Raw genomic sequence first — 288,358 nt, 5'->3', positions numbered from 1 at the left:
TTTTAAAGAATGGCAAATCTGAAGCTCCTATTTATTCATTTTCTAACCAATTTTTTTCTAATTTTTAACATACATATAGAAAAAATATACAAATCGGTAAGCACGCACTGCATAAAGTGCTAGATTAAAACTGGTTATAATATTAACGCAATGCACCAGGAGTAGGGTAAGGTAAAGCATAGCATGAATATGTAGCCAGAATATGATTTGTGTACAGGAATATGCCAATAAAAAAACAGCTCAGCTATTTTGAGCATTCAGCTAACAGAAATTACCTCGGCATGCATCTACCTCGGGAACTGTCAGTCATGGGTCTCATATGTTTTCTTATTGTTCCGTCATATTATTAGACACCGCCACAGGCTTTTCCAGGGTTTATGTGCTATAAATTACATTCTAGCTCAGCGATTCTTGCTTTCAGTGGAGTGCATTGTAAATTCTACATGCAAGGCAAGATTTGCATTCTCCTTTAAAGAAACAGTCCACCTTTGAGCACTTTTTATGGGTTAAGGACCTGCTTTTGCGTTAGGAGCAAAGCAAAGAAAAGGAGCAACTTTGCACCTGGACAAACCATGTTACAATGCAAGGGGTACAAATGAACTTATTTTTTTGCACATAAGAAAAATATTGACTGCTTTTTCACGTAGTACACAAATACGTGATAGCTGTATTTTTACACTGAGATTAAAGTTGAACTATGACATGCCATATCCCAACTATAAATCTGTCCCCATATTTTAAATGTACCTCCCCCTCTAATGCAACATGGTTTTGCCAAGGTGCAAATTTGCTCCTTTTCTTTGCTTTACTTCTAACTCAAACTCAGGCCCTAAGTGTCTAAAAGATTCTTGCTAATATAAACCATATATCTAACCTACATCTAGCCATTGGTCATATACACTGTCTAGTAGAGTAGAGATCTGGGGTGGTGCTGATGGGGGGTGAGGACAGACATATGCAAACTTTGTCTCCACCAGATACCTGCAAGCATGTCACAAACCTATTGTGATTGCACTTAAACTAACGAGCGTCAGCAGCTTCCCTTGCTACTCTGTTTCAACCTGATTTTGGGTGTAGGTGATTAATAGGATTTAACTCATCCACCCATCCTTACTTATACCTTAATAACATGATGCAAACAGTAGCCCATAGCAACCAATGAGACATTTTCTTACATCAGTCCTTAACTATTCAGATTCATGGAAGCTAATTGTTTTATTTGATTTAATGTGTTTACGGAGGGTTATAGCACATTTGCTCTACAAGCAAATGTATTTTTTGATAATAAAAACATGTATCTGGTCTATATATTGTACTAAAAAATCAATACTTTGGAAATTAAGAACAGCTAATACATAGAGTGAAAGAATATACAAATGAAATACACAACAGCTGTAGATACTTTACTTCAATGGACAAGTGACCCTGTGTGATAGGAACACTGCATTGACTTGGCTTTGCTTGAATGTCAGAACAGCTCTGGTAAATTTGTAAGAGGGGCCTACCTGGTCTCAAGCAGTCCACCTGACACTTAACACTGGCCTTCTCAGCGCCCTTCAGCATGCTCTGCCACTAGGAAGGAGACAGCAATGGTTATTTTGTAAGTGGTAGAGGAGAAAAGGGGAAGGGGAATGTTCAAAGTGTTAGGCTGGAGTTGGGTAACTATTAGTAGGTTAACCCCACTCTGGATTCTGACACATCAAGGTTGTTCTTGACCTGGGCACAGAAATACAGATATTCACTACAGGAAAGACTCCTGCACCACTGCCTTACTCACTAGAGGTGAAGGCCCAACCAAGAGCAACACAGAACGGGGGACGCCATTTCCTCTTGATTGGAGTTTGCAGCTAAAGAAGACTCCAAGGACCTGGTGCCCGACTACAAAGTAAGTCTGCCCAAAGGCATTATCTGTTCTGGCATGTTTCACTAGGCGCAGGGGGGAACCATGAATGCTTTTTGTCTTCCCCATGCTGCATATGACATGCCTCCAGTGCCACGCCTGCCAGTGACACACTTTCTGAACTCTTCTGCTCTCGACCACCGGCGGCTTCTTCTTGATCCGCCATCTTCTTTTCTGGACCCGCTTTTTTCCATGATCACATCGTCCTTCCTGGAGCTCTTCTCGGTCTCATGCCGTTGGGCTGAGCCATGCCACTCTCAAAGGCGAAATAAAAGCGGCTTCATGGGGGTCGGGTGGATTGGCCTGCCACAGTGGCCTCTGATTGGACCAAAGCAAATCTCAAATTCGCTTGGTTCAGGGCTGGAAGATGCCATATTTGCACATGTCTTGCAGGTTGCAAGTCGTATTCTTCTAGATTTCTGTTCACAAATCAGATTCAGAACTGTAAACTACCATATTTCTGTGGAAATATATTTTACATGGCATAGTTTTCAACTATTTAAAGTAGTTTCTAGGGACATCTCATATCTTTGGGTGTGCAATGAAGCATGTTACACATGATACTGTCTCAGTTGACCTTGGAGCACTACAATTCCCACCATGACACTTAACTTTATTTGCTTATAACCATCCTTGCCAACTCTCCCAGAATAATGGGTGATCTCCCAGCCTCATGAGAGAATGAGCAACCTTATAGAAGCTGGGCCGGACTGAGAACAGTGTGATGACGTTATTTACATTATCACTCTCTGCCCGCTACAGAGGTAATACCATAGTTGCTTACTCTCCCGGAATGTCCGGGAGATTCCCGAATTTTTGGGAGTTCTCCCGGACTCCCGAGAGAGCAGGCAAAAATCCCGGATCCAGCAGTCTCTGTTGTTCAAGATGGTGGGGGCGGGGCTAAACGTGCCATCGTGGCCCCGCCCCCTGCTGCGATTGGCTAGAATTGCCTAAGATTGACGGGGGCGAAGCCTAACGGCGCACCACACGTGGCCACGCCCCCCCCCCTTGACGGACCCCCTCCCGGACAGCTGCCTTCAAAAGTAGGTAAGTATGGGTAATACTGTGGAAAAGAATAAGTAATGACTACATCTGTGTGCTGGAGAGTGGCAGCCATCTTCCACCTGGAGGTGCTGAACATGCCCCTGGCCTGCACTAGTTATGCCCACGTGTCCAGCTAGACATCCCGTCGAGCGAAGCAGAACACGATCCTTTCATCACCCGTCTTGCATCTATGTGTTCCTTACACAATCTCCATGAAATTATTTTTCTAAAGTATTTAGTATGATTATAACATGTTTGTATGAATAATGTTCTTTAATAAATAGTAGGAATTATACTCGGCATGCAGAGCAGATTTTTTTAATTAATATACAACAGGTCAGCAAAGGATGAGACTGCAAAACTGATGTAAGTCTTTAGAAATTCCGTATAGAGTGTCAAAACAAGTACTTTCATTTGTTTTAGTATGTTTGCTGTGAATGAATCATTCAAATGCCTCCGGTCAGCTGTTCCATGTACGATGGCAACAAATGTTTTGGACTTAAGGTACAGTTCATTTGTTTATTAATATAAGAGCTGCCAAGTATTCGTGGACCCACTATGCAACACAGTGTTTGGCAAGCTCTCCGAGAATCCTTGGTTCATTGTCATGAATTTTGCTGTAATAAATAAGTAGGATGTATAAACTTTGCTTAATATATATGTGGATTTGACCCCACGTATGGCACCAGTTTGTCACCTCATTTCTCCGATAGAAGAATGAGCAGGGTCCTCCTGCTGCAGAAAAGTTTACTGTGGTCATGGTGAGCAGCAATGGGGCCAGCAGGCGTTTCATTTGGTTCCTGGCCCCACAACATAAACATACAGCATTGAAAACTAAACACTGTTTGAACAATACTGAAGCCACCAGAGTCATGTGATGCCACTATGGATTTCTTCATCACAGCCAAGCAGGGCATCGTTGAATCAGTGACCCCGTGCAAGGCACTGCAATTAGAGATGCTCGGGCTCGGTTTTCCGGAAACCAAGCCAACCCGAACTTAGGGGATCCGAGTAGGCTCACGAGCCGGCTCGGTACTTTCACGCGTTCTCGGATCTGAATTGAGGCAAAACGTCATCGTTGCATTGTCGGATCTCGTGGGTTCTGGATTCCATAAGCACCTCCCTCCTCAGGAGATCCAACACCATTGTTCACACACAAACAGGGGTAGCAGTGTTCTTGTCACTCTCCAGTCTCCAGTGACATTTCTCAATGCCATTGTTCACACAGAAACAGGGGTAGCAGTGTTCTTGTCACTCTCCAGTCTCCAGTGACATTGCTCACACAGAAACAGGGGTAGCAGTATTCTTGTCACTCTCCAGTCTCCAGTGACATTGCTCAATGCCATTGTTCACACAGAAACAGGGGTAGCAGTGTTCTTGTCACTCTCCAGTCTCCAGTGACATTTCTCAATGCCATTGTTCACACAGAAACAGGGGTAGCAGTGTTCTTGTCACTCTCCAGTTTACAGTGACATTGCTCAGTGCCATTGCTCACACAGAAACAGGGGTAGCAGTGTTCTTGTCACTCTCCAGTACCATTGCTCAGTGCCATTGCCCATACAGAATCAGGGGTAGCAGTGTTCTTGTCACTCTCCAGTCTCCAGTGCCATTGCTCAGTGCCATTGCTCAGACAGAAACAGGGGTAGCAGTGTTCTTGTCACTCTCCAGTTTACAGTGACATTGCTCAGTGCCATTGCTCACACAGAAACAGGGGTAGCAGTGTTCTTGTCACTCTCCAGTTTACAGTGACATTGCTCAGTGCCATTGCTCACACAGAAACAGGGGTAGCAGTGTTCTTGTCACTCTCCAGTACCATTGCTCAGTGCCATTGCCCATACAGAATCAGGGGTAGCAGTGTTCTTGTCACTCTCCAGTCTCCAGTGCCATTGCTCAGTGCCATTGCTCATATAGAAACAGGAGGGGTAGCAATGTTCTTGTCACATGACAAAAATTGACTGGAAATTAATGTTATTGAGGTTAATAATAATGTAGGAACAAAATAAGAGCCATATTATGTGATTTTAGAACAAAATAGGGATTTTAGAAAAAAATAGGGATCCAAAACCAAACCAAAACACACGAGGGCGGTTTTGCAAAAACCAAAACCAAAACATGAAGTTAATCCAGATCCAAAACCAAAACACGGGGGGTCAGTGAACATCTCTAATTACAGTTAGATTCATGATGACATGAAAATGAGGGTAATTGACTTTCTCCATAACTTCTGGAAAAATGGGAATTTTCTGACTTTTAAATAAATATGTACTAACAAAGTAAAATCAATAAAGTTCAACAAAGATGTTTTTTTTTTATCAACATCAAGATTAAGAGAACAGGGATTTCCAGAAAGCAAACAAATGAACGCATGAATTTATGCCTCTTATAAAGCTATACACCAATGTTACCATAGCTTTCCATCTTTATTAGAAAATGATTGTCCCCTAAAGGTGTTTTAATCTCTTTCACCAGTTGGACTAGTGGAGAAAACCACTTGGCGTGACTCCTATGCTTCCTTATTAGCTCACAGTATTTTTATTGCTGTTTCAAAGAGAGCTTTGTAATAGTTATCTGAGATTAGTGGTGTTATAAAGATAGTAGGTGAGTGAGATTATTTTTCTCTGACAACAATATAAACTGTGTGCGTACACAGATGTTTGCTTTTTTTTCGTGCTGAGAACTTTATGGAAAATTACTGTTGTCAAATATTTCCGGATAACTGTGAAGTTTGTGGTTACCCGGGGTCACTGGTTCAAATCCTCACGCTCTGACAGTTTTATTTTAATTGGAGGATGAATCATTAGTTTCTCCAGTTCCATCTCTTTAATTAGTTGAAAGGGTTATGCAAAATCAGTAAAAAAAAGAAAGAAAAGAAAATCCTGACATACCGTAAGTGATATATTAACTTCCCCTCCGCTGTACTGTATAGCGTTGTCTTTTTTACTTACAGAAATTGATTTTCAGTTAATAAATGTTCAGTTTACCGAGAGAGATCACTCGAAGGAGCCATTATGTAAATGTTAATAAATATTCTACTTAAAGTAATCAGAGGAATTTATCTAAGAAATCCAGTTTGTATGCAAAATACGAAATATCAGAAACTCTCACATTTTGAAAACAAAATAAATCTTCTAAATGTTATTAGAAATGTCCTTATTTTGGGGAAATGACTTACAATTATGAAGGCATTATGCTAGCGCTTGTGTGACACTGATTAGACCTGGGGATTAAGTTACCCATACATGCAGTGATTATGATGGCCCATGTGGTTGTTTTATACCAAATTGGTCCCAAATCACTGTGATTATGGGCCCAAAATTCAAATCAAGGTCAACCTATGATCGGATAGACTTCTATAGTGTTCAGTCATCTGTCGATGTCGTATAATTGGATGAACGAAAGTATATTGGTTAATATTGTTTTACCATGCGATTGCAATCAGTATGCCTCGTAACACGTGGCACGGCGCGATCGCACGATAAAATACGCACACATACACTCGCACTCCCACATTCATTTATTTACATATTTTATATTCATAATGGCTCCATTCCACAGTCGTTTATGAGCAGATGATATTCGGTTTATAGTTATATCTATTATAAGGTTATATGTACATTTTAGTGATATTTAAGGTACAGGTTACAGGAAATATGTCATGTTTAGTATCATTTTAATCCCCTGTTTATTCGCAGTTGTCTGGTTCATTCGCCGAAGGAATCGCACATTGCATACTCTAGTTAGCGATGTTAGGGAATAAATGTTTAAAATGATACTGACTGTATAATGTGAATAGACTAGTTTATACTGGATTCTTGGCGGGAAAATCGGAGTGCATCCCCTGGAGAGCTGACCCCCACCTTTGGATATTTTGGTTTGAACTGGCCTATGACTTGCAGTACACTGGACTCTCCTGAAGCCTGGACCAATAGAAGCAAGCCACATCATCTGTATTGTTGTCTCTGTAACACTAAGTGTATATATACAGCTTTGCTGGGACCAGCTGCAGTCATCTCTGACCACAGTCTTCTGGATTTAAGTACTGTAGCTGGTACCAGCGGAGTGCAGCGGGCGCGGCGTTATGTAAGTATTTGATATCGGCTGTACTGTATTATAATTATGTATTGAACTGCTAAAAATTTTGCTTCTGCTAAATAAATTGTTTGTGCTTTGGAAACACCAGAAATCGCTTAGACAATGCTTATTGGAAAACGATAAAATTACTTTAATACATCGGCTGACCGTGTTAATTGGGTCCCACTGGATCAAACCGCTTTTTCCACCAAACCTGTGTTGCCAAATTAGTTACTTGGGCAAAATAAATCTCAATTGAAATATAAATATATGCTATTATGGGAGATATACTCAGGTATGAGCAAGGGTGGATTGTTTTGTTGCTTAGTGTAACATATGTTTTCTGTTAGTTCCCCATGGCAGCATTACAAATACTTCTATGGTCACAGCTTTAGAAAGTTGGAATAGAACAACCATCCCATTCCCACCAATCATTCTATAAATGTAGATAAAAGCAAAACAGTCCCATGATATATGTTTAACATACATTTACTGTATTTAGCAGTCACTAAAGAATTCTATGCCTACACCTATGTCATTATGATTGATGAAGATGTATTAAGAAAGACAATTAGCTGCTGAGCAGACTTTAAAAAGTGAAAGCTTCCTATGACAGATAATTTCCTCCTGCTGAACAAGCTTTTACCCCCAGGCACAGCAGATACATTCTTAGGGCCTGATTCATTAAGGAAAAGTAAGGCAAAAAAAGGGAGTACGTTTTCTCCTGGACAAAACCATGTTACAATGCAAGGGGTGCAAATTAGTTTATTTTTATTTTGCACATAAGTTAAATACTGTCTGTTTTTTTCATGTAGCACACAAATACTTGATAGCTTTATTTGTACTCTGAAATTTAAAGTTGATCTAGGACATGCCCTATCCCAACTAGAAATCTGTCCCCACATTTTAAATGTACATCCTCGGTTAATGCAACATGGTTTTGCCAAGGTGCAAAGTTACTCCTTTTTTTTCTATACTTTACTTAATGAATGGGGCCCTTAATGTTCTAGGCTTCCATAACTACTGTAATTACCAAATGGGCAATTTTCTCAGCTGAAGCCAAAAAAAAGGGAAGAAACAGCTCTAGGTTCATATGAAAAAAGAAACAAAAGCAAATGTAATTTAGTATGTATAAGGTGGTAAAAATACTCAATTTAATTCATCCTTTAGAAGCTTAAGCAGAGTTCTGCTATAACTAAGTTTTTGTTACATACTTTTGTGAGTCATTATGTTTTAATGAATGAAATACATGTGGTATTTTAACACCTTGAATGTTTTCCTATCAACAGACTTTGCTGCATTTTCTTTCAAATACTTGTCTCTATACAACCAGAAGGCAGATGTGATATCTAAGCAGTGACTGGTCCAATTAGTGGTACATAAGACTCCTACACAAGGTATCTGAAAAAAAAACCAGCTACAACTTTGGATAAAATATATTCTCCTTGTACTAAGGATCACATTGTCCTGAGAAAAGCACAATAAGCCTTAATATATTTCATAGCTTTAATCTCAGATACACAACAACTTCCCATAAGGAGCAGCATTGACCCTCTCCCAAATCCTTAAGTGGTGCCTATGATATATTTATATGTATTTGCCAAGATTTAAGTTTATATATAGATATACACCTTTCACTCTTTTGAGTTTGAGACCTAATGTACTAGGGGTCAGTGCCTGGTTATACCCTTTTTGGGTATAGTGTTTTGAACCTATTGCATAAGAAAGTGTGCATGGGCAAACGCAGGATTTTTAGTGGGGGGTTTCCACACCGAGCCGCCAGTGGGCGTGACCAGCATGCATGGGGGCATGGCTATAATTTTGGACAGTGCTTGGCTGCTCTCCAACTCTTCCTATCCCCATAATCCCCATAATATACATGGGCAATGCTACATGTTAGGTGCACGCAGCTCTCCATTTTCAAGCAGAGCTGGGTGAAGCGGGACCAGCCACCTCAATTATACAGTGCCCCAGGCTTGGAGCGGGGTTTCCAGGCACTAGCAAACCCCCCCCCCCCCCTTGGTTTGCCTATGGTGTGGTACGTGCCACAACTTTTAATATTAATAGGAGCAAAGTCCTAAAGAGGCTCAAAAGACTCTGGGCCTAATTCATTAAGGAACTTAGGCAAGAAATGTTTTCCTTGGTGGTAGTCACATCCCCGACTACCTAAACCCCGACAGCAATTAGCCCTACATGAGAACAGCGATGGAGGGCTTAGCGATAGTGGTTTCCCCCGACAGCTTGCAAAACAGACTTCACATACATGGCGCATGAAGAGGCCGTCAGGCCAAAATGACGTAAGTATACTGCACGACTGATGTAAGTATACAGCGCGACACTGTCATTATTACTATTACACTGTTCATTTAAGGAGGCGCGTGTGTAGCGTCAGTACAATGAAGAATACTTAAAAGAATACTTGGAAAAAAATCCAGGAGACTTAAGTAAGTGGATTTTGAGCAAGAGGTTGACGTGACTCATCTATCTGCACAAAACATACAGATATTAAAAAGTGAAATTCAAAAATGTTATTTCAACAACTTTCTCAAACTTTGCAGCCATTGGAGAATGGTGGGCAAAGTTTTGGAAAGTACCTTATGACAAACTACTGGAAACAGTGATGGTTTAAAGAACGCTTGTATTTGATATGTGCTTGTTCAAGTAAGGCTCTCTTACATCTTCTGCAGCCCTACAGTCTGCCACGGAACCACTTCTATTAAGCTAGAAAAGAATTATACAGTACCTTTAATTATGGTTTTTTTTAGCAATTTAATCACTTTCTCGAAGTCCAGCACAGGCCTGAAATCTCAGATGTTTTTACTCCTTGGAAAATAGCAGAATTCAATGCTTGATACCTCTCTTGTGGAGAACAACATCAATTGCTTCCTGGTGCAGAAATGGTGTTATATATGGAACTATCACTTGCCAATTTGTTGGACAAATGCTTTTTGTGGACATGGATGTTAGACTGACGAATGTGAGAACAGTAGATGTGAAGTGATTGTTTATTTGGAGTCATCCTCATTACCAATTTGGTGCAGGTAGAACTCCCAAGTCTCCACCTGTACTGCAGTACAACAGTGCACCACCAGGGGCTGCAGCACAGGGAAGAAGGAGGCTGTCAATGCTGCTGGACTAGATGGAGTAACAGTGGGTGCTGACTGAATTGGCCTTGTCTTCAGTTCAATCAGGAGCCTTATTTCCTATATACATACTGGGCCTAAGTATTAAGCAGAGCAAAGCAAAAAAAAAAAAGGAGTAACACTGCACCTTAGTAGAACCGTGTTGCATTAGAAGGGAAGGGAAATTTACAATGTGGGGACAGGTTTATAGTTGGGGTAGGGCATGTCCTAGATCAACTTTAAATTTCAGTGTAAAAAATAAAGCTATCAAGTATTTGTGTGCTACATGAAATAGCAACCAGTATTTTCCTTCTGTGCAAAATAATAAACTAATTTGCACCCCTTGCATTGTAACATGGTTTGTCCAGGATCAAATTTACTCCTTTTTTTGCCTTGCTCTCCTTAGTGACTCAGGCCCTCTGAGTGCAGTTTAAAGTTCCTGCTTGATTTTCATTACAAGTAAAGACAATATTCTTGTCTCCATAAATGTAAACCAGTAAAAGTACCCCCCTCCCCAAGCAGAGATATCCCCTTTAACCTGTAAGCACCACAGATCTAATCCATTCATTCTACATCAGACATACTTGTGAGTTAGGAGCCTGGATTCTATTGTGCAATTTGAGGATTGCTATAGCCATATCTTCAGAAAATGTCCCTATGCAATACCTTCTTGTTGGACAAGCACTTGTTGCCTACTTTTAGATGCTCCTTATAGACTCTTTAATCTCCGGCAAATCTTTGGTGTCTGTCGCTTTCCTCTAGAGATTCTATTGGCCATTCAGGTAAAGACAGGATGAGGCTCACCACAACCCCTTCCGATTTTTTAAAATCAAAAAGCATATCTGAAATAAGGCGAAAGCAGACATTTTGCTTAAATGATCAATTTGTTATTTGTATAACATTAGTCACAATGGGACTCATGTAAATTTGAAAGCATGCACATCAAACATCATATTCATAGGTCCATAAGCAGATTTGGGCACATCTTACATTTACAAATTCTTACGACCGGAGAGGCGGAATGAGTGAGGGTGTGAGAGGCGAACTAGTGTAGGCCAAGCACAACAAGGGCATATTCATGTAATTGAGGTAGACCTGGACGGATATAAACCTTGACTCAGAACTATCCTTTGTTCCCCACATCAACTCTATATTTAAATCATGCTGCATACATCTAAAAAACATTTCCAGAATACCCACATTTCTCACACAAGATACTGGAAAAACTTTAATTCATGCACTCATCATCTCCAGCATTGACTATTGCAATTCCATCCTAACTGGTATTCCCCGAAGGAAACAAACACAGAGAAACATCCCCCAGCAAACTGCTATAGCCAGCAAAGGAGCTGCCATTTCTACTTGTACATAAAAATGCAAAGTCTCAGTTGCACACATTTGCAAATGTATGTTTAAGCCACCCGCCACTCCACGTCGCTTTTGCTAATAGAGTGGTCCTAACTCTAAACAGTAAGAGTCCCATATATTTGGGCCATACATATATGTGTTTTTAAATAGAGAGCTAACTTACAAAGAGGTACCCCAGAAGCTTCCAAATGGCAATACAGCGCCAGCACTCCCCCTCAGCTACTGACACCAACATGGCTCTCCAACAAACAATACAGAAGTGGAAGTTGCTCAATCAATTTATAGGCTGTATATCTTGGTGTGAGAAATGTGCGTATTCTGGAAATATTTTTTAGATGTATGCAGCATCATTTAAATATAGAGTTGATGTGGGGAACAAAGGATAGTTCTGAGTCAAGGATTACACCTAAGCAGCAAGCTTGTGAGCTGGGATTTCTGGTCATGTTGTCAACAGAAATAGAAATGGCGCTGTATTTCCATTTGGAGGCTTCTGGGGTACCTCTTGGTAAGTTAGCTCTCAATTTAAAAACACATATGTGTATGGCCCAAATATATAGGACTATCACTGTTTAGAATTAGGACCATCCTATTAGCAAAAGCGCTAGTGGCTTAAACATAAATTTGCAAATGTGTGCAATGTGTGAGACTTTTGCATTTTTATGTACAAGTAGAAAAGGCAACTCCTTTGCTGGGTATAGTAGTGTGCTGGGGAATTTTTCTCTGTTTGTTCCTTTCAGGATAACCCCAGCCTTCCATGCACCTGCTATGAGCAGATAAATTGATTGAGCAACTTCCACTTCTATATTGGTCTTCCCCGAACCCGGATTCTCACCCCCTACGATTTATTTTGCACACAGCGTCTAGATTGATATTCCTTGCAAATCTTCCCCTGCTGAGTCACTCTGTCAGTCTCTACATTGTTTGCCTGTTTTTACTGAATCCAATATAAAGTACTTCTACTAACATACAAGGCCAACAACAAAACTGTACCTACATACATCTCCTCACTTGTGCAGAATTGAGGTGTTGAGTTGGTAGATATTTTGAGACAAGATCTGCGTCTCTCATTCACTCCCATTACATGCTCGCATTATTGCAGGACTTTTTTTGGGCTGTACCCACTTTGTAGAGTGGGTACAGCCACTTTCCTCTTGTCTTCAAACCTTCGAACGTTCTCTGAAAACCCACCTCTTAAGGCAAGTTTATAATATTTCTTAATCACTCTCTTAACCTCCCTAGGTTAACCTATTACCACTCTTTACACAGTTCACACAAGACTACAACAACCCTCTGAACACCTGACCAACATTGCTGTGTAACATTATCATATGACCCACTACGCACTCTTTAACTCTGCATTCTGGCCGGTTCAATATACAATGTGTGGAACTTGACTTCATGTATCAGACTCCCATAGTCCTATAAAATGTAAGCTTGCGAGCAGGGCCCTCTTATTGCTCTGTCTATCTATATTACCCAGTATTGTTTTATTAATGCCGCTATGTAAATAAATGTTGATGATGACTGATGATGAAAGAGGCTTATTTGCAACACTTCTCCTATAGAGGGATAGGTATAAACCCAAGGAGTCTGCAGGAACAGGCAGCAGACAGGGTTAAATTCCCTTTGAGTTTCTCTTCCAGCGCACAAACACACAGGTGTACCACATCAGTGTATTTGATTTGTTGTTTTCTGTGATTAGTTTGTAACACTTGGGTGGAGGATAAAACACTGTCTGTTCTTGTGGGCACGGGTGAACGATGCCAGGTAGTTGGCCAGTGAGTAGGCAGCTGAACCGTGACTAGCTATAGCCACTTTGTCACTAGAATAGTGACAAAGGGAATGGTTTTCCACAGGCCCTAAGCGCCCTTTTCCAAAAATAAGGAGCTATGAGTGGAGAGAGGACATTCTCTTTCAGAACAGGGTTTTCAGATGGAGTGAAAATAAGGTTCCCGTTAGTGCGCTGGTAGGCGTGATTATGAGGACATTTAAAAAGGCAATAGAACCTACCTTTTCTCAAGCCCTAATAAGTCAGGTCAAAACAGTCAAGGAGACTCTCTGTCACAGAGATGAGCTATGTGCAAAGTCTGTACCACACTACTTGGTGATGCTAGGGGGGAATATGTGACAAAGGGAATGGTTTGTCACAGGTCTTTAAGAGTGGAATTAGCTATTCAGCTGACAGTCTGCAGGTAATAGCTGCAGACCGGAGTACACACAGGTATAGAAGGTGCACCTATGTTAGGTTACCAGGTGTAAGACATATGTGACAAAGTAAAAGTATAAAGTGTGAATTAATGTACATGCTTTGAAAGTGTCTTTTCTACAACTGACAACAGAGCTGACAGGGTGCATCTGTAGTGAAGAGGAATTACAGAGCACCTGAAGAAACTTCCTTCTAAAGACAATGTGGGAGTACCGCCTGTTCACTCAGCTAAGGCTGTGGGAGGAGTTTCAAGTATAAAAACACGTTGTGTGCTACTATGCATTGCGACCGATGCCAAACAGTGACCACTGTCTAGACTAGGTTTATGTCTAGCCAGTGATAGGTTTCCTGGTGTCATTCTGACGGAAAGTATGTGCTGTCTTATTGTGAAGGAACAATAAAGTATATCATCAAATTGTTCAAATACAATGAACAGAACAGCGCCAGCAAGCCAGAGTACAAAATACAAAAGACTTTTAATAAAGAAATAAAAAAATACAAGAAATACAAAAAAAAAGTCCAAAAGAAATTAAATAAAAAGATACAAAACGTTCACTGTAATGTATCTTCTTCTTTAATATCATTTGGACTCTTGTTGTATTGAGGATATGCAATTTACTATATGGACTATGCACAACATTTTTGTGTTATGTAACGCCCCCTGCGGGGAAACAGGGACAGACGCAACACAAAAGAACTTACCTTGTAAACGATGGTCACCTCCAGTCCGCCTCCGATATCCCAACTGCGATCCGATCCCAGCAGATCCGCAGCCGCAACCCTTGTTACCTCCAACCACGTCCCTCTAAGAAAGAGACAAAGATTAGGGCCGTGCCTACCAGGTAAGGGCTGTCCGAGAATACGGCAAAGAACGAGGACACGGTCAGTCCAAGCTCACTTGCCGCCTCCTCACTTTGCTCTTGCCAAGACTCGGGGGACTACAGGCACTTAAGACCAGGACTAGTCCCAGGACTAATCCCGCCTCAAGTACCTCACACACCTGCCGGTGAGGGCCAAACCGAAAGGGGAATCGAGCGTGATACTCACCGGGACACTCCCACTTACGATCCTGTTCTCCTGCACCTTCCCGACACCTGCGGATGACAAGAACACACAGCCTCCCTCTACGCTCTCAGTGAGACTAAGATGGCACCCACAAACTTAAACTGACTACAACAGCGACCCAACCCTAACAACACTGTAATGGTCGGCAACGCAACTAAGTCAAACCACTATGACTAACTAGGTGTAGTGCACTAACGGAACTGCTCACTTACACACTACGGGGAACACCAGCCGGTGTTCACGGACTATACCGGAGGGCGGTTCCTAACCCCCTCACCCAGGTCGTACCAAGAAGCTGCCTTCTTGCTATGGGGTCACCCACAGACCCTAAGGACCGGTTGCTTTAAGCCCGGCTAAGGCTCAGTGGAACAGCCCACTAACCTGCGGGCCGACTGCCGCACGGAACAGCCGATCGAAACTGAACCGCCCGACTGCCTGTACTCGGGTATCTCACACGTGTCCTTACGTCCGGAGCCACAGGTCCACCTGCACGGAACCGGCCTTGGGGACCCTCAACCAGAACCACGGGCCGCCCCTGGAACTGCCTTAAGGTGTGCTGCACTGCCACCAACTCACTTAGCCATCCCCTCTGGGAAACAGTGTGACCCCGGGGACCTAAGGGACAGGAAAACTACGTGTGTTCTCCCCTGACTATGTGTACGCTGGTAACTACACTTGTTCCCCACAGCACGGGTTAGCACAGAAAAACACAGGAACAAGAGCCTACCTTTAATGGGGGCCTGACGTCTTGCCCCTGGACACAATTATGTAGCACACCCCAAAATACCGTAATACAAACAATACTCGCCGCAAAGACAAAATAAATGCAGTATACAGTACTTTGCACGCTACTTACCAGAGCACACTGCTGCTAGCCAACCAGCCAGTTGCTACATCACCACAGGAGCCTTGCTCTACTGTACCTCCTAACTCCGTGTGCTCACCTCACACAGGACCGCGCCTATACTCACGATGCTCTCACGCCTCTACCACACCACCACCAGGGCCGTCTGCCCTTCACACCATGGGCCTCTTGCCCAGTGCACACAGAGCCTTGTGCTCTGATTAATGGGCCTTAGCCCCCTCTCTAACTCAGGGCTCTGAGCCCACTAACTAGGGCCTTGTGCCCTGCTACCTAGGGGTATTAGTCCCTGCCTACTCAGGCCTTGTGGCCTCCCTAGCTCTCTACTAGGGCCTTGTGCCCTTTATAGCCTACGGGCTACCAGCCCCTACACAGGCCCTGTGGCCTTCCTATGGCCACTAGGCCACTAACTGCCTAAGGGCCTTGTGCCCTTGTACCTGGGGCTCTCACGCCCCCTGCCTAACTAACAGGGGCTTGTCCCCTTTATCAAAAGTATTATGGCCTACTGGCCCACTAACTCATAGGGGCCTAGTGCCCAGGTTCCTGGGACTTGTGCCCCTAATATTACGTCCCCATGGGCCTTGTGCCCGACCGTGGCCACGGGCCTAGTGCCCGAATTAACGCTGAGTCAACTTACCTGCTCTGCGCAGGAATCTTAGCTTGCCACGCCGTCTTCCTCTTCTTTCTCCGGGTCTTCCAGACCCTCCAGCCCGGCGGCGCCTCTTCTTCCGTTCGGCGCGGGTCTTCTGTCTTCTCTGGAGGCGGGGGCGCTCTCAGCCCTTACAAGGGCTCCCCGCCGACGATCTCCACTGCTGGTCTTCTTCCACTCCGGACGTCCCACGACGTCCTTCTCCCTCCGCCGCCGGAATCCTTCTGGCAAAATGGCGCCACCCGGCGACTTATATAGTCGCCGGCGTGACGTCATCAGCCGGCGCGAGCACTGATTGGTTCGCGCCGGCGCCAATCTTTTGAACGGTCGGGCGCGAGCCGTGATTGGCTCGCGCATCCGGCCGCTGATTGGCCAGCGGGGAAAGATGAGCCCTGATTGGCTCATCCTTCCTCCGCGGACTGGACCTGCAGGAAGGAAGACATATTTACCGCCGCTGGAGCACTGGACGGGTAAGTCACTTCTTTCTTCCTTCTTCACCCTCTTGCTGGGCCCCGGAGCTGGGGACATCTTCTGTCCCTCCAGGGGCGCAACGACGCCGGAAGTCTTCGCCCTCTTCACGGGCACCGGGCACATCTCTACAGTTACCTTTTTGGTAGTTAATTGAGTGCACTGATCTCTATCCATTTTTATTTATCATTTTATATATATATATATATATATATATATATATATATATATAGAAACACTTGTATGCTATGCATTTTTTATTGTGTTTCTTTTCATTACTTGCTAAGGTCTGCTGACAGTTGAACTAGATGCAAATTAAAATATAAGACATTATTATTGAAGCACAGAGATCAGCCCCAGTGTCACAGATACAAACAGTGCACATCGGTGATCCATTCACTGTGTGGAGCAAAGGTGAATGCATTTGAGATAGCTGGAAAATTCCATGCACACCTTGAACTAGCAAAATAGCTCAGTATACATATTTATCTTCATATAAGACAACTTGAAAACCGACTTGAAAGCTTAATAGCCTGTGTAAGGGTAACTTTCACAGCCTTTGTGTTAGGGCACGTTTGTGTCAATACCAGGCTGCATCTGTCACAAGAAAGTTTTATGGCTCTGAAAACTATTAAAGCAAGTTGTAAATATGCAATGGGGAATATATATGAGCTATTTTAGTATGTGAACTATACTAATTGTAAATAAAATGTTAATGTTTTCTGGCTTTCAAACATTCTCATATTTATTCATGATTCTAACTATAGTCGCAATATTTCAACTTTGGTGCATCTCGAGACCTGCTGGCAAACACTGCTGTGCAGTATGACATTATTCATGTAGGGAGAAATAGCTCCCATAATTCTATCATTTCCAGTAAACCCATTTAACATAAAGCTTGCTTAGGTCATAAACATCACCCCGTGCCTCATTTTGGGTGGCAAATAAACTAATAAATTGGGTTAGGCTCCTATCCAGGGATTCTCCTGCAAATTATATTCCCCCCGCCCCCACGGCCCTATATGAGCGTGCATGCTCAGAAGATTCACCATGCACCTCTGGGCCACATTACGGCTGTACCCCCTGCAGAGGCAATAATTTTGCCACTAGTCACAATGTACAATGTTTTTTTTAAAGTATATATTCAGCGCATTATTGTAATGGGAAAATAAGAAGGAATAAAAGCTGCTGATGATTGTTAAAAGTGCCATGTTGAAAAAATATGTCTGTTTTACATTAATATATCTAAATACTAATATATTTTAGGTTCACAGATGAACAATAATAATTCCCATCAACATAAGCACCAGCAGACACAAGGAAGAAGAGAACTCTGCATCTGATTTTCAGTAATGACTAATTAAGTAAAAACATACAGATATAAGCAATAAGGGTAAGAATGCACAAACATTGTAAAAAAAAAAAAAATACATAGTGCCCAAAGAAATAAGGTCACATCTCCAAGCTGCCTAGACTTAACCCATTTATCACATGACCATGCATGCTTACTGCAGGCCATGCCTCTTTTGGACAGTGAATATCAGGATAGTAGGTGTTATGGAAAGAGTATAATATTATTTATTTATTTATATATATTTTTATTAAAGCATGTCAAGAGTAGCACAACAACATAAAATAACAAAACAATATACAGTACTGCATATATATTTTTTTTTATTCAAGTGGTGTTTATTGATTTTATACAGAAAGAGATAATTAAAAAACAAACAAAAGATAACAGATACAAGACAGACAAAGTACAGGTACACAAAGGAACAGTCTATGCAGGGCACTTGTGGTCTCGAGGAAGAATATCAAGGTCCGTTGCCATATCAAACCTAATAAACAGAGTATATGGATAGTCAAGCATATGGGTGTATATCAGAGATATCACAAGTTACACAAGTTTAGCAGAGTAGGCAGCAAATGCAAAGTGAACCAAAGGAGCATTGACCAACATATATACTGTACACAGTGCTTTTGTTGTAAGAAAAAAGGTGCCGGAACTCACATCACGTAGTCAATCACTGTACACACACCCACACACGCCAGTTGTGTAACGTAACATAACGATCGGCGCCCACAGTAAGCTCTCAGCGAGCGACCACACAACCAATCACAAGCTGAGCAGCGATACAAGCCAAGCAGTGCCATCACAACCAGCGCGGACAAATTGCGCATGCATTGGACTCTACAAACAAACAACACGCATGCACCGTTTTAATTTTTTTGACGCCGACCTGCTATACTCGACAGGGCCATTCAAGTCCACGTGGACCAAACATCAAATGTTCAAAAGTTACTTTTAAAACTTGGAAAATTCGTTGAAAAAAGGTGCCGGAACTCAGTTCCGGTAAGTTCTATGACAAAAAAAAGCACTGACTGTACATATAAAGAAAGGCATCCTGGATCAGGTGCACCAGGAGTCCAATAAAAAAATAAATGAAAGTTTATATTGCGTGGTATATCAGCGGGGGCAAATATTGTGATATTTATGTTGTGCATTCCAGCTAGTGTATATATACCGTTCATGATTCCTTATGTCATTTACCAAAGATCTACATTCGTAGAACTCTGGACCTTCAGCGACAAGCAACGTACAGGCTACTTTCTACAGAGTTGTAAAAATAAAAATATATCAATCTCTGGACTAATTGTTTTCCAGGGAAGAGCCAAAAAAATACATGTTAGGTTCAAGGTGAGGAGCACCAGGTACTGTATCACATATACAATCCCACATAGCAGTCCAGAATGTAGTCACCACTCAGCAGCCCCTAGTAAATGCCAAAAATTACTGTCCGGCTGTCCACATTTAGGGCAGTCATAGATGTGCCCACAACCAATTGTGACCAAGGAAACTGGGGAGTGATACACCCTATGCAATGAGCATAGATGGATTTGCTGGAACTGAATGCACGTCATGGCATCCTTGATACTTTTAAAGCTATGGATCCAGTCCTCATTAGTGAGTGAACCTAAATCAACGGCCCACTTGGACTTGAGAGGCAGTAGGCCTTGGAGTGCCTACTGCCTCTCAAGTTCTAACCAAAGGGTAGAGATGGCTCGTCTCCTAGCCATAGTTAGCAATAACTTCATAATGGGGCAGGCAATTATTTGGGGCCAGGAGCTACCCAACTGAGAAGAAACAGCATGTCTCAGCTGTATGTACTGATAAAAGGCAGAGTATTTGAACACAAAATTTAAAGACCCCATTACTATAAAGATGGCCCAAACTATGGAGTTTGTGGAGTTTACCAGAGTGTTGGAATCAAACAACAGAACCTACAGTCCTGCATATCTGATAACAATCTTTTCTAGCAATTCAACACTGATCGCACCTTTCAGAAAAAAAGAAATAGTTATAGAAATAAGATATTCGGAGCCCATCGATCATAATTACATTTACATATTTGCACATCTTATGTAGCACACTGGAGCCACCTCTGGAATTTAAATATTCTATCAAAGTATTCAGAGATTGATTTGTGGCTCGTTAGCAATAGGTGAGTTTCATACAATAAAGTGTTTTTTCGAAAACAACCCCAGATACGTTCTTAATAGGGTTTGAAAGGGTGACAGTGAAGTTCTCCCAGGTATCAAAAACTGCTGATCTGCAGTGCAAACAGAGCTCTGGATCCCACTCTGTGCCATGACTTATGAAACGGCACCTAGGTTTCTGCCAGAATGCATAGGTTTTCTGACACCTCCTGTTTAAAACCCAAAAGTCAGAAGGATCGTGAGGCCCCGCTTTCACGGTCTGTATTCATACTGAAAATCAAAATCAATCGAGCATTTGCCCTTCTGCTCCATGGAAGGTTTCTGTCCTCCCTGAGCTCGCCTTAGAACACCTGCGTTACGGTTTGACAGATGTACCGCCCCAGTCAAACCTCCCACCTGCCACTGTCCTCGGAGCGGGTTGAATGCAGGGCGAAATGGACATGTTTGTGGAGGAGCAAAAGGTTGGACGGGGAAGAGTTGAGCGGAGTGTAGGCTTACCTAGCAAAGTACAAAGTTGCCGCACTGGTGCATCTCATTTTATGGAGCAGTGCTGAAAATTCAATTTATGGAGTAAGCGTAGTGAAATAAGATAAATCGGTGGTGATGGCGGATTTTCCAATGCACTATAAGCAACATAATAAAACACTTCAAACAAAAAAACGAAATAAAGCATAAAAGCCATATATGAGGGTAAACCAAGCAGTATTTTAGGAGAAAAGGTTACGTTTATTTAATTCATAGTGGTTCTACTAAAGTGCTGGGAGGTTGGACTTTTGCACAGTGCGCTTCTATATATTTTTCCACCTCTCCGCACATGGTGGCAGACTTTTTACTGTGCAGAGGTGGCTCCTGAGAGTGGGCAAACCATCAAGGTCGACCAATGTGTGTGTACAGTGAAACACCATGTAAATGACCTGCACTATCTAAGTTTTATCTCAGCACAGCAAGCAAGGTCACGCTACCAAATGAAAATATGCCAATAAACTTCATTGCTGAATACCAAACCACTACTTAGGGCTTGTGCACACGTGTTTTTTTTTTTCTTACTTTGTGATACTTTTAACAGAAGAAAATGTAGCTATTATTAGTATATGAGGTTTTTCTTTCAAGTGTGCATGGATTTTTAATTTTTCTGTCTGTGTGTGTGTGTGTTAGTGAATTTAGACTCTAAGCTCCAATGGGGCAGGGACTGATGTGAGTGAGTTCTCTGTACAGCGCTGCGGAATTAGTGGCGCTATATAAATAAATGATGACGATGATGATGATTAAGGAAAAATGTATTCACTTTATATTGCACTAATTATGCTATATTTAAATGCCCATGTTAACTTCCATGGTTTTGTTTATTTAGCACAAAGTTGTCTACCCAAAGCCTTATATATAGAGTATTTCTCTAGTCATCATGCACGTATCTTTATTACCTGGTGCCCACTGAAAATAAATGTCCATCTATTCGCAGCCTAGAACATCTGCTGTTTATTATATCGCTGCCTCTTATATGCAGTAGGTAGCTGTTGGTAGAGGCAGCTGACGCACTGTCTTGAACAAGCATCTGGCCAAATATATCTCTTCTGTTCCTTATTCTATGCTGTTTTTAAAGTGGAGCTTTTTCATTTGCTAATTGGAGAGTAAATAATAGATGCTTACGTTTTGGCAATGCTCTCATTAATGGATTTTTGAGCAATGTGAGGTCTAACTAATCTCTGGCAAAGCGATGGCTTAATAATTTTCAGCATTGTTGTTGCTAATAAAATTAGGAGCATTGATGAAAATGAATTTATAGGAATGTGATATATTATTTTGTTTAGTTTCCTATTGAATCTTTTTTTGCAATGTGCTAAAATTTGGTACATTATTCTAGTTGGGAGAACAGCAATAGTTGAAAGTAAATGAAAGAATAAATGTGAATAAACTCACAGGAAGGATTTAAGGTCATCGAATGCGGATACATTAGGAAATAGCGAGCTAATTCATAGCAAGCATTCATCCGTAAAAGTAAAATTACAAAGAAGCTGCTGAAAACCAGCTTGCTAAATGGTTGTACTGAACAGGATCACATGAAACAGATACAAAGACGGTTTATTGGAAACAATATTGAAATGCAATGGGTTTCTGTATTCCAAAAACAAATGGAACGAGGATGGAAATCAATTAAGCGTGTGGACCCGTAGAAGCGCCCATCGGTTATTACGGTTATGCATGCAAAAATGAACAGAGGTTTCAACCCAAATAATGCTGTGGAGTGTCCTTACACAATTCTAATATGGGACTTTGCGCTGATTTGAATTCACCCCCCAAAAAATTAAAACACTTATTTTAAAGCTACATGTAAGAGATCATTATCATCATCATCAGCTATTTATATAGCGCCACTAATTCCGCAGCTCTATACAAAGAACTCATTCACATCAGTCCCTGCCCCATGGGAGCTTACACTCTTAATTCCCTAACACACACAGACAGAGAGAGAGAGAGAGACTAGGGTTAATTTTGATAGCAGCCAATTAACCTAACAGTATGTTTTTTGGTGGGAGGAAACCAGAGCACCCGGAGGAAACCCACGCAAACACAGGGAGAACATACAAACTCCCCACAGATAAGCCCATGGTCGGAATCAAACTCATGACCCCAGTGCTGTGAGGCAGAAGTGCTAACCACTAGGCCACTGTGCTATAGATGACTATACATATTAAAAGTAATAAATGGGATAATACTAAATTAATAAATCTCTAAATACATTTATATGGACATAGATTAGTTATATGATGTCAGTGTTTTACTGCACTACATATTCTCATTGCAGCTCTTTAAATAGATTGTTTTAAACTCTAATGGTGCCACATTGTTCATCTTCAAGGGAACATTGGTTTCAAGCTTATAGTAACTGGTTCCCTTTAAAATCGTACATCACTGGAGCCCTTCACGGTGCCATCTTGTAAGGAATAAAGAGCAAGTGACAGAAAAGGGGTTAATAAAATGCACCTGCCCAAAATTTTCCCTTTGTTCCTTTTTTACCAATGACTCTCGGCAGCAAATCCATCATCAATCAAATGTTTTTGGACTTTGTTTTGTTTGCTGCTAATTTAGAAATCTCTCTCTCTCTCCATGTGGTTGGCAGCAGTTTGTGATCAAACAGCATTTACTGATCACAGGAAGGAATAGAGCTGCCAGGGGCTGATGGTTTAGTGACCTTTATCCAGCCTTCCTCAGTGTCTGTATGCATTCCATTAGTGGCTGTGGCAGGGGCTGCGTTAACCCTTACTTGGCCACAATGGTTGGAATGTTACTCGAAGTCAACAATGAATGAACCAGCTGGCGCAATTTGAATGATCATCTCTCCATTCCCTGCTCAGAAACCTGCTCCTGTTTAAGCAACAGTCTAAATTTATATTTGTCATCTCCAAGTGTTCCATAATTATTACAAAATGAGTTTGCCCTGAAAGGGCATTTTATACATATGGTCTTGCTATAAATGTTTAAGTTATTTAATGCCAAGGTACCATACATTGACAGATCAGGAACACATAGATGTATGGTACGAGCAATTTGTCCACTTGTAAGGCTAAGATGGACATATCAGCTACTTAAAGCCTAACTCTAGATCCGATGGGTACAATTAGTTCCGTCAAGGCATGATGGTCAGTTTTCAGTCATCATCCGACCACATTTTATAATAGTCCTAATTGCAATCTTATAAATTTAGATCAGATGTTGATCACGATCGGCAGCCATTTAGAACCCACACAAAGAACAATTTGCAGCAAATGTGATTTAAAGTAACTTATTTGGTCAATGGAATTGAAGTCTGATTGGTTGCTATAGGCAACACCTCCACTTTTTCAAACCCGCAGTTTAGTAAATATAGCCCCAGGTGTCTGTGTGTAACTTGTAATAGACCAAGGCCAGGCATCTGTTGCAGCTACACAGATTAAATAGCGTTGTTCTCTTATGGTTTTTTATTTGTAATCCATATGAATTACTTTAAGAAAGAAGACTCCTTGTAAATTTAGGAGACTAATAAAGAGTAAATCAGTGTTTGTGTTTTTTACTTACCTCTTAAGTACTATTCTAGAGCTACATGTTCCAAGATCCTGGCATCCTGGCATTCTGGTTCTTGTAGTTCTACAAGCACTAGCATGTTCTACCAGCTATTATAATGTGGCACTTTTATTCCTACATAATCTAGTATACCCAAGCAGTCTATGGCTACCAGTGCTTGCTGGGATTTGAAGTTCCGGAATAGTACTTTTGATTTCATCATAATTTAACATATACAGCACTGGACTGGTATACTGGAGGTCCAGAGGATCCTCTGTCAGGGCTTAGATTCAGATGGAGCCTTTCTCCCACCCACTGCGACTTCAGTGGCAGCACAAACGAAGTACAGAGGATACTCTGCACCTCCCCTCAACTAACATCACTAAATTGGTGGCTTTGTCGTATATATTAGTCACTTAGCTGCTCTCTGTATTGTATATTAGTTAAAAAATGTTCTTTCTAAAAAATAGTAAATACATAAATCAGTATATTCTTAATGTGTGCTTTACTTGCAATTAATTTGTATGGTCTATCTTACTTGCATACACATGTTCTGTGCTATCTAGTGGTACACATATGTGTAGTTTTCAAAACAAAGACTATGCTGAGACAGTAATCAGTCAGCACTTACATCTGCCGTGTAGCTGGTACAAATGATATTGCTAAAAATACGTACTTAAGAGAAATGCAGGACTTGAATCGGCCGCCAGTACTGTACATTCATCCATTCCTTCTCAAAGAGTCATAGGCACGTCATTTGCGTTCAGACATGAATTGCATGCAATTGTGTTTATTGACGTAAGTTCTGTTTCTGAGCATGCCGATAGTTATTACAAGCAAGATACGGCACACAAAGGGACTTATGTCAGAAGATGAACCAGGCTCAGAATGCTTTATGTTTTGCATAGAGTTCATTAGACTGGTTCACCCCACTCTCTTGGATTGTTAAATCACGTTATCGTGACATAGTTACAATTATACAAAATTTATGCCCTGCTGTCTATGGAGCCAAAGAAAACGAATTACTACTTTGCGTTTACTGCTTATACCAATGCTTCTATTTTTTTATATTATATTTATTACAAACAGCATTGGCTCTATATTACTCTCTGCTCTTTGCGAACAACGGTACTGCGGTGAAGTATGGATTGATTGTTTTTGCTGTGTTTTAGACAGGAGCACGGATTCACAAAAAGAGAACTTACCCTGCAGCCAAGGGCTTGACAACACTGCTATGTAACCTTTCTAATTTCTATTTTTATTTTTCACATCATAGTTGGGCATTGAAATCAAATTGCTCCAATAGCTAGAGACTCATTTTTATACACCTATTCTAGTATGTGAGTGCAGAGCAGTGTTTCCTGTACATTAAGAATGCTGTCCGCATTTTTAAATGGGACATAGAATTCTCTATGTATATTATAGATCTCTCTAGAATGCTCTGTATATGGTATATATGTCACTAGATCTCTCTCTGTGTTGTAAATTGGTCGATAGAACAAGCTCTGCATTGAATACTGACCAGATGGGGCTGCTTGGAATTACAGCCCTTTGAAAAAACAATTGTTCTTCTATTTCATTGGTTGTGTAAAACCAAGCCCACAATAGACAAGCCACAGCCACATTAGTTTGCATTGCAGTGCGCTGTTACAAAAGGGCCACTTATGTGTGCTTGCCCCCAGTCCCAAAACTCCTAGCTCTCCCCTGGTTGAGACAGCTTTCCAACATCTTGTAAAATAATGTGCATGTTTAGGACCATGGACAGGATCGGTGAGATATGAGCATAGGCAAACCGAGGGGGGGTTCCTAGTGCCCGGAAACCCCCCTCCCAGCCTGGGGTACTGTATGCTTGAGGTGGCTGGACCCTGCCCTGGGACCAGCCACTTTGCAGATTGTGTGCAGATCATGTCTGTCTGCACTGTTCACAGCCATCTCTCCCCAACAAGTATTGAAGTCTGCCACTGTTCTGACACACTCAATCAGGACTTTGTCCTAATTGTAGGGACAGTTGGGAGGTATGTCCCGCTTCACACGGCTCTGCTCGAAAAGGGAGAGCTGTGTGCACCTAACAGTAGTGCAGGCAGCATTGCCCGTGTACATGATGGGGATAGGAAGAGTTGGAGAGCAGCCAAGCACTGCATAAAATTATAGCCACACCCTGAAGCATGCTGACCATGCCCACTGACTGCGTGGCATGGAAACCCCTCTCTACAAGTCCTGCATTTGTCCCTGATGAGTGTGTTATGAGCAGGGTTTTAGCCCGTGCAAATGAAACCACTGGACACCCGCTCTCACACTTTATTCACTGTTCATACATGTGTGTTCAGCTTAACACATATGTTACTTTTTCTATTTTGATAGTTAGTTGTGACAGAATCAAGGGTGCAGTGTATTGTAACAGGTATGTTTCTCCTAGATTCTAACATACTGCTTTTAAAATCCCAGGGGGTAAATGTATCAAGCCATGAGAGTTTTCCGGCGGGTTTGAAAAACCAATCAGATTCTAGCTATCATTTATTTAGTACATTCTACAAAATGATAGCTAGAAACTGATTGGTTGCTTTAGGCAACATCTCCACTTTTCAATCCCGTCAGAAAACTCTCAGCTTGATACATTTACTATCAGGAGAATGTGTGTTTGTAGTAGCTGTGAGCTGCTGCAAGATTAAAGGCCTTTGGAAAAGCCGTTAAAGGTCCCTGGGGTTTATAGATGGAAAGAGTAGGGTGGGTTCCATCCATAGGCCTGTAGCCAGGTCTATCAGGTGACCTGCTAACCTGCTGCTAATTAGGATGTGCACCTGATCAGTGCAGGTAAAAAGCTGCTTCTCAGCACAATCTCCCTCTCTCTGGGGACTGAGATTCTCGGTGAGAGGAAACCTTGCTACTTTGCCTGTGACCGAACCATACTGCACTGTTTATGTTTTGCTTTAGTTTGGTAGTCAGACTCGACATATGTTTAGTTAGAGCCGATAGCAAGGTCTTTATTTTAAAGTTATCTTTCATTTTTGTTGCTTAATAAAACTGGCTGAGGCTAGTTGTACTAAAATCCCTGTATTTGTGTGACATCATTGCTGCTGTTTACCTCCATCTACCCCAGGAGATGGTATCTGATCCCCTCACATGGTCACTTTAGTATTGCATTTTGACATTGTTATATTTTATTCTTAAAATGTTGCCAGGTGGGTTTTGGGTAATTATCGGGAGTTTCCCGGTCACATGTCTTGCAGAGGAGCGGTGGTACCATGTAAAACCAGGAGACAGGAAGTCCCCATCAACTGTCAAACAGATTTTGGGGGAAAATAATGGAAAGGGTTACATTGGAAGTTGCCTCTTATCCAACTTAGTTATCCTGTGGTTAGCACAATGTTGCATACTGTGGTCAACTAGGCAGCCTAGAACCAGACCAGCAGGGGGCTTTGTGTTCGTGTGGGTTTGGGAGGGACAGCCCGGTAACAGCCCCTTATGACAGCTGCTAATCTGAGACAACCCTGATCCAGTCTATTGAGTGTGAGAACCAAAATGTCCTTAAAAGAAGGGGGGTGGGCTCACTGTAGCCTCAGTTCCCTGTTCTTAGCTTGCAGGTGTGGAACCCAGTCTGGTCTTCTGCTGCTGTATCCTGTCCACTGCATGGTTCAACCTGCTGTGCCTTCAGAGATGTTTTTCTGCCTACCATTGTAAGGCATGGCTATTTAAGTTACTGTAGCCTTCCTGTCTGTCCAGTCTCCTCTGACCTCGCTCATTAACAAGGTATTTACGTCCACAGAACTGTCACTCACTGGGTGTATCATACTCTGTAAACTCTAGAGACTGCTGTGTGTTAAAATCCCTGGACATCAGCAGTTTCTGAGTATTAACAAGTAGGTTTATAGGCGTACCTAATAAAGTGGCCAGTGAATGTATATTGTACAATAATTATTACAGGCTGTCAACTGAATACTGGTCAGATGGGGGCTGTATTGCATTTGATTATAGTCTTTCATATTTCATTGGCTGTGTACAACAATGCCCACAGTAGATCACCCATGCTCACAGTTTTAACCCATATCGCCATGCTTTTGTCCATGGCAATAAGTACTTTTGAACTCAGGAGTGGCCGTCACAGTAAATTATTCCAGTGAGCCCCGTTGATCTCAGGGAAATTTACATGGTGACTCCCACATCAGGAACATGTGCAAATTAATTCCAAGAACTATAACACATTTATACTATATACAACCTGTTCATTTCCAAAACCAAAACTCCGGCTCACATCATATGGCCTGTGCATGAAAAAGCATATGGCTTATGTCAGTAAAATTAATGAGAAAGCAATATCTTTGTAATTATTATCAATATTTATTACTGTTGTAATTGTTATCACAGAATATACAGATAAATATCTTGACAACTAAAGACTTTAGGTGATAGGTCGGCTTTAAAATGCCAATTCTCATGGTATATAACAGTGTCGGCTAACCTGTGACACTCCAGGTGTTGTGAAACTACAAGTCCCAGCACACCCTTCCAGCAATAAGCTGCTATATATTGGCAAAGCATGCTGGGAATTGTAGTTTCACAACACCTGGAGTGTCACAGGTTAGCCAACACTGTATATTACACTTGGTGCCCACCTAACTTGACAAACAGATTTGAATTTCCTCATGCATTAAATACATGCATTTAATAGTAAATATTTATCCTCAATATTAAAGAAGGCCAATGGTCACCCATGGTCTGAGGGCTAATTGCAATACAATTGCAAACATTGAAGGGACTGATGTGAGTGAGTTCTCTGTACAGCGCTGTGGAATTAGTGGCGCTATATAAATAAATAAATGATGATGATGATTAAGAATAAGAAAAGGCAATTCTGCCATATGTAGTTGATTCTTGCTCTAGGCCTGTAGATTATCCATCTCATCCACACTAATCAAGATAAAACTTGTTTCCGCTCTTAAAGGTTCTAAATGCTTGGTATCACTTTACCTAATTAATGAGCCCCGAAACTAATGTGTTTGGATAGGAGCCAGTCTCTGAGCTGCAAACATGAATTTTATTTCTCTTTTGATGAAGTTGATTCTGTGATGGGTCAGTCCACCATCCAGTAATCGCTGATTCACCACAACATACTTCATCCCAGGGAAAGCCAGATCAATGCCGCTCTCCGCTTGTCTCCTGCTCTGACTTGTGCTTCTCATTTAGAGAAAAGGTTTGTGAATAAAATAATGTTCTCCAAGAATTAACCCGCCTTCTGAATTCTGACACAGATGGATTTGTTAATTTCCATACTCCGTGATAGAGTATACAAGAGTATTTTGATGATCGGAGTATGTGATATAGGATACATACATACAATAAAGGTAGTCTAACAAAGTGCAAAGATATGCCCCTTCAATACATTTCTATTTGAGCACAAGGGACCTATTTATCCACATCACACAGATGAAGATGCGCAATCAAATTCTAGTTTTCAGCGCTGCCTCTATAATATCAGCCTGGGCCTGTTTTTTGGGATTATAATCATTGGCTTGGATAGGCTATAAATGTACAAATGTAATTCCAAAATATACTAAGGGGTCTTTGCATCAATAAGATGTGGTACAGGTAAATATGCATCCCCGCACATCGCAGTGATGCATATTTAGGTACCGCTAAGATGCACCATGTCGGGGCTACTCTGCGAGGCCTGGCAAAGTGACCCCTCAGCTGAGTTCTTGCTTACCGGCAGCTTAGTGCTGCCGGTGACAGGAGGAACGCACAGCACTTTCACTGTACCGGATTATGCGAAGCCAGGGAGGCTTCAGCAGGATCCCATAGGAAATGACAGGTAACGTCACCCTGAGACGGCGTTACCTGTCCGTGCAATGCGAAGCTTATCAAACTTCATGCATTGCAGAACATCACAGTCCCCATAGTAATCTATGGGGACTGCGATGCTGCACAGTGTTAGCCTAAACGGAGGAGATTTCTATGAAATCTCTTCTGTTAGGCATTTAATACAGCCGTTCCCGCATCTTTTAAGTGGAAATTACCTTAATGCATAGACCCCTAACACTTTAGGACCATTTCTTTACTTAAATGTTTCATTTTTTCCTACTGATTGTTAGGGATGAGCGCGCTCGGATTTCTGAAATCCGAGCCCACCCGAACGTTGCGGATCCGAGTCGGATCCGAGACAGATCCGGGTATTGGCGCCAAATTCAAAAGTGAAACTGAGGCTCTGACTCATAATCCCGTTGTCGGATCTCGCGATACTCGGATCCTATAAATTCCCCGCTAGTCGCCGCCATCTTCACTCGGGCATTGATCAGGGTAGAGGGAGGGTGTGTTAGGTGGTCCTCTGTGCTGTTTAGTTCTGTGCTGTTTAGTGCTGTGCTGTTTAGTGCTGTGCTGTGCTGTGCTGTGCTGTTTAGTGCTGTGCTGTGCTGTGCTGTGCTGTGCTGTGCTGTGTTCTGCAGTATCAGTCCAGTGGTGCTGTGTGCTGTGCTCTGTCCTTCTGAGGTCAGTGGTGCTGCTGGGTCCTGTGCTGTGTCCTGTTCAGTCCAGTGGTGCTGTGTCCTGTGCTCTGTGCTTCTAAGGGCATAGTTATTTCCCCAATATTCCCCTGTGTTTAAAAAAATAAAAAAAAGTTTTTTTTATAAAATACCAAAAACTACTTTAATATTTTTTAATTACCACAAAATTTTCACAACCAATCCTGCAGTATAAGCCCATTGGTACTGCAATATTACCAAGTTCACACATTCAGCAGTAAAAGTCCAGTGGTACTGCAATATTACAAAGTTTACACATTCTGCAGTATCAGTCCAGTGGTGCTGTGTCCTGTGCTCTGTCCTGCTGAGTTCCGTAGTGCTGCTGGGTCCTGTGCCGTGTCCTGTTCAGTCCAGTGGTGCTGTGTCCTGTGCTCTGTGCTTCTAAGGGCATAGTTATTTCCCCATTATTCCCAAGTTTGTAAAAAATAAAAAAAAAGTAAAAAAAAATAAAAAATTAAAAAAAAAAAAAAATATATAATAATTATAACCAAATTTGCAAAACCAATCCAGCATTATAAGTCCATTGGTACTGCAATATTACCAAGTTCACACATTCAGCAGTAAAAGTCCAGTGGTACTGCAATATTACAAAGTTTACACATTCTGCAGTATCAGTCCAGTGGTGCTGTGTCCTGTGCTCTGTCCTGCTGAGTTCCGTAGTGCTGCTGGGTCCTGTGCCGTGTCCTGTTCAGTCCAGTGGTGCTGTGTCCTGTGCTCTGTGCTTCTAAGGGCATAGTTATTTCCCCATTATTCCCAAGTTTGTAAAAAATAAAAAAAAAGTAAAAAAAAATAAAAAATTAAAAAAAAAAAAATATATATAATAATTATAACCAAATTTGCAAAACCAATCCAGCATTATAAGTCCATTGGTACTGCAATATTACCAAGTTTACACATTCTGCAGTATCTTGTGCTACATATAATGGAGACCAAAAATTTGGAGGATAAAGTAGGGAAAGATCAAGACCCACTTCCTCCTAATGCTGAAGCTGCTGCCACTAGTCATGACATAGACGATGAAATGCCATCAACGTCGTCTTCCAAGCCCGATGCCCAATCTCGTAGTACCGGGCATGTAAAATCCAAAAAGCCCAAGTTAAGAAAAAGTAGCAAAAAGAGAAACTTAAAATCATCTGAGGAGAAACGTAAAGTTGCCAATATGCCATTTACGACACGGAGTGGCAAGGAACGGCTTAGGCCCTGGCCCGTGTTCATGACTAGTGGTTCAGCTTCACCCACGGATCTTAGCCCTCCTCCTCCTCCCCCCCCCTACAAAAAATTGAAGAGAGTTATGCTGTCAGCAACAAAACAGCAAACAACTCTGCCTTCTAAAGAGAAATTATCACAAATCCCCAAGGCGAGTCCAAGGGTGTTGGTGGTTGTCAAGCCTGACCTTCCCATCACTGTACGGGAAGAGGTGGCTCGGGAGGAGGCTATTGATGATGTAGCTGGCGCTGTGGAGGAACTTGATGATGAGGATGGTGATGTGGTTATTGTAAATGAGGCACCAGGGGGGGAAACAGCTGATGTCCATGGGATGAAAAAGCCCATCGTCATGCCTGGTCAGAAGACCAAAAAATGCACCTCTTCGGTCTGGAGTTATTTTTATCCAAATCCAGACAACCAATGTATGGCAATATGTAGCTTATGTAAAGCTCAAATAAGCAGGGGTAAGGATCTTGCCCACCTAGGAACATCCTCCCTTATACGTCACCTGAATAACCTTCATAGTTCAGTGGTTAGTTCAGGAACTGGGGCTAGGACCCTCATTGGTACAGGGACACCTAAATCCCGTGGTCCAGTTGGATACACACCAGCAACACCCTCCTCGTCAACTTCCTCCACAATCTCCATCAGATTCAGTCCTGCAGCCCAAGTCACCAGCCAGACTGAGTCCTCCTCAATACGGGATTCATCCGAGGAATCCTGCAGCGGTACGCCTACTACTGCCACTGCTGCTGTTGCTGCTGTTAGTCGGTCATCTTCCCAGAGGGGAAGTCGTAAGACCGCTAAGTCTTTCACCAAACAATTGACCGTCCAACAGTCGTTTGCCATGACCACCAAATACGATAGTAGTCACCCTATTGCAAAGCGTATAACTGCGGCTGTAACTGCAATGTTGGTGTTAGACGTGCGCCCGGTGTCCGCCATCAGTGGAGTGGGATTTAGAGGGTTGATGGAGGTATTGTGTCCCCGGTACCAAATCCCCTCGAGATTCCACTTCACTAGGCAGGCGATACCAAAAATGTACAGAGAAGTACGATCAAGTGTCCTCAGTGCTCTTAAAAATGCGGTTGTACCCACTGTCCACTTAACCACGGACATGTGGACAAGTGGTTCTGGGCAAACGAAGGACTATATGACTGTGACAGCCCACTGGGTAGATGCATCCCCTTCCGCAGCAACAGCAACAGCTGCATCAGTAGCAGCATCTACAAAATGGCTGCTCATGCAAAGGCAGGCAACATTGTGCATTACAGGCTTTAATAAGAGGCACAACGCTGCCAACATATTAGAGAAAATGAGGGAAATTATCTCCCAGTGGCTTACCCCACTTAGACTCTCATGGGGATTTGTGGTGTCAGACAATGCCAGTAACATTGTGCGGGCATTAAATATGGGCAATTTCCAGCACGTCCCATGTTTTGCCCACACCATTAATTTGGTGGTGCAGCAATACCTCAAGAGTGACAGGGGTGTGCAGGAGATGCTTGCGGTGGCCCGCAAAATTGCTGGACACTTTCGGCATTCAGCCAGTGCCTACCGCAGACTAGAGGCACATCAAAAAAGCTTGAACCTGCCCTGCCATCACCTCAAACAAGAGGTTGTGACGCGCTGGAACTCCACCCTCTATATGCTGCAGAGGATGGAGGAGCAGCAAAAGGCCATTCAGGCCTACACAGCCACCTACGACATAGGCAAAGGAGTGGGGATGCGCCTGAGTCAAGCGCAGTGGAGACTGATTTCCGTGTTGTGCAAGGTTCTGCAGCCATTTGAACTTGCCACACGAGAAGTCAGTTCCGACACTGCCAGCTTGAGTCAGGTCATTCCCCTGATCAGGCTGTTGCAGAAGCAGCTGGAGAAAGTGAGGGAGGAGCTGGTAAGCCATTGCGATTACAGCAAGCATGTAGCTCTTGTGGATGTAGCCCTTCGTACGCTTTGCCAGGATCCGAGGGTGGTCACTCTTTTAAAGTCAGAGGAATATATTCTGGCCACCGTGCTCGATCCTCGGTTTAAAGCGTATGTTGTGTCTCTGTTTCCGGCGGACACAAATCTACAGCGGTGCAAAGACCTGCTGGTCAGGAGATTGTCCTCTGAAGAGGACCGTGACATGCCAACAGCTCCACCCTCATTTTCTTCCACATCTATGGCTGCGAGGAAAAAGCTCAGTTTTCCCAAAAGAGGCACTGGCGGGGATGCTGATAACATCTGGTCCGGACTGAAGGACCTGCCAACCATTGCAGACATGTCTACTCTCGCTGCATTGGATGCTGTCACAATAGAAAAAATTGTGGATGATTACTTTGCTGACACCATCCAAGTAGACATGTCAGACAGTCCATATTGTTACTGGCAGGAAAAAAAGGCAGTTTGGAAGCCCCTGTACAAACTGGCTCTATTTTACCTGAGTTGTCCCCCCTCCAGTGTGTACTCGGAAAGAGTTTTTAGTGCAGCGGGGAACCTGGTCAGTGAGCGGCGAAGGAGGTTGCTTCCTCACAACGTTGAAAAAATGATGTTTATAAAAATGAATAATCAATTCCTCAATGAAGTACAGCACTGCCCTCCAGATACTACAGAGGGACCTGTGGTTGTGGAGTCCAGCGGGGACGAATTGATAATGTGTGATGAGGAGGAAGTACACACTGTAGGGGGAGAGGAATCAGAGGTTGAGGATGAGGACGACATCTTGCCTCAGTAGAGCCTGTTTAGTCTGTACAGGGAGAGATGAATAGCTTTTTTGGTGTGGGGGCCCAAACAAACCAATCATTTCAGTCAAAGTTGTTTGGTAGGCCCTGTCGCTGAAATGATTGGTTTGTTAAAGTGTGCATGTCCTATTTCAACAACAGACCTCTCAACTGCAGCTCATCCCTCCTCTGCGGGGATAATGTCTCCTGTGCTCTGACACGTCACTCTGTGTACTCTCAGCCTCAGGATCTGACACTACAGCTACCATGCCTCTTGTAGCAGCCCTCACTCCAGGGCCTCTTCCATGTGCAGTGTCCCCCTCTCTCTTGGGTTCACTATAGTGGCATGGAGTTCTCCCCCTCATCCAGGGCACACATTCCTTGCCCTGGCTCAGTCACCACGCTCAGACTTCCAGGCAATGCTGGGGGAGCCTGGGAGCTTCCACCCCAGGTCCCCAGCTACAACTCTCCTCTCCTGTGTCTTCTCTCTCTTTCTGACACTTTAAAGATCGTGCCTTTAAATGAAAAAGTCAGTCTTCATTGCACGACTATGTGCAAGTGCAACAGGGACATTTTTTTGGGTTTACAAAGTCAAACAATAACACTACGACCCTGTCTGTCTGGGGTCTGTCAATGACGAATTGTCTGGAGCATGTTTTGAGGAGGTATTGTGGCCCCGGTATCAAATTGGGTACCGGGGCCACCCCACTATGCAGTCCAGATACTTGTTTGGTGGAATTCCGACACGTGGAGGGTTTTTTAATTATATTGTGGCCTCGGTACCAAATTGTGTACCGGGGCCACCACACTACGCAGTCAAGATACTTGTTTGGTGGAATTCAGACCAGTTGAGGGTTTTATTATTATATTGTGTGGACCACTCTATCTATACCACACTACAACTCTATACCACTCTATTTCCTACTTTAATTCTATTTAATTCTATTTCCTACTTTAATTCTATTACTAATTAATTAACATAAAGAGGAACAAAAATAACCAATTTTACCAAAAGTATAATATGACTTAGACTTACAAACACTACACTTGAAAGATCGTGCCTTTAAATGAAAAAGTAAGTCTTCATTGCACGACTATGTGCAACAGGGACAGTTTTTTTCTTTACAAAGTCAACTAATAACACTTGGACCCTGTCTGTCTTTAACATACTTAATGGGATCTCAATGACGAATTGTCTGTAGCATGTTTGGAGGAGGTATTGTGGCCCCGGTATCAAGTTGGGTATCGGGGCCACCCCACTACGCAGTCCAGATACTTGTTTGGTGGAATTCTGACACGTGGAGGGTGTATTTATTTTATTGTGGCCCCGGTATCAAGTTGGGTACCGGGGCCACCCCACTACGCAGTCCAGATACTTGTTTGGTGGAATTCTGACACGTGGAGGGTTTTTTAATTATATTGTGGCCTCGGTACCAAATTGTGTACCGGGGCCACCACACTACGCAGTCAAGATAGATAGATGCGTATCATAGATAAAGTACATTCAGTGGTGTGGGGCAAATTGAAAAATATTCAAAATGCACTGACATTATCAAAAACAAGAGGTTGTCACACGCTAAAACTCCAACATGTATATGATGGAGAGGATGGAGGAGCAGCCGTATGTGTAGTGTAATGCAGACCTGTTGAAGGTTTTTTATATATTTTATTGTGGTGCCCAGTGCCCACTCCTCTACGCAGTCCAGGTACATTTATTGGTGCGATTCATAAAAGTTCAGGGTTTTTAAGATATTGTGGTGACCCACTCCTCTACGCAGTCCAGGTACATTTATTGGTGCGATTCCTAAAAGTTCAGGGTTTTTAATATATTGTGGTGACCCACTCCTCTACGCAGTCCAGGTACATTTATTGGTGCGATTCATAAAAGTTCAGGGTTTTTAATATATTGTGGTGACCCACTCCTCTACGCAGTCCAGGTACATTTATTGGTGCGATTCATAAAAGTTCAGGGTTTTTAATATATTGTGGTGACCCACTCCTCTACGCAGTCCAGGTACATTTATTGGTGCGAATCAAACAAGTTGATGGTTTTCTTATTATATATATTGTGGTGACCCACTCCTCTACGCAGTCCAGGTACATTTATTGGTGCGATTCATAAAAGTTCAGGGTTTTTAAGATATTGTGGTGACCCACTCCTCTACGCAGTCCAGGTACAATTATTGGTGCGATTCATAAAAGTTCAGGGTTTTTAATATATTGGGGTGACCCACTCCTCTACGCAGTCCAGGTACATTTATTGGTGCGATTCATAAAAGTTCAGGGTTTTTAATATATTGTGGTGACCCACTCCTCTACGCAGTCCAGGTACATTTATTGGTGCGATTCATAAAAGTTCAGGGTTTTTAATATATTGTGGTGACCCACTCCTCTACGCAGTCCAGGTACATTTATTGGTGCGAATCAAACAAGTTGATGGTTTTCTTATTATATATATTGTGGTGACCCACTCCTCTACGCAGTCCAGGTACATTTATTGGTGCGATTCATAAAAGTTCAGGGTTTTTAAGATATTGTGGTGACCCACTCCTCTACGCAGTCCAGGTACATTTATTGGTGCGATTCATAAAAGTTCAGGGTTTTTAATATATTGTGGTGACCCACTCCTCTACGCAGTCCAGGTACATTTATTGGTGCGATTCATAAAAGTTCAGGGTTTTTAATATATTGTGGTGACCCACTCCTCTACGCAGTCCAGGTACATTTATTGGTGCGATTCATAAAAGTTCAGGGTTTTTAATATATTGTGGTGACCCACTCCTCTACGCAGTCCAGGTACATTTATTGGTGCGAATCAAACAAGTTGATGGTTTTCTTATTATATATATTGTGGTGACCCACTCCTCTACGCAGTCCAGGTACATTTATTGGTGCGATTCATAAAAGTTCAGGGTTTTTAAGATATTGTGGTGACCCACTCCTCTACGCAGTCCAGGTACATTTATTGGTGCAAATCAAACAAGTTGATGGTTTTCTTATTATATATATTGTGGTGACCCACTCCTCTACGCAGTCCAGGTACATTTATTGGTGCGATTCATAAAAGTTCAGGGTTTTTAAGATATTGTGGTGACCCACTCCTCTACGCAGTCCAGGTACAATTATTGGTGCGATTCATAAAAGTTCAGGGTTTTTAATATATTGTGGTGACCCACTCCTCTACGCAGTCCAGGTACAATTATTGGTGCGAATCATAAAAGTTCAGGGTTTTTAAGATATTGTGGTGACCCACTCCTCTACGCAGTCCAGAAAGATACCTTTTTGCAACGTTTTGGACTAATAACTATATTGTGAGGTGTTCAGAATACACTGTAAATTAGTGGAAATGCTTGTTATTGAATGTTATTGAGGTTAATAATAGCCTAGGAGTGAAAATAAGCCCAAAAACTTGATTTTTAAACTTTTTATGTTTTTTTCAAAAAAAATCCGAATCCAATACCTTAAATCCGAACCGAGACCTTTCGTCAAGTGTTTTGCGAGACAAATCCGAACCTCAAAAATAACGAAAATCCGGATCCAAAACACAAAACACGAGACCTCAAAAGTCGCCGGTGCACATCCCTACTGATTGTGCAAGTCTCATTGATTTCTTAAATCAATCATGAAAGGGAAGGGACATTTGAATTATCTTCATTATATGTGCCACTTTTTGTAGCTTTAATATTTTAGTTACATGGATTTTTGAGTGGGTAAAAATGCACGTGCCCACGTGCAATATAACCAAATAGTCAAAACACCCATCCAATTGTGCAGCTATAAAAAAAACCTTTGAGCGGATGGGGTTCAACATGAAGCTCTGCTTACCAGGAATTTCAATTGACTACACAATTTGGGGCCCATTGATATCCCCAGACTACTTTTAATTTCTCAGTCCACCCAGCTCCTCCCACAAAAGATGCAACATTTTGCAAGACCCTGTAGCTGCCCCCACCTTGATAAGTGCGTGACCTCACACTATGGGAGCAGATGTTTGCATCTCTGTAGATCATACTTTTCATTAAGTAAGAAATGTAGTTTAGAAATCTGAGGTGGGCATAAGCCAGTGATGACTAACCTGTGACACTCCAGGTGTTGTGAAACTAGAACCCCAGCATGCTTTGCCAGCTATCAGCTAATTATCTACTGGCAAAGCATGCTGGGGTTTATAGTTTGACAACACCTGGAGTGTCACAGGTTAGTCATCACTGGCATAAGCAAATGTCTTGCACAGATGTAATCTGATCAAGTCCAGGCCATGAAAAAAATCTCAACATGAAAAATACATCCATTCTAATACTAAAAATTAGAGATATACAGTCAATATGAATTTGAATGATGTCAGTTTGAGACTGAGCTGTTTATCTTCAATCACAAGTCTGGGAGGAATATATTATATGCTTTATGAGATGTTTTAAACCACATTTTATGACATCAGTTAGGTCCTTTTAGGGGCAGACAATTATGGATGTGCTTTGTTTGTAACATATAGTTGCTCCAGGTACATATTGAGGGCTGGGATCCCATTATCATTTTACATTTGATCATTTTAAGCCCTTGATGCACAAGATCAGAGAGCCACAGTTGAGCAGTTCTTCAATGAAAAGTCGACCTGAATAAACACAATTTTCCTATATTAGGACACATAGCACACTTGGATGGTCAGCTGACAGGTGCTTGTCCACTCTCAGTTGACCATGATATAATGCTCACCCCTCTTTCAGTTTCTAAACCAGAAGGCAGCAGCTGGGAGAGTAACTTCCACACTGCATTCAATGGAATCCTGCAGTGGAATAATAAAAGCTGCCAATGAAAAGCTTGCACTCACGGAAAACCAACTGGAGAAAGGTTCCTTCTCTTAGTATGGAATGATAGTGCCTATCCCGGCTTGGCTTTGGCTAAAAAAAAATACAATAATTCCGAGTATTTTGGTTATTTTGGTCTCTCAGCAGCCTGGTCTTTCTTTTTCACATTGTCGTTTGAAACATTTTTTTTAATTTGTTGCAAAGTTGCTAGTTTATTTGCTGACCAATATAGTGTATATTCTCTGTGCAGCTTCATTCTCACTAGCCCATGTTCTTTAAAGTTTAAATGCGGTGGCTAATAGCATTTTTAATGACGTCACTGAAGTTCGCCTAGGCTTCCCCAAGATAAACTACCTTAGTGTTAAGGGGTATATCCTCATCATCATTAACATTTATTTATATAGTAACCAACAGGTGTAGAACCACACTAAGCGCTAGACCTACAGTTGCAGCAGTTAATCACTCCCAACACAACTGCACATAAGTTGTAAGATAAATATGGATAAAATTGTAAAAAAGGGAGTGATTGCAGCGCTACTGGATTTCCAATTATACAGAATCACAGGAATAAACTGTGGATGTAGAGGGAGAAAGTAATTTCAACCTTACTGGGTTCCCAAAATAAAACAAAATTCACAAAAAACAACTAACTTTGTAAAATGTCCGTATTTTTCATAGACTTTATGAAGTTTTCAAAATCACGGTCTATTGAAAATAAACTTACAGTCACAGCAAATTCCGTAGCGCTTTACAATTGGGTACAAACATTAATAAGACAATACTGGGTAATATATACAGACAGAGAGGTAAGAGAACCCTGCTCGCAAGCTTACAATCTATAGAGGGGTATATTTACTAAACTGCGGGTTTGGAAAAGTAGAGATGTTGCCTATAGCAACCAATCAGATTCCAGCTGTCATTTTGTAGAATGTACTAAATAAATAAAAATAGAATCCATTTTTTCAATACCACAGTTTAGTAAATATAAAATATAAGTGTTTGCACATTTCCTATTCTACTCACAACCATTTCTACATAGCAGACAATGCTATCGTACAATCTGTTTTAATGATGTAATTTATCAATCAGAAATCATTTATTTGGTGGCTGTATGTCTTGAAATGCTGACAGATATTTGTTTATTCTACAATATTAATAGCTGAGAATGTGATCACATGCTCTGCAAGCTAGAAAGCACAGCGCCACCATGTGACCATTACATGGTATAACCAACTTTATTTCTTAGAAAAGACAGTACAATACAGTGCAAGAACATATTTATATACCTATCCCCCTGAAACACATAAAGAGCTTACTGCTGCCCAGTCAAAGATCCACTGCCAATGCCTAGGGACGAGCAAAGCCATTCCCAGGAACCTGTTTTTCCTAATCGTCTGCCCCTTCATATAATGATGTATGGAATAATGCACTATCTACTATCTACTGTACATCATACTTGCCAACATTTCATTTTCTTTTTTTCCGGGAGCTGCTAGTAGGAGGTAGGCGTGTAGGGGGCGGGGCACCGAAAATCGCGTCATTTTAGCCCCGCCCCCATATGTAATGACGCGAATCGCGTCATTTTACTGTGGGGGCGGGGCCAAATGCGTTTAAACCGTATTCTGCCCACTTCTGTAATATAAAGCTGAAATCGGAGTGCTATTATATGGGTCACAGAAATCTGAGGAGACTAATATCTGTAATAATCTACAGCATGTGTGGCAATATTAATTAAAAAAATACACAATTTTTCCAAGTGAGCACTGAAGTTATTGCACTAAAACTTACATGAGTTTATATATATATATATGAGAGAGAGAGAGAGAGAGATACAGAGAGATATAGATATATATAGATGTAGAGATAGAGATATCTATATATAGAGATGTAGATATAGATATATAGATACATAGATATAGATATATAGAGATAGATATATATATATATATGTATAATCTGTACTATAATTTCTGCACAAGCTAATTTGTCAGCCTTTCTTTTCCTTAACATCTCGGCAACGTTTTACTATATGTTCTAGATTTGCTAACAAGCTGGATATATGTATATACAGACAATTATTGGCTAACATACATGTGACACAATGAGCCTCTGGCTCTAGGCCAGCTCTCAGTGCCTATGAACCATTCTGTGGGGATTGGTAGACTTATGTGCCCTGACAGACATGGATGTTACAAGTAATAAACAGGATCAGAACATCCAGACTGTGTAACTTCTTGGAAAACTAATGTTTTAGTACATAGCAAATTATTCTAACTGCAACCATGAGATGATTGGAGACGGGGTCAGAGGTTGGTTGATGAATTAAAGATTTCTTATTGTGAGTTTTTTGTAGCTATGGAAATCCACACTTGGGGGTAAATATATCAAGCTGCAGGTTTGAAAAAGTGGAGATGTTGCCTATAGCAACCAATCAGATTCTAGCTGTCATTTTGTAGAATGTACGAAATAAATGATAACTAGAATCTGATTGGTTGCTATAGAAAACATCTCCACTTTTTCAAACACACAGCTTGATAAATTTACCCCTTGAAGTAATACATTGCTGGGTAAAAAGGAAGCCAGATTAAATGACAAGTGAGGCTTTTAGGATGAACGCACTTAAAGGGCGACAGGGTTTGTAACAAGCTGAATGGTTACCTGGTGTGGATTAACATGGGGTGGGGACCGACCAATGGTGGATCACGTGGGAGAGACCTTGATAGAATATAGCAGGCTGTACTTCCTGCTTTACCTCACTTGCAGCACGAGATCCCACCCACCCATCCCTCAATTTAATCGGGGTTTTGTAAGGTGGGGTAGGAAGGCACTGCGTTCAGCGGCTGATTAGTGGGCACACAGGTAGTTGGTCGTAGGTCACTGCCCCCTTTGAAGCAACAGTAACTCCTTTTGGTCCTTCGGTGAGGAGGGTCCCTGTCCGGCTCGGTGAGGGAGGGTAGCGTGAGTTGTAAGGGGCAGTCACTCTGATGCCAACTCAGCGCTATGTATATAGGGATTTGTTCCACGTGGTTTTGCAGACTTAGGCGGTTTGCGCCAGTCCACTAAGTAATCTTGGATGATCAGCTCGTGAGCTGTTCCGCAGTGCTCTTTCTCCGCCACCATAGGTTTAGTTAATATAAAATCCTTACAATAAAATTCCTGCCAATTTTTTAATAACTTACACAGGTCTCCGTGTCTTTATTTGCATGCAAATGTTTAAAGTTTAAGGTTGATATGAAGTTTGTGGGAACATACACGGTGAGCCCTTTAATGTTCCCTGTTTGTTTATAATGGACTCAATGAATGAATAAACACTGCGGCCTCAACCCTGCAGAGCCTTTGAGCACCTTCATTTTTTGTTTTAATTGAACAATGTTGATGTCCTTATTGAGGAGTCTCTTGATATGTCAAAAGTTTTGGTAAAGGGCATAAGCTCAGATATAAGTCAATTGTGACATCAAGGTTAGTGGTGTCCAGGATGTTAGATTGTATAGTGCAGCATAATAATTCTGAAAACGATTTGTGATGGGTTTTTTTTAAGGTAGAAATAAGCAGCTTGAGCAGAGAGCACAGAGAATTACAACTTATTGTATTGTATTATTGCTAGTTGAGGAAAGTGTTTGGCCTTTTTCTGGGCTGAGTCCAGGCTTATAAAGATACCCGTTATGATTGCCTGTGACAACCCTGTTGAGTTATTGTGGAAAAATTGCTTGATCATTGACAGCTGCCATCATCTCAGGTTTGAGGATTAAGGAGTTATTATGGCACCAGCACAGCTGAGTGGGTAGTGAAGGGAGGATGTTATGATCTATAACATGATCAGTCCAGGAAACAGGGACATTCCCTTCCAAGACACTTTTGATTTAGAGAGGTGATCAATGATGATCGGATTGATGTGCAAGTTCAGTGTTTTTATCTTCCCCGCCGAACTGAGCACCAGTCAGCTCTGGGATTTAAATTAAACACCCCACCTTCCTCATCGGCTCACAATGGGGAAGATGGGTTACGTTTAATTATGCAAAAGCTATCCGTCCAGCCCTCCAGGGGCATACAAGGGTTGGGGGGGGGGGGGGTGATCTATGGAATGGCCGTTGCTACATGTTTTTACTTATTTTTTTGCCTATTAATTAATGCTACTTATATTTTAGTGTTTTTCTCCGAGTGCTGAGAGTGAAGCATCGGATGAGCAACTATAACAATTGCGTTCATTTCATTTTAATTGGTTGTGAGGGTCGATTGCTATTCATTTTGCAGAGATGTATGCATTCACAACTCCTATACTCCTGCATTTACAGCTCCTATATTAAGTTGGTAAGATGATCAAGATGCATTTATATTAAAAAGGGTAATATTAATGTACATTACTCTATACCTTATACCTCATTCTTTTTAATACATTATTACATTGATATATATGCTTATATTTAAAAATGAAGCATTTTGAACACCTCCCCTCCCTTCTATAAATCCTGTTTGCCTCTGCACATCCCCTGCCACTTCTTACCTTGTAGAGGCCAGAGAAGAGGGATGTCAGTCTTTTTGGTCACGTGATCATAGACATCACACTGCTTCTTGCTGCTCCTGTGTGTCATTGATAGTATGGTGCTGTGCTATCATCCCATAGTGCTCTGCTCCCAGTAGATCGCCATCTTGAAAAGTTCTCCCCATCTGTAGCGAAAGCTGTGGCTATGTATTTTAGTTATGTTGAGGAGGCCACAGTACTTCTTTAAGTGCTGAGGAAGGTTAGCCCCAAGAAACAAAACTGATAGTATACTTCTTGAAAGGAGTGATGGGGCTAACACTGGTCTTTTATATTGGACAAGTTACAGGGGCAAACACAGGATTTGTAGATGGGTGTTTCCACACCACGCCACCAGTGGGCGTGACCAGCATGCATGGGGGCGTGGCTATAATTTTAGACAGTGCTTGGCTGCTCTCCAACTCTTCCTATCTCCATAATATACATGTGCAATGCTGCGTGCACTACTGTTAGGTGCACGCAGCTCTCCCTTTTCAAGCAGAGCTGTGTGAAGCGGGGGCAGGGTCCAGCCACCTCAATTATACAGTGCCCCAGGCTTGGAGGGGGGTTTCCAGGCACTAGGAAACCCCCCCTCGATTTGCCTATGAGTTAAAAGCCTGTCAAAATGATGGAAAGAAATGAGAGTAAGATCATGTTAGACTTTTTTTTTGGAACGGATAAGTTCCGCGCATCATTTATCCCACAAATGTGGAATCAATTACCGGCTCAAAAAACAAGAACTTAACACAATTCCTATTTCACAAATATTTCTTTATATACTACATTATTGGTGAAAACCTTCTCAGAGTCTTTTACCAATTTCTCCTGTTCCATGACACCAATCATTTTAATTTTGATGTCAGCAGATCGCCGTACTCTAGATATTGCCACATAGAGTGAACCGTGACTAAAAACAGGATCAGTAAAATATATCCCAACTTTTCCTAATGTGACTTTTTGATGGCCATGGCAAATGCCACTTAACTTCCACTTTTTACTTTTCACTTTCTACATCTCCACACAAATAGAATTTCTGTATTACTTGAAACTAAGTCTATTCATGGAATAAAGACAGTCTGATTTTTTGTAGTCTCTGTAAAGCCTTTGTGCTGCTGCTTCACTACGCAAGTGATCCATAAGGCCGGTATATTTTTCCGTTCTCAATTGTTGTTGATTTTGTCATATATAATTAAGCTGATTGGCTTCAGTTTTCACGTAAGCAACAACTAAATATTGTTGAGCCAGCTTACCGACAGATAGAAAAGGGTTAAACTGGTTACAGGTTGATAGTCTATAAACCAAACAAAATAAGGGCTAGAAATAAAGAAAATCTGGTCAGTATGAATAGTCAAGTACACAAGAGACATTTGCAAACATTTTATCAAATTTGGTTTTTTTTTTTGTGTGTATTTATAAAGGTGAGGAGCAGCGTTAGCCTTTAAATATATAGATAGTAAAAGATAGTTATATCAAATGCATTTCAGTACAGTTATCTGTTGTGTTATATCTCTTTACTGCCACCTAGTGTTTCACCACATACTTAGTTATCTGTTGTGTTATAGCTCCCCCAGAATGCATGGGGAGGGGGCTGTTTAGTGAATTAGTTGACGCTTGGCATACACTATTACTACATTTATTACTTTTTGGTTCATCATTCCATTCACGTTTTTTAAATATTTCGCCAACTCTGTTTTGAGTATATTATTTGACATTATTTTAATGCATATCAATAAAGTTTGACATGTTTTATATTATTTGATCTCCAGAGTGCCCCTCATACACATTTCTGTTATCTTCTATTATTTCACACAAGATATGCTATGTGAATGGACGAACGACTGAACATGTATCAGGCCCATAGTAGGCAGCAGTGTGCGCAGAGGTGTAGGCCTCTGGCAGGTATACAGGAGGTTACCAGCCTCTATGTGATTCACTAGTGTAATAGTTACAGGCAGTGGTCTGTGGGGATGTAGGGGAGTTAGGTATGCTTGGATGGCAGCAGAAATACATATATAATATGTATTCTGTCTGGATGCTGGGGTTGAATGAGAGAGGATGGCCGAAGAACCCGGGACTGCGGATGTGGATGTTCCAGAGCTACTTAGCAGTGTGGATAAGCATAGAGAGTCCAGTCGGAGGGCTCCAAGTGATCTGATAACAGGCTTTGTTGGTGGATGACCACAGCTCTGGTTGTGAGGGGGGTATTTGTGCACTAGTGTTGCCAAGAGGATCTGACCCTCGCTCGGGTTGTGTTGAATCAGGCAGGTTGAAAAGACAAGTGATGGACAGTGAGTTGGGGTAACTAGGCTGCTGGCAGTTTGTTGACTAATATTCTTCCAGGCAGACTGAAGAGAACCCAGTGAAGGCATTTCTGAAGGTTTGCATGATCGGAGTGTCTCTTTATTCATGTCAAGACTCCCAATGTCTGTGGGCAGGTTCAGAATTATAGGCCGATGTCTGGCCTCGGGAGGTGATGCTATTTGATTTCAACCACTACAGCTGGTCCCATTGAGGGAGCTAGTAGCTGCCTGTTCTCTTGGAGTTATGGATTCTCTCCAGGTCTATGGTAGTGATCACTAATTGGAGCTCTATCAGATCAGGGAGGGAACATTACCCTAATGTGGGAACAATAGTATGAGAATGCAGATAAAATCACCCATGAGGTTGTTGAGGGCCTTCTGCAGATGTTTGTGTTTTACAGTCGGGGATACCCCAGTGTCATGTTTATAGCCTAAACAGGATGATTTGGATTATAATATACTAATGTGGTCATGATTGCTCATAAAAAGTGGAGTTGTTTTGTTGCTTTTGGTTTCCAGTAAATCACTGTGCATAAGCAAACAAGGGTTAAATGGATTTTGATGTATGTTTCTGATGCATATTACCTATCATCTTGGTAGATTTACTCAGATGTACAGGTGTCACAGAAGAAGAAATCAACCTCTGTTTATTGTCCAGTTTGTTGCCAGTCCTTTTGCCAGATACAGCTGTAGTAAAACAGATTAGCATACCAACACACTATATTCAGTGTTGTCACCGAGGAGAGAATTTGAGCAAGGAAGAAAGCATAAAAAGTTGTTAAATTATTTTAGGAATTGTCACTGGATTTAGTCTTTTACTGATGAATTGTCCATACCTTCTAGTTTTCCCCAGGAGACAGATTACAGAAAAGCGTATGCAAGCGTGATATAACCATTTTGGTGTTTCATTTCTGTTTTATTTTGAGAAAACTGTTTTGCTGTTATATTTCTATATGTCAATTTTTTTATCACCATTTTGATTCAATAAGGATTGTGACATTTTCATATTAAATTACATATAATTAGTTAAACCATAACTGAGGCTAAACTGAGCACTATTTTAGAAGGAAAACTAAAAATGGTTATTTAATGAATGCAGGTGTGAAAATGGAAACAATTGCTCCCAATGATGCCATTGGAAACAGTGGTTACCAATAGGATCATTGCGCTGTTACTGTGTTCGAGAGAGCTATGGTTCTCCAAGTGCTGCCTGCTCTATTCAGTGGGTTTAACACAAGTTAAACGCATACTTGCCAATCTTTTCAAGTTGGCTTCTGGGAGCTCATGGGGGGAGGTGGGCATGTGGGGACGGAGCTCAGTGAATCGCGTAATTTTGGCCTCACCCCCTGCGATGAAATGCTGACATTCACGGCATTACATAGTGGGAACGGGGCTTGATGGAGCGATCTCGTTGTTATGCTTTGTTTCATAAAGATCCGGGAGGATGTCTACTCTTCCGGGAGTCTGGGAGGACTCCCTGAAATTCGGGAGAGTAGACAAGTATGGTTAAAAGCATTGATGTAAAAACTCGCCTGTTTATCAAATCCTAAATGTCTTCCTCCTAACTCCACCCCGCACCCCCGTGACTCACACTGTTCCCTCTGTGTCACCCCCCTCCTTTGTAAACATCACTCCCCCTTTAGACTGTAAGCTCTCACGAGCAGGGCCCTCCATCCTCACACATTCCCAAACCTCCCACCTTTGCCCCCGTTCAGCATTTTGTCTTATGTTTACTTGTTGTTACCTCTTTTTCCTCTTCTTTGCTCATTGTCCTGTAGGTATGTGTTATGTTCCCCCCAACCCTATTGTCCAATGTAATATAATAATTATAGAAATAATAATTAAGTCATTAAGGTCAATAGAGTGACCTCCAATTACCTGCGGACTGTAAGTAAACAACTGCATGTTAAAACTTTAGTGTTTGACATGTGGATTCATAACCATTTAAACTTGCGTTTTTAAAAACAAAAAAGAAAAAGGCAGCGGGCAACTGGCCTGTAATAAGAAAAACAATATATACCATTTTTTCAAGCACACCTTGACATTAATTTCTGTGAATTGGCCTCCACAGCAACCAAGAGGTTACCCATCTCCCACACTTGTCCATAAATCTCACAAAGCAAGACGCAGCCTCAAAAAGTAATTTTCCTGCATGTTAGATAGCGAGCCGCGAGATGAAGTGCGCTCTTATAACAAAGATACAGAAGCTGGGGCAATTTGTCCTTTTTTAATTGCTTTGTGCCACTGCTCCAGAAACTTAACAAGAGAACATGAAATTCACATTACAGATAAACATTAACTAAAATGAATATGCTTAAATCTGACTTAATGCAGCTATGATTTGTATATTTGTAGAGGCTCTAAGTGCAAAGCATTATACAGCAGTTAGATATGAGGCAAGTTTTCTCAGATAATAAATGAGGCTGTGCCGGCCATTCTTAATTAATGTCATTTTTTTGTATCAAGAGGTCCTAATATATTGATGGTTTGAAATACGCAGGGTAGGACTTTCACTGTGCATCTGGATTATTTCATTAGAATCATAAGGCTGTTAGATCCATCACAAAGAAGTCATCAGTTCCCACTGTAATGGGCAAGTGGAAATGAAAATATTTGCAGAGCAAAAAAACAACAAAACAGTAAGATGCAAACATTACTCTTGTTCATTCACTCCGAGATCACATCCAATGACATCATCTGGAGGTTTTAAAGCCTACTGTCAATTGATAAACTTGGCCTTGCAGCAGTATTTCCGTATCTCTTTCCATTACATTATTTCAGTCTTTAAAACATAAAAATGCACAAACACAGAGACACGTGGGTTACCGGCCAAAACAGTAGCACCTTTGTTGAATTTATTTTGTATATCCTGCTGTACCTCGAGCCACAAATAGCCTCACCCTGACAGAGGGAACACCTAGGGCCTGATTCATTAAGGATCTTAACTTAAGAAACTTCTTATTTCAGTCTCCTGGACAAAACCATGTTACAATGCAAGGGGTGCAAATTAGTATTCTGTTTTGCACATAAGTTAAATACTGACTGTTTTTTCATGTAGCACACAAATACTTGATAGCTTATTTGTACACTGAAATTTAAAGTTGATATTTGTGTGCTACATGAAAAAACAGTCAGTATTTAACTTATGTTCAAAACAGAAAACTACTTTGCACCCCTTGCATTGTAACATGGTTTTGTCCAGGAGACTGAAATAAGAAGTTTCTTAAGTTAAGATCTTTAATGACTCAGGCCCCTAGTGCACACTTTTTGAATCGTGAAAAGATAAAGAAATATGAATAAATTTGCGCATGCTGCATTGGCTTACGCTAGGTACACACTGGAGGTTATTCAGATGATTATTGGGCCAATCACTCAATAAACGACGGCTCAGCCACATATTGCATTAGTGTGTATACCTACACAATGGTCGTACTGTTTAATAATCTCGTTCCAATCACCTTCCTATCATGCAGTGTGTATGCATGCACAATCTTCATAGAGTTTACAGAGCCATGGTCTTTTCAGCCGATGCCGCCAATGAACATGTCCCAGTGACTTAAATGTAGAGAGTGCTGTAGATGGAATGATTTGTCCGCTCATTCTAAGACTGAAAATTTTGTTTCAGAGTCACAGAAACTAATGAAATTCCTTATGACGTGTGGATAGCTAAAACAAAGTGGTTTTAATCAGTGTGATGGGAATGAATGAATGAGTGACTATTGTGCTGTCATTCTCTAAGCGACTATAGGACCAGATGAAGAGCACAGATCTGAATGTAAACCATGTCAGTGTGTATGCATGAATCACCCGGCTGGTCAGACCTTCAGTCACAGGTACAATCTTTGTAGAAAGTTTCCCAGTGTGTACCTAGCCTTTGCCCCCAAGATAGCCATTGTCACCTTGACTTTTGACAAAGGCATATGCTCCTCGCTGCTTGACTTTAAAAAGTTACAATTAGTTTTGCATCAGATTAACACTATGCAAACCTCTGATCTAGGAGACATTTAATTTATCTGCAAAATGGATTTACAGAGAACTCTAATCATTATCGAAGCAGATAACTGTTGTTAGTCTCACAAGGGAAATTTGGCAATAAACGCATGCAATTGAATCTCTTATGGATGAGGGTACTGTTGTGATAGAAGCCCATGAGAAAGAGGCTTAGAACTCCAGCTAATCCTGAGATGAAAGATGATGAATATATAGTGCTGCGGATGAATCTTACAATATATCAGATTTCAAAACCGCAATGACAGCATTATATAAGGACTACATTAATTTAACAAACAAGCGCTCCCTAGGATGGGGAAAGGAATCTTGGAATGCTGCCACAGACCCTTGGGGTCCCACTTGATATTAAACACAATTAATCAGATTGGGTATAGGGTACAATGGGTAGGGTAAGAGATGGGGAAGGATAAAGGATATATAGTTAAATAATGTATATAGTAATTTGTTTACCATACAAGAACAAACAATAGTACAGTACAAGGTGAAACAGCATAGTACAATTAACAATAAGCACTATAACTCTGGAAGCTCAAAGCACAGCTAGAAAGGCTGAAAAGATGAGGGTGAGAGTTATTCAGCACAAAGGTAACCTGAGCCCAAGAGGGTGGGCGTGGATGACAGGTTAAGAGCCACTGAGAGGTGCAGAGAAAAGAAAGAGGAGTCAGAGGGCAGAAAGTCCAAGAAGAGGTGGGCTGGAGAGCAAAGATAAAAGTGGTGGAAACAGGAGGAGAGAAAGCCCTTCTCAAAGGAGCGTACAATCTAAAGGGAGGGTAGACAGACTGTGAGACACAAGGGTGAAATGGAGACAGAGTCATGGAAGGGGGAAGAGGGGATGAGAGGGAGAAGCAGCCGACAAAGGTGGGTTTTTAATGCCCGTTTGAAACTGGATAGATTGGGGGATGCTCTGATGGAGCAAGGGAGCTTGTTTCAATGGTGGGGGCAGCGCAGGAGAAGTCTTGAATACGTGTCTGAGAAGAGGTAATCAGAGGGGAAGAGAGGCGACGATCATTGGCCAATCGCAGTGGGTGGGATGGAGTGTGAATAGAGATGAGGTTGGAGATGTAGGGAGCAGTTGAGTTGGCGAGGTGTCACTCACCGGACCGTGAGTGCCTCTTCCCGGACATTTAGGAACCGTGGTCGTCCTCCATCCTGAGGGTCTGCGCATGCGCAGCCCTTTCCTATACTTCAGTGTATGTCCCTTTAACTCAATTGGCAGATCAGGCAACACTCCCTATATTAAGCACCTGTGGTCAACACCACGTTGCCTGATCTTGGAGTCTCATTCCCTATGAGTCTCTGAAGGTGTTCCTGTATTCCTCGTGTTTTCAGCGCTGCTGATTCCTGTGGTTTCCAAACCACTTCTACCTCTGTGGTTTCCAAACCACTTCTACTACTGTGGTTCCCATACCACTTCTACCCTCAACTGTATCATCGTGACTGTTTGCTGGTTCCTATCCGCTGCCTCCGTGCACTACAGTCTTCCAAACCACTTCAACGCTATTACATATCATTGTGACTGTTTGCTGGTTCCTACCCGCTGCCTCCGTGCACTCCAACCTTTACTTCACATCCACTCACCTGTTCCTCATCAAGTTTGTGAGCTGATTCCTATCCGCTGCCTCCGTGCACTACAGCCTCCAGCCTACAACTCGCCTGTGTTCATCATCGTGACTGTTAGCTGATTCCTATCCGCTGCCTCCGTGCACTACAGCCTCCAGCCTACAACTCGCCTGTGTTCATCATCGTGACAAGTTAGCTGATTCCTATCCGCTGCCCCTGTGCACTACAGTCTCTTCTCAGCTCTCCTGTGTTTCCTCGAGACTGCTGCTCTCATTGCCATTCGCTACTCTCCGTGATCAACAGCTCCTGGTCTACTCTGCTCTCCCGTGTTCCATTGCTACTGACACCTATTGGTTGCTACTGGTTACCTCCGTGTACCGCAGAGTCCTGCTGCTGCTGACCGCGCTATCACCCATCTACCGCTGACCCGCTCTCCACACCTTCACGTGTTCCGCTGGTCTACCCTCCTGTCAGCATTGGATTTATATCTCATCAACTACTCCTCTGCTGGATCATCTCCACTCTCCTGGGCCCTCCTTGAGTCCAGTTCCACGTGTTACTGATTCCTGTGGAGTCGTGTCCCTGTTGGTCTACTTATCTGTGCGCTGCACCTACTAGACCGCTGCCTCAGCTATCCTGGGACTTCTCATCCAGCCGGCCTCCTGCCGCTCAGGTATCGCTGCACTCCTATCTGACTGCCTGCTTCTGAACCACGGTATGCATACTTCTCATTGACTGTGCTGGTGTATTGCATATCTTGCTGGACTGTGTTGGTTCTCCTCTGGAGTCTGCTATTCGCTGAGTCTATTGCCATCATTGACTGTGTTAACTTGTGCTGGACTACTTCAAGAGACTTTCTATATTTGCAGACCTGTTCAGTCATTTATATATATTGTGCATGTTACTGTGGATCGTGTATAAGGTGCCTGTGTATATCCTGTGTTGCAGCCTCTCCCCGTGCACCTCCTCACATATATATTCAGTGGTACAACTTGCTAGTAGCAGACCACTGATCCCTGTTTCCAGTATCACCTGTTCCAGTATCCTCTCACATAGCAGTGGTACAACTTGCTATCGCAGACCACTGACTCCCCGGATACCTCCACTTGGATTCCATTTCTTCACTCAGACAGCGGTACCACTTGCTATCCGCAGACCGCTGACTCTCATCACCTCCTCGTTTCTGTTGGACATTCCTCCTCACTATAGCAGTGGTACAACTTGCTATCGCAGACCACTGACTACCTTCACGTGTCCTTGTCCTACAGTTCCTCGTGTACTATTACCTCCATATTACCAGTGCTGCTAGTCATAGACTTTCCTGAGCATCTCATCATCTGCTGTTTCCTGTTCCGTGATCACCCAGCTACCAGAGTACCCTATTACCATCTACATTGCTCTGGTAAGCCTACCACCTGGTGATCCCTGGGTAAAGACTCCTAGTGCCCGTGACAGTAAGATCAGGCCATGACAGACCCAGATACGGAACCTACAGCCAAAGAGATGCTGCGGCATCTGGTTACCCGTATTGAGCAACAGGAAGTTCGCCAACGGCATTTACTGCGGTGTTACCAGGCGTTAACCTCCCAAAGACCGTCTGTGCAAGATGCCACAACTACTGTTGATGCTCCTGTGCCTTCCTCCGTTTCCCCAGTGCCATCCCAGGTGTTTACAGCTTCCACGCTTCACCTGCCTACTCCGTCAAAATACGATGGAGACCCCAAAACTTGTAGGGGTTTTCTTACTCAATGCTCAGTTCATTTTGAGCTCCAACCTCAAAATTTTTCTACCCATCGTTCCAGAGTGGCCTATCTTATTTCATTGTTTTCTGGACAAGCTCTCGCATGGGCTTCCCCTCTGTGGGAAAGAAACGATCCATTGTTACAGGATAGTGCCGAGTTTATTTCCACGTTCCGAAGTGTATTCGATGAACCAGGTCGTGTTATTTCCGCTGCATCTAGCATTCTCCGTCTTCGCCAAGGATCTCGCACTGTGGCTCAGTACGTCATTCGATTTAGGATCTTAGCCTCTGAACTTCAGTGGAACACTGAAGCACTAGTTGCCGCCTTCTGGCAGGGGCTTTCCGATAAAATTAAAAACGCACTGACTTCACAAGAACTACCCTCCTCTTTAGAAGATTTGATCTCTCTTTGCCATCGGGTAGACCTGAGGTTTCGTGAAAGAGAACCTGAGAAAACAACTTCGGTTAAAACACCTCTTCTCTCAAATCCTCAATTTCACCCAGCTTCATCTCCGGGGATACCCATGGAGATAGGTCGCTCCAAATTAACTTTAGAGGAGAGGGACCGAAGAATAAAGAATAGACTTTGTATCTATTGTGCCGATTCTACGCATATGCTCAATTCTTGTCCCAGGAAATGCCGGGCTCTAACCAATACTGGGGAGATAAGGTTAGGGTTCCTGGAGTCCTCTCCATCTTCTACGAAATTAAAAGCCTGCACTTTTGATGTTACGATTTCCTTTGCTACCAAAGCCTTTGAGTCACAGGCATTGATTGATTCCGGAGCAGCAGGAAATTTCATTTCCAAATCATTAGTGAATCAATGGTCCCTACCAGTGATTACTTTGAAAACACCGATTACTGTGACTGCTATGGATGGATCACGTCTCATCAATGGTCTCATCACCCAGAGTACGTCTCCAGTAACGCTTCAGATTGGTGGGCTTCACCAGGAAGAGATTTCGTTTTTAATTCTTCCTGTTACTACAAGTCCGATTGTCTTAGGCCTTCCATGGCTTCAGTGTCACTCTCCCCAGATTGACTGGCGCACTTCTCAAGTTACATCTTGGGGAGCTGAATGTCATCATCGTTGCCTCTCTCAAGTGGTTTCATTCAAAAGACAGCATTCGTCTATTCCACCAGGGCCTCCTCCACAGGATCCTTCATCTACGGATCTGTGTGATAAGGTTCAGTCTGAACGCCTTCCTCCTCATCGGGCGTTCGTGACGTCATCGGACGTTGAAGATGGATCTCAGGAGTCATCTTCAAAAAATCAAGTGCTGGTGGTTCACGGTCACCATCCGTCTTTTCCGGAATTTCCTGCCCTCCCGCCCACCCAAGTTCCTGCTGTGGAGACTGCTTGTCAGACCTTCAAAAATATCTGGTCTCAGGTCAGAACCTGTTTAAAGAAGACATCTAACAAATATAAGTCTTTCGCAGATAAGAAGAGGCGGGCTATTCCACCACTAAAAATTGGAGATCGTGTCTGGTTATCTACTAAAAACATTCGTTTGAAGGTTCCATCTATGAAATTCGCCCCTCGTTTTATTGGTCCATATAGGATCATTCAAGTAATCAATCCAGTATGTGTGAAACTTCTTCTTCCTAAGAATCTTCGGATTTCTAATGCCTTCCATGTGTCTTTACTCAAACCTCTTATTATCAACCGTTTCTCAAATCCTCCCTCAGCTCCGCAGCCAGTTCAAGTTCATCAGGAGGAGGATTTCGAGATTACTGAGGTACTAGACGCAAAAATTTCGCGAGGAGTCCTTCGTTTCCTCGTTCATTGGAAGGGCTTTGGTCCTGAGGAGCGCTCTTGGATCAAAGCTGAAGATCTTAATGCTCCTGCCCTTTTGAAGAAGTTCTACTCCAAAAATCCGGACAAGCCCGGTTCCAGGCGTTCTGTGCCCACCTTTAAAAGGGGGGGGTACTGTCACTCACCGGACCGTGAGTGCCTCTTCCTGGACATTTAGGAACCGTGGTCGTCCTCCATCCTGAGGGTCTGCGCATGCGCAGCCCTTTCCTATACTTCAGTGTATGTCCCTTTAACTCAATTGGCAGATCAGGCAACACTCCCTATATTAAGCACCTGTGGTCAACACCACGTTGCCTGATCTTGGAGTCTCATTCCCTATGAGTCTCTGAAGGTGTTCCTGTATTCCTCGTGTTTTCAGCGCTGCTGATTCCTGTGGTTTCCAAACCACTTCTACCTCTGTGGTTTCCAAACCACTTCTACTACTGTGGTTCCCATACCACTTCTACCATCAACTGTATCATCGTGACTGTTTGCTGGTTCCTATCCGCTGCCTCCGTGCACTACAGTCTTCCAAACCACTTCAACGCTATTACATATCATTGTGACTGTTTGCTGATTCCTATCCGCTGCCTCCGTGCACTACAGTCCTCTAATCCACTTCACGCTATTATATTTCACTGTGACTGTTTGCTGGTTCCTACCCGCTGCCTCCGTGCACTCCAACCTTTACTTCACATCCACTCACCTGTTCCTCATCAAGTTTGTGAGCTGATTCCTATCCGCTGCCTCCGTGCACTACAGCCTCCAGCCTACAATTCGCCTGTGTTCATCATCGTGACTGTTAGCTGATTCCTATCCGCTGCCTCCGTGCACTACAGCCTCCAGCCTACAACTCGCCTGTGTTCATCATCGTGACAAGTTAGCTGATTCCTATCCGCTGCCCCTGTGCACTACAGTCTCTTCTCAGCTCTCCTGTGTTTCCTCGAGACTGCTGCTCTCATTGCCATTCGCTACTCTCCGTGATCAACAGCTCCTGGTCTACTCTGCTCTCCCGTGTTCCATTGCTACTGACACCTATTGGTTGCTACTGGTTACCTCCGTGTACCGCAGAGTCCTGCTGCTGCTGACCGCGCTATCACCCATCTACCGCTGACCCGCTCTCCACACCTTCACGTGTTCCGCTGGTCTACCCTCCTGTCAGCATTGGATTTATATCTCATCAACTACTCCTCTGCTGGATCATCTCCACTCTCCTGGGCCCTCCTTGAGTCCAGTTCCACGTGTTACTGATTCCTGTGGAGTCGTGTCCCTGTTGGTCTACTTATCTGTGCGCTGCACCTACTAGACCGCTGCCTCAGCTATCCTGGGACTTCTCATCCAGCCGGCCTCCTGCCGCTCAGGTATCGCTGCACTCCTATCTGACTGCCTGCTTCTGAACCACGGTATGCATACTTCTCATTGACTGTGCTGGTGTATTGCATATCTTGCTGGACTGTGTTGGTTCTCCTCTGGAGTCTGCTATCCGCTGAGTCTATTGCCATCATTGACTGTGTTAACTTGTGCTGGACTACTTCAAGAGACTTTCTATATTTGCAGACCTGTTCAGTCATTTATATATATTGTGCATGTTACTGTGGATCGTGTATAAGGTGCCTGTGTATATCCTGTGTTGCAGCCTCTCCCCGTGCACCTCCTCACATATATATTCAGTGGTACAACTTGCTAGTAGCAGACCACTGATCCCTGTTTCCAGTATCACCTGTTCCAGTATCCTCTCACATAGCAGTGGTACAACTTGCTATCGCAGACCACTGACTCCCCGGATACCTCCACTTGGATTCCATTCCTTCACTCAGACAGCGGTACCACTTGCTATCCGCAGACCGCTGACTCTCATCACCTCCTCGTTTCTGTTGGACATTCCTCCTCACTATAGCAGTGGTACAACTTGCTATCGCAGACCACTGACTACCTTCACGTGTCCTTGTCCTACAGTTCCTCGTGTACTATTACCTCCATATTACCAGTGCTGCTAGTCATAGACTTTCCTGAGCATCTCATCATCTGCTGTTTCCTGTTCCGTGATCACCCAGCTACCAGAGTACCCTATTACCATCTACATTGCTCTGGTAAGCCTACCACCTGGTGATCCCTGGGTAAAGACTCCTAGTGCCCGTGACACGAGGGCCTTGAATGTGAGTGTGAGGAGCTTGAAAAGGATTCTGCAGGGGAAGGGAAGCCAGTGGAGGGCTTGGTAGAGGGAGGAGACAGAAGTGGAGCATCGAGAAGGGAAGATGAGCCTAGCAGCTGCGTTGAGTACAGATCGAAGAGGAGCAAGATGAGAAAGGGGAGGCTTATAAGGAAAAGGTTGCAGTAGTCCAAGTGGGAGATAATCAGAGAGTGGATGAGAGATTTGGTGGCATCCTGGAAGAGGAAGGGTCAAATGCATGCAAGGTTACGTAACTGGAAGCGGCAGGATTTGTCAAGAGAGTGAGGGAGCAAAGGAAAGAGAAAAGTTGAGGGTGACACCCAGGCAGCGAAGTTGGGGAACAGGAGAGATAGTGGGGAATAATAGGTTCTCAAGTATTTTGTAGCAAAGGGGAGAAGAGAAGTGGGGCGGTAGTTAGAGATTGAAGTGGGGTCAAGATTAGGTTTCTTTAGAATGGGTGAGATGAGAGCGTGTATAAAAGAAGAGGGGAAGATGCTGGTGGGGAGGGACAGATTACAGAGGTGAGTGAGGTGGGAGCAGGTGGTGGGGGAAAGGGAGCGAAGGAGGTAAGAAGGGATAGGATCTAGGGGACAGGTAGAAGGGGGGGAATAAAATGAGAGAGTGGCTTTCCTCACCCGTGGTAGGGAGGAAGGAGTATAGCAGTTGGTGGCTGGGAGAGACATAGAAACATAAGCATTATACAGACTGATACATGTTTAGGAGGTATAACAAATGACTATATACATTATTTAACTATATTTGCTTTCTCCTTCCCCATTTCTTACCCTACCCATTGTGCTCTATCTCCAATCTGATTTAAGGATGTAGTCTCAAAAATCTTTTTTTAAGCCATACATCTCTGTAATTCCACCACATATGCTATTCATGGGCACATCTTTCAATTCCACAATACCTTCCATTTCAATTTGGCGTTTATGTACGACACTCATCAGTGTCCTGTATCCAACCTAGAGGAGACTTCTCCATGTTGGAAACTCTCTGCAGCACAGACCAGCCCCTTGTCAATCCAGCTCCTGACTGGAGGCTTCGTGATAACCTTCCTACCACCAGGAGCTGTCACTCAAAGCAGAGCCAGGCCTCTCCTCACAACTCCAAACCATGCACCGTAAGAATTGGGCTACTTTAAATGATGAATTGCATTCCTTTCTTTCTTACTGGACTTTCCAGTTTTGTTAAAGTTTCAGTAAGCAAGGCTACAGTATCATTTTACTATGTCTAATTTGAACACATGACCCAGTCTGTTTACTGCCCAGTGGATTACATTCTCTTTGCAAAGTGCAAAGTTTAAGCTGCAATGCTGAAAGCTCTTTTTTATTCTAAACAAATGACTATAGTAATGGATAATATTCATGAGCTGAACCCTTCAGCTATTGATATTACATAACATTCAAGCAATCTGGTTTCTTTTCCTGGTCTGTAGTGGAGATCTGACTTTTGCCCTATATAACATAGGGCAAAACATATCCCACAGGTAGTGAAATTCAGTCCGCAGAGAATTTTTGTTTTAGACTGTGGGATTGCCTATTCAAAACAGCTTTGTTTGCAGACATACTTCTAATTTCACACCTAATCCCACAAGTAATACAGACTGATTAGACACTATGCAGCTGGACTTTCTTATTTCTGAATTTTACAAGACTCACCTACAGACATATCTAGAAACATTTTTTATTGTATTATGATACTTTATGTTTTCAAATTGAAGCAAATAACAAAACTAAAGATGATAAGTTGGAGAAAGAAGTAATTATAAAAAAATAAAATATTTTTGAGAGATAAAAAAAGATTATGAACATAACGATCTTTTAGATCCCCTACATCTAATAATGCATTTAAAGACCATTCCCCATTCCACCAGTGTCGGAATGGGGCATGAAGGGCCCACAGGGGGAATACATTGGTAGGGCCCCACCAGAGGGGGTATGACCTGTCACTAGAGAGGCGTAACCACACCGGGGTGTGGTAAGCCCACGAAGGACTGCTAGCACCATAGTGTAGTATATAAAGCATACACAGTCTTGACCTGCCCCTTAGATTGGGCAGAACAGTCACCAAAAATTGGGATTTTCCCACTAGAATCAGAACATATGACAGACTATCCTGCTCTCTCCTACCTGTTCTTGTCACTTTTACCACCTGTCGGTGCTAGTTTCTTTAGTTGCGGCTTATCTGGATCTTGGAATGTTGGGGGCCCTATTTGGGAGAAAAATGGCACCAACATTAAAATAATAGTATTCCCATATAATAAATAGATCTATATCCCTCTAACCAACCCCAACATTAAAGTAATAGTATTTGCATTTAGCAAATAAACCTATTTCCCTCCCTCCAAACAGCCCTAGCAATAAATTAATAGCATTTACATATAACAAATATCCCTATTTCTCGCAGCCGTCACTACCATTAAAAAATTCATATTCACATTTAATAAATAGACCTCATGCTCCTCAAACTCAGCCCCACATTCAATTAATAGCCCCCAAACCACCCCATCTTACATTAATAGTCCTCACTATAAAATGAAATTTCCCCACCATCACCCCACAAACAAAATAACACCCATTAATTAGCCACCACCTACCTCACACACACATTACATTGCCACAAGCCCCCTGTGCCATCACACACACATTACTGTGCCCCTTCAACACCATGCTGTGCCCCCTTATGATGACACTGCGCCCTCCATGCTGCTTTTGCTCCCCCCTTCACCTGCCCCTCTTCATCACCCTGTGCCATGCTGCTTTTGCCCCCCCTCCCCTGGACCCCCTTCATCACCATGTGCCATGCTGATTTTGCCCCCCCCCCCCTTCTCCTGGCCCCCGTTCATCATTGTTCCATTTGATAAGGGATTTTAAACAAAATAAAAATGATGTTAATCCTCCAAAAATCACATATTTTCCTTCCCAAATTGCACAAGGACTTTAATGACCGCCCAGAAGATGTATTATTTTGGGCACTGATTCCATAACAGCTTACTTATCTAGTTGAGTTTATTTTTTTTTCTACAAATACAGTGGGCTTTGTATGTATTCTACCCAAAAATATAACTTGTTGGGGAGATGATTTTATATGTGGCACAGTTCATTCTGCATCAGTTTTTCATATATATATGTATTTGTTTTTTCATGAAAAAAGTTGTTTTGATGGACAAGCAAATCAATTGTATTTGAGAGAATATAGAATTTATTCTAATTCATTATTACTTTGAAATTCAGGTTAGCTTTTTTCTACAAACAGGTGTGACCGCAATGGGGACCAGGTTTTCTCTACGTTATGTAAATTTATTTATGGGTTTAGGGGAAATTGACCATTTATAGCGTAAAACTGGCATTAATTTGGCCCTATGGCTTGGTGTTTTTTTATTTGGAAAGGGTATTTCACAAAACAATATTTTTTTTTTATATTTAAATCATAGTGATTACATTTTAAAATGACTATTACTACCAACAAATAAAGAATAGTCTTACTTGACTCGAACTATATCATGATGGAAATATTATAAAAACACAGTCCAAAATGTTGGAATCAAACATTTTTGTATTGCCCTCAAGTTGTCACAACACACAATGGACTTTGTATATACCTAAAGGACAGTTCAGAGATATCTATAAGAGATTGTACAGATGACTACATTTTTTAGAAATTAAGCAAAATACCTCATTCAATTTTTAGAGAGTAGATATGAAAGAAAACACTTAGAATCCTGTTGTACTTTAGTAAGTGCGAAAAATAAAACCAAAATAGAATTTCACTAATTCTTTCATGACACATTTCACCAATCAATATAAAGAGGTGAAAAAAGATTTTAACTAAACAGGTTTATTTTATTAAAATATTCATTTTAAAAAGTGCTTCTACCCAAAAAAAAAATAATCATTTTTAGAAAAGCACCTAATCTACAAAATTGCTCATCACCAATTTTCTTTAAGCAAAAAAATAAATTTTCTTAGTTTACAGATAAGTTGTAAAGCCTGTTGGCCTGGCTTTAAACCTGATAATTTCACTTCTCACACTGATAAAAAAACAACATAAAATTAACAGTAATATCAGATGCAATTCTATTTCTATTATTTATCTAAGAGAATGTCTATGTGAACCCCAGTATGTGGGTAAAACTTCCTGACCTGTAAATACTAGGACTAGAGAATTGCTTCCAAATATTGAAAAGAGTATCATGACACAAAGTGTTACAAGACATTTTTTGTGATGCGCATAATAAAAGGTTTTAAAATGATAAGGTTAAAATACATTATTCTGAACAGCAGGAGTGGGAATAGACAGAATAATCTGTCAAAAAGAGAAGGGATCTGAATGCAAAAACACTTACCTCCCCAGGATTTAATATGTATATTGATTTACTACCTTTTCAATATAACATTAAAGCTATGTAACAATGCTCTTACACATTACATTTTACTAACCTCTTCTGTACCTTGACATCATTGTACTAATGAAGTTCATATAATTTATAGATAAACTTCATTGACACAATATAGTTTATTTATAACCCACCGATTGGTTACTTGTGGACTGGCCCACTGATTGGCTACTTGTGGACTGGCCCACAATCCCACTGATTGGTTACTTGTGGACAGGCGCATAGGCCCACTGATTGGTTACTTGTTGACAGGCCCACAGCGTGTTGCAGATCCTCTTAGAACAAGTTGCTCATCGTGAAAAAGAGTTGTTTATTTTTTCCCAAAGGAATAATGGAAGAAAGAAGATAAGAACAAGAATATGAACAATACAAATACAAGACGATGAGAACAGCTATGGATAGAAGAACAGTAGATAAAGATCACGTGCACATTATTATTCACTTTATGTATTCATATGGGAGATAAACAGTGATGGATTGTACCATACTAATTTCATCTGCCACAGAAACAATCACCTTACAAAACACAGCTTTCCTTCCTCTCATAAAAAAAAAGAAAATACATAATTAAAAAAAAAACTATATTAAAATGCGATATAATATTACAAAAACTATTATACATGTATACCTCACAACAGTCCCTATTTTTACCCTACAGTTTAGATTTCACACCTGCAACCTTGTGCTTTTATATATGGGACACCTTGGTGACTTCTAATATCCTTATATTTTCAGACCCTTCAACATGACTTTCCATCAGGTATAAAATGCTATCCCCCGAAATTCCAACTTAATCTACTACTAAAGTTACCTCTGATGGATTAATTAATGTGTGTTAAATTAAACACCCTTCTCATCAACTAGTGTTTTCAGCAGAGGTAACTGCAATAGTAAATTAGGTGGGAAAATTGGTTGCAGAGCATTTAGTATCGGGTGGAAGGGGTAATGTTGGAGATTCTCTATTTTCCAGGATGATAGCCTTTAAGTCAAAAATAATAAGGAAAGCTTTTCAGGCAACAGGTCCCACTAAAGGTGTTAATCTATTATTCATGTATGTAATTTCTTTTTCCCAATTGTAAACATTCAGAAGCAGAAAACATGACATGATCAGTGAAAATAATTCTGTTTCAAGCAAATGCAATAATAATGGTTAATTAGCATTTCAGTGCTGTATTTTATTATCTAACATTGCATTTAAGTGATAAATTGCTTCCATTACTTAGCATGCACAGGTAAGAGCTAACAGCTGATTGGTTGTTGTGCTTCACTGCAAATGTTGTAGCTACATACAATGTTAGTAGACTGTTTTTGCACTGCTTGGAATAATATAAACTAAGAACAATGCGCCTGATATCACTATTCAGGAAATCATATCTAGATATACATATTTAATGTTGGGAATTACAACTGGTATTAAAATAACTTTTTTTTGTTACTGCATCTTTTCAAATTACTTTTCCCTTAAAGCATTTTATCAATGATTTGATCTTTTCAGTTCCTCTCCTAGAAATCCCTATCTGTTACATGATCACATCGCAATACCTTCCTGTGAAACCAATAAATAAATAAAGGAGGGTCTTTTGTACTGAGTCAGTGTCTCACTTAGCTTAACATTATTTATTCAGTACACTCATGCACATTTCTCAGTTGATTGTTGGAATTTAACTATAATAGCATCTGCTAATGGATGCATGGGAGGTGATTTCCATACCTATCTACATAGATGTCACCCACCAGGCTCTCAGGTTCTGTCACTTACCTCTTCGCTGCCTTTCCAAGTTGTCCCTGCGGTCCTCAGGCTCTGCTGGCTTCAGACCTCTCTGTAAGATGCTGTCCAGTCTCTCTACTCCAGAGGTCCCTCCAGAATCAGAGTACGGGTGCGCCCATCTTGGATTCGGTCACATGATTCCTCTCACCTAATCAAGTGATAACAGCCTCCATTCCAGATTCCCTCCAAAACCAGTTAATGGGAGCTGCCATCTTGGATATAGTCACCTGATCCATCTCAGCAACTCAGAGTGCTGCTTCTGCTCAGCTGACTGCAGTCTCCAATCAGGAATCAACAACTATAAAAGGACTTCCTGGAGCCCTTACCTGTTGCCAGGGCAACATTGTATTCCAGATGCCAACCTGGTTCCCAGCAGTCTGGCTATTTATCCATCTCAGACAGTGCAGAATGTATTCCGGCTCTAGTCCAATTTCAGCACTCTGGTTCCATCCATTCTGGTTACAGCATTCCGGTTCCAGTCTGCCTACAGCAATCCTCTTTTAGCATTCCAATTCCAGTCCAGTTCCTGTTTGCTCTCCTCTGCTAGTGTAATCACCATCTGCACCAGTCCTTTCACTACATGCAGAGGAACATTATCAGGCCACCCAGCTTTGTCCACATAGTCACCAGTCCAGCTCCAGAGACACAATTCAGTTTGGGTACAGACAGATCCTTAGGCGTGACAATAGCTACCTATTGAAAGTAAGAAACTACAGAGGCTGAGAGAGAACAGATACAGAGATGCAAAATTACAGAGTTTAGGAACATTTATTACAACAATAAAAAGGCAACTTAAAGCTTTTTATTTATTTTTTTGGAAAATTTTATTTAGACAAAACAGAACCGTACCCTACTAAAAATATCACTCACGCTTAGGTGACTTTTAATAGCACTTATGAGCACATTTTGCTGCTCCTCACTACATCCAAACGTGAACCAGAGGACCATCTCCACCAATCACCTCCATTACGACGCGTTTCATGGATACAGGTGATTCCTCTTCAGAATTTCCTAGGTGCTATTAGCCTGATGAAGAGGAATCACTTGTATCATTGAAACACAAAGCAACGTTGGTGCTGAATGGCACTGGTCGACCCGTTCACATTTGCAAGTGGTGGATAGCAGCCCCAAATGATATAGTGGATTAATGCTTGATTTATGAAAGTAACAATTTGTCTGAGCCACATCCTTTGAAATTCTCTAAATTATTATATCCACCCAAAGTATATCTAACTTTTCAATACTATGAAAGGTGCATAGTATATACTATGAAAGAAAAGAATGTGCTTTTTTGGGGCACTCTAGAGTGTGCAATATAATTAAAATATATTCAGTCTCTATTTTGTCTCATTAAAATATTCGTAAATCCTGACTCATAATCTATGAATTAAATACATCTATTTTATTGAATAAATTTATTTTATTCCTAGAATATGCGTTCATACTGATAGATAACCTAAATCCCTTCATTATAATTACTCTGGGACATTACACTGTCTCTTTATTATCACTACCCCTTAAAGAAACTAAACATAGAGACTCCTGTACTAGTCATCATCATCAGCTATTTATATAGCGCCACTAATTTCGCAATGCTGTACATCACTTATTAGGGGGATTAATTGTAATTTTCATCAAATCACAGCATAACGCATGGAGACGTTTTTAGTATACAAATATAAGTGTTTAATAAAAAAATACAGACACAGACAAATCATTGCAGTTTTCGAATGCAGTTTTAATTCACTTTATTACACATGATTTATTACACATCTTTTATTGCACATCATTAGGTCACAAAATTTTATGTATTTCGATATTACCCTAGTAATCAGGATTTACATTTTGTTTTAATGAGACTAAATAAAGATTGAATATATTTGAATTATACCAAACATCCTACAGTGTCCCAACAAAACACATTATTTTCTTTCTGTTCTCCAAGTAAAAAGCTTGATTTATGTAAGCTCTTCTGTTTTTTGTGACAACACGCTCCTGAATACAAGATTAATACTATAACCCACCTATGTGGTGTGGGAGGCTGGAGTAGAACTAGCTGCTTGCAAGAGAACCACATTCATAGGTGATGCAGCAATCACAGAATATAACTTTTGGATAACTGGACTGATAATATATACTGAACAGCGGACTCTTTATACATTGATGTAGCAGTTAATAGTCATATATATTTATATACAATATTATTAAGTTACTCTATAAATAAAAACATGATTATTTCATATGCCTGCAACAAATATGGTATTAATTCATTTTTATACTATTATAATCACTATTCTATCAGTTTAAGTTTTAACCATTAAATATATTCCAATTATGTTCACTATTAGTAATAGTGTAATGTTTGTAATTTGGGGCCATCTGACCTCTGGTAGTCCAAAATATATATATGAGACCAGTCTCTAACTATTTTAACGTTTTTCAATGTATTTCTTGTCCTTTACTGTATGTATATTAATCAATGTACTCTGTGATTTTTTTTCACCAGGACAGGGCTTTAATATGAGAGTTATGACTCTTTTTACAGTGTAATGTGCAGGTCTGTAAGTGTTATCACTTATCTCTCCAAGGATTTATAAATTATACATTTTCCTCAGATGCTAGAAAAGGCTCTGGCGACAATTTTTCCTGTCATATCTCTCTGTAGTTGTTGTAGCTTCTGTCTCACTTTCACCCACAGCAAAATGACACTTTCGCATCATTCCGTCATGGGGCCAAAATGAGGTGAATCGCTACGCCCCGCCCCCCTCCGTCTTCACACCCCACCTCCCCTCCGGGATCTCCCAGAGGCCAATTCTGAAAAGTTGGTACCAATCCCTTTCTGTTTCTCTCTATGACTGTAGTGTCTATATTATGGGCAGCACGGTGGCTTAGTGGTTAGCATTTCTGCATCACAGCACTGGGGTCATGAATTCAATTCCCGACCATGGCCTTATCTGTGTGGAGTTTGTATGTTCTCCCTGTGTTTGCGTGGGTTTCCTCCGGGTGCTCCGGTTTCCTCACACTCCAAAAACATACTGGTAGGTTAATTGGCTGCTAACAAAATTGACCCTAGTCTGTGTGGCTGTCTCTGTCTGTGTGTGTTTGTTTGAGAATTTAAACTGTAAGCCCCAATGGGGCAGTCACCGATGTGAATGAGTTATCTCACTGATGTGAGTGAGTACAGCGCTGTGTAATTAGTGGCGCTATATAAATAAATGGTAATAATAATATATCTCTCTTTAAGTCTCTCTCGGTGGTAGTCAAGAGGAGAAGTGCGATATAACTTACACCGACAGTAATATGTTGATTAGAACAATCCCGGCATCTATGAAATACAGACTTACCATAAAAGCGAGGGAGAACATTGCAGACACACAGCCTATAAAGTCAAACAGCTGAAAATGCCGGCAGTTTGATTCTCTTCAGAAGGCCGGTTTTAAGGGGGCAATGCCAGTACTTGGACCCTGTATACTCCTAGAAAAGGTTACTTTGCCGGGTCCCGCCATTGCTCCCTTAAAACCGGCAATGTGGCGAGATTTCACACTGCGAGCATTTTCTGCTATCAGACTTTATAGGCGGCGTGTCTGCAATGATCTTCCTCACTTTTATGGTAAGTCTGTATTTCATAGATGCCGGGATTTTACTCACAGGCATATTACTGGCGCTGTAAGTAATATCGCACTTCTCCTCGTCAGAAACACCTACCCAATCTGTCTCTCTCCCCTCTGTACCTTACTCTTAATTCCCCTGCTCGTTATCACTCTCCTAAATGGACACTGTAGCAGGCATTTAGACGATTAGAACGAATGTAGGAAAACACGCATGTAAAAAAGAAATGTATTTATGTTCACATGTTCAGTAAAATGAAAGAAGCGACCAGTTCTAAAACAGTATCATTTGCGCCAAATTTACATAAGGGGGTAAATGCATCAAGCTGAGAGTTTTCCGGCGGGTTTGAAAAGTGGAGATGTTGCCTATAGCAACCAATCAGATTCTTGCTATCATTTTGTAGAATGTACTAAATAAATGATAGCTAGAATCTGATTGGTTTTTCAAACCCGCCGGAAAACTCTCAGCTTGATACATTTACCCCAAGGTGTTCAAGTGTGTTGAACAATCCTATTTGTACGCAATATAATATAATGAAGTGACATATACACAAGAGAGAATAGTGTTTTGACAATTTTTAATAAATGCAAAAGTTGCTTTTTCAAAATATAAAATTAATGAAATGCAAACACAAAAACAAATTAAATTAAATTAAATTAGATACAAACATCTGTTGTTTCCCCTTTTAAAAATCAATTGAGTGAAGTTTCATATACACAAGAGAGGAAATTGTCTGGACAGTTATTAATAAAGGTGAAAGTGGCATTTTCAATATAAAATATAATTAAATACAAAGAGAAATTCAAAATACAAATTAAATTAAATATAAACATGTGATGTTTTCACCTTTAGAAATAAAATGGGAGATTTCTCTCCTGCATTAGCCCAAATGGAAATGTCAATTAGGTAATGTGAATAGACAAGTACGATCCTGATACTTCCTTTTATTCACCCCCTCCGTGTTATCGCTCTCCCGTTTACTTTTCTCTCCCTTATCTGCATTTATTTCATTTTTCCTCTTTGTTCCTTCTTCATTTTTCCGCAGACTGGTGGCTTCCTCTCACTAAGTGCCCACTCCCAACACAACACAAGCAGTTCTACTCAAATCTCTCTACAGAGGCTCAAGCCGTATATATGGTTGTATGCGAGTCCTTCTCTGATTGGTGGAAACGATAGCCGTGGCGGGAGACTCGCTCCGATCACATGGGATCCAGGTCTCCTTAGCATCTTTCTGTTGCACCACTGTTACTTGCAAAAAGTGCACCACAGCATTTTCTCAGTTATACACAGTTTAACCATTTAATTATAAGTGAAATCATGGATATTCCTCAAATTGAACACCACTGCTTTTTGTTACGATGCTATGACAGAAGTATAACATAATAAAACTTTTTTAATTATCTCTACCACGTAATAAAACTACAGCACCAAGGTCCAGTTGCCAACATCAGTAAACTTCTGGCAAGTAAAAATGAACTAATTTTTTCATCGGTTAACAAGAAAAAAACAGGTAAGTAAATGTAAACCTCCTCTCAACACACACAATAGTATCACATCAATGATTTTCAGATTGTGTTAGTGTTGACATGTTGACCAATTTATTCAATAAAATAAGCTTTCGTGTTTTTGAATGGCTTATATTGATTGTGAGAGTGATAGGACATTGGAAATGTGATTATTACATGTGGCAATTGTGTCTGGGTGTTGAACTTTTTATCTTATCGCTCAGAGAGCGCATAGAAATTTAACATCTCCACCGAAGAGAAACACAGAGCCGCAAAACTGATCCTGGATAAGACCTAAAGACCGACAGCTCTGAGTCCGTGCACATCTGACGTCCTTTTATGGAGTGGAAGTGGCTGTGCACACCTCCACAGGTTTAAGAAACCCCCCCTAAAAATGTGCCCTGTTCACCCCTTTACCTTATTACAATAATCTCGCTCCACAAAATTAAAACTAGTTTCTGTGCTGCCAAGCAAAAAGAGGCACGTCAATGCGTCTACTCCGTAGTTCACTAGGAACGCCTTCACTCTGCTAAACTCCTGCCCTCTGCCTGTGGAATAACAGCAGCTGCAGGTAGTGCCACTGCAGTACAGCATATTGTGGCAAAATAGGACAAGCAGGAAATGGCATTATGGTAACATAAACATAAAATATGACGGCAGATAAAAACTGCTTGGCCCATCTAGAATGCCCATTGGTTTATTAACCTATGGTAAACTCAAACTCTTTTTGATCCTTTATACTTTATAAGAATATTATTATGTCTATCCCAAGAATGTTTAAATTGCTCTACTGTATTAGCCTCTACCAAATCTGATGGGAGGCTATTCCACTTATCCACTACCCTTTCTGTGAAGTAGTTTTTCTTCAAATTTCCTCTGAACCTACTTCCCTCCAGTGTCAGTACATGTCCTCGTGTTCTAATACTTCTCTTCTTTTGTAGAATGTTTCCCTCCTGTACCTTGTTCAAACCCTTGATATATTTGAAAGTTTCTATCATGTCCCCCTGTTCCCTTCTCTGCTCCAAACTATACATATTAATATCTTTTAGTCTTTCCGGGTAAGTTTTATACTGTAGGACATGCACCATTTTAGTTGCCCTTCTTTGTACAGTCTCTATTGTATTTATATCCTTCTGGAGATATGGCCTCCAGAACTGAACACAGTATTCTAGATGAGGCCGTACCAATGATCTATACAGTGGTATTATTACTTCTTTCTTTCTGCTACTGATTCCTCTCCCTATACAACCAAGCATCTGACTTGCCTTTCTCATTGCTTTGTTGCATTGCTTACCTGCCTTTAAGTCACCTGAATAAGTAACTCCTAGATCCCTTTCCTGCTCAGTAGATTCCATTATAGTGCCATTAATACTATATTTAGCCTTTGGGGTTTTGAGACCCAAGTGATTGATTTTGCATTAAAATATAGTTGTCACTCTCTTGACCATTCCTCTAGTCTACCTAGATAATCATTTGTTTTATCCCTCCTGGTGTGTCTACCCTGTTGCATATATTTGTGTCACCTGCAAAAAGTCATACTTTCCCTTCAATACCATTTGCAATGTCTCAAACATATTAAAAAGCACTGATCCAAGTACAGATCCTTGGGGTACTCCACTGGTAACCTTTCCCTCTTGTTAATGCTCTCCATTTACTATAACTCATTGTTTTCTATCCTGCAACCAATATCTTATCCATCTTAGAATCCAATCCCAAACTTCTAGATTAACAGTCTGTGATGTGGGACAGTGTCAATAAGAGTCACATGACATGCCATTACATATCAGTATGCATTATGATGCACTTGCCAATATCATTTCTGCATTATGTCTGTATTACAAAGTTGATACCAAGTAACATAGAGTGTCCCAGTAGGCCAGGACAAGACAGCCTTCTTTGTAAATTCTGCACTGTATTTGTAAATCCACGTTTATGGAACTGATGGCTATGAATCATCATCATCATCACCACCCTTTCTTTATACAGCGCCACTGATTCCGCAGCACTGTAAAGAGAACTCACTCACATCAGTCCCTGCCCCATTGGAGCTTACAGTCTAAATTCCCTAACATACACACACAGACAGACAGACAGACAGACAAACAGACTAGGGTCAATTTGATAGCAGCCAATTAACCTACAAGTATGTTTTTGGAGTGCGGGAGGAAACCGGAGCACCCAGAGGAAACCCACGCAAACACAGGAAGAACATACAAACTCCACACAGATAAGGCCATGGTCGGGAATTGAACTCATGACCCCAGTGCTGTAAGGCAGAAAGTGCTAACCACTAAGCCACCGTGCTGCCACTGAATAAAGCTGGGACAAAAACGATCAATTAATTCTCTACATGGCATGGTTGGGGTAGGATTGGTACCCCTTAATTCCAAATTCTGCCGGACACAGGTGCCAAATTTTACAGCCAAATGCAGAATGAGGCGAACATTTTGAAAATTTCTATTATTATTGAAGTTAATGCGAATGTGTATGCTGTTCCAGGAACATGATATTGAAAACTCCTTAAATCTCAGTATAAATGGGATCCTCTCACAATAGTTGTAAAAGACTCACTAACTCCCAGCAGTCAACTGAACTAAAGTGAATAAAACAGCAATGCATATTATAAAAAAATAAGAAAAATTAAATATTTTGCTGTTCCTCTTAGGAACTGCAGTGGTCGAGTAAGTAATCAGACATTTAATTTTCCTCCTTACAGTCATCAGAGCAGAGAATTATTTGATATTAATTACTTTAGCATATTCAAGAGTTAGTCTTGATGGGTTAAGATGAGTAAATTGAAGCACTTTACTTAAAAGCAGCATATTTTTCAAATTGGCAAGAAAAAAGGTATTTAGCTGAAAAGAGAATTAATACAAGTGTGACCCTTCCCTGTGGGAGATACTCTTTTTAGGGTGGCTATAAATTAAAGGGAAGTATTAAAAAAGTTTAGCAGTTCCGTCCTCGCCTTCGCTATAAGACTCTCTTCATAACTGAAATGGCTAATACTTTTTAGACTCATTACAAATACAAAACAACAAGTTGCGGTCTACTGCTGCCAAACAGGAAGTTAAAGGAGTGAATATAAATGTAATGTACGAAAGGAAACACTGTACAGCAAACTATTACGAATTCTTACCTGACCACTGCTCCAGCATTGCTACAATTGCTGTGGTCAATGTGCTGCCGGCACTTCCACATGTCGGCTGTCACATGACCGGTGTAGGGACGGATAATTTAAACTTTCGCCTATTTAAAGAGCTCTCTGACACTGTAGCGGGGTCAGAACAACAAGTACCATAGTTGTCTGACTCCTCCATGTCTTGTATCCTGAGATCCTTCCCTGTGATCTCCAGATGGAGACTGGTCTTGTATCTGCCTGTGTAGCAGTTTTCCTGCTTGTTTGGCATTCCATCTGGATTCCGATCCGGTACTGCATCTGCCTGTCTGTGTACCAGTTCTCTACTCGTTTTACCGCCTATTTGGATTCAGTACTGCATCTGCCTGTCTGTGTACCAGTTCTCTACTCGTTTTACCGCCTATTTGGATTCCGATTAGGTATGGCATCTGCCTGTCTGTGTACCAGTCCCGGCTGTCTGACTTTGCCTACAACTCCAATCCTGTACTCCTCCTCCACTGTGCAATGCCTGGAGGCAGTCCAGAGGACTGTGAACTGAGAGTTCCTGGCAGCAAAGCCCATCCCGTCTTGCGGCGGTTCTCGGTGACCACCAGGGAACCCTTTAGACTCCGCACCTCTGTTCTACCAGCACCAACCTAGGTTACCACCAAGTATCCATCTTCCTTAGTGGTGTCCGTTACAGGTTTATACATAAGTAAAAGAATGAAACCCTTCTCTCACACCAATAAAAAAATGGGGAAGAGAGACAATACCAGCTTGTCCTACATAAAAGTCTTGAAAATGTAAACGTTCTTTCAGAAAACCTTGCAATAATGACTGTAACTGAGGGATGTTGAAGTATTCTTCTACATCTCACCCAGAAAATATAATCAAAGAGGTAAAAAATATAGTGTAGTATTTTTGGTAAAAAATATATATAGTAGAATTTTCACCAGAATGTTTAGTCACCTACTACCTTTTCTGCACAAACTTACTAGACATAAGGGGCCTGAGTCATTAAGGCAAGTAAAGCGAAAAAAGGAGTACATTTTCTCCTGGACAAACCATGTTACAATGCAAGGGGTGCAAACGAGCTTATTATTTTGCATGTAAGGAAAATATTGGCTATTTTTTCATCTAGCACATAGATACTTGATAGCTTTATTTTTACACTGAAATATAAAGTTAATCTACGATATGCCCTATCCCAACTATAAATCTGTCCCCATATTTTAAATTTACCCCCCCCCCCATGGTTTTGCCAAAGTGCAAAGTTACTACTTTTTTTTTTTTTGCTTTGCTCTCCGTAATGACTCAGACCCAAGATGTCTTGAATACACTTATTTTCCTATGGCCTTCTCTGATAGGAAAAAAGCCCAGCTCGCTCATATAGGGTTTACATCACGATTCATATGAAAAGAAGGGAAAACTACACATAGTGTATTTATAGTATCTTTATTAACACACATTTGAATTAAATAAAAACACACAAACAACTTGGTATAAAAACATCTCACAACAAGTTGGCTCATTACCAGATCCAGATGGTATATAGGCGCAACAAGTACAATGCAAATAAAGACCCAGAGGCAGTGATGGAGGTTCTTTGTGGGATCCGACGGTAGAAGAAACAAACCGTTCTCACCCAACGCGTTTCAACTTCTCAGCAAGTCTTTTTCAAGGCTGTGGGGATTCCTCTTTTAGCTATGCCATGCTGTAAGTTAACCACGCTAAGCCATACAGCAAAGGTAGTTTGGTGTGAAACTAACTACATGTGTGTGGCAACAGATCAGGGAAATGCTAAAATAAATAATGTAACCTTTAGGGGCTTCAGTCAGTGAAAATTTCATTGGCAATGGGAGGTCATCATCATCATTTCTAGAGCGCCACTAATTCCGCAGCGCTGTACAGAGGTAAATCTGATGACCAATATGCAATGCAGAGCCCACTCTGGTGGCAGATATACAACATTTAATATCATATGAACCAGAAAATAACCTGTGCATTCATATGGCCAGCAGTTAGACGCCCATTAAAATACCCAGTACTAGCAATAATATTCCTATTAATATACCTAGCAGTAATATACCAGTAACATGTAGAGCAACCGTAGGGGTAAGCCCAGTATAGAGCTCTCCAATGCCTAAACTAAAGCTCATTTGTGCCCAATATACAGCTTCCCTGTGCCCAATGTGCAGCTTCCCAGTGCCAATTACACAGCTCCCTGTGCCCAATAAACAGCTCTTCAACCCAGTTACACACTCTTGCTGCTAAAACTACCCCTAGTAAATAGTCCATAGCTGCTGCCATAGGAAGCAACCTTTGATTGGTTAATTGTCCAGGCTGCTTCCTATTTGTTGATATGACAATAGCCATAGACCCATCACTAGAGGGAGCTTGTAGCTGGTGGAAGTGACAAATTGCCTTTGGAGGTCTAGACACTAGAGAAATATATTTAGACCCTTGTTTTTTCAAAAGAGCAGAGACCCTGCAAAAGATTTACTCAATCTGTAATAGATGGCATCTTGCTTAGCAAATTCCCAAACATTCAAGGCCACTGCATAAGCTGAATTCACTGTCACATTCCTGGAACGGGACTTTTCTGTGGTGAAATATCTTGCTGAAAATGCCGTTTCACAACACGAGGTTCACTAGTACCATTGTAACATCCTAATACTCTATGGGCTAGATTTACTAAGCTGCGGGTTTGAGAAAGTGGGGATGTTGCCTATGGCAACCAATCAGATTCTAGCTGTCATTTTGTAGAAGGTACTAAACTAAATGTGACAGTGAATTCAGCTTATGCAGTGGCCTTGCCAGTTGGGATGTAGTCATATTTCACAACGGTGAATCTGTTGACAAGCCTACTAATTAATTTTATTAGGTGTATTTTTATGGACAACCATAGACCTTTGGAATTAATTTTAATTGGTATTTATTTTGAAGCTTGGCATCATTACAGTGAGAGAAAAAAATTGAATTTAGAATAGTGTAGCTGAATTATGAAAAAATAAATCATAGAAAACCTTCAGCAGCATATTGGTTATGATCAGTAGTTGTGATCAGTGCAGTGCAAGTTAATCTAATGAAAATATATGTCTGATGTTAGCTAATCCAGACTAAAGCATTATTTCTATGCTCTCTTGTATATAATTACATATAGTGTGTACACTGCGTTTTCTAAAGAGATTTCACTCTAGTTTTCTCAGCTACTGACAGTCACCCAAAAAAGTAACATTCTTTTAGTACAGTAATTTGTTCACTAGCTTGGAAAATAGAATAGTCCTACTCAACTAGTATATAATGAGAGTATGAACATAGGTCAACTTTATGGATGAAAAAAAGAGCCACATACTGGCAGGGCTGCCATCAGAAATTGTAGGGCCCAGTACTAATGAAAAAGGCAGGGCCCCCCCCTCTCCGCCGCAACAACTGCCCTCCACCCCCACAGCGTGTCCCACCACCCCTGGATAGCTTATGTTTTCATAAAAATGCCCAACCTCCTGTCAACTAACGCTATAGCACCCCCTCACCTTCCACTACAGGGTATTAAGCGGCAGGAAAAAACAAAATCGCTCTTAATTTAAAATCAAACCTGCTTCACCCCCCCCCCCCCCCTCTAGCACACACCAATGTTTATTTTACAGAGCTTTACCACGGAAACATATCAAGGTTAAAACCTTATTACATCTTTCCTTCTCTTTACTTGGGAGAACAACAATTCTCATATATTTTAAAATTAATTTCAGTTTATACCTCTCCCTGTCACAATGTTGCACCCCAAAAATGTCATCCTTTAAATTCACTTTAGAAACCGAATAAATAAATGGTTATGATAATGAGGAAGATTCATGTCAATAATTGGCTTTACCTGCTCATTGATCAGTGTGATGTTATATAAGAATTGGCGATTGCATAATTAAAGGGGTTTCCAACCTAGATGCAACTTCAATGCATAGGTTTGTACATGCCCATGCCCATCCCCCCCCCCCCCCGCAACATTTACACAATAAGTGGCATTACCTTTGTGGCTTTCTCTGCACTTCTTTGTGTTTTGTATACAGTAGTATCCAAAGGGCAGTTCTGTGTCATATCCAAGGGCAATAAAAACCAAAGGGCTTGAAGTAAAAAACACAGATGGAAGATAGAAAAATAGGAAGTGAAAAATATAAAAGAATGTATTTAGTGGAACCTGCAGGAAAATGTGCACAATGCCAGAAAGTGAAATGAAAACAATAATTATATATAGAATGTTCGGTTAGGTACACGTGATTGAGAATGTACATTTGAGACATCAGTCAATAGAACAAAGCATACTGCTTACTCTCCCGGAATGTTCTGGATACTCACCGATTTTTAAGAGTCCTCCCGGACATCAGGCTGATTAGACCACCTCCTTTTCTGATGTGGGCAAGGCCTAAATGACGCAATTTGATGCAAGTTGCATCATGATTGCTCCCATCACCCACTGCGGGTTTCCACGCCTATCTGAACTCCCAGAGGTTCAGACAGTGGGCATGTATGGAAGAAAGTCTGTTGTGTATTTATAAGCCCCCACTAAGCACAGCCTTATCTCAAGTTACTAAAATTGTTCCACATATATTGAATGTTACCAGTATCTCTTCTATCTGATGACTAAAGCTGATTTAGTAATTTTCCAGTGCTAAAAGTGAACTTTTAATTCCTAAAATCTGATAAAGCCCATTAAGGACAGTTACTGCTTTTACTGTATAATGATTGTAGGTATGCTACAAATAATACCTTACAGAAAATGCCATAATTCGTGTACATAATAAAAGCTAAATGTTACCTTCAACATAACCTGCAAATTACCTGATAATTACATTAACAATTACATTATCATACATTAGCAACAAAAATCCAAAATCTGAAAACAAAGGCAAAGTTGACGCAGGGAGTTGGCTGTGTTTATGTCAGCACAAATATTAATGGCATATAGTTAAAGAGTGATGTAGAACATTTGTAAAAAGTAAAATAAAATTACTTACCCAGTACTGAATGAAAAAGATGTTGTTTGCAGCAGCCCCTCTGTGTGACCTCACACTGACAGGGAGAGGGGGGCGGGTCTTTCTCCAGCAGTTCGTCTCTGATGCTGCTCTGTTCTCCCTCACGTCCCTGCTGCTGCTGTGAGCCTGGCAGTGACAGGCAGCTGTCAAACGCTGATCGGAGATGAAGGATCGCGTTTGACAGCTGCCTGTGACTGCCAGGCTCACAGCAGCAGCAGGGATGTCGGGGAGGACACATCAGCAGTGGACAGCACATCGGTGGTCAGCGGGCCCCCTAGACAGCCCGGGCCCCATACACCACTACCCCCTGTACCCCCCTGATGGCGGCCCTGCATACTGGTGCTGCCCCCCCTAACATTCACACACTTCATTTGTCAAAAACACAAAACATGAAAATGGGTTATGGCAGTGGTTCCCAAACTGTGCGCCTAGGCTCCCTGGGGTGCCTTGGAGATGTCACAGGGGTACCTCGGCCAGGGCCAGTGGCGAGCAAGGCGGGGGACTACTTGGCAATTATTTTGGCTTAGGGGTGCCTTGAAAAGATTTTGGAGACCCTAAGGGTGCCTTGAGCTGAAAAAGTTTGGAATCCACTGGGTTATGGTAAACCTGGCACTTCTGGAACTGGGTGAGAGCCAAATGGATGATCCAGCTTGCACACCATTCAAATGTCCCAGTTTTGATGGGACAGCCCGATTTGCAGCCTATAGAGGGTTTAAGTGGGTAATTAATTGGCAGACGTTTGTGTGGACTAGGGTGATGTTTAAGTTGTCCCAATTTCCTGACTCTATATGTTGGAAGGTATTTTATAGTGCGCTTTGTAAGGGGAACATTCCATTACAAGTGGCTTCCAATAGGTCCCATTAAAAGTATAAGGCTTTTAAATAATGACATTAAACAGTGCGCGCTGAGGTCAGGTCTCATCGCTGCAATACTGACGGATTTGGAATCACATTTATCAATGTTCGTCAAAAAAAAAAAAAATAGTTATCAATCCTTATTGCATGGATAAGGATTGAACTATTTCTCAAATTTATTAAAAACGGATCACAGAAACAGCAGTTCCGATAAACTGCTGTTACTGTAATAAAAAAAATCATACTTACCCCGCCTGTTCGGAAGCGTTGTCTCAGGATCTCCTCCAGGTCTTCTTCGCTCCTCTTCATCCTTCAATTGCGCATGTGCATTTCGAAAAACTGCACATGCACACAAAGATCCCTGCTCTGTCTCTGCAACTATCGTGCTCTTTGGAGCAGAGCTGACAGCTTTGGTTTTTTTCAAATATGATAATGTAGGCCAGCTTCAGCTGGCATACATTCAGGGGCGTGCTGGCCCGGGTGGTAGGGGAGCACCGGTCCCCCGGGCCGCTCAGTTGCAGCGCTGTTAGGGCCGGCCGGCCGCCCCTCGGTTGCAAAATCTATTGATTTTGACCGGCGGCTGCATCTCATGCAACGGGATGCGGCTGCGTCAGCGCACCGGCGGCTGCATCACATGACACGCGATGCGGCCGCCTGTGCGCCCCCGGGCTGATATATGCCAGCCCGCGCCTGCGTACATTAACATGACAAGTTTCCGAAAAAAAAAAAAAAATCCGGAACTTGTTAGATAGCGGCCAGGTGCAGTCACCATACTGTTGAATGAGAAGAGGAGTGCAAAGCAGCAGATATCCACGATATCTGCTGCGATGCACCTTTATTAAATATGCGGAGGACACAGCGGGACCTGATTTCCACGGTAAGTGCACGATAGTGCACTATCATTACTTGTTAAATATGCCCCTGTGGAACTTGTGTTACCACTTATATAGACCCACAAGTTCTCTACCTATGATCCCATCAATGTGACAGGTGCGCGCTGCCGCCCGGGATCAGCGTCTCACAGGGACCTGCGTGGGCGGGACTAGCATAAATAGGAGGCGTGGCTTCCACTATCGCTATGACTGTATGAGCAAGTTACCCATCCTGCCCGGGGGCGTGCCGAGGGCGTGTCTTGCCGCTGACGGGGCGTGCTTACATGCAGGGGGCGGGCTGCGCTCCCCCTCCCAGTCTCAGACATGTGTGAGCAAGCAGCCCGATACTGCAGGACTAGCGTCCACAAGCTCCTGCAGCAGCAGCAGTCTCAGGTCCGGGGACTGGACGGTCTACTCCGCTGGATCGTTACTAAGATGAGCGATAAGAGTGAGCGAGAGATGCAAGTAGAGGAGGCGGTCACAGGGGCGCAGGACATGCCCAACCCGGGTACCAGGAGGGGCATTTCTGTCATACTGGATGTGAGTAACAGAGCGCTGTACAACAGCTGCTTCATACAGTGTTCCTTAAAGTATGATCGGTTGTATATACACAATATATGTAACATGTCTTATCTATGCAGATATTTTGACACCAAAAGCAAAACAATAATATATACATAATGATTTAAATGCATTTATCTGGTGCATGTGTATGGCATATACCCTACACATAGTGGACGAGGCTATACTAATTTATATACTGCTTAAAACTTGTGAATTAGAAAGTACTGTCTGCAGGAATATTAGTCCTAAATGTTCTGTAGTTCGTTAATGTATCTAATGCTAGTATTATTAATTGTTCTCTATTGTTCTGGGTGCAGCTGTAGAGTACCATCAGTAAAGTCCTACTGTCACAGTAGCTGGTGGTTTGATTTAGTACTGGAGAGAATAATCTGAAACACCCCACTAATGCATCATCATATCTATTGTAATATGGATATTATTCTATCATAGTACAGAAGTAAATTGTTATTTACACATAAAAAAGCCAATAAACTAGCTTTACAACTTGGGTTGCAGGAATACACTCCAAGGAAGTGAAAGACTCCGTATTCACTATTCAGCATTCCTGAAAGTAGTTTTTTTTATCTGTAAATTAATACAGCTGGCTGAGCTTTATACAACCTCGCTTGTTTAGATCAACTTGGATTTAAAGCTTCCAAAATGCAGATTATATTACACCCAACTGTGAGGTACTAGATTCTAGTGTATTGCAGCAGGTTGCATGGTAGACTATCTCCGGCAATTAAACTATCATAGCATTCATGAGGATTATTTTAGCACTTTGAAAGAGAGCAGTTAATTTCCTGAATGTTATAGTGATGGTCATAAAGTAAAATGCACATCTTATTAATATATATATATATATATATATATATATATATATATATATATATATATATATTTATTTATTATAAGCCTCTTTCTATCTCCACTCTTGATATAAGCGGCAAGATTGACTAAATCACTGCTTCAGGCTAAATATAGACTGTCAGCATGGTGACTCTGCATTATATTTGTCATATAGCTTAATAATTATATCACCATGGAAATCAAAGAGACTGGGATGAGTGTGAATTTTTCTTTCTGTGAAAGAAGGAATGTTGTAAATATATCATCTACATTCTCGGAATGGATCTCATTGTGCTTAATATGGAGTGTAGGGAGTTAAACGGCTTAGAATTTAGCCAGAGTTCTGCTACTTCCATCTCTTTAGTCCTCAAGGGCCAATAACTCGCCTGAGGCTAGATTGTAGACACTCTGAATGGTTAGCTGAATTTGTGGTCCTAATCAGGCTCCTTCTCATCCATAAAGTTGACCAATGTTCATACCCTCATTCTACACTAGTTGAGTAGGACTATTCTATTTTCCAAGCTAGTGAACAAATTACTGTACCAAAAGAATGTTACTTTTTTGGGTTACTTTTTTTCGGTAGCTGAGAAATCTAAAGGGAAATCTATTGAGACAACTCAGTGTACACATTATATATAATTATATACAAGAGCCGATAGAAAAAATGCTTTGTTCTGGATTAGTTGACATCAGACATATATATGCTGCTGCAGGTTTTCTGCGTGAGGTTATTTTTTCATAATCTACCTACAGTATTTAAAATAATTTTTGTTTAAATCCCATTTTTCCTCACAACACTACCCCTGACATTCCCCATTTCTTTGCATTGTTTAGCAGTGCTCTTCACAGTGACTGCATAGGGAGGTGTCCAACAATCATATCTGTGTATATGACATAACATAGTAGCTCAACTGAGTGCATTTATACAGGTCGCTAAACTCCAAGCTGATGCCTAATATACTTTTTATATTACAGTGAGGTATTATATTATTCCTTATAATATACAAATGTCAATTTACAACAAAGGAAGTTAGTTTGTATGAGGCATTATTCGTATCTAGAGGTGTCTTACCTTCACTGGCAGTTGTGCTTACCTTAACACAACAATTTTACATTGTCATGTGATATCACTACTCTAATAGATCAACATCATTATAAGTAATGATATCATTATTCTCCAAATATATGGATATATTGTACACAATATTTTACATATCTTCATGGCACTTGTCCATGATGAGGAATCAGGGCTGCTATGTGTTCAACATTCCAAGATGTAGCCTACGGAATGTAGCCTTAATGTTATCAAGTTGTGACACAAAGCTACTCTATTGAAATGGATGAAGAATTCCCAGGAGCCAATTAGCCAATGCACCTAAAAAAATGACTGATGGTGCCTCCAATTCTGGGAGTCCTTTCTATTGATGTCAACGGATGCACATCTTCCCTGTCTCCCTTAAGAGCGTCTGCTGGCTCTTATATCTCACTGACATTAATCTGTTCATGCCAGTATTAAAACAATCACCATTCACTCAGAAATCTACACTCTTATGTGGGTTTCCTATTTGCGATAGTTGCTAGCTATTTCTATTTGCACACTGTACATGGTTTAATGGCCCTTTATACAAGATACAGCTGCATTCTCTTACCTATAAAATTCTGGTGGGTGGGGTAGAAATAAAAAAGATTTAATGACTGGGATATAACAGGTACTGTTAGAATAAAGAATAACAGAGTGATATATTATTGTTCATATATAGCCTCCAACTGTAGGTTGGAAATGTGACCAACCTAATTATGAACTGATGAGTCAGTTGATCAGCTTCTCGATTGATAAAGGATAACGTCGGACTGGGAAGGCAGCCAGTGGACCGCAATCCATGCACGGAGAAGTTTGTCCGTTTATTTATGGTCCTGTTTAATTTTCTGATTCTGCTTAACTAGCATTTCTGTAGCTGGATAAATCACTTGATTGACGTACCCAGCGAAATAGGGATATCCATAAAATGTCTTGTCCCCTTTCTTTACACTCCCTGAGATTATCATGATGAAGCTGGACATAAAGTATTTCTACATAATGAGTGGAGCAGTAAGCTTTTTATTGTTTAGCTGTTGTTAAAGAAAGCAGTTAAAAATCGAGCCTCCGGCCAATAAGCGAATAACTCTTTTAAAGTACTATAGGTAATTGGAATCCATACGTAGAGGCTCATGGCAGTGTTGTATTGTCCTCTCTGTCACTCGGAATGTTACTGTTCGGTATAGATTGGGACTCATTATCTGCAGTTGAGTGATATTAATGATCTACTTACCTGTCACCAGCACTGTGAGATACAGTTGTGGCAAATTGCAGCATCACATTATACACCAATCTTAAAGCTTTAACGGGGGAAAAAACTGTTACGGGGGACTTGAACTCTCAATCTCTTTAGATAATTACTTTAAAACCCTCAACACGACAAGACAGGTTTTTTTTAAGATATCAACGTTATTATTTTAACTGTTTTGCCTTGGGTTTTGGGAAAGATCACATATACGGAGGTATGATAAGCGTACAAATGCAGAAATTCATGAAATAAAACCCCCTTATTGAGATTCCTATGGTGCTGTACTGTAACAATGTACTCTTAGATTACTTTAATTTATTGTTTCAAACACACCCTTCTGCAGCTTGTACTAAGTACATTGTTTTAACCTTCTGGCTGTTTCCGCTACTTATCAGCCATTTATTATTAACTTGTGGATGATACAATGTTTTTTGTCTTTGGTTAAGTATTGTTGTACCTAATTTATTACTAAGATTAAGGGTACTTTGTGGCCCTTTAGAAGGTTAGAGGGCTGCACCCAGGGGCCCCCAAAGTGTATCAGGTTGCCCATTACTGATCTAGAGAGCAGTTTTGGAGTGTGACACAGAGAAAACTGAATAAACAACTGAAACAAAAAGAAATCAATGTACGTAGTACAAGTTGCAGAAGGACGCACAGAAGCCAAAAAAGTTAGTCGCCTAAATTTGGGAAACTCTTTGAACCTATTCTCTAATGGTCTTAGTGATGCCGGTCACATATGAAAATACTTTAAATGGCTCCTTTTAAAAGTGCTAGACTGCTTTAATTACTGAGAATCACCATTGGATGTAACCATTAATATTGGTTAAGTTGCTACTAGGAAAGCTCATCATATTAATGGGTGCTGACGTGACAAAATGTTTTTGTCTTGTACAGCATTGTGGTTTAGTAGTATGTTTCTAGCTATATAGAGATTAGAGTTGCTTGGCCAATTTAAAAGCACATACATTAAAAACACATTCCGTTGCAATTAGTTCAGATACATATCGGATTCCTGCATTTGTTAGTGTAGAAACATATAATATAAATGTGAATGAATTGCAATCCTTGTGCTTTCCACGTGTGGTTTTAAATGCCGACCTAGCGCCCCAAGTGGGATTATTTTATAGTACTTCTCGGAACACACAAGAGGTTCTAGGATAAATGTCTGCACTCAAACAACAGGCAAGATTAGTAATCTTAAAAATAGCATGAACTGTGGGCCTGTAATAATAGGTACTCAGACCAAGTTCACAAAGAACAAATCTGGAAGTTATAAATCCTGACTTGTAAGGCTAAATAAAAATAAATAAAAAAAACAGTAGCAGAGGTCATTAGCGACACTGCAATGAGCTGTAGTACAAAGTGAAATGTTAATACAATCATGCACAAATGGACTCTACAGTGCACTAGATGCAACATCAAAGAACTATTCAATTGACAGTCCCGGGCTAATGTCATTCCCCATCTATTTAATGCTGACAATAGTATACATTTCCATAAAGCATTGCTTCCAGTGTAGAGCAGGCTTAAGCATAATTTGCAGAAAAGACATTGTCACTTGGAGAGATGAAAGACACAGGTAAGTCAGTTAGTATGCAGAGAGGATGATGTTGCTGAAGGAAATATAAACAGAAAAATGTAATAAATAAATAAATAAATAATAAAAAAAAAAATCTGCATAAAACTTGTTTGTTGTTTTCTAGCTATTATCTAATATATATAAGCCTAGCGGCGTGTGTTAGTCTGTGTGTGTGGGGAAAAAAAACAAGCTGCAGCGCCACCTGCTGGGCGGAGTTATACACTGACCTACTAAATTCTTAGCTTTATCTAATATATAAAAGTAAAAGCCTAGCGGCGTGTTTTAGTGTGTGTGTGTGGAAAAAACTATTTTCTCAGAAAGGACTCATCCAATTGACCTGAAATTTGGTATACTGACATTATTTGACAAAAAAAATTAGAATAGTGAAGTCAGTTAACTTCCATCATCTCCCCTACCCCCTGTGGGAGGGATAGTAAAGGCTAAATTTACGAGTTGAGGGGTCAAAACTCATTTTTCGTGAGGTAATTTTACCTCATGAACACACATTAAAAAGGGCGCTTGCGTCGGGAAGTAACGCTCTTCCCCTGAGGAGGCCTGGGCTAGTACCAAATGCATGACAAGAACCTTTTTAAGACCTTAAGTAGCTTGATTTGACTAGAATGCATGAGTATCATGCACGGTTTAACTTGTATGTTATATGTGGAGTCAGTAGAAGGTATTTTACCCACCAATAGAAACCGCTCCAGAAGTCATCTCAAAAGCCACGCTCATTTCCAACGACAGCTACAGAACATAAGTACCCAACAGTGAACCGCTAAGCCTCAATATCTTCCTACTATTATAAGCATCAAGGAGACTCGACATTCTCGGCTTTTAGTCATACTTGCCCAGGTCAAGTGACAAGTGCATGAGGGGGGGCGTGGTGATGCATTTCGTAGCAGGGGGAGGGGGTTTGATGACGCGATCATGTCTTTTCTTTAAGCCTACTCTCCCAGGAGAGTAGCCAAATATGCTTTTAGCCACACGGGTAAAAGATTCCTATAGTCACAACTCAACATGGTATTAGAATACTTTGTAATTTCTACGCTTTTAGCCAAAGATGGGTTTCATCAGGTATTCCGTTCTGCCCATGTTCTGGCTGTTAAATATCTACAAGTGGGTGTTTGCTCAGTAGTCCTATTGATAGAGCTTATCGTCCATGTGCTACCCTATGCTATTCTTATATGTTTCATTACCTATTACATAAAGACAATATAATCCGCAAACTCTGAGAGGCAAAAAGAAAAATGACTTACTATGTGTTATATACACACACTTCAAAATAAAGTGACACTTTATTATTTGTTTAATTACCAGTGACATAGGTTTGTTATATAAGAGAGATGTTTTGTTGGGGGCAAAGTGAGAGGCTCAGAGACAGATCTAGACTTTTTTCCTATGGAGGGGGGGTTTAGTAGAGCCCCGCCCACCATCATTATAATTGTTGCCCCTTCCCCCTACACCACTCCTAAGAGGCAGGGGCTACCTGCGGTTGCACACTATATGCATCTGCCTGGCGGCCGAGCGGCAGGGGAGGATTCTGCCCAGCCACTCCAATTGTGTCTAAAACACAAACGGCAGGATTCGCCTTCTGCCTCTTGAGCGCCATGCACATGCACACCGTAGGCAGCCCACCCCTCTGGATCGACCACGGGAGAGGTTTATGAACGGATTGTAATGAACGCTTGGCTTACGTGGATACCATTCAGTAGGACAAACTGCATTTATGTACGTAGTGCATTTGCTCTGAACGCTCTTGTGTAAGGCCAAGGTGTTCTATGATCTGTATATGCATTGCCGGTTTAGCTGCATTCATCAAATGTACCACGAGCACAGGGCAGAAAAATCTCATGTAAACTATGAAGGTAAAATACATTGCTCAGCACTAACCCATACCTCCCTAGTGTCGTGATTTTGGCGGTACATCCCGATTAGAGAGCCGCAAAAGGGATGGGGCTTGACAGAAAAGTCGGTGGGGTTTTACACAAATCTGACCATTTGTGAGTGGAGTTTGGTCAAAACGGGGGCGTGCCCGTGCCCCCCCCCCCTCCCCCCTGCTTTTGGGATTCTAAATGTTGGGAGGTATGCTAACCTGATATTTAACTGTAGATCATGCTTGCCAACTTTCTGAAGTTGGCTTTCGGTAGCCTTCCGGGGGAGGTGGGCATGATGGGGGGTGGGATTCCAAAATTCACGTCATTTTAGACCCGCCCCCGTGATGTAAAGACGGGTCATTTTACAGCAGGGGGGGGGCCACATGCCGCGATTCCCGGTGAATCGCGGCATTTTGGACCTAATTCTGTCCACTTCACTAGGAAGTGGGCAGATGCGGGAGATTGTCACACTTTCCCGGGAGTCCGTGAGACTCACACGAAATGCGGGAGTATCCCGGACATTCTGGGAGAGTTGGCAAGAGTTGGCATGTATGCTGTAGATCTGTATAGTTTTGCCTCCCAATTCCGTTAGACTGCTGAAGCTCCTCCCACATCTGTAGCACCGTGTCCTGATGGGATCTGATGCACAAGGCATCTGATTGGTTGTGAAATCACTGGTCACTCCTCATGTATGACTCAACCAGTCCACACTGCATTTCTGCAAGACAAAGCTGACAATTTTTCAGTCACAGCTTGGTTATATAGAGACACACACACACACACACACACACACACACACACACACACACACACACCCAACATGGCATCCTGCTAGAAAAAAAGAGTGTACATATTTAATTAAGTATAAACACTCCAGCACAACCTTTAATATATATTAATGTCAAATAGTGATCTTACTTGCTCTTTAATGTCAGTATTTAACCCATGTGGTTCCATCATACTTGACTTAAATGTCCTCATGGCTCTTAGAGAGCTAATAAATTTCCCTAAATGTCAATTCCCTTTAGGAATTTACATGGGATTTATTAAAGTGAACTGTAACTGGTTTTGTTGCCTAATTTGTATTCTTACTTCGTTTTTCCTAAAACCTTCCCTAAGATCTACCCTCCTAGGGCAGATACATATCATACACTACCATACGTGATCAACAATTTACAAATGAATCCATGTTGTAGCTCCATATATAAATGTATATTTAAAAGAAAAAAAAACATGCAATATTAGCAATGGTTTCAATACGGACATTTATGCATTCATAAGGGTCTTTTTTCTGCTAGCATTTTTGGGGAAGATCCTACTAACCTTTTAATTTCCTGCTCAACAGTGCAGATGCTCAAACTCTTTTCCAAGAAATCCCTTCACTGTCCCTAAAGGGGTCAATGAGTATTAAACCATAATATGGATGTGTCCATAGAGATTTTTACATCCATTTCAATCATTTTTCAATACAATCTTCTCTTACTGGTTTTATGTTCTCACCAACTGATATGTAAGGGTTATAAAGTGTAATGTCTTTATATAAGTAACGATATAGGTGAAAATCTTGAAACTGGGAATTTGACTGTTAATAACAAAGTTTCTAAATTTAAATTAAAAAAAATGTAATAGCTTCGCTCTCAAGTCTTAAACCAGATATGTGATGGAGTTTGTTGAAAAGATAGGAAGTTCTATTAGACTGACAAATGTGATTATTACTGGAAGGGATAATCTGATTGTAGATGAGCCAAGTTTTAATATCATTATAAAACCCGGTCAATAAAAGAGGAAGTAATGTGTTGATGAGCGAGGACCACTAGTTAAATGAAATAAATTGGATCCTACTAATTTTGTTTGTGATAAACGTAATAATAAGTTCAAGTACTCTATGCTCTAGAATCAGCTTTAACGTAAACGAGTTGGAAGTCTGAACTTGTCTTCTTTCATCAGTTTTACTGGAACCTCACTTCACTAATCTGTGCGATTGGAGGACATTGCTCCACAGTCCTACCCTCAGTAACATGATCAAGGTCAGCAGATTTGTCTCCTGAAATCCTCTGTGCTGGTGTATGCATGCAAATCTCAATGGCTACAGGTTTTTCTATTTCCATCCACTTCAGAAATACATAAACAACTAGGAGATGAAGACTGATGACCCTAGTCAAACGCACCTTAAGGTTGGAGTCCCTATACTCACTTGTTCTTCACAAGGATTCCATGTATTCCTGTTGTGCTTTTTTTTAAAAAAATATGGTGTCAATTTATCTGGTCAGAATTAATTCTTTATTGAGCTGCTTGATTTTGAGTGTTTCAGATAGCTCCACCTCTTCTTCACATAACTGGGTGGGGATGTCTCCCTTCTCTTCTTCACGTAACTGGACCCAGGGCTGCCTCCCTTCCCTTCTTCGCGTAACTGTGCCCGTGCGCTGCCTCCCTTCCCTTCTTCACGTAACTGGACCCAGAGCTGCCTCCCTTCCCTTCTTCACGTAACTGGACCCAGGGCTGCCTCCCTTCCCTTCTTCACGTAACTGGACCCGGGGCTGCCTCCCTTCCCTTCTTCACGTAACTGCACCTGGGCACTGCCTCCCTGCCCTTCTTCACGTAACTGGACCCAGGGCTGCCTCCCTTCCCTTCTTCACGTAACTGTGCCCGGGCACTGCCTCCCTTCCCTTCTTCACGTAACTGAACCCAGGGCTGCCTCCCTTCCCTTCTTCACGTAACTGCACCCGGGCACTGCCTCCCTTCTTCACGTAACTGCACCCGGGCACTGCCTCCCTTCCCTTCTTCACGTAACTGGACCCAGGGCTGCCTCCCTTCCCTTCTTCACGTAACTGCGCCCGGGCACTGCCTCCCTTCCCTTCTTCACGTAACTGGACCCAGGGCTGCCTCCCTTCCCTACTTCACGTAACTGGACCTGGGGCTGCCTCCCTTCCTTTCTTCACGTAACTGCGCCCTCCCTTCCCTTCTTCACGTAACTGCGCCCGGGCACTGCCTCCCTTCCCTTCTTCACGTAACTGGACCCAGGGCTGCCTCCCTTCCCTTCTTCACTTAACTGTGCCCGGGCACTGCCTCCCTTTCCTTCTTAACGTAACTGGACCCAGGGCTGCCTCCCTTCCCTTCTTCACGTAACTTCGCCCGGGCACTGCCTCCCTTCCCTTCTTCACGTAACTGGACCCAGGGCTGCCTCCCTTCCCTTCTTCACGTAACTGGACCCAGGGCTGCCTCCCTTCCCTTCTTCACGTAACTGCGCCCGGGCACTGCCTCCCTTCCCTTCTTTACTTAACTGGACCCAGGGCTGCCTCCCTTCCCTACTTCACGTAACTGGACCCAGGGCTGCCTCCCTTCCCTTCTTCACGTAACTGTGCCCGGGCACTGCCTCCCTTTCCTTCTTAACGTAACTGGACCCAGGGCTGCCTCCCTTCCCTTCTTCACGTAACTGCGCCCGGGCACTGCCTCCCTTCCCTTCTTCACGTAACTGGACCCAGGGCTGCCTCCCTTCCCTTCTTCACGTAACTGCGCCCGGGCACTGCCTCCCTTCCCTTCTTTACTTAACTGGACCCAGGGCTGCCTCCCTTCCCTACTTCACGTAACTGGACCCAGGGCTGCCTCCCTTCCCTTCTTCACGTAACTGTGCCCGGGCACTGCCTCCCTTTCCTTCTTAACGTAACTGGACCCAGGGCTGCCTCCCTTCCCTTCTTCACGTAACTGCGCCCGGGCACTGCCTCTCTTCCCTTCTTCACGTAACTGGACCCAGGGCTGCCTCCCTTCCCTTCTTCACGTAACTGCGCCCGGGCACTGCCTCCCTTCCCTTCTTTACTTAACTGGACCCAGGGCTGCCTCCCTTCCCTACTTCACGTAACTGGACCCGGGGCTGCCTCCCTTCCCTTCTTCACGTAACTGTGCCTGGGGCTGCCTCCCTTCCCTTCTCCACGTAACTGCGCCCGGGCACTGCCTCTCTTCCCTTCTCCACGTAACTGCGCCCGGGCGTTGCCTCCCTTCCCTTCTTCACATAACTGGACCCAGGGCTGCCTCCCTTCCCTTCTTCACATAACTGCGCCCGGGCACTGCCTCCTTTCCCTACTTCATGTAACTGGACCCAGGGCTGCCTCCCTTCCCTTCTTCACGTAACTTCGCTCGGGCACTGCCTCCCTTCCTTTCTTCACGTAACTGGACCCAGGGCTGCCTCCCTTCCCTTCTTCACGTAACTGCGCCCGAGCACTGCCTCCCTTCCCTTCTTCACGTAACTGCACCCGGGCACTGCCTCCCTTCCCTTCTTCACGTAACTGGACCCAGGGCTGCCTCCCTTCCCTTCTTCACGTAACTGCGCCCGGGCACTGCCTCCCTTCCCTTCTTCACTTAACTAGACCCAGGGCTGCCTCCCTTCCCTAATTCACGTAACTGGACCCGGGGCTGCCTCCCTTCCCTTCTTCACGTAACTGCGCCCGGGGCTGCCTCCCTTCCCTTCTCCACGTAACTGCGCCCAGGCACTGCCTCCCTTCTCTTCTCCACGTAACTGCGCCCAGGCGCTGCCTCCCTTCCCTTCTTCACGTAACTGGACCCAGGGCTGCCTCCCTTCCCTTCTTCACATAACTGGACCCAGGGCTGCCTCCCTTTCCTTCTTCACGTAACTGGACCCGGGGCTGCCTCCCTTCCTTTCTTCACGTAACTGCACCCGGGCACTGCCTCCCTTCCCTTCTTCACGTAACTGGACCCAGGGCTGCCTCCCTTTCCTTCTTTACATAACTGCGCCCGGGCACTGCCTCCTTTCCCTTCTTCACGTAACTGGACCCAGGGCTGCCTCCCTTCCCTTCTTCACATAACTGCGCCCGGGCACGGCCTCCCTTCCCTTCTTCACGTAACTGGACCCAGGGCTGCCTCCCTTCCCTTTTTCACGTAATTGCGCCCGGGCACTGCCTCCCTTCCCTTCTTCACGTAACTGGACCCAAGGCTGCCTCCCTTCCCTACTTCACGTAACTGGACCCAGGGCTGCCTCACTTCCCTTCTTCACGTAACTGCGCCCGGGCACTGCCTCCCTTCCCTTCGTCACGTAACTGGCCCGGGTTACACTCTGTGAGATATCAATCAACACTTGACCAGGTGGTGTCAGTAGCCTTACTTTTTTGAGACGCATCATAGGCTGGACTGCTTGCTTAATGCTTTTTTTCGCATGATTTTGGCCCCGCCATTGACTGCCGCAATTGACCCCGCCCCTCTTGCCCTCCAACCACACCCCCTTGCCCGGGATCTCCCGGAATTAGCTTTTCAAAGGTTGGCAAGTATGCAGTATAACCAGATATGTTATACACCTGATTATTGATGTATTAACCAGTGAGACTTACAGCATTTAATAACCCTGTTTTGAGAGTTATTAGTGAGTGACAAAATATTCATGTGCAAATTATTCCATGAATGGATGGTATGATGGTGTTTCCCATAAGCTTAACTAGTCATCCATGGGTTAACCCACTTTGTTGGTTGCATGAACACTAAATATTGTGTGTTTTGATTTCTGAAACCCACCAGGTTTTGCCTTTAATAACATTTTCAATTAAATCCCGTCTGCAAATTTGCTGACAATCTATGATGTTACAAAACCAATGGATAATACTTGTACCCTCAGATCTCAGCCCAATTAATATGCTGTGGTAGGACCTTAAGAAAACCTGTGCATAAATTAGTGCCCGCAAACATCAATGAACTGAGTCAGCCAACATTCAGATGATGAAAGAGAATGATAAACTCATGAGAACATGAACACTTCAAGTTATTGCTACTAAAGGTGGTTCCACAGGCTGCAGAATCGCCAGGTGTACTCACTTTATCACAGATGGCTTCTGCATCTTGGCTTATTTGTTGAATAAAATGTGCAATGGTTTAATTGCACATGAGATTTTAGGACTTTGTCAATTCTAGAATGTCTTTAAACTAGGGATGTGCACCGGCGACTTTTGAGGTCTCGTGTTTTGTGTTTTGAATCCGGATTTTCATTATTTTTGGGGTTCGGATTTGTCTCGCAAAACACTTGACGAAAGGTCTCGGTTCGGATTTAAGGTTTTGGATTCGGATTTTTTTTGGAAAAAACATAAAAAGTTTAAAAATCAAGTTTTTGGGCTTATTTTCACTCCTATGCTATTAGTAACCTCAATAACATTCAATAACAAGCATTTCCACTAATTTACAGTGTATTCTGAACACCTCACAATATAGTTCATACTTGCCAACTCTCCCGGAATGTCCGGGAGACTCCCGCATTTTGTGAGAGTCTCCCGGACTCCCGGGCGAGTGTGGCAATCTCCCGAATTCTGCCCACTTCACTAGGAAGTGCCCCACTTCCTAGTGAAGTGGGCAGAATTAGATCCCAAACGCCGCGATTCCCGGTGAATCGCGGCGTTTGGCCCCGCCCCCGCTGTCAAATGACGCAATTTGCGTCATGACGTCACAGGGGGCGGGGCCGAAATGACGCGATTTCGGCCACCCCGCCCCTTCACGCCCCCCTCCACTGGCTGGCTCCCGGAAGGGAGCTGAAGAAAGTAGGTAAGTATGATATAGTTATTAGTCCAAAACGTTGCAACGAGGTATCTTTCTGGACTGCGTAGAGGAGTGGGTCACCACAATATATATAATAAGAAAACCATCAACTTGTATGATTCGCACCAATAAATGTACCTGGACTGCGTAGAGGAGTGGGTCACCACAATATATATTAAAAACCCTGAACTTGTATGATTCGCACCAATAATGTACCTGGACTGCGTAGAGGAGTGGGTCACCACAATATATATAATAAGAAAACCATCAACTTGTATGATTCGCACCAATAATGTACCTGGACTGCGTAGAGGAGTGGGTCACCACATTATAAATTAAAAACCCTGAACTTGTATGATTCGCACCAATAATGTACCTGGACTGCGTAGAGGAGTGGGTCACCACAATATAAATTAAAAACCCTGAACTTGTATGATTCGCACCAATAAATGTACCTGGACTGCGTAGAGGAGTGGGTCACCACAATATATATTAAAAACCCTAAACTTTTATGATTCGCACCAATAAATGTATCTGGACTGCGTAGAGGAGTGGGTCACCACAATATATATTAAAAACCCTTAACTTGTATGATTCGCACCAATAAATGTATCTGGACTGCGTAGAGGAGTGGGTCACCACAATATATATTAAAAACCCTGAACTTTTATGATTCGCACCAATAAATGTATCTGGACTGCGTAGAGGAGTGGGTCACCACAATATATATAATAAGAAAACCATCAACTTGTATGATTCGCACCAATAAATGTACCTGGACTGCGTAGAGGAGTGGGTCACCACAATATATATTAAAAACCCTGAACTTTTATGATTCGCACCAATAAATGTATCTGGACTGCGTAGAGGAGTGGGCACTGGGCACCACAATAAAATATATAAAAAACCTTCAACAGGTCTGCATTACACTGCACATACGGCTGCTCCTCCATCCTCTCCATCATATACATGTTGGAGTTTTAGCGTGTGACAACCTCTTGTTTTTGATAATGTCAGTGCATTTTGAATATTTTTCAATTTGCCCCACACCACTGAATGTACTTTATCTATGATACGCATCTATCTATCTTGACTGCGTAGTGTGGTGGCCCCGGTACACAATTTGGTACCGAGGCCACAATATAATTAAAAAACCCTCCACGGGTCAGAATTCCACCAAAAAAGGGTATGGACTGCGTAGTGTGGTGGCCCCGGTACACAATTTGGTACCGAGGCCACAATATAATTAAAAAATTGGGCATCAACTCTCACCGTTGTTTAATATCTGATACACCTAAATATGGACTGCACAGTGGAGTGGCCCCGGTAGTAAATTTGGTGCCGGGGCCACAATACCTCCTCCAACTTCCAAGTGTAGTGTTTATAAAGACAGACAGCGTCGAAGTGTTATTAGTTGACTTTCTTAACCCTAAAATTGTCCCTGTTGCAAATATTCGTGCAATGGACAGTTACTTTTTTATTGAAAGACTCAAGCTTTCAAGTGTAGTGTTTATAAAATATAAACAACAATACAGTAGTTTTAGAGCACGTCAATACCTCTTGTTTTAAATTATGACAGGGCATTTTACTTTTGGTTTCATTTCTTGAATTTGTTTAAATTTGGTTTTACTTTTTGAACATGGCAAACGACTGTTGATTGGTCATATAATGCAAAAAAAAAGTTCCAAGATGGAATTGTCCTTGGGCCCTCACACCCACCCTTATGTTGTTGAAATAGGACATGCACACTTTAACAAACCAATCATTTCAGCGACAGGGCCTACCAAACAACTTTGGCTGAAATGATTGGTTTGTTTGGGCCCCCACACCAAAAAAGCTATTCATCTCTCCCTGTACAGACTAAACAGGCTCTACTGAGGCAAGATGTCGTCCTCATCCTCAACCTCTGATTCCTCTCCCCCTACAGTGTGTACTTCCTCCTCATCACACATTATCAATTCATCCCCGCTGGACTCCACAACCACAGGTCCCTCTGTAGTATCTGGAGGGCAGTGCTGTACTTCATTGAGGAATTGATTATTCATTTTTATAAACATCATTTTTTCAACGTTATGAGGAAGCAACCTCCTTCGCCGCTCACTGACCAGGTTCCCCGCTGCACTAAAAACTCTTTCCGAGTACACACTGGAGGGGGGACAACTCAGGTAAAATAGAGCCAGTTTGTACAGGGGCTTCCAAACTGCCTTTTTTTCCTGCCAGTAACAATATGGACTGTCTGACATGTCTACTTGGATGGTGTCAGCAAAGTAATCATCCACAATTTTTTCTATTGTGACAGCATCCAATGCAGCGAGAGTAGACATGTCTGCAATGGTTGGCAGGTCCTTCAGTCCGGACCAGATGTTATCAGCATCCCCGCCAGTGCCTCTTTTGGGAAAACTGAGCTTTTTCCTCGCAGCCATAGATGTGGAAGAAAATGAGGGTGGAGCTGTTGGCATGTCACGGTCCTCTTCAGAGGACAATCTCCTGACCAGCAGGTCTTTGCACCGCTGTAGACTTGTGTCCGCCGGAAACAGAGACACAACATACGCTTTAAACCGAGGATCGAGCACGGTGGCCAGAATGTATTCCTCTGACTTTAAAAGAGTGACCACCCTCGGATCCTGGCAAAGCGTACGACGGGCTACATCCACAAGAGCTACATGCTTGGTGTAATCGCAATGGCTTACCAGCTCCTCCCTCACTTTCTCCAGCTGCTTCTGCAACAGCCTGATCAGGGGAATGACCTGACTCAAGCTGGCAGTGTCGGAACTGACTTCTCGTGTGGCAAGTTCAAATGGCTGCAGAACCTTGCACAACACGGAAATCAGTCTCCACTGCGCTTGACTGAGGCGCATCCCCACTCCTTTGCCTATGTCGTAGGTGGCTGTGTAGGCCTGAATGGCCTTTTGCTGCTCCTCCATCCTCTGCAGCATATAGAGGGTGGAGTTCCAGCGCGTCACAACCTCTTGTTTGAGGTGATGGCAGGGCAGGTTCATGCTTTTTTGATGTGCCTCTAGTCTGCGGTAGGCACTGGCTGAATGCCAAAAGTGTCCAGCAATTTTGCTCGCCACCGCAAGCATCTCCTGCACACCCCTGTCACTCTTGAGGTAATGCTGCACCACCAAATTAATGGTGTGGGCAAAACATGGGACGTGCTGGAAATTGCCCATATTTAATGCCCGCACAATGTTACTGACATTGTCTGACACCACAAATCCCCATGAGAGTCTAAGTGGGGTAAGCCACTGGGAGATAATTTCCCTCATTTTCTCTAATATGTTGTCAGCGTTGTGCCTCTTAGTAATACACAATGTTGCCTGCCTTTGCACGAGCAGCCATTTTGTAGTTGCTGCTACTGATGCAGCTGTTGCTGTTGCTGCGGAAGGGGATGCATCTACCCAGTGGGCTGTCACAGTCATATAGTCCTTCGTTTGCCCAGAACCACTTGTCCACATGTCCGTGGTTAAGTGGACAGTGGGTACAACCGCATTTTTCAGAGCACTGAGGACACTTGATCGTACTTCTCTGTACATTTTTGGTATCGCCTGCCTAGTGAAGTGGAATCTCGACGGGATTTGGTACCGGGGACACAATACCTCCATCAACCCTCTAAATCCCACTCCACTGATGGCGGACACCGGGCGCACGTCTAACACCAACATTGCAGTTACAGCCGCAGTTATACGCTTTGCAATAGGGTGACTACTATCGTATTTTGTGGTCATGGCAAACGACTGTTGGACGGTCAATTGTTTTGTGAAAGACTTAGCGGTCTTACGACTTCCCCTCTGGGAAGATGACCGTCTAACAGCAGCAACAGCAGTAGTAGGCGTACCGCTGCAGGATTCCTCGGATGAATCCCGTATTGAGGAGGACTCAGTCTGGCTGCTGACTTGGGCTGCAGGACTGAATCTGATGGAGATTGTGGAGGAAGTTGACGAGGAGGGTGTTGCTGGTGTGTATCCAACTGGACCACGGGATTTAGGTGTCCCTGTACCGATGAGGGTCCTAGCCCCAGTTCCTGAACTAACCACTGAACTTTGAAGGTTATTCAGGTGACGTATAAGGGAGGATGTTCCTAGGTGGGCAAGATCCTTACCCCTGCTTATTTGAGCTTTACATAAGCTACATATGGCCATACATTGGTTGTCTGGATTTGGATAAAAATAACTCCAGACCGAAGAGGTGCATTTTTTGGTCTTCTGACCAGGCATGACGATGGGCTTTTTCATCCCATGGACATCAGCTGTTTCCCCCCCTGGTGCCTCATTTACAATAACCACATCACCATCCTCATCATCAAGTTCCTCCACAGCGCCAGCTACATCATCAATAGCCTCCTCCCGAGCCACCTCTTCCCGTACAGTGATGGGAAGGTCAGGCTTGACAACCACCAACATCCTTGGACTCGCCTTGTGGATTTGTGATAATTTCTCTTTAGAAGGCAGAGTTGTTTGCTGTTTTGTTGCTGACAGCATAACTCTCTTCAATTTTTTGTAGGGGGGAGGAGGAGGAGGAGGGCTAAGATCCGTGGGTGAAGCTGAACCACTAGTCATGAACACGGGCCAGGGCCTAAGCCGTTCCTTGCCACTCCGTGTCGTAAATGGCATATTGGCAACTTTACGTTTCTCATCAGATGATTTTAAGTTTCTCTTTTTGCTACTTTTTCTTAACTTGGGCTTTTTGGATTTTACATGCCCGGTACTACGAGATTGGGCATCGGGCTTGGAAGACGACGTTGATGGCATTTCATCGTCTATGTCATGACTAGTGGCAGCAGCTTCAGCATTAGGAGGAAGTGGGTCTTGATCTTTCCCTACTTTATCCTCCAAATTTTTGGTCTCCATTATATGTAGCACAAGATACTGCAGAATGTGTAAACTTGGTAATATTGCAGTACCAATGGACTTATACTGCTGGATTGGTTTTGCAAATTTGGTTATAATTATATATATTTTTTTTAATTTTTAATTTTTAATTTTTTATTTTTTTTTACTTTTTTTTTATTTTTTAAAAACTTGGGAATAATGGGGAAATAACTATGCCCTTAGAAGCACAGAGCACAGGACACAGCACCACTGGACTGAACAGGACACGGCACAGGACCCAGCAGCACTACGGAACTCAGCAGGACAAAGCACAGGACACAGCACCACTGGACTGATACTGCAGAATGTGTGAACTTTGTAATGTTGCAGTACCAATGGACTTATACTGCTGGATTGGTTTTGCAAATTTGGTTATAATTATATATTTTTTTTTTAATTTTTAATTTTTAATTTTTTATTTTTTTTTACTTTTTTTTTATTTTTTAAAAACTTGGGAATAATGGGGAAATAACTATGCCCTTAGAAGCACAGAGCACAGGACACAGCACCACTGGACTGAACAGGACACGGCACAGGACCCAGCAGCACTACGGAACTCAGCAGGACAGAGCAGAGGACACAGCACCACTGGACTGATACTGCAGAATGTGTGAACTTTGTAATATTGCAGTACCACTGGACTTTTACTGCTGAATGTGTGAACTTGGTAATATTGCAGTACCAATGGGCTTATACTGCAGGATTGGTTGTGCAAATTTTGTGGTAATTAAAAAAAATTAAATTAGTTTTTGGTATTTTTTTAAATAACTTTTTTTTATTTTTTTAAACACAGGGGAATATTGGGGAAATAACTATGCCCTTAGAAGCACAGAGCACAGGACACAGCACCACTGGACTGAACAGGACACAGCACAGGACCCAGCAGCACCACTGACCTCAGAAGGACAGAGCACAGCACACAGCACCACTGGACTGATACTGCAGAACACAGCACAGCACAGCACAGCACAGAACTAAACAGCACAGCACAGAACTAAACAGCACAGCACGAGATCTACCAGGACAGAGGACCACCTAACACACCCTCCCTCTACCCTGATCAATGCCCGAGTGAAGATGGCGGCGACTAGCAGGGAATTTATAGGATCCGAGTATCGCGAGATCCGACAACGGGATTATGAGTCAGAGCCTCAGTTTCAGATTTGAATTTGGCGCCAATACCCGGATCTGTCTCGGATCCGACTCGGATCGGCAACGTTCGGGTGGGCTCGGATTTCAGAAATCCGAGTGCGCTCATCTCTACTTTAAACAGATTTGAAAAACAGTGCAATTTGTTCTTCATATGACTGTGTGTATGTATATACTGTATGGTGTGATTTGCGACATCACGCTCAACGGGTCAGGACCGCGATGACATCATTACAGAACCTCCATCCCTGTACTTGTCCTTTTGGACCTTCCCCTCTTTCCAAAAAGTAGGGAAGTATAAACCATGCATGGTTACTAAAAGATGATTATTTCTTACAAAATACACATTGTTCCCCTTGTTTTCTAGTTGTATTGTTGGCTAATTCATATTTTTCTGTGATTGGTGAAAGTGGGCTGGTATACGGTGGTATGCCATACCGCCACTTCTCCTAATGTCTGTAAAACTATAACGTTCCAATGAGTTACATTTTCCATACCGCCAGCTCTAAATACCACTTTGACCGCTGTCTAATTAAATAAATTGGTTTATTTTCTTTCAACTCTAGTGACCACATCAATTTTTGTTTGCCACCATCATTTTAATCACATCATCTGTATGTGTCAATACCATTCATTAGTATAAAGATTAAAGTATTCCCCTCCGCTGTTTTGTACTGGATAGAAAGAATGTGGTTTTCATGTTCTCATGAAAGCATTAATTAATACACAAGGCAGGTTGTGCTGTGAAATCCTTTATACAACTTAAACCTGTCATTCCACAGGTCACCCTTTCAACTATGATCAAAACACACACTTTTGTTTATGATTATGTCCAGTTTACTTGAAGAGAGAACATCATAAATGTACTGAGGAGATACCAGTCTGTACAGAGGTGGAAGGTGTCATTATAGCTTACCCGTCCTCTGTTTTAATATATGAAATTAACAATGGCGGCCATGCTAATCTGTACCATTTATAGACTATAAACATACTTATTAAAACAATAAACTAAAGTGTACTCTGCACCACTGCTAAATGTGTCGGCACTGTCCTAATGCATACCTCCCAGCATTTAAAAAGCAAAATTGGAACACAGATCACCCCCACCAACAATCCACCTAAACTATGTTCATATCCGCCCAAACCACGCCCATATTATCATGAGGTCACTTCCCTTTCAGACTCGGCAGATCGGACACCCCCGCCATAATAGAGATTGTCGGGATGTAAGCAAATGAGTTCTTGTAACTTATGTCCTTCTTATGCGAATATTTTAAAATGTTCGCACCTAAGGAAAGACTGTGTTACACAAAGCCTGGACTAAAGGAGAGGAAGAAAGCCAAAAATATAATGACTGGACAAATATAGTGATTGTCACACAATGCTTAATAACCATATATCAATCTAAACCTGTCATAACAGGTCACCAGCGTTTCGGCAATTTGGGCTTTCTGATGTGTATTTATCTGGTCAGTTAATGAATGGAAAATACTTCATAATCTGGTAAAAACTTGTGGGCATAGTTGACATCCGGGAGACTCCAGAGTGTATGAGTTCCCCCAGGAGAGCAGTGCACTCTCCCACGTTCTTCCTTAATGAAGCGAATCAGAGATAATAGAGTCATCATGCCTCTTTCCCCTTCCCGCCTGTATTATTCTGCAAATGGCGGCATTGAGCAGTAGGATACGGCTGCGATGACGTGATTCACACAGCTACGCCCCCTCACTTGGCACCAGGATCTTCCCGATGGAAGATCCAAAATGTTGGCCAGTATGAATGTGGGGTATAGATTTTAAGCTCAAGAGCAGGGCCCTACCTTTCTTCTGTCCACTCCTACTTGTCTACCTTGTATGTCCTTGTGTCATGTTCGTGTATGTACCGTTTTTCATTGTGTCAACGTATGATAATAATAATTGTGCCCTTATAACAAAGAACATGTAGTGATACATTATAGGCGTGTTTTGCCTGATATGTAGGCAGTACGGTGGCGTAGTCTTTAGCACTTCTGCCTTACAGCACTGGGGTCATAAGTTCAATTCCCGACCATGGCCTTATCTGTGAGGAATTTGTATGTTCTCCCCGTGTTTGTGTGGGTTTCCTCCGGGTACTTAGGTTTCCTCCCAGACTCCAAAAACATACCGGTAGGTTAATTGGCTGTTAACAAATTGAACCTAGTGTGTGTGTGTGTTAGGGAATTTAGACTGTAAACTCCAATGGGGCAGGGACTGATGTAAGTGAGTTCTCTGTACAGCTCTGCGGAATTAGTTGCGCTATATAAATAAATGGTGATGATGATATGTAATGTCTGCCTATCAATATAGCCTCAGTGCACTAGTCCCACTTAATTGTGTTGCATATCTCATTTGAATAAGTCAGGATAAGTGAAACATTCCTAAATACAAGGAATACACAATAAACAGCTGGTTTTAGAAGATATTTTATAACTGATAACATACTTTTTTTTTTTGTCTGTTTTCTTCCAGATCTTTCGTCGCGCTGATAAGAACGGTGAGTAGACATGTTTAGTTTCTTGGGTTTTTTTGCTTCGGAAAATCCAGCTCACTGATTTTATTTATTTTTTAGATTGATTGATTGATTTTAGTGGAAACAATGAAAAAAGAAATGGCCAAAAGCCATGATTGGTTAAGTCCTCTTGTGATAATCAGTGATCCTTGTGCTTGGGGTAAAACGCTTCTTACCTGCTGCGTTGTCCATTGGATGCGCTTTTAAGTGCACTGACCTCTCTCAAGGGCCTAATATGACTTTGCCTAACTGAGTAAGGCCGTGCGTGTCAGGATGTAGGATCTGATCTATGTCTGCAAAAGGAGATGACCGGATATTTATTTTAATTATACTTTGTAATGTTCTTGCTGTAATTGCATTTTTATGTTTCCACTCATGTCTTATTTTTCTCATAATTGTCTGACGTGTTACAATTTTCCTCAGTATATTAACACATAACAAACGTGTTAGGCAGTCTATTTCTGATGTTTTCCAATTTCTTTGTGAACATGCTTTATAGAAGGAATATCCAGTGAAAAGTTCACTTGTAAATTAGCCGTTTAATTGGAAAATATAATCAAATGCCAAATTGCACATTGTTCTGAAACACTTTCCGCTATGTAGATAGTCAGTAGGCCCTGTCGGTTGGCCAGTGACTAGGTCTGGCCAACAGTTGTCAAGACCCTGACAACTGTGAGCTCCATGAGAGTTGTCGGAATGTACCTTCATTATTTCTGTGTGATTGGCCACACCGACGGTTTTCCCCTCCATGAGCACCTGGGTCTGAGTTGTTTGATAGCAGAAGCGTCTGCAGCGGACAGATAGAACAAGAGGCCAAATCAGTTTTTAGGTTTCGCAATGATATTCATTGCAACGTGATTAATTTGAGAAGCTCAAGGCTAGTTTTACATTGTCAGTTAACACCCACCTTCAAGTTGTTGATGAACTGATGTGGAGTAAAGCATATGCACATTGAAATTATTGGGATGTTTGGATACAGAATCCTTTGGGTCTTAGTTTCTATGAGAGGTGCTTGGATGGCGGACCATCTTGTTGGATAAAGCGTCAGGAAACAGATCTCGCAACATGCTCTACCAGTGGGGAACCACTGCTGTAATAAAGGTATATGAAGCCGCGTAGAGAACATAGAATGTAAATTATGATGGACACACGCAGACTGATTTAGCCATTTGACCCAATCAACGAGTGACCACATTTGTGGTCAGTCTGGTTACATACATGTAGAGATCTGGGGGTATATGTATCAAGCTGAGAGTTTTCTGGCGGGTTTGAAAACTGGAGATGTTACCAATTGCAACCAATCAGATTCTAGCTATCATTTTGTACACTGTACTAAATAAATGATAGCTAGAATCTGATTGGTTTTTCAAACCCACCGGAAAACTCTCATCTTGATACATTTAACCCCCTGGTCATTTTGCAGTAAGCAGAACAGCCATATCACAGGAAGTTGTGATCATGTTGTGTGAGCACCGATGACTTAACGCACATGCCAATGTGATCATTGGCTAAATACAAACATCTGATAGATATTGACTTTTCCCATACACTGATCATTTTGAAAACGCACACGGAGAGCGATATCAGTTCAAAAAGTGCCAGAAAAGGTCAATCACATTGCTTTTGGCCAGCATAAAACTCCTTATGTATTTTCTTGTGGCCGAATTAGTTCCTTAGCCACATATATCCTGTTGAACCCTGCAAACCGTTTACAAATCTTATGTCATGCTGTGGTGTGCCGGTGCTTATAAATAAAAGATAATAATTATCAGTGTAATAATGCCCACATTTCATTAAATGACATGGCAAAATATTGAGTGTGTGGTTATCAGTAGACGTGTAATTAGGGGCCAGAAATTACATTAATCCTGTTGTATCCGAAAGCAACAATTGTTAAACTTTCTGAATGGCATTTAATGGATTGTGCTGATTGCTGAGGACCCCTGACTGGTTAATAGTGTTACACATCCAGCTGTGCATTGCAGCCTTTCTGTAATTCTGTATTGTGTGTGTTCAATGCACGGAATAAAGGGAGTCCACGGTTAGTAGTGTTGGCTAATACCCAGCTACTGCAGGGATATGTACACTGCACACTGAGCATCCTGTATACCCCAAATGGCTGATTCCTGGCTCTTGTGGCTAGAGCTTCTCCTTGTATAGATTTGTCCTTTGGCTCCTGATTAGAAATAATTGTATTTTCTTAAAACATTATTGACTGCAAACTCTGCGAAGATCCGAGTGAGAATAAAAAGCTTCACCTGTGGTCACGATCTATAGCGTGTATTAGGTTTTTTTTATACTCGCCAGCTTTTTTTTTTTTTATATAGGAACATGAAGACCGTGCACTCCAATAAAATAATTTCTACAAATCTGACACATTCTAGTGCTTATTTGATAATAGTAGCAGATTTGTGTTATAACTCAAAGCAACCAAGCAATATTAGCTTTCATTATTCGGGTTACACAGGAGGGCTAAAAGATGATATCTGATTGGTTGTATCAGTGGCAGAACTAGTGAGCAGTGGGCCCCGATTCGGGGAGGAGGGAACCGGGGTCCCTGACTTTCTGCACCCGCAGCACCAAAGCTAGTTCCGCCACTGGGTTATACCAAGATTATTTTGTATCATGTTATTGAATAAGCCAATTATAGTTTCATATTAAATACTTTTTATGGATTATTATAACGTTAGCGTTTTGTGGAAAAAAATAAAATAATAATATAAAAAAAGAATTCCTCAGATGCTCAATATGACTGACAGTTGTAGTAGTACCAGAAGCAGCAAATTAATGATTTACTAGGTGTGCTTGTATTCATTTTACAGGCCAGCTTAATTCCACTTGTCTTTTTTATTAACCAAAAGTGGTTTCTGTTCATTTTCCAGCAAATTGAGTAACAAATTTTAAGGTGTTTGTTTGTTTGTTTTTGATTTTAACAACTTTGTTTATAGTTTTTGGTACACATTGTAAAAATATACAAACTGATCAGGGGAAGACATAAACAGTTATCAGGAGATACAAACACAAGAATCAGATCAGCACTATTTGAAGCATTCAAAAGTTAAAAATTTATACAAATATGTTTAGCTAAAAAAAAAAACAATTTTTCGTTTTGGACCAAGAATACTGAGAAATCTGTACCAGGAGATCATGATACTGAACTTCACATTAAAAGAAGACCAAAAACAACATAAATGATAGAGCTGTAGTATAAAATGTATTGTTTCCATTAACAACCAGGACCTTATTTGCAATATGCACAGGATGTGCAGCACATTTAGTTTTTCACCCGTGCACATAGATTGTGTGGCGTGATCGTGCCATGGCACACACCTAAACCTCACTCTCGGAAGGGGCTTCCACAAACTGGCAGTACCCCTAAATAGGGTGGCACGCAGGATTGGCAGGGGGGGGTTTCCCCCCCTGACCCCCTAAAAAAACCAAAACAAACAAAACATACCACGCGAGAGAGCTGCTGCGCATGCGCCCGCGCCGTTTCGGCAGCGCTGTCTTATACAGCAGCCACGGCACTGTCAAGGAAGCGTCCGCGGCGGTGTATACAGCACCGCCGCGGATGCTTCTTTGACAGCGCCGCCGCTGCTGTATAGTACAATGCCAATATGATGGACACTTAGTTAGCGGAGGGGGGGTGGTTCTGGAGACCCAGAAACCCCCCCCCCCCTGCGTGCGCCACTGCTAAATATTCAACGAAACAAAAAAAGCTTTAGTTCTTTAGTACCACTTCTTTCATTAATAAATCTTTTTCTTTTTTTTTTCTCTCTCTTTAAATGCTGCTTAGTTTAATCTCATTTATGGCTTAAATTAATCATGAGAGTCAAGAGACGGTCTGGCTTTATTACATATGGCAGTTTTCTATGTTTTAAAGATTTGTTTTATATAGTGCAGTAAAAATATGATTACTACCCCGAAGTACAACTAGAGGGCATAAAATGAAGGAGCATTGCGAGTAATGACGAGATCCGATCTCTGCCAACCAAAAGTTGGTACAAGAATCACTTCATTTGCTGAGTGGAAAAGGCTGTGGGCCCCTCTGCATTCTCATTTTAGGGCAGTCTTAACAGAATTATAGGCCCCCAGGCAAAGCAGTGCACTGGGGCGCTACCTGTAGCATGTGTCTATGGTGAGCGGAGGGGGAGGAATTAGAGGGGAGAAACAGCAGATTTAAACACATTTTTGCATCAAAGGGTGCAGAACAAAGTCAAAGAAAACCGAAACAAAGCCACTGTCACGTCATAGCCTTTAAACTTCAAACTCTGTTCCATTTCATCAACATCATCATCATCACCATTTATTTATATAGCGCCACTAATTCCGCAGCGCTGTACAGAGAACTCGCTCACATCAGTCCCTACTCCATTGGAGCTTACAATCTAAATTCCCTAACACACACACACACACACAGATTAGGGTCAATTTGTTAGCAGCCAATTAAACTACTAGTGTGTCTTTGGAGTGTGGGAGGAAACCGGAGCACCTGGATGAAACCCACGCAAACACGGGGAGAACATACAAACTCCTCACAGATAAGGCAATGGTCGAGAATTGAACTCATGACCCCAGGGCTGTGAGGCAGAAGTTTCTTTCATTATTTACGCGTAGTAGGTATCAGGATAAGGCGACTGGCATGGACTGTTAAAAATATTAGAGCTTTATTATAGCTTTACGGCTTCAAAACTTGATTTTGTCTTGCTTATGTTCAATTAGTGGGCAGCACGGTAGCTTAGTGGTTAGCACTTCTGCCTCACATCACTGGGATCATGAGCTCGATTCCCGACCATGGCCTTATCTGTGTGGAATTTGTATGTTCTCCCCGTGTTTGCGTGGGTTTTCTCTCACACTTCAAAAAAACAGAGTGGTAGGTTAATTGGCTGCTATTAAATTGCCCTTAGTCTCGCTCGGTCTCAGGGCCATCTTTTCCATTGGGCACGATGGGCAGATGCCCGGGGCCCCCCCGGGCAAGGGGGCCCCATATGCAGCGCTCTTAATTAGAATAAATAATCCTGCAAAAGAAAAAACCTGCAAAAAAAACCTTCAAGGGTCACTGAGCAAGTACATCTACCTATCTCTATCTCTATCTCTATATATCTATATCTATATCTGTATCTCTATATCTATATATATATCTATATATGTAGGGGCCCCGGTGCGCTGCTTTGCCCGGGGGCCCATAATGTTGTTAAGATGGCCCTGCTCGGTCTGCGTGTGTGTAAGTTAGGGGATTTAGATTGGAAGCTCCAAGGGTGCAAGGACTGATGTGAGTTCTCTGTACAGCGCTGCGTAATTAGTGGAGCTATATAAATAAATAGATGATGAGAATGATGATGATGATGATGAATTAGTAAGTGTATGTTTTCGTTAATGTGTATTTGCAACAGCAAGATCGCATGTATGGATAACAGCTGATACTGATGTGATTTTTTAAACATTTAGGTGGACTAAAGAGGGTTTGAAGATTCTGAATAAATTTCCCGAAATAATATACTGAAAAGTTGGCAAGCCTATGGGGCCCCTGAGCAACTACCCAGCGTGCCCATGCATTAACACTGCTGTGTCTCATTTCAGTAATCTCTCTCTCTCTCTACCATGAAGCAAATTAAGGTAGTTGTCTGGGATAACAGGAAAATGTGGGAAATTATAAATAAAGGTTATACAGGTTACAAATTAGTGTCTAATAATTAAAGTAAAGTTGTTTGTTTTTTTAGAATGTATGTATGATTATAGTCCAAATCATGAAAAGGAAAGCAGAGCTTGGGTCCGGGAGCCTGGGTGGCCTGAGACTGGTTCTCCCTATAGCAGGGGAACATGCTTGTACATACCTCCAAACTTTTTAAATACTCTAATGAGGAAGTACAGCTAAGTGACAGTGGGCACACAAAGGGGAGTGGCCACATCCCAATAGGTAACTGTCAATCTCCTGCAGTTCTTAGCTAGTGAGTGACTGTTACCTCCAATCAGACCACAGACACAGATGTCTCCAGTTTTGTTAATTTAAAATGAATTGTTTCGTTTACTATTGGCAACACCCTGCCATTCAGTGTAAATCGCAGTCCTCACTGCGTCCTCATATATTTACAATGATTCAACAGCAAACCATGCAATTAGTCATGGGGTTGCAAGTAAAGCTTATCAACGGTTTGGTGTTGAACGTTACACATGGAGATATCCTAGTGTATGGGCTATGCAGTGGGAGCAGATTCGCCCAGCTATAGAAGACAATAGTTATTAGTCTCTGCAGTAGAAAGTGATGGACATTAATCTATTCCATGCGGATAGAGAGAGTTGTCACAGTGGTTTATGCTTGGCTAAAAATTACTGCCTATTACCAAGAAAGTGATTATTACATCTTAACAATCAGCATCTAACCCAGTGCTTGGTATAACAGATGACTGACATTTACTCGTCATCTGGAGTATGGCTGTGTTCATGGAATTGGAAGAGGATCATTTATAATCACACTTTTTAGTTCTCAGTGAACCATATTCAATAGAAAACATTTCAAGCATGTTATTATTCACTTCTGTCAAACGTAAGTCACTAATATGCATATTGAGAGGGAATGGTATTTATATAGACAGACCTAAACACAGGAGTTACGGTTCTGGGCAAATAAAGAGTGGAACTGGGGCCAGTGGTATAATATCAGAAAGGGTGCAAAGTGATGATGTCATCACAGTGCGCACCACAGCGGTAAGGTTAAGGAGCATGGGCTCGGTCATTCTTGGGCAGCATTCCGTTGCAGGCACAATCTGCCTCACCCTTTAATAAGAAAAATAAATAAAGAGATACTAAACCAGCGGACTGTAATTGAGACATGGGCCCTGGGAATTGGTACTGTATGTCCCTGGATATACATGAAGCAAAGACACTGAGAATTGCATACAAAGCTAAAGGAGTTGGACTATATGGTTGGCCTTACATACAAATTAATACTTTAATCAGTATAAGAGGGTTATTTGTGAAGTGTTGCCCAGCGAAAAGATTTTTCCTGTGTTGTGACGTCACATGACTATTCTTGCATTCTGATTGGTGACTGCTGCTTTGCACCAATTACAAAATGAGCAACTTTTGAGGTAACATGAAATACAAAAATAAGAAATTTGAAGTAAGTCACGATACAGCCACTATCCTTGTTAAATGGGCTCCCCTAGGCTTTGTATGTTGAAGCTACCGCCAGCGAGATCCGGTAAATCTTACTGCCGCACTGCTGTTGTATGAAGTGACACCTTGATGTATAGGGCGAAGCCCTGTCTCCGGATAAAACGCTTGTTTCCTCCGAGATATGGCTTTTAGCCCTTTAATAAATAATCCCCTTAATTTAAACTTGCCTACGCTCCTGGAATTTCCAGGAGGTTCACGAATTTCGGGGGACCCTCCCGGAAGAGTAGGTATCCTCCCAGGCTGGGAGGATTGACGTAATTTCGCCGACACAAGCATCAAATTCCGGAGGGGAGGTTTTAAAAGTGGGCAAGTATGCCTTAACTACTTAAATAACAGTACAACTGGAAGAAATATGACTGATCTGTACTAAACCATAGCAACCAATCCGTAATTTGCTTACAATGACTTGCCTACACTTGGCAGGTAAAAGCTAATTGGTGGTTGATTGGTTGCTACGGGTTAATGCAGATTTAAATTGATATTATTGTGCAACCCTTGTTGTGTATTTTGCCTTTTGTTGTAAGTCCTGGCCCTCGCCACCACATATTTCTAGGTGTCGCTGACCATTCCAAAAGTAACTTTTTTTATAAAACTAACCTATCACTACAACTACATGCACCGTGTACTGATGTTGTGTTCCAGTAATGCTTATTTTCTTTAGTTGTTTAATGTATCTTTTATTTCCATTGCAATTCAAAGTGAGGGAGAAACAGCAGGTATTCCAGTAATTTGGAAAACCATGTCCCTGTGACTATGAAAGGAATGGAAAGGTAGTTACCAATTATTTATGTTATTACCAGACTAGTCAAGTTGCTGTGTGCCATATCAAAGAAACAAGTATGGCTTTAAGTGGTACACAGCCATCGTTGTACAGTATGCTTGGTGCTGTGATCTGGCCTGACTGCTGTTACTTAATGGTGTTTGTGAATCTTATGAGCCATCTGGGGACTCATTAAACCGATGGTGTCACATGGTCTCACACGCCCCTGGCCTTGTGGGCAAAATTCCTCCTGAAGGTTTTTTTCCCCAGGCACCCAGTAAATTAAAGCGTCTCGCATCAGGGATCGGAGTCCCAGGCTGTCTCATAAACAAGAATATATTTTTGTTATTTGTATCTGGCAAACATTTTAGCGCTAGTGTTGGTGTTTGCTACTAAAATACTTCGTTCTGGCTAATGCATTAAAGGACCAAGAGGTTTTCCATCTTCAGATAACTTTTTAGCTTATTGTCTTGTACGTGCTCTCTAGTTTTACTGTGTACATTTATTTTTCTTTGTACCTTCTGTGCATTTCAGACAGCAACAATAGATCATCATCATCATCACCATTTATTTATATAGCGCCACTTATTCCGCAGCGCTGTACAGAGAACTTATTCACATCAGTGCCTGCCCCAATGGAGCTTACAGTCTAAATTCCCTAACACACACAGACAGACAGACATAGAGAGAGACTAGGGTCAATTTGATAGCAGCCAATTAATCTACCAGTATGTTTTTGGAGTGTGGGAGGAAACCAGAGTGCCCGGAGGAAACCCACGCAAACTCAGGAAGAACATACAAACTACACACAGATAAGGCCATGGTCGGGAATTGAACTCATGAGCCCAGTGCTGTGAGGCAGAAGTGCTAACCACTAAGCCACCATGTTGATCATTTAGATACTTGGCTGAAATGCACAGAAGGGAGCTAAGAAGGAAAAACATGTCCAGTTAGCGTAGTGTATGTATGAGCCAATAAATTAAAGTTATCCGAATGTAGATTTGCATAAATTACTTCTGCAACATTTTCCACCCCCTCTCCATCCCGGCTTGCATTCCTTCCAATATAAATATGTTTTCTGTTTTACTTAGTGAAAGACAAATTATTATGTTTTGCGTGTTTCTGATCTAGCAACTGAATGCATTAAAAATATTTTTTTATCATTAGTAATGGTATGTCCCTGTCCTACTTATTTGTTCCATTTACTAGTTAAAATGCATTGACTAACGTGTATTTTTTTTCCCCTCTTCTGTTTAGAGAAAAGATTCAGGTCAATGAACTTTATATATATATATCTCCACATGTGGGTAACCTTTAGAGGAGAAGGAGAAGTGATTGCAGTAAATATAAGGAGAGGAAAAGGTTAGTTAGAGGGGCAATTAGTCCACAGGGAGGAGGCTGAATAGAGATATTTAGAAGCGATAGAGGAAATTGTGGAATGTTGAGGTTCCCCAGTGTCAGTTTTGTGGATCCAGACAGAAAAAAAGAACCTTTAAATCCTCGATTTTCTTTCCGCTTTAACCTCCCCCTCCATCTATTTTATGCTTCAACAACCTACTTAATCCGCCGCTTTCCCCAAATTCCATCATTATCCCTCCCATATGCTCCTACATTTTCTTACAGTTCTATAGAATCAGCATATTGTCTGGCATTCTGTACAATAATGTGATGCACCAGATACAGATTTATAACAAATCTGGATGATTATAGGGGCAAGGGAGACGAGATTTGGAGCTGGGATAAGGAAACGCGGCTAGCTATCCAGTTGGGCCAAAAGAAAGGCTGAAGGCTTGGGTAATGGCAGAGTTTGGTCGCCAGCCAAAAGTGTAACAGCTTAGTAGTAGCATTACATTAAGAGAAATGCTTCATAAATAAGAAAACGTGCAGTAGGCACATCCTTTGCTTGGCTTCTGCTCAATGCGATAATTAGCTGTAAATGAGCTTTAAATCCCACCCCACCAGATGTAAGTTATCAAGAATATTTGACAGCTGCTGTAAACAATGAACAACAGTCCAAGTTCAGTGTTCTGTGGCCAATTCATTGTGGCGAAGAGCTGTCCAAAACATGAAGATAGTATAATTAATATCTAGGATGCTATTAATGAACAAACAATTATGAATTCTAACTGCAACACACAAATATAATTATTTCATATTTTTGACATATTTATTAGTATAAAGGCTAGACTACTTTTTCTTGACAGAAATCCAAAATAGTCCCAGTTGTATAGAGCATAGATTTTCAATGCTGTCATTAAGGGGCTGATATATTAGGGGGCTGTAAGGTTCTATTTCCATTGAAACCGGCAGTTTTCGCTAGGCTTTTTCTCGCTTTGCCCTATATGAGAAAGAACGGATATATCTGGCGGTAACCCTATCGCCAGATGTGTAAGATGCGCTGTCTTTCGATTCTTGAACCACTGAACTACCTGTTCTATTATCGCCATCCTGAGAGGAAAGAATTCTTTGAATAGAACATTGTTTTAAATGCTTTATTATATGAAAAACAGAGGAGCTGAGCAATCCTTAGCTGGATGAGTCTATGTAGATGTGAGCTGGCTAGCCAGTGTGCCTATGGCAGTGGAAGTAGAATTCCAGATTTGGGAATTAAGTTCCACTAATAAAAAAAAAAAATAAAGGTTAAAAAAAAAAAACAACTTAGAAAAATATTTGAAAAACCTTAAATGCTTTATTCTAAGAATAAAGCCGTTTTTAATGATTGTCCTCTGGTATCGCCATCCTGAGATAGAGATAACAGAACAGTAATTCCTGCGATACTTAAATAGTAAATAGCCTTCCCCATGCAAAGACAAAAGCTGGCGAATATTTACAGTGGGTATTAGAAGTCCCCACTCCCCAATAAAACACTATCAATGGCAAAAACACCCATTTTCACATGCAATAGGGGTTTTCGTCCTTTAATAAATTGTCCCTAAAACTAAATGCATCGCTACCTACCTTATCTAGAAATGGTGCGTAACAGACCTGACATTTTTTTCACACTGTTATCTATTGTCAGTGTACTGAGAAAGTAGATACAACATTCAAAACATATCAGATTACCTTATATCTTCATGGGAGGGCTAGCAAATTATAGCTCGGGGGGCAAGACTCAACTCAGCAGCCTATTAGGAACATTTTAAATGGGGGAACAAAAGCCCAATGTAGCCCACTATGGGACCTGCCCAGGGGGCAGATGCCTCCCAGCCTGCCCCTGTTTATCTTTATGGCCAGTATGTTATGCAGACCCAGTGCCCAGGACATGCCACCTTGACGCCTAACCAGAGATCTTATCTGTTAGGCACCAAGTCCAGCCATTGTAGCTGGAAGTGACTTGACACTGGTCACTTCACTACTTCAGTGTTTTTAGATCTTTTTGTCAGATGTTGCTGTGGTATACTGAAGTAAAATTACAAACATTTCATATATGCAAAGGCTTTAATTGACAATTACATTAAGTGTATGCAAAGAGTCAATACTTGCAGTGTTGACTCTTCTTTTGGAAGACCTCTGTAATTCGCCCTGGAATGCTGTCAATCAACTTCTGGGCCACATACTGTCTGATGGCCGCCCATTCTTGCCTAATCAATGCTTGGAGTTTGTCAGAATTTGTGGGTTTTTGTTTGTCCATCTGCCTCTTGAGGATTGACCACAAGTTCTCAATGGGATTAAGGTCTGGGGAGTTTCCTGGCCAAAGACCCAAAATTTTGATGTTTTGATTCCGGAGTCACTTAGTTATCACTTTTGCCTTAGGGCAAGGTGCTCCATCATGCTGAAAAAGGCATTGTTCTTCACCAAACTGTTCTTGGATGGTTGCGAGAAGTTTCTCTTGGAGGATGTTTTGGTACCTTTCTTTATTCATGGCTGTGTTCTTAGGCAAAATTGAGAGTGAGCCCACTCCCTTGGCTGAGAAGCAACCCCACACATGAATGGTCTCAGGATGCTTTACTGTTGGCATGACACAGGACTGATGGTAGTGCTCGCCTTTCCTTCTCCAGACAAGCGTTTTTCCAGATGCCCCAAACAATCTGAAAGGGGATTGATCAGAGAAAATTACTTTACCCCAGTCCTCAGCAGTCCAATCCCTGTACCTTTTGCAGAATATCAGTCTGCCCCTGATGTTTTTCTTGGAGAGAAGTGGCTTTTTTGCTGGCCTTCTTGGCACCAGGCCATCCTCCAAAAGTCTTCGCCTCACTGTGCATGCAGATGCACTCACACTTGCCTGCTGCCATTTCTGAGCAAGCTATGCACTGGTGGTGCCCTGATCCCACAGCTGAATCAACTTTAGGAGACGGTCCTGGCACTTTCTGGACACTCTTGGGTGGCCTGAAGCCGCCTTCACAACTATTGAACCTCTCTCCTTGAAGTTCTTGATGATCCGATAAATGGTTGATTTAGGTGCAATTTTACTTGCAGCAATTTCCTTGCCTGTGAAGCCCTTTTTGTGCAAAGCAATGATGACTGAACATGTTTCCTTGCAGATAACCATGGTTAAGTGATGAAGAACAATGATTTCAAGCACCACCCTCCTTTTAAAGCTTCCAGTCTGTTATTCTAACTCAATCAGCATGACAGAGTGATCTCCAGCCTTGTCCTCGTCAACACTCTCACCTGTGTTAACGAGAGAATCACTGACCTGATGTCAGCTGGTCCTTTTGTGGCAGGGCTGAAATGCAGTGGAAATGTTGTTTTTGGGATAATGTTCATTGTCATGGCAAAGAGGAACTTTGAAATTAATTTCAATTTCATCTGATCACTCTTCATGACATTCTGAAGTATATGCAAATTGACATTATAAAAACTGAGGCAACAGACTTTGTGAAAAATAATATTTGTGTCATTCACAAAAATTTTAGCCATGACTGTAGAGAACTCATATTGTCTGGCGTTCAATATAGGAAACGTAGTCTTAGCTCTGTAACAAGTGGCCATACAGATTCATTTATACCAATGGACCCCACACATTCAGTGTGCCGAAGCTTGTGGAACAAAGCGGCACTGTGAGCTGAAAGGATTGTATTAGTGACATGAATAAGAGCTAGTTCTGTGGGTGTTCGAACACCCCCATAATATTTGTGCTGCTGCAAACACTAACCATGGCATTTGTCAGTCATAGGGGTGGGGGGTAACATGAGCACCCCATACTTGCCAACTTTTCCTCGTTGGCTTCAGGGAGATCTCAGGGGAAGTGGGTATGCAGGGGCGGGGCTTGATGAATCGCATCATTTTAGCCTCGCCCCTTAAACGAATGTTACAATGTTTTGACCAATTACAGCAGGGGGCAGGGCTAAGATGACGCGATATTTGCGTCATTAAGCCCACCCACCACTTATCTATTGTGGGGGCAAGAACGGGAGGTTGCCCTGCTCTCCCTGGAGGTCTCTCAGATATGTGGGAGTCTCCCAGACTTTCCGGGAGAGTAGTCAACTATGCGTTAAAGAAAAGCAGCTAATGCATCTCTAGAGGCTGAAGTGTCTTTTACATTTCTGTCTCCATTACTGAAGTCATGTTGTCTTACCTGTCAGTCTTTGACTAAATCTTGGTCTCCATGAAAATGGCCACCTCCATAGGCATCAATACATGAACATAGGACACAATTTCTGAACTGTGTCATCATGCCACAGATGGAGAAGCCAACCACATCTTGTACTGGCTCAGCATCAGGGAGAATGACAGACTCTTCAGGGAGTGAGGGAGATCACCCCTATTTCAGGGAGTCTCCCTGACATTCAGGGAGAGTTGGCAAGTATGGAGCACCCCCAATCATTTTATAATGACATGTAATGATATATATGTGTCCACCACAACATTAGATGCTCTTTGATTTATTGTTTAAGTAAGTTGGCTACAATTAGAGATGGGCGGGTCCGGTTCTCCGAGAACCGAACCCACCCGAACTTTGGGTATCCGAGTACCGAGCTGAGCAGCTCGGTACTCTCCCGCCAATTCCGAATCCAAATCGAGGCCGAACGTCATTGTGACGTCGTCGGATCTCGGGACTCGGTTCTCGCGATACTTCAACTTTATAAATACACGCCTCCACAGCAATCCATCGCCATTTGACAGAGGGAGAGAGCAGGGTGTAGTCATAGGCTAATTAGAGCAGGGACAGAGAAAGAATACAATATTGTTCTTGCAATTGCTCTAACCAAAATCGCTAGTGCAGAGAGGAGGATAGAGGTTTATTATTTTTTCTTCATATTTGGCACTCCCCAGCGCTTTTGGGTTGTCCCCCATAATTGTGCATTAATATTTCTGGCTGTCAAAAGTCATATCTGTCAGCAGTATCTACTCAATAAATGTTAGCACTCCTCAGTGTTTTTGGGGTGTCCTCTCTAATTGTGCATTAATATTTCTGGCTGTCAAAAGTCATATCTGTCAGCAGTATCTACTCAATAATTTTAAGCACTCCTCAGTGTTTTTGGGGTGTCCTCTCTAATTGTGCATTAATATTTCTGGCTGTCAAAAGTCATATCTGTCAGCAGTATCTACTCAATAATTTGTAGCACTCCTCAGTGTTTTTGGGGTGTCCTCCCTAATTGTGCATTAATATTTCTGGCTGTCAAAAGTCATATCTGTCAGCAGTATCTACTCAATAATTTGTAGCACTCCTCAGTGTTTTTGGGGTGTCCTCCCTAATTGTGCATTAATATTTCTGGCTGTCAAAAGTCATATCTGTCAGCAGTATCTACTCAATAATTTGTAGCACTCCTCAGTGTTTTTGGGGTGTCCTCCCTAATTGTGCATTAATATTTCTGGCTGTCAAAAGTCATATCTGTCAGCAGTATCTACTCAATAATTTTTAGCACTCCTCAGTGTTTTTGGGGTGTCCTCCCTAATTGTGCATTAATATTTCTGGCTGTCAAAAGTCATATCTGTCAGCAGTATCTACTCAATAATTTTTAGCACTCCTCAGTGGTTTGCGCTCAGAATGGATTCAAAGCAGTCCACATATGATCTAAATGAGCAACCAGGTTCTGTCACCAGTCCTGATGTTAGTGTTCCCAGTACGTCATCTGGCCAAGGCGATGTCAAACAACAGAGTGTTTTCAAATTAGTGCAAAAAACAAAAACCAAAAAAAAATTTACTGTATTGAAGCGAAAAAGAAGTGTAACTGAGCAAAAGTTAAGTGACGATAAAAAAAAAATTGCAAGCATGCCATTCTACACACGCAGTGGCAAAGAGAGAATGAGGCCTTCACCTTTGGCTATTAGTGGCAGATCCCAAAAAGTTACCCAGGCTACAATTGGTGCACAACTACTGTTACGCGTCAAAGCTGAGCTGCAAGATACCAGTGAGGCATTACAGGAGAATATTTGCTCTGATTCACAAATGACAACAATCCCTGTGGAGAGTCCATCCAACAGTGGGATGTCTAATCGTGAGCATTCTGCTGATGTGTGCCTTAATAGCCCGAGTGTAGCCGGTGATACCCAAATTGAGGATGCCACTTTGGAATTAGAAGAGGATGAGGGGGAGATTTGTGTAGGCGACGAGGGCGCTAATGATGATGTTGATGATTATGATGCAGACAGATACCAAATTGCCTTTCTCAATTTCTATTTATATTCTAGATTATATAACGGCTGAATAGTTTTCTATTTTACTCCTAGTGGAGAGAGGATCTGATGCAGACAGATACCAAACTGCCTTTGTCCATTTCAATTTATATTGTACAGTCTATAATGGCTGAATTTTTTAGTATTTTATACAAGTGGAGGGGGGGCTAGAGAGACAGAAACCAAACTGGCTTTCTCCATGTCAATTAATATTGTACAGTCTATAATGGCTGAATTTTTTGGTATTTTATACAAGTGGAGGGGGGGCTAGAGAGACAGAAACCAAACTGGCTTTCTCCATGTCAATTAATATTGTACAGTCTATAATGGCTGAATTTTTTGGTATTTTATACAAGTGGAGGGGGGCCTAGAGAGACAGAGTGACCCCAAACTGTCTTTCTCCATGTCAATTAATATTGTACAGTCTATAATGGCTGAATTTTTTAGTATTTTATACAAGTGGAGGGGGGCCTAGAGAGACAGAAACCAAACTGGCTTTCTCCATGTCAATTAATATTGTACAGTCTATAATGGCTGAATTTTTTGCTATTTTATACAAGTGGAGGGGGGCCTTGAGAGACAGAAAGCAAACTGGCTTTTTCCATTTCTTTACATATTTAACTATAAGTGTAGGGTGTAATATACATTCAAAGACGATGGCTGCATTGCCAATATGCATAGATGGAGAGGAAGACAATCTGTTTTGTGTGTAGAATAGGCCTACCAACGAAGAATTAAACTGTTTTTTTGGATGATTTATTACCTCAACAATTAGATTACTTGTCTCTAAAACAGTTGGAGCACTAAATTGGGTTAATTTAGGCCCAAAAACATGGATTTTCCCAAAAAATAGCAAAACAAAACCAAACAAAACCAAAACCAAAACCAAAACACGCAATGGCGGTTTTGCAAAACCAAAACCAAAACCAAAACACGACGGTAATCCAGATCCAAAACCGAATCCAAAACCAAAACACGGGGGTCAGTGACCATCTCTAGCTACAATACTGCTGTAGAGATTTTAAGTTTAAGGTTTTTTTTTACTGTAGATTATTAATAATAATCTGTTATAGACTCTGAATATGTCTCATTTTTACCTGACTGGCTTCAGATGAATGTAAAATCCTAGCTCAGCCTCTGCTACATTCCTCAGCTTTTGTCATCGCATTTCCCTGGCATTTGCAGTAGAAAGAAAGAAAAAAATAGAATCCGTTCTTTGATCTTCATCACTCCAGCATAAAAAGGTCAGAGGTCATCCCCAGTAATTCAAAGCCGGTCCCACCAAACAGGCAGTGTCTTCAAACTTTGAAGGGCACCAATTACAGCTGGTAATGCATATCAGGATGAAATGCAGCGCTTTCACCCCGCTCCCTGTTTGATGAATCTTGTTTCACAGCCTTGGATAGACTCTAATGAGGGGGAGGTGACAGAGGTGGGCCTGGCAGACTTTTAATGGTCGATTTTTATAAAAGGCCTAATCTGTCTTCATATTTTTTTTGGGGGGGGGGGGGATCATTAGGGAAGGAGATCTGAAGATTTATTTAAAAGAAAAAATTGTAGATGGCAAGTACTTTGTTTGCAACCTGCGCCCCTCCTTATATTATCTGAAATATGGGCATTGAAAAGCTACACTGTGTACGTCACCGAATGCTTTTATTTTGACATTAAAGCAAATCCATAATGCGTGTCTTTGGTTTTGATTGCTTTGAACATCAAACACTATGTTTGCAGGAACCAGGGCTGTGGCGGATCTGATGAAATCTGTCTCTCCCGCCTTCTGTTATCTGGATTTCATAACATAACTCTTTATAAAGCAGATTACACATGATCGCAGGTCATGCTAAAGATGTCATCTACTGTATGTTGCATCCAGCGACCTTCTTTACTGTCCAGAGTAAGCACAAAATCTGCAGCTATCTCCACTGTCAACTTTCTGCGGTAAGGATACAATCAAGAACGTTTTGGGTTGATTCCCAGCGCAGTAATTAAAATGAAGGGGAAGTTAAACAACGGACAAATTAATGAGCTTGTTAAGATATCCGTGAGCTTGTTCTGTCAGCAGCCAAATGCTGCAGATAAAATCAGACAAACTGCTCCTTTCTCGGTTTTGTATTTCCTGGGGGATTAAATGAATACTAAATCGAAAAGGATTTTCATGCTTGCACAAAACTATCTGTAAATGTGCCTGAAGCTTCGCTTAACTAAGGGTCTGGTCATGGCGGGAGGATATTTCCTGTGCACATCAAGCTTCCTGTCTGTAAACCTATTAAAGAACAAAACAGGGACAGCCTAAACCAGTCCTGGCCAACCAGTGTCTCTCAAGGTGTTGTAACTGACAAGTTATGCTGGGACTTGTAGTTCCACAACACCTGTAGAGCGACTGGTTGGCCAGGCCTGGCCTAAGCCAAGGATGAACTAATTCCAGTAGCCAGTGTGCCTTAAAAAATTATTGCTGAAGCCCAACTTTCTTGAATCCATTTTATTGATGCCGATAGGTGCAAATATAGGGCAGCACGGTGGCTAAGTGGTTAGCACTTCTGCCTCACAGCACTGGGGTCATGAGTTCAATTCCCGGCCATGGCCTTATCTGTGTGGAGTTTGTATGTTCTCCCAGTGTTTGCGTGGGTTTCCTCCGGGTGCTCCAGTTTCCTCCCACACTCCAAAAACATACTGGTAGGTTAATTGGCTGCTATCAAATTGATCCTACACTCTCTCTCTCTGTCTGTGTGTGTGTGTCTGTGTTAGGGAATTTAGACTGGAAGCTCCAATGGGGCAGGGACTGATGTGAGTGAGTTCTCTGTACAGCGCTGCAGAATCAGTGGCGCTATATAAATAAAAGGTGATGATGATGTTGATGATATACCCCTGGCTTCTGAAATGAATTCTACTTTGCACCCTGACCTAACCCATGATAGGAGTTTATAGTTGCCAACTGTCCCGCTCAAGGATCGTCCCAGGTTTAAAACATTTGTCTTGTAAACATCCTCATTTTTCAAATGCAAATCGCGCCTTGTTTAAACACGTTGCCGATTTCAATTTAGCTGTCAAAGTCGCAGAATATCTGCGATTTGCAAAAAGAGCTCCTTAATACATTTATCCCCAGGAATATTATGTTTATTGTAGAACATGAAACCCAGGGTATATTTATCATAGGCTGGCAAAAATGGCTGTTTTGCTGGCGTTTGGGCTTCTGTGAATAAAGCATTTTTTTATATGGGAAATAATCTTCACCAACAAGTAAAACAAATTTGGGATTTTAAACCATTAGCTGCAATGCATCCTGAATTTATTTAGCAAAGATTTCTGTGGGTTTGTTTTAGGAAATGCTATTTTATAGTAGATTCATCTGAATTACTTCTATGTTATGAAAGTTACTACTGTACACAATTGCTCATTTTAAAGGTGCAATTCCACATTATTATTTTTTCCCATAGCAAAACAAGTTTTGTTCTTTTGTTTTTTTTTTTTTTTTAAGCATGAAGCTGGTTTTTGTACTTTTTCAGGGATGTTCTCCTATAACTTGTGTCCTTTGCAAAATTGATCTTTGGGTGAGGTTTATATTGCTACGATTGCAAAAATAAATAAAAAATATCCAATCTCCTAGAAGCATTTGTTTTCTGCTAAGGAAAGTGTGAACTGATGTAAACCAATCAGTCACCAAGCTCCTCTGTGGTCATGTGATGGCACAGACGAGGGGGGTTGGTCAGAGTGTATGCAATAAGTATTCTAAAGCCTCTCTGCTCGCTACAGCATATGTCATGTGACTAGTTGCCATTCAAATCCTGTGACACCTAACAAACTGCAAATCATTAATGTCGTCTTGAATGGAAACCCTAAATAACAATGGCCGACACCATGTGTCATCTTGCATTTAACCAGAGTAATTTATGTGAAAGAAAAATGTCTCCTTTTTTAAAAAAATATATTGCACCTATAATTTACAGTGATGATTTCTGTTAAGGCCTAGCTTCCCCTAACTCGTTCATCAAGCGTACGACCAGTTTGGGGAAGAAGAGGTGTATGCTTTGGATTCGACTGAGAGATGCTGGTTTTCTCATCAATCTCGTAATACACTTACTTCAGTTAATGGCTCTTACTGGTTCCTGAAAATCTCCCTCCTCAGAGAACACTATCTTAAAACAATTTGCTCTCATGTGGTGCTCACAGCGGCCAGGCTTGCTCAGCATCTAATATCTTAATTACTCAAGTATAAAGGAAATTGCTTATTTACAGAACAAAGTCCATTCATGGAGCAGATCTGATCCACTCTTGTTTTTTGTGTCTTTACATATGCAAAGATTAACGAGCTGCTAAAATAAAATTCAACCTAATTTGAACATGTATAATACTCACAAATACAAGTCCCTTTATAAGACAGAACTTAATATGGATGACATTGTATCCCTCACGTGTCCTAGCGATATATAGGAGAGAGACAAGCTCCCACACTGTTCTAATATTAACACACATAGATAATCCTAAATAGTGTATATAGACACTAAATATGACAATAATGAACACAGCACATAACACAGATCATGCAGTATTTAATGCATACATCATCATTATCATTTATTTATATAGCATCACTGACTTTCCAGCGCTGTACAAAGAACTCATTCACATCAGTCCCTGCCCCATTGGAGCTTACAGTCTAAATTCTCTAACATACACACACACCCAGAGAGAGAGAGAGAGAGAGAGAAAGAGACTAGGGTCAATTTTGTTAGCAGTCAATTAACCTACCAGTATGTTTTTGGAGTGTGGGAGGAAATCGGAGCACCTGGAGAAAACCCACGCAAACACGGAAAGAACATACAAACTCCACACAGATAAGGCCATGGTCGGGAATTGAACTAATGACCCCAGCGCTGTGAGGCAGAAGTGCTAACCACTTAGCCACCATGCTGCCCAAATCATGATATAACATAAATCATGATATAACATTACATTTATTACACTAAGCCAGCCACACAACATCCTGTCCATGCACATCACGCCGCCCCCCAGACACCTCACGCCACCCCAAGACACATTATGACCAATCATGGCACCCTCCTAGACATATTATGCCCCCCCTTCCCCCCAACATATTATGACCCATCATGACACCCCTCCAAGACACATTATGACCCATCATGGAAGCCCCCCTAGACACATAATGGCACCACCAGCCCACTGTTTGTACTTATGTCTGCTGTGCTGGTGCTGCTGACATCCAGGGTCGAAACTTTCTGTAGGGTGAGCAGGGGAACTCTTAGGGGCAGGGCCTGATCAACCACTAGGCTGACCAGGCTGCAGCCTGGGGCGCTGGGTCCCGGGGGGCGCGGCACTGTGGGTATTTTTTTTTTTTTTACATTTTTTTTTTTTTTTTCACATTTTTTTTTTTCTTCATTCATATTTTTTTTCGGGGTGGGGGAGGGGGGGTCGCCGCGGGGGGGTGGAGGGCTCGACGATCAAAAGCATTGGTGGTCAGTGGTTAGCAACACACAGCCAATCGCCAGGCTGCCTGTTGCTGTGCAGCAGACAGGAAGCAGGACGTCTTCACTTCCTATCTGCTGATCTGAGGAGAGGAGCGACGCTGGCACAACTACAGGTAAGTGAAGGGGGGAACTGCCCTGCATATCTATAGGGAGGGGGGGAACTGCCCTGCATATCTATAGGGAGGGGGGGAACTACCCTGCATATCTATAGGGAGGGGGGGAACTACACTGCATATCTATAGAGAGGGGGGGGTAACTACCCTGCATATCTATAGGGAGGGGGGGGACTACCCTGCATATCTATAGGGAGGGAGAGGGGGGACTGTCATGCATATGTATAGGGAGGGAGAGGGGGACTGTCATACAAATCTATAGGGTGGGAGGGGGGGGCTGCCATGAAAATCTATAGGGAGGTAGAGAGGTTGATATATATGAAGAAGGGGAGAGAAGGGGGGCTGATATATGTGACTGGGGGAGTTTTGATGTGACGGGGGGGGATAGCTAGCTAGCAGAGTGGAGGTAAGGAAAATAGCTGCAAGGGGGATGGATGCAGGGTGGGAGGTAAAGAAAATGGCTGCAGCAGGGGTTAAGGAAAATGGCTGTGGGGGGGGGGGGGGTTGTGGTTAAGGAAAATGGCTGCAGGGGGTATTTAAAAAATAGAGCAGCTTTGGGGGGCAGAATCTCATGATTGTGTGGTGGTCACATGGGTGGTCTCAGCAATCACTAGAATACTAAATATTAGTGAGATGGGGCTGGTAGAGGTTTGTATTTGATTGACAACAAATATTCAGATATTGCTTATATATGTCTGTCCAATGGGGTACTTTTAGCTGGCCATAATGGAGTGTTTTGTTTTAACTAAAGGGCCTAATCATTCAGGGTTTGCATTATAATACATTTTTGCATTTTCAAAAAAGGACGCCAACTTTCCAGAAGCCAGCGAGAGGATAACAAAGTTGCAAGAGAGAAGAGCAAGGACAGGTAAGAGACAATGGCACAATCTGTCTAAATTTGAATGCTGGAGAATACACCTGAACATTCATATTCAGGAGTCTTCCTATACACCTATATATTCGGAGGAGGGGGGGCGCTGCGGCCGTATTAGCCTAGGGCGGCCAGAACCCTTAATCAGGCCCTGCTTAGGGGGGAATTCAATCCCCCCTTCCCCCCTGAAGTACCGCTGCGTTGCATGTATTGCTGTTATTATGGTAAGTTTAACCCAGCTTTCTGCTCGCAGCTCTGCGAGCAAAGAACCGGCATTTAAACTACTGTAATAACGATATTTACGTGCTTGCGGTAATAGTGCGCAGGCCGCGTTACTTTTTCAAGTAATGCTGCCAATTGAATTCCCCCCTTAGTCTCGACTCGCACTGTAGCCTGTAGAAAATAGCTGGGCAGTGTGAGGTAATATACCGTCTCGTGATTGGGAGCAGCTAGTAAAGAACTGATTACTTTAAAATTAAAAAATACTTCTACCCCCCCCCCCCCCCCCCTTTTTCACTGTTCACACGGTAAAGGTTCCCATAGTGCCCTGTATGTCTGACTGGGCTGTCTCTCGAGCTCCATCTCCCGTTCTGCACACCTCCACTCCCGTTGTGCTAGACCAGTAAAGAGCACTGAGAGCAGTGACATCGGGGAGCTCAGCACGGCAACAAATAAAGGGATTAGCCTGTGAGAGTCATTTATTATTTATTATTGTTTATATAGTGCTGTTCATATTACTCCGCTTTGTACAGAGATTATGTAATCGTTCATACCAGTCCCTGCCCCATTGGAGCTCACATTCTAAGTGGTATATTTAAGAAATAACGGTAGTGCACTATCGTGCGCTTACCGTGTAAATTAGTCCACAATGTCTCCTACTCAAATTTATTAAAGGTGCATTGCCGCAGATATCAATGATATCTGCTGCTTTGCACTCCTGATCGTTTTGCGAGCAGTCACCATACAACAGCTCTGGCCGCAGTTTAACAAGTCCCGAAAAAATCTTTTTTCGGGAACTTGTGTTAATGTACGCCAGCTGAAGCTGGCGTACATCATCCGAAATGTTGCTTAAACTTGTGTACTTCGTTATGTCCAGCTCTGCTCCGGAGAGCAGAGCTGGACAGCGCATGGGCAGGGAGTGGTCTTGCGATCCCTCCCTGTCACAGCCTCAAGTTCTCCGGTCGGCACATGCGCAGTTGCATGAAGAACTGAAAGCACGCTGAAGAGGAGGAGATCGGGAGACAGCCCGACCGAAGAGGCAGTGGTGAGTAAGTTTTTCGGAACTGCTGTTTCTGTGTTCCATTTTTCATAAATTTGAGAAATACATCAATCCTTATCCATGCGATAAGGATTGATAAGTATTTCTAATTTTTCCCGATACATGATAAATGTGCCCCTAAATCTCCCAACACACACACACACACACTCTAAGGTCTATTTTGTAAGAAGCCAAATAACCTATCAGATTGTTTTTGGAGGAAACTGGAGCTTCTGGGGGAAACTCGCTCCTGCACAGGGAGAACATCCAAACTCCACACAGATAGAGCTGGTCAGAATCAAACTCCTGACCCCAGTGCTGTGAGGCAGCAATGCTAAGCAGCGTGCAACCGTGCTGACATTATGTGCTGTGTCTTTCCAGTGCTGCCTTCCCCTCTACTGAACTTCTCGCAAGTCCCTTTTTATTAATCTGTGGCCATAACATGGATTTTCCAACTCTCCATATCGCAACAATAGAAACTCTGTTATCACTACAAATCATTATGAACATCTTGGAGCAGCTGAGTGATACTGGCCGGGAGCGGTAACACGTGCCGCTTTGCTGGGCCAGTTCCCCATGCTTTGCATGAGGAAGCTTTCGCTGGAGAATGCCAACGAATCTCTTCACCAACGGTACTGGCAGCGCTAGACTTTGATGTTTAATACTTAGGCCCCTTAGTGTTCCTTACTGGTCTAGAGGGCAGAGATTGTGACCGTGTACTAGATGAAATACTGGGCTCACACACATCGGGAGACACCCTCTTCTGGGCAAATGGGGATAGGTAGGTGTTTTTTTTATTTTGTTATTTGAAAGGTCAATAATCAAATAGAGACATAAAGGTCTGTTTATTAATTAACAGGGTTTTGCCCCATTAATTGTCTGTCTTCGTGATTTTTGAAATTCATTTATTAAAAAATCATCTCTGGACAGCGCTTCCGATAGGAGTCTGTCCCGCAAACGACTTTACTTACCTTTCAACTCCGGCCACTGTCGCAAAGTGGCTTTGCAATAGGGTCACTTTGCAATAGAAACGGAGGAGGGCAGGTAAGCTTTGTAGAGGTATCTAAAGATCCCTCTACCGCCATGCTCTGCCCATAGGATTCAGTTGATCTTCAGATGGCGCCAGACATCGGGGACAAGTTCCACAAAGCTAAACTTTTCAGAACTTGTTATAATTGCTCAGACTGCAGTGCCCATTGACTATTAAGGGGATTGCGGTTAATGCGCTAATTTGTCTAATGCGGGAGATATCTCTGACATCTCCTGCGTTAGTCTTTTAGTAAATTAATATTTTATTTAAAAATGCCTAAACCATGCAGAAAACTCAGTTTCCGCATGGTTTAGGGCTTCACAAATAGACCTCATATATTTAAAACTGGGACTGTCAGGGAAACTATTTTATGTGTTATTAAGTGAACCTGTATCAGACATTGCAGACATACAGGACCATTCTCAGGCATTATTTTTTTGTCTATTGACATCAAAGCGCTTTTAACAAGCTTTCGAATGCAAGTGAGATGCTTAAAAGGAATGCCCATGTGTCTGAGGTCTTAGAGTATATATAAAAAAAAGATATTTCAGATCATCCATAGGTTCTGCTAAATTGCAGTCAGCATCTCAGACAGTGAGTTTTGTTATATGAGGGCTTACATCAGTAAGGAATGTGCACAAACTTTCTAGATTCCAGTGTCTCGGTAATCAGTAACCTTTTATGTACAGTGTGAAATTCTTTTAGAATATAAATGAGCGTGAGCGTGACAGGTCCCCCACCTGTGCATTCTGCATAATCAGCTGCCTTATTCTTCTGATCGAGAATATAAATTTAGCATTATGGATGAAATTCTAAGAATATCCTTTAACGTTACTCACTTCATTCATCATGATTTTCTCAGCAGGGGTGGGAAGAAAGGCAGCTGCTGGAATCGCCTAGCAAGTGATCAAGCAAGGCATAGTTAGGCACAGCGGACCACAGTCTATGCTCATAGCCATGTGTGTGATTGTCAGCTTAGTAGGGTAGCACTTGCAGTAAGTTACCTCCGATCATAATAGATCACTGTAATCTGAATGGATCCGTGCAATTCAGCCCACTTGTAAGTCCGAATTGCTCACAGATCTGTCTTGATCCAAGGCTATTGTTTCATACCAGTTGGCCTATTTATTAACCAATTTCTCCATGTAAAATCCCCAAAAGCAGACGTTTTACACTGCAAATGTGAGTATAGTTAAAATTTTTTGAACATCGCAGCAGCATGGTGGCTCAGTGGTTAGCACTTCTGCCTCACAGCACTGGGGTCATGAGTTCGATTCCCGACCATGGCCTTCTCTGTGTGGAGTTTGTATGTTCTCCCTGTGTGTGCGTGGGTTTCCTCCGGGTGCTCCGGTTTACTCCCACACTCCAAAATAAACATACTGGTAGGTTAATTGGCTGCTAATAAATTGGCCTTAGTCTCTCTGTCTGTGAGTGTCTATATTAGGGGATTTAGATTGTAAGCTCCAATGGGGCAGGGACTGATGTGAGTGAGTTCTCTGTACAGCGCTGCAGAATTAGCGGCGCTATATAAATAAATAGATGATGATGATCGCATCACAGATATAGATATCTGCTGCTTTGCATTTCTGTTTGTTTTACAGTGCAGTCCCTATAAAAGTGTATGGGGACTGCTCCTTAACGCTATTTAACAACTTCCAAAAATGCTAAATTTTCAAAATCTTTTCATGTTAATTCACGCTAGCCCAAGCTGGCGTACGCCACCGTAATTTAAACTTTTCATCTCTGTCAGCTCTGCTCCAAACAGCAGAACTGGACAGCGCATGTGTGGAGGGATCATGTGATCCCTCCTTGTCACATGACTCAAGTACGTTGGTTAGTGCTGTTTGCACTGCAGCTATACAACAATAAAAGACAGTAGGGTGCTTGGTGCGCATACCCGAGGTTTTCCGTTCTGCGCATGCGCACAGGGATTGAAATTGTGAAGCGAGATTGCAATAGGAGAAGAGGCAGTGTATAGTAAGTGTTGTGCTTCAGATGAATTGAGGTTTTTCGCAGCGGATGTTCCTATGGAGATTATTTTTTAATAAATATGAAAGAGAGTTCAATCCTTATCTATGTGATGATTGAATACGCTTTTCATATTTAGCGGTGGGTAATAAATAGGGGCCCATATTTGGCCATCTTAGGGATCTATTTATCAATATGTTCTCGGTGGTGAGCTTTTTATATGTGTAATTTAAAAAAAATAATTGCTAGGGTAGCTGAGAGATACTTGGCTGCCTCAGCGATACTGGCCTGGAGCGGTAAGGGTTAACTTACTGCTTCGCCGAGCCAATCATTGCAGATGTGCACATGGATGAGCCGGCTTCTAGTTCCACTAATGTGGAGAGAAAAAAAATTAAAGTTTAAAAATAGATACATTTATTTGAAAAAATGAAAAACCTATTAATTAAAAAATGCTTTATTCATATATTAAGTTTTGTTTTTATGGGTTTTTTTTTTTAAATTATTTTATTTTATTATAGCTATGCTGAGGTATTGCATTGGTACAAGTACAGCCAGCCGGTGATAGCATTGTTTTATGGCAGTAACAGATTAATGTGTAGGGTGAAGCAAGAAAAGTCCCTATAGCAATAGGGCTTTTCTCTCTTTGATCAGTCAGACAAGGCATTGCACAGGAGAGGTGATGAGTCTAGGATGGATTTTTAAAGATAAACATGGGATTCATGCAACTATATAAACCTGCTTGGTAAAATGTGTCATAGGTTGCAGTTTTTACTCCAGAAAAGCTTGAAAAGACCTCTCTCAGTTCTGAACTTCATCAAGAATGAGAACTAAAGATTTAGGTACAAAAGTGCATGTTATAGACATAATCCTTTGTGCGTCTACACAGAAACATAACTTATATAAGGCATGCAACATTGTTGCAGAAAGTACAAGACCATCAGTGAGACAATATTCTATTAAGATTGGATGTACATTGCCAATAGGCTTTTACTCATACTCATATTAATGTTTGCGTTGAGAGCATTTTATTCAACTTGCTATATGCTCTCTCCCAGATAGGCTTCCTCCAGCCTGCACAGGAGGAGACCAGCGAGGTATAGAGAAGGACTGTCTGTGAAAGAGCATAGAGGAAAAACTGATAAGGATTGTGTGGGTAGTTTTTGCAAACCACACAGTATGTTAGACACTCTGCAGTAAATTAAAAGTAATTTATTATTATTATTATTATTATTATTAATATTTATAAGGCGCCACAAGATTTCCACAGCACCGTACAAAAAAACAGACAGTGGACCATATAGGGTAAAACAGTACAGAACAATAAACAAAAATACCAGTACTTTAATAGCTCCAACCATAGCTAACACAGTGGAGTTGGAGGAGAAGAATAGGTAGGGAGACAGGAGGGAAGATGACCCTGCTCGTAAGAGCTTAAATCCTAAAGGCAGAACAAACAGACAGAAGACACAATGGGGAGTCAGAGGGGATCAATCACAAGAGAAGCGAGAGGCGGGACAGGGGAAGGGAGAGGTGAGAAAATCAGGCATGGAGAGAAGGTTAGGTGGGTGGCTGGTAGGCTTTGAGGAACAGATGAGTTTTAAGTGCTCTTTTGAAGGTGCACAAATTAGGGGACAGTCGGATGGAGCGATGGAGGTCGTTCCAGTGGAAGGGGGCAGCCTGGGAGAAATCTTGGGTTCTGAAGTGGGATGCGGTGATCAGCATGGAGGAGAAGCGACGGTCATTGGCTGATCCCAGGGAAAGGGATGGGGTGTGAAGGGAGAGTAGGGTGGAGATGTATGGTGCAGTGGAGTGGTAGGGGGCCTTGTAGGTGAGCGTGAGGAGTTTGAGAAGGGTTTTGTAGGGGAAGGGGAGCCAGTGTACGGCAAGGCAGAGAGGGGAGGCAGAAGAAGAGAGGCATGAAAGGAAGAGGAGTCTCGCAGCCGCATTATGTATAGACCTGAGAGGAATAGAATAAAGGAAAATTAGGACCTCGCGCTAGATCCTCTAAAGCTGCATAACCACCTTGAAAAACAGTTTCAGTACTTCCTAGCTAGATCCTCGGGCATTCTTACCTACTTCCTGGGCCTCCTTTCTGGGAGGTCCACAGGACAAGTGCGGGACACATGACAACAGGATTCGCATCATCACAGACCACACCCCACTGCTGCACAATGTTGTAATTGTGCCATATTGCCGCAGTTAGTGGAACCCTAATACAAATCGCTAGAGGAACGGGGTCCACTTTAGGAAAAATACTTTCTAGATAGTAGTGTAGTTTTAAGGATCATGAATCCAGAAAATGGGGTTCATTTGCTCTGAAAAATAGTTAAAAAATAGAGCAGTGAGTAAAAATGGAAAGCTGTTTCAGTGGACAGACTTTGTAGGGACATTTTCTGCATGAGTTAATATTTTTCCTTTACTTTTCGTTTCTCATGCTTGAAACACATTGATAATTTTTACCCACGGATGAATAAAATAAATTAGTTTAAAAAGCATTTGTTCCTGTGCAAATGGCAATAAACAAAAAGTGAGGGGAACATGCAGAGCAGCCATAAATTATAAAACATGTTTTAATTCCTTCAACTTGATTAATTCATTATGCAGTAAATGCGAATCAGATAAACTGCTGACTGAAGCTGAAGAGTAAAGAATAATCGTCATCCAATTAGACCCAAACTGAGCCAGTAGACTTATCCCAAGGCCCCTCTTGAACCAGCGGCTTCTCCTGAGGCCTGACGGAGCCTTCTCGGTGCTTGTAAAAGAGTTACAGGCTTAGTAGTATATACAATAAAGGTGAGAGTCAGGCGTACTAGTAGTATATACCAGCAGAGGTGGGTGAGTCTAAACTAGTAAAGGCGAGGGTCAGGCATACAAGTAGTATATACCAGAGGTGGCTGAGTCTAAACTGATCCCAGGGAAAGGGATGGGGTGTGAAGGGAGAGTAGGGTGGAGATGTATGGTGCAGTGGAGTGGTAGGGGGCCTTGTAGGTGAGCGTGAGGAGTTTGAGAAGGGTTTTGTAGGGGAAGGGGAGCCAGTGTACGGCAAGGCAGAGAGGGGAGGCAGAAGAAGAGAGGCATGAAAGGAAGAGGAGTCTCGCAGCCGCATTATGTATAGACCTGAGAGGAATAGAATAAAGGAAAATTAGGACCTCGCGCTAGATCCTCTAAAGCTGCATAACCACCTTGAAAAACAGTTTCAGTACTTCCTAGCTAGATCCTCGGGCATTCTTACCTACTTCCTGGGCCTCCTTTCTGGGAGGTCCACAGGACAAGTGCGGGACACATGACAACAGGATTCGCATCATCACAGACCACACCCCACTGCTGCACAATGTTGTAATTGTGCCATATTGCCGCAGTTAGTGGAACCCTAATACAAATCGCTAGAGGAACGGGGTCCACTTTAGGAAAAATACTTTCTAGATAGTAGTGTAGTTTTAAGGATCATGAATCCAGAAAATGGGGTTCATTTGCTCTGAAAAATAGTTAAAAAATAGAGCAGTGAGTAAAAATGGAAAGCTGTTTCAGTGGACAGACTTTGTAGGGACATTTTCTGCATGAGTTAATATTTTTCCTTTACTTTTCGTTTCTCATGCTTGAAACACATTGATAATTTTTACCCACGGATGAATAAAATAAATTAGTTTAAAAAGCATTTGTTCCTGTGCAAATGGCAATAAACAAAAAGTGAGGGGAACATGCAGAGCAGCCATAAATTATAAAACATGTTTTAATTCCTTCAACTTGATTAATTCATTATGCAGTAAATGCGAATCAGATAAACTGCTGACTGAAGCTGAAGAGTAAAGAATAATCGTCATCCAATTAGACCCAAACTGAGCCAGTAGACTTATCCCAAGGCCCCTCTTGAACCAGCGGCTTCTCCTGAGGCCTGACGGAGCCTTCTCGGTGCTTGTAAAAGAGTTACATGCTTAGTAGTATATACAATAAAGGTGAGAGTCAGGCGTACTAGTAGTATATACCAGCAGAGGTGGGTGAGTCTAAACTAGTAAAGGTGAGGGTCAGGCATACAAGTAGTATATACCAGAGGTGGCTGAGTCTAAACCAGTAAAGGTAAGAGTCAGGCGTATTGACATTTTCCTTAGTTAATAATAATGGGGTTTTTTTTCCTCAGTGGGACTACAGATATTAGTATGGTATATTATTATATATACTGTATTACATTGATATTTGTCTTGCTGATGCCTTAAAATTAAAGGGCACACAAATGATAGCCATAATGATGGAATATAATCCTTAACTAATAATAATTTTATGCACTAGGTTGAGTACTAATTTACATTTTTTACAATGGTGTCTTTGTAACCTCGCTTTTTTTAGTATATTAAAAGTGAACCATTATAGGTGCCCTTATTATTGTAGTATTTCCTGACCTTTCATAGTAGATTAAACAGAGCTTGGTGTTTCCAATTAAATAAACAGGCCACTCTTTCTATGTACATTGTTAATTACCCTCCGCGGGGCTCCCGATCTTCAAGCAGATTCCGAAATGAGAATCCTGAATTATTTAAACTGAACAAGTGGCTCTGTGTGTTTCCGCTGCTGCTGAGGAGGGCGTTTCAATCCCTGCATTTATTGACACTGAAAAATTGTTTTTACTGTCTAAAATGGCTCTAAGGATGCTCCGAGTTTTTGTATCACAGCTGAAGACAGGTATGAGAATTTATATCACCTGGTTGTATATTTAGGATCAAGAAAATGTTTTTTTTAAGTGTGTGTTATCATTTTTAGAAGTTTTCCATGGTCTGCCTTAAGTGTGATCCATACAAAGTTCAGTGGTCTGTTTTGTCATTAGTTTCTTGTGAAATTAATATTTTTGAAGATCCAAAAAACATCATTTGCAGCCATCTGAAAAAGTTTGACTGTTAGCCAGAGTAATATTACTACTTTCAGAGGATTTTTGGATGGTGTTCTGTGTCTTAAGCATTAATGTACTTTAGAGGCAAAAGCTTAAACTATTAATGTTTATAATTGTCTTCTTAGAGCTTATACATAATTATCCATAATAATTGGAGACACTGCTGTGACTATAAGGGGGTAGCACTGATTTATTTATATTGTAAAGCTGATTTGGTAAATTATTGTGTGAAATCCTCTTAACAAGATTAAGGTAAATTCACAAGGGTTATTTTAATCAGAGAAGAGACTCAGAAGTGAGAGGGAACAGGGATCATTGATCCCTATTAGAAAAAGCACATTGGACTGACCTGGTCTTGAAAAATAGAGAACATGTCATTTCTTTCACCTCCACATTCATCCGCTGCTGTGTGCATACTTTTTGTCACAGCTCAATGACCCCCTAGTTCAGTGGTGTCTCTTCTTTAAATTGGAAGACAGAAGAGATGCAGCACGGGTGGATTTAAATCATCTGTGTGCACTTAGCTTTACTGTACAGTGCAGTGTAACATGTAGATAATCTATAACTGAAGAATAATAGTAATATGTTAGTTACACTTATGTACACTGCAGATGTCCTTGTTTGTGTTTAAAACTAGTTGCTGTACTTTTGGGTAATTTTGGTGTTTAGCTTAGATATTAGCCCAGGTTTTAGATTGAGAGGTAGAATTGTTTTGTTTAATAACCTCCTGCTTCTAAACAGGGTTTCTCTTAACGTAGGTATAGCTTTGGGTCTAATTATAGACCACTACTAGAAAGACTGGATGATAATTGCAGCCTTATTGTCATGTTCGTATGGTTTTTAGAACCAGTGTTAACTTTCATGATGTACGAATCCTGACAGCGTTTTAAAATCTGTGCGCAATGACACTTTGTTGCTGGGTAGGTGGATCTATTTAAGTCCTTCTAAGTAGAGTAAAATGCCATGATCATAATAATATTCTGTCCTACCTTATTTTTGATGTATGGGGAAAAGGAGAAGCTCCGCTGTTAAGGGAGCAGACTGTGTACACCAAGAGACCTGCTAGAAACCCCAGTTTTAATTCCAGTGTCTCTTCCGTGAGACCCTGGTCAAGTCAGTTTACCTCCTGTGTCCCAGGCATACAAAAAAATTACTTCAGCAAATAAAGTCTAATAAAACATTCACAGAGAAATATATACAGGGCAAGAGAGGTGGCACAATCGATCATTTTAATAGTTCCTTGAATTCATCCTTTTCTATAATTGAATATATCTGTTATGTCCAATCTACTGATTAAGGCTGAAGTGGACACAAGAATGTAGAACTCAGGAGCCAGTAAGCTGGCCGTACACTTCCCGATGCATCTAACTGCCCGATCTCTATAAGGGTACAGGGTTTTTTTTTGCATGTAAAATAGCAAACACATACGTATTTGATATGCACTTTTTTTACATGCGTTTAGAGATGAATGTATAGCTCTTAACTATGTGTAACATGTCAAACACATTTAGGGGCGTGTTCAATTAGCCACGTTACTTGCAAAAGTAACGCAGCGTTAAAAGTATTAACGTTATTACGGTAATTCTAACCCGGATTTCAGCTCGCAGCTCCCTGAGCTGCAAGCAGAAAGCCAACGTTAAAGGTACCGTAATAACGGTAGTTACGTGCACTATTACCGTAATGATGGTAAAAGTGCGCAAGCAACGTTACTTTTGACAGTAACGCGGCCAATTGAATATATCCCTTAGGAGGGAATTCAATGTCCACGGAGTGCCTCTGGAACGCTTGTAGGGGCACTCTGCGGTGATGTAATATCTCGGAATGCTCCTCGCACCCTGTAGAGTTGCGCTGGAACATCTGTGATGTTGGGGTACTGTAGTACCTGGAAATGTGCACAGCCAAACATTGCAGCGATGTTCGGCGGCACATTGCGCACAGTGGAACAAGTAGCGCTCATAACAGCACAACACAAGTTAAAAATGCAAACATATATTGTCTCACTTGGTGCTTTTTGATGATTTTGAGTTTCACATCTATTAAAATATGTATTTTAAACATAGACCCACTGGCATTAGAATTATAAGATTTAGTCATATACATACAGCAGGTCTGTGTCCCGGCCCTATGGCCGGATAAAACCCCATTATCGTGGTTGGATGATGATACATACATGCATCATGGTCCAGCTGAATTTCTTGACCATCACAAATTACATCTGATAAGTCAAATCTGGGATCCAGCAGGATCTTTTCAGTAGTCAGAGGAATTGGTTTACTGGTTCCTGGGACCTGTCCATCCCTAGAAAAAGGAATTCAGAGGCTTCAGTTAAAACAGGTAAAAGTGATTTAAGATAAATGGCCAAGAGACTTATGTAAAGTCTAAATGTAATTTTAGATGCTTAGTAAATTATTGTGAAGGTCTTTGTGGATTAAATCGCCCACTGTTGGACTTTTGTTCCTAACTGCCGATTCTCTTCCAGATGATGGGAAGCTGTCCCTAGAGGAGTTCCAGACCTTTTTTTCTGATGGGACCCTCAACGAGGAGGAACTTGAGAGGCTGTTTCACACCATCGACTCTGACAACACCAAGTAAGAAAGTGATGCATGTCTCCCTCTGCTTAATAGAGCATATCCGTGTGTTCCTTCTGCTCTCACACTGTTTCCTTGTCTGCTTGTCTAGCGGTGTATAGTAACGTTATCTCTGTCTGTGTTTATCATTGTGCTAAGGAAAAGATAAAGCTGTAAATAACTATAATTTTTCAAAGGAAAACATGCAATTTAATATTGGTCAATATGGTTCATAACATGATCTGATTATTTTTAGTGTTTAATAAAAGCAAATTAACCCTTTTTTTTTATTTTGGAAAACGATCAGCCTCCCTCCAGCTAGTAACATTGCCAACCCCAAGACCTCCACCCTGGTTGAAGAGTTCCTCTGGTTGGCCATATACCAGGTGCACCTCTGAGGCCTGATCCACAAACAACATGCTTTGTATGATAGTCACTGCAGTTGATTAGATAAGTCAGTTATATTGTCAACTATACAAGCTTCAAGCTTCTCCTGGCTTTTAATCACGCTGGGCTGGCGGTCGGTGTATTTCCCAAAGTGAAGGGGGGGGGGGTGCAAGATGGACTTCCGCAGTTCTTCTATTCCCCACGGAAATCTCCACCCCTTGGTAACAGAGGTGTAGTTTTTGCAAGTGTACCTTAGTTTACAAGTTAGTTGTGCTTATTCTACTTGTGATTTTAACCTGCACCCCTCAAAAGTTTGATTTTCTTTATTTTCTGTTGGGATGTTTGTCTGGCCTGAGCCTGACTGTGATATTTTAGTTTTATAAGAGGTACAATCTAGCCACAAGTGCTGATTGCATAGATTTGTACCATGATCTCATCACTTCATAATTCCTCTATTGGAATATATTCTGTTCTTTCACTGCAAAGACCTTTTTTTTAATCTATACGTCATACTTGCCAACTCTCCCGGGACGTCTGGGAGACTCCCGAAATTCGGGTAGGTCTCCCGGGCTCCCGGGAGAGCAGGCAAATATCCAGCATATGGCAACATGCTCCTCAAAATGACGCGATTCGCGGTGAATCGCGTCATTTTGGCCCCGTCCCCGTGAAAAACGGCCTTTTGTCACGGGGGCGGAGCCAAAATGACGTGAATTTCCGCACCCCGCCCCTACCGTCCTCCAGTCACGCCCCCCTGCCTGGGATCTCCCGGAATTAGCTTGCCAAAGGTTGGCAAGTATGATCTATATTATGTAGGTTACTTCACGTACAGTATATAATTTAGGAATATCCCTTACATAAAATGGGTTTTATTTCCTAAACATCTGTAGTACATAGGAAACTCTCTACCTGCAAATAATTTCATTGTAGGTGTTCTTTACCTTCCTGTGGCATCTTACTCACATTATCGCTTATTCTCTTCTTCTGTATCCTAAACATGAAGTACCCTATCTGTTCTTTATAACCCCCGCACCCTATTACTTTCTTGTCTACCTCTCCCTGTCTGTTACAGTTTAGTATGACTATCTGTCATTTCCATTTTTGTAACAGCTGCTGAAGACAGAGGTTTATGTAGGAAAAACAAATCCTGGCAAATACATTGCATTGATTTATTGTCAATCCCAAAATCAAACAAAAGGGATCTGAGCCTCAGACATCTTCTGTTCTCCCTCACTGAATGCTGTTTAATGCCTCTAATCATTTTGATTAAACATTTATTTCTATTTTAAAGCTGCAGCAGACCGTTCCATTAATGCTTTCATGTGTTTGCTAAGCTCTTAAGATCCCTGAAGATTTTCACTGTAAACTGTTTGTTTTTCATAAAGCTTTGTTCTTTTGATCATGTGTGGAGCAGAGTTCGAGCTAGATTTATTATACCTTCTAAGAAAGGAAAAGTGGAGGTGTTGCCCATGGCAACTAATCAGATTGTAGCTGCCATAGAATGCACTAGATGTTGCTATAGGCTACAACACCACTTTTCCTGGTTTGATAACTCTACCCCTTAGTGGCACTTCAGACGACACACATTAAAATCTGATCTGATTGTTTTTAATCAAGTTCTTATAAATATTAAAATGTGTGTGGGTAATAGAATAAATACGAAGTAGATGACTGAATCAATAGAAAATGCGATCAGGGAGGTTGGAAGATTCTTAATCAGAAATATTTTGGATTTAAGGTCATTAGAAACGTGTTTATTCTAATCGTGCAAAGTGTATTCCATTATTGAAAATGTATACAATTGTATTTGAAGCCATTCATTCATTCTAACGTGAACAGTGATTGCATTTATGGCCATGGGCCAGTGTGTTCACAAACATTGGTGGCCAAATCAGACGAGATCTGGTCATTTCACCTCTCGGGGTGATCGTCCAGACTACTACTGGCTACATTGCGGTCTGTTTGTGTGGTCTGAAGCTGAACGCACATATGGGCTGACTGTGGTTATCTTGTAACCACATTTTCCACCATGCCCCACAATGAACCTCTCAATTTTAAGAGGATCATCATCATCATCACCATTTATTTATATAGCGCCACTAATTCCGCAGCGCTGTACAGAGAACTCACTCACATCAGTCCCTGCCCCATTGGAGCTTACAGTCTAAATTCCCTAACACACACACACAGACAGACTAGGGTCAATTTGATAGCAGCCAATTAACCTACCAGTATGTTTTTGTAAAGTGTGGGAGGAAACCGGAGCACCCGGAGGAAACCCACACAAACACGGGGAGAACATACAAACTCCACACAGATAAGGCCATGGTCGGAAATTGAACTTATGACCCCAGTGCTGTGAGGCAGAAGTGCTAACCACTGAGCCACTATGCTGCCCATTATCAAAAATATCCATCGTTTGTGTGGGCACCTTTAATATGAAGGTGGCAGCCAGGGCTGTCTGAACCTTAAACCTCAGTTGCCATGACACTGGTATTTAGCATTTAACTGTGTTTTATAGTCTTTCTAGGCTTAGGGTCATTATTTTAATTGCTTTCCATTATTTTACTCCAGCTTTCCTCACCCTCCCTCTCTTTCCTCCTGTAATGAGATTTACCTCTGTAGTGGCACACACTATGCGCTGGAACAGTGCAGTAATTACAGAATGTCACTTCAGACCAATCCCCCCACTCTCTCCTCCCAGTTCTCTGCCAGTGTGCCAGGAGAGCCTCACACCTCATCCATTACACCCTCACCCAAAAATGTAATTATCCTCAACCCCCTTGAGGTTAAAAAGGTTTTAAGAGATCTGACAGCTGTTTACTAAAGTGAAGAACTGCAGACCAGAGCAGAAGCACCAATTACAACAAAAATTAATTATGAAAACTTTCTTAACTTCTGAGGAGTGAGGGGGCAGTTTAGATTTAATTTCTTTTTTTTTTGTTTAGATGGAGCTACTCTATCAAGCCCAGCACAGAAATTAACTGTGTCATATGGGCAGGGCCGTCTTTCCCATTGGGCACAATGGGCAGGTGCCCGGGGGCCCTACAGCCCAGGGGGGCCCGTAGGAGGCAGCACAAAAAAAAAAAAACTGAAAAAAAAAAAGAAGACAATAACCTTGCAGTCAGCTGGCGATCCGGCTCCCTCCATGGTCTCCTCTTCCGTCACACTCGCAGTGCATTGCGGAGCACGACGGAGGAGGAGACCATGGAGGGAGTCGGATCGCCAGCTGACCGCAATGTAAGAATTGTCTTTTTTTTTTCAGGTTTTTTTTTTTTTTTTTGCTGCCTCCAACGGGCCCCCCTGGGCTGCAGGGCACATATATATAATCATTTTTTTTTTATATATATGTATATAAAGGGGCTCCGGTGCACTGCTTTGCCCGGGGGCCCAAAATGTTGTTAAGATGGCCCTGCATATGGGCATTGCTTGGAACATAAATCCACAATATTTTAGATGTTTTGTTTAGTAGCAGTTTAGACAAGGATTGACAAATCCATGTAAATGGGGGAAATGTACTCCAATGACACTGCCATTTACATGGATTTATAATGACGTGCAAAAAACTGGTAAATATATGTCATACTTGCCAACTCTCCCGGAATGTCCGGGAGACTCCCGCATTTTGCGAGAGTCTCACGGACTCCCGGGAGAGTGTGGCAATCTCCCGGATCTGCCCACTTCCTAGTGAAGTATGCAGAATTACAAAACGCCACGATTCACCTGGAATGCGATTTTGGCGCCCCTCATCACGCCCACCTCCCCCGGCAGGCTCCCGGGAAAACAAATTTCAAAAGTTGGTAAGTATGATATATGTATTTTGATCCCAGTAGGTAAGAGATTTAGGACAGGAAGTAGGTGTAGACTATGCATTGTGGGCCAGAAAGGAGGTGGGGCTTAAAAGTGGGTGGATTTTTAACCAAACTTGCCCATTTGCGGGCAGAGTTTGTGTGGAACCTGGGTGGGGCTTATTTTGTCCCGATTTCACGATCCTAAATATTGTAAGGTATGGATTATACAGAAGCAAAATAATAGTAACTCTAGTAGCTCTGCAGGTAAAATTACTAGCACCATCATAATAATTCGGTAAAGTCTTATATCAACAGTGTATTTATACATTCAACCCTTAATATTTACATTCAGCAAATAAAAGGAGAAAATCAAAATATAAAGAACTATCTATCAATAGGTCCCTTTTTCAGGCATTACTTATTGCCGCAATTTACGGATACCTATCTGTCTCAGCAATACTTGTCCATAGCGGTAAGGGTTAATTAACCAGCTTGACGGACCAGTCTCTGCAGCTGTGTGTATGTGCAGTCTGGCTTGATTTGGGCTTTCAGTAATGTGGGGAAATGAGAAAAAAAAGTACGAAAAAAATAAATAAAAGTATATTTTAATGATATGAATCTATTATCCCATCCAGAGCTGCCGATAACAGAACAGGTATTGCGGCACTACAAGTACTGCCTTTATATGTCTTTAATAGGCTTCGCCATACAAAGGTTTAAGATATGAAGTACATGCAAAGAGAGATGGTTAGGGGCCAATTCAATTCGCCCCCATTATTCTAGGAATAACGCGGCCTGCACACTATTACCGTTAGTACGGTAATTTTACAGCTGATTTTTGCTTACACCTCTCGGGGCCACAAGTGAAAATCTGGGTTAAAGTTACCGTATTAAAGGTAATAGTACTAACGCCGCATTAATCCTAAACTAACGTTGCCGAATTGAATCGGCCCCTCATAATGAGATAGAGATATAGTTATACAGAGAGAGAGAAAACATGTGTATATATATCTGTGTATATATTTGTATTCTGCTGTTGCCCCAGAACATAATATGCTTTTATTTTTGGAGAGACAGAGCAAAAGCTTTCATCGATTTAAACAGATTTTTTTTTTTCTGTTAACCCAGTCCGATTCTTGGCATTCACAAGTTAAATAGTCTTCCCCATGTAAAGGCATGCGCAAGCCTTCACTGTCAAGATGACAATAAAAAAAACTAGAGCTTAGGACACATAAACCACCTAGTGGCAGAGATAAGTACTAGACTAGAAGCAGATGACGGGACGAGCTAGGCTAATAGTCAACGCATTTATATACTGTTTATAATTTGATTTAGGAGTTTATATTTTCTCTGTATAACAGTGGATAGTCAGCCATATTGTTTACACTGAACATTTTTTTTTTTTCATACTCAAGTAGAAATACATTTAATGCCATCATTCACCTTTAGAGAAGACAAGAGTGCTTAGTCTAGGAAAGCCTGGTCTTACCTCTCACACCAAAACCCTTCCTCGTGGAATCCCAGAGACCAGGAGATCTCTCTGATCTGTATTTCATAGCCTGCATATGTCTTTGTCTAGCAGCTGCTGTATTTAGGGTAAAAATAGGATTACAGATGAAGTAGGAGGTAAAGTGACCTGATTTCCCCAATCTGCCGGTTATCCAGAGTAACTAATCGCTGGTCCCATCCACATTGGTACTAGCCCATGTGAGAGTCTCGTTTAATCACGCTGAGTGGTTCAGAATGCGGCGCTGGATTCTGATTCTTTATTTGATGCAATTAAACTGATGAGCTGCAAATTCTGCAACAGCTGTCTACAGAATATTCCTGTGGCTTTACACTTGGGAAAGAGCAATGAGATGTGAGGAAATATCTCTAGTATGTAGATATTTTTTTTTTTGATTGCAAGCTCTTTGGCTGTGATCATCTATTCATAGATTTAGGTGTATTCTGTTTCCTCTTAGAGTTGGAGTGCAAGACTTGTGCATATATAATAATATTTGTGTGTATGTATATAATATATATGTATATATATATTATAAAATTAAATAAGATGTACTGTTGGTCTCTTTGTTATACGACGTAGAATTTCTATATGCACTTAAATAGCTGTGTTACTTGCATTTTCTGCTTTGTGCCTGTTCCTGAGACTGTCCTAAATACAACAGCTGCAATTTAAATCCTCCACCAACCTCCTAGGTATCTGCCTTAACGAGGCTGCAATGGGTGAAGAGCAGATATGTTGATATATTGGTTTCCATAGTAACGGCACAGTATGAATCCATATGAGACATTTAATAACCTGAAGCTCTAGAAATAGGCCCCCTTCCAGCCACCCAAAACAAACACAGCAAATTAAATCCAAGGCATCGGTTCTCATGAGTTCTCATGCCATGTGTGTCTGAAGCCCTTGGCTACATGTTTGCAATATTACACGCTATATAGAAATTCACCCAAGCAGAGGCTATGAAAAAATGAACACAATTATAAGAGCTTACCATTCAGTGTTAGCCCCCACTAGGATCAACTGTATTAAAATTTTAAATCGAGGTTGCTATTTGTTATGGAAATGACATGTCATCCCAGTACGTCTATAGCACGTGATGTATAGCAGGATCTGTATGCACTCGGTTACAAATATACATTCTGCGCTAAAATGTGATATTTTATTTGGAGTATATTTATATTTCCCATTAATTCTTCTGGTCATGTTGTATGCATCAATTTTTTTCATTATGTTTTTGGGCCAGCTTGTGTTCCTATTTTTTTTTATTTTTTTTTTAACTCCCATTAAGCACAAAAGAATAGAGGTTCTCAGAGAAGCAGACTGGACAGCGCGGTGGCTCAGTGGTTAGCACGTCTGCCTCCCAGCACTGGGTTCATGAGTTCAATTCCTGACCTGGGTGGAGATTGTATGTTCTCCCCGTGTTTGCATGGGTTTCCTCCGGGTGCTCCGGTTTCCTCCCACACTCCAAAAACATACTGGTAGGTTGACTGGCTGCTATTACATTGACCTTAGTCTTTCTCGGTCTGTGTGTATGTATGGTAGGCAGAGCTGACATCAGAAACTCTGGGGCTCAGTACTGATTAATCTTTGCCGTACTTGCCCCACCCCCCCCCCCCTTCATCATAGTAAATATTCTGCTCCCCCCCATTCCCATCAGAATAAATGCCCAATTCACTTACCTGTTCACACATGCATCGCTCCCGGTGTTCAACAGCTGGAAGTGACAAGTTAATTGCTGTTTATCGTTTTCACCAAAAATTGCATCAAAATCCGTCCTTCAAATATACTTAACTCATTTTCAACCACTTTTTTCTTAGAAAAGTTTTGTTTGCTCACACATGGTGAACCCCATCACTTTCTATGGGAAAAGTACTAGCACTGAAATAAATCATTACTTTCTATGAAGAAACTACTATTACTGAAAGTATCTTCATTTCCAATGTTCCTTATTCTCTACATTTATTTTTTTTTCTCTTTGTCAATGTCATTTTTTGGGCATGGGAGAGAGGTTCAGTGTAATAATTTTTATTTTTGCAGAAAAGATATATATGTTTTTTGTAGAAAATGGCTACTAGTCCCTAAATTTTTACTTTTCTGCTGTTTTTCTTTGGTCTATGCTGTCAAAAAATAACATTACACTATTGTTGAAGTCAGAAATATGTTAACCAGACATCCACTGAGCTGATTACATAGAAAATACTTTCAATGCATCTTAAATAGATGACATGAGGTAGGAAGTCTTGGGTATAGTAAAAGGTGAATACAATCAAAAGCAGAAATTCCATGTTTTGATACTTTCTAAAGAAGTCTCTACACGTGTGACAGGATGGACCACCTATGCCACCCTGTCTGTTGCTGGGAACCGGCTGGGCTTACTTTTCCACCGTCCCCTTTCGTTATTCTGAATATGCCCCTCCTACCGCAGTAGGAGGAGCCTGCTGCCAACACTGGGCTCCTTTATGGCGCCCAGAACCACGTTCCTTCTGGGTAACTGTCACTGCTAATGTACTCCCATGCTGGTACACTTGGGCTGGTAGCCCTGACCGCTTACGATGGATCAGGGTGCTGTGGATGAATCCCCCTTGCCTATCGCAGTGACCAGCTTCTGGGTAGTGGCAGAGCGGTGGTACTAGAGAGCTGGGTCCAAACCTCAGAAACAGCCGGTGGACGGATTAGATTTAGGTTCTAATCTGTAGGTCACAGGATTACAGCAATATTGAAGAAGTTGTCAAGCATGGTCTTGCAGCAGAGTGATGTTTATTGTTCAAGTGTGCTGACAAGGCCAGTTCCAGTGATTAAAGGTATCAGTGGTCAGGTCAGATGGAACATCAGAATGATACATTTCATTTTACAAGGGCTCCCTTTTTATACTATTTTCGACACAACCTTACATGCTATTTTTAGAATCAGGATGTAACAGGTTTACCAAAACATAGATTTACATGCATTGCAAAGCTAACAATATTTACGCTTATTTGTGATATCTTAAAACCTTGCTGTGATATCCTGTATCTTAATTTGGACACAGTGGACATCTGACAGCAAGTCTAATTACATCTTCCTATGACCCTTACACATCAAAAAAGTCTAATTAGCATGAGATTAGCATGAGTCCTTTCTTCCAACAGTTGCAGAATACACATTTCCTCCAAAGAAAAGAATTCCCCAAGAAAAGTTGAAAACCCCAAACAGGACATTTCCTTACACCAAGATATACAAAAGGCTTTCTAAACAAAGGCTTATTGTATCAGTAGGCCCGGCGCTCCCATTAGGCAACCTTAGGCAGTTGCCTAGGGCGCCGGGACCTGCAGGGCGCCGCTGACTAGATTTTCTAATCTAGTCAGCGGCTCAGGAGAGGGTTGCCGCCGCTGTTTTTCAGTGTTCGCGGGGCATCTGTGAAGTATCACACTGTCTGTCAGACAGACAGCGTGAATAAAGTTCTTTCCCGGCGCCCCCCTCCCCTCCCAGAATGCATCACTCCGCCTCTGCGTGAAGAAGGCGAAATTTTGCCTAGGGCGCCGTGAACCCTAGCATCGGCGCTGTGTATCAGATATATACATCAGAAATAAGGCATTACATTTAGAAAGGTTAAAACAGAAAAAAACAAAGTTTCTCCCCCTGGTCTCAGAAATTAAAGGTTTCCCTTACCAAAATATACACAATATCAAAAATAAGTGCATCTGCAATTATATAAATAAGCGCCTTGCGCTATTTCCTTTAAATAATTTTAGACCAGAAGTTATTTAGAAGTGATCCAGTCACACTCCGTTTTGAGCTGTAGTCATTGATGTAATCATTTTGTCTCACAGGACAGTTCGGTCTAGTGCCGATAAAGGTATATGAATCTGCAGTGAAAAATGTTTCAGGGGAGATATTTATCGTTACAATATTCAATTTTAAAGTAAAATAGCATTTATTTCCTCCATATGTCACCATGAAATTATACATAAATATATTAAGCCCTACACACCTTTCAGTGTGTGGCTCAGTGCAGAAAAAGAGGGAAATGTTGGCATTGTATGTGGACATTTTTATACTGTAATAATACAACCCACTGATGACGGCCAATGGTGATGGGGGTCAAGGCAGACCTGTATCAATGTCTGCATACAGTGCTCTCCTACTGGAGAGATGAAACAGATTCAAGTACCATTAAATAAACTTTGCTAAAGTGTCTATCCAATAAAAGTTAGGTTATATAATAATAATTAAAGTCCACAAAGGTAGACATGTCATTTAAACAAATTTTACTAACTATACCTTAACCAGGGGCAGGCTGGCCTGGGGGGCATCTGCCCCCCGGGCCGGTCCTATAGTGGGCTACCTTGGGCTAGGTCACTGGGCCACCTGCATTTTTTTCATTTAAAATAGGCTGCTGAGTCGAGTCTTGCCCCCGGGCTATAGCTTGTCAGCCCTCCCCTGGCCTTAACATATATAACATATGTCATGTACCTGATTCCTTATCAAATATGGATAATGTTTGTTGGCTATACTGCATGCAAGGTAACTAGTTTACAAGAGAAATATTATTAATTGATAAAGCAATTGTTAGCCCAAGTAGCCTTGAAGAAAAAAGGCAGACAGTTGATCTCCTACCTCTGTCAAGTGTGGCGTTGGAATTAATCCACAAACGTTTCATACCATATTCTTGCATTCTGTGCAGATATTATAATTAGAAGTGTCAGTAGAAGCAATATTTAGATCTGTTTTACAAAGAGGGCATGATATTTCTGTCTTTTTATCTTTTCAATAATCTCTGGTTCTGCTTCTTCTGAAAACGTCTTTGCTTCAAGAATATTCTTCTGCGTTTTCTTTCTCTTGAATTATTTTTGTATCTGTTGCTTTTGGTATTAGACTAGATTTGGGTTCCTCTTTTCTTCATGGCTACAGGCTATTTCTTTATTCTCTGCAAGAATTTTGGGTGACACTGGAGTCATAGACTCTTTTGTTTGTGATTTCTGGGGATCAACGTTTTTTTTTTGTTTAGGTGCAGGCTGTCTAGAAGCTGTACCTTGTGTGCCGGCTCCCGGTCAATGATAGACAGTGAACACGGCGCACGGTGATGACTTCACCGGGCCGCGCGCTCCCAGCCAAGAGTGACCGAGAGCTGTCGCATCATGCGGAGGGAGACCGGCGGTCAGACTAAGGGGACCGGACAGAGAGAGGGGTTTGTCCGGGCCCCCTAATCTGCCCAGACCGCTGACAGCCGTACCGGCTGTCTCCCCTAATGGTGCCCCTGATGGTAGGGACTTTAGACTGTAAGCTCCAATGGGGCAGGGACTGATGGGACCGAGTTCTTTGTACAGCGCTGTGGAATTAGCGGCGCTATATAAATAGCTGCTGCTGATGAAACAAGCCTTATAGGGAGCATCCAGCCCACAAGTAACCAGGTCCACAACTTTAAATGGTGCTTGCCTTCCCTTAAAGCTATACATGGCAGCTGTATACTCTTAATTTATTGAAGACCATCCCTCCGGCAATGTTTCACTACTCCATCAAAATGCTGTAGGCAGCATGGATGCACAGTGGTTAGCATTGCTGCATCACAGTGCTGGGGTTAGGAGTTTGTTTCCAACCAGGGTCCTATCAGTCTGTTTGCATGTTCTCTCCGTGTCCGTGTGGGTTTCCTCCCACAGCCCACAAACACACTGGTAGGTTAATAGGCATCTGACAACAAGGACCCTATCTGTCTGTGTGTTAGAGAATTCAGATTGTAAGCTCCAATGGAGCAGGGCCTGATGTGAGTGAGTCACAGCGCTGTGGAATATGATTGCGCTATATAAATAAATAAAAAATAAATAAATAATAATAATAATAAAGGGTAAGGACCCAGGTGGAAAACTTCTCAGGCCCATGTTATTTTAACTTCCCCTTCCCATGCACAATTGGACTCTGATACCAGCAGCCCAGTTGGGTCCTTACTGCCATCTACTTCCAAATTGTACAGTACATCCACCATTCAGAACGTTGACCCCAGGTTCACTATGGACGTGGGCCCATTGAGGTGCAGGGACAGAAGCTCTTTATCTGGAATAAAGTTACATTTTAACCATCAATTGGTATTTACTTTTCTATAACAGAAGAATAAGGTCACCTTACCCTCACATAAAACAGATTGCGACAGTTTCTTCTATGAGGAATCTCCTGTATTCCAGCAGTAGCTCATGTTAAGGAACTGGTAGCAGAATTAAGGTTTCCCAGCGTGCAGTAGGAAAGTATACTTTTAACCCTTCATTGTGAGGGTAATGTGTCCTTCCGCCAGTCATCCTAAAATTCAATGCATTGTACGAATTGCACAATACAGCACTGTAACCACCACAGAAATGCACAAAATAGGAGGAATTCCTGAATGGTACCACAAAATGTCTATATTAATATGTAATTCTCCTTCTCATTCTCTGCAACTGGGACACTTCTGTTAATTAAACATATCCGATTTCTTGTTATGGGCAGATTTTTAGGGTAGAGCGAATGTAATGTAATATTTGTCCCAATTGAGAGTATCTATATTCTATCGCAGACAGTTTGGAGATTGTCCAAGTTGTGTATGCTGCAGGACAGGCAGTGGTGAGTCTGGACCTCTTTTTGTCCCGAGACAGTGATTGATATAAAGTGTTTTTTAAAGCTGCCATGAGTAATGTGACTACATTTGTCACAGTGATCTTTTGATCACTGTTTTGACTGGTGTTCAAGCTGCGTTCACCTACCAGTGAGGATCAAGGACTGTGTTTCCTCCTTTCTTTTTTTCATTGTTTATTACAAGGTTGACAAAACCACAAGGCAAAAATAGACCTATTCCAGCACATATTGAAAAGTACAGAGCAGAGGATATGGTGAACATTGCTGTGATGACTTGTCAACCAGGGGTTAATGGTAAAATTGTAGATAAAAAATGGGGGAAAGTGAAGGAAGAAATTAAGGAAAAATGGACGGAGCGAGGCAGGGATGCATTCATGCTCAAAGAGTATAGGCGCATATAGATATATAATGCCCAAAAAATTGGAAAGACAAGGGAGGACGAGCATTAAAGTCAGTGGCCCAGGATTCCCAAACCCTAGTAAATTATTTTGAAGATTGAGGACACGTGTCTTCTACTCCATTCGGTAAACATGTAATGGTAATGTTTCTGGACTGCAAGAACAGTGATCAATGTTTTATAGATTGCAGTATTAATGTTTCTGGACTGCAAGAATTTTTTTTATACTTTTTTTAAAAAAAAATATTTTTTTTTAAATGATTTTTGTATAATTTTTTTTTTTCTTTTTTAAGTTTTTTTAAGTTTTTTTAACACTTTTAAAATAACTATGCACTTAGCAGAACAAAGCACAGGACAGAAGCACCACTGTACTCAGCAGCACAGAGCACAGGACAAAAGCACCACTGGACTCAGCAAGGACAGAGCACTGGACTGATGCACCACTGGACTCAGCAAGGACAGAGCACTGGACTGATGCACCACTGGACTCAGCAAGGACAGAGCACTGGACTGATGCACCACTGGACTCAGCAAGGACAGAGCACTGGACACAAGGACAGAGCACCACTACCCTACACACCCTCCCTCTTCCCTGATGTCAGGCGAAATGAAGATGGCGGACGCAAGGTGAGTATTTATGACATCCGAGTCTCGCGAGATCCGACGCGAGACTTGGATGTCATAGCCTCGGTTTGGATTAGTTTGGCGCCCGGAAGTTCCCGAACAGTGCTCGGATCCCGTCGGATCCGCACTGTTCGGGTGGGCTCGGATTAGCGGAATCCGAGCCCGCTCATCCTTAGTATACATGTTTGTATTCTACCAGCACATTAAATGATCATGGATGTTTTTATACATATGTAAGAAATAAAATGTGATAAGATTGATTCTGCTGTTCTAGGCCCATGTTATTTGGCCTTTCCACAAATCCAGAACTGCAGGTGGTTAAATTGTCATGACAAACGACAAAAAGGTTCAATGACATTACCAAATAATAAGTTTTGAACAAGGCATCTCTACAAGAACATAGGTGGGTGGTTGAATGAGATTTTGATCGGTGGCCTCGTATTCCATGCGGTGGTTATGCAAATGAATGGTCAAAGCCGCACTCTTATCGTCCCAGTTTCCACTCTTCCTGCCAGGAACCTATTATCCGCTCTGTATAGAGAGCTCTTAACTCGGAATCCCATTAACTTTATCTGCATAGATGCCCTGTATATTCACAGGAAGGATTTCACTCCTGGGAAGTCGTCTCGGCCTGCTGTGTATCTCTTCCTGTCTTTCCTTTTTGCTTTCAGATGAAGATGTGTTCTAAGTGCGTTCAACTCACAAATATAATTTTAGTCCTTAAATCTTGTTAGAGCGGCATTAGAAGGTACATAAAACTGTATTTTTTTTTTTTTTTGAATCCTTGAACAGGATTTGCACAACTGATATTTCTTGTTCATTTTTAGTGTGGCATCTTGCAAAGGCACTGGGCTAGTGCGAGATTTAAACCTATATTCTCTATAAAGGCTCTTCTAGCATAGCTAGACATTTGTGGACTTTGTGGCAAATTGTGTAATGCCCCCTTCCCCCCCATGTACCACCCTATGGTGACTACCATACAGTACTTGGGCTTTGCCAGGGAAAGCATGCCCATCTCGGCTGCACCCCCTGCTACTATGGTAGTAATGTCTTTGGCTGGCGCTTTCTGTCTACCCTTAAACAGAGCCATCAATAACCGCTCCAGGGTCTAGCAGATCTACCACGAACCATTTGAAGCTATTCCTAAACACTAGATGCCACAATTATTTCAGTGATTGAATGCTGTGCTAACTGCGGCTGATGCCACTTTGGCAGCTAAAATCCTGACATCATTATTTCCGGACATTATCATCATGGAATCCCTATGGGGCTAATAAACCACACATCAACTTTACTAATGTGTTCAAAGAGCTGCAGCATTTTTATGGTGCTCTCTGACTTGCTCATAGATGTAATTGACCACTAAGTTTATTTTATTGCATGTTAACACAAGCCCTAGAAATAAATATAAATGCAATATGGTCATACTCATTATGATATCCCTTGTTTTACACTACCTTTCTCTTTATTGTACATTGCTAAAATTAACCAGTTACAGTGTTTTGTGCTGCCAAATTGCTATCTAGGATTATCATTTTGTGCATTTTTGCAATAAGTGTGGCAGATATTGTCCTGTGTATGGGCAGCATTATTCACTGAGCAAACACTATATTGTATTATGTTTTATTATTATTATTATTATTATTATTTATTTATTATTTTGTTTTATATTACACGATTGTTTGTTGATAGTCTTCGATCTAAACTTGTTACCCTCAGTTCAAAGAATCATTTCACTCACTATTCCTGGGTTTCCCAAACCCAGTCCTCAGGGCTCCCCAACAGTGCAGGTTTTCCATATCTCCTTGCTGGAGCACAGGTGTAGTCATTACTGACTGATACATTGTAACAGATCCACAGGTGGTCCTAATTATGTCACATGTGATCCAGAAAACCTGCACTGTTGGGGAGCCCTGAGGACTGGGTTTGGGAAACCCTGCACTATTCTATAAATTCCAATGGGCTGATTCCACCACACCGTTCTAAACCCTAAATACCTTAAAATAATGACTCGCATAATGAACCTGAAATAAACCACACAGACACAGTAATAAATTTTGGCGACCTAAGGTCACAGTTTATTAATTAGTTAGAAATTGTAGAAAATGGTGGCAACGAAAGCAGATGCAGGCAGGCTACCAGTCAAAACAAACTCTATCAGAATACTTTAAAAGGGAGTCGCCAGCCGGCCCAAATACCCCGGTGCAAACCTTACGGTGTCAGGAAGACTCCACCCCCTCTGGCCTCAAGTGTACGCTTACTACAATGATACCCAGGGCACCTGTAAAGGTGACCCCCTAAAGAGACAGGATTGAAGGGAGGATGACTAAAGCGGGCAACCAAATTGCGCCCTGTATTAACCGCTGCCTGCACCACTTTCCCACCTACTGTGCCTCAACCAAATGCAGAAAGAGAAGAATGGTTAGAACACATAAGACGTACTACATAAACCACATTTAGCATAAAAAGGGGTGGGAGGGCGGGTGTTCCACGAGAAGAAAGGAGGAGCAACACTTCTTCACACATGATTATCAGCATGTCTCCAGACTCCACCCCAGCCACCTCATTGGCCAGGAAAAACTTAACTTAACCCTTTAGGGCAGCGGTTCCCAAAGTGTGCACTGCGGCTCCCAGGGGTGCCGCGGCGCTGTCACAGGGGTGTCGCAGGAAAGCCAGAAAAAAAAACCAAATAAAACATAAACTTGCCAATCCGCGCGGCGCCGGGACCTAGCATCCTCCTCTCTCACGCAGCTTGTCACTATAGAGGCCAGAGGAGGGGGCAGCGTGGCAGTGGAGGGGGACAGAGGGCAGAGGAGGGGGACAGCATGACAGAGGGCAGAGGAGGGGGACAGCGTGACAGAGGGCTGAGGAGGGGGACAGCGTGACAAAAGCCAGATGAGGGGGACAGAGGCCAGAGAAGGGGGACAGAGGGCTGAGGAGGGGGACAGCGTGACAGAAGGCAGAGGAGGGGGACAGAGGGCAGAGGAGGGGGACAGAGGCCAGAGGAGGGGGGCACAGGCTAGAGGAGGGGGACAGAGGGCAGAGGAGGGGGACAGCGTGACAGAGGGCAGAGGAGGGGGACAGCGTGACAAAAGCCAGATGAGGGGGACAGAGGCCAGAGAAGGGGGACAGAGGGCCGAGGAGGGGGACAGCGTGACAGAGGGCAGAGGAGGGGGACAGAGGGCAGAGGAGGGGGACAGAGGCCAGAGGAGGGGGGCACAGGCTAGAGGAGGGGGACAGAGGGCAGAGGAGGGGGACAGCGTGACAGAGGGCAGAGGAGGGGGACAGCGTGACAGAGGGCAGAGGAGGGGGACAGTGTGACAGAGGCCAGAGGAGGGGGACAGCATGACAGAGGCCAGAGGAGGGGGACAGCGTGACAGACGGCAGAGGAGGGGGACAGTGTGACAGAGGCCAGAGGAGGGGGACAGCGTGACAGAGGCCAGAGGAGGGGGACAGCGTGACAGAGGGCAGAGGAGGGGGACAGAGGCCAGAGGAGGGGGGCACAGGTTAGAGGAGGGGGACAGAGGGCAGAGGAGGGGGACAGTGTGACAGAGGCCAGAGGGGGACAGCGTGACAGAGGCCAGAGGAGGGGGACAGCGTGACAGACGGCAGAGGAGCGGGGCAGCGTGAGAGGGGGCAGCATGAGAGAGGGCAGAGGGGGCAACGTGACTGGATGCAGAGGGGGCAGTGTGTCTGGATGCAGAGGGGGCATTTTTGCATAAATTAAATAAATATTTCAGTCCTGACCTAAATACTTATTACATTTTTTTGACCCAACTACTTCTAAAACAGGACTGCTCAGTAATTTTTTTGGAGGGGTGCCTTGAAAAAATTATGGAAATTCTAAGGGTGCCGCGAACTGCAAAAGTTTGGGAACCACTGCTTTAGGGTAAACAGTGAGTGTGCCTAACACAAGCCCGGCGTTTAACTACACTCCTCTTTATTCAGGTCCTCGCTTTTCCTGAAGTTGCACATAAAACATAACATGCAGTATTGCTGTGGTGTAGACTGTTGCCACTAGTAAGTGTAATAGGTGGGTTTTGAATTACAATAAATAGACAGGATTTTCTTTCGCAACAATGTGACAATCATGACATTTGTACTGTGCAACCTCATGCAAACTGCAGCAGCACCGTATTACACCTGGATTTCTTGTAACCACGTGGTGAGTGCAAAAGACACTCCATAGTCACTGGTTCTTAAATGCATCCATCAGAATATTTTGATGCGGCCAACATGACTTTCCTGTTATTCCTGTGGCCACAGCAGGAATCGCATGCAGAAGAGAGCTGCCGGCACGGACATTGGTAATGATTCCGGCTGCCTCTCCACTATAGAACTCCGCCAGTTAATTGAAGTTCAGTAGGACATCACCTTGTATACTGCTCAGATGGACTTATGTAACAGTCCTCCCTGTGGAATACATTAGATGAGCTGGATGATATCCTGCATGCTGGTCTAAAACTTCTGCTGATTGATGCATCCATTTTTATCATGCACTGTTTCTTTAAATTTCTCATGGAATTCTTTGAGAGCCATTGATAGAGCCCTGTTCATATAACAAGATAAACTGTACCTGTTTCTGACTTTAGTATAGTAAAAGTCTTAAGATGAGCGAAATGTTTCCAGCATACTGTCTCCCATCATTTAACTTCTCATGTATGCCACTGATTTTGGGATATGGAGGGTGAAATTAGTGTTTGCCTGCTGGTTTGAAATTCTATTATTTGCATACAGATTACACTGTCAGTACAGTCTGTCTCTCAACATAGAAAGGACAAGTGGTAGACACTCAACATGGGGTAAATTGGTAAAGTCCCAATCTATTGAAGGACAATAAAATTTCATTCTAGTCTCATAAATTTCCCAGTGTTGCACTTTGAGCTCTGATTTGAAACGTCCCCTTTCTCATCTAGAATACGAAGGCGCCTCTCACCATTTCAGCTGTCGTTGAACTATATTACCCATCATGCAAACCCAGCCTATCTTATTGTATCTTCCTATACTTTATGCTGTTGACAAATTTCTGCAGCGGAACTAGCACTAGAAAATACTAGTTGTCCATAGGAATTGTGCAGAACTGGGCTTGACAGAATAGGGACCTGTGGATATTGATAGACTACAAGTCCCAGCACACCTAGCCAGGCGGCTGCTTTAGTTGTAGTTGAATCCCATCTGAAGAACCTGAGATTGGCTTTGCCCTATAGTAAATCATTCTCTTTTCCGGCAACGGTGTACCTGTCTAGCTCATTATTCTCATTTGGGAAGTAATTAACATCCCTCCGCATCAGAGATTTTAATTTAATTTCCAGGCACTGTTATCAGACAACACCCTCCTTCTGGGATAGGAATTTTAGTTCAGGTTGAGTTGCCCTGTTAACTCTTCCCGTGCCAGAAGAGGATTTTTGAACTAGCTGCGGAACACCAGTAAGCCCGATGGAATCTGCATGTATCTCATACACACAATTCTGTGTATTTCTACCATTGCCTCTGACATCAGCTGCTTTATTGTAATTAGATTTTCTAGAGCTAGAGAGGACAGGTGTATGAGCTCAGGTAATATGTCTTTGGTTCTGCTATAATTGAGGTCTCTAGGCAGAAATCCAATTATCTTTTCAATCCTTTGCATTGCTCTTACTGTAATTGTTTCTGTAACATGTTGCGATCCACAGACAGGGGTTGTTGTTTTTTTTTCTCTGTTGTCAAGGTGCCGGTCTGACAACTCACTCTGTGGTCATTTGTGTCTGAATCTGTCACATGCAGCACTGTGTTAGGCCCCATGGGTTAAGTTTATTTCTCGAGGCTCTCTGCAGTGTAGTTGTGCGCGCCGATGTCCACGCTTTAAGTATTAATAAATGCCCCAAGTCGTTTTTTACAGCCATAAAATGCTGAAAACTTTGACAATTCCAAAAGAGATTGCTCACAGCATGCCAGAGGTGATCAGAGTTTTATATCCCAGGCTGCGACCTCTTTACAAATTCATGAGAAACTGGAATCCCGCCATTAATTAGTGTCTGATTTATTGAAAATAAATGGTACCAATGAAATTGAATGCAACCCGTCCAGCTATTAAACAAGAGTTGTGTTTATTAACGACGGAATAGTGAGCTGCTGGTTTGTAAAGTGCTACGGAATATGTTGGCGCTATATAAATAAATGATGATGATGGTTTGTTCTCTCCTACTACTAATTTCACTCTCTTTCCTTCCTTCCCTCCCTGCTGCAGTAATGTGGACACTAGAGAGCTATGTGGTAAGATTCCCCGAATGATCTGATACTGGGGCATAATGTTTAATAGTTTAACCCTTTCCTGCTGGCTAGTTTGACTGTCTCTTACTTTGAAAATTTCTAATGTACACCACTAAGTCATAAAATAATACTTAATTACAGAATCCGTCAACACGGAAATCCTTATTCAAACATTTTCTGTAATCTCTGCGGCCTGGCTCTTCACCTGAATTTCTGTTTTTGCAGATTATTTTGCCAATCATATGGGGGACTATGAAGATGTCCTGTTTTCACTGGAGACACTCAATTTGTCCATCTTGAAGGCCATGGACTACACCAAAAAGGTGAGATTCACAAATTAATGTGGACTCCTTTAAAAGATCTGTGACCAAATTACATGCGTTCTGAAATGTTTATCTTTCACTTAGTTTATTGCTTTGTCACTTTCCTGTCTTATCTGCTACTTACTTAAATAGATAGTAAGTTCTTTTGAGACACTGTAATTTTCCTTGTGATTCCTTTCCCTTTAATTTCGTTGACCACCGTGTATGTATATATATACGTACACATGTATGAATATACATACACAGTGTATGTACATACATACACAGCGGTGGAAGTGGGGGTGTATACGGAGGTATGCCATACCACCACTTCTCCTACTGCCTTCATTTTAAAACTATTAGATTCCATTCACTTACAGTACTATTACATTTTTTAATACCACTGCTTTTAAATTTCTACTTCAACCACTGTAAATAAAAAAGGGGGGGCAATTTGGATGTGAACTTTTCATACAGAGGTGTGTTTAACATCACAATATTCCCACATGAGGGTAGGGGGCACCAACCTTTTTAGACTGGGCTAAAGTTGACCCCATGCTGCCATGCAATGGTGCTGGTTGCCGCATTTGCTGGTTTGCTGGAGTGACCCTTTGTTCATTGTCATCCTGCCTTAGAGGTAACCAGCCCAGGTTATAGCACTGGTGCCATTTAATTATTTTGGAAGAGTTGAGAGGCACAGCCTTTTTTTTTTTTTTTTTTTAAATACTTATTTAATTACCCATTAATTAATCACTATTTAATCATTATTTAATTACTCACTATTTAAAATGTTTTTCAGCACCAGCATGTATTTTACGCAAGCACGGTGGCTTAGTGGTTAGCACTCCTGCCTCACAGCACTGGGGTCATGAGTTCGATTCCCGACCATGGCCTTATCTGTGTGGAGTTTGTATGTTGTCCCCGTGTTTGCGTGGGTTTCCTCTGTGTGCTCCGGTTTCCTCACACATTCCAAAAAACATACTGATAGGTTAATTGGCTGCTATTAAATTGCCCTTAGTCTCTCATGGTCTGTGTATGTGTATGTTAGGGGATTTAGATTGTAAGCTCCAATGGGGCAGGGACTGATGTGAATGAGTTCTCTGTGCAGTGCTGCGTAATTAGTGGTGCTATATAAATAGATGATGATGATGATGGTAGATGCGCCTTTTCTGGAGCTGAAGCCATATTTAACTAGGCTGCATTTGCAGGGGGTGTACTTCTTTTAGGTGTGCACGCCTCTACAGCACTTGTGCTTTCCCGTACCTGATCTGCTTCTACAGTCGTAGGAGGTGCAATTTACGCTGTACTGTAACTGCAGCAGCCATTTACTGCACATGCGCAATGAGCAAAGGCACATTTTCGCTGTTGATCTCTTTGCCAACTCTATATCCCGTCAATAGTATGTTGATGCTAGAAATAGTTTGATTGCCAGAAAAGGGTTGGTAAGGAATTTTTCTCCTTTTTGTACAAGTTGCATTATGGTTTTATGCGTTTGTTTTTCTTGCCTTTCTCTGGGTCAACTACAGTTTTTGAGGATGAAAGGTTAAACTTGAACTTTATTTTGTTTAAACTAGACAGCTGTGTATCACTGTTAATGGAGACCTATTGGCGTCTTTGACTCTTTAGAGCCTCTGTTAGTTGAAAAAAAAAATTAATAACTGTCTTAAACCCTGAATAAAAATTCAAGTTTAGTATTCCTATATGTAGGCCCTGCACCACTGAGTGCTTTAATGCAACAGGAGAGGGAGGGGAAAGGGGAGAGAGGTGGTAATTTCACGGTCCTACTTCTAAGTCCTACTTTCAATTCACAATCTCAGGCTTATCTCAAGCCTAATCATGCTTCACCTCTTGAGTGTTCTCTCCCTACTTCCTCCTACTCCCTTTGTCCAACCTTCCTACAACTTATTCCCTACCCCCTCCTTCCCCCCTCTTTCCTCACTTCATCCACCTTCTCCCACTGTCTCTCCACGCTTCCCTCCTCTGCTCCTCTTCATCAATGACCCCTTTATACTCTGAACTCACCCTCATAACCTTTCCTTTAGTGCCCCTTGTTACTCTTTCTCTGGTTACCATCTGTGCCTACCTATCGCCTCCTACTTCTCCGCACCCCCCGAGATTGCCTCTCTCAAAAATTGCTCGCCTGTCTCACCCTCCCCCAACTGTGACACCCCAGGTGAGTGCCATCTTCACTTCTCTCCCACAGTTCTCACCTCTTCCCCTGCCAGCTGCATGCCCCCCTCCAGTTCTGTTTCTTGTCCCATTCTTCCCCTCTCTTGCTGTCACTTCCCTCGCTCAAATCCCGGCCCCGCCTTGCAATCCAGCAGTCGCCAACAAACTCATCCAAATCTTCCCTCTACCCTCTCTCCCTCCCTTTCTATCCTGTGCTTTCTGGAATACCAGGTCAGTAAACAACAAACTGGCCTCCATCCATGATCTCTTTATCTGAGCCTGTTCACCATCACCAAAACTTGCTATCCCCTGATGACACCACCTCTCCCACTACTCTCTCTTTAGGGGGCTTGTCCTTCTCCCGCACTAAGAAAGTAGCCGTGTTGGAATCCTTATTTTCCTCTGTCGCACTTTTCAGGTTATTTCCTTTGAGCCCTCCCTTTCTCCTCCTTCAAGAACCATCTGCCTCTTCTGTGTGACCGTTATCTACCATTCCCTGCTCCCATCTCTTAATTCTTTGACCATTTCGCCGCCTGACTCCATCACTTTCTCATCTCTGACATTCCCTCACTTGTCATGGGGGACTTTAACATCTCCATCAACTATATGTATTATCTCTATCAACTATGACAATCCTCCACGCCCAGTGTCGGACTGGGGCATGAAGGGCCCACCGGGGGCTGCAACGCCAGGGGCCCACCAGAAGGGGTGTGGCCAGCCATCAAAGAGGCGGGACCAGAAACTAGAGGGGGAGTGATCAGCCCACAAAGGACAGCTAGCACCCTAGTGTAGTATAAAAAGAATGCAGTGTGTACATAAAGAGTACACAGTCTTGACCTGCCCCATAGATTGGGCAGAACAGTCACCAAAAAAAGACAAAAAATCAGGATTTTCCCACTAGACTCAGAACATTTGACAGACTGTCCTACCTGTTCTTGTCACCACCTGTGGCTGCTAGTTTCTTTAGTTGTGGCTTGTCTGGATCCTGGAATTTTGGGGGCCCTATCTGGAAAAAAATGGGTACATTTAGAAAATTCCAACCAGTCCCGATCTTAAATCATTAGGACCCACAATTAATACTTAAGCCTTCCTAAAGCCCCAACATTAAAGTAATAGCATTCCCATTTATTAAATTAACCTATTTCCCTCCCTTCAGACAACCCCAGGAATAAATTAATAGCATTTATGTATAATAAAAATACTTATTTCCCGCAACCGTCACTGCCATTAAATAATTCATATTCACATTTAATAAATAGACCTCATGCTCCTCAAACTCAGCATTGTTCATGTAGCTCCTCTGGGTGGGAGGAGCCAGGACCTCTCCAACTGTGGGGGGTGGTTCTTCTTTACAAAAGAAAAAATGCTGGGCGCTCATTGACTTCTGTTTTGATCTGCTAAAATTAATAATGCAATTAAGCTCTAGTTGTAAGAATATATTGATTGACATGGGATAAATAAAAAGGATCTAGAGGTTTATTACAATAATAAACACAATGAGTAAAACACTACATATATAAGTCTTATTACAATAAAACAACATTGACATGAGAAATGAAATTAAAATCACCATATAAAATGGAAACATACACAATGGACCATATAGAAACACACTGATATCTCTGTTCCAGTACAGATATCAATCACTGTAAAAAATAGTATATAAAGTCCAAAAACACTCCTAAGGAAAGTAATGAAGTCTTCAGCCGAGAGATGTATAAAATAATTAATAAATAATAAAACCGTGGCAAGGAGATCGTGTGTGTCCAGAGTTGCATATACCTATAAAAAAAACTTCTTCTTTCCAGATGAGTCATGTGACATGACTAATCTACCAACGACTGTGCTGTACAGCTCATGTGCAGAGAGCCACAGACGCGTCTGGGCTCTCTGCACTTCAATCATCAGGCTGTCACCTATTTGGAAAAAGCGGGGGGGGGGGGGGGGGGGGGGGGGCGTGGCTTAACGGAACCAGCGGGGGCGTGGCTAACCAGCGTCGGGGCCTACAGGTGGATTGTCCGGCTCACCAGCAGGCCAGTCCGACGCTGTCCACGCCCCATGCCTCCAAACTTCTCCACTTTTATTACCTTGGTCTCTCTCAATGGACCTCCTCTTTCCCACACAACAGTGGCCACTCCCTTGATCTGTTTTTTTCCCATTTCTGCACTGTCTTCGACTTCAAAAATTCAGGGAACCTTTCATGGAAAGGTCACATTAATCAGGAAATAGTGGTTCCAGTGTTCCAGGATGCTTCTGCAGATTATTCCTTAGAATATTTAGACATTGTCAGGGCATTACTTATTTATGTCCAAAGAACTTCGAATATCCAACGTACGGACTCTCTTTTTATCCTAATTGATACCCAAAGAAGAGGCTGGCCAGCTTCCAAGCAAACCATTGCTAGATGCCTTACCCTTACAATAAAACAAGCATATCTTAAGGATAACCGGACTGTGCCTACAAACGTTACGGCACACTCCACCAGGTCTGTGGGGGGCTTCCTGGGCTGCCCGTAATGGGGCCTCGGCTGATTAGCTATACCGAGCGGCCACATGGTCCGCAGTCCACAAATTCACCAAATTTTATCAGTTCAGTGGATTTGCATCCTCAGATGCTAGCTTCGGCCGCAGCGTGCTACGTGCTGGGTTCCTCCCTTAGGGGGGGCTGCTTTGGTACATCCCCATAGTAGCAGTGTCCCCCAGATAGGATGAAGGAGAAAAGAGTATTTTTTAATTATAAATCCCTTTCTCTGCACATTCCCTCACTTCTGTTTGCTTCTTGGTTGGTTCGACTCCCTTTCCTTGAGGGCTTTAGAATTACACTGACTAGCTACAGGGGGTTGCAGACGGGAGGAGTCTGTCTGCAGCCACAGATTAACTAGTTAAGTGTCCACTACACACTCCTCAGCTACAACCCTATGGCAGCATTGTCCCCCAGATGGAATCAGAGAAAGGGATTTATCGTAAGTATAAAAATCCTCTTTTTCCAGAAATATGTGCTCCAGAAGTGGAGTTATTATTATTAATATTGTTTAAGGTTTCCGCAGCGCCGTACACAGTACAAACAGTAGACTATACAGGGTAAAACAGTACAGAACAATAAACACAAAGTACCAGTACTTCAGAAACTCCGGGCAGGCAAATACAGTAGAGATGGAGCAGAAGAACAGGTATGGAGACAGGAGGGAAGAGGGGCTCTGCTCATATGAGCTTACATCCTAAGGGAGGGTAAACAAAATCAGGCACAGAAGGGAGCCAGTGAAGCAAAGGGGAGAGAAAAAAAGAGGCCAGGGGAGAAACAGAAGAGGTGAGAGGTTAAGTGGATGGTTGGTAGGCCTTAAGGAACAGGTGAGTTTTAAGTGCCCGCTTAAAGGAGCACAGATTGGGTGAGAGACGGATGGAGCGAGGGAGGTCGTTCCAGTGAAGGGGGGCAGCGCGGGAGAAGTCTTGGATTCTAGAGTGGGAAGAGGTAATCAGAGTGGAGGAGAGGCAACGATCATTGGGCCAAGCGCAGAGAGCGGGCGGGAGTGTGCATGGAGAGGAGGTTAGAGATATAAGGGGCAGTAGACTGGGAGAGAGCCTTGTAAGTAGTGATGAGGAGTTTGAAAAGGATTCTGTAGGGGAAGGGGAGCCAGTGTAAGGCAAGACAGGGAGGGGAGGCAGAGGAGGAGCGGCGTGAGAGGAAGATGAGTTTTGCAGCCGCATTGAGTATAGAGCGGAGGGGGGCGAGGTGGGAGCAGCGGAGGCCAGTAAGGAGGAGGTTGCAATAGTCGAGGCGGGAGATGATGTGAGCGTGATAGTTTTGGTGGCATCTTGAGAGAGGAAGGGACGGATGCGGGCAATGTTACGGAGTTGGAAGCGACAGGCTTGGGCAAGGGATTGAATGTGGGGGGCAAAAGAGAGAGAGGAGTCAAAAGTGACTCCTAGGCAGCGGAGTTGGGTGACAGAGGAGATAGTGGAGTTCTTAACAACGATAGAGAGGTCGTGGTGGGAAGGGAGTCTGGGTAGGGGAAAGACAATGAGTTCGGTTTTGAAGATGTTAATTTTAAGAAAGCGTGAGGACATCCAGGAGGAGATGGCTGAGAGGCAGTCAGTTACACGAGAGAGAAGGGAGGAGGAAAGATCAGGAGAAGAGTTCATTATTTGCACCCTTGTCTCTATGGAACTGCTTTAAATCTCTTAACACTTTTCATGTAATATCCTCAGGATATAGGTAAGAGTCCTTCCAGCACACATCTTGTGGCTGTACATAAAGAACAATACTAGAAATTCTAAATAATCAATTGAACTGGACCATGTGCTCCATGTCTTTATGTACCTGTGGACATTAAAAACCTACACAGTCATCACATAACATCAGAGTTCTTTTATCATGTGTCCAGCTTATCTTAACAGAACATAAATAGCAGCTGAAGCCTTTATACTGTAGCTTCCTATACCTTTGTGTCTTTGCACAAACTGATTACAGTTGCAGTCTGTGCTGTTCTGCTTATCAAAGCTGGCATTTCCTGTCATCTCAATGAGCTTATTCCTTTATCATTTGTATCCCGTACAGATTGTATCTGTACATTTGTCCACAGAACCACAGTGTCAGGATTCTGTGATATATTTGCGCACTGTGCGGTTTCTCCCATGCTTTTCCACTGAGGTTCTGTAAGAAAACACTTTAAGGTCTGCAGAGTAAGCAGGTCATGTCGTGGGATTAATGAGGACTAAGTACACAGCATTCTGTTATACCGGACTGACAGCAAGGCCTCATGTGCTGTACATTATTTAGCAGATGATGTGCCAGTTGGCTGAGTACTTGTCAAACCAGCATGTTTAAACTATTCTTCCTAATCCATTAGAGTTATCTCAAGTCTATCCTGGGGTCTTCTATTCTTAAATCCTCCTGCACCGCACAGCATCATCCTGTCCATTATGAACATTTGGACAAATGTGTGTATATATACTTGCGCGTATTAGTAATGTATATGTTCATGTTGTAATAGTTCTGTTCTGTATTAATATGAGCTGTGTGGAGTTCATATGCTCTGTCCGTGTTTGCGTGGGTTTCCTCCGGGTGCTCCGTTTTCCACTCACAATTCAAAAATCTGCTAGTAGGTTAATGTGGCTTCTGATAAAATGAATGTGTGTGTGTGTGTGTGTGTGTGTGTATTTGCATAATATGTAGGCTGTATATAAAAAAAGGTTAATAATTATAATAAGAATAATGAACATGTTCCCCAATCATTGCTTAACGAAGTTAAAATTAGAGTGTGTTTTTCTCTCTCTCTCTCTCTCTCTCTCTCTCTTTCCCTCTCTCTCTCTCTTTCCCTGTCTCTCTCTCTTTCCCTGTCTCTCTCTCTCTCTCTCTCTCTCTCTTTCCCTCTCTCTCTCTCTTTCCCTGTCTCTCTCTCTTTCCCTGTCTCTCTCTCTCTCCCTCTCTCTCTCTCCCTGTCTCTCTCCCCCTTCTCTCTCTCTACCCACTCTCTCTCTTTCTCTCCCCTTCTCTCTCTTTCTCTCCCCTTCTCTCTCTCTCTCTCTCTCACTATTTTCCTCTCGCTCTCTCTCTTGCGCTCTCCCTCTATCTCTCTCTTTTCCCCTCCCTCTCTCTTTCCCCCTCCCTCTCACTCTCTTTCCCTCTCTCTCTCTTTCCCCCTCCCTCTCTCACTTTCCCCCTCCCTCTCTCTCTCTATTCGCTTCCCTCTCTCTCTTTATCCCCCTCCCTCTCTCTCTCTCTATCCCCCTCCCTCTCTCTCTCTCTATCCCCCTCCCTCTCTCTCTCTCTATCCCCCTCCCTCTCTCTCTCCCTCTCACGCTCTCTTTCCCTCTCTCTTTTCCTCGCTCTTTCCCTCTCGCTCTCTCTTTCCCTCCCTCTCTCTTTCCCCTCCCTCTCTCTTTCCCCCTCTCCTTCCATCTCTCTTTCCCCTTCCCTCTCTCTCTCTCTCTTTCCCAAGTTATGCAAAATTTTGCATAACTTGGTTGCTATGATAGGAGGTGAGGTGCTTCAGTTACTAAACAGGCAGGTGTGACTCACTTGTTTGCAGAAATAGGCTGTGTGGATTGATTGATTCATACTCGTGGGCAAGGCTAGTGATGTCACTGGAGCTTAAATGACTGCAGTCTCTGTTTTTTTGCTATATATCAGATCCCCTAAAGATACAGGAGGAGTTGCAGTTGTGTGTAATGGGATGGTGAGGTAACCCTTCACTCTTTTTTGAGAGGACTACAGTGGAATATCAGATTCACACTTACAACGGTTCACATATGAAAGTCTGAGCTTTAGTGGTCCTTTAATATAAGGCACAAGAAGTTAGTACCACCTCTTGTACAGGGAGTTTTGTTAAGTTGAGCCTAACTTGTAATTTTTCAACGAACGTGTGTCATTTTAATGGAACACTACTCCTTCTAAATGGTATAGTCCTAGTGACTTATTTAATAAAACTGTGCAATATGCAGAAATGTGAGATTGTCCTTTGTTTCTACTGCAGCTCAGCAAATTAATCAAACATTTTATTTATTACTATGCGTTACACCACATTTATGCACAAGGCATCATGTCATTAAATCAATCCCATAGTATAAAATAAGCGTATGATTATTAATTTCCTCTAAATGACAGACCTTGGAGTTCACACCTATCCCAACTGCTATGGTGTTCAAAAACCCTCTGCCGAAAGGCTTTGAAAACCAAACATTTTCATATGGCAATTGCAAAGAATTCCGAGTTCATTCTTAATACTGATAAACGTAATTTTTTTTTTATCATCCTGTTACCGTTTGCCCCCTCCTACTGCTCTCTGCCCCCCCCCCCCCCACAGTGTCCCTGTTAGGCAGCCAATTAAATTACAGCGCAAATTCTCCTGCCGTGGGCTTACTTGTTATTACTGCCTGCAGTGAAGCAGCGATAAAAATAGCAGCAACAGAAATTGCTCTTGTGCTAGCAAAGGTGCGCTCGCTGCAAGTTGAGAGCAATTTATGTAATGGGATCTAAACAATTCAGTGGAGGCCTGTCTGTCACTCACACAGCGAGGTCTCAATCAGGAGGGAAATGTCTTTCCACTGGAAATCATCCTCTTTCATGCATTAATGTCATGTCCCTTTAAATTATATAGTCATATTATCTAACCTGCTTATCTGTGCAATACATTGTTTTTGTTAAGCTATCCACTTTTAAACTTCACGAGGAGGAAATAAAATAATAAAATAATGGTTGAAAAATAATAGCTTCACAATACACAAGGCATGTGTAACAAATTGTGTTATATATATATATATATATATATATATATATATATATAATTACGCTAACTCAAAAAGAGGTATAATATCTTCTTGTTCCTGTGGTTGGAGAGGCAGATTGAGGGTGTTCATGTAGAAGTTCGGTACAGTAGGACGTTAAGACACAAATCAGCCCCCCTCCCTTACAGATGTGTCTGATTTAGATTTGCATGTCCCATTGGCCTGGTGCAAGTTTCAGACTTGACATTGAAGACGGCTGCTTTTTTGGGCCAGGCCTATCTATTCACTATGTTTTAAGTTGCACGTACAGTATCTTAATATATGTGAAACTCAACCTACAGCGGCAGACACATAAGTGTATGGACACATTTTTGCTTGTGCTCAAAAGTGGCAATTTTAATTAACACTAAGGGGTAAATGTATCATACTCCGGTTTCTTCAACTCACGGTAGTTCGGCGAGATGACAACTAAAATTTAAAGCGGCGCTGCCTTGTAAAGGACAGGGGTGTGACTAACTGATATACAGGGGTTCCTGAAAGTATTGTGCATGCTACATGTTACTGTAGGTGTAGTTTGTATGTTTAGGTCATGTGATACATTCTATCTGAAATGTTTTGACCCAGAGAGATTCATGAGATACCGAGATGCCATCTGCCTGATATCCACAAGGTCCCATAAAAAAAAAATCTTTCTGAAACAGTTTGATCTATAGTAGAATTTCAATTTTGCTATTTAAGTGCCTTTCATCAATTGACAAGACTGACTAGTTAAATGACAGGTGATACTTTTACAGTCTGCTCAGACCGTATGAAAATACAGCTTATTACTGACAGTTCTGAGCATCAGTGCCCTATGGAAAATCAATTGTTTCTGTGGACTTTTTATAGATTTTACACTTTCTCATTTCACTTAGGGCACAATTTTGGCATCAAAGGAATAAACTTGTAGCTGGTGACTGAACAGCAATATGTATGTGCTGATTCAACAACAAAACTTCCGCTCAGCATTACCCATTTTTACTGTCGAAAAAGAGAGGAAGGATATAAATCCATGAGTTCTTTCACACATACATTAAACACATTATTTTTTTTAAAACATGCACATATGTTATGACAGGTAAACATTCCCACGTTCGTTTTTTTTGTGCATCTAAATTATCGAAATATAAATGTGGGTGTTTTAAGACACGTCCTTTCAAAGGTAGGATTTGGGCCCTTACCATTCCATACTTTCAAAAATATGCATATAGCTTATAAATACAATGTGTGATATATGTGTGAATGGATTGACCCACATATACTTTAAGTGACCTTTTCGTGATGAAACAATACTGTGTAATAGTGTAATATCACAGGAGATTCTCAACACCCTCAACAGCTAATCCTTGGTACACCAATAATTGTCTCTTATGAAACACCCTGTACATAATGGGCCTGATTCATTAAGGAAAGTAAGGCAAAAAAATGAGCAAGTTTTCTCCTGGACAAAACCATGTTGCAATACAAGGGGTGTAAATGAGTTTATGATTTTGCACATAAGATAAATACTGGCTTTTTTTCATGTAGCACTCAAATACTTGATAGCTTTATTTTTACACTGAAATTTAAAGTTGAACTAGGACACGCCCACCCCCAACTATAATCTGTCCCTACATTTTAAATTTACCTCCCCCTCCGATGCAACATGGTTTTGCCAAGGTGCAAAGTTACTCATTTTTTGTTTTTGCTTTACTTTCCTTAATGAGTCAGGCCCAATGAATTTAAAAATATGGAATTTAAACTGTTTTTAAAATATATTTTTGTATTAAAAGCAGATTGCATGAAATAGTCTGTTTATAAAAGGTCACATTTTCAAAGCTTTTTTCGTATTAACTAGCTTTAGCTTCAGTAAGCGCTAAGATTGACAGTGCTGTGGTCCCCATCTGCCCTCATTGGAGTATAACAGCTTAAAATGCACGTTATCTAAAAGAGACTTTAGGTGTCATTTATGATGCCAATTGGCATGGCGCTGCTAATATTTTCATGTGCACTGACTTGGTTGTTCAGACACCTTGCTGAACAGTTGGATCACATTGCAAGTCTCTTTGGTTGAATTGACCAGTCGGCATTACTCTGTGTGGACATCTTTGCACGCTACAAAAATCACGTTCACTCTAGTACATCACAGTGCAGTAATTATGTAGCCTAGACACTAAATATTTATACCCCTTAGCATGACAATTAGAGAATAACTAGCTGATTACTAATCAGACTAAAACTCATTACTGTTTCAACAGTATACATAATTACTGTGGAACCATCCAAGGTGCTAATTTTATTAGTATTTAGCTTGCAAGCTTTGTACTTCAGGCATTCACAAAAGACACTAGCAACATTTTATGTAGTTTCACAAAGCAGTGCAATATCAGTTCTTTGTGTTACATATAAGCACATACAGCAATTTCTGATGTTCTGGCAACAACATATTCATTTTCTAATGTGTATTGCTTTTAAATATATTACACTGTGTGTGTAGGTCCACTGTCTTTCTAAACAAGCCTTGTGCAAGCCTGTGATCTATATCTTGCTCAAGTTCACTGAGCTATGTTTGGACTACCTAGTCTATAGCAGGGCCGGTGCTAGCCTCCATGGCGCCCTAGGCATTTTTACAAAATCGGCGCCCCAGCCCCCCCCTCCGCAACAATCGGCTCCCTCCTCCCCCCTCACCCCGTCTTTCCTTACCTCACCACCGCCGCCTCTCTGCTCCGTCTCCTCCCCTCCGCTCACTGACACTAGTGAGTGGAGGGGAGGAGACGGAGCAGAGAGGCGGCGGTGGTGAGCAATAGCCTCTTCCCCCCTCCCCCATGCATCTGAATGCTGTGCGGCGGCCGTGACAGGTATGGTCAGCGGTCACCGCACAGTTTTAAAGTAATTTTCATTCTGGAGGGCGCCCTCCAGAGCCCGGCGCCCTAGGCAGGTGCCTAACTTTGCCTAGTGGGAGCGCCGGGCCTGGTCTATAGACATTTGCAGTTAACAGAATAATCATTGAGATTGAGGAAGAAAAGCAGCTACATAGAGCACACACATACAAAAGTAGATACTTGTAAAGGAAATTGTGAAAATATACCAAGTAGAAAACTATGACCTTCCAAGAGCAACACCTATGGGTATGATTTACTCCCATCCCACTTCCCCATCGCTACACCACATACGCTACACAAGTGACTTTGGTAAAAACATAAGTATGACCGCAAGGACAAGTAAGAAACTAATTATATCAGGCACCAATTCTCTAACATGAAACCTTATCAAACTGACTTTACAGAAATTAGAATTGATTACATTCTTGAGGGCAACCACTTTTGGAATAAATATTGTAAACCACTCCAAGGTATGGCCATGGGTACAAGATGTGGGCTAAAACATGCAAATCTTTTTTATGAGCTGGTGTCAAGAAATATCAGTTTGGAACAATTGAGTGAGACAGATTTGAGGTTAAATGTATTAACCTCCAATTCTAGGAAATCGACGATATTTAGCAACTTTGTCAGCCAATTTTAAAACGCTAATGTGTCTAAAGGTAAAACTTGCCTTTAAATAAATTACTTTAAAAAAATTTGGCCGGCAAAGTCTCCAAATACAATACGTTGATCCCTTAGTCTTATGTAGACAGTTCATAGATAACATAATATTCATTTGGAAAGGCCTTCAAGAAACTCTCTATAAATTCCTAACTTCAACCTCAATAATAGTGAGGAAAATGTTCAGTTTTACACATAATAAATTCAAAACCAGTATATATCATAAACCATTTTTTTGCAATAACTACATTGGCTAGACAATAGCCCATTAGAACATTTCAAGAGGTTAAGGAGAGCCTTCTCTAATAAAAAAATGTGTTAATTGAATTAATTGTAGCCCTGACAAATAAATTTATAATATAAAGATAGTATTGACAAAATCATTGCTGCGGTCAATAGAATAAAGATGATCAATAGGAATCCATTACTTACTTTCAAAGACTTTCAACAAACCTCCATAGAGAACAGCATGATATAATTTATTACTTAATGTATCGTCTTGGCATATATTAATCAGAGGATAGACAATCACTTTTGAGGAATTGGAACACTATCTACTGCTCCCGGCAAAATCAAAGGTTATTCACAAAAGTCATAATTGGTCAACGGTGTTCATCAATTTAGGAATACCTAAAACATGGCTGAAAACAGCTGCATAGCTGTGGATTTTATTTTATTGTTTGGATAAATATAAGGGCTGCACAATGGCAATATACATGAATAATGGACCAATTAAACAGTTCAGTTCCAATATCGCCAGCAGGACTTTCAATGTATGACAAATGGTAATATGTAATATCATGGGGGTAATCTATTTGATGGAACATGCATGTGACCTCCAATCTGTGGGTAGAACCATTGTAAAAAATTCATGATTCGTTTTGGAGAACATTTTACGAACATCATTAATGGACTTGAAACGTCTAACCCAAAATTCAGAAGGTGAAAAACAATTGAAGGGAAGGAAAAGTCACCTGAAAATTAATCAAGAGAAAACAATTTAGATCTACAAACTAAAAACACTAAATCTGGTAGGTCTCAACATTGACTGTGCGCTAAATTCTTTCCTACACTAAAACTAACCATCTCTGCGGAAAATATGACCGTTATGGAGAAGGTTAGATTAGGCAGGGTACACGCCACAGTGTTTTCAGCCGATTGGGCCAATCAAGCGATAAACGACCGTTCGGCCTGACATCACATTAGTGTGTACACTGCCAACGATGAACGATTATTGTTGCAAAGCTCTTCGTATAGTTTCATTTGATTTTTAAACCTGACTAAAACTGTCATTCAAAATGAAACAAAGTCGTTCCAATCTTGCAGTGTGTATGCACTCAGGACCGGCAGTGTCCATAGATCTCTATGGAGTGTGCAGAGTCATGATCTTTTCAGCCGATGTTTGACAGATGAAGGGCACAGATGTGAAGATAAATCGTGTAAAATGTGTATAGTGTGTACACATGGATGTACATCGGCATGCAGATCGGGGATTTTTTTTTTCTGTTAAAATCGCTAAAGATGTCACATCGGATAACATTTTCTGTAGTGTGTACCCAGCCTTAGTTCTGTCTACTAAAAAGCCTAAACTGTGATATTTGCCTCTCAGACCCATATTTCACGTCCCTAATTACACATGGAAAGAAGTGATTTGGTAGCTGTACATAATCTATTTCCTACCTTCTTGTATTAGCTATAATATTCATCCTAGCTCATGGTTTTTCATCCACTTGATGATTGTATTGAAATAAATAGTTAATGCTGTATTATTAACAAATGTATGAGATTGTTCTCCATTATTTGAGTAAGAAGATTTTGTATTTAATAAAAAAAAAGTCCTATCTGTAGTACTACAATCAGGACAATTAAGCAACGCTAGGCTTCATTCATTGTGTACTCCATCACTGTTAAGTCTATTTTGATGTAAATGTGAACCGCAATTTATCCTTACAATTAGTGAAATAAACTCCCTATTGTATGTTTGAATTACTATTATTACATTTAATTTGATTGAACAACCATTTCATTGTGTTCTTTGACAATTATCGACCCCTATTTATATGCTCTTTGTCATTGGCATTATTGTTAGATGGTTGATAAAACACAGATGAAATGCATTGGATAATGCACTAATATATAATAAGCCCATTTGTTGGAGATGTGCCCACTCACCATTTGTCAGGTTACCACAAGACGACAAGCCTTAGACCACAGGAACGGTCTCCTTGGCTCCCTGGCAAACCCCTGAATAGGAAATCAAGTTTGTTGAAATGGACTATTCTTAACCACATTGGTCCTCAGCATTGGACACATTCGCTCCCCCAACATATGCAGGGAAAGATGCACACAAGGAAAAGCGCATTAATATGAATATGTTCCGTTTTACACACTTGAAGATCCAGACAGATTTTGCGCGAGGTGCAGGTCAGCAGTGACAAGTGTGTGTACATTAGCCAGAGGAGTGCGTAAAGACAAATTACACTAACTGCAAACATTTGTGGTTTTCCCTTTTTAAAAATAAAATGGGATATTATTACTTGCAGTAGTCTAAATGGAAATGTCAAGTAATGCGAGTAGATGTCCTCGACTTGATATGATATAGATGCAGTGTTAGTTATTCAAGTACTATCAGCTGGAGATGGCAATATCCAGTCATCCAATCAGAAGCGGCCAACTAGTGCTGCTAATAGTTACCATCGTCAGTACGTAGCGTATCACCAGCCAGGGCCGTAACTAGGGCTGTGCCATAGGGGTGACCGCCCAGAGCGCAATGCTGAAGGGGGGCGCAGTTTAGGAATATTTTAGGTTAATTTGGTTAAAATTGAGGGCTAGGGGGGGGGCATTTGTCTTTCTCGCCCCAGGCGCTAGAATTCTAAGTTACGGCTCTGTCACCAGCACCTGCAATAGATAGTTGTATCTGTGTCTGCATTGAGGTCTTCCCCAGTCGCAGTTCTATGAACAGTACCTTATTGTACTCGGCCTACGCTTTCCTCCAACATTCCGCATCTCCAACCATAAGGAGTCGTGTAAGATGCTCCAAAATCTGCATACGGACATACATACATTGTTTTGGTTTTACTCAAAAAAAAGCAGACCTACATCCATCTCTACGCAAATCACATTATGACTAACTTGTACTTTTATTGTTGCTTGATTTATAATGTACAAAACCAACAGGTTATGACATTTTCTTCATTGAAAGTTAAAGTATTAGGTGCAAGATTATTATTATTGTTAGTCTTTATTTATAAGGTGCCACAAGATTTCCGCAGTGCCGTACAGAAAACAGACAGTGGACCATTACAGGCTAAAACAGTACAGAACAATAAACATAAGTACCAGTACTTTAATAGATCCAAACATAGTTTCATACTTGCCAACTTTTACTCGTTGGCCTCCAGGAGATCCATGGGAAGATGGGGACGGGGCTTGACAAATCACTTTATTTTGGCCCCGACCCCTAAGCAAATGTCACCATTTTTGGCAATTACAGCAGGGGGCCGGGCCATGATGATGCAATAATTGTCACCAAGCCACGCCCCCACCAACTTCACTAATGAAGTGGTCTCGATCTGGAAGGTTGCCCTGCTCTCCCGAGATTCCGGGAGGACTCACAGAAATTCAGGAGTATCCTGGACATTCCTGGGAGAGTACGCAACTATGAGTTACTTAGCGCATATATTATATAATATAGTCCAGGCCTGGCCAACCTGTGGCTCTCCAGGTGTTGTGAAACTAAAAGCCCCAGCATGCTTTGCCAGTAGTCAGCCCATAGCTGGCAGGCAGGGCATGCTGGGACTTGTAGTTTCACAGCACCTGGAGAGCCACAGGTTGGCCAGGCCTGATATAGTCCATTAGAACTGAGGTGATCAATGACATTGATTGTTATCTGTGTAGAGTTACTCTGAAATCGCACAAGTTCCTTGGTGATTGGTTTCATGTAGAAGTTTTGTTTAGTTGAGATTATTAACATGCTCCTATAACACTTCGTGTGGAGCTTTGTCTGACTGCCACCTAAAACTACAATGCCTTGTCAAGACGGAATTTTTTTTTTGTTTTTGTTTTCCTTCTCTGAGTGACATGCAAAGGCTCCCTACAGCGGCTCCGTGTGGAGATATGCTCCACATTATATAGAAGGCTGGGTTTCTGGGTTGTTGGCAGTGTTTGTTAGCAGGAAGGGTGTGAGGTAATCTTGAGATTAGCTAGGAATGAACAAAAAAAGATTTTTACTTATAAAAATAAAGCAAAAGTTATTTCTACTCAGAGTGGCTGATGTAGGGTTGGAAGCAAAGCAGGAGTAACTTAATCTTAAAAAAAAATATCATGGAAGATGAGCGTATTGACGTCCATATGTAGAGTCACATCATCTTGACATGTGTCCGTATCAGTAGCATATGCTCCTGGGTTATGCTAAATCCGCATCCCTATGGTAGATGATTCCTAACAGGCATGTATGCGTGTTTCTGCAGGTCTGCAAGAGCTGCATTTGTGCAACACGCCTTTAGTGTACTTGTGTTGCGTTTGCACACGCTTCCTCCCCCCGTCCTACCTCTCCATGTGCGGGCAGGTCTGCATAGGAGCATATGCGTACGCTGACTTTGTGGGCATGCGCAGAGCAATTCCACGCCAGATAGGCTGCACAAACTGGTGTACGTTCACTTAAGTATTCAGCCACAGAGTGTCAGCTGGAAATAACAATACTCATCCATACCTTTCAACTAGCTTTATTTAGGTGGGACGGTCAGAGTTCTTAGGGACTGTCCCGTCATCCCCACAACCAGGAGTGGAATGTCCACCGTGTGCACCAGACATGTTCCCTGTCCTCCACCCACTTCCTCTTGTGGAATCACTCCCCTTTTTGGAGTTACCAGATTTGGACAGTGAAAATGTTGGGAGGTAAACTAATAAACATCTTTACCATCCAACACCCGCCCTGAGGCCAGTGCAAAATGGATGGTTTTTTTCTCTGCATCTTTCATTGGTTTTTCTTTCGTTTATTTTATTTTTTTTGGTGTTCCCTCTGTCTGATGAACGTAGTGTTACTTTTGAATCGTGTCACTGAGAACATCACTTATACTGTCCTGCTATTCCCGGGTATGGAAGAACTTCATTGTTACTAAAGGGATTTATGTCACTTAGTCTGAAGTTTATTTGTATTCTTTGTAATAAAGTGGTTTGATCAATTATTCTGTTGTTCTCCGTTTTGTAGCGCCTGCAGAATATACTGCTTAACCTGTGAGGTGGTGATTCTCCAGGAATTGTATCCTGAATGGCGGAACAGCTCCCCTGATAATCTACATGTGGATTGGGGAATTTATATATTGAGACTTATAACACTTTATTTTTTCCTGACTTTATTATGACTAAGGGGGAAGCCACAGTTTTGGTCCTATTTACTATATCTTAGGGCAGGGGCAGGCTGGAGTGGGGGGCATCTGCCCCCTGGGCCGCTCCCCTGGTGGGCTACCTTGAGTTGGGTCACCTGCACTTTTTTTCCTTTAAAATGTTGCAAATAAGCTGCTGAGTCGAGTCTTAACCCCTGGGCTAAAATTTGCCTGCCCTCTCCTGTCCTTAGGTCTCTTTAAAAAAAAACAGACCCTATTATTCTACCATGACAGCAGTAACAATCTTGCAGGTTAATATTCTTCTATTTTTTGCCCATTTTTAAAAATGTTGCTTTTACATTTTCCCCCCATTATATCTGGAGACAGATCTAAAAAGGATTATATACGTTTTCAAAAAGCTGTAGATTGCAAAATAAAATATACAAATGCATTTAAAAAGAAATAACTATTTATTTATTTACAAATTGTATCATGTACATATCCTAATAAAATCTTCATTTTCCACAACACCTTTGTGCACACACCATAACAAAATGTAGTAGGTTAGGAAACCTCTCTGATTGCCTACAGACTTGGCTATAGTTCTATACATGATTTCTCACCATTATCATTAATCATCATTGTCCTGTACATAATTCTCCTCGAAGTAACGTTTCCCCCCCCTGTTTTTAATTATAAGAAGCACCATTGGTTGATTGACTAAGGGCTAGATTTACTAAGCTGCGGGTTTGAAAAAGTGGGGATGTTGCCTATAGCAACCAATCAGATTCTAGCTTTCATTTATTTAGTACCTTCTACAAAATGATAGCTAGAATCTGATTGGTTGCTATAGGCAACATCCCCACTTTTTCAAACCCGCAGCTTAGTAAATCTAGCCCTAAGACTCTTTTGCCCATTAGTTTGAATTCTTTTAATCATGGATTTAAACTGAAACGACAGAGGTTTTGAAAGAATCATTCTGAATTTCTACATATTCTATAGATATTTCTTGGAGTGTAGTTCCTTCATATAGTCTGTTACTGTCAATAGTTATTGTGCTATCTGTGGGGAAATCTATAGAGGGTGGCAAGTCCTTTATAATAGGAGTTCATAACTGGGGGGGTTGCAAGACAAGCTGCCCAGACTGCAGATGATCATTCATCTCTGGCAATGCCATTCTATAGTAAGGTCCGTCAGTATTTGTCCACTAGTCTGTCAGTCGGCATCTGAACCTCACTGCATCACACGCACTATAGTGAGTGTCCTGCATGGGCGAGTAAAGGGAGCTGGGATGTGGATGGGGCAGTAGAGTACGTTAGGACAGATGAGTACGTGAAGGAGGAGAGTGAGATTGGCAGTGAATGGGTGGGGAAGGAGGAATGGGAACTGCATGGTGGAGAATAATAGTATCATACGTTAAGTAAAAAACAAACAGTGTATAAAATAAATCTCCCTCGTGGATGGTGGGTGTTTTGTTAAATGCGTGTTTAAGTGTATTAATTTGTAGCTTTTAGTAATGTAGATGTAGGAAATAAGTTGCAGTGAAGCCGGTGATTTATTTTGAAACTTGTTTGGAGGGCCTCAGTCAAAAATGTTGAGAACCCCCTGCTTTATAGGCAGACGTTACATAAAATAGAGTGTAGAGTTACTTATAATAGACTGTGGCCATTATTTAGCGTTGGAAGCAAAGGGGTCAAATGCATATGGTTTATGGCACGCTGGGAAAATACCGGCTGCTTTTGCATGTAGCACATAAATCATACTTGTCGACTTTTGATATCTGTCCCCCGCATCACCATAGCCCCGCCCCCTGCTAGAAAAAGCCGAAATTCACGACATTGAATAGCGGGGGCTTAATGATGTCATTAAGCTTGCCTCCGCTATTTGTTGTGTTACAGTGAATGCAGTCAGGGACGGGGGGTCACCTACTCTTCCAGGAGTCCGGGAGCCTCCCGGAAACTCCGGGAGAGTAGGCAAGTATGCCATAAATACAGGACAGATTTATGTTTACACTGAATATAAACCTGAGCTAGGACATACCCCCCCCCCCACTCTAAATCTGTCCACACTATTTAAACCCCCCGCCCCCACGGCAGTACAAACATTTTGCCAAGATGCAGATTTACTTTGTACTTGAGACGGATAAGTCCTTTTCATAAACTGTTTACTGATCTTCTAAACACTAATTTTTCATCATTTCACATAGTTTCAGCAATAAATTGTACATTTTATGGTGTAAATATGATCTGGCAAATGTGTTTTTTGTCATTTTGAAAGTTAAGTATATAATAGGGGATAATAGAAAGCATATTTTTGTTTTAATGGCTTAGTGATCAAGCAAATATATATATATATTTACTAAATTACTGTAGATTTATAAAAGACCTAAATTTGCAGATATTATAATATGATAAATGTAACCCCTAAGTGTCAATAAAACTACTGCTCGCCGTGTGTCCCCTGGTAGTATCGGACGTACGCCCTCCTCTTAGAAAGCATAAAATCCTCCTGACCAGGATGGATTGCCCAATGTTTCTGCAGAGCAGGGATTATATTATGTGCCAAGGGAATTACTATGAGGATCTTACAGAAGAGAACTTTCAGGCTTCTTGAAATGTAATTTATCTCTTTTTACTAATCCACGAGAAGGACTGTAATGTGTTGGGAAGAAACCTTTTCCTAGATGAATATTAATGGCTGCATTGTGAAACAGGGGGGAAGTGTCTGCCTGAGCTGGTAGCAATGTGTATGAAGAAACCAATTTGAATGCTTGAAGACACTAAGACGGTGAGTCAATCCAGCGCGATGTGTCTCAGGTGCGGTCACAGATACATCGAGTTGATGTTGTGGCAGGAATCTCTGTTCATTTTTCCTCGCACAACATTGAGGTGTGCAGAAAAACGAGCTGCCGGTGTGCGCCACCGGACACCACGGCGATGTCCGAGCGGGTGAATTTATCAAAGGGCGAAAAGCACCATGGTATCAAAAACAGGCGTTTTTGCCAGTGATAGGGCTTCATCCTATACATCAAGGGGACAGCGCTGGTGATAGCACTCCTATGACCTGCAGTGACACCCGCCACCCCCCCCCTCTCTTCCAAAGACGATGATCTTTGTTGTTTTTTCTTTTTTGTTTTTTATTCACTCCAATTTGTGCGTATCAATTGTTTGTATTTATTTATATTTCTAACTATTTTTGTCCACTTAGTGGAACTGAAAGCCCAAGTCCACTGTGCAGGCGTGTAGCAGGACAATTGTAGGGTCTGGGGGTATGTTGGACCATGGAGGTTGAACCTTTGGGCAAAGCCAAAAAAAAGCACGGTACAAATTGTTCCTTTCCCCACAAAGTCTCTAACACAGAGGGGAGGACCATGGGAATGTTTTGGGGGCTCTCAGTGGATCTAGATACCAAAGAGCAACAAGTCTATAAAACTCTCAATGTGGTTTGAGCAATGAGAGGCTGACCTTGGAAAATGTCTTAGACTATGCATAAGGTGGTAAAGAATATTGTAAAGATCAGTGGTGGAACTACCATTGGTGCAGCGGATGCGGTGCAGCGGATGCGGTGCACCGGGGCCCATGGAGATAATATGGTCCACTGCACGGGGAGCTAGTGAGCTGTGGGCCCCGGTTCCCTCTTCCCTGCACCGGGGCCCACAGCTCTCTAGTTCCGCCTCTGGTAGAGATGCCTCACACTTAAGTATGTGATCAGTTTAATAAAATCAGGAAGTAATTATACCAAAATGTGATTTGACTGTTCTTAGAATCAAATAAAAGCAGGGATATAGTAGTTTTAGGGATTTGTTGTAAGGAGGACCCCGGAGACAGATGTGGCTTAGATCCGAGAATGGATGTGAAGGCAAATTATTGTCATTTTGCATATATCAGTCCATGTTTAAGAGGGAGAAAGGTCTATAATTTTGACATGTTTAAGAATCTTTTCTGGGCTTGGGAATCGTTGAAGCATTAGCCTCAGGCAGGGATTGAAAAACTATGTGCGAGGGAAAGGGATTTATAGAATATGTTAATAAAACCATCCTGTCCTGTGTCTTTAGCTAAGGAATCACTGCTAAGATTTTTGCTAGAGACAAAGGTGTGTTAAGGTATTGTAATTTGTACAAGGGGATTGTAGGTAGATTCTGGTTTCAGAAGTGTATGCATAGGATGTTGGTTAGAGGGGTGTTTCAAATTGTAGAGGATTTCATAGTAGTCTGCGAACGTAACAACAATGCGAGAAGGGTTACATTCCTTGAGACCATGTAGGATCCTTACAGCAAATATTCTAGAGACAGCTTGCTGCACTCTCTAATTTTACCTGCTTTATTACTCTTAGGAGCAGCGAGAGACTCATCTTCCTCTCCCGCACTCCTCTTCTGCCTTCCCTCTTTGCCTTACTTTACACTGGCTCCCCTTCTCCTACAGAATCCTTCTCAAACTGCTCACCCTCACCTACAAGCCCCTCTCCAACGCCACTTCCCCTTACATCTTCAACCTCCTCTACATTCGCACTCCATCCCGTTCCCTGCGATCAGCCAATGACCATCGCATCTCTTCCACTGTGATCACCTCATCCCACTAAAGAATCCAAATCTTCTCCCGAGCTGCCCTCCTCCAGTGGAACAACCTCCCATGCTCCATTCGACTGTCCCCTAGCCTGTGCACCTTCAAACAAGCACTTAAAACTTCCGTGTTCCTCAAAGCCTACTAGCCATCCACCTAACCTTCTCTCCATGCTTAACCTTTCTTCCGCTGTCTCGCTTCTTGCTTCTCTTGCAATTAATCCACTTGTGCCTCCTGTCTGTTGACCCACCCTTTAGAATGTAAGCTCCTTGGAGCAGGGCCCACTTCCCTCCTCTCTCTCTACCTATTTTTCTCCTCCAACTCCACTGTGCAAGCTATGTTTGGAGCTATTGAAGTTCTGGTATTTTTTGTTCTGTACTGTTTTACTCTGTATGGTCCACTGTCTGTATTCTGTACGGTGCTGCGGAAATCTTGTGGCGCCATATAAATAAAGATTAATAATAATAATAATAATAATAGCATAATATTCGTGCTTCGTTTGGAAGATGGCTCGCTCAGTATGACACATATTCAGTGTGTTGATTTTCTAACTTAGGCTAGATACACACTACAGTGTTTTCAGGCGATTATCGGATGATAAACGACCATTCTGCCCGATTATAGCCTTGTGTGTCCAGTGAAACAATGACCGATAGTTGTTCCAAAGGTACTGAATGGAATCGTTGATCAAGATTTTCAAACTGACTTCAAAATCTCGTTTAGTAATGAAATGATGCTGTTCCAATCCTACAGTATGTATGTATGTATGTATGTATGTATGCACTCACAATCAGGATCTCCATAGAGTTTACAGAGTTACGATCTTTACAGCCGATGGTTATGACAGATAAAGAGCACAAATCGTTTAAAACACGAAAACTTTTTTTTTTTTTTATCAGTTGTTGGTAAAATTGTTATAGATAACACATCGGGAGAAAATTTCTGTAGTGTGTACCTAGCCTTAGTTCGTTAAGAACCTCTGTCTTCTTTTTTTTTTTTTTTATATGTATGCTTTTTATTAATTGCTGCTAGAGTTGCTATTGCAGGATTTGAAAGGGTGAGGTATAAACTGAAATGCATTTTAAAATAGAAGAGAATATGTTATCCAAAGTAATAAGAAAATATGAAACAAAAGTGAAATTTTAATCTTGATTTATACCCGTGGTAAAGGCTGAAGACATTGGGGCATATTCAATTCTCGGCGGAAACTCTGAAAATCTCGCGGTCCGCGCACGATTACCATTATTACGGTAATCGTGCGTGGAAAAACAGTTAATACAGTAATTTACTCGCTGGATTTCAGCTCGCAGCTCCCTGAGCCGCGAGCTGAAATCCAGCTACATATTACCGTATTAACTGTGCTAGTTTTTCCGGGGCCTGGAAAAAAAACAATTGAATATGCCCCATTGGGTCAATCTTGGGTGGGAGCTTGAGGATAACATAGTAGGAGACACAAGGATGGTGACAGATGCAGGAGTGACAGCCTCCTCCCCCTTCACATCTTCACCCTGAGTAGCGCATGATCATCACTACACTTTGCTATACAGTTCTGATTTTAATAAAAAAGAAAATGGGTGACAAAGTTTTACTGTGACCCTTTTAAAAAATCAAAGTGTAGCTGAGTTTAGAGAACACAGAAACAAACTTTTAGTGGGGAGAGTGAAGGAAGACCAAATTTAAATTAACGAAGAGTTCGTTTTTGCCTACCGCGTATTAGCCTGCCGTGGACGGCGAGGGGGCGGTATGAACTTATTGGCCTATGGGAGCCTGAAATCTAAATCAGACTGTGTCATGGTAAGGAAGAATTATCAAGAGCAGTGTCAGAGGAGAGGTAGAAGTCAGCTAAAATGATAACTTTGTTTATGGAACAAGAATGGGTCCCACATAAGGGGCATATATAAGGGTATTATTATAACATAAATCTGTCAGTCTATTTCTCCAATTAGTATCAAATGCCTTCCATCTTCATCTAGAATTATCTTGGACTCCTTAATAGAGGTGGTATTATTAGAGAAAAGAAGGTCCACTCTATTATGTTGCATAGCGAAACCAGACAAAAAAAGATTGTGGATCATTTTTATTGTAGAATTTAGGGGAGTTCTTGGTCCATTTCCATTTCCTTAAAGCCAACAATATCCTCGATTTAATTCTTTCAATGCCTTTGGGGCTAACCATATCTTATTGGGAGAGTTTAATTCATTTAGGGAGACAGAATTTGGAGACTTCTATGTTTGGAACATTCTGGTATGCAAAGTAGTTGGGGGAAAAGCCAGTAAGATTGTCCAAAAGGTGTGCTGTACCTGTAGTGGGGGATAGGTGGAAGAATTGAAAACAGGGACAAACTGAGGGACAACTTAACCAAAATTGAAATGAGCCTTTATGATTATTTGTGATGAAATTAGGCATTCATTATCGACCAGGTTCTTAGGGGTCTACTTGTCAAGACCCCTCCGTTACGAAGGGTTTCCGTCGCTGCTTCAGGTGCGTTTCAGCATCTCAGTGGGTCAGGATGACCAATAGGCACCAATCATTAGGCCAAAGAAATCGTCCCCTTGGAATCTGAAATGTCCTAACAGGGAAAGTCTACAGCTCACAAGACTTTCAGTTCATGCACATTCATAAGCCCTACATTATTAATGTGTATGTCTTACCTGATCTTTAATTCACAACACCATTTGAAAAACAAAACCCAAAACAAACAAGCTTTCAAAAGTTTACCCAACTCCGTTATTTGTTTTTGTTCGAGGAGCTGAAGCTATTATCTGCACCTGATCCTCTGTAACTAAAAGCCTTCTACTTGCTCGCTCTGTATTGACAGAATAAACTTGCTAACAATATTCTGCTTCTGCAATAAATTGTCATGTGAAAAGAAGGAACAAAAGAATCTCGTTTTGGCAGCTAGCGGCGAGCAGACTGCGCCGAGCAGAGTTCAGCTGGGTGTTTGTTTTACAGAGATGATTAGTGAGGAGATGGGTTTGTTTTATCCAGATAACGAGCACAGCAATTTTTACTTCTTAATTATAAATTGGAAGCAGTGAATTTCACTCCTGCTGAGATAACCCTTTCTCTGCCTCGCAGTCAAAAATAAATAATTGGGCAACTTTCCATTACAATAACCGATTCCAACCATGATTTTCAGTGCCATTAAAGAGCATGGCATGGCATTTCACTTTGGTAGTAATTCTACCCATTGCCACGCTTTCCTTTGTTATTAAAATGGTTAATTGCAAAAAGTCACACAAATTGTGTGTGTGTTGTCTGATTAGTAATTCTAACTATTTTATCGCTGTGAAATTACCTCCCACTCCTACATGAATCAGTTTAGAGATATGATTATTTTTTTTTAGTATATGTGCGCCTTCAGAGATGTAGACAAGGGCACCCAAAAATAATGAGGAATTAATTAATTTCTTTTTTTAGTTTATCGCACTGCTGTTTGCGACTGTACGTGGCTGTAAGAGACAAGAAAACAGCGGGATGCTATATTGGTCTTTGCAAAGACTAACTGAAAACACCTATTTAGCCCCATGCAGGCTCCTTCCTCACCTGGCTGTGATTGTAAGATTGGAGTCTGCCCTTACGTTGGTTTCAAAAACTGGGTTCATTCACCGGCTAAGACAGCTCATTAGAAAATAAATACTTGCTGTTCCTTGGGGTGCTAGTTATTTTCACACTTTATTTCTGGAATTGTTAACAATCTGTTGAACCTGAGCAGCAAGTTGTTGACTTTAATACACAAGGAAGAAAAGATGAAATATATTAAATTATGTGGAGAATGGGTTGTAAAGGAGTTGGAGTCGGCACACCAATCTGCATTAGAAGGTCTTCTTGAGGTGATGTTGTTTAGAGTTTGTAGATTGCCATCAATATGCAGAGAGCCAAACTGTACAGGTGCTGTCGTTTATGCACCTCACTAAGATGTGTGTCGGCCTATGACCTCACACTTGCCAAAAGAGGCACCGACCTTTCGTTTTGTTGGATCATATCTGATGGTTTACAGCAGTAAGCAGAATTGCAACCTTCAAAGGGGCCACATGAGGCCCTAATGCTCCAGGTATACGGCGTGACCTCCCTGCACTGTACAGCAGAGGTCACATGAAGGGGATGTTGTTTGCCTTCTTCCTAATACGATTCGAAACAGTCTGTTGTGAGGGCCGCAAGAGAAGTCTCTTTGGGCCACAGGACGCATGTTGGCCAACGATGGTTTAGAGTGATTGTACGGCCACAAACGCTGTTTGAGGTGGAGATTTGGAATATGCTCGTTTTATTTTGAAGGCAGAAGGAGAAGTACCACAGTATTCCAGTTCACTTAGACCACTGGTCACACATAGTGGTCAGTTTGACTGAAAGATGCTAAATTGGCTGTCCTCGGTCTACACATCTCTCCAGCTATAACTTGTATAAATTTGCCTCAGGGCACAGATTTGAGGGTGAAGGTTCATTGTTGGCCCAGAATTACACATACTGATTGTAATATTCACCATACATGTCCTTATGTCTCCACAGGTGTATGAGAAGGGCACTAATGTTGACCAGTTTGTTACGCGGTTCCTGCTGAAGGAAACAGCCAATCAGATTCAGTCGCTTCTCAGTTCTGTTGAGAGTGCTGTGGATGCCATAGATGAACAAACAAATCAGATCAGGTGAGTTAAATCTAATCTATTTAGAAAAAGGCATATACCTGGTTTTTATATAGTGGTATCATATAACATTTTACTTCATTTTATTTGTTAAAATGGCAGTCCTATAATGCATAGTACATTATGTTGACATTACAATTTCCTCACTGATTTTGATCGATAAGTGAGGTGCCCTGTTCTGCAGTATAGATTATAGCTAATTTTTTTACTTTACTTAAATATTCTTTATATAGTGTGTGTGTGTGTGTGTGTGTGTGTGTGTATTTACCGAGAGATTGATATATTTATATTTTACTACATTTTGAATGACTATTTTTCCTCACAGATTTTTCACAAACTTCATTCAGAAATAATTTTCTTTGTTCTAATATATAGCCTAGTACTGCCAACTTTAAAGCACACCTATACACAACAGAGGCAGCCATTTTGTGGTTTGAATCGGGTAATATTTATGAGACTGCAGCAGGGGCGGATCTAGAAATTTTTTCTACCCCGGGCGATATAGGGGGGGTGATATAGGCCCCGCCCCCTTTCTAACTTCTAAGGCTGCCGGCGGCTGCACAGTATGTGCAGGTCCGTTCGGCAGTGATAATGTGCTGTCCCGCTGCTCTGATTGTGTTTAAAACACAATCAGAGCAGTGTAGCAGTGTACAGTGTGCAGCCGCCGGCAGCAAGCCCCTCGCCCCGATCGCCCCCCCCCCCCCCCCCTGAATCGGCCACTGGACTGCAGCCTGTTAATGTGCCACAAATTTGTAACTTCCTGAGGTACGACATGTCACTGGTTACTAGTGTGTTGATAACCTGCATTAATATATGTTGGTTTAGCCACAAAAGAGGTGCAACAGAGAGTGCTGTGTGCCTCATTGAGATCACTAGTTCCTATATACAGGAAAACCCTGGAAGTAATAATTGCAAGAGGGGTGACCATGTCCTTCTAGCAACAATATAGGTCAGACTTGGGCAAACAGACAAAGTCCTTGTAGAGCAGTGCTGGACAGTATTTTCATGCATTTCATGTGCTATTTTCAGTAACGTACAGATACCTCGGGGGCAAAACATTTTATAGTCTACCTTCCTTGCATACAAATGTTCTGTGCAATCTAGTGGCACGCATACATTTAGTTTTTACTTCAAAGACTATGCTGTGTCAGTTCTCACTATCGGTCGGCACTTACACCTGCCGTGGAGCTGTTGCAAATGATACGGCTAAAAAAAAGTAATTTAGAGTGACCCAGAATTGGCAGCATCTGCTTTGGGATACCCTCGGCACGGCCTTACTGCGCTGTCTTGTTCATCTGCCCTGTTCCACCCTTCATGTCGTAGGCAGTCCTGTCGCTTGCGTTCCGTCATGAATTGCATGCAATTGCGTTCGTCGGTGTAAGGTCCGTTTTGGAGCGTGTGCAGAGGTATTTCACGCAAAACCGGCACACAGATGGTCTCTGAAGATAAATCAGCCCCTGAATGAGCAACATTTTATCACTTATTCGTTGCTTTAGGCCTCCCTGTGGTTTGCCTGATAGTAGCATCAGCTCTGTTTTCACTGTAGTCAATGTCTACAAATGTCCCTTAAAGTTTGGAGCGAATTGTCATAGGAGAGACTTCATGAGGTAAGAAAGCCAGACGACAGAACTGCTTTCACATGCATTTGCAAGAAAAGAGTGACAGCGTGAATGTCACAGAAGGCTCATAGAAGTCCTGGCAAGTGCCAGATTATGATTGATGGCAAACTAAATGGCATCTAGGGACTGGGAAAATGTCACTGAAGAATAGAAAGAGACACTGTCAGACATGGGGAGTGTCAGAGACTACCTTTGAGGTATACAGATGCTAGTACACTAGGGGTAACCGGATATAGAGGTACATAGGGACAGCGGTACAAAAACACTGTGTCAGAGGCACTGACTAGCACTTGGTAAAAGGAACAGACATTGCCACAGAATTACCTAAGACATGTCAGTGTACAGGACCAGAGTTTCATATTGGTCTAGGTCACGCTTTTCCATGGAGATGAGAATCGCTCAGTGTAACCATGGAAACTGTTGGAGCGTAAAAGGAAGATTAAAAATGCCACTTCTATTCAGGACAGAAACTGTCTCCTAGCACGGTCTCTATGAATAGCCTGCATCGGCTTGATCTATATCTGCAGCCTCCTTTGCTGGTTCATTGTAGGATTTCAGCATCTCATAATAGTCCATGGTCACTGAGATGCAAAGAAAGTTCTGCTGCTCATGGTATATAACTGCAGCAGGTGCCACTTCTACTTTTAAGATGTTTTTAACTAGGGTCTTAAGGGCCAACTTGTGAAAAGTGCTATTGCCAGCGATAGGGATTTTTTTGCTTCGTCCTATAGGGTTATTTTTGCACGGAGGAGCCTAATTATCAAGTATCTCAGTACATGTTCTGTTCCTTTTAAACTCTTTATTTTGAAAGGACACATGCAGTGAATTCTTTCGCTATAGAAAGTGAGTAAAGCAGCATACACAAGGTCCATGATTTAGAGATATATAAAGCTGTTTTGAATAAACCATAACATCATACAAACAACATTTGAGGGATGAGAGGGAGGTAGAGAAGGGAAAGAAGAAGATAAAGCGGGGGTGGGGGGGTCTCATGGAGTTGACATTAAGTGCATTCTTCGTTCTTGGATGGTAGTAGATTTACTCTACCCTACTGTATTTAATCATTAACTCCTGCTTGTCCAGGGTGGCCTCAGTTTTGATGTGGGCACGGATTGAACAACTTATAGCCAGTCGGATCATCAGAATGTTGAGAGTGCTGATCTTGTAGGACACAGTGGTCTACTTGCGTGGAGGTGTAAGTAAAGGCAGGGCTGCATTTGGTGCCTTGATATGAGGTGGGATTGGATGCAGATGGGAAGTTGAAGGAAAGTAGTGGAAGCACAGACTTGTGTTGTGAGGCTCCCATCAAACTGGTGCAGGAAGATTGTGGTGTCAACAACACTCATGTATGAATTAAGAATTGTATCTGAAAGAAGTTCATTCATTCAACTTCTCTACAATGGCTGTAAAGATCCTGGACATATTATCAGTTACCTGTTTTGAAATATAATGAGAGGAATGAATCCTAAATATTCCACAATGGATAGGGTGTCTGTGTACGGCTGCCCATAGCTCTCAGAGTCAGACACTGACGGCAGCTTTATTCATGTTCTGTGTTAGGGGAAGAAATGCAGCCTCTATTCCCAGCAAACATTTGTCATTTTATTTTTACATTTTTACATCTGTCTCCCTAGGGGATTGATATGATTTATTAATTGCTTTGTGTCTTATGTATATATAGGAAAACCCCATTGTGTCTCTGTGCCCCCTGCCGCTTGGGAGAAAGCCTGTAAAATAGCAATCTCTAATAGCCCAATTTGGTTGCATACTGCACTCGGCTAGTTCCTAGAAGCCTCCCTCCGTACAGTCTAATTATTAGCATACAATGCGTGCTATATTATAGGCAGTGAGAGCACACGGAAGGACGCTGGGTGATTTATATATGCATAGCATTGTAAAATGAATGTATATTGTATATTTTTGACTGTTAAACTTTGTATCTGATAAATGCTAAATAGGCATTGCAAATCTCACATGGTAACAAGTTCTCTTTAGACGTGTTGTTCACTTTGGACAAGCCCTCCTTAATCATTCATGTAGATGACATATGGGGGGCACCTCTGATATCGAAACCCCCCTGTTATCTGAACCTGAGAACTGGCTTGTCGCTTCTCTGTGCTCAAGAACTTGGACCATCCATAGCACTCCCATAGAGCTCCATGGAAGCTGTTGTACATATTGGTCTAATATGCAGACCTACATCTTGTGCCTAGTTTAATGTGCAGACCCACATCTTGTGCCCTCTATAATGTGCAGACCCACATCTTGTGCCCACTATAATATGCAGACCCACATCTTGTGCCCACTATAATGTGCGGACCCGCATCTTGTGCCCACTATAATATGCAGACTCGCATCTTGTGCCCACTATAATGTGCGGACCCGCATCTTGTGCCCATTATAATGTGCGGACCTGCATCTTGTGCCCACTATAATGTGCGGACCCGCATCTTGTGCCCACTATAATATGCGGACCCGCATCTTGTGCCTACTATAATGTGGGGACCCACATCTTATGCCCACTATAATGTGCGGACCCACATCGTGTGCCCAGTCTATAATGTGTGCAGACCCACATCTAGTGCCCAGTCTATCATGTCTGCAGACCCACATCTAGTGCCCAGTCTAATATGCAGACACACATCTAGTGCCCACTCTGTAATGTGCAGACCCATATTTTGTAGCCAGTCTAATGTGCGGACCCACATCTTGTGTCCAGTCTATAATGTGCAGTCCCACACTTTTCACCCAGAATCTTTAGACATGTTTAACCTCTCTGCAGCCTTTGACACCGTGAACCACACCCTCCTGCTGCAAACTCTTCTCTCTCTCGGCCTCTCTGGTTCTGTCCATGCCTGGTTCGCCTCATACCTCGCTAATCGCTCCTTCTCTGTATCCACGTCTGGTTCTTCCTCCTCCCCCTACCCTCTCCCCGTAGGAGTCCCGCAGGGCTCTGTTTTTGGCCCTCTACTCTTTTCGCTCTACACTTCCTCCCTTGGTGCTCTCATCTCCTCCTTCGGTCTTCAGTATCACCTTTATGCTGACGACATTCAACTCTATATCTCCTCTCCTGATCTTTCCTCCACCATCCTCGCTCGGGTATCCGACTGCCTCTCCGCCATCTCCTCCTGGATGTCCGAGCGCTTTCTCAAAATCAATATCTCTAAAACTGAACTCATTGTCTTTCCTCCACCCAGACTCCCATCCCACCATGACCTCTCTATTGTCGTCAACAACACCACCATCTCCTCTGTCACCCAACTTCGCTGCCTGGGTGTCACCCTCGATTCCTCTCTCTCTTTTGCCACCCACATTCATTTCCTTGCCCTAGCCTGTCACTTCCATCTACGCAACATCGCCCGCATCCGTCCTTTTCTCTCTCAGGATGCCACCAAAACTGTCATCCACGCACTCATCATCTCCCGCCTCGATTATTGTAACCTCCTCCACACTGGCCTCCCCCACTCCCGTCTCTCCCCCCTCCGCTCTATACTCAATGCAGCAGCAAGACTCATCTTCCTCTCACGCCGCTCCTCCTCTGCCTTGCCTTACACTGGCTCCCCTTCCCCTACAGAATCCTTTTCAAACTCCTCACCACCACTTACAAGGCTCTCTCCCAGTCTACTGCCTCTTATATCTCTAACCTCCTCTCCATTCACACTCCTGCCCGCTCCCTGCGCTCGGCCAACGACCGCCGCCTCTCCTCCACCCTTATCATCTCTTCCCACTCCAGAATCCAAGACTTTTCCCGTGCAGCCCCCCTTCTCTGGAACGACCTCCCTCGTTCCATCCGTCTCTCTCCTACTCTGTGCTCCTTCAAATGTGCACTCAAAACTCACCTCTTCCTCAAAGCCTACCAACCGTCTACTTAACCCCCATCTCCACCCTTTAGCTCGTCATCCCTTCTCTCCTCTTGCCTCAACTGGCTCCTCTTGTGCCTGGTCTGTTTACCCTCCCTTAGGATGTAAGCTCGTATGAGCAAGGCCCCCTCCCCTCCTGTCTCCATACCTGTTCTTCCGCTCCGTCTTTACTGCATATGACTAGCCGGAGTTTCTGAAGTATTGGTACTTTTTGTTCATTGTTCTGTATGGTTTCACCCTGTATAGTCTACTGTTAGTACTGTGTGCGGCGCTGCGGATACCTTGTGGCGCCTAACAAATAAATGATAATAATAATAATAATGTATAGGGATAATGCATACCTGGCAACTGTTCCAATTTAAGAAGGACATTCCTGATTTTAGGTTTTGTCCCGAGATTGGAATAGCTTGGTCCCATTGGTCAGAAAGTTGGGAGGTATGTACCGTTCACATCTGCTTTTCATAGCCAGGCTAAACGTGTCTGTCGGACTGTGGAATAAATGGTTCAAAGAGAAATCTGGTCAGAAGCCTCCTACTTTATGTAAACATGGCTTTGGCACATACAAGATTCGTCTTTTTTTTTTAACTGCCAACATTATATAATAAACAGAGGTTGATAACATGCAGAAAGAATCCAGCTTTGTTAATGAAATAGCTACCTCACTGCCACAGTATTAAAGCTAGTGTGTTCGCTAGGACTGACCTTTCATCCTGGCTCTTTCATAGTGTCACTGGTTGCCTGGGGATATCGCCAACCTTGTCATATGACCTCATCATCAGGACCTGATAGTGCCAGAAAAAGCACTGGGACTGTCAATCATGACGATGCTATGATTAGTTGAACCTTCAGTTTCGGGTGGAAGTAAACAATCTAAACATAATTGCAAAGTATTACTGTATACTACTCTGATAATCAGCACCAATCGGCAAGTCACCTGACGTCTGCTGAAGTTAAGGGAGGCTGTCCACACTTGTACTGTGAGCATGTTTTACGACATACTATGCATGTAAGCCTCACAGAGCTTCCCAGACCACAGCAGACATCGGATCGGGTAAATTGCAGACACAGATTAGTTATTGGACAATTATGTTTAAATGATTTAATTCCACAGTTACACTTGTGGCAAACTAATGTCCTGTTAAAATCTACAGCCTGACAGTTTGCTGTGCATAGGCGAAATGCTTTGCCTATAATCACAGCTTTATTTTTTATATTTAGCTTTAAAAGCTTTTACCTATCTATTTGTGAATATTACCAGTACAGACTATGCAGCTATTATTGAGTCCATTCATGCTTATCTGTTCACCTATTCATCCACCTAACTGTAACATCCATTCATGAATATAGTGACTGTAACCGGCCCATTGTCGGTGTGTTGCAAATGAATAAAGCGTAGCCGCTAAAGGTAAGTAACGATAAGATTAACAAAAGCATTCCTGAACACTAGGCTGTCTGGCTGCTCATTCTGGGCCTGACTCATTAAGGAAAGTAAGGCAAAAAAAGAAGTAGATGTTCTCCGGGACAAACCATATTACAATGCAAGGGGTGCAAATTAGTTTATTATTTTGCACATAAGTTAAATACTGGCTGCTTTTTCATCGAGCACACAAATACTTGATAGCTTTATTTTTACACTGAAATGTAAAGTTGATCTAGGACATGCCCTATCTCAACTATAAACCTGTCCCCACATTTTAAATTTACCTCCCTTTCCAATGCAACATGGTTTGGCCCAGGTGCAAAGTTACTTATTTGTTATGCTTTGTTCTCCTTAAAGACTCAGTCCCTCTGTGATTATTGTATCATAGGGTACTTAGCTGACAGTGGTGCCTAACTTCCAGGGGCAGTTCCAATTTTTAAAGGTTTGTCCTGGAAAATGTCCCTGTTTTTCAGTATCGACCAACTGCACAATAAAGTTGATATTTCTCTGCATCTTAGATACATTTATTACATCAACTTATTGTTGAAGAATGCTTCAAATAAAACAAACATCATTATTATTAAGTTCTGTAAACATGACATGATGAGAATTGTAGTGCACCAAGGTATGTTGAGACAACATCGCCTGTGACATGCTTAAATAGATCAACTCCGCAGCCCTCTGTCCCTTGAAATTGACAACTCAAAGGATAGTAACTATGTGTATGGTACATCTGTACACAACGACATACTGTCACGCAGTTCCACATCGCTAACAAACGTGGATGCCAAGGGAAGTTACGGGGGCAGTTCTGAATAACTGAACATGGATGCGCCCTTAGGAATACATGAGATGAATATATAGAGGCAGTGGTTTTATATTCTATGTATATAATGACCACTGTATTATTTATTTTCTCAGATAAAGCTACATTTGTAGTAAACACTTCCCATTCAAGGTTACAAGATCGTACAATAGTGGAACCGAGTAGAAAAGTGCATTAACCTGAACATTTTATTGACAACACTAATCTACTACAAATAGCAAGCACCACACCAGTGTTATTAACCGCTTATTGATGGTAGATTCTCAATAGTATACACAGTTTGGACTTATCATGGGAGGGGCTCACTTGTGTCCCAATTTTGCTTTTAAAAATATTGGTATGTGCTGGCATGAGGTATGTGTGTGTATATATATATATATATATATATATATATATATATATATATATATATATATATATATATATATATATATGTGTGTGTGTGAACGGCCTCTCTGATGACACTCTAAACTATTTGAGCCTTGATGTTTATTCAGCAACATCCTCTGCTTCAATTCCAAAGTATACTTTGTATTTGATTCTCATAGCGGTAGATAAACATGGAGACAAGTAGATGATAAATGGATGGAAGTTTTGAGCCAAATAGGTCAATGAAAATTCTTTTGCTGCAATTGGTGCCAATATTTAATCATCTGTTTAGCGGTGATCCATTTCCAGGAAGCAGGTATATTGATAATCCAATTCTACAGCTGACAACAGGGAAGACGCCAGACATGGGAGATACTCAAGATTATTTAAAAATAAATAACTATATATAGCTGGGTTTCTAGTTGTGAAGTAAATGAACGTGACTTTCCTAATTCTTTCTGTTGTAGACACTGCCATAATAAGGGACCAGGAATGATGGACGGCTGGTATGAAGATGCCGCACCTACTTACACTGCAAGTAGGAGCTCCACCAAGGAACTGAGGAAGAGCATCAAAAGTAGTGAGCAAACTATCGGTCTCTATTGATGTACACGAATACGTCTCTGTATGTAAATATACATATACCCCCCTAGACAAACAGGGGGCTCACTCAGAGAGGACCTCATTTACAAAACGCTCTGGATGCGCACAGCAAATCACTTTGGGTTTCCACCGCTGCAAATATATGGTCCGCATTACTAATGTCCGATCTGTAGCGCTGTCACCACAAACTAGAAGTGCGCCTAGCAATCTGAAGAGGTGCACTGTGCAGATTGTACCTCTCATCAAAGTCCAACCTGTTATCTCTTAAGAACCATCCCTTTTATTACATCATTATTTTTCTCTTAAAATACATCTCAATTTCAGATTATTTATGGCTTAGATTAGTCATGAGAGGGGATACCGGCACTGTTTTTATTTCATGTGGCAGTTTTGGTTATATTTTTTAATGTGGTCAATGCGCGCCTATAAGTGCGCTTCTCTACTCTACGCAAAGTAGAGGAATGCTCTTAAAAATGTATCCCAAGTCTACCTCCACATAATTAAATATAATTTTTACACTGCTCCGTTAAACTCTGACCGATCCAGCTACTCCATATATAGCAAGGAACGCCCTCACCCTGACTAACTCCTCCCATCCACCAACAAAATAATGCACAAATCTTGGAGCACCTGCACAAACAGTATTGTGATTGGTCATTGATACACAGTATGCTAATTGCATACTGAGCAGTGCTCTGTTCCTCCCCCACCAACATTCTGTAATGGTTTAGATCAGGCCTGTCCAACATGCGGCCCTCCAGGTGTTGTGAAACTACAAGTCCCAGCATTCCCTTCCAGCTATCAACTGGTTGTCTACCAGCAAAGCATGCTGGGGCTTGTAGTTTCACAACACCTGGAGGGCCGCAGGTTGGACAGGCCTGGTTTAGATGGAGCCCTGACATACAGCAGAGGTTGGTATTGGCCATGATTAGCAGGATAGATGTGCTGTTTAGCAAGCTAAACTGCTTGAAGAGCATGTTAATCGCTAGCCCAACACAGCCCTTGTCGCTAGGATGCACCCCAAGTTATTCTGTTGCAAGATTATTAAACCTTAGTTGGATTTACAGGAGAAGGTAAAAGTGATTATGGGAAAGAGAGGAGAAACAATGGCATCTGTATTCAATCGAGGGCTATGTAGGCAAATTTACTAGCACAATCATAAAAACTAGCTAAAATATTATAACAAGAATGTTTGCATTCATTTATCATTTAGTATTCACATTAGAAAAATCCAAAGGGCAAATAAAAAAACTTTAAATCCTCCAGCATGTAAGCTCTTACGGGCAGCGTGTTCTCTGATTTGTCTCATGTTCGTCCACCTCGTACATCCCCGGTGTCATGTCTTATGTTGAAAATGTTGCTGTTTACTGATCTGTATGTAATTCCTATCTCTATCAGTGTTATTGGTAATTGTTAGCTCACGGCTAACCATGTGTGTGCCATAATGCTTAATTGTATACATGTATACGGTATTATGTTTACTGTATTCATCCTGTCACATCTGATTTTCCGGCACTACAGGATCTGTGGCTTCCTATAAATAAATGCTGATGATGATGATTCTCTTTAAAGGAATTGTCCATTTTTTTTGTTTACCATCTTTCATCCTAACAAGTATTTTATGGCCCAAAGGGTAATTTTTGGCGATTACACCACCTGCCTCTCTCTTTATCATTGGTTAGATGTACTGTGCTTAGAGAGTGTATCTAACATTAGCTGCATCCGCTCCAAATGAATGTCGTCGTCCCCTAGCACTGTGTCATCTGCTGATGTCAGCAAGATTGAATTGTACATTGTAAAAAGCTAATAAATGTACAGGAATTAATGTCTTGTTCATTTATATATCGAAGCCACTGGCATTAGAACCAAGCTCCCATGTAAGCTCCAATCAAAGGAAAAAGACAAAAAGAAGTTACGAAAAAACAAAAATCTCATGATTACAGTTTGTGGTTTACTATTGAAATGGAAGGGGAGTTTTATGAAAATAAGGGAAGGGCCTGGCAAAGCTACACCACTATTTGGGGGACTCCTGGTCGATACTTAGACCTTACTTGCCAACTCTCCCTGAACGTCAGGGAGACTCCCTGAAATAGGGGTGATCTCCCTCACTCCCTGAAGAGTCTGGCATTCTCCCTAATGCTGATCCAGTACAAGACGTGGTTGGCTTCGCCATCTGTGGCATGATGACACAGTTCAGAAATTGTGTCCTATGTCCATGTATTGATGTCTGTGGAGGTGGCCATTTTCATGGAGACCAAGATTTAATCAAAGACTGACAGGTAAGACAACATGACTTCAGTAATGGAGACAGAAATGTAAAAGACACTTCAGTCTCTAGAGATTCATTAGCTGCTTTTCTTTAAGCATAGTTGCCTACTCTCCCGGAATATCTGGGGGCATTTATGGGAGACCTCCGGGAGAGCCAGGCAACCTCCCGGTTCTCGTTCACACAATAGATAAGTGACAGTGGTGGGGCTTAATGATGCAAATATTGTCATATTAGCCCCCCCCCTACCTGCAGTAATTGGCCGAAATTGTGACAATCGTTTAGGGCAGGGTCAAAATGATGTGATTTGTCAAGCCCCACCCCTACACGCCCACCTCCCCCGGGATCTCCCCAAAGCCAACGAAAGTTGGCAAGTATGACTTAGAGACAGAACTTAAAATAAGAAACAGCCTGTCTGGCTGTGTAACTCTGGGTTCAGGGGGCCAAGAGGATGGCATTGGGCGACATTGACTCATAGCCTCTGCACACCGTATACCTGTAATAGATAACCCAGTGATACATGAAAATAGTTAAAGCAGCAATCACATGAAAAAATGAGGTGTGTATTTTTACCATAAATCACTGTGGCAGGCTATAAGAAGAATCTTGGTAACAAGCATCATTCCGTGGTTTGTTTTTTCAGGCTCCTGTTAATAATTTATAGCTCTGCAAGGTTTGCACAGTGTCATGTGACTACCATGGCATCCACAGTTTCTAGGTATAAGATGTAGTGAGCAGAGAGGCTTTGGAAGGCTCAGTCTGCTACTGCACTGTAAAATATTCCTCCTTCTCCACCCTCAGCCACCACATGGCCACAGAGGCTTCCTGCACAGTTCACAACACTGAGAAGTATGGAAACAGCAGAAATGGAAGCTATGGAAAGACAGAGAGACTGACTCAGAGGTCATGTGACCTCCACATGATCAAACTTCAATTTCTGACACAAAAATGCATTCTAGCCTTTCATCTTTCCACCGCCTAGTGCCAGGGGACTTGCATCTTTCCTCCTATCTCCTTTAAGATTGATGATGTTGCTATCTCTCCTGTTTCCCATTTGACCTGAATTAGGGTTCTCTGCCCTTATTTTAACCCACATCCATTCCTTCACCAAATCCTGTTGCTTCCACCGTTGCTACATTGCCAAGATTCACTCTTTTCTCTCGCCAGGAACGTCATCCAAGGTCTTGTCATCTCCTGCCTTGATTATTGCAATCTTCACCTCTCTGGCTCATCTGAACCCCCTGAAATCGGTCCTGAATGCAGCATTGTGGCTAATCCTCCTATCCCGATGTTTCTCTTCTGTTGTCTCTCTGTAACGCCCTCCATTGGCTTCACATTCCCTCCAGAATACAATTCAAGTTACTTAACCTTACTTATAAAGCCCTCTAACACCTCCCGCTCCTACACCTCCAGAATTGTCAAGGAGTACTCCCCTACTCTCCACTTCGTTCTATCAATGATTTTGGTCTCTCCTCATCACCTGTCACCATCTCACACTCCCGCCTTCAGGACTTTTCTTGTACTGCTCTCCACAATTGCAGCTACCTTCCCTGTCCAACCAAACTCACCCCACAACCTCAAATCTTAAACGTTCTCTTAAAACTCACCTTTGTACACTTTCCTACCTCGCCCCATCCTAAGACGCTCCACATGCCCCTTCCACTACTTTCCCTCCACCCCTAGAATCTCCATTTACTTCCCTAATATTCTTGAATATTAACTCTCACAAGTTTGGACCTACTATGTCCTCACCCTCTATGTAATGTTTCCTTTCATCTAGTCTTGTCTCCCTACATAGTTGCTTTCTCTATTGTCTCTTGTATTGATTTTTACTGATTTTATTGCTTCTCTTGTCCCTTACTTATCTGTATTTTGTTTTGTTTATTTTTTGTTGATTGTGTGTCGCTGCAGATTCTGTGGCCCCATATAAATAAATATAAGGTGATGATGATTCCTGCTGAGAATCTGTGAGGGTGACTGGCAGCCCATACTTGTCTCCCCTCCAGAGAGATTTTGAAAAGGAGATAATGATTTGTAGGAGGACAGCTAAGTAAATTAACTATCAGATGAATGTTTAAAAGGTACTATTGCAAGAACAAAAAATCTATGTGGGCTTTCTGTTTTAATTTAGATACAAAAAAAATTGTTATTTTTGGTTTGTAGTTAATCTTTGTTATAATGTCATCCATCCCGATACCAGTGTCCATTATCCTGTCACACTTTATATGCCCTGAGATCTGATGATACTCAACGAGTGCCGTTGTTTTACAGAACTCCTGTTGAGGGTGTATATTGTGTTTTTTGTGTGCACAGGTTGTTCAGATGTGAAGGAGGAAGGTCTGGAGGCTCAGATTAACCGACTGGCTGAGCTGATCGGAAGACTGGAAAGTAAGGTAATTCATTCTGCTGACAGCGTAAAGGATCACTGATATAGCTATGACCTGCGGACTGGCATCATGTAGGCTCAGAAGAGGTATAAAGCTTTGTGGCTCAACTCTGTGTGATGTGAGATGACACAGAAAGGGGATGTCAGTGCAATGGTCTTGGTTCATCTGTCTCGTACACTGGAATATCATTTCTCTACTAGTGGTGCAAAAAGCGTTATTCAAGGATATTTAAAATGATTTTTCCATTTGAGATGAGATGGCAAAAAAATGTTTTGTAAAATTAGCCTTTTCCTACCATTTTAATGTTAAGAATAGTCTGCAGATCCCATCAATTGACTGTTTCTCATCTCTCTGTGATCACATACTGATAGGTCTGAAACAGTCAGTTTATAGTCTCCCATCAAATAGCTCAAAGCAGGTATTTGTCAGTTTCCTTTATTGGACTCTCCAGCTCTTCATTTTAGGGAGTTATACACGTATCCACTCTTTTGAATTGTAATTAAGTTTATTCTTTTTCACCCCATAATTGCACCGTCTCCAAAAATGTTATTATTTTAGAATCAGAGTGTACATCTGGTACTTCACATGCGTGGAAAAAAATTACATGCTAACAAAAACTATGCCCCTCCCCCCCTACACACACACACACACACACACACACACACCCACAATGCCTGTTCTAACTAGCTATAGTCCTCACTCACCTTAACAAATTCCTATTATACAAACACTTTTTGCACCATTAACCCCCTCTCGCCAACTCCCATCCTCCCATAACCCTCCCACCCCTCATTTTTTCTTATCGTTTGCTTGCATGTTAAATGTTCCTTTCAAAAAATCTAAGGAGAAAATGGGGGCTACATAAAGTGTGGAGAGAGAAGGTTATTGTTTTGCATTTTTAATGTCTGTTCAGAATAGTGTGTTTAAAAAGCAAAAAAAAGAATAGGAGGGTACAGTAGTTGATATTAGATTTAAGAAGACACACTTAATATAGCTGAACTATATCTGTTCTACTTTCTACAGTGCAGTAGTTGGATTAAATTGAATTACCCCTTTTTATTCCCACAAGTTCATCATTTTTATTTCTAAAATTCCACACCCACGCCTCTGTTAGATATCTCCAGCCCATGTTGGTTGTTCTGATTTGAGAGGAGATGCACGTTTTTAAAGTCTGATCTGCCAGTCCATATGTATGCAAAAAACATGCCCCTCCCTTCTAACATGACTATGGAATTTAAAGGTTTGCCTGGTATAAGCAGAACACAGAGTACAGTACAGTCACCGCATTAGAGCCTAAATCCATCCCTGTCGGTCATTGTATAATTGAATCTCTAGCTTTGTTCTCTGCTCTTAAAAATTTCAGTTTCCTTCTCATTGCTTGCAGCAAGGAAAAAGCTGCAGATCACAAATGGGAGTGCATTGCTGTAGGTTTTTATAGCATTTCATACATACTTGCCTACTTTTGGCAAGTTGTATCCGGGAGAGGGGTGTGTCTAGAGGGCGGGAGGGGCGGGGCGCAGCCAAGCGACCAAAATGACGCAATTCACAGCGAATCGCATCATTTTAGCCCCATAATTGTGGGATGCGGGAGACTTGCCATCTCTCCCGGGAGTCTATGAGACTGACCCGAATTTCGGGAGTCTCCCGGACATTCCGGGAGAGTTGGCAAGTATGATTTCATACAGAGCAGTTTGTAACAATATACACCACACAGTACAGCTGCAATGTAGTTATCAGTGGCAGAGAGTTTTTCTGTAGGATATAATACAGTAACTCTGCATGAAGTACAGGGTAAAACTTGGGTCAATAAAATGTTGTTTGTTTAGGCAGTAATGTGATTTTGAGTTCATAGGTCTAGGAAGCTAATAAGAATCCCTTAGTTCTTTCTCCACATAGGGTGGAGGTGTGGTACTGATTTACTGCAGATGTATAAAATAAGTGAAAGGATCGTTATTAAGACACGTTGCACTGTAATTTGTCAGGTTAGAAAGGAGAGCAGAAAACACACAGTGCTAAGTCCCTTGACATTCAGTGAATTATAAATAGAATGTTGTTGCTGGCTGACATTTGTGTTAAACTCATGATTAAAGTGTACCTGTAATGTACAGACAGTGAAGGCATCCATTCTGTTGGCTAAACCCGTGGGCGTAACTAACAGAGTAGAAGGAATCGTAGCCTGCTGGGGCCCCTCAGGTGCCGGGTTCCACGCATGCTGCTCTGGGCCCTCCTGTCGTCTCCATTGAGCACCATGCAGAGAATAGAGCAGTGCCAATGTTCGTCTAGAATCTTAATGAGCCATGTGACCACCATCGCCACCGAAGGATTCAAAGCCCAAGAATGATGTGGGCAAAATTTGCCATTCTCTGTGTCCTTCACCTTGAATCCTCTGGGGCCCCTTAGCAAAATAAATGCTGCAGGGTTCTCAAAATTCTAGTTACACCTGTGGCTAAACAAATATTAATGAAATCGCAGCATAGGCAGGGCCTGTGCAAGGTTTCTCAGCGCCCTAGGAAAGTCCTGAGCCTACCGCCCCTCCTGCCTCCAATTCCAACTTCCTAGCCCTTCATAGCATTGACATTTGTAAAATAAAAATAGTAACTCTTACCTCCTCCTGGCTGTCTGGTAAAGTTGCAGTGCAGGTGCAGTCCAGATGTACTGATGTCCAGATGTACTGATGTCTGACGCAGGATGCTGTCCAGGCTTCACTGCTGCCCAGGAGCTAACGCAAGAAATCCAAAGGGGAGGCTCCAAATGTTAAATTTCAGAACAAAGCAAAATAATACATCACATCATTCACTTGTTATATACTGCCCACCAGCTTTGCTCACACAAACCCCCTGCCCTCCAGCTATTGTTACAGATGCCATCTGTACCCTTCAATTCTTGCCACAAATGCCACCTCCATAGTACCATCTTTTCTCACATGCCCCCCTGTCCATTAGCTTTTGTTTCATATGCACCCCTGCTTTAGCCAGCTTTTTTCACACAGGTCCCCCTGCCCACCAGTTTCTGTAGCGCCCTCTATCCTCCATGGTCTCCAGCCCTCTCTCTCCATGTTTTCTGTAGCCCCCTCTCCCCCATTTTCTCCGGCCCCCTTTCACAATGTTTGCTGTAGTCCTCTCTGCTCCCCATTTTCTCCAGCCTCCTCTCTCATCGTTCACCATAGCCCCTTATAGCCCCCCAATTTGCTCCAGCCCCCTCTCCCTCCGTTTTAATGTAATTAACTTTTCTTCTTTTCTCCTCGCCTGTATGTCCACTGCTTCTTTCCTGCTTCTTCTTTTCTTCCTTGAGCCTCTCGGTTCCTCTCCACTGGCAGCATCATGACACTGGCAGGAGCCCGGCACTGGAGGGATGCTAAGGCAGCATGGGGAAATAGTGGGCAGGCTGGCGATCGTACCACCCGCACAGCCTAACTTACAGTGTCTCATTCAGTGACATTGTTAGTGTGGATACCTGGCCACCATGCCACCCCCCCAGAGCCCGACACCCTAGGCAACTGCCTAATGGTGGCGCCGGCCCTGGATATAGGAACCAATGCCAAGTCTATCCCTAGATAATGCTGCATTCTGAGAAATGCTGATTCTGCTAAAGATAGGGGACAGGTGCTTTGTGACATATTAAACCACTATAGTGTGATATATCTTCGGTCAGATTTTACAGACTTAGCGGTAGTATAGCATTAGCTATACATAGCATACCATAGCATCTGACAAAGAAGCATTGTTAACCTCTGAAACAATATGCTGTTTGTGTGATTCAGCAGAAGTTTCTGCTTACTGTCTTGAATAAGGGACTGATCAAGCAAACACGTTTTATTCATTAGTTTTGCGATTTTTGCTCTTACGTTGTTCATTTCCACTTGAATCTAAGAGAGATAAGGCAAGACAGATAAACAAAATGAGCAAAAATCAGACAGTGAAAAAGACATTGCTTGTGAAAGTCCAGACTGTTAGTGAGTTGCACATTATACCAGTGTGTGTTGAGTGTGTTCTATAAGGGCCTGAGCATACAAGCATTTTGTCTTGCTTTATTTTTTAGCTTTTTGGCTTCATTTCTACTTTTTATTTGCTTTTTTCAGCTTGTTTTTTCTTGCTGTTCTTCTGCATTGTTTTTTACCTCCATTTCAAAATATAAAAGATAAACTGCTAGTAAAAAAATTGCGTGGGAAGAAAAAACATGCAAGTGCACTTCACAGAATAAAATGTGTTTTTTAACATCGCTCATTTACCTTTTTCCCCCCGTTTTTATTTTTTTTTCCTTGCTTCAAAAGTACAAAAATTGCGTGTCCAAGCCATAAGTGAAATAGACAACTGTCCCTAATAGGATATCATAATGAATCATTGTTAATTTTGACTGCATAGTTCCACTTCTCTTGTTCTGCAGGTTAGGTGCCATTCACAGTAGATGTTCTCTCATGCTATGTAACCCTATGCTATGCTATGTAAGGTTGTTATTAGATGTTAACGACCATGGGCCTGATTCATTAAGGAAAGTTAAGCAAGAAACTGAGTAAGTTTTCTTACTTGAGTTTTCTGGACAAAACCATGTTACAATGCAAGGGGTGCATTTTAGTTTACTATTTTGCACTTAAGGAATATACTGGCTGTTTTTTCATATAGCGCACAAATACTTGATAGCTTTTATGTACACTGAAATTTAAAGTTGATCTAGGGGAAAAAAAACAGTATTTTCTTTATGTACAAAATAATAAACTAAAATGCACCCCTTGCATTATAATATGGTTTTGTCCAAGAGAAAACATAAGTAAAAAAAAAAGAGAACTTTCCTTTAATGAATCAAGCCTCATTAAGTGTATGTAAGTTTATTTTTTATCTTGTATTCATCCATATATGCATCACGTGTATAGCAAATTCATGTATAAAAACTTTCTCTAAACATCTTTATGGAAGTGAATGCAAAACGTACAAACTCTCCTTAGTGTTGCCCCTATACGTTTGATAATTATACTCCAGGCTTGTAAGTACCTATACAGGGGTTAACAGCAGACATTCATATTAATAGGGGAATGGATCACCTAACTCTATTTGACTCTCCTTGATAACCATATATCATAGTTTTCTCTTGCCTGCTCGGCTATATAACCAATATGAGCTTTAAGCAGAAATCTGAACCAGAAACTGTATTAAGCAGTTACTATAGCCATGTTTCCTTGGTAGAATGTACACTCGTAAATGAGGTGAAACAGACTTCACCTCTGCAGGATAGGAATTGCTTTGGAGAATTAACTTCTTTACTGATGGCCACAATTAATCATGACCTTTGTTCTGTGGAGCCAGTTTATCTCACAGAGTGAGAACCCAGGTGGAATTGCAGCTAACCGGAGGACACCTGATTAATCATTAAACTATTCCTTGTAATGAGAGTGGAATGGCCCCGTAGTTTTCACCTGTGCATTTGTATTGCGTTTCTATTTGTTATTCTGTAATGTTCCTCTTCGTAAAGCATTTCTTTTGTCTGTTGCATTTTGCACATCTAGGGCCTGATTCATTAAGGATCTTAACTTGAGAAACTTCTTATTTCAGTCTACTGGACAAAACCATGTTACAATGCAAGGGGTGCAAATTAGTATTCTGTTTTGCACATAAATTAAATACTGACTGTTTTTTCATGTAGCACACAAATATCAACTTTAAATTTCAGTGTACAAATAAGCTATCAAGTATTTGTGTGTTACATGTAAAAACAGGCAGTTTTTAACTTATGTGCAAAACAGAAAACTAATTTGCACCCCTTGCATTGTAACATGGTTTTGTCCAGGAGACTGAAATAAGAAGTTTCTCAAGTTAAGATCCTTAATGAATCAGGCCCCTACTTTGGTATCTGCCTCTGTCACAACAGTTGAGAGGGAGAATTCTGAGGGTGATACCCACACTTTGTAGAGGTTAAGCTGTACCTATTAGTGGTTTTGACCATTGTGATCAGCAACGTAGATGTTCAAAGGCCTCTGCAGCAAAAATGGGAGCTATGGGTGAAATGACTCATTTTAGAAAGGGTACATGGCAGAGAGGTTCCTATATTCCCTTATCTGATAGCATATCTTCTATAGATATGAGGGATTCGACACATTGGTCGACATAAGTGTCAGCTCTTGATCGGACAAATGCCAAGGTTAAAAATAAGTGACTTCAATTAGGGTTAAACATGTCGGGCCTGATTCATTAAGGATCTTAAATTAAGAAGTTTCTTATTTCAGTCTCCTGGACAAAACCATGTCACAATGCAAGGGGTGCAAATTAGTTTTATGTTTTGCACATAAGTTAAATACTGACTGTTTTTTCATGTAGCACACAAATACTTGATAGCTTATTTGTACACTGAAATTTAAAGTTGATATTTGTGTGCTACATGAAAAAACAGTCAGTATTTAACTTATGTGCAAAACATAAAACTAATTTGCACCCCTTGCATTGTAACATGGTTTTGTCCAGGAGACCTAAATACGAAACTTCTTCATTTAAGATCCTTAATGAATCAGGCCCCTGATGTGGCGAATGTCAACATTACCTCCGTGTATCATATCATGGTTTGAATTAAATTTTTTGGGAATAACTCTCATTCGTCAAGACATCGTAGTCTTTTTGACAAATGTGTACAAGAAAACCGCTGTATTTCCTCATAATGAAATTTTAGCTTCCAGGTCTGAATATAAGCATGCTAGAATTCTTAAATACAGATTTATATATACTTTATAGCAGAGGAAGACTCTTTGTCTTGTCTTTGCCTTCCAGACAATGTCTTTTGATTTGCACCAGAGACTTTCTGACAATGAGAATACCTCTTCTATGGTGAGTATGGGATATGACAGGAGAAATGCTCTGATTTATCACTAATCCTATTTCCTTTGCAGTGAAATGCAGGCTGAAGTATAATTACACAATCACCTGAGGTAATTTGTGGAATCTCACTCCTAGGCTGCAAATGCGCCAGACCCACTCTGACATTTTAGTGAGATGAAGATGTCACAAGCAGTTTAGTATGTGTCACTATTTATTTCTGAAGACATATCCTGCCTGCAGTTCTTGTCCAATTATCTGCCTGTGCCAAGGGATTGCATGAGGCATTTTTACCAACTTCCTATCTAATGCATCACTGATCTTCAGATATTTGTGTTATCTTCTTAAACTGTTTAAAAAGTGTATGATTCAAGAAGAGTGTGGATTGCCATCAGCATTTTCCCTCCACATTTTTTCTTTTTTTTAAATGATAAATATATCGTTTGTCTCTAGGGTCTGTTTCATATTAAAGTGAACAAGTAGCCTACTCGCAATGGAGGCAGACATTTTGTATGCTGCCCCAATCGTCTCTATAATGCAGCAGATGCGGATTATTCATTAGGCAACCCAGAGGGCTGTAGTACACTAGCCCGTTTTTATGTTTGCTTGTTTTTTAATGAGGGGGCCCAGGTTACTCTAGCCCATTTTTGTGCGTGTTTTGTTTTGATTTTTTCGGGGTTTTTTTTACATATAGAGGAGGGAGAAAGGGTCCCAAACCAATACTTTTCCACACCATGGGGTCTTAATTGGGCCCTGGAATGCAGCGAATGGTTGGGTACACACCTATGCAGATCACATGATTCCCGACTGTTTAGTCAGATATTTTAAGAGTGTGTATGCTCCCATTATCATGTTTTATCATACCAAAGCACATCGCATCTGTTGATTTGGCTTTATAAACTTCCTATAAATCACGATCAACGATGGAACAATGTATTTTCAGCAGATGGTTATGACCGATGTAGAGCACAATTTCAATCGTGTAGGTGTGCTCATCGGGACTTTCAGTCTTTGGGGAAATTGTTAGAGACCTTGCATCTGAAGTATGATTGCATAGGTGTGCACCCAGCTTAACAGTTACTATGATATAGACACATTGATTATTTTGTTAGACGTGTATTCCATGAATTTTCACGTGTAGACATATAGGTGTTTGCATGCTGCACTTGGAAATGTCAGAGTGGGACACAGACAAAAATCAATGTTAACATTAGCAAAAGCAATAGGCCTTCATTCGGGCTAAATTTGAGGTAAAAAAACATAATTTGTGTTCATTCCATTTCAGTATATTACATGTTTGGAAGGTTTCACATGTATGGTTGTTAATGTATGTGTTACACAGTTATATATAAACTAATCTGTGTACTAATCAGGGGCAGACCTAGACTCTTATTTATTTATTTATTTATTTATTTTGGGGGGGGGGGGGTGATTTAGCATAGTCATACCCCCTTCATTCTGATTGGCTGGCCCAGTTGGCCCTGCCCCTTTGATTGGTGTCTTGCCAATTTAAAAGGTATATTTGCAGTTGGGGGGGGGGGGGGGGTGGTTTAGCATAGTCATACCCCCTTCATTCTGATTGGTTGACCCTGCCCCTTTGATTGGTGTCTTGCCAATTTAAAAGGTATATTTACTGTTTGGGGGGGGGGGATTGCCTCAATCACCCCCTCTGGATCCGTCACTGATAGTAATGACAATACTGTAAATCGGTCTAAGAATAAGTGACATAGTTTGTTTTGTTTTTACTTCATTTGCTTATTAACCTCTTTCTGTTCTCCACAAGTACCTTTTCTTGGTGCGGCAAGAAATGAAAGTTTCCCAGAAGTCAGTGGGCGAGTTTTCCAGTTCTCTGAAGCAGTATCTAAAGAATGTATCTGGGCAAGACGAATGCTTCCAGTGAGTATAACAGATATTGCCGTGTCTGATCTATTGCACCATTGAAGCCTAGATGGCGCTTGGTGCATGAATTATTTCAATGGCTTCCCTCAGTCACCTTGAATTCCTGCACTCTCTGGACCATATAAATATAGATGTATAGAAAGCTCTAGATGTGCAGGTAAATATAGTAGTACAAATGTATATGTAGAAATTTCATTATCCATTTTCCCGAATTCACTAATTCATTCAATATATCAAAGCAAATATCGTAGAATTTTGTGAGTAAATTTTTCTATTCACATATCAAAGGAAAATAGTTTCACAGACTGCAATGGAATATTTACCTCAATATGTCTGACACATTAATGAGCAGAATATTTCTATTTTATTAGTGTCACTGGTTTTTAAATCTGGTATTGGTCCACACAACAGGTATTTGAATATCCTAGCAGTGCCTCTCACTGTACACACCCAGAGCGGTTGGCGTTTATTTGAGGTTACCTGGATATCTGCAATGTAATACAATCTTCCTATATTTGTTCTGACCTCACAGCACTTTCTCCCCTGTGTTATGTTCCTCCTCTAGTGCCACTGCTGTGCGGCTACCGGATAACATTACTTTCATTGTGTATGAATTTTGGGAGACAGAGGAGGAGTGGAAGAGGTGAGTCTCTATTTTATCCCTGGAATTGCCTCGCCACATTTAACCCTGTCGTGGGCCTGGGGTGTGATATTTTGTACCTCAGCTGGTCAGGCCAATTCTCAAGATTGTAACATGAGTTTAGACCTAATTTCTGGGAATGTAGTCCTAATTATGCAAAGGGGTGATTATTTTGTTTTTCCACGATAAAAGTTCAGCTTTCTAGTAGTACCTCGCTTTGGGAGGGGGAGGGGTCAGTTGATCAATAGGACTCTAGCGATAAGTAAAAACATTCTCTTATTGTGCAATTTACCAAAAAATATCGCCGTGCAGCTGAGCATTGTTCAAGAGCCGTCGCAATACTGGTGCGCAGCAGTTAGAGTTATCTTACCACTTGGCCAGGCCAGTGTCTGCAGAAAAACGTATCCGTTAGCTGGCTTGTTCATGTACAGTGGAACTGAGAACCCGGTATATGAAAAAATGCTTTAATCACATTATTAAGCTTTTTCTTAAATCACTTATCATCATCCTGAGATATTATTAAGGAGCCTTCCCTCATTCCTCCGGCTTTGACCATAGCCCCCGTTTTTGGAGGCAATTTTTTCCACTGATAAATCAGCCCCTTCAACTGAATTTCACATCTTATCTTAAGTTACGATACATAAGTTAAGGGAAAAAATTAAAAGATTAAGGGGTCTATTTACTATTTGTGCTCAGTACATTGCAATAGGTAACATTATTATGTCAGCAAAACGTTGAAATACATAATGTTGTAACTAGGGTATTTACTATTCTGCAAAATATTTTTATTCTGCAAGTGAAATGCACATGCGCAGCTTATGTACGTGCATGCGCAGCTTATGTACACGCATGCGCAGCATATGTAAGCGCATGCGCATAGAGACTTATACTGGAGCAAGCAAAGCATGTCTGGCTTCACTGTTACCCCATAGAAACAGGTAAGCTAACGCCATACTGAGATAGCATTAGTTTGCAGCAAAAAGCAATGTTTTCCCCTGCTTTGTAAATCGCTAACATTGCAGTCCCATCAGTGTTCCCCACAGCACCTATTTCCCGGGTGTTGCACCCGGCTGTTTTTCCTTGCCCCCTGGCTCTTGGAGCCCAACAGAGTCCTATTATAGTAGAATAAACCATTGTTTCGCCTATTGAAGCAGAGGCACTATGTGAGCACTACAGCCAGCAGTGTGTCTTACACCACTGACCACCAGTCTGACCAGTCCTAGCAGGTGTGGGCAATAACCTCCCACATTTTTTAATATTATTGCAAAGTATTACAACTGCCCCCACTCGGCAACTTATTCATGTCACCCAGCTGGAAACATTTTCTGGGGAGAACACTGCCCATATAGTTTGATGGGGACTGCGGTACCCAACGAAAAGTAGGTTTATCTGCGGTAACCCCTTCATAAATTCAGAAGATTGGCGCCGTGGCAATTCAACAGAGCAAACAGCTGTTTTCTCTGGTTCCATGGCTCATTGCATCTTTGTAAATAGACCCCTAAGTGATTAACCAGCTTGTCCTAAGGAAAATAATCTCATATGTGTGTTGCTCAACGAAAACTGTGACCAACATAACCCAGTAAGACAATAGTACTTGATGTGATGTTTCCAAAACAAGTCACCATACAAAACACAGAAGATTCCAAACCCAAAGCAGTCCCTCCACAACCACATGTATTTTCTAAAATCGTACATTCTTGAGAATTCAAAAGTCATGTATACATTTTTATAACTAACTATATTGCTTAATAGGGGTGTGCAAAATATAGGGGTAAAACTGGTTTAATACATCCCACAAACTTTTAGTAAAGAACTCTAGTGGAGGAATTTACACAAGTGCAGATGTTTCAGTTATTTTATTGGCGGTTTTCAAATCGCCAGATTTACTAAAGGTCAAACTGCTGAAAAAATGCTATTTTCAAAACATCACATTACACATCACCATCCCGATTTTTACTTATTTTTGTATGTAAATAATACAAAGTGTGAAATTTATCATGCTGACATTTGTCAAAAATCCTCTAAAATCCCACCAGAAAAAAGGTGATTGGGATTATTATTATCAGTGTCGGACTGGGGCATGAAGGGCTCACCAGGGGACAGCAACGCTAGGGGCCCACCAGAGGGGGTGTGGCCAACCATCAAAGAGGCGGGACCAGACACTAGAGGGGGAGTGGTCAGCTCACAAAGGACAGCTAGCACAATAGTGTAGTATATAAAGAATGCAGTGTGTATAAAGAGTACAGTCTTGATCTGCACCTTAGATTGGGCAGAACAGTCACCAAAAATCAGGATTGTCCCACTAGACCAGGCTTGACTAACCTGTGGCACTCCAGGTGTTGTGAAACTACAAGCCTTAGCATGCTTTACCAATATATAGCAGCCTATTGCTGGAAGGGTATGCTGGGACTTGTAGTTTCACAAAACCTGGAGTGCCACAGGTTAGCCAAGCCTGCACTAGACTCAGAACATTTGACAGACTGTCCTACCTGTTCTTGTCACCACCTGTGGCTGCTGGTTTCTTTAGCTGCGGCTTGTCTGGTTCCTGGAATGTTGAGGGGTCCTATTTGGAAAAAATAATGGGTACATTTAGAAAATTCCAACCAGCCCCGGCGTTAAATCAATAGGACCCACATTTAATACTTAGGACTTCCTCCAGCCCCAACATAAAAGTAATAGTATTCCCATTTAATAAACCTATTTCCCTCCTAACAGACAGCCCCTGCAATAAATTAATCACATTTACATATAATAAATATACCTATTTCCTGCAACCGTCACTGCCATTAAATAATTCATATTCACATTTAATAAATATACCTCATGCTCCTCAAACTCAGCCCCACATTCAATTAATAGCGCCCAAACCACCCCATCTTAAATTAATAGTCCCCACTATAAAATTAAATTGCCCCATCTTCACCCTACAAAGAAAATAGCACCCATTATTTAGCCACCACCTACCACACACACATTACATTGCCACAAGCCCATTGTGCCATCACACACACATTACTGCGCCCCTTCATCACCATGATGTGCCTCCTTATAATCACACTGCACCCTCCATGCTGCTTTTGCTCCCCCCTTCTCCTGGCTCCCCTTCACACACTGCCATACTGTCTGTGCTCCCCTTCACACTGCCATGCTCCCCCTTCACTCTGCCATGCTCCCCCTTCTCTGTTCCATGCTCCCCCTTCAGTTCCATGCTCCCCCTTCTCTGTTCCATGCTCCTATTTCTGTTCCATGCTCCCCCTTCTCTGTTCTATGCTCCTATTTCTGTTCCATGCTCCCCCTTCACTCTGCCATGCTCCCCCTTCTCTGTTCCATGCTCCCCCTTCAGTTCCATGCTCCCCCTTCTCTGTTCAATGCTCCTATTTCTGTTCCATGCTCCCCCTTCTCTGTTCTATGCTCCTATTTCTGTTCCATGCTCCCCCTTCTCTGTTCCATGCTCCTATTTCTGTTCCATGCTCCCCCTTCTCTGTTCCATGCTCCTATTTCTCTTCCATGCTCCCCCTTCTCTGTTCCATGCTCCTATTTCTGTTCCATGCTCCCCCTTCTCTGTTCCATGCTCCCCCTTCTCTGTTCCATGCTCCCCTTTCTCTGTTCCATACTCCTATTTCTGTTCCATGCTCCCCCTTCTCTGTTCCATACTCCTATTTTTGTTCCATGCTCCCCCTTCTCTGTTCCATGTTCCCCCTTCTCTGTTCCATACTCCTATTTCTGTTCCATGCTCCCCCTTCTCTGTTCCATGCTCCCCCTTTTCTGTTCCATACTCCTATTTTTGTTCCATGCTCCCCCTTCTCTGTTCCATGTTCCCCCTTCTCTGTTCCATACTTCTATTTCTGTTCCATGCTCCCCCTTCTCTGTTCCATGTTCCCCCTTCTCTGTTCCATACTCCTATTTCTGTTCCATGCTCCCCTATCACTTACCTTTTCTATCTGCTTCTTCCTTTTCTTCTCCTCTGTCTTGCCGGCGCTCCTCACTGAACGTCGGGCGTGATGACGTCACGCCCGGCATTCAGTGCGGACGGAGCCAGCGCTGCGGTCACGTGAGTTTTTTTTTTCTTTTTTTTTTCTATTAAAGTTTCTAGCTCCCCTCACCAACGAAGAGGGGAGCGATTCAGGGTCGGGGCCTACCGGTGGATAGTCCGGTCCACCGGCGGGCCAGTCCGACCCTGATTATTATCATAGATTTGTAAGGAGCACAGTACTCCGCAGCATCGTACAGTAGGGAAAACAATACATACATATAACAGGGACATACAAGGAAGACAAAATAAATGCAGACTTGAAAAGAAAGGGTGTGAAGGATCCTGCTCATTAGAGAGCTTACATTCTAAGTGGAAGAGAGCACAGCTGAAACAAGAGGAGCGAGTGTGGCTCAGAGTGGAGATTGGGACATTTGTGAGGGTGCATTAGTGTGAATAGTGTTATCAGGGATAAGGTCACCTCTAAAAAAAAAAAAAAAAAGAGATGGGTTTTCAAAGAGCGTCTAAAGATTTGAAGGCTGTGGGAAAGTCTGTTTGAGCCTGGTAGGGAATTCCAAGTGGGAAGCAACACGGGAGAAGTTCTGTAGGTGCGCGTTAGAGAGGTGGTTACCAGACAAGGTGCAGGTCAGAGGTAGATCTAAGATAGCGGGAGGGAGTGTATTTTAATAGAAGATTTGAGATGTTGACAGGGGTAGTGTTGTTGAGGGCTTTGCAGGTAAGGGTGAGTAATTTGAATTGGATTATGGAAGACACAGGGAGCCAGTGTAGGGATTTGCAAAGTGGTGCAGCAGATGTGGAGCGATGAGAGAGGAAGATCAGTCTTGCAGCAGCATTTAGTATGGATTGAAGTGTGGATATATGGGTGTGAGAAATGCCAGAAAGTAGGAGGCTGCAGTAGTCAAGATGGCAGATGATGAGAGAATGGATAAGAGTTTTGGTAGTAAGAAAAGGGCCTATTCTGGTGATGTTTTTAAGGTGGAAAAAAAACTGCATGCTGTTTGAGCTATCTGGCCTAATAAAGAAATTTAAAAGAAAAATAAACTCCTCTTCCCTAGCAGCCCATGTTACTATAAAATATAGTGGCAGTTCTTGTGGCACTACAAGTGGCAGCATGCACAAGTGCAAGACTGCTTATTGTTACTAGTAGTGCCACAAGACTGGGCACTGCAATTATTGGCCATCTTGGTACTGTAACACAGCATTGTGCCCCCTTAGTATTAAAATAAATGATTTATGGCCCCAAAGTCTATGACATAATGATGTTGTCTCCATTATTATGTATATTATATTGTTCAATTTATGTTGTTCCAATTATTATGTTTTCTTACACCCATCATTTTTTCTGTAGTGCGATGTTCATGTAGTCCACAATCCATGTAACCTAATACTAAGGAGGTACAATTAATTTATTATATTATTAAGGGGGCACAAATACTGTGTGACAATGCTAAGGGGGCCAACAGTTTTAGTGCCCACCCTTGTGGCACTACAATTGAACGTATGCCCTGCCTCACACATGCATGCCGCCTCTTGTAGCGCCACAAGAATGGAGACTATATTATAACATTATTACCCTAGGTACCAGGAGGGGCCCAGAATCAGCCTCTCTAGGTGCGAGGGCCCGAACCTTTGGTAATCCTTTGGTTTGAGGAGAAAACCGCTGGCACATGTGGTGGTTTGAAAACTACTTTTTTTTATTAACTTTCCTCCTAGGTTTTCTTCACAAGCACAAGCGTTATATAAGCAAGAAAACATTGCCCCATTTTCTGTGATAAATTATCCACTGTGCTCAATGACTAATGTGTTTTATTTTATCACTACTGAACAAAGTTTGTCAGCTCCCATTCATATTATTAAATGCACATATGGAGAGCAGTGACTTGCTGCGCAAGTTATGTCCCCTATGTTTTGCTGAACATCTGTAAGAAAATAAACCTCCTTATGTATACAGTAATATAAAAGCCTAGCTGTGTGTGTGTGTGTGTGTGTGTGTGTGTGTGTGTGTGTGTGTGTGTGTGTGTGTGTGTGTGTGTGTGTGAAAAACTACCGGGTGACAGAGTGCTCAAGCTGCAGCGCCACCTGCTGGGCGGAATTATATACTACACTGACCTACTAAATTCTTAGCATTATCTAATATATAAAAGCCTAGCGGCGTGTGTGTGTGGCGATGAAGATGACAAGAACCTTTTAAACACCTTAAGTAGCTTGATTTGACTAGAATGCATGAGTATCATGCACGGGTTAGCTTGTATAGTATATATTCCCTTTAAATTGCACCTGTCAGCTGTATACATTGGAGGATGTAATTTAGTGGCAGAATAAATGCAGTTTATCCTTTCACCAGGAACCAAAAAGAATACTGAGGAATTTTGTCCCTCAGGATTGTCAGTAAATAGACTAAATTCTGGTAAACATTGGTCAAGCTCACAAAATGGCTGCCTACACTAACTGGCATATTTGTGAAAGGATGAAAAGCCCAATTGCCGACAAAAACGTGTTTTTGTTGGCAATGGGGCTTATTTTAACTTTATCCAATACATAAAAGGGGTTATGGACAGCAATAACATTAATATCATCGGCAACGTCGACAGTGAGGGCTCTCCCATACCATTGCTTGGGGAATTATATTGATGTGATGCTTTCACCACAACAATACCGATCTGTTTTTGGAATCTCCGGATAATTGGAGAGACTGGCCTGGCCAAGAGGCAAGTTTATTCCTACAGCTCCGAGACAGCATCGCCAGTATTGCTCGGCTGCACCAGTGATTTTTATTTTTGTTAAATTGCAGCGATAATTCATTTTTTTTATTATTATTATTATTATTTTTATCTGACCTATTGCTGCGATCAGGGACATTTTGATAAATGTGCCCCTAAGTATCTCTCACTGATGTGTCTTGTTCCTAGGGAATGGGTAAGCTGGATTCCTATAAGTATTGATTCAGCCGCTGTGTGTAGACAGTATGTGCAGTGGATGAAAACCAAAGTTATAAAAAACAGTTCTACAAGTTATTTCATTTCCAGAACTGGCGATTTTATTAGTGTCAATTTTTTACATTTTGCATGCAGTTGATCTGTAACAACCACTAACATGGGGTGGAACTAGAAGCTAAACAAATTAGAGGAGCTTCACGTACGTGCTGCAGGTTTTTTTTTTTTGTTTGTGTGTATGTTTTTTGTTTAGAAATCTTCCCCTATTATGGTGTTACAATTTTTCATTGAAAAAACTGACTATTCACACAGGCATCTGCAGAGTGGACCCTGTAAACAGTTCCAGCATGTAAAGGTGGATACCCTCACTCAACCAGAATCAATCTCTACTATGTTTGTACCAGGTAAGACCCGCGACACCTCCTTGGGTTATCTGACAGGTGACTGCAAGTGCAATTTTATTTATCTCTGTTGCTAATCACATTCTTGCCTACTCTTTAGATCCTGGAGTATAGGTCATGTGACAGAGGGTATGAGGGGGTGTGGTGACGTTGTTGCGCCACATAGCCCCGCCCCCACTAAAATTCAAGGTATTGAATAGCAGGGGTTGGGTCTTAATGACACGATTAAGCCCGGCCCCCGCTATTCAATGCCGTGAATTTCGGCATTTTATAATATCCGGGAGGTTTGCCTACTCGTCCGGGAGGACTCCCCGAAATTCGGGAGCCTCCTGGTAATTCCAGGAGTATAGGCAAGTATGGCTAAACACCTCTAGAATATTGGGTACTTGTATTACTTCACTCAGACGAAAGTTTGCAGGAGAGCCCAGCAATTCTGGTTCACCCTCATGTGAGCATTTGTTGTTTTTTGACCTCCCAATAGCCTTAAGTTTGTCCCAAACATTGTTTAATTCTTTGACTTCTTTCATTCTATGGCGAACAGCACAGGCCAAAAACTTAACTCACAAAGTCCCTAAGAATGGAAGACTCGCACACCAGTAGACTGCACTACTCACTAGGACTATAACAATGTATTTAAAAGGTCCCAATTGCTATCATTAATTGTTATGTTGTACTAACTTTGCCTTTAAGAGTTAACTCAATTAACATTTAATTTTCTCTAGTGAGTGTTTGTTTTTTTCTGAAGATCATCATCATCATCATCATTTATTTATATAGCGCCACTAATTCTGCAGCGCTGTACAGAGAACTCATTCACATCAGTTCCTGCCCCATTAGAGCATACAGTCTAAATTCCCTAATATAGTCACACACTCACACACAGACATAGACAGACAGACTAAGGTCAATTTTGATAGCAGCCAATTAACCTAACAGTATGTTTTTTTGGAGTGTGGGAGGAAACCGGAGCACCTGGAGGAAACCCACGCAAACACAGGGAGAACATACAAACTCCACACAGAAAAGACCATGGTTGGGAATTGAACTCATGACCCCAATGCTGCAAGGCAGATGTGCTAACCACTAGGCCATTGTGCTGCCCATATTTGTCCCTTTTTTTCACTTTGTCTTCTAATGCTGAACACATATCATTGTCATTTAGTATGACCACTGAATGACAGATCTGTGGCTAGGGGTTAGTCACAAAGGGACAATTTGGACAGTTCTGGTTATGTCAGTTGTATGCTGCTGTACAAGACTTTGCATTGTTTTGTTGTAGATGATTGGCGGGTCAGGGTATTCCTTTTGAATAGAAACATTTTTACCACTGTACAGTAAAAATGTCTGCTCATTTTTCCACACACTTCTAAAATATATATATATATTATTAAAGTAATTTTATCGTTTTCAAATAAGCATTGCCCAATCAATTGTATGTGTTTCCAAAGCACAAAGTGATTTATTTTAGCAGATGTAAATAGTCAACATATCAATACATTATTATATTATGATACAGTACAGTACAACCAATACCAAAAGATAAATACATACCGCTTGCGCTACGCTGCGCTAACCACGGGCACCCTGGACAGTGATTCACCTTAGAATACTGTGATCAGTGAAGTCTGAGAGCTGGGTGCACAGCTATGATCATATATACACAGTCAGTGTTACAGAGAACAATAGAGATGACGTAGATTGTTTCTATAGGTTCAGACGTTGGGTGGGTCCAGGGTAAACAGGTCATAGGCTGATTCAATCTAAGGAATCCAAAGGTGGGGGGTAATCTCTCCAGGGGATCTGCTCCTTTCTTTCCGCCAATGCTCCAGTTACAACTAAGTCAATTAGCATTTCATAGCCAACATCATACAAAGGTTTATTCCCTAATATCAATAACTAAAGTATGCAATGTGCGATCTCTTCGCCGACTGCACCGGACAGCTGCTGATGAATAGGGCTTTAATATGACACTAGGCATGATACCTTTCCTATAACCTGAACCTTGAATATCACTGAAGTGTACATATAATCATTATATATATATATATATACTACTAATAAACCAAATACTATCTGCTCATAAATTACAGTGTAACGGAACCAATATGAATATGAATTATATAAATAACTAAATGTTGTAATGCTAGTGTGTGCGTGCGTATTTTACCGTGCGATCGCACCATGCCACGGCAAAACAATATTAAACTAATATACTTGCGTTCATCCAATTATACGACTTCGAATATATATATATATATATATATGTTTTTAACCACTTTTTAAAGGTTGTGTAATATATTTGAAATAAAGGCTCTCCTGATTTTCCATTTGTTCCCCCGAGTCAGGTAATAGTTAAAAGTGATGAAGTATATTTCGAGGGAACATTCTTCCACTCCATGCATTTCCTGACCACAATTCATTGCTCTTTTATTATTATTAATTATAATTATTATAATAATAATAATAATAATAATATTACTATTAATAATTAATATTATCATTATTATGTTATTTGTAAGGTGCCACAAGGAGTTTGCAATGTTCTACATGTCATTAGCTACAGAACCATTCGCCAACAGGATTTTACCCCCACGGCTTCATGAAAAAAAGTTGTTGCTTTTTTTGTTTTGTTTTTAAAGATGCAAATGTTTTTTTGTTATGTGTTTTTTTTTGCCAGTTTGATACGCATTCATCAAATTTTATAGCCCAATCATCACACCTATATTAAGTGTTGGTACAACCTACATCACTCCCTTTCTGCACCATGGCAAGCATTGCTGTCTGAAAGAGCTAGGGCCTTCTCTGTGCAGCACTGACGTAATACAGCGGCGCTGTATAAATAAATGATAATAAATAATTGTTATACTCTAATCTTTTTTTTTCCTCATTTTCAGCTGCTTGGTGCACCCTGAGCCGAGATACACAGCACGGCTTGTGAAGCTGACCCGAACCTCGCATCGTCCCGCCGGGACTCTTGAAACCTTTTGGCTGAGATTCGTCGTCTTCTGATGACTTTGTTCCAAGTGCTGTCTTTTAAATCCACTTAGTGGGGAATGTATTTGCTTGTAAAAAAAAAAAAAAAAGGGAAACCCTGGTAGAACCCCTTTCCCACTTATGAAATGCCTCAAAACCTATATTTAAAATAAATAACCGACCTTTTGAACAATAACAAGGAAACTAGCCAGTAGCCCATGTCAAATCTGACCGTTAGTAAGCTAGATCATAGCACGGATCTGCAGTATTGTGCATGCATCATCAAACCCACATCATTAATATCCTTATAGTTGGTAACATCAGTAAAGCTTTTCAGAGGGAATCTTATAGTGTAAAAAATATATTCAGAGGAAATGCAACAATTTTAGCTTTTGGACTAGACACAAAAACTTGAACTACCTTGCTATGCGGACATCATTGGCCTCTAGTATTGAACATTGGTGTCAGGTCTGTTCTTGTGTCTAGTTTTGGGGGCAGATTTTGATGCCTGTTGGGCTGTTTGGCTCTCCCCAGTTTCTCCTGTGTTCATCAATCAATGCACGGCTAGAATCAGAGAGCCGATCTAGCAGCAGACACCTCTATCTATTAATAGTCTTTATTTTTATCCTGGGAATAAAAAATATGCAGGAACCTTTCAGAATGTTGATTGTTTTTTTTTTTTTCTTTTTTCTTTTTTCTTCCCAATGTAATGTTTGATATTCTATAACTGTATGTAAACTAATCTCTATTCGTATGGGTTTTAATAGTGCAATGCAGATTGCTAGAAAATGTCATTCCAAAGGAATTATTTATTATAGGATATGTACAGGCGAGATCATACCTAATAAAACTCAAGAAATTATTTTGTATTTCGTTATTTTACCCATATATCTTATTTTACATTACATTTACTGTAAAATGTTTGCGTTAAAATAAAGGTGAAATGTCATGCAAATAAAAAAAAACACAGATCCTATTCCCTCAATTGACAAGTTGTTGTATTATTTTTTATTGGTATTAAAGCAGAAATGCCACAGAGGTTTCTTTCTCTTAAAATGGTACTGAACTTGCTATTTAAAAAAGCATGCAATAGTCATTTTCTTAGCTGTCCTGCTACAAATGGTTATCTCCTTTTCAAAATCTTTCCGGAGGGCACATAAATATGGCTGCCAGTCACACGCAAATGCTCACAGCTCTCAGCAAGTCCAGTGAAGGCACAAGGGTGGAGAAGAAGGGGGAAGATTTTACAGTGCATAGGGTGTTTGCCATGGTAGTCACATGACACTGTGGAAACTGTACAATTATAAATCATTTATAGCAGCCTGAGGAAACAAACAGAGCTAAAAGGTAATTACCAAGCTTTTTCTTATAGCCTGCCACAGTGATTTATTTGCAAAAAAACACCTAATTGTACATGGGCTTGCGTCTAACTTTCTATAGGTGAAATATGCATATATTAAAGTTATCTTTAATCAATATACTTGCTTGCTTTGCAGTTCAATTTCAATACATAGAGCTTTCACACTCCCTCCTCCTTTTCTATTATGACAGTGTTGCAATGTTTTGTGAGACTGTTAACCATACTTGCCAACATTGAATTTTGGTCCTGCAGGAGGGTGTGCAAATCACATCATTGAGGCTCTAGGAAGTGGGCAGTGGGCGGGAGAATTGTCTGCTCTCCCGGGAGTCCGGGACACCTACCTGGAATTTGTGAGTCTCCTGGACATTCTGGAAGAATGGGCAAGTAGTACACTGTTCACCTGAGGCTAGGCTACACTAGCTATAGCCACACTGCTTGAGGTTGTGAAGCACACAACTGCTAGCTTTTTTTTTTAAAAAAAGTGTTTATATCTCTTTAGGGCATATGTCCACCCAAAAAGTACCAGACCCTTCCCTTCAACTAGCAGAGCTGTAGCGGGTCTCATGTCCCTGCAGTTCAGGATTAATTGTCCCCATAGGTACTGCACCACACCATCTCGCTGTGACAGGAGATTGAAAAGTAACCAGAGATGTGTGTTTTTAACACAGGCTCTGATTGGACAGAGCTGTGGCACTGTCCAATCAGTGTCTGTGTTAGAAAGGAGCACCATGCTATTCGAACCTCCTCCACCTTTAGATAGTTGCTTTGACGCTGATTTTTTTGGGAACAACCACTTATAGTAGTGCATAACTTTTGTGGGAACATCACACTCTTACAGGGGTCTGTTTTTTTTAATTATGTGCAATAAATGAAGCAAAAAAATAACTGTATAAAATTGTATTAACTACAAAGTAATGACATTAAAACAGTACACTATATACTGTTGTGGAAATATGTGATGATTGGAATGTTGGATAATTAGAGATTTCTTTATTAAAAGCATAGAATGGATGCCTTCATCATAGCGCTGACATAATTACACCATACACTTTAGATGGCTTTAACATCATTTTATCTTGCAGTGGTTTTTTTTGCAGTACTTGATACAATTAGTCTACACGGCAATTACAATTATGTATATTAGATGAAAACAATAGGCCTGTGTGGAGTTGATTTTGCAAAAAAAAAAACGACATGTGGAAGAATATCAAAAATCAATAAAAACATGCATTTCTCTTAGGAACCAAGGTCAAGCTTGACTCGTATGTGTCATATTTCCATTTATTTGCATACACACTATTATATAACCTTTAATTATTTTTTTTTCTAAGTAAATTGTGTTCAGTTTAACTCAATTTAAGTAACTCGTGTATGTAACTCTCACAATCCCTCCTCTTGTACTTGTAATAGCACAACACTTAATTACACATTACTTATAGGAGTTCAATTATTTTGCTTCCATGTAACGCTTCTCCTGAGTAGTCAGGTAATTCATCGCCATTTGATTTTTTGCATAATTTGTCAATGGTACATGTTGTTAGTTTATTTTATTAGCCTTCTTTTTAAGCAACACTTTAACAAGGCAGTAAGCAAGTATAATCCTACAATAGCACATACAAAAATCATAATATAAATATCTAAAGAAATTATCGGTGATGAGTACATCATTGGTTTCATAACTCTTCTAACTTTAGAAACGTCAACACTAATATGAGAGAGAGCATATGCAATTTTATTACTGACCATTTTAACATTGCAGATAACAACTGACACTCTGCAACGGTATGGTTTTGAATTGTTATTTATATTGTTTTATTGTGAAGTGTAGCTGTTTATATTAGTTTCTGTGAACATTAGAGACTATTTCCTAGTGAGTGTGTTCCATTACCCTCATAACAATCGAAACCAAAAGCAGAAGCAGTTAGGTGAAGATATAGAGCCTGATTCAGTAGGGAGAGCAAAGCAAAATAAAGGAGTAAACTTTCTCCGGGACAAACCATGTTACAAAGCAAGGGGGGCAAATTAGTTTATTATTTGGCACATAAGTTAAATACTGTCTGCTTTTTTATATAGCACACAAATACTTGATAACTCTATTTTTATACTGCAATTCAAAGTTGATCTAGGACATGCCGTATCCCAACTATAAATCTGCCCCCACATTTTACATTTACCTCCCCCCTCCAATGCAACATGGTTTTGCGTTTTAGTAAAATCCTTTGCCTTTGTCCAAGGTCCTTTTCCACAACATTTGTTCTTCTCACAACAGGAAAACCTGGATGTTTGTGTATTGAGCGTCAACAGTCTTTACGTGTGCACTTCAGAAGGGTAGACCTGAGCAGCTCCATCTGGCAGTCGGAATCCTGCTGGTGAAGAGCTTTAGACTTTTTACAATGAATTGAGATGTTAAGCCTCCAGCACTTGATTGCTGTGTGTGTAGTCGGAAGCACTTAATATGGTCCAGTTCACCTTGACTGTAGTCAAGATTTTCTCTGATGCGTTTTGTGATAGGTTGGGATTACTCTACCACCACCCCTTTTGGGGGTTTCACTGGTTTCCAGCAACTAGTTCTCACTTGACTTTTATTCTTGCCATTTGGCCAAACAAGCGGCTTACAAGAATGAGTGTCAACTGCTCAAGGCTTCTTTTATGGTGTAGGTAGATTATCTACAGTAGCCAGAGGAGAACTAGGCTGTATTGCAAACAAAGTAAATGTGTTATTATATGAAACTTTAGAAAAGACCAGTCTCAGCACGATTGTTTTCCAATACATTTCCTTGTGCGATATTGGTAAGCGATGTGTGAGCTCCACATTTAATGATGGCTGTCTCAGAGGGTAATATAATAGCATATAGTAGTTGGTCTACAGAAGGACCATTAGGGGTATGTAGACCTCCAGCTGTAAAGCAACCCCCATATTTCTAGAGTCGTGAACACCACCACAGGTATATCTAGGATCAGTGATAATATTCAATGACTTATTTTTTTGCAAGTACACATGCATGTGTCATGGCTGTAAGCTCTGCAACCTGCGTGGAGTAGACAGACAATAAATAATCAACTATTTTGTGATGGGAACAGACAGCATATCCAAAAAAGCGGGCACCACTTTCATTTTGCAAACATAAACATAGAAAATAACGCTAGTGTTTCCAATCTGGGATAGTGAGCACTTGGCAAGTGTTGAGACGATAAGCCTTGCTTAGAAGTGAAATGTCCAGCTGTACGTCCCAGTATTACCACCACACCAATGAATTTGCAATCTGTTTTTGATTGGAGAGTTCTAGACAAGGATATAATAATGAACATAGATCAAGCGTAATAATTGAACATACTCTAGCCAAATAATAAGCAAAGCAGATGCAGTCAGAGTAGAACATGAACCGGGTTAACCTGGGTTCCAGATATGCATTTCAGGGGCTTACCCCCTTTGGCAGGTAAACTAGAACACATGTCCAATATGCCCCTGGGTCTTTCCATCTTAAACATTGGTGGGTGCTGGAATAGGTTGTTGGAGGGGAAGTGGAGATGAGCTGTCATTCCCCTGCTGTTCCACTGACACACTGTCTAGGCTAGTCCTGTGAAAGATAATTGGCCTTCCCCACCTCCAGAAATTAATCCCTTACAAGCTTTCCAGTTGTTCAGGACTTCCTGTAGAGAAAGGAGGGGGAGAATGAATGTAGCTACAGCCCCCTCACCTGCTTCCTGGAACTGAACCCCATCTGATCCTTACCCATACCCCACCTGGCTTCACTTTAAGAACAATGATTAACAGCTTCACTGCAATAGCAACAAACACATTTTTACAATGGATAACATGGAATGAATAGTTTCCTATATAGACATGGCTACAATGACCACTTATCCACACTGTACTATGGTGAGCTGGGGAACATAAACAGGGCTAAAAAAGTACATGTTTTGATTATTTTTACCTTTTGGGGTTGTCTAGTTTTATCATTATCATTACCGATTTATTATGTGTCAATTATTAAAACCAGGGTTGTAGTAACAAATCCTATTTTTTTTATTGTTAATATTTAATTGGATATAATAATATGGTAAACACCACTGTAATAAATCTAAAGGAATGTATGGATCATGGATAAAATCTATTTGTATGTAAGATGAAAGGTCTTCTTCCTCCTGTGTCTCATTCTGATTTATCTGCTCAGCAGCTTAAGGCGAAGAAACTTAAATTTGATAACCTGGGTTTGTATCCCATGTGAGGACTATTGAAGATGAATATTATTATTTACTCATTCATTCACCTTTTGGGATTTTTTTTTTGCATTTCTTATTATGTGTTCACTATTTATAAATATATATAATATATATATATATATATATATATATAATATTATAGGGTTTTTATGAAAAATGTTTGCCTTGGGAGTATAATATTGAAAAAAACATAGTAGGGAATCAATTGTTCCTGATATGTAGCAATCGGCTTTGACAACAAAGATTAGCACCAGAGTCTTTTCTAGAGCTGCCTGTATAACTAAGGAAGTTATTCAAATACATATAATATAGGTGAATTTTTATAAGCAAGCTTCTATAAATATAGCTGGATTGGATTGTACTGAATTAAAATATAGGATAGCGTTAGAGTGTGAAAATACATCTGAGGTTTTCCTGTGTAGGATGTGTTTGGATTGAAACCATATGGAGTTAATTAATGAGAAGATTAAGCAATATATACGCCCTCTTTCAGCCATTCAGAATTTTAAAAATAAACTTGTGATTTTTACTGGCTCTTTGTATGTTTTACTATTTCAGATGATTTAGATAATGTATATGTCAATCTTTTTGGTGATTAAGGTGATATCAGACTGACATCATTACCTCAGGTGCTAATTATGAAGAGATGCCACAATAAAGAGGTGATTATAGTGCTGTTCGCTATCTTTGAGAAAGTCATATTTTTATTGACAAAACGCGTCAGATTTATATCCTGTATCCGTGGGAGGGTCCAACGAGCAGACATTCGTTAATCTTTATTTCTGCACATTAAATTACTGCATATGTGAAGGGACTGTGTTCTAACACACAAGAGCTGTGCTGATTCAGTGTGTGGATTACTGTGGAGAGACCCCGATCATGAACTATCTCTGACAGTGGGGATAATATGAATGGGAGTCCTTCCCTCACAGCTACCACTGATGGGGTGAGATTACTCCAAATCGCTCTCAAGTTTAAAAATGCAGTGTAATTTATGCTTCTGATCGAGTCCCAAACAACGTCAGTATTACAATAGTAAATGCATAAAGATTTCACAGGTCTGCAAAAAAAAAAATTTGGACAGCTGTTTTGGTTTAGTTGACTGATTCACGGTTTTTGGTGCGCTGAATCCAAAAATGACAGCTGTTTTGTCCTGGGACGTCAGGTTTTCAAACAAACGGGTGGTCATCGTTTAAAAAAATCTCTTAGCACAGCCTGTTGTCCCAGCAGCATACACAATACTTTTAAATCCCCACATACCAACCAGTTTTGGTTTTGATAACCCACTTTCTTGAGTACCAACTCCAAGTTCCCATAAGGCTCCTTCAAGTACAGCGAATGAGCAACAGGAATGGATGCATAACGGCCACCATTGTGAAGTAAAACTGCATTTAAGCTTCTTTTGGAAGAGTCAATGAAAAGCCTCCATTCAGAAGAATCATACTGAACATGGAACTGAGCCATCAACCCCTCTAAATCAGAGCAAAACACCAAATTGCCCTCATGAAAAAAGTAAGACAGAAAGTCTTTTTCCCGATGTCTGTACCATGCAAAAGATGTACATTCCATCAACAAATTTTTGCTTTTAAGTCTAGAACCAAGTAGTTCAGCAGATTGCTTAGGTAGATCTAGGTCTCTCACCAAATCATTGAGTTCCTCTTGCGAGAAAAGTTTTGGTTCGTCAACTTCAACATCTGAAGAACTTGATCTGTCTTCAGGCTGAGGTACAGTTCCATTCTCGTCAGGCCAATTGACTTCATCCAGGTTTGTAGGGGGGTTGGGCACAGGGATGTCTGGACCATGGGAAATAGGACAAATAGCAGAAGGAAGATTGGGATACGTGATGGTGCACTTCCACTTTGAATTGTACCCCTTCACATCACAGGAACAGAAATAACAATCATCACTATGATTCTTTTGCTTGCGCCACATAATCGGAATTCCAAATCGAAAAGCTTTTATCTCGCCTTTTGACCAATTACGAAGATCTTCGACGCACTGCTTACATACTTTATGAGGAACCCAAACTTTATCTTGGTCACCAAGTTTTTAACAAAATCCGTAATATTCAGCTGCTGCTTTTTCACCATGAACTCTCCACATATGAAACAGAAACTGTCAGGCGAATTTACACACTTTCTTGGAGGCATTGCACTAATTTTAAACCACACAGACAATAGCAGGATGACGACTGAAATTAAATACAAGATTGTGGAGGAATCAGAGAACAAGTTAATGCATGAAAGAACATCTCCAGGAAGGCCTTAGCAAGCACACTCAACAATGCAGTGATCACCATCAGGACCAATAAACATGTATTTCCATGTTTTTGGGAGCACTGGCAGTGAAAATAAATTTGTTTTTCGATGTTCAATTTTTCCCCCCCCCCCAAGTATGATGAATTTGAAATTTAGCGATTTCCAGCTACCTGTTTGACCAAGGCACTTTTCGATTGTGAAAAAACCTGACGTCCCAGGAAAAAACGGTGGTCATTTTCGAATTCAGCGCACCAAAAAACATAAGAATCAGATAAAATTATGAAAACAGCTTTTTGGTTGCAGACCTGTGTTATCTATACAGATTTTAGCCAAAAGGTGAACTAGACAATCCCTTTGGAGTATATACCTAGATTTTATGACAGCGCTATAAAAGAGATTTCACCCTGCGCGATTATATGATACTGTGTGTCTGAGGTATTGAGTTTTTACACTATTTAATACAATATCAGACTGCTCTTTTGGGAGACCTACAACATCGGGATAATCATGACATGCACAATGTTGTGACTATAATCAGGGGCTCACTGGCAGACTTTAGCCCGGGGGGCAAACACATTTCACTGGCCCATAAGTAGCAGCTCACCCTTAAAGTGGGTTTTTGGTACAATATATATTTATCAATATAAAAAAGGCTATTGTAGTGTTGCTTAAGCCAGCGTTACTTTATTATTATAAATATAGCCGATATTAATAAATATAACCATTTCCCACAACAATCATAGGTATTAAATAATACATAATCACATTTAAATAATAGACCTTATTTTCTCCAAACAGTCCACAATCAATTAATAGCTTCCAAACCACCCCAGCAATAAATTAAAGGTCCAATTACCCCATCATAAATTCATGGGCCCCACTATTAAATTAAATTGCCCTATCACCCCACAAATAAAATAGCACCCAATAATTAGCCTCTACATGCACCCCACAATTAAATTAATAGCCTACCTCCCACATTATATTAAGACTCCCCTGCCTCATACACATACTACATTCATTTATTGACTCCCTCACACACACTACATTCATTTACTGGCCCCTCACACCACACAATACATTCATATGCTAGCCCCCTCACACACACTGCATTCATATGCTGGCCCCTCACACACACTACATTCATATGCTGGCCCCTCACACACATTAAATTCATATGCTGGCCCCTCACAGGCACTACATTCATAAGCTGGCCCCCCACACACATTAAATTCATATGCTGGCCCCTCACACACACAACATTAATATGCTGGCCCCTCACACACACACTGCATTCATATACTTGTCCCTCACACACACTGCATTACTGAATTCATATGCTGGCCCCTCACACACATACAACATTAATATGCTGGCCCCTCACACACACACTGCATTCATATGCTGGCCCTCAAACACTGCATTCATATGCTGGCCCCTCACACACTGCATTCATATGCTGGCCCCTCACACACACAACATTAATATGCTGGCCCCTCACACACACACACACACACACACACACACACACACACACACACCATTAATATGCTGGCCACACACACACACACACAACATTAATATGCTGGCCCCTCACACACACAACATTAATATGCTGGCCAATCACACACACACACACACACACAACATTAATATGCTGGCCGCTCACACACACACAACATTAATATGCTGGCCCCTCACACACACACACAACATTAATATGCTGGCCACACACACACACACACACACACACACACACACACACACACACACCATTAATATGCTGGCCCCTCACACACACAACATTAATATGCTGGCCAATCACACACACACACACACACACAACATTAATATGCTGGCCGCTCACACACACACAACATTAATATGCTGGCCACACACACACACACACACACACAACATTAATATGCTGGCCCCTCACACACACAACATTAATATGCTGGCCAATCACACACACACACACACAACATTAATATGCTGGCCGCTCACACACACACAACATTAATATGCTGGCCCCACACACACACACACACACAACATTCATATGCTGGCCCCTCACACACACACACACTACATTCATATGCTGGCCCCTCACACACACACACTACATTCATATGCTGGCCCCTCACACACACTACATTCGTATGCTGGCCCCTCACACACACACACACTACATTCATATGCTGGCCCCTCACACACACTACATTCGTATGCTGGCCCCTCACACACACACTACATTCATATGCTGACACAAACACACACACTACATTCATATGCCGACACACACATACTACTTCCGCACACTCCTCACTTACCTGGTTCCATCAACGCGCGCCAGCAAGTTTTTTCATCTCTTTTTCACACATGGGATGGCACCAGTCACGTGGTGCACGTCCCATGTGACTACAAGAACAGCGCACAGAGTGGGAGGGAACGGGGACGGATCGGTAGGATGTGTGGAGAGTGTGGCTGGTCCTGGGGGGAGAGGCCAGCCACCTAGTCTGTAGGGACCAGCCCAAAATAATCTTTTTTTTTCCAGACCAGGAAGCATATGCACCCCTGCCCAGCCCACCCTTGACTATAATCATCTGAGAAGAAAAAAAAAATCTTTTTGATATCTGTTATTTATTGTCTGCATTTTTGTCAATTGATATTTAAATAAGTAGAATTTACTTATAGTAATACAGATTCCAGACAGCTTATGCTGGCTTGTATTCCTCAATATCAATTTTCTAATCCTATGGCACACCTTTCACTATAGTCTTGATATTGAATAAAATGAATTTTACCTGCAAAATCAAACCAGAGCCTCTACTACTAATAGTGTATTCAAACTTGGACTTTCTGCTCCTCCTCAGCTAGTAGCTCTCCAATCCCCAGCAGACATATGGCTGTCTCAGGTACAGTCCAATATGGATAAGAATACGGTGCCCTGGTTATAGAACGAGAGACAAATTGAACACCTTGAACTTTGTCACGTTCCTCAAACAAATGAACAATTTTTGCAGTGTGGCAGGGCGCATTATCCTGCTGAAAGAGGCCACTGTCATCAGGGAATACTGTTGCCATGAAGGGGTGTGCTTGGTCTACAACAATGTTTAGGTAGGTGCTATGTGTCAAAGTAACATCAACATGAATGTCAGGACCCAAGGTTTCCCAGCAGAACATTGCCCAGAGAATCACAATACATCTGTCAGCTTGCCTTCTTCCCATGGTACATCCTGGTGCCATCTCTTCTCCAGGCAAACAACACACACGGGCCCAACCACCCACATGATGTGAAAGAAAATGTGATTCATCAGAGCGGGTCACCTTCTTCTATTGTTCCATGGTCCAGTTCTGGGTGTTCACATGTCGGTTGTAGCCACTTTCAGTGGAGGACCGGGGTCAGTCAGCATGGGCACTCTGACCGGTCTGTTACTACGCAGCAAGCTGCGATGCACCGTGTGTTCAGACACGTTTCTATGATAACCAGCATTAACTTTTTCAGCACGATGTTAGATAGAGTTTCTTCTTTGTTTTTTTTGTTTAAAACTGGAGTAGGGAAGAAGGACAAGATTTGGGGAGAATGGGTTCAGATACAGTATGTGAACACATTTCAAAAGCTATTCTAACAAAAATGATTTTAAGTATATAATGGCAAAGCCTGAAATAGCTGTAAAATATCTAAGTAAAATGAGGAAGCTTATGTGTCATGAAGGATCCTGTCTTACACCATCATGAGAAGGACACGGACGCGGCTTCAAGCATGGCCAAATACATATTTGCAAGATATATACTTATAAATAACTCTGATCAGTTATGGTTGTCATTGTGTGAGTGGAGGATAATTGATGCCAGACATGTAGAGGTAAGTAAGTGCTCACTGCTAATAATAGTCACAGTGTGGCTAGGAGTAGGTGTGAGTCTGACCTCAGTTAATTTTGTCAAATAGAATTTTCCTGTAAAATAAAACACATCTGAAGGTCTGTGCTGCACAGAATAAGAGAAATGTAAGTGTCTCTGCTGCTAAGAGGACCAACAGACAATCCAATATTACGCAGTCTATAGAGCACAAGGCATATACCTACTATAAGATATCATTCATATGTATGAGTAAATGTATCTCTCAATTTATATAACAGTTGAAACAGCTCATATAGAAAATGTGGATTAACAACATGAAGGCATAAGACCAATGTGTCCTTCAAGGAGGAAGTCCAACTAAAGTCCTTATTGTAAGTAGGTGGGGTTCCAAATCAACAATGTTACTGAGATATATTCCTCCAGTCACATGTGTCAAGTTGTAAGTTCCATAGAACTTATGTGTGGCATATCCAGCTAAAATGTTACATCTACCCACAATCAACTATCTTGCAACCCTACCTGTGTTTCCAACTAGCGCTCTTTTACTCTCCTCCCCTTTGCTTCCAAAATACTTGAGAGGCTTGTGTCAAATCTCTAGGATTTATGTTTGTAAATATTGGGTTGTTGGATTCCAATAGCAGGAAGAGACTTTAGTGGGAAGAGGTACTTAGGATGTAAGCTCGTTTGAGCAGGGCACTTCTTCCCTCGTGTCTCCACACCGGTTCTTTTGCTCCGTCCTTACTCCATTTGTCTGTCCCGGAGTTTCTGAAGCATTGGTACTTTGTGTTTACTGTTCTGTACTGTTTAACCCTGTATGGTTTACTGTTTGTACTATGTACGGCGCTGCGGACACCTTGTGGTGCCTAACAAATAAATGATAATACTGTACCTTTAAAAATACAGAGAGTGAGTCTCATGTAGCCGCAAGACCAGGGATTAGCCAGGGATCCAGAAACAAATAAGGTAGTCTTCTGAAAGCCAGGGGTCAAAGCCAGAGAAGAAAGCTGTCAAAAGAGCCACCAGTTAAAACCAGTGAAGAAGTCATCCAATAGCCATAGGCCACAGCTAGAGAGTAGTCAGCCAATAGCCAAAGACCAAAGATAGAAAGGGCAGTCATCTGTGAGTCAAAGGCCAACAGGATGCAGAGTGCTAGATTAAATAGAAACGTTCATTAACCTGTACGGTGTTGTTCCCAGGAATGCGCTTATATAGGCCTGAACATGTGACTGAAACCTCAGGTGCTGGCAACTAATTACTAGAAGCAGGTCATTAGCTCTGATGCAGTTTTACACAGAAGTGATGAAAAGGATGCAGCAGCTTATTAACGGACTGTGTTTCATTGCACAGAGTCCAGCAGAGTTGTCAAGTAATATGAAGAAAACCTGTGTCTGTGGATCAGCACCACCATGTTGGAAAAGTGGGGCAGCACCACCATGTTGGAAAAGTGGGGCAAACCCAAATGGAAACCCCAACGTGCAGACAGTGAATATGTCAGAGCATATGAAACATGTGGACCACCGCAGGCTAAGTCAAGTACTGAATAAGCACGAGATTTGACAGCTTATCTTCTTTTATTCAATCTTCAGCCCTCTGTAATTGGACTTTCACCATCTACTTTCCACGGAGACTGTCCTCACTAATGTGACCAATGTTCTGCTCACAGTTAAGTCGAAGGATCACTTCTCCATAGTCATCCTCATTGACCTCAGAGGTTTCAGGGATTAGTTTTATATCAGGAAGACCAGAGCTCTGGACAATTAACTTTGTCAGGGACATTGTAAAGAATTGCGAAGAACTGAAAAATACCAGTACAATCACTGCCATGGGGACGAGACTTTAACCCAGATCTCTTTACAGCTGAGGGAAACAAGATATTGGGGCTTCTGACATTATTAAACACAGATTTTCACAACTTTAAGTAAAAGGAAGATGTATAAAGCGGTCTTCATAGTACATTGTATTTTGTAAGGTTTATATCTTTATAAATATTGTAAACTTTTTTTCTTTTTTAAAATGGGAGTAAAGCCCAGGTGCTTCCAGATTGGCCACGGGATTCGGCAACAGTGTGAAGAGTTCACGCCACTATTAGATGTCATGATTGGCTGAAATGCAACCTTGGGATGATTATGCTAAATATTATTAACCATCTTCAAAAGTTAGTATGCATATGCTCGAATGCAGATTTTTGGGTATCGTTGACATTTGTCTCCCTACACCACAGGAAGTTTATATAAATGTGACTCAGATGTGGACACATACAGATACGTCTATCAAGAGGAGTATATTTTGAATTAAGGCTGACAACAAGATAAGCAATGACGATGATTAGCTAATTGTGTTTTAACCTCTCCAGTTTATAACATTTTAAACATTGGCATTTACTTGAACGTACCCTTACTGTACCTGCCCTACACTTGCACGCTATTTGCTTCCTTCAATTTGCCTCTACAAGTGTAAGGAGTCATACAGGCAGAATGTTATTTACAAGGCATATATGTTAGGCTGCCGGTTTGATAACTTGAACAGATGACAGAGGTCTTCACCTTTAGCAGCCGCCTTTCCCGTAGAGCCTCATGTGCTCACAGGTACTCGGATGACCCCAGGACTTAACTCTTAGTATAGTGCAAGTTCATTATACAACACCGCAGCGGCAGGCCAAAGGAGGCCGAGTAGATGATAGCAGATGGTCAGACATTAGCCGACGTCAGGGGTCACAGACAAAACAGCCAAGATACAGGACAAAGGGTCAGGGTCACAGGCAAGGTCCAAGGTACAGGCAGAGGGTCACAACGGCAGATCAGATAATAAACAGGCAGAGTATCCACAGGGACAAGAGGAACCTGACAAGGCAGGTCAGCTACAGAGTAACTCCACGCTATAACCAGCAGGGAGGCTAAGCCCTCCCTGCCTTAAATACTGGAACCAGCCAATCAGGGCTTTGCCCAGTAATCACCACCATGCCAGGACTAATTAAATAATGGAGGTCTAATTATCCCGCAGGCTGTAGCGCACGCACCCGGCTGCTCTGAGTGGCGGGGGCGCAATAGTAGAAATTTTGGCGTCTGCCCATTGCCCTGGCAACGGTTGACACTGAGAAACAGGAAGTGAAGTCCCGGTCATCATGGAGACGGCTGGGACGCCAGAGCTAGAGGGAAGCCTACGACTGCCGCGGCTCCTGACAATATGGAGTCTTTTTTAGCTCTTTGGTACAGATTCTAGGGTCAGGTGGTTCTGGGCTGTGTGTCCGTTAAAGGAGCACAGCCCAGAACAAACAAAGCAGTGCAGTCAGCGGTTAACACATGGCACAAGAGTTTGTTTGGCTACAAGATTCTTTCCCCTTTGATCTCTCTCTCTCTTAGGGTCCTTTCTGTAAAGGGCCTGGGCAGTGTTTCAATCAACGTGGCCTTTGAGGCCAAAAGAGGGGTAGTCTCTTTGCGCCACAAGTTAGCGCTTTTAGGTTTGCTATATATCCAACTCTTCCTGTGACCAGTCCCAGCAGCAAGGTATATGTTTGAATCAAGCTCTTTAAATTGTGTTAAAGAAATCAGGAAATCAAAGTTCAGTTTAACAATTAAGGTACAAAAACAACATTGTCAGTACATTGGTCACAACTGTCAGTATACACAAAAACAAGATTAAAACTATTATTGTTCAGTTAAATAATGAACACCTCCAACTATCTATATAATAATGCCAGATTTTCATAAATGAACAAAAGGGGGTATTAGATCAGATAAAATTGTGTACCAAATAGCCCATTAACAAATTGGTTAGACTCCGTGCCACAGATGTTCCCATTGCAATTCCAAGATATATATACGTAAAACATCTTACCCTGTCTAAAATAATTATATAAGTAGTAATTGAAAAGACATCAGTGGTGGAAGTGGGGGTGCATGCGGGGGTATGCCATATCGCCTCTTCTCCTACTGCCTTCATTGTAACACTATCAAATTCCATTTACTTATATTCTTATGACATTTCAATACTGCCGCTTCTAAATTTCCACGGATAGAAAAAAAAAATACAAATAAAAAAATAATCAAGCTTCTACGTTGGATGAGTTGGTGTGATTCTTCAAGAACCAGGATACTACAAAAAGACATACAATATAGCTTCCTCATGTACACTTTGGCCATTTTGGAATAAAACTGTCCAATGGGGAGAACTTATTTCTTCATCTAACAGATTTGTGTCTTTGTACTTATTGGGAAGAATTATGGACATGCCAGAGTTCCAACTACAATGGTGTATTATTACAAAAAAACAACGCTAGAGAGAGAGAACAAGAAGGCCTGTATTGTGTCTATTTATTACACTATTGACACTTGGAACAGTAATAAAATAGATAAAAGCAAGCCTGTTTCCCTTAGGAACCAAGGTAAAACTACTGCATGGCTCTTGTCTGTTACATTTCAATTTATTCACACACATCCCACATTATTTTACTCTTAGAAAAGAAAATACTTTACTTGTTAAGTTCAATTGCGCCAAGTTTAAGCCTTACCATATATTTAACCCAATATGAAGAAGCAAGAATCTACATCACAGACTTGATAAGCAGTTCAGCATTTGTCATAATTAGAAACATAAAGCAATACATTTAAGACACAGCTTAAGTCTTAATTGCCAAAAACCAAATTGTGGAGATGTGGAGGTCCCTGGGCAGTCCAGCGTGGTCTAACGGCTAACACTCCTTTGTCCAATGGCTAACATTCCTTTGTCTAATTTCCCCCATTATTTTTCACCTGTTCAAGCCCACCTTTCCCACTTGCCCAAGCATGAACAGAAAGAAAGGAGGTAGAACAAAGAGCCTCCATTCAATTGTCTCGAAAGCAACCACTTTTCTCATACTTCATATCCAGGCTGATTAGCATTAAGCTAATGAGATTTCTAGAATTCAGTGACTTTCCCTTCTTACAGATGCACACATTCACAAGATAAAAAGCCTTCAGGTTTCCCTCTATTATAATTGTATGAATATAATAGAAGTCAGGTCATTAGATATGTTGGCATACACATTCGTTCAATGGAGGGGCATTAATTCAGGAAGATGAAGCGTATGAATTTCTAGATTGCTTAACCAAACCCTTCGTGTCAGCTCAAAATTCACATTAAATTCCTTCTTGCAAAATGGGCTATAGGGCTCTATTTGCACCCCTTGCATTGCAGTATGGTTTTATCCAGGATCAAGTTTACTCCTTTTCTTTGTCTGACATCAGGCCCCTAGACTCCAAGATCTATTTGCGCTCTCTGTATAATTATATACAGTATGTATACATACACACAAACACATACAGTGATTGAGGTGGAAATTTAGAGGTGGGGGTATGGAAAATGTAAGTGAATGACATATGATAGTTTTACAATGAAGGCACGCCACTGTCTACAAGGCCCACTTTGGCCACCAAGATATAATTTTTTTTAATTATTCAACTGGAAAAACCATAACACACTTGCTAAGATTACTTGGCCACACTGATTCAAGTTCAATAGATTGTCTGAAGCAATACTACATGTTTCTCCTCTTTAACCGTGCAGTTTCCTCGGACAATCTATTGAATACTGTTGCCACATCTGATTTACCGATTCCTGGTAACTTTATTACTATTGACACCAAGTAGGGAATTGTACAATTGCTGCAGGGACACAAACATCTGAGCGCAATGGTTAAGTGTCAAATAGGTGTATTAAAGACGTGTTATGGATATGGGTAATCCTCTCAGCACAAATTATGTGGTGAAATTATTAGTGTTTTGAACTGAAGGTCCTGATTGTGGGTTATTTTTCCATATTTATTTTTAGAAACGACATGCCCTGTTCATACAATTGACTGGTAATCCCTGTAATTTTCAGGTGCCAATAGACTTAGCATTATGCTTATATTGCTGCTATACAGTGTACTATATTTTATTACTACATGGCACACATGAAATTGAGAACAAATTTAGTTTATATCTACTGAACAGCAGATATTACAGAATATATGGTTATGTTTTTGCTGCTCTCTCTCAGAATCATTTCCAGATTCTGCTGTATATCAGAGTTGTGTGTGCTGGAGGTTGCTAAGCAAGCATACTCGCCTTGCTTTCTGACCTGCTAACGGGGACTTCACATTACAGTTGATTTATCAACTGTTGCAAGACTCATCACTGCTCACTACCTAACAGCTGATCAGTCAACACTTCCTGCTCACATGATTTTTACCCAGCGGATGATTGTTTATTATGTAGTTTCTGGCCATTCATTGCCATTATTGCCTTGTTGGTGTTCGGTTTACTTAGGCTAGATCCTGTACCTCTGTCTTAAATAGATTGGCGTATCTTCTGCTGCTAGATTCAGTGTGTTTGACCTTGGCTGCTGGATCTCTGCCTGCCTTTGAACTCTCTGCCTGTTTATTGATCTAATGTACCTCACCTGCCCTCTAACTCAGCCTACAGCTTGACTGTTCTCTTTTGTGCCCTGTCAGTCTTGTTTTGTCTACGTGTGACTCCATAGCTGAGAGTTTCCCAGACTGTACCTCACTCATGGCTGATCACTGGTACTCTGTGCCCTAGGTTAACAGGGTGGCTCTGGGAAAGGCTGCTGCTAATGGTGAAAAACATCCCGCGACATAGGTTCTGTATAAGGGTTATCAGTCGCAGATTGTAGTGTTCATAACAGATATTCTCTTAAAGATTTAGTATTTAATGCTCTGTGTGCGCGCTTTTCTCTTTATTGGTTTCATATACATGGAAAATTGGTATTTCCTTTTTTTGAGAGAAGCTGTCAGCATTATTATTATTTTAAAAATTGTAGCTGCGTTTGATGCCTAAATTTCTCACTGGTGTTTTTTTCCCTCTTATAACTATACATAAATAACAGCAAACACAGAAAGCTTTCTGAACAATTTAATGGTTTAAAAAGATAAAAAGTGAATTTAAATTAAATAATTAAAAAAAAACACAGCTAAAAATATTACAAGTTCCTCTGCTCTTCACTTCCAGGGAAGAGTTGTGAAGTCTCAGAATTTATCCAAAAGTTGTATCACAGCAATGGTCGTGCTCTGACCAAAAATAAAGGCTCCGCACAGGACAGAGATGATCCCCCAGGCAACTAGACATGATCTGCAGAGACAACAAGAGATACAATTTCAGAACAGATTTAGGTGGGGATTAATGTTTGAGTGGAGTTTTGCATTTTAACATAATCAACTTTGGGCATGGGTACCCTGCTAAATAGAGAGCAGCTTGGAGAGGGGGAGGGGGGGGGGGTATGAGCAAAAACAATGCTCTTCTATGGGGAAGATAGGGGATATAACAGTCACACCACTTTCACGTACACATGTTGTACAATTTTGAAACCCTTAAGGCTGGGTACACACTAAAGGTTTTTCAGCCAACTATTGGGTCAATCGAGCGATAAACGACCGTTCGTGCCAATATCACGTTAGTGTGTACAACTAAACGATGAACGATACTCGTTCCAAAGCACTGATCATCGTTTCAATTGATTGATCAGCAGAACCATCTTCAGAACGACATCCTTTCAATCCTGCAGTGTGCATGCACTCACAATTGGGATCTCAATAGAGTTTACAGAGTTGCGATCCTTTCAGACGACGGTTATGAATGTTGAAGAGCACAGATCAGAGGATAAATCTTTTAAGACATGTACAGCGTGTACGCATAAATCAGTATGCTGATCGGGCCGTGTTTTTTTTTTAATTCAGCCGTTTGTTAAATAGTTTTAGATAACACATTGGTCAGAAAATTCTGTAGTGTGTACCCAGCCTAATATGAGCAGTAATGGACGAAGACGCTTAATTTAAAATGCAATACATTGCACACCCCTTGAGGGGGGAAAAAAAAATAAAAAAAAAAATCTTGCACTTTTTAATATGTAAATTAGTGTGATCATTTCAACCCAATAAGGAGGCAGTGTTGAAATTTGGGAATTTATGATCCAATATGTCCTACAATGACCAAAATCTTTTTCAGAAGCACGATAAGCATATCCGCCAGTACATGGGATGTTCACACTCACTAATTACTCATGAACACCAGCTCAGAAGATGGTTAAATTCATGCAGGCATGCAAACAAAAGTAAAATACAGAAGTAACAGTAATTTCACCCTATAGCGATTGAATGTACAGCAAGTGCAAAAAAGACGAGCAAAGTTGTAAAAATATATTCCACACACTAGATCAGTGGTTCCCAAACTGTCAGTTCGCGGCACCCTAAGATTCTCCATAACTTTTTCAAGACACCACTGCAAAATAATTACCGAGCAGTCCTGTTTTATAAGTATTTGGGTCAAAATAACGTAATAAGTATTTAGGTCAGGACAAAAAATACTTAGTAAGTTGTTTGCAAAAACACACTTAAATCCAAGGGAAAATATTTATTTATTTATTTTCAATTCTATTTTTTGCAAAGAATAATTTACAGCTAACATTAAGAGGAATAAAATCAGACAAAAAATGTACAAAAATCCTCACGCTCTGCCCTCCATTGCTGTTTCCCCATCACCATTTCCATTCTGTTTCTTTACTTGCCATACTTGGCCTTCTTTCTTCCATCTTCTCTCTTACCAATCAGGCGGCACCTGGGACCCAGCATCCTCCTCTCTCCTGCCGCTGCTCACTGAATACGTCGGACGTGATGACGTTACTCCTGACATTCCGTGAACAGAGAGGAGGGAGGAGGATGCTGGGTCCTAGGCGCTGCCGGATTGGCAAGTATTTTTTTTTTTTTCCCTGGCCACGGAACCCCTGCGACACTTTGGGAACCACTTCACTACATGCTTGTGCAATATTGTTATAGAAATGTATATTTTAACTTATGTAGAATCGATATGCAGTAGATTCATTTGATTATTTAACAGTATTGTTTAACAAGAACTAATGCGTCTGTTGACTAATTGCTATCTGGTAAACAAACACATATACACACTGCAACCCTCATCAGTCTGCAAAACTGCAATATCTGCCAAATTATCTTATCCTAGCTTTTCCCTATACATGCTTGCTTTCTGTGCCAGGCTGTATTTCTTGCTTAAAATTTCTTTGGAATGCATAATTAATTCGGGCTTATACAGAATAGTTTGAGGCTATGTATACAAAATATAAATATCACTAACTTTTTCCGTCTGCCCACTGGTTCAGTTTGCATAGCACAAATCAGACACATCCCTAAAAATATAAAAAGAAGAATAAATACAAATACAAATACAATACATGCTTAATCTAGAGACACATGAGAAATGAAGATCTCATAGGGCCTGAGAGTCATTAAGAAGAGCAAAGCATAAAAATGGTGTAACTTTGCACCTGGGCAAAACCATGTTGCATTGGAGGGGGGGGGGGGTATATTAAAATGTGGGGACAAATTTATAGTTGAGATAGAGCATTTCCTAGATCAACTTTAAATTTCAGTGCAAAAGTAAAGTTATCAAGTATTTGTGCGCTACATGAAAAAACAGTAAGTCAGTATTTAACTTATGTGCAAAAATAAACTAATTTGCACCCCTTGCATTGTAACATGGTTTGTCCAGGATCAAACTTGCTTTTTTTTTTGCTTAACTCTCCTTAATGACTCAGGCCCATAATGTTTTTCATGAACAATACCAATTCATTTTTATCTACAGTGAACCCTGTTGTTCCTGTGCCAGGCATTATTGCGAAAAAGGAAAATCCTGCAGCACGTTCCCTACACTCAAAACTTAAAAAGTTAATAGGACCACTATAGTAGTAACTAAACCTAGCAAACACATAAAAGAGCAAGCAAATTTTACAAGAAACAGTGGCTTTACTTGCACATTTTAATAAATGACTAAAATGTTTATAACTATCAGTTATGCCCTCTTAACATTCTGCACAGGTTATTACAGGGGAAGATGCTTGTCTAGGTGATCAAGCAGGCTGTTATTGATAGTCTTGCTGTGCAAAAGTACAATTTATTATTATTATTATTAATAAGTAGCTACATATTATGCAGCTCTTTACAGAGAATATTTAATCATTTGCATCTGTGTCACAGCAGGTTAACCAACTGCAGACAACTTTTTCATCTAAGGCAGATCACTTAGAGACAGAATATTACTCTCCAAATCCAAAACGGACAGTCTAAGTCAGAGCCCACATTTTTACTCTATTATATTTTACTTTTTAGCAGAGCAGCAATAGAGTTTCAGATTGATAGGGAACAATCAGATTTTAGTGGTCCTAAAAAAAAAAATGGTAGAATAAAGAAGTTTACCTGGGAAGATGAAGATGAAGAAAGCACTGATTCCACCTATGATGGAGATGACCTCACTGATATCTGGGACAAACAGTGCAATGATGAGTGTGACCAGGATCCAAAGCACGGTCAGTATGACCCTTACAAACCGTTCATATGAATCACTCACATATACAGTCATGTGCTTGAGGTCCAACCAGAGTTCCTGAAGCACAGATCTGAAGAGGAAGAAAACAAGAAAATGAAAGTTAATGAAGGGAAAAGCACAACATAGATTGACAGGGGAAATATATGAGTAAATGCGGCAATATAAACAATAGCAGCAGTTTTCATTTACAAACAAAAAAAAATAAAAAAATAAAAAAAAAAATGGTTAAACAAGGTGCACACTAAGCCTTAGTGACTAAGGGGTAAATGTATCAAGCTGCGAGATTCTGACGGGTTTGAAGAGTGGAGATGTTGCCTGAAGCAACCAGATGTTATCTTTTATTTAGTACATTCTACAAAATACCGTATTTCCCCATGTATAAGACATACCTTTTCCCCCCCAAATTTTGGGTCTAAAAAAAAGGTGCGTCTTATACACTGCAAGTCTTACTTACCTCAATGAAGAAGTCGGCACCTGGATGTGAGAGAGGAGAGAGGAGTCCCCGCTGGCTGTATGGAACAGATTGTCCCCGCTGGCAGGAACCATCCCTATGCGAGCTTTAACCCAGCGATTAAGAGGAGCAGTGGGGGTAACTTGCACTAGAGGCTTCAGTGATGAGGTGCTGACTCTGATCGATCCAGGTGAACCGGAAGTCCCACCGCGTAACCGGAAGTAGCGGGTCCGCCGGGCTGTTCCAACTCCAGCCCCTGGTCTCCACCGGAAACAGGCCACAATTTCCGTGATAGGTGCTCCGAGAGGTAAGGCACTCAGCTAGGAGCCACCAGGGCCAGGGGGGACTCTCAGAAGGCGGGGGCACCCGGGAATCTGGAAACCGCCTGGAGGGCAGCATGCTCAGAGCATCAGATGGCGTGGGACGTCCAGCCGGCAGTGGGAGACCCCAGTCGTCTCAGGAAGCTTTTTTTTCATTTTGGGTCCCAAAATTAAGGTGTGTCTTATACATGGGTGCGTCTTATACTTGGGGAAATACGGTAGCTAGAATCCGATTACTATAGGCAACATCTCCACTTTTCAAACCTGCCAGAAACGCATAGCTTGATACATTTACCCCTAAGAGTGCTAGTGAATCATTGTCACAAGACCCACTTGTAACATGTGGGCGTGAAAGTGTTAATCAAACTCACCTGGCCTGTCTAAAGATTACAAAAATCCACCTAAATTATACCAGAAACTCCCTATTTACTGAAAACCATATCTGTTAAGCTGCTGAACCCAATAAGTTTATTGCTGCCATTGCTGTTACCATCTCTGTTCTGTCATAGGCAATCTCCACGGCCTATATGGTGACAGCAGCGGACAATGAACATGGCTCTTTTTCCAGTCGTGAGCAGGACACTTAAGAAAAACACAGGTCTATATAGTTACACCAAAACGACAGATAACCCCAATAGTGGCCATGCACCACGAAAACAAAAAAGTATCCTCTAGAACAAACAGGGGAAGGGCGTTCAGTTAATGTAAATAGGGAAGGGCAATTATATGTTAGCCAGCACCTGACAGATTTAAGATATCTACTGTGACTGGTTCCTGTTCCATGTCTCTGCCTTCAGCTGTCTTTCCTCATTCACCACTGGAAGCTGCACAGAAATGCCAGTCACCAATGACCTCATCATCGGATGCTGATAATGTTGGTGCCCAAGAACAGCCACAAGCACTTTTCCCCCCCACTAGCATCTACAATTGTTATTTTGCTACCTTATGTATCAAGTTTTCCTCATAGCTCTTAAGACTAACCCAATCTTGGCAAGGTCATCTTTACCTTCTGTTTTAAGTCATTGTAAGCAATTATTTTTGCGTCAGGATCCCCTCAATGTAAAGTGCTATGTAATATGTTTGTACTTTGTAAATAAAAGATAATAATAAAGTCCTGCCACCACTAACATTTAGTTCCAAAGCTGACACTCTAAGGAAGTGTCCCTCATCAGGAGCTGTGGCTTAACTGATATATGCACTGTTCTGGTAACACAGAGTTGTGGGTTCGATACCCCATCCGAGCCAAGCTCATTGTGATAGTTCTAAGGAAATGTCTCAATTATTTACTCCCAAAATACAATGACCTAAATAAATCAGTGGTACTCTAAACCAAAACAATTCCCTGCATAAATGTAGCGTTCTAACAGAGCACAACACTTGAATTGAAGAACACAAACACAGAACCTTATTATATGGAGTTTAATATGACAAAAGTCACAATGGAGATAAATTGAAATATAGGAATTTAAATGTAAAACAGTTTGTTTTATTTTAAGCTATGATAGCACACCCAGATATTCTTGTGTACTTTGCCACCTGAGGAAGGCTAAAAATTATAGACAATCAGTAAAAGATAGTGCCCCAAGAACTGACAATTTCAAAATGTTTAAAACTCCTTTCTTTGCAAAAGCCCCCCTCTGTTGTGACATCACAGCAAGTAGTGTTCTGGTTTGCTAATCTGTTTTACAACTGTTATATTGCCTTGTACTCAAACATAGTTCTAGAAATGGTTTCTATAATTATAATAACCATCTTCTGGAATATAGAACAGATATGACATGAAATTCATTAAACATGATATAATTTTCTACAAATATGCATATGAAACCTGATTAAGTTATATTGATTCCTTGGGGAGATACACTGTTCCTATAGGTTCCTTACAAGGGAATGTATATATCATTCATTCAGGTTATGTTGTTAAATATGCTGGGTACAAATGTATAGAGAGGTCTCACCAAATATGTATTATGGAAAGTATTTCTTTGATTTATTTCTTTCCTATACAAAATATGTAGTTGGAGTGACCACAAATGTGGTCCTTTCTAGACAGTTACATTGTTAAATATTTTAGTATCTGTGGGCTGGGAAATGAAAACATAGTTGGCCGGCCATCTGACACCAAACATCGCTAAACAAAATCAAAGCCAGTTGAGAAAAAAAACAGGCCTCACAAATGTATAAAATACATTAATCCCTTGTTTACTTATGCAATGATTTGGTGGAAAACCTGTTTCGTGAAGCAAATTATTATGATTATTTTTTTTTCAAAGGAGAGATCGTGACCCATTAATATTATTTTCCCAATTGTCCTGACTAGGCTAAAATCAAGGCAATGCTTACTGACAAGGACTAAAGGAACATTATACTTTAGGGTTGGTCCATTATCTCAGGTGTTATCAATTGTCATAACAAGACAACTGCATTACTTTACAATATAAAAAGAATTGGAAATATATAGTTCTATAATCATACAGGAAAACAAACTTCTACTTAAACAATTATGTATTTTAATAAAACAAGAAAATTACAAATTTTGATGATCTGTAATGTTCTGTATCATTATAAAAAAAGTGTTAATAAAGCCTTATATTCATATAAATGTTTTATGGTTAAAGCTATATACATTTTAGTGGCATTCAATTATTTTACTCAACATTACAGCACATGGATAACCCTTACGATAGATCATTTCATAATGGTTAATTTAATACCGAATAAAAAAGTCGTTGATAAAAAAATATATTAAAACCCTACTCAAGTTTTATATGGTATAAAACTCTCAACAGATCAATTATAGCAGAAATATCCCATGTAGTCCTGGAAATGTAATCGTGTGTAAGACAATATAAAAGTGCAATAAAAAAAAAATTAGAGGGATAACAAGTAATAAACATAATTTTTATGATTGAAAGGGAATTTACTCTAATTGTGCAGAAGTGGTTATTGGAATAAACTGCTATACTAAATTAATGATATTCTGCATGCAGAGAAAAATTGTTTTTAAATAAAAAAAAATATAATACTGTTTTTTATAATTTAAATGCGTTAGTAGATTTTAACATTACTATATTGACAGCGGATAAAAATCACACTGTCATGTGATCAGGAATTAAGCATAAACAACTGCAGTTAGGAATCTCATCCTATAAAATATATTGAATTAAAAGGTTGTCTTTTGTATTATTGATAATCAATCTTTTTGATGGCATTGAAATCAATACAGTAGTATAAAAGCCCAAGACAAATTGGTAAAGTTATAATCTTATAGCAGGTGTAAGCAGGGACGCTTCATAGCATATATGTGGTCCTGATGACATTTATTTCAGTGTTTTACTGATGTCTTCAATAAAGTTTGTTGAAAAGTTCCCTCCTGAGATGTAGATAAATGTTGGAAGGAAATTACAGGGTTCTTAAGGTATTTTTCCTCTCTACTATATTTTTGCTGCTGTTTTTCTATATTTTTACAATTTTGAAAATAAAATGGGCTAATATTTGTGTACAATAGTTTTCTGAGCACTTTCAGACTGACAACTTTAAACACATCATCACCATTTATTTATATAGCACCACTAATTCTGCAGCGCTGTACAGAGAACTCACTCACATCAGTCCCTGCCCCATTGGGAGTTACAGTCTAAATTCCCTAACATACACACACACACACACACACACACACTAGGGTCAATTTGATAGCAGCCAATTAACCTACCAGTATGTTTATGGAGTGTGGGAGGAAACCGGAGCATCCGGAGGAAACCCACGGAAACACGGGGAGAACATACAAACTCCACACAGATAAGGCCATGGTCGGGAATTGAACTCATGATGACCCCAGTGCTGTAAGGCAGAAGTGCTAACCACTAAGCTACCGTGCTGCCCAACACGTTATATGTTCTACATTTGGAAGCCTTTAAAAATACATTAAAATAATTCTACATAGTTCATAAATTATCAGCTTAAAGCAAACAATCATGGTCTGTAGCTTTAATATATAGATTACTTGTCAAATTATTATTATATTTTGCTATTAATACAATTAAAAGGTTCTGTTATTTGAATTAACAGAAAAATCACAATCAATTGCGTAATGCATATCCAGTAACATTCTTACCTTCCCAACAGCAGAATAATTGGATAGATGGTAATAATGGAAATAGCAAACAGCAGCCTGGCTATTATCACAACCACATCGTTGCCTGGGTAGGACATTAGAATATCAGCAGCTACACCCTCTCCAAATGTGAGGAACCCATAGAAACCTGGAAGGGGAACACAAAACGTGCTTTAAAAAAAAAAAAAAAAAAAAAAAAAAAAAAGGACTGAAAGAAACAAACATCATCGTGGAGTCCAAAAGGGACAAGTTTTCTTTACTCTCAACATAAGCTGCCGACAGTATCTGCTCTACCCTAGTCACCTCCTAGCCAAATATTTTCTAGATTTCCCAGTCAATTTACTAAGAGGCTCTAATCATTGGTTTTGTTTTGTCCCTCCCCCAATGACATCCTGTTTTCCAGATCTCCTCATGCAGAGTTGGGAGCCCAACTCTGAAACTCCAAATACACTTGTCCTCACTGCGCAAGCACAGTAAGATGGCGTGTGTCTAAATCTCTATGAAAGTTTTGAGCCTCTATAAGCATAGGAAGGGAAGACACGGATTAAGGGAATTTCCACGCACCTTACGCGGGAGAAAGCAGCCACAGTGCAATGACCGTTACAGTGCATTCCTTTATATAGACTAAGGGGCAAATGCAGGATTTGTATAGGGGGGGGGGTTTCCACACCACGTCACCAGGACTATAATTTTAGACAGTGCTTGGCTGCTCTCCAACTCTACATATCCCTATAATATAAGGGCCAGCAGTTTCTTGTAGACCCAATTCCCATTGGGCATTCAGCCATGTGCTGACTAGCCTAGGGATGGTTGGTACTATGGCAGGTAGACTCCACACTGCGGGTTTGCCTGCAATAGTGCCAATAGCCCTGGCTGGCATAGCTAAGTGCTAGTATCGGCAGTTTTGGGGGGACGCCATGCTTTTCTTCTCCCCGATTTTAGGGATTCCAATCTAGGCTTGTGACTGTACTATGAAATTGTGTACTTTTCACAGACATAATTTATGCCTGCGCTTCAGACATAAGTTAAGTTCAACTCTACACAAGACCTCGAATTTCTGGAGAAGTGGATTATTTTAGTATCAGCCAGTCGCTAATTAAAACACTTATACTTCTGTCTGGGAAAGATGTACTCTTATTGGAGCGTGGGAGGACACAGTTAAAATCTACTCTTGTAAATGGAGCGGTTAGGTGTAATACTCCTAGAACTACATAGCAGCCAAATTCAGAATGGAGCCCCCAGTCCTCAGGACCTCTAACAGTGCAGGTTTCCTGGGTGACAAGGGATCTGTTACCCAGGATCTGTGGATCTGTTAAAATGTGTCAGTCAGTAATGAATACACCTGTGCTCCAGCAAGGAGATGTGGAAAACATGTACTGTTAGGGGTGATGACCCATGGTTTAAGAAACATTGGTTTAAAACTACTTATTTTAAAGTCATATTTTCAAATTAATGGTATAGAGACTTGTAGACATGTTATTCATTAAAAAACAAAAAATGCGCTTTTCATTTGAAAGAGTGACGACTTCTCTCAGACTGTCAAATAATTGTATTAACCGGTGGTAGTGTGGGACGTTTGAGGTCCCAGATTAAAGCTGGGTACACACTACAGAATTTTCCACAAACTTTTTATGCCGATCGATTTTACATGCGATCGATGTTCCGATCGCTCGGTCCATGGACTGCATACACACTAGCCTTGTTTAGGACGATAAAGGGAAGAGCGGACGTCCCTTTAGTGACATTTTACAGCCATGTTGTCGTGAGCAATGACTAATTTCGTACTCACTGTTGTGGATCGGTCGGAAGATTATACACACTACACAACGGAAACGAGATTGGAACGAAAATATTAAACGGTACGACCAACCAAATGAGGCGACAATCGTCCATTTGGGCAGACTTTCGACCATCGTGTCACTGCACACACTGACCCGACTTTTGAACGAGCGGTCGTATGTCGGCTGATTTAGCCGATTATTGGATGAAAACTTTACAGTGTTTTACTCTCAATACAGCTGAAATCTCAAGCTCACAAGTAAAGTGAATACTGTAGAACATAAGTCCTTGCCTCTGAGCTGCCCAGAGCCCCATCTCAAATAAGCCATGTTGTGAGGTAATACAAGGTAATACAGGTATATCAATCGAGAAGCACCATCAGAGGATATGAATGGAAAACCATGCATGGACTTCAAATAAATTAATATTAATAGTAGTCTGGCAACTAAAGGTCAGTTTCTAATAAACAATTAAAGTGTCATTTCAAAATTAATTACTGGATTATGTACTTTTAAGCATTTTTATAATAAATACTGGAATGTCATCCCACTATGGCCCCGTGATACTCTGCGCACACAGCACCATGTGGATGGACAGAAAGCCAATATTATATACCTGTTAGCGAGTAAATGATGAGGCAGATAATCATGGACACCACAGACACTGCAACCCAGTTAGACAGGGACTTGTTCTTCATGCTGCTGTAAATAGTGATACAAGCTTCATGGCACTGCAAGACAGAAACCGTACATGTCAGGCTGATTGACAGGTTACTCAAGAACATGGAAGGGCCTAAGGAAACAGCAACACATAATTAGAACAGAGTTTACATTGATCTGCAAACCCTCGTTTGTAAAAGGTAGATCCTTCTCCTTTTCACCATTGAGTCGCAAAGTTTAAAGCAGATTTTAGTAAACATAAAACGATAATGCAAAAACACACTAGTATTTACAAATGTTAAAATTACACACTGGATCCAATATGCACATCTCTCATAGCTGCCTACTCTCCTGGAATGTCCTGGAGACTCCTGAATTTCTCGGAATCCTCCCGGACTCCCAGGAGAGCAGGGCAATCTCCCGGATTCTGGCCCTTCATTAGCTAAGTGGTTGGGGGTGGTGCTTAGGACGAGAGTCACGCATCATCGTGTCCCTGTTCACAGTCATAATAGGCCTGCATTCATGTCTGTTTAGGGGGCGGGGCTAAGTGACGCAATACACCAGCCCTGCCCCCACACTCCTACCCCCTCTCCCCCGGATTCAATCTTGCTAAAGTCGACAAGTATGATCTATCCCAAATACATCATGAGACACATCTTCAGCCTTACTTTTTTTAAGAAATTCTTAATAAAGCCATTATTCCTTCTTTGCTTGGTATCGTAATCTTAAAATGTTGCACAATGAGAACTTACGGAAAATGTTATATATCACCTGGCCCAGATGGCACCCACACAGGGGTGGTAAGTTCAGTACTTTACATTTTTATATTTATGGTCTCTCATAACTAGGTCAGTGTCATAAGATTATCAGAAAGTAGAGGTGGTACCAATATCTACAAAGTTGTAACAAGGATATTATAGACCTGTGAGCCGTACTTCTGTCTTGAGTAAATTATTTGAAGGTACGCTAATATAATATATTGCAAAAAATAATTTAACAGTGTCAGCATGGTTTCATGAAGGACCAGCCATACCTGACAAATGGGATTAGTTTTCATGAGGAGGCAAGTTTAAAAAACATAATCTTGATAGTGCAGTTGATATATTTGGATTTTGAGAAAGCACTTATTAGTGTCCTATGATAATCTGATACATAAGACGAGATACAAGGCGTGGTACAAGGACAAGGGAAAGGATGAGATGGATGGGTAGACGATAAGGGGCACTTATAAACTGAATATATTTAGATTTGGCTAAAGTTGTAGCGATATACCCCAGGGATTAGTATTGGGTCCTGAACACTTCAATCATTTTATTAATGATCTTGTAGATGGCCTACAAAGTAAGTTGCCCATGTCTGCTGAGGACACTAAACTATCTAGAGATCTTGTACACATAGCAGGATAGTAACATGCTACAAAATCTAATTGTGACTACCCTCAGTCAACCTTTACCAGGAGAGTTACCTGAAAGCCGAAACAGATTGTGGGAATCACGCTGAACATTGAAGCCACTGAAGAGGACACACTGAAAGAGAGCAAAATGTGGAGACAAGTTAACAGCAATATACTACTGCAGTCTACACTGCAGATCAGCAAATAGCACCAGAGGGCAGACGGAGGGTACAAGAGGCGATATGCTGAGGTTCATTCACCATGGAGAGACATTAAATCATGATACCTGCCCTGTGTGTGTACCCGATTGGCAGGAACTCCTATTACCCATTTGTAAAGTGAACCTGCTCATCAGTGGAAGGGTAAATGAAACACTAAACTGAGTATAGAAACCGCTACTGCTTATTCTGGAGGTCTATTTACGATCTATGCTGTTTGCACTGCAATAGTTAACATTATGTCTCATGGCATAACATTGTGATACATACTGTTGCTTCTCCAGTATTTTCTATGCCGGGGCTGCTCTGGGAGCCCTGATGAAGATCGCAAAAACTCTATTATGTGAAATATTATTACTTTAATTGCAGGAGAAATCTCTGTTTTACCCAACTTTAAACCCTTCATAAATTGTGTAACTGGATGCAATGGCCATTTATTGGAGAAAACTGCTGTTTTCCTCAGTTTTATGGCTCATCGCACTTTTGGAAATAGACCACTTAGAGGTCAATGGAAATTCTGCCTGGGCGCAAACTATGTTGCACTGTAAGCAGGGCAAACACTGCACAATTCGGTTTTTACGCTGCATTTTATTTGGGTAACCCAATTCCCCCTGCGCAATACATTTTTTGGGGTTTTTTTCAGATGCAAATTTTGCTGAATAGTTGATGTGCGCCCCTAATCTAAAATCAGCCCCTGTAAGACCACTTATTTTCACAATAACCTCACAGATTTAAACACACTCCAGTACAATATAGACATGACCTGTACAAGTCGAAATTTAAAATTAAGCCCTGCCAAACATTCTGTGTAATACATTCTAATATATCACCGATGTGCCTAGTAGAGACGTTCTTTTTTGAGTATGTAATAAATATTCATAAATGATAAGCACTTCTAAAATGCTCTAGCACCAATATTGCAAGAGGCCGTCTATAACTATAGGCAAGTATAATATTTTAAAAACAGCCAAACATCAATAAACAGATGCCATTAAAACCCATATAGCTTAAACACAAATCATGTTTAAGTATTTTAAATCGCATGCCTTGTAGTTTAGGCTGACATACGTATCTAGATAATCTGATGGTTTAAGATTTAGATAAGCCATGTATTATATATATATTAAATCGTTCTTATGTAGTCCCATTTGTTAACGCATACGGATGTTAGGTAAATCACTATATACACACACACCTGCTGTGCCTGCATAAATTAATCATTTGTAGTACTTCTGACAATTGTTAAATGCACTATTGATTACAGATAGATTTCCAATGCATCTTTTGGCCCCTGAGGACATAGAAATAAGTTCTGTTTTTTTTTGGAGAACTGCCCCATTCATTTTAAATGCCATGAAATGATTCAAAGCAAACCAAGAGAATACCCAATGAGGCTCGTCTTCCAGCCGGATAATCACAATTAGGATTATTCCTCTCCTAACGTCTGATTGGGAGATCTGATATCAGACTGCTGGTAAAGTCCATTTAAACAAGTTCTGTATCAGTCATGGGCAACAGGCAGCCCTGAGCCTACCCATGCAGTCCCTAGCCCTTTCCTGCTTTATGCCAAGCTGGCACCACCTGGTCTTACTTGACAGATGGAATCCTCTCTGCAGAGTTGTATTGTACCTGTTCCACCCTTACACCCAACTCAAAAGCTGATAGAAAAGTCAGCCAGATGTCAAATTGAACGGTCACATTTGTGCTATAGCTTGTAACACTTATTTTACATAAATTTGCCTGCCGATATGTTATTACGGATTGGTTACTATGTCTGTTTGGAAGGTTAGAGGGCCCCACACGCAGCCCTTGAAGAGTATCCTGTAGCCCAACACTGTTCTATGTACACACACATGCTCTGCAGAGGGTGCTAGCTGCAATACCGAAGCCTGGTTCTTATCTCATCAGTAAAACAAAGCCAGCCTGGGAGCCAGGGGCAGGCTGGGGTGGGGGCATTTTGTTCCCTGGGCCGGTCCCATAGTGAGCTGCCTTGGGCTGGGTCACCTGCCTTTGTGTCCTTGCAAATATTCCTAATAGACTGTTGAGCGGAGTCTTGCCCACTGGGCTAAAATGTGCCAGCCAGCCCCTGCCGGTAGCCAGTTCTTTCCAATCATGATCTAGATTAGTGTTTCTTTATGTAGCCAAGTTTGGCTTTAGAGTGCCATTTAATAAGCCTCAACTTAAGCACTAAACTCTTCAATTACTGCAACCATTCTATGACTTATAGTTTCCTATTGGCATTGGACGAGACTTGAGAACTCCACACAAAGGTTTTGTGTAAATGAACTTGAACGTCATTGCTAAGTTTTGTGCTACTTTTTGGTGGAAATACATGAACTACAAAACACCAAGTGAGTTCTAAAGACAATATTTTTAGCTTTCCCCCCCTCCCCACCCTATTCACTAAACAAGAGTAGGGTTAGTGTTTCTTTAGGTTGCTGCAAGGTCCCACATACTCACTTAGAATATTCACGCTTATGGAATACGTTGTGCTCCATCATGTAATACTTCACGGTGATCACCACAGTCAGGTAACAGGCAGCCAAGGTTCCAAGAATACTAAAAGGGAGAGACACATTAAATACATTACTTAGGCTAAAAGGTGTCATATTACTACAGTTTGAGTTTAGAATTATAAAAGTAAATCAATTTCTGAACAACTATTTTACAGTCTTCCATCAATAAGGCAGAGTACTAAATTCATTCTTCAGTAGACGCGGCGTCTATATTCTGCACACACTATAACCAGTGGTCGGTCTGGTCTCTCTCTATGCCTTCAAATATTATTTTAGCTCTCCAATTCCCATTATCGTTCCTGCTGAAAGTCACTATCCCTGGCCTGTGCTTATCTAACAACCTGCTTAACCGCTGCGCCCGTTCTCTGCAGGTCTGCTTACCCACAATCCTTTATGTAGCCTGCAGAGAACGCGACAGGGGTAGGATTTACAAATACATATAGCTGTATAGGTTGTTTCTATGCTTGGAAAATGTACCATAAACTATTCACACCTGTATATGTTGTAAGGGCCCCTATGTACCATCCAACAGTGGTACACCTGGAACTTCACAGGAGAGGCAGCCCCAGGGGCCGGCTGGGATGGAGGGTATCTGCCTACAGGGCCGTCCCATAGTGGGCTATCTTGGGCTGAGTCAATGGGCCACCTGATTTTTTTTTTTTTAAATGTTACCAATAGGCTGCCGAGTCAAGTCTTGGCCCCCAGGGATAAGATTTTCCAGCCCTCCTCCCCCCCCAGTGTTGGGTCCTGTAGCAGCTGCACGTCCTGTTACTATGGCAGTTTTTCCTTTTAATCTACAAATATAAAACATACATACATACTCAGCATGCAACAAATAATCATCATCATCATCATTTATATAAATAAAAATAAATAATATAACTAGATGCATACCAATTGAAACTCCTAGGGGTATATTTACTAAACTGTGGGTTTGAAAAAGTGGAGATGCTGCCTATAGCAACCAATCACATTCTAGCTGTCATTTTGTAGAATGTACAAAGTAAATAACTAGAACCTGATTGGTTGCTATAGGCAACATCTCCACTTTTTCAAACCCACAGTTTAGTAAATATACCCTCTATCAGAGTGTATCAACTTTTTTTTTTTTTTTTCCAAAAATGCTGAATTTCATTTGGCAACTTTAAATTTCCTGAATTTTAAGGTTTCTATTTAACTGTTTAACACAAAATGACGTTTACAAAGGTCACAGATGACAGTGCCATATAAAGAGCCTCAAGGAGGTTATTTATATAGCGACAATCACATTACATAGCGCTGTACAGAGAACATGTAATCATTTATATCAGTCCCTGCCCCATGGAGCTTACAGTCCTACACTACCATAAATTCCCTACCAGCAACATACACGTTCATTTTTGTTAGAAGACATGTAACCTATCAGTAGGATTTTGCATTTGGTAGATTAAATTTTTTTAAAAAAATAAAATGCAATTCCCAGGACAACGGACGCTGCTCAATACCATGATGTCTAGTTATAGAGGTGCAGAGCAGACATAAAGGGGTTAATGAACAGACTTTTTGATAAATGTACCCAGACCTTTGTTGTAATTTTATGACCAACGGCCCCCAAACAATTAAACAGTGTCAGCATTCCACAAAGAGATTTAAAGTTTTAAATCAGAATAAACATCCATTTCATGGAGACAGGAATCCGTTCAGAGGCTTGCTCACATTAAACTGAATTATCTACTGTCGATATTACCAGATTAACAGCTGAGGCAGCAAGTTCAGTGCAATTTACAAAAGGTATCTGCACTCTGAATGTCAGGTTAGATCTTACATTCATATATGCAGTGTACCATATGCAGAGAGGAGTTCAAAAAAACCTACAAATGCCTTTATAACTGATCATTCACAAACTTACTTTACGTTTTTTGTGCCATCAAACTTAAAGTGTATCATTCACCTACTCAAACATGGTCAGCCATAAGGCACAATACAGTCCCTTTATTATCTGCCCAAAAGTAATGTATCCAAAATACCTGGAAACTGGATAAAAAGGACACAAGTACAAACTCAGACTTGAGTGGGCCAAGGGCAACACTTCTAGAGCCACAGAACCAACCCTCCCACATACAAAATGTTACCAGGCTTCCACTGGACTTATAATTTTCCACCAATGCCTTAAGCCTACTGCCTCTATATTATAAAAGAGACAATAGACCATACATGCCCACTTAAGATTAGCTTTATAGATCCAGGGGAGAAGTCATGTGACATGGGGCAGGAGGAGGGCATGGTGACTTTACGTCACCATAGCCCCGCCCCCACTCTAAAAAGCCAGCATTAAATGGAGGGGGCGAAGCTTGATGACTATTAAGCCCCGCCCCCTCCATTCACTGCCATTAATTTCGCCAAATTTCGGGAGTTTTGCATACTCTTCCAGGAGTCCGGAAGGACTCCCCGAAATTCGGGAGCCTCCCGGGAATTCCGGGAGAGTAGGCAGGTATGCAATAGACTGTTCCCCAGTATTAATATGCTCGCCTCTGATGAGGTCTAGGAGAGTCAACAAACTCAAGCAAAACAGCTTGTGCCCCCATTTTGCACTGGTACCCACCACTTTGCAAGCAGCGCCCCTTCACATTTCTCTTTACTTTCTGCATTAATACATTATAAATTGCCTATTTACTAAATTATAGAGGCATGCAGAATATTGGGTGTTAGCCTTTATAACTATACAAGTAAGATTCACCTAGTTCTGATTAATATCACCATATACCAGATATACAGATTCAATAAAACAGCTGCATGCCTTCAGGACGAAGGCCAGCAATCTAAGTTGATGAGCATTGCCCGGCAATTAAACATGACAGCTCAGGAGATCGCCTTGTCTACTTTGATTGTTTTTTAAAAATCTGACCTGTTGTAAGAAAATCTGTAACGGAAACTAAATAAAGAGCCGAGATCAATTGCTCTGCAATGCATTATAGATAAACAAAACCTTAAAATGCAATTTTAAAAAAAATTCATGTTAGAGGCCTCCATGTGAAAGTGATAAATGGTTATTTTACACACAGACATTAATTCTAGGGCTGGTACTGTATATTCTGAGAAGATAACCTTCTAACAAGTGCTTTGCTATGACATTTTTTAACAGATATACAAAGAGGTAAAAGATGATAAAGGCTGCTGTAGTAGACATTGATCAATTAATAAACAGTATGGTAGTAGAAAAGTCATTAACTAGGCATGTGGGATGGACATTGACAGAAATATGGCACTGTAAGTTATAAACTTTGATTTTCTGGGAAATATTCAGGGAACGACCATGTAGAACAGTCCTTAAAAAAAATTTCAGGTTTTGTTTTATGTTTAAGCTACCTAACAGGATCAAAGTAGTTACTGTAGCATTTATGTGGGTTGGATATATTTTTTAACCCTTATAAAACAGTCAAAATAGCCAAATTAAATAAATACAGACATAATTATAAATGCTTAATTACTGCTGCTAGGGAAAATATAATCAAAAAAACAAACCAACATTTTGTTAAGACATAAAACAATTAAATTGGTACATTATGAGAAGAGATTAAGAAACAACAATTAGTGGCATGTTAGTTCTACAGAAAGCCTACAACATTCCACATTTGATTATTTAGAAGTGCATTTAATATTTCACATACGTGTAGGATTAAATGGTTGAACAAGAACTCTACATAAGTATAGTCTATTTAAGAAAGTCACGTTCTTGCTCTTAAATATGGTTTGGTAAAAAGAAAAAATAAATAAATATTCATTTGTAAAGTAAAGTGGGTATTGTACTAGTTTGCATAATAATCTAGCCACTGCTCATTGGAGACTGTTTGGTGACTATGCAGTGGAGGCCCAAGTCACTAACGGGTCCCAAGTGCAGAAGTTGCAGATGACCTCCCTTCTTTCCCCAAAGGGGTCATCGAGCTCTGTGATCAGTTACTAGACCCCATATACAAGCATGATTGGGTTTGGGGGGAGGGGTGGGGATGAGGAATTCACCAAAAATGGCTATGCCTACTTTATACTTAGACTATACCACACAGTGTGCCAATAAGTAATATGAAGCAGCACTAGTATTAATAGCCAATACCATGATCATCAGTAGCACTGTTACTTCTGAAGGGCAGTTATACTAGTCATATGCTCAGAACTATGACTCTCCAAAACTCCTTGCCACTGCTTCTTACTTCAATGGCCTTGGTAAAACAAGTGAACACCTTAAAATGTGCCTAATCTCCATCCCTTATAGATTATTTAAACATCCTGATTTACAGACTGCAACTGCAGCCACATATCACAAAATCTGGAGAATAACAGTTTATCGCCACTGCATCAGAAATGACTCCTTGGGGTAAATTTATCAAGCTACGGGTTTGAAAATCTCTTACCTATAGCAACTTTGAGGATATCCCCCTTAGCTGGGATGGCAGTTACCCTCCAGGATCCTCAAAGCTAGAATAACTCCCCTGGCATTCCCTATATTCTTCGCTGTATACACAGGAAGAATATAGCCTCCCCCCTTACAGCAGGGGACTTTTGACACATTGTATCAGCAGTGTTACGTCATCAGAATCTGTGATACAATAACATTTATATTGATACATTTCCCAATGCCATTTCAGCCAATACATTACTGTGGAGGCACATTGTATATAATTTAGAAGTTCTAACCTCATTACCCGTCAGATTACCTGTTGACCTACCTAATTAACATGGGCTGCCAGCTAGTTAACTCAGACAATGTTCTGATTACAAACCAAATCTAAGCTGCTCCTCATAACAATGGACATTTGATACAAATGGTAATTACATTAGCTAACACAAGCAAAATGACTGCTTATGTCCTGTTATTTTCAAACAGTATGGCAATATTCTTTAGGTTTATACTACATACAATATTGCAGGTAATAGCAAGGGCAAAATGTGCCTAATAACATGAAATACACATAATAAACCGATGCTCTGGTGTGTATATACTTACGACTGGGCCAAGGATTAAAAATTACATTAAACCGTGAGAAAAGGGTTATGAATACAAAGCTCTCAGTCCAGTAGCTCCACACTTCCTCACAGCAACCAATCAAATTATAGTATAGATTCGTAGAATGTACTAAATAAATGATAACTAGAATCTGATTGGCTGCTATAGGCAACATCTCCACTTTTTCAAACCTGTAGCTTGATAAATTTACCCCAATGTGTTTTTATTAAACGTGTTGAAGAAATGCACATCTTCTCTTTAATAAAAAAAATCCTCGAAATAGGTATTCAAACCCAAGCTCTAATGTGCCAGCGAATCCGTTTAAAGTCACTTAATGGTTTAAAAGGAGGTACTGAGAAAGGGATGTGTAAGAAGTTCAGCCTTTGTCCTACAACATACCTCCCAGATTGTAGTGGTTCTCAATCAGGACTGTACGCAGGTAGAAGTAGTTCTGTCATATTGGTGCATGACCAGCACTGTAAGCGCTGTCCCCCTCCCCCTCCCCTCTGAGTCATTAGGCTGCTAGCAACTCCGACGTGGTGGGAGAGCTCAGGCTGTCCGAGTGTCTCGGCCAACTACATGCTCCCACCATCCTCTAAGCAATGGTTGAGAAGGGTGCTGCTCAAAGGTAGTACTGAACAGATATACATAGACAAAGGATGTGTGCCCTAGCCCGCTGTGTACCCTGCATGGTGGCCCACAGGGTATTAAGCACCACTATACATTATACTAGGGGGTCTTAAAAATTGGTTAGTTTGATAGTTCCCCAATCAGTATCGACACCATATAAAAGAGGAAAGAGTAGAAAGTAGAGAGACTAACATTAACTTATTAAAAACTTTGAATACTTTGCTGCCTCCAGTCATAGTATTGTATATAGGGAGAGAGAAGAAACTAGTATAAAAATACTCTAAACATTTAAAATATATTAAAGCAGAGAGATTGGAAAAAAAAACCCCATACACTCAGGTAATTGGTGCTCACTTTATTGCTTGAAGAAATAGGTCAAAATGACCTAGATTCCATCTACTAAACTTAGAAAGTACATTAATAATATTATTGCTAATAGCGATATATCTTCCATTCTTAATAAGCAAGGGCAGAACTATAAGAGAGACTTTTTATAATATATAGCTAGATAATATATTGAATTTGAAATACTAGTTGAAAAACAGAATATTTTGAACCGATAAAATAACCATATATACATTTGTAACTTTTATATTTTAGTGGATATATTACTCCAGTCATCAAATTGTAGAAGGAACAATGTTTATTTTTAAAAGGACAAATTTAGATACTCTCTTTATAATAAATACAATAATGCATAATTATAATGACGAATAAACAATTATAGTAGTCATGTACAATATATGCAGCCAAATGCACATCCCAAAACATGTTTTAGTCATGTTAGAACAAGGTATGAACAATATTGCAATTAAAACATTGTTCCTCTGTAATGGCACTGTCCAGGTTTATATGGCGAGCCAGTGCTAATCTTAAGTAAGCCTATATGTCATAATGAACGCCTTCACATTTTTTTCATTAGACAAACATACACACGTAAGAAAAAACAAAACAAAAAAAGAAAAAAACATACTGAAGCATATAGGTGTCAACCAAAAGATAAAGGGCCAAATGAGTCCTTACTCAAACTAAATTTGAGTTGTTACATATATTGAAAGGACCAGGATATCACCCTTTAATCCAGTGGTTCCCAAACTGTGCGCCTAGGCTCCCTGGGGTGTCTTGGAGATCTCACAGGGGTGCCTCATCCAGGGCCAGTGGTAAGCAAGGCGGGGACTACTTGGTAATTATTTTGGCTTAGGGGTGCCTTGAAAAATTATGGAGACCCCAAGGGTGCCTTGAATTGAATAAGTTTGGGATCCACTGCTTTAATCAGTTGTCCAAGATACACAAAGAAGTTTACAAGAACCTTATCTGTGCAGGAGGCAGCTCCGAATCTGATTGAGAAGTCTTTGTGTCAGGACAATAACGAAGATAACCACTATGGTCATCCTGAGTTTTATGGTAATGTCGTTGGCCGTCTGTTGAAACAGGGAAAGCCCTGTATCTGTGGAATACGTTCATTATCTCCGGACTCAGACTTCTCAATCGGATTCATAGCGGCCTCCAGCACAGATAAGCCTCTGATATTTTTACCCATTGTAAGGGTTTTTTAATTGGCTCTTCAGAATAAATACTGTTTGTAAGATTTTACACGCGTGGCCGTTTGTACGGTCTGTCTTTATTTGTAGTACAAAGACATGGTTATCTGGTTATACATGACTCAACAAAAGATCACCTTTAAAGAAGTCACCAGCAGATCAGAATAATATTTTGTAACAAGCATACGCTGATTTTTTTCAATTTATTAGTAATGGTGTTTAACATACTCTGCTATGAGCACCATTTTCCTTCATTATATAAGGGGTGCGCAGTATGTTGGCTGCATGATCAGACCCGAGAGAAAGTATATAGAAGTACCTCATAGGCTACTTTCGAAAAATAGCGAGTTTACGCCCATAGGTATCTTAACATACGCTTAGGTCAGCAATCGTAGCATACTCACCCAGCACCTGGCTTACGTCACTGGCACTAAGCCCCACTTGCCCCCGTGTGTTTAACCATTTGTTTTACGTGCAAACACTTTAGCTATTAGGCATCAATAAAACTTAAAAAATCTCTCTTAAGCTAGGTACACACTACACAGTTTTCGTCCAATAATTGGCTCAATCAGCCGACATACGACCGCTCGTTCAAAAGTCGGGTCAGTGTGTGCAGTGACACGATGGTCAAAAGTCTGCCCAAATGGACGATTGTCGCCTCATTTGGTTGGTCGTACCGTTTAATATTTTCGTTCTAATCTCGTTTCCGTTGTGTAGTGTGTATAAACTTCCAACCGATGTGTACGAAATTGCAATCATTGCTCACAACATGGCTTTAAAAAGTCGCTAAAGGGACGGCCGCTCTTCCCTTTATCTTCTAAAACAAGGCTAGTGTGTATGCAGTCCATGGACCGAGCGGTCGGACCATCGATCGGCATAAAAAGTTGGTGGAAAAAACACCCAGTCCTGAGTAAAAAAAACAACCTCCAGAACACTTTTGTTTAAACACAGACACAAAAGTATAATATACGTCCAAGCCATGAAGAAAGCACCAATCAGCATCAGCGGTGGAATAGCAAACAGCCAATCACAAGCAATTTGCTAGTGCCAGAGACAATCATCGCTGTTTGCTCCATTCTGTCCACCAGCAAATGGTCACTAATTTAGCAGTAAATTACACAAGAAGGGCAGGTATATCTTAGAAACAGAGATTCATTTTTCTGCGTTTCAACAAAAGAGCTTATGCATGGCAAAACTTACCTCGTGTATTTCTGAAAGCTGATTTCCTTGGGGATGGAGAGTGGTAGGATGACTATCACACACAGGAGGCTCATGGTCAATCTTGGATCCACATACCAGGGGTGGATGTTCTCCTCCATTGCCTCCACGGTCAGGTTTGTGCTCACAGAGTCCCACACTGCATAAAACATGGTACCAGTTATACAGAGAAAGACGGAAAAACCTCATCCTATATAGAATAAGCTGTGACCAACAACTCACATTTTTCCAACTGATCTTCCACCACACGGAGAAAGGCCACCGATATCATGAAGAGATTGAATATAAAGCAGATCCCACAGAGTTTACCTATAGCTGGGCCGCAGATGTCTTTAACCACACCTTGGTAGGTGGAATGTTTACTGAGGGAGGTAGCGTACCCCAGGATTACCAGTCCGCTTATTAGAAAGACGAGGGAGCCCTAGACATATGGCGAGATGGTAGAAGACAAGCAAGATTAGAGTACATGAACTTCACTAAAGACTACAGTACATGTCAGTTCGTTCTATTTAATGAACAGCTATCATTTTTTAATACCCAGCACATTGACACGACAGGGGAAAGGGAGAGAGGGGGAAGGGGGGAGGGAGAGATGAGTGTGGTAGTTAGGGGTATGCAAGTGAGGGGGTTTCTGGTTTTTATCTATTAATATCACACCTCATAATTTAATACATGCCTCTCCTGAAGGAAAGCCTTCTTCTATGTCTCCACTCTGTATATATTATCAAGGGAAACAGGGAATTACCAGCCACATTTATAGGTATCAACATCTAAATCAGTTCTGGCCAACCTGCGGCTCTCCAGGTGTTGTGAAACTACAAGCCCCAGCATGCTTTGCCAGCTGATAACTAGCATATTGCTGGCAGGGAATGCTGGGACCTGTAGTTTTACTATACCTGGAGAGCCACAGGTTGACCAGGCCTGATCTAAACTTATTGATCTTTGTGGAAATAAATAAGATTCTAAAAATACTATGAATAATTGCAGAAAAAAAAAAAAAAAAAAAAAAAAGGGGTATACATGCATCATTAGACTGCTGAAGTGCATCATTAGACTGCTGAAGTGCATAATTTTGTTGATGCAAAAACATAGCCATGTATAGATTTATTATAAAGCAGTCTAAATATGAACACACTGGTCCTGAATCAATAAGGAACTTAAATGCCGATACGTAAAATCGCTCTGCACATGCCCAGAAACGAACCAGTCAGAGGAAACAGCAACGTTGAATTCATCTTCGAGCACAAACGACCCTTACCACGGCCTACAATTTCAGGGGCAGAACGTGGAGGAGACTGGGCATATGCATGTAGTTAATGTACAGTGAGGGAGTGCTAAACTCCAGTGCACGCAGCGGCGGCCGATTCAAGCTTTGGGCATCTCAAAGTTACGTGATTTTCAGTCACATCACTTGTAGCTACAGGTCAGATGGAAGTGCAGATTACGCACACTTGCCTACTCTCCCAGAAATCCTGGGAAGCTCCCAAATTTCGGGGAGTCCTCCCAGGTCCTAAAAAAATGCCGAAACTCACTGCATTGAATATTGGGGGGTTAATCGCGTCATTAAGCCACCGCCATGCAATGCAATGAATTTGGGCATTCTATTGTGGGGGTGTACTCCCCCTCCTACCCCTGTCATGTGACCTGTCCTCCCGGAGGATAGAGTCACAAAGTCTGTGTATATAAGCTAGGACATGTGTTTGCAATCAGAGGCAAAGTTTGTCAATCAAAATGGGAATGGGGGAAGAGCAAAAAGCTGGCACACACTGAGAAAGGAAACATATTGAAGCTTAAAAAAGTCGAGGTTCTGTGAAAGGGGCCAAGATTTGCCCAAAATTGAGCAGGGCTTATCTTCTAAACATTTTTTTTAATTAGAATCTCCTTATCTTTCATTTTGTCCTTTCATTGTCCCTTCATCTGTAAGATCCTCCCTGCTGGAGCGCACAGAAATCACATACAGTGCAAACAGGATAGGATACAGCTGTGGTTCCCAAACTGTGTGCCGCCGCTCCCTGGGGTGCCATGGCAATCTCACAGGGGTGCCATGGTCAGGGCTGGTGGTAAGCAAGGCAGTGGACTACTTAGTAATTATTTTGGCTTAGGGGTGCCTTGAAAAAAAGGATGGAGACCCTAAGGGGGCCTTGAACTGAGAAAGTTTGGGATCCACTGGGATACAGTCAGGGGAGGGTAGACAAAATTTAGCCCAGGGAGCAATACTTGACTCTTGAGCAGCCTATTAGGAACATTTTAAAGGAAAAAAAAAATGCAAGTGGCCCAGTGAGCCGGTAGCCCACTATGGGCCCGGCCCAGGGGGCAGATGCCACCCAACCCAGCCTGCCCCTGGATACAGTGTATACAACACACTAATATGTATTGGAACAGTTAGATCATTTAGCGATCTTAGAAAGACTCCAGGAAGCATATTGTATTCCTAACAGATACACTGTCCCAATATACATCTAGTTATATCTTGCATTGTAGAGATCTGTAATCTAGCCCAGGGTTTCCCAAACCCAGTCCTCAGGGCTCCCCAACAGTGCAGGTTTTCTGGATCACATGTGACATAATTAGGACCACCTGTGGATCTGTTACAATGTGTCAGTCAGTAATGACTACACCTGAGCTCCAGTAAGGAGATATGGAAAACCTGCACTGTTAGGGAGCCCTGAGGACTGGGTTTGGGAAACCCTGATCTAGCCTATTTTTCCTTCTGACGGTCACTGTAGTGAAAGTAAACCTCTCAAAGTCACAGCAGTACAGTGCCCCCCCCCCCACTGGATGCACTATGAATTGCAGCATGGCACAAACGCATCCGCTCTGTGTCGTGACATATCAGGGTCTCTGGTGACATTTTTGCCAATGTGTATGAGGACATCTGTAGTTGCCAATATTTGAAAATAACTTCCAGGGACACTTTGCTGGTGGGAAGGTGCATGCAAGTATGTTTTACTCGGTGCAAGTCACGTTTACTGAGCATAGTTACAATCAGTCCAAAACTGTAAAGAGCTCCCCTCTATGTTAGGGGCTACCTACGGAAAAACCCACTGATCATTAACCACCATTCACTTACAGCTCTGCAGTGGCAGATCTCGGGCACATCATGGTGTCAGAGGGTAACTAAGAACTGAATGTGAAAAATGCCAGAGATGGGGAAGCTCCGTGTGCTCGATCTCCGTATCTCTGGCTCAAAAATTCTGGGAGCTCCCTCCTTTGGAAGCGGAAGGTACCTCTTTCAGGTGAGGGTGCAACATGTCACTAAATAAATAACATGATAGCAGCCAAGGCAGGGAAAAGATCTCTGATCTGCTTGTTAAATAACAAAATTACAAAGCCATGAAGATTTCCAATATTTGGAACTGCATCTTATATACTTAATAAGGAGAATTGTATTGAATAGGGGGTCAGTTGTGAAAAATAGGGACATTTACGGGTACAAATGTGTAAAACCCAGACATGTCACTTGAAATTAGGGACATCTAGCAGCTATACAATTCTATAACACAACACCTATTCAACATGTGACCACTGGACATTATTAAAAGACAATTGTATTACACTCTATACAGACACAGGAAACTACAACCCTCAACATGACCTGACCATTGGACATGATCAGAATACAGTAATATGCCACTGTATACGTACATAGGACATTACACCTTACTCAGTATGACCTGACCACCTGATCATAATACAGTTATATTAAACTCTATATAGTGAAGAGAAACTACCCAAACCATCCAGCATGATCTATATTATGGGATTATTAACACAATAATGGCCTGGGACCAAAGCAAGGAAATGAACATTTGTCAGGATTAAAAGTCAGGTACTTTGTCAGATACAAAAGTTTACAAACAAAATCACAGATCTTCAAAACTTGAGTGGGTCTCTGAAAAACGGTTTCAATTTTACTATAATAAGTAGAACCTGACACCAAAAACAAATTAATAAATTGGCTACAATAATCAGGTGTCAATTATGTCTTTACATGTGAAGTGTGCAAGAATTAAATTAATTTTGAATACCGAGTCATGTCCACTCAAATGCATCCCATCTTCACTCAGTGCAATGTGATGCTGAACATTAACATAAATTGCACTTCAGCAATAGCATTATAGTATGAACTTCTCAATTCCTACAAAAACATCTGGCATCATTTTGAGGAAAAAATTTTTTATTAAAGCATTTGTATGAAACTACTAGCGATTTTCACATGCACTAATATTATATTAGTTTTTTCAAGGAATGGAAACTTTTACACATATATAAGAATTATGCAAGAGGTTTTTCACACTAGTGCAGTTTTTGATGGCCTACTTTAGCGAGTTGACACCTGTACTAACCCTATAGACAAGTGTGCAGAATATCCTTACTTACCAATTCCACCATGAAGGCTGCATAAGTACCACCCGCTTTGTTGAACGCCCAAGGAAAGTTCAGGAGCCCAGCTCCCAGCGCAGACTTTAACATGATAAAAATAGCCCCCATGGAGGATAAAGTGGGGCTTCCACATTCCACACCAGGCTTGGCAAGCAAGCTGATGCTCTCTCTAGCCAGTTCCTCCATCCTCAATGTCCTCTCTTAAAAATTGTTGCAGGACAGGGCTTAATATAAGAGTGCAGCCCCAAACGTGAGGACCTCCCTTATAATCCTTAAAAGCTGGGCCTTCTTGCTCTTAGGGCTGCCAAAGTTAACCCATGAACCCCCAGGATAAAAAGAACCTAGCACTTCATAAGCATGCCCTAAATAGCCACAGAAAGAGGCGATAGGAGCAGGGGGCTGTTCTTTCTCCAATCACTGGCCAGCACAGTCTTGCTGTATTGTCTCTAATCAACACAAAAAAATGTACTGCAGATTTATTCAGCAAGATTCCAGCTTTAACTAAGTTACTTCACAGGTCTGTGTGAGATACTGACAGAGAGTGTGTGATTACACAGTGACCTCTCTGCAAACAGATATATTAGCTCTCTTGTTAACTGCTTTTCTGCTCAAATGACCTCCTAAAAGTTAAACACTGTAAAGTCATTAGATACTATCTGTAATTAGTTTTAGAACCATTGTGTTAACTCTAATTAAAAGATATTCATTATTAAGTTTCAGTATATAGCTGCAATATAGTATGTACTCACAATATGGGACAATTGCAGTACAAACATTGATAGAAGAGATATAGAGGTCCAGGCTCTTAGGAGCTTGCAATCTAAAGATGACACATGAGAAGTGGGGGTGAGATTCACTGAAAAGGATTTATGAGATAAATGTAGGTTGAACACAGAAAGATCTTTCTTCAGAGTTAAGATAAACATCCTTAAAGAACTTAGAGATGGCACAAACTGAGAGCGCCACTCCCCCAAAAGAGAGAGAGAGGAGCTTTTCTTTTTAATTTACAAGCGCATGTGATTATTGAAATATATATATATATATATATATATATATATATACACACAGCACCTGGAGTGTCACAGGTTAGCCAACACTGGTTTAGACCATTCAGATGCTCAGGCTGAACAGAACCCTCCATACTCACTATGAGCATGTCAGGGATGGAATGGAGCCCCTAACAGCGTGCTTCAATACAATTTCTACCCAGCATAAATTACGATCTGCTTAGTACTTCATGGTCATAGTGCTGTGCTCCAGTGTAATAGGCATTTTCCAGGCACTGTGCTAAGGTTAAGTGCACCAAAAAGACTGTCACCTACACATATCGGCTTCCCTAACCAAGAGACAAAATGACATGAACTAAAAAGTGCCTAATAGAGTCTCTCTGGACTACCTAAGGTGTTGCCAGCTATAGATTACAGAAATGTTAGTCCGAGGCCACCTCGGCAGAGATATGTATTAAAAGAGATCGCTAATACTCTATCAATGTGCAACATGCATATCATGATAGTAGCAGCAGGTATCCTGGGTTGTGTCATGACTCGTCTGTCCAGCACTAGTCATCTATATTCAGCAATATTGAGCAAGGGGGAATTCCTAAGAGATGCCCATTGGGTATGTAATAATAATCATTACTTTGTGCATTTAGGTTGTGTTGTCTGGCTTATAGGTGCTAACTGAAATATGATTTATACCAAGTGATATGTAATAAGGACACAAATAAGCCCATCTTATGATCCACCCAAACAATACCCAGGTCTGTCCAAACCACGCCCATGTTGTCATAAGGTCACATCCCTTTGTGAGTCCACAAATTGGGACAGTCCAACCAAATGGGGGCCATTAGAAGACATGCATTTCAGGTGATTATGAATAACGGTGTTGCCATAGTACATTCTAGAAAATAACTAGAATCCAGTTGGTTGCTCGGGCCAACACCTCTACATTTACATTTTTGGAAGTTTAAGTAAATCTACCTGCCCCCCAATGTGATACATGGTAGAGTGTACCTTTTGTAGAGCAGGTGAAGGTTAAACCTTTACACTAGTATCCCGTCATGGGAACTGCAATCTGTCTTTTTTTTTTTTTTTTTTTTTTTTTTTTACAAAGACAAAACACAATATTTTCAGATAAAGACATTTTTGACACAAAAAATACAACTACTGCTCTTCTATAGGAGGTCTCATTCTAGCCAGTCCTTGTGTGGCCTCTACCGTCTTACATGTGATACTGCTCCTCAATGTCAGTGTTAAGCTGAGAGTCTGGCACTTGTCTATTATGCCACAACCAAGTGCCACACTGCCAGTCTGATGCCGCCCCCACCTATCACCTACTAAGGTAATAAGCAATGGGGGTGGGGGCTGTATACATGCTTTTCTAAAGACATATTGCTATACATACTACTGTCTGTCTGTATACATTGACTTTTATTCATGTCATATAATGTGATATTGTTTCTGAGAAACGATTTAGTACAACAGTTACACAGTACATACATGTTTGTGGTCTCTCGCTGTAATGAAGGCCAGCACCTTCCAGGACCTTCACAAGACGATGTACCGTAGCTCTTCCATAACCAGCAGATGCCAGCTCCAGCCCTCAATATCAGACCTTTCCTCGAGACGTTTTCTTTCATACAGTGTCTGAGTAGTGTATTGTCTGAGTAGTGTAGTGTCTGAGTAGTGTAGTGTCTGAGTAGTGTAGTGTCTGAGTAGTGTAGTGTCTGAGTAAAGCTTTATTCATGTGACACAGTACACTTTACAGACCTGTGCTGACTGACTTGCACACATCATCCCACAGTTGACATCTCAGTGGGATTTTTGGGGCCTCACTCCCTAAAATATCTGAGTAAAGCTGGGTACACACTACAGGATTTTCGTCCAATAATTGGACAAATCAGCCGACATCCTACCGTTTGGTCAGATATCGTGTGAGTGTGTGTAGTGACACGATGATCTAAAGTCGTTCCAAAGTGCCGATCATCGTTTCATTTGGTTGGTCGTACCGTTTAATATTTTCTGACCAATCACCAACCGATCATGTAGTGTATATGCACTCGTGCTGATGATCTCCATAGAGTTTACAGAGTCGGGCTCTTTTCAGCCGATGTTAGCACTGAATGTCACAGTGAATAAATGTAGAGAGTGCTGTAGAAGGAATAATTCATTTGATTGTTCTGAGACAGAATATTTCGTTTCAGAGTCACAGATGCTAACAAAATTGGTTAGGACATGTGGATAGCTATAACAAGGCGGTTTTAACCAGTGTGACAATGTGACAGTAGTGAATGAATGAATATTGTGCTGTCATTCTCCGGACTAGAGGACCAGATAAAGGACAAGATGAAGAGCACAGATCTGAAGATAAATCGTGTCCGTGTGTATGCATGAATCGTCAGACTGATCAGACCTTCAGACATAGGTATAATCGTTTGAGATAGCACGTCGGTCGGAACAATTCTTCAGTGTGTACCCAGCTTTACAGGCCTCTATTCTACTGATTAGCACACAATTCTTTATTCATTATGTGAGAATCTATTGTGATGACCAGACTGACTTCCTCTATTGATCACAGCACCCTCCCTCCAACACGAAGCACAGATTAAAGAACATTCGCATAGAAATAACACAGGAAATAGCAAAATTAACAAACATATAAATTACAAGTAAAATCTCAAAAATCACTATATTAAAACTTACTACACATGAGTCACAATCTTGCATCATTTGTGAACCATATTAAAACAGCATGTTTCCAACACAAATGTTTATTTATATGACGCTCACTTTGAAAACCAGTGGCTTGCTCTAAACCATGTGACTTGGGTCTCTTCACACCACCACATATCAGAGGCGATTTCACGCAATCATAGGTTAATAAATACTGCTGTTTGTGTTTTAAATCTACATCCGACTTATGCTGGCTTTCAAACTACCCCATATAGTTACATAGTGTAAACAGTAAGGCCACCATAGTTTTGAGAGGCTCCTATGATGGGGTGGGGGGTTGATTGTGGTGTCAAATACACCGCTATAGTCAGGGGCAGATAGGCCATGTAACCTACCGGGAAAGGTCCAGGTAGGATGCCGACTGGTGTCTTTTTAGAGGTTTTTTAAAAGGCATAGCAGGGAAGTTTTTTCCCAAATAACACACCTGGGATAAACCTTTATTCCAAACCAAATAAAGACACGGACACAAAATTAAAGTTGGAATGAATGACAGTATTTATTTATAATTAAACTAATAGGACTGTAAGGCGGACGAGAGCAGGGCAGTCAGGAACGCAAAACCAATAAGGTGGAAAGGTCAGACCATAATACCACCAACCCAGGATCATACCTTATCTATTGGCCGGTGCAAAGATCAAGTCCAACGGCAAGACTACACCCCCTATAAACTCCGCCAGTATAAACCATACAAAACTGGCCCAAAGGTCCTACTAACAAAACGGACCAACCATGGTATGACACCATAACCGCAGGGGGGTAGTGACCTGTGACAAGATCACCCAAGCACCATATGCACAGTTACAGACTGCACTGTTCTCCTACTCTCAACAACTACGTTCCAAGTTATGTAACCAATTGTAGGGAGGGCGGGCGGAATCCGGAAGCAGGAAGGGCAGAAGCCTCTGCACGCTGACTTATAACTGTGTATAAGTCCCAACCCCTTCCTGCACTCATTGGCTGAAACTTACAGGGATCCACAGCTAATAGGTTCTTTGGTAAGTCACTTACCCGCATGATTTTAACTGCGTTTAGTCTGAGGGACACACTTCTCTTAAAAAAATAAATAAAAAAAAATTATGTGTAGCCCCCCCTGATCAGAGGGGGCAGTGTGGTACTAGGTGGCTGGCCCCTCCTCCGGGACCAGCCACCCACCTTAATGTGGCCGTGGGTCCCTCTTCCGATCGGTCTCTGCCTCCTCTTAGGCTGCAGTCTCCTACACAAGTCACATGGGACGTGTCACATGACAGCTGCCATCCCATGTGTGCAGTGAGGGGAGTCTGCAGAAGGAAGAATGTAAGTGTATGCCTGCTAAAGTGTGTGTGTGTGTGTGTGTGTGTGTGTGTATGTGTCTCTCTGCTAAAGTGTGCGTGTCTCTCTGCTATAGTGTGTGTGTGTGTGTGTGTGTCTCTCTGCTATAGTGTGTGTGTGTCACTCTGCTAAAGTGTGCGCGTGTGTGTGTGTGTGAGGAGGGTCTACTGAAGAGTATGTAGGATAGGAGTGGGGGTTAGTGGGGGCTACTAAAGGGTGTGTAGGATAGAAGTGTGGGCTACTAAAGGGTGTGTAGGATAGGAGTGTGGGCTACTATAGGGTGTGTAGTATAGGAATGGGGGCTACTAAAGGGTGTGTAGGATAGGAGTGGGGGCTACTATAGGGTGTGTAGGATCGGAGTTGGGGCTGCTATAGGGTGTGTAGGATAGGAGTGGGGGCTACTAAAGGGTGTGTAGGATAGGAGTGGGGGCTACTATAGGGTGTGTAGGATCGGAGTGGGGGCTGCTATAGGGTGAGGTAGGATAGGAGTGGAGGCTACTAAAAGGTGTGTAGGATAGGAGTGGGGGCTGCTAAAGGGTGACATGGGAGGGTCTCAATATATTGTGTGATATAAGGGAAGGGAGGGCGGCTGTCTTAATAATTTATGGGTGGGAGGTAGGGTATTAATTTAATGGTGCAGTTTAGGTTGGGGCTAATTATTTAATAGGTGCTATTATTTGTGGGTTGATGGTGGGGCAATTTAATTTATTGGTGGGACAATTTCATTTACTACTGGGCCCTATTAAATTAATATGGAGTGAAGGGACCTTTAATTTAATGCTGGGATGGTTTGGGGCTATTAATTTAATGTGGGGCTGAGTTTGGGGAGAAGAGCTATTTATTAAATGTGAATATTAATTATTTAATGTTGTGATGTTTGTGGAAAATGGTTATATTTAATGTAAATGCTATTAATTTATTGCTGGGGCTGTTTGGATGGAGGGAAACAAACCAAATAAACAGATTCAGAACTAGGCAGAGATCAGGATAATTAGAAGGCTGGAACCAAAGCAAGCAACAAACAGGAACCCACAAAGGCTATAATGGGGAGTGAGGAGTAGATCAGAATGGGCAGGGAACCAATCAGAATGCCCCTGAGGAGAAACCCTGCAACCGGATTCACATGTAGTGTGGTCACATTGACCAATGGAAGTCACTGCCAGAAAAGTTCCTACAGGAAACTTGTTTTCTTTGCATAAGGTCTTCAAAAAGCATCATGATTTTCTTTTCTTGTGTGTGTTTTGTTTAGCTTTCTATGAATATGTCGTGTTTACTGTTGTAACAACATGTAGGTGCATGGAAAATGATGCACGTTTCCATACTTTTAGACCCAAAACGAAGAAAGAAATACAGTAAAAAAAAGCAAAGACTTGTGCCCAGAGCAAGATCATCAGTTAAGCATAGAGCCCAGTGAGCACAGAAGGAAACCACTCTAACCTGTTTTAATATAGGCTGTTTTTTTTAACAATGAATGAGAAAGAGCCCTAAGCAGTATCTTGCCAAGAGCCCCTTGAGGTGTAACGGCTCTGACCTAATAGAGGCGTTCCTGGTTTTAGAAATTATTTATTAGGGCATACCGGTCAACCGGCCCTACTTCAGCTGGACGGTCCTGTTTTGATGATCTTGAAAAGGGTGGAGGTTCACAGAACTGGGTGCAGTTGGCTGTGATCAGGGTGAGGTTTGTACAATATGGAGCATGGTTTGCACATATCAGGGGTGGGTCTTATTGCGTCCCGATTTTGCCTTGATAAATGTTTGGTGCTATGGTTAGAGTGTTCACACAGAGATACATTTGAATATTTGCCTAAACATAGCATGGCCATTAACATGTGATCATAATGTGTGCTATGAGACTCAGTTTAATTGTATATATAATTAAAATACTAATGTTACATGGTTTTATAAATTAATTTCCATTTGTGCTCACAGTTTATTAGTAAGTGTTTTAGTGGTGCTCCTGCACTGACCCGTATTGTGTATAGACAGATAGACAGGTCTTTTCATAACATTTAAAAAAGAGTTCTCCACTTATTTTATTTTTTTTCTATTTCTCCTATTGCACTCTGGGGATCCTGGATACTATACTTAGGCTAGATACACACTGGCCTGATGATTGCACGAAACACCTCCAATCAGCCTACATCCGACTGTTTGGTCAGATACCTTATGAGTGTGTATAGTGACATGATGACCTAAAGTCGTCCCAAAGTGCCGATTATCATTTAATTTGGTTGGTCGTACTGTTTAATATTTTCCGACCAATCACCGACCGATCATGTAGTGTGTATGTGGACAAAACCACGTTAAAAAAGGCCGCTTACGTCGGGAAGTAACGCTCTTCCCCTGAGGAGGCCCGGCCTAGCCCCAAATGCATGACAAGAACCTTTTTAACACCTTAAGTAGCTTGATTTGACTAGAATGCATGAGTATCATGCACGGGTTAACTTGTTTTATAAATATATATATATATATATATATATATATATATATATATATATATATTTATAAAACAAGTTTTCATAAGAAAATCAAAGTGACTACCTTTAATTTTCTTCATTAGCCACAGATACATATGAACAATTATACACTTCAATTAGTGGAACCAACAGAAAAACAGATCTTTATGGATAGATATAGAAAGGTAGAAAATTCTTCCTTAGTTTTCCCTGTTGTATGGTATTGCACAATATATTGGTAACTTTTAAAGAACAAAAACCTTGAATTAAATATATCATTACTTTATAAAGTTAGGTAGCTTTCCTCGCTGCTATTTCCATGTGAGCAGTGAATTAACCCTTTTTTTTTTTACAACTATTAAGTAGTTCTTCCATTCCAAAATAACCTCCTGACTATATTATAAAGGATAAAGAGATTTAATTCTGCTGGGTAAAGGACTTATTAACGGTTAATTGCTGCTGTCCCCTTGATTAACAAGTGTGCGTGAAGGTGTTTATAGCCATTGCAAGTGGCCCTTCCCTCATTAGCTCTGCTCAAAGGAATTCCAAAATAATTGGCTTGTGTAATTTTGAAACATTGGCCATCGACTTGAAAAATTCCAGCCAGCAGGAAAGTGTGTGAAATTCATCCGAGCCTTTGATAGAATTTTGCAGCAGGTTTAAACCTTGGATATTTGGCTGATTAGCTGTTGAAATGTGAGCAGGTATTAGCTAGCACTGAAACTTACAAAAAAAAAATTCAAATCAAACCAAAGTTTACAAACGTACACATCATAGTGCTTGGATAAAGGCTATACAGCGCAGGGAACAACTCAGATCAAATAACTATTAATCAGAAAAATAGACCTTAAGAATTCTAGAAAACAGACGGACCTGAGTCATTAAGGAGAGCAAAGCATAAACAAGGAGTAACTCTGCACCTGGGCAAAACCATGTTGCATTTGGAGGGGGGGTAAATTTAAAATGTGGGGACAAATGTATAGTTGGGGAAGGGTATGTCCTAGATCAACTTTAAATTTCAGTGCAAAAGTAAAGCACTCAAGTATTTGTGTTCTACATGAAAATACAGCCAGTATTTAACTTATGTGCAAAATAATAAAATAATTTGCACCACTTACATTGTAACATGGTTTGTCCTGGAGAACATTTACTCCTTTTTTTGCCTTACTTTCCTTAATGACTCAGGCTCAATCTGTAAGTTAATACCGTATTTCCCCATATATAAGACGCACCCACGTATAAGACGCACCTTAATTTTGGGGCCCAAAATTTGAACGAGAGTTGCTGTGTTTTTGTAAGCTCACCTTCCCAAACTCATTAGCATCTTGTGTAGGCAGTGCAAAGCTCTCCCTCGCTGAACACACCGTGCGGGAGGCGCCTGAGGGACCTTTGTTCTTTTAGAATACCGAAACTAGGAAACAAAAATCGATTCTGCGGGTACAAGTACCGGGGTGGGTGAACGCTCATACTTGTCTTGGACAAATTGCAGGCAGCAGAGCGGACACCAACGTGTAGGACCCTGGCCATGTAAATCCCTTCGCTTCCTATGAGGTGGCAGTGGCGGGACGGCGACTCCTCTCTCTTATCCTCACACCACGATCAGCGCTCAGGCCCCGTGATCGACACACCGTGGAGACCCGAAAAGGTGCGGGGAGAGGATATGGTTAGATTGATTAGTATCTATAGGGTGTATTGGGCACTCTTTGGTATCGGATCCGCGTCACTGCAGGCGGAGAGTGGTGGGATCATTGTCCCGTTATTCCACTGTGGGTAAGGGTAGTAAGTGGTGCCGGTCTAAAAGGGGTCTTCTTCATCTTCATTCTGGGTGGAGGATTTAAATAGCGCTGGCACTGTATAAGACACACTGAGTCATTAATGTTTGGGAAAAAGGTGCATCTTATACATGGGGAAATACGGTAATTTAACAAACTAAACTATAAAAACATATTTACTCTAATAGAGGCAAACTGTAACTAAATAAATGATCATCTAGTAAACCTCAAATTTTCGTCATCTCATATCACATTTATATTAAAAGATCTTATGGCTAGAACAACTGTCATAAAAAGATTATTCTGCTAGCTGTGCAATGGAATTTAGATTGTGAATGAAACTATCACACAGTCCAACAGAGCAAACTCTAATGAATAATGTAAGGCTAGTTAGGTTGATCCGTGACAACCAAAACAGACTTACAATATTCATTGCTTACATACTGTGGCGTGAGGCATTAAGGAGAGCAAAGCATAAACAAGGAGTAACTTTGCACCTTTGCAAAACCATGCTGCATTGGAGGGGGAGGAAAGTTTAAAATGTGGGGACAGATTTATAGTTGGGGTAGGACATGTCTTAGATCAACTTTAAATTTCAGTGTAAAAAAAAAGCTAGCAAGTATTTGTGTGCTACGTGAAAAAAGCCAGTATTTAACTTATGTACAAAAGTATAAATATAATTTGCACCCCTTGCATTGTAACATGGTTTGTCCAAGAGCAAACTTACGCCTTTTTTTCTACTTTGTTCTCCTTAATGACTCAGACCCTCTATTTATAAATATTGCGCCTGTATTGACAAATGTCCCCAAGTATTTAATCTCTGACTGTTAGCCATGCAGGTTTTTTCAGGTCACAAGTGAAATAAATAGTACCATCTATAGATCTTTTAACTTTGTCATTCTGCAATGAATACACATGTGCTCCAGCAAGGAGATATGGAAACGTGCACTGTTCTCCCTGACAACTGGACTTGAGAAACCCTGCTATAACCCAATGGCTAGAATCAACGTTAATGGCATATCACCCGATTATGTTTTTATATGAAAAGAGATCAAGCAGCGGTGGTCACAATTTCCCTTGCTCTGAATATTGTGGGCAGCAGGATGGTGAAGTGGTTAGCACTTCTGCCTCACAGCGCTGGGGTAATGAGTTTAATTCCTGACCATGGCCTTATCTGTGTGGCGTTTGTATGTTCTCCCTGTGTTTGCATGGGTTTCCTCCTGGTACTCTGGTTTCCTCCCACACTCCAAAAACATACTAGTAGGTTTATTGGCTGCTATCAAAATTGACGTGTGTGTGTGTGTGTGTGTGTGTGTGTGTGTCACTGAATATAGACTGTATAAGACTTTTTCTTTTTCTTGCGGCCCACACAATCTTAGGCTTTAATTATTTGGTCTAATTGGGGTTTTGAGTTTGATATGCCTGCTCTGCAGGGTTTTCAGCTGATCATTGGGCCTATCACACGATAAATGACCATTTGGTCCGATATCACATTAGTGTGTACGCTCCAACAATGAACATGATCGTTCATAAGTACATTGTATCGTTTCATTTGATTTTTAAACCGAACTAATAATCTCATTCAACGATGGAAAAATGTCGTTCCAGTTCTGCAGTGTGTATGCACTCAAGACCAACAGTGTCCATAGATCTCTATGGAGTGTGCAGAGTCACGAACTTTTCAGATGATGGTTATCACAGATGAAGAGCACAGATCTGGGGGTAAATGTATGAATCTCCGGATTCTTCATCTCCGGCGTGTTCAGCCTCTTCAGCGCTTAAATTTAAAGCTGCGCTGCATTGTAAAGGGAAGTTTCCCTTTACAATGCAGCGCCGATTTAAATTTAAGCGCTGAAGAGGCTGAACACGCCGGAGATGAAGAATCCGGAGATTCATACATTTACCCCCTGATGGTAAATTGTGTAAAACGTGTTTAGTGTGTACACGTGAATCAACATGCTGATCGGGAGTTTATATTGTTCAGTCACTGGTAAAATCGTTAACAATATCACATCGAGAGAAATTTTCTGTACCGTGTGCCCAGCCTAAGCCTTTCCTTTGAGTACTTAAATTTAAGTGCCTTGCAAATTCAGTCTCATTACAATGAGCATGCTCAATATGCCTGTCTATTTTGGAGAGATGTTTTTCACAGTATGAGCAGTTTCTCACAATTTAGACATCTCCCTGCTCCACACTGATCCACCTAGAAGGCATCAACCATATACTTACCTCACTGCACTGTGAAAAATGCTAAAAAAGAGGTAACTGAGAACAGATTAATTTCGGGATATATATATATTTTGTGGCAATTGGGATAGACAGAGTGGAATGAGTGGTGGTTCCCTGGTAAACCACAGCCTATGGTTAAATCTACACGAACACAGACAGACACACAGCACAGCAGACCAGGTGGTGCACCTGGGTCTAAGCAATCAAAGAATCAGCTATAGCAGTGCTGGGGAGGAGGCCAAAATAGTTATCTTGTTTTGTGGGTGGGAGACTGAAGCCACCAAGTGGCCACTGACCAGTTAGGGACCTAACTGTGATAAACAAAGTTTAGGGCTATGGGACTGTTTATTTCTGTGAATATTTCGTTTGATTGCTGAAGACACTGCCAAGACTGTTTATCCATCCTGACAAGTAAATAAACGTCAAAGTGCTTCAGAAAAACCTGTGTGAGGGGCCATCTGTTTGCACACTTTTCACAAGTGGTGTCATCGTGGGATGTGCAAAAGACAGCTAGATCATTGCTGTCATTGCAAGCCACAAATCCAAGGTGGTGAGTTATGCAAAACCTCCTGACTACAATGTCTGTTTGCTGCATGCAAAAGTGTTGCAAACTCTGAACACAAAGACAAAGGCATAAAGATTTTTTTTGTTGCTTGCAAGTACTGCAAAAAGCTGCTTATTTCAAATGTTTGTTTGCAAATGTGTAAAATTGTTTACTAGAAAATCTTTGCTGCAAATGTGTGATTCAAATGTGAGATTCAAACCTTAACCACAAAGTAGGTGAATGAAATTGATTGATGGTTATTTGTTGTGAACTACAAGCAGGGGCGGATCTAGAAGTTTATTTTACAGGGGGCGATTTAGTTAGGGGCGATAGACAGGCCAAAACTCATAACTGTCCACCGAAATAAGTGGTCTCTCCAATAGAATCTGAGAAGGCGTCTGTGATTGGGGTGAACCAATATAAAGTGGAAAGCTTCTTTTTAGATCTATTTTTATACAGAAGCCAACCCTTGTGAGAAGGTAAGGAATGTATGGGAAACCTTCCATACGAAACCTCTTTGGTTTCAAATATCGATTCAAAGCTTTGACATTCAGGACTGGTCTTATAGAACGTCGTCCTTTCTTATAGGAAAAAAAGTGGCTGGTCTGCCAGTTCTATTTGTCTTAGCATAGAGCCAGTACCAGTACTTCGTCTGAGGACTGCAATTCCTTGAACAAGGAACATAAAATGACTGGCGTGGGAAACAAATGAAAGGGAGGTCTAACCCGCACTGGATTGTTTTGTAACAGCCACCTGTCTGTGGTAATCTGCTGCCACTCCGAATATAATTTTCGGAGAGATTTCTGATGAGGAGGATATATGGGTGAACATACCGCATCTATGACTTTTCTTAGCGTTGATCCATGTACTTGTGACTGATCCTCTGGTAGCATTTTAGGATCTGCGCACAAAGCCTCTTCTTTGGGTTTTGTACCTTAGAAGCCTCAGACCAGACCCGTGGCTCTCAAAATCTGACCCTCTTGAAGAAAGGGCTTACTGAAAGGCTCATTCACTTTCTGGAAGTCTGAGAAGGATTTTTGGGCTTTATGGCATGCTTTGACCTCTTCTATAAATTGAGGACCAAAATGGTCTGCATCTGTCAGATTTGGGAATTCAAGATATTTGGGAGCAAGGTCTGCCAAACCTGCTCTGGTCAGCGACCTAGACCTACGGGTATTGGTGATGTAATTGAATGATTGGCCTATTATAAGAGTTGCGCTGCTTATGGCTTTAAGTAGGGCTAGCTTGGATGCCACTCGAGAGTCCAGGGAAGATTCGGATGCCCCTTTTCTCTCTGCCTTGTCTAGCACAAATAGCAGGGGCCCAGCTGCTTCTGCTATTTTGTATTTGATCTTCCTTAATGCATGGTCTGTAAGGTCATTGTGCCTTTTCCTAACCACTATATAGGCAAAAGCTGGGTCAATGTCAGGGGCACATAATTCAGGTGCATCTAGTAACCCGATATAGATCCGCAATACCAACTCATCCTCCCTGACAAGTGTTGCTCCAAGGGCCAGCTGGGCAAATATTTGGACCTCTGAATTGCTTTTTAGGGCCCAGGGTATGGCATATAATTTTGATGGAGGGGGTTTTTCCAACTAATGCCACCCTGGCCATTTGTACCTCATTGAATTCCCCATACTGGGATGAAGCAGAGGTTATTGTAATCTTCAAAGGAAGTACATTGCATCAAGTAAACCTATTTTCCCTTTAATGGCCAATTGTTATAATGCTATCCATTGAGCCAAAGGATTGAACACAAAATTGTAATGTACATCCAAGGGACGGGTGCTCCACACAATTCATTTCATTATATTGGGATCAAGAAGAGAACAGAAATGTGTACACTGGGGCACTAATGAGGTTAAACTTTCTTAAAAAATCTGCTTATAAGCTTTATTGGTAAGCATTAAAAAATATATGTATTTTTTTTATTAACGGAATTGATAAAATCCCAATTTTAGTATAATTAACTTTTATTAGCGAAATAATTAAAAATGTATGGAGTGATGAACCAACAATAGGCATAAATAACTGTTAAAATAGCAGTACAACACTGTTATGCCACGCCACTGCTATTTTTCAGGATTTAATTACATTTATTAATTAAATGCTCCTAAGAAATCGATATTTAGATACTGCTTTGTAACATATAGCCTAAGTCACATTAATCTCAATACAAAGAAGTTTCACTTTCTAGATAATATCATAGTGTGCGGATTCAAGACATTTCATGCTTTAATAGGCACTTGATATCACTTCTGTCTCAGTTTGCACAATCTGATATTATATATTATTCCTGTATAATAATAACTCCTGATAACAAAACTTTTCATGTAATATTTGTCTCTCTCTGTGCTTTAATATAGCATGATGGTACGTAAACTTTGATCACTCGCTTAATACTGGACTGCTAATACACTTTATAAACTGGTATGATATAGTGCTATAGTTTACTTAGACTGCATTTCTTGTGGAATTGCCCTGATAAGTTATCTTATTTCTATGCTGCACAGCTTTAGAAATACCAAGGTGAACCCCTCATGTTAACCTATTGACACTATTCATTTGTTGATCAGATATAAGTAACTCATGTGAAGCGACCATTCGCACTTTATTGCTTATAATACTGTGGTATCACTAATATGTTATAGACAGGGCTGCCACCAGAAATTGCTGGGCCCAGTACAAATGTAACAGACAGGGCCACCTCCTTCCTTCTCTAACCCCACCCTCATTTTTAAATTATTCTCTACCCAACATTTGCCTCTCACCCCCATTCTCTACAGTCACCCCCCATCCCCTGTTCAATCTACCCCCTGCAGTAGTTTACTTACCTCAACTCTGACATCTTGGGAGTGGAGGCAGACATGTTGCCTACAAGGGGGCCCACTGCCGCACCCTTAATTACTCGCAAAGGTCTCTCCCCATACCAACTCTCACATCTCAAGCGCAGCTGCTGCCTAAAAATGGCTCTCACCACCTCCCTTAATTCACTGCAGAGGCCACCACCCCTAATACGTTTGTTTGGGCTAAGGCTGGTGGGGCCCCACACTGCTTTTGGACCCCATACAGCTGTACTCCTTATACCCCCCTGAAGGCAGCCCTGGTTATAGATAGCGTTGTTCAGCAATCCATTTCTGTACTAATAAGAATGAACAGGCACCTGATTAGTGACAGGCAAGCATAACTTTTGTGCTAATTGAAAGTAGACCATTCAAAGGAATAATGTTTAACATCTAACAAGGAGCTAGCAGTGTTATTGTAATCTCCTCTGGTTCCCAATCTACACAGGGAGACTGATCAATTTAATTTGGGGAAAAATTTAGGGGCAGTCTGGTAGATGACCTCATTAACTGACTACTGGTCCCCTCATGCTACCAGTTAGAGACAGAACTGTGCTTGCTCCGAGCTCTGGAATGTTGCCTGTTCTAGCCAATTCCAGGGAAAGAGGGAATGTCACCTGCACCGGCTTCCCTTTTGTCTTTATTTTCTTCTTTAACCTTTTCTTTGGTTCCTGGGGACTCCCTGAACAGGAAGATGACTTGGCACTCTCATGAGGAATATTTTCCACCTCAGAATCGGAAGAATAAGTAATTCTAAACTCCCTGACAGGAATATATATATTTTTTTCCTTTTATAAATGAATGCCTCAGATGAAGAAGAGGAAGATACTACTTTTTTTTTATGAGCTATTTTCCCTTTTTTACTGCCAGCAATGAAGAACATTTGCAAAGAATCTGTCACTGAGACAGAAAATGTTTCCCAACTGGTATAATCTGACCAGCACCTGAGAGCACATGACCTAACGTGCACACGATTTAGGGCTGGCAGGAGGTACAATGGTTTTGCTGAAACTACTAGACGCATGACTCAGAAAACACCAACTGCCTTGTGTAACTATAGCAACCCCTATTCTCATGGAACCAGATATGTTTGCTGGTACGTGATTGTCCCCAGGACTTAACTTGAGTAGATGGGCACCAGAGGACCTGGTAGTGGGATGCTGACTGAGATCTTTATTGCAATAGGGATACAGCATGCACCTGGACCAGAATAAGCAGAAATACTGGGTTGTAGGAGGTAGTACCAGGATCCACCAGTAGAGCAGCTTGGTGCCGGAGAGTCACACACAGGGCAAGGGAGTGTGCAGAGGCAAATCAAGGTGTCATTCCAGATGGTAGAAAACAGCTGCCACAGGTGAGTCCAATGGAGCAGATAGTGGGCACCACAATCCCACAGCTGAAAAGGTGATCTCACAAAAGAAAGTCATAAAACAGGCAAGGGGTCTATCCAGGCAGCAATCAGAGGTAGTCAGGTCACAGGCATATAGCAGAACTGAAAATCAGGCAGGAGTGAAATATAGAAAAGGAAACAGAATAAAGTCTGTTATGGTCCTTGAAGTTACACTATATGGCAACTATTAGTTGAGTAATATTTAACTTCATTGGGGTGCCACCAAAAACTTAAGCATAATGTTCAAAAAATAAACAGAAAGTTAGTTGACGAATTGTATGGTGTACTATAATTCACTAGTATATATATATGGAATGTAAAGCTGGGATGGACGTCATGAAGTTAAAATATAACTCAACTAGTTGTCATGGTTGCTATATAGTGTAACTTCCGGGAACATAACTCCCACTGATTGGTGCTACGGAATTTATTCTGTTTCCTTTTCTAGATATCCTTATTGATTAAATTCAGTTTATTTTTGTCAGCACAATTATTTTAACAATGATGATTCATTTGTATAAGTTAAATTTAATACCATGAACATAAAATAATTAGAAAAAAACACTTTTTTTTTAGAAGAGGGACGTCTTATTAGATCTTATTTCATTATGACATCTTTAAACATTAGACAAGATTTAAGTCGACAACAGGAAAAATGGAGCAAGAATGTATTTTCAGTAAACTACAACTTACTGAAACCTCTGGTCAACATTGGACAGAGGATTTATTGGATGTAAAATATTTATTGATTAAAGAGACAAAAACATTTTGGAATAAACTGACTTTTGATAATTATATAAAGTAAAATTGGTACCAAGTGGTTTGAGACCAAAAATAATTCCTGCCTATGAATTAGCTAATGAGGCATTAAAAGGAGAGTGGGAATAAATGCTTCTTAGGTGTTCATATGATTTGATGAAGGTGTTAGTCAAACATGACCAAATTAAATTGGAACAATATACAGAGGAAATAGTTAAATTAGGAGACAAATTAAAAGAATATGAAGGTTTGGATAAATAAAAAACATGTGAGAAATATAAAAAAAAGAGATTAAAGATATAGTGGTAAAAGATAAGAAAAGAAAAAAATTTGCTAGAGATAAAAATGACTTCAAGAGTAACACTATCTTTAAGTGGAATCAAAGAGGAACTAAATTACCTAGAAAGAGTAATCAGTTGAATTATACATACCACTCCGGAGTTCGAAACCTCAGATGGAGAAGTGCTAGAAAGCCCAACCGGGGACAGAGGTACGCTATCCTCTCATAGGAATTTTTTTTAGGAGGAAGTTCAAGATGTTTGGAAATAGACAAAAGATATAAGAAAATGAGAAGGGGGGGCAGAAACTTAAGAAAAACAGAATTCAGAGATTGGGAAGGGACCTTGCAAGGACAACTCAGGAAAAGAAAATTTTAGAAGGAAAAGATGATTGTTTGCGAATAATCAACTTATCTAATAAGGAGCTAACACAGGAACAAATTTCTGTATTGTCCAAAGGCCTATCTTTCTCTCAGACAATTAAAATTAATTGGTTTGAAGTAGAGAAAGATCTAAACCTTTCTGGAAGGAAATTATTGTTACACAATTTTTTTAAGCAGAAACAAGAAACGCTTTTGGATAGAAATGGGAGTATTCCCTCTACCCTTAACGAAAGTATAAGAGGTATTCAACCAAGCCTCTTAGATATACAAGAACAAGAGGCATTACAAATATTAGAAGAATTACAATGGGAATCAACTACTGATGACAAAGAATTAGATTTGATGTATCAAAAGAAAACCTTAAAAAAAGAAATCTACTTTTTGTCCTAACACTGTCACATGTCCACAAGTATCAATATATTTGGAACTAGTTACCAAAGATTTACACGATTTGTTCCCCAAACAAAATCTGAGATGTGGTAACATCACAGTAGAAGAGAGAAAAGCTTTGAGAGAAAATAATAAGTGGGATGATGTTGTAATGAAACAATCAGATAAAGGAGAAAATATAGTCATCTGGTCGGTATTCGAATATAAAAGTGAAGCTTATAAACAACTGAATACAGATTATTAGCAGAAATTAGCTTAGAATTCCATCATCCTCTTCCTAAAAACATTTCAGGATTTCATTAAGAATGCTCATATGGATGGTATAATTAATAAAGGAGATTTTTGAATTCCTATGGCTGAAAACCCCCAAAATATGCACATTTTACTTACTACCCAAGGTGCATAAAAATGAAAGAGAAGGGAATTTAACTGAAAAAGCTAGTGCCTATATGGATGTTCACTTGAGAGAATTTATCTTTACCCTACCTTCATATGTCAGCGATACCCTTGACGTTCTTGAAAAATGACAAATTATTACTGTCAAGCACAATACATGGTTGTGCACTTGCGATATTGAGGCACTATATACCAGCATAAATCATGAGATTGGCCTTGAGGAAGTTAAACAAGCTTTAGAGAGTAGAGTAAAAAATGAGCATAACAACTTCATTTTGAAACTATTGGAATTTGTCTTAAACGAGTAATTATTTTACTTTTGACAATAAAATTTTCTTGCAGGTGAGGGGCACAGTGATGGGGACAACCTCTGCCCCCACCTATGCCAACATCTATTTAGGCTGGTGCGAGCGGGAAACAGTACTTACCATTGAAAATGAGAGGTATACTCAGTATGTGCCTGGTTAAGATTTTTTGACGACATTTATCAATAACAATGAATAACAATCGAATCAATTTAAAATTGACATTTAACATCAAATCCGAGGAAGTCACCTTCCTTGACCTGAGGATATTTATTACAGTTCAAAATGAACTGTCAACCGACGTGTTCAGAAAAGAGACGGCCACTGATAGTATCCTTCACGCTTCCAGTTTCCACCTCCCGTCAACAATTAGGTGTTTTTCTAAAGGAGAGTTTCTACGCACAAGATGAGATAAAAAAAAAAAAAAAAAAAAAGATAAAAAGGGAGGATCTCAATTTTCCATCAAGAAAAAGGACACAGGATCAAATCAGATTTACAAGTACCTTTAATAATCAATGGTATGATATACAATCTATCTTGCAGAAACACAGCCACATTTTGAAATTATAGGGGATCGAATATCTACTAGTTGAAGATCTAAAAACGTGACCTCTTAGTGCATAGCCATTTTCAAGATAAAACGCAAAAAAGTGCATTGTTGAATAAAACAAATGGATTTTTTCCATGTGGCAAATGCAAAGCATGCAAATACACAAAGAAAACAAAACAATTTGAGGATAAATTCAATAATCACATTATCAATACTTTCATAAACTGTGATACACATGGGGTGATATTGTCTAACCTGCACTTGCAATCTTAGTTATATAGGAATGACAAGTAGACCCCTTAAGCATAGATTGTTGGAACATATAGACAACATCCGTAATGCAGAACAAGATGTCAGAAGGATGAAAACACTGACCACAGTTGCCAGACACTTTTTGAAAAAACCTAATGCTAACCCTCAATATTTAACAGCGTACGGTATAGAAGAAAAAGTCAGTTTGGGTGTTAGAGGTGGAGATATAAAACAGCATCTATTGAGAAAAGAAGCGAGGATGATCTTTCTGATGGGAACTATCCAATCTGCAGGACTTAATGAATAAGCCTGTGATTCAGAAAAAAACAGTATAAATTATTGTTGTCATTAATATCAGATGGATTACAATATTCTATATTGTGGTCAAGTAGTAAAACGTATGGGTATGTATTGATATATATGCTTATACCTATACATAGGAAGAGGAAGAAAATTGTTTTGGGTACCTATGTACTCCTATAAAGACGCACATCTTTAGGATGGTACTATAATTGAATTTACATACATCAGTGAAGTCTAATTATGAAATTGCTGATTTATATATCGGCTATGTCCCTAATACAAGACTAGCCTTCACAATATTGACTTTTCCATTGATAAATGGGATATATTAAAACATCATTCATATATAATTTAGTTGGTTGATAATAAATCAGTAAGTTATTTTTTGATAGGTGGGATATATGAACATACAATTTAATTTTATTTAATTTAGTTGGTGGATAACAAGATTCTTAAAAATTATCAAAAAATAAAAAAAGTTATAAAAATGAATAATTGTTATAATTTATCACTTTACTAGTCACTGTAACCAATTAATAAAATCTTTAAAAGTCTACACATTAATTCAATGGGACTAATACTGCAATTGAGCTCCCTTCATTTTACTTTATATTCAATTTACATGAAGGGTTTAATAGTAATATGATTTAACATCAAGGTTATATTGCATTTGATTTACAATTATCACCTTTCACATTTAATTTTTATTTCCTCTTACAGCTAAGAACTTATTTATCACCTTTACACCTGTTTTTTGATTCATTCAACACATGATTTATTTTTGACACTTTATTTGTGCTGCTCATTAAGAATTGAATGATATGTTTATTAATCTCATTTACTAATCGTAGGATTTCAAATGCAGTTATATCGTACTACCACATTAATGAATAATTGTTCTAATACATGTTCCTTAATTCCTTTCTTACCTGTATAAGAGGTTATTTGTATTGTAAATATTAGATTGGTGAAGAGTCCCGAGCAAGTTTGTTTACCAATAGGGTTTGACCAATAGAAATCGCCAATTAACGGGACTTTCATCTTCTTACCACTTTTTCTGCTGGGAGGTATTGTCATCCTGATATGAATCCCAGTTCCTGATTAAAGGGGATAAGAATGACACTACTTGATTTTTGATTGGAGGAGATAACGATGATGCAGCTCGGGGGCTCAGCTCCAAAGTATCTAAGAACTCTCAGATGCATTGATCGTCTTGCCTTGACAAAGCACTAACCAGCGAAACGCGTGTTGCCATTTTGCCGGTCAGGCCTCTACCCCACTGATTACAAGAGGCTGCTTACTATACTCGGCTTACAGCTCCACCAAATCCACAGTTAGTATGGAGCTGTAACAGGCAGCTAGCAATACACTCCCTGTATCAAGAGCAGCCTTTGTGCTGGGGCAGCATGTAAGCCACTAAGCCATTGGAAGCCACTATTCTCGCTTGATAACCATTTGGATTCAAGGAAATTTTATACCTTATCTAATTGGATTAAGCTGTATATATTAGATAGCCAAATGAATGGCATGATAAAAGGAAAACATTCTTATCCTTTAAGAAATAAAGCTGATTTAAGCTCCATTAATCCACACTTAATATGGAGCATTAATAGACAGGTAGCAATATATTTTCCATAATAAAAGTGGTCTTCACGCTGGGACAGCATCTAATCGATCTCTAGCCAGTAATATACGGGTTGAAGCCTATATCCACTATGCTTTTGGAAACTTTATGTGGTATACAGCTGATTTTCATTAATTAGAAGCTACTAGTCACACCATTTAACCAGATTACCTTATTTATTGGGAATTGGCTGTATTTATAATATAGTCTCATATATAGGAAGGGCCATCTCTTCCATTGGGCACGATGGGCAGGTGCCCGGGGGCCCTGCAGGCAAGGGGGGCCCATCCGAATCCTAAAAAAAAAAAAATTTTTTTTAAAATACTTACCTTGCGGTCACATCAGCGGTGATCCGGATCCCTCCCTGGTCCCCTCTTCCGTGCTGTGCTCGCAGTGAATGCAACCACAGCACGGAAGAGGGCAGAAGAGACTCAGCGGCGCAGAAAAAATAAGAGGGTCGGACTTAAGGTAAGTTAAGGTGGCCCCTCATATATATATATATATATATATATATATTTTATTATTTTTTTTAGGGGCCCGGTACACTGCATTGCCCGGGGGCCCATAAAGTTGTTAAGGTGGCCCTGGATATAGGACATGTAAAAGGGAGTAAATAAGTATTATCCCTCAAGAAATACAGAACAACCTATTATCATATTTGTAAGCTTAATCGCTAATAAATTCAGGGTTATTAATGAGGTATACCTGGCAATTTTATGATACACAGTTTGTTTAATCATTCATTTTTCTTTTTTAAATATTTTGCTGTTTTCACAAATACATTTTAATAATATTAAATAAAAGTTATATTTTAACTTCATGACGTCACTCCCAGCTTCACATTTCATATATATACTTGTGAGTTATAGTGCACCATACAACTCGTCAACTAACTTTCTGTTTATTTTTTGAACAGGAGTGAAATATACACAGGAACAAGAGCACAGAGAAGCAAGTGTGTGAATGCTATAACCAGCAAGGGCAGAGTGAAGCTGACAGGTATGTAAACCAGGAGTAGCCAATCAGGGCAGGTGTCAGATTGAGCTGCAGGTGAGTGGAGATCCTGTGATCATGCCCTGGCTGAGAACAACACTGCAGCAGCCAAAAAGAAAACAGCAGTTACCTGCTGTTCCTAACAGAAGGTGCAAAGAATATCAGATACTAAGATGTCAGAAGAACAATCTACAGGTTCAAGGGAAACCGAGAGTCCCTCTTCAGCACCAAAGAGACCTTTGTAGTAGACAAATGGTTAATCAAACCTTAATCACTATCTGTACAAGCTTGTGGGAAGAAACCCCCGGCTTAAAGGATCACGGATTCCATAGCCCTGTGGTCAAAGAAGGCAGCAAAAGAAAGCGGCATGGAAGAGGAATCTGACAGAGGTAACTGCAAGGTGGACCCACAGCCATCCATAGGATGGCAGGGTACCATGGGCGATGCAACCAATCTAGAGCCACCAGAAGGTGGACACCCATACTCACTGTAGCGTCTAACACACGTGGGAGCATGGGAATAGGCAAGAACTGGTACACCCAGCGAAACTTTAAATTGATTGCCATGACATCCTTGTATATTGCTCGGAGTTTTGTGAATGTTACACAGCAAGGAGGAACAAGGAAGTGCAAACGCGAAGTCAAGATACACATCTTTGGCAGAACCCAGCGCTGAGACAGCAGAGCCTCTCCACCTTTATGAGAAGGGGCCATACTCCATGATGGATCTCGAGTTGGCCATGTTAGATCAGTACACATCAATCTCCACGCAAGCGACTAACATATGAGTGTGCAAAAAAACCAATGAGCTGCCCATCCAGCTGAAGGGTGTAATTGAACCTTATCCAAAAAACTGTTGCTAAAGCAGTCTTGAATGAAAATCTGCAAAAGGTACACCTCAATAACGAAAAGGACTTAGTCCACCGGGAGGAATAACCATAGGACACATCATGTTGAAATTGTTACGGCTAACGGTCTTACCATAACCCTGTAGAACCGGATGGATAGGTCTTCAATTATACCAACCACCTTTCCTGTAGAGCTCGTTATGCTCACAGGTAATCGGATGCCCCCAGGTCTTATACTCAAAAGTGGTACAGGTGTATGAACGTACCATAGCGCAGAGTAGCGGGGTGTAGAATCTAGCGAGGTCAGGGAACAAGCCGAGGTCTGGGTCCAAAGCAGGTAACGTGGTCAGAGTCAGGCAAGATGTCAGGGCTGGCAGCGAGCAAGGAGAAACTAGAACTAAAGCAAAAGGTCAGGGCATCAGGCAAGAATGAAGTCCAATAAAGGAAGCCAAAGGGTCATACACGGAAATCCAAAACAGCAACAGGTTCAAAAGCACAGGAGCAGGCTAGCACACAGCAACTGAGAACTATAACCGGCAGGGAGGCTAAGCCCTCCCTGGCTTAAATACAGAGACTGACCAATGGCTGCAGAGGAAGTCAGCAGGGGTAATCAGCCTCAGGAGCCGCTTATAATATAATTAAACAGGCAGATGTGCGCACGCGCCCGGCTGCCCCTAATGCCGGGGACACGGCGTCCCAACCGTTGCTTAGCCAACGGCCGGGGCGAGAACAGGAAGTAACGTCCCGGTCGTCATGGAGACGGCCAGGACGCAAGTGAGTAGAAAGCCGCGGCTTGTAACAGAAATGCAATCAGAATAAATGCAGCCTTGGGCTGGGTATCAAGGAAGACTGGGGAATTTTGAGAAACCAGCCATGTCTCTCCCGAATCAGGATAGCCAGCCGAATTCATTGTACCAAAGGCAGATGTCAGCATCTGAACAAGAAGTTATCAAAAATAGTTGAGAGTTGCGCCCTGAGCACATAAAAAACCCACCATGATTGGCAAAAAGACCCAGGCCAGAAGCTAGGTCGAAGGGCAAAAGAGACTATCATTCTCTGTCCAAGGATGCAAGAAACTGCCCTGCTTGCCTTTCCTGTGAGCATGGACGTAATAACTCTATCCCATTGAAGTTGCTCTCGTCCTCCAGAAGGAACAAAACCTAGACTCTGCCTGTGCAGTATTGCAGTCTGGCAGAAGACAGCTTTCTCCTCCTATAGCCACAGCAAGGATCTGCTCCAGTTCTCAACCAGAAAGTGATACAGGAAATGAAGTCCAAGGAAGGACACCAAGGAAGGTTTTTCTGCTATGAGTGCATAAAACCTGGGAGTGACAAACTGTCACTGTCTGCTGCTTCATGTGTAGATCAAAGGAGAAAACACATTTTGTACACAATCTGTCCAGGGTAAGGCTGACCACCCCCACCCCAGTATTGTAATGGGTCTATAGAGGCAGACAGCAGGGGAATCTCCCCTACGAGAAGTCCACCATCATTAAAGCCTTCCCATGGTAATGGGGAAAGTTAAAAGAAACATCCCCAACATTGTGAATTGTCCATCAGGCTGAGGAGACAGCGTAAAACAGTACATTCAAGTCTCCTGTGACAGATAGAGATATATACATACATAAAAAAAAAAGGAGTAAAGAAGCATCTGTAACTTTATGCGGCACCAAGCCTAAAGTCTGTTGAACCCCCAGAACTAAACCTTCCATACTGTGTAAACTGGAGGCCTCAACTACACTATAAGTACCCATCCTCTTAGACTCACAAACTAACTCCCCATATGCTTGTTCTCTCCATGTTTGCGTGGATTTCCTCTGAGTGCTCCAGTTTCGTCCCACACTCCAAAAACATACTGGTAGGTTAATTGGCTGCTATTACATTGACCTTAGTGTGTTTGTGTGTTAGGGAACTTAGACTGTCAGCTCCAATGGGGCAGGGACTGATGTGAATGAGTTCTCTCTACAACGCAGTGGAATTAGTGGCGCTATATAAATAGCCAATGAGGATACACCTCAGAAGATAGAACAGAGTTAGAAACGGTGGTCTGTTTTATCATAAATATGGTGCTGGTCTGTATTTCTCTGGAGGGAGCAATGGACACATTCCAATGAGGAAGTGGCCCTAGCCAGACCCAAAGCAGAATCTGTCAAGGTCAACTCCCACTCTGCCCTGCTGGGGAGGTATCACTAGTGGACGGCACTGGGAAGCAGTTATCTGTGTGGAGTTTTGAGGAGGAAAAAAAAGATACACCTACTTCTCTGATCTGCAATATTACCTGAGGTAGGTCAGCTATGGATTTAGTCATGGACTGAGTCCAAGCCTGTTCCTTCATGGTCACAGAAAAGTGATGATCCCTGCACAAGGGGCATGTAGGACAGACTGTCCAAAATATAACTAAAAATTCTATTTGGCACAAGTATGGAGTTGCACAGACCTTCCAACAGAATTCTTAGAAAGGCACTTCCAAAACTAGAGAAATTGTAAAACACAGAGAAAGAACAGCATACACCAGAGCCGACCTTCCTTAACTATATAATAATTAAATTTAATAAGGAGATATAACATGAATGGAAAATGACAAATTAAACTATGAGTTACGGACACCAAGTACAGCAAACGCGACACTGTATGCAGAGTTTCCAAAAGAGAACGGCGCCTTCTACACTAGTGTTGCACAGACTTTCTAGTGGACACAGTAGTCATGGAAGTCCACTATACCGTGCATAGAACATTACTCATCACTCTGGCTGAACAAGTTGTTCTCTCAGATAAAGAGAATCTGCTGCACCGGCACTCATCTGTGTGTTCACAAGACAAAATGTAACGCACTGAGAAAGTGCCACACTAGTGAAATAGCATACACGTCATGTAAACACTTGATGACACAATAAATCGTACGGAGATACAGTGCCTACTACACTGCATGCAACAGATGGTAAAGGCACACGTAGATACAGCCTGCTGTAAGAATAGCATCAGACTAGAGGGCACATCCTGCATAAAAGGGAAAACCGATATCATACAGTTCTGGCTGTCAATAAAGAGCTCGAACTGCTAGCGGTGTTCTCTCATTACAGGAGACCTGACGTAGGGTCTTCCCATAGGCCGAGTTGTACTCGGTGAAAGATCTGCATGTTTCTAGGAAGGGTTTGCTGATGCACAAATTCGGAGGGAGGAAAAGACGGCGGCCTCCACGGAGGAAGCATTCCAGACAAGCGAGGAACCTGCTGCATATTTCCCCTTACTCTCCGAACATACATAGCCAGATTAAGGGGGCCCCCCGCCCTCTCGCATGACTTCACCTGCTGTCAGTTGCTGTCTGCCAGCAACCGCTGCACCTGACAGCGGCGGGGTCCCTACTGACGCATGCGCGATGCACCCACTCTGTCAGCAGCACCACGCATGTGCAGCTGCAGCAGCTCCTCCTCAGCATGAAGACTGAAGAGAGTAGGTGAGTGGAACAAAAAAAATCATACATAAATATATATAGAAAACCATCATAACATGTTTATTTCTTAATTAAATATGTCAAATGTAGCCACCTATAACAGTAAGAGTGTGTATGTATGTGTAATATAATGTAATATAATATAATATATATATTTATTTTATGGCTACATTTTACATATTTAAATCAAGTAATAATCATGCTATGAGGGGTCTTCTTAAATATGTATATACATATGATTATCAGTAGTGTTTGAATACATATACATTAAACATTACTATTAGACTGGCAGAGCCAATGCCAAAGTGG

General features: G+C 41.4%; 2 protein-coding genes across 2 annotated transcripts; one reads left to right on the top strand and one right to left on the bottom strand.

The window, feature by feature from the left end:
* The first annotated feature begins 79,059 nt into the window (after positions 1 to 79,059).
* NECAB2 (N-terminal EF-hand calcium binding protein 2) lies at positions 79,060 to 215,952 on the top strand. Its single transcript, XM_075188888.1, has 13 exons — positions 79,060 to 79,295; positions 100,974 to 100,998; positions 134,591 to 134,699; positions 154,187 to 154,212; positions 154,435 to 154,532; positions 181,853 to 181,989; positions 190,548 to 190,660; positions 195,263 to 195,342; positions 202,086 to 202,142; positions 203,914 to 204,026; positions 204,595 to 204,672; positions 211,906 to 211,997; positions 214,889 to 215,952. Exons 1-13 carry the CDS (start codon positions 79,080 to 79,082, stop codon positions 214,930 to 214,932), a joined length of 1,188 nt encoding a protein of 395 aa, XP_075044989.1. The 5' UTR covers positions 79,060 to 79,079; the 3' UTR covers positions 214,933 to 215,952.
* A 17,606-nt stretch (positions 215,953 to 233,558) lies between these two features.
* On the bottom strand, positions 233,559 to 261,921 carry SLC38A8 (solute carrier family 38 member 8). The gene is made up of 10 exons (XM_075187543.1): positions 261,241 to 261,921; positions 257,083 to 257,281; positions 256,843 to 256,999; positions 248,438 to 248,536; positions 245,832 to 245,892; positions 244,323 to 244,437; positions 241,929 to 242,076; positions 236,914 to 237,113; positions 235,796 to 235,847; positions 233,559 to 233,779 (listed from the first exon to the last, which is right to left on the bottom strand). Exons 1-10 carry the CDS (start codon positions 261,427 to 261,429, stop codon positions 233,677 to 233,679), a joined length of 1,323 nt encoding a protein of 440 aa, XP_075043644.1. The 5' UTR covers positions 261,430 to 261,921; the 3' UTR covers positions 233,559 to 233,676.
* Between the last annotated feature and the right edge of the window lie 26,437 nt (positions 261,922 to 288,358).

This window comes from Mixophyes fleayi, chromosome 10, assembly GCF_038048845.1.
Source record: "Mixophyes fleayi isolate aMixFle1 chromosome 10, aMixFle1.hap1, whole genome shotgun sequence".
Classification (NCBI taxonomy): Eukaryota; Metazoa; Chordata; class Amphibia; order Anura; family Limnodynastidae; genus Mixophyes; species Mixophyes fleayi.
This window is presented reverse-complemented; position numbering and strand designations above follow the sequence as displayed.

What these genes read in the sequence shown, in the direction of transcription:
- NECAB2 (XM_075188888.1), top strand. Translation starts at nt 79,080, where the DNA reads ATGTGTGAGCAAGCAGCCCGATACTGCAGGACTAGCGTCCACAAGCTC. An exon ending in ATGAGAATACCTCTTCTATG is followed by an intron (nt 202,143 to 203,913) that starts GTGAGTATGGGA and finishes GTTCTCCACAAG; the next exon opens with TACCTTTTCTTGGTGCGGCA. An exon ending in ACAGAGGAGGAGTGGAAGAG is followed by an intron (nt 204,673 to 211,905) that starts GTGAGTCTCTAT and finishes CTATTCACACAG; the next exon opens with GCATCTGCAGAGTGGACCCT.
- SLC38A8 (XM_075187543.1), bottom strand. Translation starts at nt 261,429, where the DNA reads ATGGAGGAACTGGCTAGAGAGAGCATCAGCTTGCTTGCCAAGCCTGGT. An exon ending in CATCATTTACTCGCTAACAG is followed by an intron (nt 242,077 to 244,322) that starts GTATATAATATT and finishes TTCCCCTTCCAG; the next exon opens with GTTTCTATGGGTTCCTCACA. An exon ending in CCAGTGGGCAGACGGAAAAA is followed by an intron (nt 233,780 to 235,795) that starts GTTAGTGATATT and finishes TTGTCTCTGCAG; the next exon opens with ATCATGTCTAGTTGCCTGGG.